Source organism: Myotis myotis, unplaced genomic scaffold, assembly GCF_014108235.1.
Source record: "Myotis myotis isolate mMyoMyo1 unplaced genomic scaffold, mMyoMyo1.p scaffold_m19_p_9, whole genome shotgun sequence".
Taxonomy (NCBI): Eukaryota; Metazoa; Chordata; class Mammalia; order Chiroptera; family Vespertilionidae; genus Myotis; species Myotis myotis.
In genome coordinates, this window is record NW_023416401.1 from 47,727,887 (window position 1) to 48,016,244 (window position 288,358).

General features: G+C 38.2%; 1 protein-coding gene across 1 annotated transcript; it reads right to left on the reverse strand.

Annotated features, from left to right (window-relative positions):
- Window positions 1–116,846: 116,846 nt before the first annotated feature.
- Window positions 116,847–236,833, reverse strand: CDH7 (cadherin 7). Its single transcript, XM_036323527.1, has 12 exons — window positions 236,645–236,833; window positions 223,891–224,296; window positions 185,628–185,922; window positions 181,586–181,705; window positions 174,971–175,138; window positions 172,072–172,259; window positions 159,190–159,443; window positions 146,926–147,062; window positions 145,835–145,956; window positions 145,079–145,196; window positions 141,581–141,832; window positions 116,847–119,528 (listed from the first exon to the last, which is right to left on the reverse strand). Exons 2-12 carry the CDS (start codon window positions 224,098–224,100, stop codon window positions 119,035–119,037), a joined length of 2,358 nt encoding a protein of 785 aa, XP_036179420.1. The 5' UTR covers window positions 224,101–224,296; window positions 236,645–236,833; the 3' UTR covers window positions 116,847–119,034.
- Between the last annotated feature and the right edge of the window lie 51,525 nt (window positions 236,834–288,358).

Sequence of the window (288,358 nt, forward strand, 5' to 3'; positions counted from 1 at the left end):
AGGCATAGAAGTGTAGCTGGGGCTTCAGTAGAGCTAAAATCAGAGCCAGTGTCCAGAGTTTTCTTTCCATGTTGGAGTGGGGTCCAGTGTAGCATCAGGCTAGTTTAGCTTGTGTTTCCTGTTGCAGTCCATTAGTCCACTGTGTGTGTGGCCCACCTGGCCTGGGCCATGGGGATGAAGCAGGAGCAAAAGAGCCCTGCAAGCCAAGAGTTAAGGTCAACAAGCCAAGAGCAACAGGACAGAGAATTCCTTGGGGATTATGTATTCCCAAATGTTCCCAGGCTTGTGGTGACCCATTCTGGCCAATGATCTCTGTCTCCATGTGGATTGACAGACAATCACCTATAATGCCTGGCTTCCCCCTTTATTCCGTCCCTGTTTTTAATAACTAATCACAATGATATCAAAACACACACACACATACACACCACTTTTACACACATCCAAAGGCTTCAAAGGAGATGCCAAAACGAGTGATTTTAGTTTGTTTTCTTTTTTACTGTCCTTTATAAATACCTAGAGGCCCAGTGCATGAATTTGTGCATGGGTGGGGTCCCTTGGCTTGGCCTGTGATTAGGGCCTATGGGGGCCAGCTGGGGGGAGGGACCGCTGGAGGTTGGCCAGCCTGCCCTGATCGGGGCTGATGGGGGCCCTCTTGCCAGGAGTGGTTGACTGTGGGAGCACACTGACCACAGGGTGAAGCTCCTGCATTGAGCATCTGCCCCCTGGTGGTCAGTCCATGCCACAGCTACTGGCTGGTCATCTGGTCATAATGGTTGCTTAGGCTTTTATCTATATAGATAGATACTGCATATGAAATCTATATCCCAGATGATTCCAATTTACAGATTCTGTGTTAATTTGATGATTAAAATATATTTATAAAACAGATTCCAAGTTAAATTGTAACTCACTGGCCCTTCTGGAAATTGCTTTATATTAAAAAGAAAAAAGAAAGGGGAAAAAAAAGTAAGTTTTTTAAAAACATTTTGGTATTTTAGTAATTGCTTACAAAGAATATTTATTTACATATTAAAGAACAAAATAAATAGCATCACACCCTGACCTATAATCTATATTTAAGAGTTCAATGACTTTTTAATGTTTCCTGAGACTTATTAATCTCTAATAAATTAAGCTCTTCCATTTTATCATATGTCTGAGTAAAATAGTGTTTGAGGCTTAATAATTATGGAAGACACCACGAAATTGTCAAAATTATGCCCCCAGCATAATCACTGTGAGCTTTGTCATCTTGCCAGATATCAGCCAACTAGGCAGTTCCTTTTATTTTTGTGTTGGCTGTTATTTTTGAGAAGTGCAATTTAAATTAGTAGAAAACACAAATAAATTTAGACAAGGCTCATAGCTTAAATCTGTGTTGCAATAGTAAATCTTGTGCTTGAAATAATATTCTAACATGAATTCAATCTGCCAACATGCAAGAATATCCAACTTTCATGCAGGCATGATAATCTTCCACAATCATTACCAGTGCAAAAGGACAGTCCCCACTTCTATTTTTGCATAAAATTTTAATCTATATGAGATATTTATATGATATATATGATATGTATGGGACCTTACTAGTATTTCTTAAGGTAGAAAGGAAATCCATTTCTGGGAAATGATAGGGCAGTAGAGATGGAAATTGGTTTGGACCTGTACTTAAAGCTACTTAGGCTGTCACTACAACAGATGAGGTAATCCTTAAATGAGGGGAGTGCCCAGCTATTCACCTGCTAAACGGGAGCTTTGCTGGCTTCAGAAATTGATAATGCTTTGCTCAAGCTATTGCTGATAATAAAATTACCAGAATTGTTGAGATTTCTGAGCCTGTGACAGAAGGGTCAATTTTTTTAATATCAGTATGTGAACTCATCTCTTCTACCTTTTGTTAATGTTCCCCTGATCTAAATAATAGACCGTGGTCGGCAAACTGCGGCTCGCGAGCCACATGCAGCTCTTTGGCCCCTTGAGTGTGGCTCTTCCTAAGCCTTAGGAGCACCCTAATTAAGTTAATAACAATGTACCTACCTATATAGTTTAAGTTTAAAAAATTTGGCTCTCAAAAGAAATTTCAATCATTGTCCTGTTGATATTTGGCTCTGTTGACTAATGAGTTTGCCGACCACTGGGCTAAGAGATTTGCCCATGCTATACACTTATGCTATGCATTTATATTCATAACATAAATTGTGATTTTGTAAGGTGAATTGACCAAATTATGGTGTCATAAAGAGGTGCTCCTCCCCCCACACACTAGATATAATTTTAAAAAATAAAATAAAACATTGCTCACTAAGGAGAATCAGGCCAAGCTGAAAACATAACCAGTCTTTTAAAGGTCTTAAGCTTTTAACGTGAAATTGAGGGTGGTGTCTGTGAAGTGAGCTGCACTTTTACTTTAGAAGTTTGAAATTTATTTGACAAACTTTAAACATTTCTACTACTTTTGTAGGAAAGAAGGGCAGAGGGAGGAAATAAAAGGGAGGGAAGGAAGAAAGCACCTAAGCACAGGCAGGCTGCAGGAGCCTTAACAAAAGCCGTTCAGTAAGAAACCATGTGGGTTTTTTTTTTTTAATTAACGTAGAACATTTATAAAGTTGGAAAGCAGATAATGAAAAATAAAATAATTGTTATATACGCAATTCTGCATATTATGAAAATAAAAGATAGTGAACTTATATTACTGCCAGCAAGCACGGAAGATAGCTAAATGGAGAAAGACAAACGAAACCCAGTAGGGAAATGTTTGTTTATCCTTTCCTGCTTCAGAATCATTGATTCCTACCAGAAACTGTCAGTGTTCATAAGGAAGTTATAACTGGTAATGATTAGGGATCAATATGGAAAAAAATATCATGAAAGAATTTTTTTACTTTGTATTTTCACTTTAATGATGTTTATTTTTGTAAAGGGCTTTCTTCATCATTTAAAAAATTTCTTATTTCAAAATTTAAGGTGTCTCTTGCATGTTGAAACTACACACACACACACACACACACACACCCTCACGGCCAAAGAAGACAATGATCATATTTTACTCATCAATCTGCCCTCCCCCCCCAAAAAAATAATCATTTATCAAATTGATATTCTACCCTATGGGATCTTCAGACCTCTGCAAAGATCATGTCAACCAAAATAAATGTTAACACAGTGAAAAGAATAAACACTGATAATGACAGATAACTTTCTTCCTTCACCAAATGAGCAAACATAAAATGTGTTTGCAATTGAGGTTCAAGTTTCAAGAACTGAATTCTACCAGACACCGTGCTATATATATGCAAATGTCCTCCCACATAGATGGGGATAAGGCCACTGAATTGCTATCAGCATGGCTCATGCTCTGAATCATTTCACCAGGGACACTTTTTTTTAACTTTCACATTTAATTTCACTTTGTGAGGAATAATAGGCATGTTCGAGAGATTTGGAAGATCATAAAGACCTTGAACAAAGCAAAATTAATAGGTCTACTTGTTCCCACCTGCCTGCAAGGTCACTGACTCGATTTTTAGACTAAGATTGGTGCTTAAGTGAACTCTATTTTTCTGACCTAGCATTATCCCAGACTTTATTTCTGCCTACTGATGATCTCAATTGCATTATTTAAGTTTGCTTCTATTACAGGCTAAGCAGCAGCCAGCCCCCCTGGGGCTAAACTGTAACCCATTTGTCAACTCTGCATTGGTGTCTTCAGGGAATTTTTATCTACAGTAATTTTCAAGTGATTGCTTTTCCTATCTACATTGAGAGAGGTTTTTTGGTAGAGTTTTAATGGTAGACTTGAGGGGGATGGATTGTCCTCCAACTGTATGTGTATGGCTGAGCCTTTGTGCCCATGTGTTTCATACTTGGGTCTAGGGATGTAAATCTTGGATGTTAGTATTCCAACCCCCTTCTGAATTGGAAAGTTGCCTTTAAGGCGAGTATGCCCATGACTCACTTTAATACTCCAGATTCCCATTTTCAGTCCATAACTGAGTGTACCAAATGTTTTGTTTTAATTTTGTTTTCTTGTCTATAAGCACATTTGACTGATCTGACAGGGCACTGGCCCTAAATATCTGAACTCTCCCCTGAGGTCTCCACACCAATTCTCCTTCGACTGCTCTACTCTCTGTGCCTGCTCACCCTCTCTTTCCTTGATCAGTTTACTTTCTCCCTGGCATGTGGCTGATTTACATATGACACTGTACTCTCAACCTAGAATCCCTCATCAAAGATCCAGGCATAGTTCTGAGTAATGGGAGTAATGAGAGGATGGAGGACTGTGATGGTCAATACCAGCAGTGAGACAGTCTGCCAACCTAGGCAATGCACTCCCCTCAGTCTCCCTCAGGAATGTGCTCTTGAAAATACTACTTCCTCTCTCTGAATGCATTTTGTTGGGCTGATTGCCCCCTTCACTCAAATGTCTCTCTGGCATCATCCAGAACCAAGGAGTATTTCTGACCTCAAAATTTTCTAATGACCTTCAGTGGCTCAGGAGTATCACCTACCTGTCCCTGTACCAGGAGCAAGCTAGCAACTGTCTCTCACCTGAGCTATGCTGAGCAGCTACATTAGGCATATTTGGAATGCAAAGCCCAAGAGCTCTCTGCTGTAGCCTTATTTGAGTTATATATGTAAGACACCAATCTGTGTATATTCTATTTTGCATGTGATACTACTATTTTACAGACAGTCAGTTACTCAGACTCTAGTAAGATTGCCTAAGACACCATCCTTATAAAACTTTAAATGTTTATTTTAGCTCAGCCCCTATTCACATTCAGGCATTTCTCTGCCCTGGGGAATTGAGATCAACAGAATTCCTAAATAAAGACTGTGATTTTCTCAAAGTCTGAATAGCCTACTAGTCTCTGAGATTTTTTGCTTCGCAACAGGGTCCGTGAGAGAGAACTTATTTCTCAGAGTTGAAAGACTGTCCATGGCTGCTCCATGAATTCCACAGGTTGAAATGAGCCTTGGAGTTCAGCTGTGTTTATCAGAGAGCTTCCATTTGCCATAGGGATGACTACGGCCCTAAGCATCTCTGCCCCGCTTTCTCTGACGAGTCACTTTTCATGGTACCTTGCAAATTATTCTTAATGATCGTTAAGCCCACGTCATGCCTTACTAGATTATGGCAACAGTGCAGCAAATTCAAATGTCCTCATGGTATTACGGTAAACACATTCCAGAACCCAGTCCTTCAGAATGCAGATTGTTCTGGCTGGACTCCCAAATTACTATTGGAAAGAAGACATTAAGCAGGACTGTAATGGCACACAAGTCCCCCTTGTCCTGTTGAACTTCTTTTATAGCCTTTCCTATATCAGGTACAGCTGGGGCAATTGGAGAAAATACCTTGTTTAATCCTTGATAGTCTACTATTAACATCCATGAACCATATGCCTTATAAACTACCCCGACAGACCTATGAAATAAGTAGTTTTTACGATTAAAAGGTCTATTTTATGAGTTGTGATAATCAGCAAAACTGTCTTACCTTTGTCCTACACCAGTTATGCATTACTTAACTATTGCTCAAAATTGACTACCTAGGAAGATTTGGACAATTCAAAAGGTTGCTCCATAAGATGAATAATTAAAACAAGAGAAAAGTGGAGTTAATTAATATTCACTATACAAAAGGGGAAGACCAAAGTGCCCAATTCATTCATACTATCTATTCTAATTGTGCATTTAGGTAAATGCAGGAAACCACAGAATATTCTCTCTAGTCACATATTCTGATTCATAACTCAGTCATTATCTTAGTTCATTCCACCACAATATCTTCATACTCCCCACAATCTATACTCTCAGAGATTCAATTTGGGGTATTTCACAGTGCTATTCCAGAGTGAACACTGAGCCAAATATCTGGCAATCCGAAAAGGTGTTGTATGTCGACCCAAATCTATTTTATCTGAGTCATGCATGCGTCTAAGATCCCCTGCCAGAATTAAGCAGATTTCAGCCCTTCAATCAATCTTCTTCAAACTTTATTACTTTCAATGAAAAGGTGCATTCAGGATTCAGACTTCTCTTATTTCCTTTTTAAAATTAGGACTTTATTTTTAGAGAAGTTTTAAATTTAAAGCAAAATTCAGGAGAATGTACAGATTTTGAATGCTCCATCTACCCCCACACAGGCACCACCTCCTTCATTAACATCACCCATCTGAGTGCTACATTTGTTACAACCAACAATTCTACAATGACACATCATAATCACTCCAAGTCCCCAGTTTACAATAGGGTTCACTCTTGGTGTTGTATATTCTATGCATCATGACATGTATCCACCAATATAGTATCATACAGAGTAATCTCATGGTGCTAAAAAGCCTCAGTGCTCCACCTGTTCACCCTTCACTCCTACCAGTCCCTGGAGACCACTGACCATTTATTTTCTCAATGGTCTTGCCTTTTCCAGAATGTCATATAGCGGGCATCATACAGTATGTAGTCTTTTCAAATGGGCTATTTTCACTTAGTAAAATTCATGTAAGTTTCTTCCATATCTCCTATGGTTCCATAGCTCAATCCTTCTTAGTGCTGAATAATATTCTATTGTATGGATGTACCACAGTTTATTTATCCAGTCACTTACTGAAGGTACCTTAATTGCTTCCAAGTTTTGTCAGCTATGTTTCTCTCTTCTTCTGGTATATTATGCATATGTTATACCTTTTATAGTTGTCTCTGAGTACTTGGATATTCTGTTCTTTCCCCCCCCCCAGTCTTTGTTCTCCTTGCTTTTAGTTTTCTAGGATTTTATTGATGCTGGTATATCCTCTAGCTCAGAGATTCTGTCTTTAGTTGTGTTCAGTCCCCTAGCACAGTGGTCGGAAAACTCACTAGTCAACAGAGCCAAATATCAACAGTACAACGATTGAAATTTCTTTTGAGAGCCAAATTTTTTAAACTTAAACTATATAGGTAGGTACATTGTTATTAACTTAATTACGGTACTCCTAAGCTGGCCTTTGCTAAAAAAACGTCCTCAACCTGATTGAGGTACGTTTGCTGAGGTCGACCCCTTCCAACTCTCCCATCCACACTCGTCTTGTATACTTGTTTTGTCTATCTCCTTTCTGAAAACCGACTTCTGAGCATGGCCCATGAAGTTTCAATTGCACTGTACGTGTGCACCCGCACATGGTATTTTGTGGAAGAGCCACACTCAAGGGGCCAAAGAGCCGCATGTGGCTCGCAAGCCGCGGTTTGCCAACCACTGCCCAAGCACACCCATCAGAGACATTCTTCTTTCCTATACAGTATATTTTATCTACAGCATTTCTTTTTGGTTCTTTCTTAGGATTTCCATTTCTTTGCTTCCCTTACCTATCTCTTCTTGAATGCTCTCTACTTCATCCATTAGAGAAAGCCCTTAGCATATCAGCTGTAGTTGTTTTAAATTCCTTGATTGATAATTCTGACATTTATGCAATATCTGTTTCTGAGGCTTGTTTGTCTCCTCAAATTGCATATTTTTTCCTTTTGATATGTCTTTTAATTTTTTACAGATAGCTGAACATGATGCATGAGTAAAAGGAATTGCTATAATGTAGTTGTCAGGTGTTGAGGGAGGGGAAGTGTTCTGTAGTCCTCTGCTAGGTCTCACTCTTTTACTGAGTTTATACCTCTGAACTGTGAGCTTCACAAGTGTTTCTTAGCTTTTTTTCTCTTCCTGTTTATATGAAACAGAATAGCTGGAGTGGACTGAGGTTGGATATTTCTCTTTCCCCACATGGAAGACTAGAGGGAGATAGAGTTTGATATATTCTTTCTCAGTATATAAAATTTTTATGATGTTAAATTTGTTTCTAAGTATTTTATTTTTGATGCTCTTGTAAATTCATTTTTTAAATTTAATTTTTGGTTTGTTGATTGGTACTAGAAAAGCAATTATTTTTGTTTATTGATCTTGTATACAACTTTGCTGAATTATTTATTAGCCATAATAGTTTCTTAACGGATTTCATAATATTTTCTATAAAAGATTATCTTCTTCCAATATAGATAGTTTAATCTTTTTCCAGACCTAACGACTTTTATTTCATTTTCTCCCCTCTTTACTCTGAGTACGACCTCCAGCCCAATGTTAAACAGAGTGGGGAAACTAAATATCCTTGTCTTGTTTTCTGATCTTAGAAAGCTTTCAAGTTATTTGCCATGAAGTATGATTGCTAGCTATGGCTTTTCATAGATACCATTATCAATTGGAGGAAATGGTGATACCTAGATTGTTGAATGTTTTTATCGTGAAAGGCTGTTGGATTTCTGTGAAATGCTTTTTACATCTACTGAAGTGATTATGCTCATTCCATTTTTATAAAGCCATCTAAATAGCTCCAAATGAATAACAGTTAATTTTATTACCTGCCTTCTCATATCTTACTTTTGCTCCCTCTTTATTTTGGATTAAAAAGTACATTTTTTTTTATAATGAGGTACATTTAATGGCATGCAAACAAATAGGTTGAAATTACATATTCAACAATAGAGAAATACAAAGTACATCCTAAAATAAAAGCTTATATTTGTGCTGTGATTATAACCACTCTTATCTCATATTACAATGTATGTGTGTATATAGTTATATGCTTCAAAAGTGTGTCATTTCAGCAACTATCAGATTTTTTTAAAAACAACAGTGAATATGGTATTATTTTGGTTTGTTTGTCTTGGTAATTTCCTTCTCAAATACTCCACTGTACTTATTCGAGTACTAGAGGCCCGGTGCACGAAATTCGTGCATGGGGGTAGAGGGAGGTATCTCTCAGCCCGGCCTGCACTCTCTCCAGTCTGGGATCCCTCCCACAATCCAGAACCACTGGCTCCTAACCACTCACCTGCCTGCCTGCCTGATGCCCCTAACTGTTCTCCCCTGCCAGCCTGATCCCCCTAACTGCCTTCCCCTCCTGTCTTGATTCCCCTAACTGCCTATCTGCTCTTCCCTCCTGGCCCGATTCCCCTAATGGCCTATGTGCTCTCCCCTCCTGGCCTGATCACCCTAACTGCCTATCTGCTCTCCCTTCCTCTTCGTGCCCTTTGGATCCCCGGCATGCTGAGAGCTCTTTGCTGTGGCCCCACCCCCCATCCTGATTGTTTGTTACATGATGGTATCCTAGACAATTTGCATATTCCTCTATTATTAGTATAGATTACCTTTTTAAAATTTCCAATAATTTTTGTGAATCTTAAATCTGTTTAGAGTTATAGGATAGGTCTCGCTCTTATACTGAGCTATAGTTTTAAAAAATCCTCACAAGACATGGAACATATGACATCAATGGATAAAAACTTACTAGTCAAATATGGCTGTAAAATCAATGTCAAAACTATTATCTTTAGGCAAACATTTTTTTCAATTGCACATGGAGCTATAGGTATGAGGATTATAACAACGGGATTACTACTCTTGAAGATGTAGTTCAATTGAGCCATTATTAATTTCATCATTGTGATTAGTTGACCCAGATAGTAATGTTTCTATAATACCTAGCACCTATCTTAATTAAAAATTGGCAATATGTAAAGTACTTCCACAACACAAGTTCAAAGCACTAACAGTTTAGAGCCCAGGAATTACTTAATCCTTCCTCCCCACACCCTGGACAAAAATGAAGGGTGGCAGAGAGAGTGGGTGAAGTAGTGTTTTTGGAAAAACACAGAATATGTGAATATCATCATTTTCCTCTCCCTTCTTTTAGGAGAATTTGGATAACACTTGATCCTTTTAACTAAATCAAATAATTATAAATACCATTGGTTAAATTCTAGTGAGCCTCTAAACTAGTAGTGTATCTGATGCTGCTGAGATAGAGGTATGGGGCAAAGGAAGCATTATAGAGTATAAAGAAAATAAATCTGTTTTCCTATGTTCAGTGGATCCTGTTTAAAAATATGGAGAATTAAATTTTCTTGGCACAAATGAAAGCTATACATTGTGAAAGAAAGGCCAAGATCTAAAAATATTATGGCCACTGTATGAGAGAATAGGGAGTTCACCAGTGGTAGTCAATTGGTAGAAAAAGTAATTTTTTCTTCTTTCCTATCCACAATTTCAGCACAGTAGGCCCAGAAAAGGAAGGGTGACTGTGAGAGAGCAACCCCTTTCCCCCAATCCACTGTACCAAGTGGGAAAGAGAGAACATCAAATTGAATTTGAAGTTAAAGCATTGAGCTAAATATGCTGTGGTCAATAAGTTGAGGGTGTTTAAACTCTAGAAGCAGACAACTTTCATCAAGGATGCTGGCTACTCTTTAGATACTGTGATGGTGAGTAATTTCATAGAGCAAAGTCAGTAGAAGTTGGTGCATAAATATCACTGTTATCTGTTTATAAGACAATAATTTTTCTCTATTTCTGTTACATGCAATGAAAAGCATAATAATCTAACATGTTTGGGTAAAAAAAGAATTTTATATAAAAGCAAGTGCATTTGTCAGTTATTGTATATAATTTGTGTTGATGTACTGAAATAACTGGATGAATGCCTACACATATAAAGCAAATAGATCTTGTTTTCAAATATTCAGGCTTTTATATTTGTAAATTGTTTAGGTTCTGCTTGATTTCAGTTGAACTTTAAAATGTGAAATCAATTCTAGAATTAGAAAACTTCAATGAAGTGAAAAATATATATTATTCCTTTCTCTCAGCTTATTCTTATTCACCCACTTCTGCCTGCATCCCTCTTTATTATATGATGTAATTATGAGAGAAACATTAATAAATTGATGTTGGGAGGAAACAGTGTGAAACTTTTGAATAATAGAAAGATAAAAATATAATAATGGAGAATATATAAGCATCATATTATTGGTGATCACATAATAAAAGGTGTCCTTTATATTTTTTTGACAAAGCATAATCTTAGATGATATTTATTCATTTGTATACATAAGATACTTAGGCAATTATCTTATAAATCAAGTTACAGTACATTTATTTAATACTTAATATATTTCCATATGTATTTTATTTTTATTATGACAGTGACTTCTCCTATTAGGTCCAGTTTATAACTATGAAATAAGAGTAATAAAATAATTGCATTATATATGTTATAGGTCAAAATAAAAATGTGTGTTATCTAAGTAAGCATCAGACCTATTGAACATTTTCTATGCTTTCATGTCTCTTATTGACCTTAAACAAATAGCCATATATTTCTCCAGCAAAATGGGTTTATTGGGGAGTAACAAAAATTTCAACTCCAGAAATGTGTTTTAAAGGCAAACCAGCCACACATCCAGAGAAACAAAGAAAGGGAACACTCTTTTTGGACTTGGGAGAGGCTGTTGTAAATGAAGAGTCCATCAGAGGAAACTGCAAATTCGAAGAATAGTGACTTCTCATTGAGTTGTAGCAGTCTCCACTGGTTGAACTGTTACTGGGCAAAGATAAATCTTGTTCCTCCTGCTGAGGTGGTAGAGTGGTATCACTTCCTCTTGGAGATGCAAGGTGTGTCTCTCCCTGTTAGGGTCAGTAGTGTAGGTTGAGTGACACATGACAGAGTTCTCCTCTAGCTTCTGGACTCCTTTTAAATGAGATTTCTATTTATCAGTCTTCACACCCTATATAGTCAAATCTCAGCTTTTATCAGAAACTGTCTCTGATCCTCCTGAAATCTTTACTGGAATGTTCTCTGAGTTCCTATATTTCCTCAATCTTAGAATGAAATATCTTAAATTAATGAGAAAAATTTCTTAACAGGTAGAACAGTGAACAGAAAATTCAAAGACTTTTATTTTCCTAATGTGATCATACTTCTCCACCCTGACTTTGACTTCACAGGTGTGTGGGGGATAAGGGACAGTTCAGAGAATGCACCTTTAAAAGGAAGACCTAAACTACATTTCATCAGGGTTATGTAATTCACAACGTTATGGAAGTTCAAAGCCTGAGTTTTTAATTCCAGCCTTTGGCTAGACAGGCCCATTGTTGGTTCAAAAATACATCATCTGAAGTTCTGTGGGGATGGAGTTTAAAGGGACTTTGAGCTGTGTGGTGCAAGCTATTCTCTGGAACAGTTGAAGGCACTGGATTCAGAGTAGTGGGTGGATCCAAACATAGGGAAAAGGAAGCAAGTTCCAAATCCTCAAAAGCAATTAAAATGAAGAGCAAATACCTTCATAGTCAGAGACAGTGTCCACAATTATGGGTTCAGAGAAACAATGTTGAGAAAAAATAGGTGACTATGTAATGGGGGAAAGGCAATTTTTGAAATTTGAAATCCTGACCAGTTCCTATTTTCTACATAGGCAACATCATGCTGCTTAAATGAATGGAATAGAGATCAGTTGCTGTAGATAAAACATACTACATATGAGCAGAAATAGGGTGATATTGACCCTTAGGCAATCCCCAAAATTTGGAATGTAGATATTTTAAATTTATCATTTTAATGCCGTGTATATTTGAAGGATGTTTTGATAGAGAAAGAAGAAATTGAGTTAAACTCTGTTACTTTTTAAAGCTTTCCTGCCAAATTGTTCTGGATAATTTTCAGTTGAGTAATGCTGAAAAGTCACCTTATTCTAAGGACCTCTCGGATATAGAGAACTGGCATCTAAAGAATTTGTTTTATTTTTAGTGTCAAATAACAAATTTATGGTTCAAGCATCAAAACTAAGTACTTTCTGCCTTTTCTTATGCCTTTACATTATACAATATTTCCTCTATAAATCTATCATTTCTTTCAGATTTATAGTGGTTCAGAAAGCACCCATGAAACAAAATAGTTTCACATGGATAAGAGATTATATTAGATATTTTTCAGCTACTAATCTTCATATAAGTTAGTTCATGAGATTAGCAGGAAGCCTAGCAACCACTAGAAAAAGAGAAAATTTGTATAAACATTGAGATGTCTGTTCTGCCTATAAAGAAAAGAAATGCATGCAGGTTGTTACAGATGAAAGTGAAATTCTGGAGGTTATACTGATTAAAATACCAAATTGTCAATATGGGAAGGAAAGCAAGATTAAGGTAGAAGAAAAATTTCAACTTTTTCAAAAAATTTCCCATAATTAATGACAGTTACTTCAAACAGAGGTTTTTCTATGTTCAGTCAGTTTGTAGATTAATCACAACTAAAATTTTTAAACCTAATTGTAAATATCTGCATGGTTTTTGAGAAAAGGGAGCTCCTTGGTCCAAGAGTAAAAATGAAGGAAGGGATTGTAATAATCATTCATGCTCAGCATCCATGATCACAGAGCAATTGGTGAGGCTTGTCATCTTTCACACGTGCACACGCCCCTCAGTGCCCACAAAATTAAAAAGTAAGAAGCTGATAAGGCTCATTCAATCATTTTAATTGTATTGCACACCAATCATGATGGAATATGTTTTCTTCTCCAAAACTGAAAGCACACATGTCTAATGATGAAGACTTCCTTGATAAATAGTTTGTCTTTGTCAACAATTTAATGATAGAACGTCACTTATGTCAGTGTCTATATGATCCATCTGCCGCCTAAGAGCTGGCTGGCTGAGTACAGCAGCCTAAGGGGATTCTAACATATGCAGCCCTCTCTTCCAAATCTAAGAGTTGTTACCAATGAATTTCAATCTTATTTTCTATTGTACTTACTTTTCATTTTATTAATATGCCTTGCGAATTGTGTCAAAATTTTTAAAGGGAATATATGTAAAGTATAAGCATAATGTTTTACACTTTGCCACCACAAATTATGGTGATATTTTAAATATCAGCATATTTTGAACATCTCTCATGCATTTTGAAGTTTATATAATTAGCCTTTTTTCATAAACTATCTCACTTTTATTTCCTTTAATGTAGTCTGTCATGATCTATTAGCTATAGATTGATTAAAAATCTGGGAACATAACACCTTAAGAAAAATAGGCTAGATAGGTAAGTAGGGGAAATCTAGCATTCAAGAATGAGCTAGCAACAAAATTAGCTTAAAAGGCATTGTGTGAGACTCCTGGGAAGATGGGTGTTGACCTGGGTAGGAGTAAAAGAAAGGATGTCCTCCTGGTACCCAGAGAAGCAACCTAGGCATTCAGAGAAAGTATCACACAGTAAATACTTTTATTTCATTGCATAGACCTTGCTGTGTGGTCCCTCCCATGTAGAACTATAAAGTTAGGAATCCAATTCAGATTGCTATCAAAGACACGCAGACACTGCTATGCTTGTTGGGCACTGTGAATCTCTACTTACAATTGTCCTTGAGTACCATGTTTCTCATAATACAGCAATGCACTTTCTTATCAATAGCCAAAATAAGTAAATGTCACTAAATCAGCGGTTCTCAACCTGTGGGTCCTGACCCTTTTGGCAGTTGAACGACCCTTTCACAGGGGTCGCCTAAGACCATCCTGCATATCAGATATTTACGTTATGATTCATAACAGTAGCAACATTACAGTTATGAAGTAGCAACGAAAATAATTTTATGGTTGGGTCACAATATGAGGAACTGTATTTAAAGGGCAGAAAGGTAGAGAACCACTGCACTAAATGAAGTTATCAGTTTCATTATTGTATTTTGTGAAATTATTTGTATAAGTGATTATTTAAAGTTATTCTTCTTTATAGATCTTGAAAAAAAGGAAATGTCAACTGTATGACACAACTTTGTCAAATTTCAAAAAAAAATGCTGTTTATCAGAGCAATTCTACTTTCTTATATTCTTAAGATAAAACAAAAGTATAGTTATAAGGAAGACAAAAGCAAAAATGGCCCTGATAAATAATTTGTAATAATTCACAAATATTTTTACCTTTTTACAGAAAAACACCACCAAAACTTATAAGATAAACTTTCTTTTCTGACATATGTTTAGTTTGTTAAACATTTTTTGAATTTTAAGGCCTCTATAAATAAATTAGTACCTAATGGTTCTTTCAGATAATTAATTAGCAAGGCTGTTATTACTGAAGTTAATTGCTATTAACTTATATTTTAACTAGAGGCCCACTGCACAAAAATTTGTGCACTTGGTGGGGTGGGGGGTCCCTCAGCTCCGCCTGTGCCCTTTTGCAGTTGGAGCCCTCCAGGGATGTCCACTTGCCAGAGGGAGCCGACCTAAGCTGCAGTCAGACATCCTTAGTGCTGCTGAGGAGGTGGGAGAGGCTCCCGCCACCACCGCTGTGCTGGCAACCATCAGCCTGGCTTGTGGTTGAGCAGAGCTCCCCCTGTGGGAGCACACTGACCACCAGGGGGCAGGCAGCTCCTGCATTGAGCATCTGCCCCCTGGTGGTCAGTGTGTGTCATAGTGACCAGTCATTCCCAGTCGTTCTGCTGTTCGGGTCAATTTGCATATTACCCTTTTATTATATAGGACAGAGACCTGGTGCATGGGTGAGGGGTGGCTGGTTTTCCCTGAAGAGTGTCCCGAATCAGGGTTGGGGTCCTGCTGGGGTGCCTGGCCAGCCTGGGTGAGGGGCTGATGGCTGTTTGCAGGCTGGTCAAGCCCCCCAGTGGGGACCCTCACCCCATTGGGGTGTGGCCAGCCTGGGTGAGGGGCTGAGGGCCATTTTTAGGCTGGCCACAGCCCCTTCAGGGTGGGGGTGTCCCGCTGGTGTGCCTGGCCAGCCTGGGTGAGGGGCTGAGGGCCGTCCTTTTTTTCTGGGATTTATTTTATCTTCTATAATTGAAACTTTGTAGCCTTGAGCTGAGCCCAGTGCAGGCCAGGGCAGGTGGGAAGCTTGGCTTCCTCCATCGCCAGGGGCAACCCAAGCCTCCTACTCGCTCCAGCTCCATGGCTGTCACCATCTTTGTAATGGAGTGATGGAGTGATGGTTAATTTGCCTATTACTCTTTTATTAGATAGGATTATAACGTATTTGTTGGATTCCATGTCTATGCCATTTCACATTTAGATATGCTTATTCTACTAGTAAGTCGTGGTTATATCACAATCGCAGTCAGTTGGAATTCAGATCAGCAGATTAAAATAGTTACACTGAGTAGAGAGCAGTACCACTGGGGAAAAGGTACAGAGTGGAATAATGGGAGTTGAGAGTAAGCAGAAACTGAATAAACAGAAATAACATAAGGAGACAAAAATTAATGAAGACTTAACTGAAGGGAGGGGGTAAAAAATAGCAGGCACGCGCAAAGCAGAGCATGCAGGAATCAAGGAGTTCATATGTTTCAATACATTCTATGTGCTTAAGGAAGAACAGGTCCTCTTACCCTTGTCCAAATTGTGCTCTTCAATTCACTTCTTGCTGGTTTCTTGATTTTTTTCTTCCTGGTTACTAAATGTATTGCCTTTTTTTCTGTTTCTCCTCTTTTGTAATTGATAAGTGTCCCAATTCAGAGACAGAGAACCCAGGATAAATGGCCAAGTCATAGAGTTGAGGACAGGCTAGAGAAATGGAAAGGGGGGAGTGCTTCAGAGGTCTGGTCAGTGCCTGTGGAGAAAACCACCCAGGGCCAGGGAAAAAAACACTGCAAAGAATTAGAATAGTAGCAGGATTCACACAGGACTGGAGCTACTGCCTATTCCCATCAGTCAGTCTGGAAAGACGTCATCATTCATGAAGTATCAGGTAGACTACCTCATGCTTCAACAGTGGGGAACCATGAGCCCTGTAAGAAACTGGTCTGGTTCCTTCTAATAACTTTTGAAACAATCATAAAGATTCAAACTTGTTATAAGTAATTTAATGGCATCCCACGACAAAATTTAATGTAATTTTTTATTCCTATAAATACTCAGTACCCAATATGCTAAACTTTACAATGTTTGCCATTTAGTATAAGATTAATAAGCTTGCAAAGATGTAAAAACTACAATCTATAATGAGGAGAAAAATCATGCATTGAACCCAAGCCAGAACTGGCACAGATGTTAGAATGAGAAGACTAGTATGTTCAAAGAGATACTATAACTGTATTCCATATATTCATAAGTAGAGACATGAAAGATGTAAGAAAGACTTGAATTGTAATTCAAAAGATGAAATTTACAGTATCTATGCTGAAAAATTCACTGGAATTAACAGAAGATTAACTTTGCCAGGAGAACAGATGGGCAAATCTAAAGCTAGGGCAATAGTAACTATCCAAAATAAAATACACAGCAGAAAAAAAAATGAATAAAAATAAATAGAGCAGAGCATCAGTAAGCTGAAGGACAATTTCCAATGTCCTGATGTGTGTAATTTGAGTTTGTTACACAGAGGGGGTGGGCTGAAAATCTGAAGAAAAAAATTACAAATTTAAATTTATCATTATTAAAACATATCTACCCTTTGGAAGACATTGTTTAGATAATAAAAAGAGAAGTTTCAAACTGGGAGAAAATCTGATAAAAAATGTTCATCCAGGATATGTAAAGGACCCTCAAATCTCAATAATTAGAAAACAACTATTAAACTTGTTATAAATGGCTAAAATGGAAAAGATTGTTGGTGAAGAAGTAGAGAAACAAGAAATCTCATACATCTCAGGTTGGGAGGTAAAATTGTCCAGTCATTTTGGGAAACTGTCAATTTCTTAAACAATTAAACATATACATACTTTATGATCCAGTCTCCTATGTATTTACCAGGAGAAATGGAAGCATATGACTGTACAGAAAAAAATGTAACTGTTTTCAACTGTACATCAGTAAATGATTGGAGAAAAACGTTGTGAGATATGCATGGCCTGGAACATTATTCAGCAATAAAAAGGATGAACTATTGACACAATAGCATGAGCAAATCTCAAAATAATTGCTTTGCAGTGCATAAAAGGCTTTCAAAAGTGAAAATCAATTTGTGTAGTTAATCTCATTCTGCACATCAGAAAACAACTTTTTTACTTGTCTTTGTCCCCAAATATGTTATATTTTTTACATTTCTATTGCCTTGACTAAATTGAAAACTAGGTTCTTTGCCTGGATTAATTTTCATCCTATAGAGTCACTGAAGGGTATATGCACATGGCTGAAAAGGGGTAAAGCATTATGAATTTATTAGGTAATCTGGAAACCAGATGGGTTTAGCCTCCAAATAGCATCAGCACCTAGTGACTGGGGAGTCAGAGGTTTTAAAGAGCTCTAGGTGGCCCTTTTCAACAGGGTACTCTCTCAGTGAGTTCAGATCCTGGGGAAGTCTGGAGGGGAAAGTTACTGGTCATTGCAAACGGAATGTGTTCTAAAGGAAAGGGAATGTTGGTTGTGAAATGATCTAAAAGTCAGTTTTCCAGGGGAGGGATTATCGATTCTATTATTTGATCAGACCTAACACTTCCTTTCCTTTTGATAAATTTCAAGATAATTTATTTATATTTTACTGTATGTATAATGTATCTCCAAATTATTTCTTTTGTAGTACATCATCTTTCTGAGGAATTTCACTAATATTTCTAGTATAGTAATTATCACATGCCATTTTAATTACCTGCTGATTATGGACACATTTTTCAACCCCTTTCATTATAACACCTTCAGGTGAGGGTCATTATAGTTATTTTTGCTTTTACACATCCAAGAGTATTTTTGACTTATACTTGGCCTTTAATAAATATTTGATGTGAAAAATTAATTCAGTAACATTTAAATTTTAGTTGTTAAATTTATCTAAGAGTGAGCAGTTTCTTAGTATCCTTAGTAAGGATACTTTAAAAATTGGTACTTATTTCTTAGTGGAATTTATAAACCTATGACTCGGGAATCATGATGTGACAGAGCCATTCTGTCATAGATAGGCCAGAGTTTAACAAACACAGTTCTATCATTTTCATGTGATTTCTGTTATTTGAATACATATTTTAAATGGATATATTTTTCCTAATTTATTTCACTTAGCACAATATCATCAGTGTTTATCCATGTTTTTACAAATGCCAAGATTTTATTTTTTTAAGGCTGAATAACATTTCATTGTGTACGTTCATGCATATCCATGTTTACCACATTTTCTGTATCCATCCCTCCATTGATGGACACTTAGATTGTTTTCATATTTGGCTATTGTAAATAGTGCTATAATGAACATAGGGGTGAATATATCTTTCTGAGTTACTGTGTGTTTACTTCAGGTAAATACCATGAAGTGGAATTGCTGGATCATGTGATAATAACTGTAAAAATAAACATAATGCAATATTAAAAATTAAGTTGCATTAAAATAAGTCTACACCATTAAAATAAAATATACTCATCTGAATGTATCTTAGTGTGCCCATATATTCTTTATGAAGTTCTTCTATGTGGTATATAAATATGTGTATCACTGAAAAGAAATTTCAATTGACCTGAAAAGAAAACATATGTTTAACTGATTATATATGATTTCAGAGGGGGAAACACACTATTACTTTTTTAATGGCCTCATATTCTTAACTTCTTTAGGATGGAGGCTGCTTAATGATTAGGCAACTTCTGTTTTTTAATCTTCCTGCATTGAAGGTAGGCTCTTAGATACCTGCCCACAGAGATCAGAATACTGGGGCTTATCTTTCTTCACAATTACATTTCAAAGGAGTGACTCTTGGTCCCCAAAAAAGACCTTTCTGTGTTGTGAAACTGGCAAGAGGCTGGGAAAAGATTTACATCTCAAAGGGACAAAAAAGAATTTACAATAGCAAGTTATCTAAAGTGGATGCTCTAAGAAAATGAAGGGCAAGGGCCCAGACAGAGTCAGGAAAAGGTTGTCTAAAGTCGAGTCTAGCTGAGGGGAACATTAAGGCCATCACAGTTAAAAGGAATTGAGAAGAAATGGATATTCAGGTTTCCCTGCCATTTATCAAATTATTTAAATAAAAATTCTCATCTCTGCCAAAGTTTTAGAACTTCTAAATTCATCATGCCACTCAGTAAAAGTTTTATAGCCCACATTAATGATGTGGGAAGTTAATTTGACTGACCAAATCTGATGAATAACTTTTTCTTATAAAAATGACCAAAAAAAAACCCCACACAAAAACATCTGAAGCAAGTAGTTCAGAAATATCCTTTCAAAACACTATTTGACAAGTGCCATTTTGTTCCCATTATTTTTAACACTTGATGATATATTGTTAAATGGGTTTACTAAGTTTTCAGGGCTAGTTTTCTGCTATCAAATATTGGCTGGGAGGCCTGCTGAGACTTTAAGAATGTGTGAGAATAACCCAGGATAATGAACTGAAAGTCAGTCATCTTGGCCCAAATGTGTGCATACTGTACTGTGGGTCTTTCATTAGAAAGCACTGAGTGACAAAGGGTGGCTCCTCTCAGCCTATCAGAGAAAAAAAGATTCTCTTTATTTATACACCTAATTGATTTGGAGGATCTGTGTGTATCAATGCTAGACAGTGTTCCAACAAAACAAAAACCTAAAACTAAACAAAAAAGTCTAATCCATACTTGAAGTGTCATTAAAAATGCAAGCAGAGTATCTCACATTGATCAGTAACAAACCAAAAGGAATGGCAAGAGGGCATTTTTATAAAACTAATTACCATGTCAGATGCTTAAAATACAAAGTTTGTGAATTCTGTGCAAAATAACCCTCAGGCACTAGGCTACCATCTGCCTTGGGGAGGAGTCTATTGTTAAACTTTGTTACTCTAGTGATGACAATTTTTTCCTAGGAACTCTCCTGCTCCTTCCCTCCATGCCCAACCCCTCTCTCTCTCTTACACACACACACACACACACACACACACACAGCAAAGTGGCTTAAACTCTTGACCAAAGGAGCCAGTTCAGATTAGATGAAATTAACACAAGAATTCTACAGAAAATATATACATCGTTGTTTTTGATTCAGGTTGTTTTCCTGAGCAGAATGCAAGGGTGATTGTCTATCTGTGGTTCTCAACCTTCCTAATGCCGGGACCCTTTAATATAGCTCGTCATGTTGTGGTGACCCCCAACCATACTTCATAACTGTAATTTTGCTACTGTTATGAAACGTAATGTAAATATCTGACATGCTATATGTGTTTTCCGATGGTCGCGACCCACAGGTTGAGAACCGCTGGAGATGGATTTGATGAAGCTATGAACAAAATGTGATAGGTGAAAACAGTGGAAATTTATTGGAAGCAAATACAAACTCCCATGTAGAAATGGGGTCCCTAAAGGGTAACCCACTAAGCCCCTTTTTCTAAGGTTTATAAATGCTGTAGTTCTTTGTCTCTTCATGCTTCCTTCTAATTGGACCCCTTCCCCACTTTATGATCCTGCTAGAGGCCTGGTGCACAAAATTCATGCATGGGTAAGGTCCCCAGGCCTGGCTGGAAATCAGGGCAGATTGAGGCCTTCCTTTCCCCAGCTGCCAGCTGCCAGCTGTTAGCTGCCAGCTGCCAGCTGCCAGCCAGGCCTTCCTTCCCCTGGCTACTGGCCGGGGCCTTCCTTCGTTCCACACTGCCCCCTGATGATCAGTGCAAGTTATAGCGAGCAGTCGAACTCCTGGTCAGTGGAACTCCTGAGGGGACAATTTGCATATTAGCCTTTTATTATATAGGATGCTCTTCTAATTGGTCACTCTTTTTGCAGAATATCAGTTTTAAAGCCCTAACCCCATGTGGTGCTCCTCTTTTCTTCTCCCCCTTATCTTGTAACATTTCTCTCGCCTGTGAAAATCTGTTTTCCTCTTTCTGCCATTTGTGGACATTTTTCTATCCTCTGTGAAAGTTTGTTTCCTTTTTCCCCATACTCTGTGATTATTGTTGATCTTCTGTGAATGTATACCTTTCTCTCCCCTTATCCTGTGGCACTTTTCTATTCTCTGTGAATGTATGCCTTCTGGCGGCTCCAAGCCCTCACCTATACATTCCTTCCCTGTGGACCCTCTTTATTCCTAAAACTCCCTAAACCTGCCTATTTTATCCCTAAAATTTCTTTCATTTTCATATATTTCACTAATTTTAATTATCTTGAGCTCGCTCTTATAATTAGGAAAAATGTTCAACCAAAGACAGGGTTGAAGTATAGAATTTAATCTTTATGCTAAAAGAAAAAAAATGCATTTTTATATGCCCCCACATTCATTCCCATCCTTGTCCCTCATTTATTCTTTTGTAGTGAAAAAGTAACGTCACATAAAGAGATAATTTCCAAAATATAAAAAGAACTCATACAACTCAGTAGCAGAACTAATAACCTGATGAGAAAATGGGATAAAGACTTGAATAGACATTTTCCCAAAGGAAACATACCAATGATCAACAAGTGCACCCAGAGTTGTTCAATATTACTTATCACTAAGGAAATGCAAATAAAACCCCCAGTGAGGCCCATAGCTTAGTAGGAGGCTGAGAGTGGACCAAGATGGAGACATGAAAGCCCACAGAACTGCCCTCCTCTGGAGGACTCGGGGCCCACACAACAGCTCACTCAGAGAAATCCAGAAACTAGCCGAGTGACTCCTTCCTGCACATCAGGCAAATGAGAACATACCCACAAGGAAAGGGTAGGAAAGGCTGAGTCACACTCTCACCATGTTGTCACTGGACAAACAATGGGCCTATGTTGCCTGTCAGTACTTGAGCCAATTAAGGACAGACACGGTTGAATCATTATGAGCATTTATTCCAATATTGCCAGTTATATGGGAGAGCAACAGGTCATCCACAAAATTCTACTCTGCAGCCTACTATAAGCCAACTGCTTATATTGGTAGAAGTACAAAGGAAAGTAGACAAAAGGGCAAAGGGGCAGTTTACAGATATGCAAAAGGACTGGGGATCTTCAAAAGGCTTAGTGATGGGCAAGGGTTGGGGTTACTTGGGGAAATAGCCAAAGGGTAGGCCAAATGGGCAATTAACAGGTAAGCAGACTGGAGATTTGCAAAGGCCTGCAGGTATGCAAAAAGGGCTGGTGATTCTGGTTTCTGCAGCACAGTTGTTAATCTTTTCATGATAATAGGCAGCTCCAAATGGGGAGGGTGGCCTGCATTTCCAGATGAGCTCCCAGGTCTGGAGTGCAGCTGCCAGCCAAGTTAGAATGTGCCTTCTTTAATCAGAATAAAACAATCATGGTTAACAGAGCATGATTAATAATGTCTTACAATACGAGCTGGTTCTCCAACATTCTACTAGAATTTCTGCTCCCTTTCAATATGGGTACACATTTAGGACCTAATGCTAAATGAAATGTCATTCACAGAAGGACCAGTACTGCATGATTCCACGTATATGGAGTATCTAAAATAGTCACACTCATAGAAGCGGGGAGTAGAATGGTGGTTTTCAGGGTTTGAGTGAAGGGGGAAAAAGGGACATCAATCAGGGCATAAAGTTTCAGTACAAATAAGTTCTAGCGGTTTGCCCTACATTATTCTATTGTACAGTGTACGTTTGTTCAGAGGTTAGATTTCATGTTATGGGTTCTTATTGCAACAATATATGCATATATATTTAAAGAGGTCTCCTCTATGCCTCTGAACATGTTTACTGAGACGCAGTGTCCATCCCCTTAGACTGGATTGACTACTTCAGAGGAGCTAAGCAGAGAGGCAGGGAGCCAGAGATAGGCATTTACACTAGAAAAAAACTAGGAAATTTTACCTAGAGGAAAAAATATCAAAACTAGAAAAGATTATTTAGAAAGATTTAGGCATCTACCTTTTTCATTTAAAATACTCATATCTGGAAGGGTGAGGCTTTGATGGACAGCTCAGCTTTTGTTGATAGTATCCTCAGAATTAAGTAAAAGTCTCTGATGGAAAAAAAAATAGGAGAAAGACTAATTGCAATGTGTTTAGTGATTTTTTTTCTTGTTATTTAACAACAGATCTGCTTTGCATTTCAGTTAGGTAATGTCATGTTTGGATGTGATTTGCTTTAAAACTGATAAACATTGAACTAGGGTGACTATTCATAGGAGCACCATAGTCAACTTCTGTGTTAATTCAGAAGGCTCTTCCAATGGAATCCATATGGTTTACAAATACTGTGCAATTGAAAGAGCTGCAATTTCAAACCTTTTCATCATTTTCTCAGGAATTTTAATAACAGCATTATCCCATTGATCTGACCCTGTATGAGATTACCAGTATGTTATAAAATGTTCTTAAAAGAATAATTTTATGCTAACACTTCATGTTGATGAAAGAACATAAAATGATACATGTATAGGCTTATGTATACTGCACTGAAATGAATCTTCATTTTCACTGTAGTCCATACAAATTAATCAAAACAAAGGGGGGAAAAAGGTTCTAGCACCTTTGATTTTATGTGTGCTGTTTCTCTCTAGGTATGGCTTTGTACGCCACAAAGGTACCACCGCGTGGCTCTGTTAGTGGTCCCAATGATGCTTTCTACATCACAGCCACCTGACAAGAAAGGAGGTAGCTCAGAGCAAATGAATGTGCTTATGCTTGTTGGATGAAAACAGAATGGCCTATCTGGTTTTGCCATCATCCTACCATTGCTTAAAAGTGAGAATGAATAAGTCAGGCTCAAGTCTAAGTTTAAGGTGACACATAAGTAGATTTATTTAGTCTTTAAGAAAATACAATAAAAAGGCATTCTACCCAAAGTGCAAGCATGTTAAGATCCATAGACCAGGTACCAACTGATGATTGTATCATTTCCTACAGGATTAGAGATTGGCCTTCAAATCTAGGAAGAAACTGTTGGCATATGAGTAATAGAAATATTTAAGTCAGGCCTAAATATTTGAATGCCCTTAACTTTAGTTCATCCTCTTTATTTTATAGGAAAAGATACCAAAACATGCTCAGTTGTCCTATTTTCATTTCTGCTTAAAGAAATTGGAAGTTAATTTAAACATATCAAATGCATTTAAAAGTGTATGCTTGATTGAATTAGGTGTTTCCTGACTGAATTTGAGTTTAGTGATATGTGGAACTTAATTTTCTGTTTCCACCATACATATCTTAAATGCAGCAAACAATGATCAAGGTTGCTTGGGGACCGTGACCTTTGAATTCTAGCAATAAATAGTAAGATTAGAAATTCACTTACGGTTATAAGCACTGGTGGATTTAGAAAGGTCATGCGAGACAAGTATTGCCACCATAGATGAATTTTATATACATAAAAAATGTGAAGTTCTTACAAGATTGATGAAAATACCCTTTGTTCCAGGTACTGTAGTAAAGACTTTCACATGTCTCTCATTACAACTTCACAAACATTCTATCACATAGAGATGAAGAAAGGAAGGCCCCAAGAATGTACATATCCGGGTACCGGCCAAGCTGGAATTAAATGCCTGTCATGTCTGTCCACAGAATCAATGCTTGTGTTTGTTTGTTTGTTTAAATCACACTGGCTACCTATAGCACATTTCTCCTGACAATACTTTTTCTGCATAAATTGTTAATGTTCACTTACCAGTTCTGTGGATCTAGCTCCACTGAGCTTTCTTACTTTGTATATTGTTGTTGGAAACTTTTCAAAATGATATCCATATGAAAAGCGAAAGAGTATGCATGTTATTACTCTCATTTTATTGACTTAAAGGTCATTATACATTCTCTGTAGCTTTGTCTGTTTTTATGCAACTTCCCATTTATTATTGACCTTTCAAAAACTTATAAAATTTGTGGTAATTTTTATCTGATTCCATAGTATTTGAAGCATGACTGTGTTCCATCTTCTACACACAGAACTAAGCTTTTAAATAGTTCAAACCAAAAAGTCTCACATTTAAAGCAAGTTGAAAACAATTATTAGAAAAATGTGAATTAATTTAAACTCGGTTGGAGGCCTTTCCTCACCCATCCATCCATCTGCCTTGACTTGGGTATGTGCTGACTTGCTTTGGGGGTTGCCTTTTAGTAGAGCAGAATTGCATCAAAAGGCAATAAAGTTGAAGAAAGGAATTTAGATACTGTGCTATAGGGCAGAAACACTAAAGTTTGTGCTCTCTCAATTAAATTGAGCAGCTTTTATGTTTTTCTGCCCATTAGTTCAAATGATAACAGTGTGAAATGCCAAGTGTATAGCAAGACCAATTTCAATTGCTTGCTCTCCTGTTTGGGGAGATAGGCCATATGTAGAGATTGCCAAACAGTATTGGTAAAGGAACCTTGAGCAGATAGCATATTAACCACAATCAGTTCCCTAGCAGCCAACATTTAGGTATAGTGGCCTAGGATTCATGATACATTCTGGAATGATTTACTACTAAGATGTTTAATTATATACCAGAAAAAGTGATATCGCTACACTAAGGAGTTCCTGAATTATGAATGTGCAGGACATTAAAACAAAATTTTTTCTTTGACCCTGTGTTATTTGGTTTTAAAGGGCAGCCACGGCATTTATTCTTGGTGGCACTGACAAGTGACCACTGACTATGATTTACTAGATGAGGCAAATCTAATGTATCTAGTTTTTTTTTCCTAATCTGATTTATGCATGTGTGAAATGTATTTTAAAATGTTTGAAGAGTTTCCAAGAAATTATAAAATGGTATGAAGGCAGTGCCAGTTTTATTTATATGCATTTCATTCAATTAGTTGCAAAGTAGCTTCTGTATAGATATAGAACACATAGATACATATACTTCTTATAGATACATTTAGAATTTTCAGTTAAACTGATTACTGGCTTTGTGACCTTAGAAAAAAATCACTTCAGCAATCTGTGATTTAGATTTGTTCTATATGTATATTAGAAAAATAACCAAAATCAATCAATGAAGTTGCATCTTATTAATGAAAGTTTTTGAAGGGGTGAATGGACCACATGTTTTTTGACCTATTAACCATGGAACCCAATAAAATGCTGGTTAACATATTAAATAGAAACCCGTAACAAGGAAAAGAACAATAATGGAGTTACCAAAATTAGGTTCAACAAATATGTGGTCAAGAAAAGGACAAGTGGAGTGTTGAATTATGAAGACTTATGCAGGAAATTAGGATCTAGAATTAGTATTAGCACAGGAGCACAGATTGAGTGCTCATGTACTTGTGGCAAGGACTGTTGTCAGAGTTTCCCATAAGTTAATTCAGTCACAAAAATGCATATTCTACTTGTGTATTGGATTTTGCTATGACAATTAACCCATCTCTCTTCTTTGTTTTGAGTTGTTTCTTCTTCACTGGTTCTTTCATTCAGCATAAGACGTAATATTGCTTACAACTATCTTGATGTAACCTTTCTAATTAGCATGCACTTTCTCTTCTTTCATTAATTAAAACTTCTTAGGCAGAGCTGTCTATATTTATTCTTCCCAACTACTTTTATAAATACTCTCTTGTATTCATCTTACTTGATAATTCAAGGGCCTTTGGCACTTATGGTGCTCTCTGTGTCTTGAAACATTTCCTCCCTTTTCCTTGCATATCATTCCCTGCCCGCATTTGTATTATCTCACAAGTTACACTTCCTCATATATTTTGCTAGATTTTTCTCTGCTTTCTAAACTCAAAATATGGAGTATTAAACATCGGGGTATCTTAGAGCTCAGTCTTTGAATTCCTTCTTTCCTTTCACTCACATCCTACATGATTTTGTGTAGTTTCTCAGACAAATATCACATGATCTCACTTATTTGTGGAATCTAATGAACAACAAAATAAGACCCAAAGAATGGAGGCATGGAATATACTTATATGCATAGCCCATGGACACAGACAATAGAGTGATTAAGACCTGGGGGGTGGGGAGGTTTGTAGGGGCTGGAAGGATGGAGAGTAATGGGGGAGAAATGGGAGACATCTGTAATACTGTCAACAATAACAAAAAAGAAAGACAATTCTTTAATGCTGAAGACACTTAAATATAGCATGTCAAAATCTGAACTTTTGATTTCTATCTGTAATCTGTGCCTTTATTGTTGTTCCCTATTTCAGTGAATAACACCCAATTTCTTAAATAAAAACTTTGGGAGTTTACCTTGACACACACTCTCTCTCAAGCAAATTCTGTCAATCATGCATTTAAAACATGCCCAGAAGTCAGACTGTTCACTCTACCTATACACGTAATGCAAACACTGCATATACCAAGCCTCTAATAACTGTTGCCTGAATTACTGCAATAGTCTCCTAATTGGCCTCTATGCTTCCATTTTCTAAGTAGGCATATCACTGTCAAATTTCAGAACACTAAGGTTTAAAAAAATATATTGTATCCAGAGAGGAGAGAAAAATATGCCTGCTAAGTAATTTGAATGAGCGCAATGACTACTTCTGAAGAAAAATCAATTAAATTTGGAATATAGCAAAAACGACTGAACATGTTAAAATGGAAAAAATAGCTATTCAAGGACTCTGAATTTTTAACTTCCATTCATGATTTTTTTTTGTAAGTTAGTTTGTGCTATTGCAAGTCAAAGTATAAAGCAAAAAAAGGAAGAAGAACTAGTGGGATTTAGGAGATGGAAACCCAATCCATAAACATTGTCAGTTAATTTCTAGGATGCCATCTATCCAGCAAGCCTGGAGGCAACAGGTCCAGGCAGGCTCACAGGCAGACTGGTATTGGTGTGGGGGAGACAGTGCCAGCTCTCAAGCGATAATTATGACATATTCAAAAATTTTGCTAACTTTGTTTGGTAGCTTGAAATTGGCCATGGTGAAAATATTTATACCACAGAAACTGGCAGGAGCTACAAATCACCTCCTGCCCTCCCTGCCCCAGAGAGCTAGCTGATCAGAACATCACTGACCAATCTCTATAGGCTGAGGTTGTGGGAGAAATACATGTAGAATAATTATTCACAAGGAAATTGTTAGAAATGCAAATTCTTGAGTAACATCCTGACCTATTACTAAGTCAGAAACCTTAGGTGGGGAAGCCCAGCAATCTGTATGTAGATATATGTATTCTGGCACATGTATTCTGTTGTTTTGTTTTTTTCTTATTGTCTAAAGTTTTACATATGTCTCCTTTTTCCTCAATTGACCTCCCCCCACCCCAGCCATTCCCACCCTGGGCAAGCCCCCACCGCCCCAGTGTCTGTGTCCATTGGTTATGCTAATATGCATGCATACAAGTCCTTTTGTTTGCATGCATATTAGCATAACCTGACACATTAAGTTTTGAGAATAACTCCTATAGAGTAATTTATACCTGTAATGGTTTATGAGGTCATTATATCAAAAAGGAAATAATTTTATAGCTTATCTCTTTCTGAGACTCATTCTGGAAAATACTTACTGAAGTAATACTGGTTAAACTTATTTATAATTTTTTTTAAAGCTTAAGGAAATCTAGGAAAATGCAAATGGCCACTCTACAGAAATGAATGTGCTTTGTCATGATTATTGTCCACTGAGACTCAGGTAGCTCTGCATTTCAGTTCTTTCCAAACCCAGACAGACTCAACTACATAAACTTGAACATATTCAACATGATTTCTGTTTTATTTTACAGAGAACTCATGATATCTATAATAATAAAAGCACAACATGCTATTTAGACCAGGTGTCCTTCTGGAGGAAGCTGGGGCTGGCAGCCACGGGGAAGGAAGGCCTACTCTTGAACGAGTTTCATGCATCGGGCCTCTAGTTGCTATATAAAAATTTTCTCAATGTCCAGATGGCATTTTTTGTCCTCTCTTAAAATAATTGGAAACAGCATTTTGAGAAATAACCCTTATACAAGTCACTCAACATCTCAGAAGCCAAAAAGGGCAACACGTACACAAGAGTCTCTTAATTTGATAAGGTAGCCTGGCCTTATCTGTCTTACTCCTACATTTAAATAAAATTTTATCCATCTTACTCCTACATTATAATGAAATTTTATGCTATGAGTTAGACTTTGAAAGCCCTTTTCAAACTTTTGCTCATGCTTAATTATCTCAAAAATACAAAAAAAAAAGGTAAACAATTATAAATCTTGTAACAAAAATCTGGGCATGCCTCTTTCTGCTACAGATCTGACTTGCACTATTTTTTTTTAATTTGCTAATGATTAAGTTGGACCCTCATTGTTGCCACGAAATATGCATGCACAAATATATGAGTGTTTGAAAAGTATTTTTTATAATTATCTGGGGGAATAGCCAGTTCAGGCTGCTGCTAAGGTGGTGAGTTTGCCCACAATGCAGGCTGCTTCTCCAAAGATCAACCGAAGAGAAACTTCTAAGGAAAACATAGAATTTAAAAAGTATCAGACAAAGCTGTGAGGAGACTTTTTAAAAATATGGTTTAAATTATCTTGCTCCCCATTTTAGAAAATCAAATACAAAATACCATCTGCGGGCGCACATACAGTGCGATTGAAACTTCATGGCCCATGCGCAGAAGTCGGTATTTTGTGGAAGAGCTGGTATTTTGTGGAAGAGCCACACTGAAGGGGCCAAAGAGCTGCATGTGGCTCGCGAGCCGTGGTTGGCCGAGCCGTAGTTTGCCGACCACTGCCCTAAAGTGACACAGATGAGCCTCTAGCTTTTGGCCCATCTACAATACATACTGCCCAAAGAATGTACACTAAAGCACACTAACACTTCAAATGAATTATAGGTGACACTCAATGACAAATATATTAGTATATTCCAATATGGTAGAATTTTCAAGACTCAGATTTTAAAGCAAGCACAATACTAGTACACACATAAAAAGAACTAAGGGAGCATGTTAGCAATATAAAACTAAATAATAAATCAGAAAGAGAAATAAGCAGATATAGTAGGTAAGAAAAAATAAAATGAAGAGCAATGTTGATGGGCTATATGAGACAATGAATAACTGAAGAGAGCATAATTCTATCAATCCCTTCCAAGGGAAAGAGTTAGTCACTGAATAAATTTATGAAGGGAAAAGACACAAAGAACACTGTATTGAAGTAAAGAGGATAGACAAAAACACCTATATGATATATAATTCTATTTGTAGAGTATTCAAAAACAGACAAAATTAATTTATGATGTTAAAGGATTTTTCTAAACCTTTGTGTAAAAGTTTAACTGTTATTGAAACCCTAATTCTAATTTCTATTCTAGAGGGATGTCATGAAATTTTTATATCTAGCCATTTCCCAAGTTATGTCTTTTGCTGTCTCAGGGCCACACTTTAAGAACTACTACATAATAATAATAATAAAAAGCATAGGTCATGTATCATTAGCCTTGTTTTTTTCCAAATTTATGCCATAATTTTGCCTAAATTTAAAAGTCAATTTAGGATAAGTACATATATGTATGCAATACAAACATAGACAACTTAATAAATTCTCTTATTATTTACTAGAGGTCCAGTGCATGAATTCATGCATGGGTGGGGTCCCTCTGGGTGGCCTGTAGGGATCAGGCCAAAACCCGTAGTCCAACACCACCTGCAGCTCCTACCTGCTACTCCCACTCATCCTGACCATGCTGTGCCTGCCTCAGGCTCACGCCCAATCAGTCCCTACAGGGAGAGGATCACATTGCCGCAGCAGTGCTCACCAGCCATGAGCCCTGTATCTGGTGCCCTCCCAAGGGGAGTGGCCTGCGGGATCAGGCTGAAACCGGATTTCTGACATCCCCCGAGGGGTCCCGGATTGCTAGAGGGCACAGGCCAGGCTGAGGGTCTCCACCAGTGCATGATCGGGCTGGGAAGGGACTGCAGGAGGGCTCCAGGGCATGTCTGGCCCATTTTACTCAATCCCGATTGCCTGGACCCCAGGAGCAAGCTAACCTACTGGTCAGAACATCTGCCCCCTGGTGGTCAGTGCACATCATAGCAAGCAGTTGAGCAACCTTAGCATATCATTAGCATACTACGCTTTGATTGGCTGGTTGGTTGTTCTGCCATTCAGTCTATTTGCATATTACCCTTTTGTTATATAGGATAAGCAATAATATTTATATGAAATCTCAAGAGCTTTGATATTTATGAAACAATATTAAAATTAAAATATGGTCTCCCATCTTACCTCTAAGTCCTTTATCCAGTTTAAGTTTATTTTTGTGTATGGTGTAAGTTGGTGGCCTAGTTTCATATTTTTGCATGTATCTGACCAATCTTTCCAATACCATTTATTGAAGAAACTGTCTTGATTCCATTGTATGCTCTTGCCTCCTTTGTCAAATATTAATTGAACATAATGGCTTGGGTCAATTTCTGGGTTCTCTGTTCTTTTCCATTCGTCTATACGTCTATTCGTGTGCCAATTCCAGGCAGTTTTGAGATTAGTGGCTTAGTAATATAGCTTAATATCTGGTATTATGATCCCTCCAACGTTGTTCTTCTTTCTCAAGATTGCTACGGCTATTCAGGGTCCTTTTTTATTCCAGATAAATTTTTGGAGACTTTGTTCTAGGTCTGTGAAATATGCCTTTGGTATTTTAATGGGGATTGCATTGAATCTGTATATTGCTTTGGGTAGTATGGATTTGGTGGTAGAACATAAAAATCTTAGAAAAATCCATAGGCAACAAAATATCAGACATATATCATAGCAATATATTTACCAATACAGCTCCTAGGGCAATGGAAACTAAGGATAAAATAAATAAATTGGACTACATCAAAATAAAAAGCTTCTGCACAGCAAAAGTAACCATCAACAAAACAAGAAAGCCCACACCATGAGTGAACATATTTGCCAATATTGTATCCAATAAGGGCTTAATCTCCAAAATGTATAGGGGACTCATATATCTTAACAAAAAGAAGATAAACAGTCCAGTCAAAAAATGGGCAAAAAACTTAAATAAATACCTTTTGAAAGTTAACATACAGAAGGCCGAGAGACATATGAAAACATCCTCTAAGTTGCTAATCATCTGAGAGATGCAAATCAAAAAGAAATGAGGTACCATCTCATACCTGTCAGAATAGTTGTTATCAACAAATCAATCAACAACCAGTGCTGGCGAAGATGTGGAGAAAATGGAACCCTCATGCACTGCTGGTGTGAATGCATACTAGTGCAGCCATTGTGGAAAACAGTATGGAGTTTCCTCAAAAAATCAAAAATGGAACTCCCATTTGACCCAGTGATCCCACTTCTAGGAATACTAGTATATCCCAAGAAACCAGGAACACCAATCAGAAAGGACATATGCAACCCTATGTTCATAGCAGCACAATTTACTATAGCTAAGATTTGGAAACAGCCTAAGTGCCCATCAGCAGATGAGCTGATTAGAAAACTATGGTACATCTACACAATGAAATATTACACTGCTTGACAAAAGAAAGAACTCTTTCCATTCATAACAGCATGGATGGACCTGGAAAGTATTATGCTAAACAAAATAAGTCAGAGAAAGATAAATATCACATTATCTAACTTATTTGTGGAATATAATGAACATTATAAACTGATGAACAAAAATAGATATAGAGACAAAGAAGCATCTAACAAACTGTCAAACTACAGCGGGAAGGGTTGGGGGGTTGGGTAAGAGATCAACCAAAGGACTTATATACATGCATATAAGCATAACCAATGGACACAGACACTAGGTAGGGTGAGGGCATGGGCCAGGGGGTGAGGTTGGCCAGGGGGGAGGTCAATGGGGGAAAAAGGAGACATTTTTAATACCGTATGTAATACTTTAAACATAAAATAAAACTAAAAACACAAAACAAAAAACACATGTATCAGTGATATAACAAAATTTTTTTCAAAAATTATGCTTTATATAAGCATAACCAATGGACATAAGACACTGGGGGATTGGGGAGGCTAGGGGACTGTCTAGGGCGGGGGGATAAAATGGACACATATGTAATATCCTTTGTAATACTTTAAGCAATAAAAAAAAATTATGCTTTAGTTAATAAAATATTGATATTAAAAAAATTAAATTAAAATATATTTAATTCTATTTAGTTTATAAGGATTTTGATGAAATAATACACTCATAATAAAATTATCAGATATGGAATGGATTAGGTATAAATATATTTAGTATAATTATAATAATACTATTCATTATAATAGTAAAATTACATTATAAATAGATGAGAAAATTAACATTTTAATGAAACTGAGTACAAAAGCAAACTTTTACTCTATTTATTAGATTCTAGGAAAAATACACTTCCTGATACAAAAATTTCCCATACATATTAAAATATTTTGTTCAAATAAATGGATATGAAAGTGATAGTTGAAGATTCAAGATTAAGATTAATATTGTTTTACCATAAATATATATTAGTTTAGTGCTTTATTTTAATACTAATTTATACTTTGTTGTCTACTTTGTAATGGACATTCATCTGTTTGCATCATCATTGTCAAAACCAATCAATTTTAACAGGTTATATAAAAAGGGTGGCAGGAACAGAAATCAAATAGCAATAATATATCATAGATGTAAGCTCTTAGAAAAGCTTTCTAAATATCAATATGAAGTGATTGATAATTTAGAATGAATCCAAATTACTTTGAAAAATAACACTAATGGCAAAATAAGGCTAGAAACACTTTAAGAATTGTGTGTTTTGGGAAACAAGGGTAAAATGTTAAGAATGATATGTTATAGCACATACCAGCCTTCAAAAGCAAACAGACAACTGAAACTCAAAAACTGTACCCAGGCTTACTTTTTAGATAAAATATATATCCATTATCCATAAATTGTTTAACTCCCTTCTGTGTTTCCTGCAACACACCAGAAAAGGGGTTCGGGGTGGGTGGGCAATACTGAACAACAACAAAAAAAATCTGCATGCCTTTATCCCATAGTGGTTCTTCCTAAAGAGACAGTATAAGAAATGCTGTAAAAAGGAATCCAAAATTCCATTGCAATATCAGTGCTTAGAAGAATGTGCAAGGTCTACAGAGTGAGTTTGACTAGCATTCTCATTTTCCAGTGTTTCCTTTTGCAATAAATGGGCAATTTCATTAAAGACTTCCATACGCCAGAAACTTTGCTTTTCTTATCATCTCTTACACCTCTGTATCAATATTTGATATCTAATCCATCAACAATACTATTTTTACATCTCTGCAATCATTTTCTCTCTTCATCTCCATTTTCACCACTCAGAAACAATTTCCTATTGTCTTTTAGGTCTAAAGCAATAGTACTAATAAATCTCCATGTGGCTGGCTTCCCTCCAATCCTCTCCACAGTTGTAGCCAAGTATTATTTTAAAAATGTAAGTCTGACCCCATCAGTGACTTCTGTTGAATATTGCAAAATGCAAGTCTGACCCTTTCAAATAGCTTCCTAGTGCGGAAAATGCTGTGCAATGTCCCTAGACTTGTATAACCCACACGTTGCCTACCTGGTCGTTGTCTTACATCTCTGTCCCTCCTTTGGATAGGGCCCAAGAGCCTACTCCTTCCTTTCCAGAACACGTTTCCTTGCACAACATTATCTATCTTCTTTCTTTTCATATTTTCTGTTTATATGAATTTTTAAAAGATATTTTTCATGCATCTGGATTTTAAGCTATTTTTTAAAATGTAAAATTGGGTCATTCCACTGTGCTCACACATTTTATCTTAGAAACTTTAATTTATAAAAGTTTAAGATTTACAGAAAAATTGAAATTCCACAACGAGCTCCCATATATCTCACACTCATTTCAAAAACTGTAATATATAGCTAAATTGGTGTTTATGGGGGTGGAGGGCAGTGTGGGGATAAGGACACATATGTAATACCTTAATAAAGAAAAAATACTTAATTTAAAATGTTGTTGTTTTCATTTTGAGATCAAAGGTATGAGAATTTTCCTCCCCCTCCCCACAGTTTTATTGACATAGTTTGAAAAATAAAAAATTGTATATATCTGAGGTAGACAATGTGATGACAATATACAGAAACATTGTGAAATGACTATGATGATCAAATTAACACTTCCATCACCTGACATAATTCTTTTTATTTACTTTTGTGTGGTGAGAACAGTTGACATGTACTCTCTTAACAAATTCCAAGTGTACAATGCAGTTTAATTAACTAACTCCCAGTGCTATTTGATCTTGAATCATTATATTAGAAAAATGAAACATGAAAATACACAGACATGAAATTTCCACCTTAGCAAGGTGGAAATAGCAAGTTAATCACAATGAAAACAATAACTATAAAAACAGAAATTAATGAGGTAGAAAACAGAGAATATTAATGAAGCTAAAATTCATCATTTTAAAAGATTAATAAGGGTGATCAAAAACTAGCAGACCTAAACAATGAAAAAGAGAAAATACAAATAACCACTATGTGATATGAAAGGGGGTATTAGTACATATCCTATAAAAATTAATCATAATAAGGAAATGTCAGTATCAACTATGTGAGGAAACATTTAGTAGCTTAGAAAAGTTACCTGAAAAACATATCTTATAAACATTGATTTAAGAATAAATATAAATTTTGATTAGTTCAGTTATAAAAATATTTAATTTATAATAAAAATCATTCATCCGAAGATTTCTGCAGGGTAATACAGCATCATTGGTGAATTCTATCAAACTATAAGAAATTAAAATTCTGTCAGTCTTGCACAAACTCAAAAAATGTATATGGATCATATAGTTATATTAGGAATGTCTTATTTGTATAGAATAAAGATCTTCACTGGCATAACTAAGTATATATCTACTAGAGGCACAGTGCAGGAAATTTGTGCACTGGTAGGGTCCCTAGTGGCTGCCAGCTGCCAGCTGGGGCCTCCCTCCCTTTCCCTGGCTTTTATTATATAGGACTAGAGGCCCGGTGCACAAAAATTTGTGCACTCGGGGGAGGGGGGTCCCTCAGCCCGGCCTGTGCCCTCTCGCAGTCTGGGACCCCTCAGGAGATAATGACCTGCTGGCTTAGGCCTGTTCCTGGGTGGCAGAGGGCAGGCCCAATCCCTAGGTGCGACCCCTGGTCGGGCTCAGAGCAGGGCCGATTGGGGAGTTGGGGCACCGCCCCCTGTCATGCACAGAGCAGGGCAGATTGGGAGGTTGCAATGCCACCCTCAGTCACGCTCAGGGTAGGGCCAATTGGGGGGTTGGGGCACCGCCCCCTGTCACACTCAAGGCAGAGTCAATGGGGAGGTTGCGGCGCCACCCCCTGTCACGCAAAGAGCAGGGCCCATCAGGGGGGTAGGGGCTCCATACCCTGTCATGCACAGAGCAGGGCCAATCAGGGGGTTGGGGCACTGCCCCCTGTCACACACAGAGCAGGGCCCATTAGGGGGGTTGGGAGCTCCCCCCTGTCATGCACAGAGCAGGGCCAATCAGGGGGTTGAGGAGCTCCCCCCTGTCACTCACAGAGTAGGGCCGATAGGGGAATTGGGGCACCGCCTCCTGTCACACTCAGGGCAGGGCGGATCAGGGGGTTGGGGCGCCGCCCTCTATCACCCACAGAGCAGGGCCGATCAGGGGGTTGGGGCGCCGCCACTGTCACACTCAGGGCAGGGCTGATGGGGAGGTTATGGCTCTACCCCGTCACACACAGAGCAGAGCCCGTGGGGTGGGGGGGTGTTGGGGGGACCGCACCCTGTCACACACAGAGCAGGGCTGATCAGGGGGTTGAGGCACTGCACCCTGTCACACACAGAGCCGCAGGGCAATCAGGGGGTTGGGGATCTCCCTCCTATCAGGCACAGAGCAGGGCTGATCAGGGGGTTGGGGCTCCTTCCCCTGTCACGAACAGAGCAGGGCGGATAGGGAGGTTGTGGCCCCGCCCCCTGTCACACACAGAGCCACAGGGCGATCAGGGGGTTTGGGCGCTGCCCCCTGTCATGCTGATCCCGGTGCCGGGAGGCCTGGCAGCTCCACTGATCCGGGTGCTGGGAGGCATATTACCCTTTTTCTATATAGGATAGAGGCCTGGTGCATGGGTGGGGCTAGCTGGTTTGCCCTGAAGGGTGTCCTGGATCAGGGTGGGGGTCCCCACTGGGGTGCCTGGCCAGCCTGGGTGAGGGGATGATGGCTGTTTGCAGCTGGTCATACACCCTTCAGGGTGAGGGTCCCCACTGGGGTGCCTGGCCAGTCTGGGTGAGGGGCTGAGGGCTGTTTTCAGGCCAACTGAAGCTCCCAACTGCTCCTTTTTTTCTTTTCTTTTTTTATTCTGGGCCATCTTTAGCTCTGGCTCCAGCTCTGAGGCCTCTGCTGCTGAAAGAAGGTATCTGGTTTGTTTCGGTTCTGTAATCGAAACAATGTATAACTCCAGCTCTGAGATCCCAGCTCACTGAAAGCTGGTTTCTGGGGTTTTGTTTAGCTTCTATATTTGTTACAATGTTTCTTAAACTGCAAGCTCAGAGGCCGGCAAGGCAGGTGGGGAATGTTGGTTTCCTCCATCACTGAAGCAAGCAAGCCTCATGTTAGTTTCAAGCTGCCTGGCTTCCAGCCGCCATCTTGGCTGGCAGTTAATTTGCATATCTCGCTGATTAGCCAATGGGAAGGGTAGCGGTTGTACGCCAATTACCATGTTTCTCTTTTATTAGATAGGATACTTAAGTTATTTCACAAAACTGAGCAGTGTTTACTTCTGCAATCGGACTGTTGAACCTAAGTGTAAAGAATAAACAATAAAAATTAATTTCCTGATTATATCCTTGCAATTTGCATTCTAAAATGAAAACACACACAGGCATACTCACTCTATCACACATACAAACACACACACCTCTGTTTTACACACATAAGCACACAAATTGAACACACATTGATTTCAATCTGTCAGTCACTGGTTCCATAGGCTTTCCTCTATTATTTTGAGTTTGAAGACTCAGCAAAGGGACCATGCTGTAGTTGCGATTAAATACTAATTAATTTTTACATTTTGCAATGATCATTTTGAATATCTGCAGAGTTTCACTCACTCTACAATAATGGGTACCAAACCAGAAAGGAAGGATCTATTACATTATAAGTTATATAATCTGGATAAAAGGCATATTCTCTGTTCCCTGTGGATTTAAGATTACAATTAGGTCTCAATAGGCCTTAAGTAATAATGTGATTCAATGCCACCCAATTATGCAACAGGATAATGAGGCTCCAACAGGGGCGAAGGATCCATTCATTGATTCTGTGCATTGTTTGCTGATTCAGGGGAGGGGAGGGAGAAAAAGAACTTTTACAAATACCTCCTGAAGTTATTTGCATTTTCTTTCATCGATAAATACTACCATATTTCACAAACTGAAGAATTTTGTATATGGTAAAATATAAATAAACTAACTGATGCCTCAGCATCACATTGGACAATGTAGATACAATTTAAAATTGATATATACTCATGATTATTTGTTTAATTTTTATCAGTATTTTGTATTTTATAAGCAAACATTTAATATCTATTAAATTCTCAGGATTAGCCTAGGATGAAATAAGACAAAACTAAGGTATGTTGTATGAGCATTAAACATAAAATATCACTTATTTTACTATGAAGACATTTCCATGTAAAACTATATGTGCAATTAGAGTATAATTTATAATAACCTATTCAGTAAAACCCACAAGGTGTAGGCTCTTGTTTGATTTCTATAATTAAGGTTTCCTTTTATATAAAACATCAATTACTAATAAATTCCTCCCAAAATCTACCTTTGAACCAAGGTGATGCCCTTTCCTTTCTAAAGTGATACCTTCTTTAACTTTCTATCTACCGGTCCCATAGTATAAGCAAATATCAGTCAATGTTTAAAGACGAACCCCTGATGTACCACACCTCCTGGCATTTACATACATGTATAGCTTTTCCCCTTACATTGAAGCTGGGTCTTTAACTGGAGTTTAATCAATATGATGCATTGAAAGTGATACTAAGGTTCTGCCAAGGCTGGATTATAAAAAGCTTTGTAGCTTCCATCTGGATCTTTGCAATATATGCTGTGAGGTGAGCCAACCACCATGTAAGAAGTCTGACTACCTTACCAACAAATAGAAGCTATATGAAGAGGACATTATTTAGCCAGCTTCAAGCTGTTTCAACCATCCACCTGAAGTGCAAGGCAAGTGGGGGCAAAAGTTGTCCTGAGCTCCCAGGCCAACACATCCTCAGATGACTCCAGTTCCAGACGCCATCTGTCTGCAGCAACAAACAGGACGCCAGGCAAATATGGACTAACTCAACCTAGTGAACCTCAGAATCTGGTCAGTGTATTATGGTTTAAGTCAAACTCTTTGGGTTCATTTTTTATGCAACATATATAAACAACATATTAGATAGCAAGTGTAAAGATTCAGAGATTTAAAATACTAGTAAATTACAAGACAGTGCAATTGTGTCATTAATAGAGATATAAACCTGTTAGGTTTTACAGTAATTTCCAGTTCCCTTTTGTACTTTAAATCCAAAGCCAAATCCTGATATAATGTACCTTTTCAGTAGCAGAATATAGAATGGATCATATATAATTAAAATAGTTAAGATTTATTGCCCTAACTGGTTTGGCTCAGTGGTCGGCCTGTGGACTGAAGGGTCCCAGGTTCGATTCCGGTCAGGGGCATGTATGTTGGTTGCGGGCACATCCCCAGTGGCAGGTGTGCAAGAGGCAGCAGATCAATGTTTCTCTCTCATCGATGTTTCTAACTCTCTATCCCTCTCCCTTCCTCTCTGTAAAAAAATCAATAAAATATATATATATTTTTAAAAGATTTACTTTTATTACTTTCTTTTCATATTGTACTATCCTATATAATAAAAGCCTAATATGCAAATTGACTGAACAGTGGAAGGACCAATCGCTATAACACGCACTGACAATCAGGGGGCAGACGCTCATTGTAGGAGCAGCCCCAGCCTGCAGGCTCCATGTCAGCCAACTTGGGTGCCATCAGGGGCCTCCCGATCCCCCTGCTGGTCACCCCACAGATCGGCCCTGATTGCTGTCCAGGCCTAGGGACCCTACCCATGCTCGAATTTTGTGCACTGGACCTCTAGTCTTTAGAATAAGAGGCATGGAGTTTCCTTGCTAAGCATATGCTTTGGTGTCAACTCTGATCCACTAGAATCCTAGATTTCTCTACAATGATAGGTTTCAAATGCTGCTGTAGACTCAGAGTGGAAAGAAAGCCATGAAAGGTGAAGCTTGCTGTCTTTGAGGAAAGCTGTAATATCAAACATAGCATGTATTTTCTATCCAAAGATTGAAATAACTTTCTTTTTCATTTTTATGTTTCCCGGTATGAAAGCAGATTTTACCACTGGAGGGATGAGTTAGAACTGTCTTTGGTCCTTCTACATACAGAGTAACTTTAGTGAGAATAGTTGGGCCCCAACTTATAGGATAGCTTCTCCTAGAGACCACCAAAATATGAACTTGAGAGGGGATAAACTGTGTTCCCTAACCAAGGTATTTCAAGGAAATACTAAGCATACTGCTAAGACAGAAGAGTGCTCATTGGGACAGTTTGTTTAGGTGAAGGCTCAATATTTAATCTCTAGTACACAAAAAAAAAACAAAACAAACCTATGGCTCAAGTTAAAGCACTGATATATTTATTCTTATTAGTCCAATTTTCTTTCCCTCTTCTTTATTCTGCTCTCTAGGTGGGTGTTTCACTATATAATTTTTTCTGATATTTATTATGTTATTAAGACTTTAGTTTTAAGAGCTATTTAAGTTTCCCAGAGAAACTGAGGGGAAGATAGAGAATTCCCATATGCCCTCTAACCACACACAAGCACAGCCTCTCACATTATTAACAACCTCCCACCAAATTGGTACATTTATTATTATTGATGACTCTACGTTGACACATCCTATTCACCCCAGGCCATAATGTACATTGATATGATACATTCTGTTGGTTTTGGACAAATATATATGGCATGCCTGTCATTACTGCACAATGCAGAGTATTTTCTCTACCCTAAAAATCCTCTGTGCTCTACCTATTTATCTCTCCCCAAACCCAAACCTCTGTCAACCTCTGAACATTTTACTGTCTATATAGTTTTGTCTTTTCTAGAATGCCATATAATTAGAATAATACATTTTCCTTAAATTTACTTACTAATGCTATTTAAGTAAAGGTGTAACTCATCGCTAGATGGCCTAAGTACAATATTCTAGGTAATTTACATAGAAATCAATCATGTAGTAAATATGATGTCAGGATGAAGTAAGTGTTAATATTATAGTTATCTCACAGATACCAACTAGAGGTTCAGTGGACTGGGCGTGTAACAGGAGTAAGTTGTATCAGAGTGATAAGAGACTGACTAGGACATTGCACACTGCTATCACTATGAATATGCCAAAGGGGGAAAACTGTGTTTTCTTATGTGTTATGAAACAGAACACCAGTGGAAGAGAACAGGAACCACATTAGCTCGAGCTCAGTGAGTGATGGGTAATACATTTTGTAATCTTGTCTTATTTTGAATAATATCATGATAAATTACATTCTGATGTGCAACTGGTTTTGAACATAGCAAAGTGATAAAGAGTATTTTTATTTACTATAGTGGGTAAAAAAGAACATAATAAGTCACATCCGAATATAAAACACGAATTCAACATAATCCTTATAGTATTCTGCTCTAATAATTATGCAATTATAATTGACTAAATTAGTTGCCATTGACAAGGTAGTCGTTATTAATTTATTTAAATTAACCCTCATTTTATTCATTTAATAACTACCTTTCTCTGTCAACTTATACATTTTAGTAAGTAGCACTCAGCCAGATCATAAGCCTTTATCCTAACTCAGTAGGGTCAGAATTATAATTTCAATCTTCCAATTTGAAAACCAGAGGTTAAAATACTGTGTTGAATAGTATGTTAAAATAGTCTAAATGCAAAAATTGAGGTCAAAGACCTCAATTTTTCTTTTTTAAAAAACATAGTTCCTCTAGCTTGTCTGGTTGAACCACTATGACCCTTCATTATAGAGATTAACCTACAAACACACTAAATGCAGCTGAGTAAATGCCCTAGATTAAACCTGAAAGGGGGAAAGGGAGAGGCATAATAAATATCATATATATTGTTATAATTGTAAGTTTAATCGTCTCCCATACTGAGAGTAATTTTTCATGCCACTAAAAATTATCTACACAGTCATATTATTGACATAATCTGTATGTATGTATTCATGTTGCACACTGATTAATTGAAGCCCCACAGAGGTGAGCAGTAGACACTTCAGCTTTAGGATCATCACCTCCTAGGACCTCCTCTCTGTTTCAATAGTTTCTACCAAACTCTCGCAAGTCCTTGGGCACTTTTATAGATTTATAGATTTCAGCTGCTCTGTTTTATCTATTCCTCTTTCAAATAAATTTCTTTATTTTTGACATGAGTCAACTATTGAGGCCCCAGAAGGCCAGAGTAGGATGAGGTATAGTTGTGTTTTTAAAATTCATGTTTATTGATTTTAGCATGAATGCAAACACAGGTGCTCGGGATCAGACAGATTATCACTGTTTACTTCAAAAGCAACTAATGATTGTGTGGTTCCTCATACATTTTCTTGGTTGCCACCCCTGAGATTATGTGATGAAAGTGAAGCCAAACCTCTTATCCATACAACTAGTAGAAAAATAAGTCCCAGAGATCTAATGTACAGCATAGTGATTGAAAACAAATACACCGTATTATAAATTTCAAAGTTGCTAAGAGACTACTAGACCCTAATTGCTAGTGATTATGTGATATTATAGAGGTGTAAGCTAAAGTTCTAGAAATAATCATATTGCAATATATAGATGTGTCAAAACAACATATTGTACACTTTAAATTAATACAATGCATATAATTCAATTAAAAAAAAAAAAAACCCTGCTTACATCAATATCATCAGTGCCTTAAGCGAGGAAATAGACTTTCTCTATTTATATTCAGAAAAAAAGAGTGTCACCTCCCCTTCCCTTCCTAAAGGGAATAGAAACTTTTGTTCCTTGGAAAGGGATGGGAAGGATCCTAGAATCTGACTTGGAACTTTTGGAATGTGCATACATCTCTCCAAGGTACAGATAAGTTCCACTGTCAGTGTTTCTGATTCTTATAACTTAGAAATGTTCTAAGATTGCAGGCCTCATTTTCCCTTGAAATGAATACACACACTCCCACAGTTAGGTAAATCCTCTGCAGCTTTCACTATCTATGTTGCTGGTAATGAACTTGCCTAAGCTTGATGCTCAGTCAGGACCCTAGGACAATGTGAACAAGAGGAACTACCCAGTTTAGATCATTAATTCCACTGCACTGTTGGAGTCTAGTCTACCAATATTGGAGTTCAGTCTAATATTAGCTGGGCAATTTAGACTGTGATGAGGTTTATCCTTGGAAAGATGAGAGAGGAAATAAAGTTTAATTTTGTTTTGGCATAGCTTGGGATTGTTTCTGTCCCCTGTTTGACCTACCTCCCCATGGACTCCCTTCCTAAGAGGAGTTTGCAAAGAAACTGCCAGGGAGATGGGGAAAACAAAGAGAAAATGGTATCATGGGAGCCAAGCAAAGCAAATAGTTTGAGAAAAAGTAAGTCTGATGTTATGAATAACTGCTGGTCAAATTTTCACTGTATTCCTATGATTTATAGTTTGGAAGTACAAAGCCTACCCTGTTTTCTGCTCATCTGTAAAGTCAGAATTCCCACCCATCATTTCCAGAGCAAGCAGTTCGATGAGAGGAGATGCAGAATACTGACAGCAGCTGATTATTGTAATAGCAATATGTAACGCCATCCAGTGGTTTCTGAAAGTTGATTGATTATCTTTAGTTGTTAATCAGCAGGTTATTTCCTTTTGTTTAAAAAAATTCTTAATGAAAGGAGATTTTTTAAAATGATATTTGAGTCCTCAAAACCTTTGCAGATCAAGGTATTTACATTTCAGAAATGTAACATTAACATAAAAGTTCAATCCTCATGTATCTTTCTGTCAGGATAAAAATGCAGAGGAAAATTGTAACTCTCAAAGGAGAGTGAGGCTCAGCAGTCTTTGAAGACCTCATACGTGCAAATCAATGCATGGATTGCTCATGTGTTCTTCCTACATGAGAATTACAATGTGGGCAGTGTTATTTTTTATTCTATTTCTGAATACATTGTAAAAGAAAAAAATGAGGAAACTTCAAAAAATTAGGAAATTATTTTAAACTTTTTGTGTGGCATTTATCTGTGAAGTAAAAATAAAGAATTTCTAGGCATTGTGAGTGCTAAGCAAGGAGTGTCTAATTTTTTTTAAACACCAGAACTGAGAATAATCAGACTAACATATTTATTGCTGAATTTATGAGATACAAGTACGATAAATTTTAAACTAATGTCATCTAAGCAAATATTCAGTCTTGAAGTCATAGCTTTTTGGAAAATACGGAAGAACTTGGAGAACAGAAATTATCCATAATCCCCATGTAGAAGAAAACAATTACTATTTTACATGTTCCATTTGCCTTTTCTTAGGTGTGTGTCTGTGTTAGTATGGTGCGCATACTCATATACAGCACACTTTTATTTTCTAAAATTGTACTAGATTATTTACTATTTTAAATTATTTTTCTTTTAATATTTATTATACTACATATTTATATGTATATATGTATATAAAGTAAGCACTCATTTTTAATTGACATTTTATTGCATCTACCATTCTGCATCAGTTTTCACCTATCCTTATGTCAACATCATTTTCCAAATAATCATGGAATCATAAATGTTATATTTTTAATGAATGTTTACTATTACATTAACTTACAATGTGTAAATATCCTACTAATTTTATGTCATTATTTCCATACTAGTGCCCTAGTGCATGGATTCATGCACATTGAAAGGAAACTAATTGGAAGGTGGCTGGCAGGGCGGGACTGGGCAAGAGGGGCCGGACATGCCCTGGAGCCAACCTCCCATGGTCCCTCCCTGGCCAGCCCCACCTGGGGCAGCGCTGCAGCTCAAAGGTCATCTGCGGAGTGAGTGGGGGTCCCTCCGGCAGGTGGGGTCCCTCAGCCTGGCCTGCAGGGAGCAGGACGAAACTGGCTCTCCAACATCCCCCAGGGGTCCCGGATTGTGAGAGGGTGGTTCTCGGGTGATGCACCCCGGAATCAGGCTCTCTCCTATCTGGTTCTGGGTGTGTCAACCAAGAACCACTGCTGCCAAGTCACTGCAGCTGGGCAGCTCCTGTGTTGAGTGTCTGCCCTTTGGTGGTCAGTGAGCATCATACCTACCAGCTGGTTGGACAGTTGCTTAGCCTTTTATATATACTAATATAGATTGATGGGCGTATGCTGTATTTTCAAGTTGTGTAATATTTAAGGTGTTGAAATGAAAATATATGTACTCCTCTATGGTTGTATCTAATTATGTAGGATGAAGTATTAGAAGTTACATTACTACAAAAGTAATATATATGTATAAGATTCTTGATACATTTTACAAAATTCTTTCCAAAAACAATAGCAATGTACTCTATTAAGAATATGAAAATGACCATCTGAATTTCATTTCACTAAAGATTTAATAGTTTACATGAAAAGATAATTCTCAGAACTGTATACACATGTATATTGTAATGATTTCATCCAAATTATCTATCTCCAATTTTCAGTCAGTATCAATAAAGATCATAGGCCCTAATCGGTTTGACTCAGTGGATAGAGCATCGGCCTATGGACTCAAGGGTCCCAGGTTCAATTCCCATCAAGGGCATGTACTTTGGTTGCGGGCACATCCCCAGTAGGGGGTGTGCAGGAGGCAGCTGATCCGATGTTTCTCATCAATATTTCTAACTCTCTATCCCTCTCCCTTCCTCTCTGTAAAAAATCAATAAAATATATTTAAAATTTTTAAAAAAAAATAAAGATCATAAGACAGATAAATTATAATCGTATTGAAACAGACATTAACTCAACTCTGTGTAGTACAATATAAATCATACTACAAATCCATATTGAGATAATAAAATGAATGCATTTATTTTTCATAACTCATTTATTTTACATAGGTTAATTATAGAAAAAGCCTATCAGAAACTCTAGTGAAACATATGTTATGTAGTAAATACTAGATGGTATATTCTATTTTGAATTGGTTAAAAAAGATAATTTAGAAAAATCCATTGAAAAAAAAAAACATAAGCAGCCAAAGAAAACATGGAAATTAAATATCTAGAGTGATACCCAGAGATAGTTTTGGCTGCTCATATTAAAATTAGGTTGATGCATTCAGGCATTCTTTTTTTTTTTTTAAGTATATTTTATTGATTTTTTTTACAGAGAGGAAGGGAGAGGGAGAGGGATAGCGAGTTAGAAACATCGATGAGAGAGAAACATCGATCCAGATGCTTCCTGCACATCCCCCACCGGGGATGTGTCCGCAACCCAGGTACATGCCCTGGACCGGAACCGAACCTGGGACCCTTGAGTCCGCAGGCCAATGCTCTATCCGCTGAGCCAAACCAGCCAGGGCAACATTCAGGCATTCTTTAAGCCCATATTTGCTGAACACCTACTGGTGACCAGCCCCTTTTAAAAAGACCTGGGAAACTGTAAACACACAAAGATACTTATTTTTATGCCACAATCTAAAGGAGGGAAAAGATGGCAAGTCAAACTGCATAAAAATTATATAATGGTGATATCGATAACAACCCCAAGTCAAATGGGCACAGTTCGTCATATGAGTGTATAATAAAATAATCTGACCTTGACATGAGAGGTTAGGAAAGTGAAATTTACATCAAGTACTGGAAGATACATAAGACTTGAGAACAAGACCTTCTCAAGCACTAGGTAAGCATCTATGTAAGGATTTGTTTGAGGCAGAAAAGAGCTTGGTACATTTGGAAAACTTAAACTAAAATAAGGCCATTGTGATAGGATGCAGCGAGTTAGGAGTATAGGAGTTAAGATTATAGTGCAAGAGCCCAAAGACTGATGATGGAAGGCCACCCAGGCCCTGCGGAGACACTCGGAATTGGTGTTAAAGAACAAAGTGGAAAGCCTATTTACAAAAGTATTCAGAAAAAGATTAAATAACTAATCAATCTAATTGAAATTCCACAAAAAAGGTGCAGAACTGTACATAATTTATCTTAAGTTTCAAGTCTAGGTAGTGTATGTATACTATAAAATAGAACTTTCATAAATGAAAAGATTTTGTTTTGAAAAACTTAGTCTTCACAGGTGAGATAAAGACACATGATTTCTTCCATGAAATGTACAACGATATAAACAATAGGTTTATTTATCTAACAGGTTCATCTAAACTGCTGTGAGGGCTGAAATTATACATCTCATATATAACATCTTTGATTCATCAGTATTTCTAAAATTTCTTAGTTTTTATTTCAAATAAATTCCAATGGTAGTCACACTGGTAGATAAAGTCCTCCAAATAAGCAATGTTGATATCATTTTACTAGAAATACTGTAGACAAGAAGAAAGTTTGGGGGAAGGCATACCTCCTGGAGGAATAGACACTAACAGTCAACATAATCTCATCACAAGTATTTTGGAATTAAATTTTGTCTCTGTGAAATTACTAAATTCTTCATGTTATTCGGAAAACTCTAATTATTAACCTAAACATTTAAACATTAACCTTTCAAATAGAAACTACTTGACTCTGTTTTAAAATTGTATTTATTGTGATATCATATGCACAAAAAGTTATGACTAAGGCCTAAAAATAGGATTTCTCTCCAGTTTGATTGTAGAAGTTTATGATAAACACTATAACAATGAACAAAATCTAATCAATCAATCAAAAATTTTATTTTGTAAGAGAACCAAGGACACATGCGGAGCTCTTGTTTTCATTTGCTGTGCTGTGCTTCCCAAATCTTAGACATTTTGGCCTTCCTTATTGAGAGGAAAACCTCAACTCTTATCTACGTATTCACATGTGTATTCCCTTTCCCCTAATTTCTGTTCCTTCTGATGCCCAATTAAAGGGTTAGACAATTCTCTTTTAAACCCGTATTTCAGTAAAACTGTCATATCTTCTCTCTCACATTGGGCCATGCATAAATCACGCCATCACTCCTTTAAGGACCAACTAGTGAGTACTGGTTTCAGTCCTAGCAAGTGATGGTCTTGGCTGCCTTGAACTGCAAACTGTCTCCCTGGCGTTTCCCACTGTTGCTCTCTGCTCAGCTTTAAAGCTTAGAGCTGCTCCTGTATTTGTGGCCCCCGGGGGTGTCCACGCACCTGCGCAGTTTAGTGTTGAAAGATTTGTCTGCTAATTCTTAGAATTGTGCAGAGCGCCTGTATGTAGCTCCCATCCTTCTGGGTTCTCTCAGTAAATGTCCAGTCATCCTGCCATCATCCAGATTTGTCGTCTGACACTTCAGGCTGACAGTCGTCCACGTTCTGCAGCTCCAGCTGCATACCGGCTAATGAATGCATTCCGAAAGAAGCGAAGCCTCACTTGGTTACGTCCTGTCCATCAGGATAGGATCTTCCTGTGTTTTGGCCTGCTTTTCCCTGAGTCCCAGGAGTCGCTCATGTTCACACACAGTTCAGCTGTCAGCCAGGATGTGGGGGGAGTTCACATTCAGATTGGCGTCTCATCCTTTCTTTAGCTAACTTTCCTCAATGCTGTGACTCCAGCATGCAGGACAGATACCTAATGGCATATACTAGGTGCTCACTAAGTACTTGTTGACTGACTTTTGGTCTCTGTGGATACCATGCAAAAGTGTTTTTATTTAGTAGATATCGGTGGTGTTATACAGAATTTGAAGAAGCTTTAATGGAAATGTTACAAAAAGAGAGTGTTTTCAATAGGAGTACCCTGTTTTACAATTCCTGATCATCATTTGATTAGAAGATTCTTACTAAGGTTAAGCAAATTACAAAATGAATAGTTACACTTTATAAATGCCGACATCAGTGAGCTATAAAGAATGTGCTCTCTGGGCTGGTGTGGCTCAACGGGTTGAGTGTTGTCCTGTGCACCAAAAGATTTCCGACTCTATTTGCAGTCAGGGCACATACCCGGGTTTCCAGGTTCAATCCCCAGTTAGGGTCCATGCGGGAGGCAACCGATCAATGTTTCTCTCTCTCTCTCTAAAAAAAATAACCAATAAAACATACTTTTTAAAAAAGAATGTGCTCTCCTTGCAAAAAACAAAGACATTCTTCAAACACTAAGAATTGAGTTGGTCTGCAATTTAGATACTTATGGCAATATCAACTCCTAATTGGTTGTACTATGTCCATCCTTAGTTATTTAACAAATTATTAGTATGTAATATTGTATATTTCTGTTAATATAACTCAGTAATTCTACTAGTTCAGAGACTAAATTATATTGGGTTAGAGGATAATTTTAAGTCAATAAGACAATAAAGCAAAATAATTACAAAATATTTATTAAAGAGTGATTATTTCTGAATCACAGATTTATTAAATTTACAAGGTTTAATTTCATGCCTCTTTTAATATTTAAAGTGCTTGTGTAACATTATAATTGAGTCACTATGTTTGAAGGACAGAATAAATTGGAATTAAAATGTAAAGAGTCACTATTAATTATCATTCTAAGTGAAGGTGAAACAACTTTAAAAATATGTAGGAAATTAACCTGAAATTATGATTTTTCTCATAAACACTATAATTTTATTCAAAAACACAAACTCAGAAAAGTATATACATGTTACATATGTAAGTTTAAATATAATTACATTTGTGTATACATTATTTTGTATACATATTTATTATATATTGTATATACAAATATATATTATTTTTTCAATGAGAAAACTAAGAAGTGCTCAAAATATGCAGAGACCCCTGGAAAAACCAATTAATTTTCTAAGTCAAATTGTTTAGAGTTTCTAAATCATTTGTGCAGGAATTCTTAATCATTTTGCTTAATCCAAATGGCAACAACTGCCTAATAAGTATCAGGTTAAAACCTCATCTTTAAAAGTCATCTCTTTGACTCATTAAAAGCAACCTAATTTTTCTGAATCTCAGGTTCTCGTTTATTAACAGGGACACGTGTCAGTCTCTTTTTGCAGGTATGAGAATCAATTGCATTCATTTTCATAAAGTACCCAACAGAAGGTGCAGCTGAGAGTGAGCACCAGGAAATATTTTTATTTGAATCAATATTTTATCAAGGATCACGTATTATATAATATTCACATGTTTAAGACATTCTTAGAAATTCTAAACCTAACAGGAGTTAAGTCACTTGGCAAAGCCTTTCACAGAAAACACAGGTGGAGGGGGAGTGATTTTTAACATCAACAACTTGTGTTGGCCCAGACTGTAAAGCTGAAGGAATACTCACATGTGCAATGACATGAAAATAACTAGGTTTACAGTGGTGAAATACACCAGAAAGCTCAGGTGATCATTCATAAGTGACCCTTTTATAAACTTAAAGGATGAAATATCCAAACCAAAAATAGTGCTTGGTACATCCATAAATAAATTTGGTAATCGGTTGTCACCAGAGCTCTCCACTTGTGTGTAGCTCAATCCTACTCTCAGTAAACTTCATGGCAGGCCCAATGAGAAAGGGGGGATCTCTGCAGTAACTGCATTTTTCTTTTCTTTTTTTAGCTTATCTTTTTTAAATGTTTTTATTGATTTCACAGAGAGGAAGGGAGAGTGAGAGAGAGAGAGATAGAAACTTCACCAATGAGAGAGAATCATAGATTGGCTGCCTCCTGCAAGCCAGGCATGGGCCCTGACTGGGAATTAAACCTTGACCTCCTGGTTCATGGGTCGACACTCAGCCACTGACCCACACTGGCCAGGCTCAACTTCTCTTTTGATTCATCCAGCACAACCATTCATCTTTGTTCCTTAATATTCTACTGTGTCTGCTCAAACCCACATGCTTTGACTCAAAATTAGGATCTCTCCAGGGCTTCTAAGAAACTCTTATATTACATTTCCTCCTATTTTATATTGGAATAAACTGGTGCCCCATGGGACAGTCTGATCCTATGTATTCCATTTAATTTAAAACTTGAAGAATAAAAGCCCTTTACTTTCACTCTTTTTTTCTAAGCTATGTATCATGTCTATTTGAGTATAAACAACTAAATATATTGTATTTTATCAGTATAATGTAATATTTTATATTTTAAATCTTAAGAACTAAATAAAATTCTATAACAGGAAAAACTTCTCAGGTATACTACTAGTATAATGATTGTCATTTTAAAAATCACAAACATTTAATGAATGGGGTATTTTTTTTAATTCTGAGAAAGGAATTCAGATTAATGTACTTTATTGAAATATGGCCAATCATCCAGTCCACATGAGTTTTTTCAGAACCTTGTCCATGTCTCTTCTAAAGAGTTGAAATCCATTTCCCTCTCCCTTGGACCTGGCTGAGCTCCTTGACTACTCCAAACAAGTGAGTGCGATAGCGGTGATGTTATGTGGCTTCTGAGGCTAAACCATGAGAAGGATAGAGCTTCTGCCTGGCTCTCCATGTGACTCATGCCTTCAGAGTGTTGAGGCAACATGTAAGAAGTCTGTCTACCTTGAATCCATCCTGGGAAGGATCCTGCAAAAGGCCTACATAGACAGTAAAAGATGTCCAAGGACCATCTGTCCCTGCTTGCAGCTGTTTGAGTTTAGCCAGCATTAGCATGAGCCAGCCTTCAGGTGATTTTAGTCCAGGTTAAAGATGAGCAGAATGGATGAAAGCCGTCCCCTACCCAATCCCTACCCAAATTTGTTATGAGCAAAATAAATGTTGTTTCAAAGCTTCTTTATTTGAGGGAGCTTATAACACAGCATTTCAACATATAAAGGTTGCTCTTCTAACAAAGAAACTAAAAGCGAGTGAGAACCAGAAATGGCTGAGCTAGAATGCTGTCAGCTTTGTCTCGCTTTAGGCAGATCCAAATGGTATGATGACTCTCAGGGATACATTGCACTGCACAGGTGTCCCACCTTGGGGGAGGAAACTGGCCTTTTCATGCCCTGAAGCGTTAGTCATTGACTGCAGGATACCAGATCAATGGGTGACCTCACATGCGGTGGCTTCAGTTGATCAAGGGAAATACTTTGTAGGAGGAGGCTCTATGACCCATTTGCAGGCTAGGGGTTCAATCAACAGAAGCATCAATTATCCCAGGACATCACTAACTTGACGCAAATATCAATGAGATTGAATAATAGTAGTTTAAGAGCTCTCGTTGAAATAAAATGACAAAATGTGGCAACATGGCATAGAGAAAGGAGCATAGAGTCACATGAGCAAGATTTGAGGCTTGACTTAATATTAACCTTGAGTGATTCACAAAAGCTCTCATTTTCTTCATTCATTAAACATTTATTGAGCATTAAAATCTAGCCTAGAATTTCCATCTGTGATTCAGCTTATAGACTCAACTACTTATTTGACATAACTGCTTAAAATGATTTCAAGTACTTTCAAATTGAACATGCTCAAAATAGTTAGGAATTCATGATCTCTGAAAACTCCGTCCTCTTTCATTTATCTATATTTCTAGTTGTACAAGTCAGGAATAGGAGAAATTCTTGACACTTCTCCCCCCCTCCCCCCCCACCACCACTCCATTTTACTACTTCCTGTCTAAGTATCTCTTGAGTAAGTCTCATCTCTTTCTCTACCACTATGACCTTAATTCAAACTTATTATCTCTTATCCAAAATTCTTAATAGCTTCTTAAATTGCTCCAAAACTCACCTCACTACTTTCACATTGATCTTATTTCTAGCTCGTGGAAAAGGAGATCTATTAACATCCTCTTTATAACCATAATATTTGGTGGGACCTGCACTGAGTACATCTCACTTGTCTTGTATCACATCCAACCTCCCATTCTGTCAGCCTGCCATACATCTTCCTTGCATTTTCTCCAAAACCAAAGTCTTTGCCCGGAATTCTCTTTGCAAATGTATTTCCTGTCCTTCCTTCAAATATTGAATCAGTGGTCAAATTTTCTCTTTCCACTCAACATAGGTCAGATCTCCATATCATATCTGCACATGTGTGTTGTTTTGTTTTAAATTATCTTTATTGTTGAAAGTATTACAGCCAAAACCGGTTTGGCTCAGTGGATAGAGTGTCGGCCTTGGGACTGTGGGGTCCCAGGTTCGATTCCGGTCAAAGGCGTGTACCTGGGTTGCGGGCACATCCCCAGTAGGAGATGTGCAGGAGGTGGCTGATCGATGTTTCTCTCTCATCGATGTTTCTGACTCTCTATCTCTCTCCCTCCCTCTCTGTAAAAAATCAATAAAATATATTTTTTTAAAAAAAAGAAAGTATTACAGATGTCCCCTTTTGCACCATCCTTGATCCCCTCCACCTGCATTGCACCCCCTTCTCAGGCCTATTGCACTGTTGTTTGTGTACATAGTTTATGTACTGGTATATATGCATGTAAGTGCTTTGGTTAATCTCTTCCAGCTCCTCCTCACTTAGTCCCTTTCCCTTTGAGATTCAGTCTCTTTCATGTTTCTGGCTCTATTTTGTTCTTCAGTTTTTTTAATATTCCACATATATGTTTTATCTCTTTATAGTACTTTTCAAAGTTACAACTTTCATAATTCTATTGTGTGGTTACTAGATCAATCTTTGTTTACTCCACCTGGTTGAAAAAGTAAGGAGATTAGGACCATGTTCATTTTTATTTCTTGCCGGGAGCCGGTCCATCCTTGCTGTTTCAAGGGACCTGGCATATATGGCATACTGTTCTTAATATGTTTGCTCACTTTCTTGGCACTATGTGTTTTAACCAAGGTCTCTGAGAAAGGGTGTTTCCCCAGGTAGGGATTTTCCCCTGAAGTTAGGGAGGGAATAAAACCTCTTAACTAAGTGCCAGGCGGGTAATTAATCACTTTAACTATGAACAATCATGCTTAAGCTACATAATCTTTACTCCCTGGAATGGAGATAAGAAACGCCCTAACCTTTGTAATAGAGATTGATAGGATTGAATCAACTGGTATAAATACAGATTTAATAAGACAGCAAGAGACAGAACTTAGAACTCAGAACTTAGAACACAGAACTTAGAACTCAGAACTTAGAACACAGAACTTAGAACACAGAACCAAGAGAGACAGAACCTAGGCACAGAACCTACACAGAACGTTCTCTAGAGACAGAAGAACTTCGCTGGAGAGAACATGGCAAAAGTTCCTGGACAGAAACTGGCCTCAGAACCTAGAGACAGAACCTAGCGAGAGAACATGGCAAAAGATCCTGGACTGAACCTGACTACAGAAATTGGCAAGAGAACCTGACTAGAACCTGGTGACTGAACCTGGCTGGAGAACCTAGCAAGAGAACATGGACACAGAACCTGGCTGGAGATCCTAAGCAGAACTTCGCTGGAGATCCAGACCAGAACTTGGCTGGAGATCCTGGCTAGAGATCCTGGCTAGGCTGCTGATCAACTGAACGCTGTCTCCGTGTCCTTCCTTCTTCGCCGACTCCGTCCACACCTTTGGGGACCCCTGGACCCGCTGGGGTTGGACCCCGGCAATTTCTCAATGTATCCCCAGCATTTAATATTTTTCCTGGCAAATGAATAATAAATATTTTTCAGATAAGTCAGTCAATGAAAATGAGATACAATTTTCTGACTTTAGAGAATTTTACTTTGCTAATAAGGCTCTTTGATAAAATTGAGATCTCCCTTCATTTTATGTTCAGACACAGTCACACAGGCACTTACTGCTTTTTTCACATGCAAATAGAGAAAATGGAGTACAAATGCTTTGCAGTATGAGTTTCTTTCTCTTTCAAAAATGTATCCAAATGCTTTAATATCATGAATTCTAAAAATGTTACCCATTAATATTTGAAAGTAATTAGTAATGTCAGGAATAATTATCAAGTAATCTGTAAAAGCATGTAATTACTTTGTGCTGATATTGCATTTATTGTAATTGCTTGTGGAGGATGAATACTTGAGCACACATAGAACATGAAATTATAGAACACTGGGTTCACAGAAAAACACACAAAATATTGTCAAGAGTGGAATCTTCCTGGATCGCCTTCAAATATGTACAGGTATAATATACAATAATATTTTCATGAGTATTTTGAAAACCAAAGTGATATATAATGAAAAAACAGCAACAGATTATTACACAACTGGTGACCACCCAAGTGGGCTAGGAGAATTTGGCCTGTTAGGAGTCTTAGTTCAAGTAGCTGTTCTAATGGCTTGTTACATGTGTGATCCAGGAAGGACTCTGGAAACTTGGAGCTGAAAAGGTGCATCTAGCAGCATTCTAACAGGAGAGCAAATTCATAAACTGAGAGATCAGTGCCAAGTTGAATTTATTCCAGGAATTCAGATTTGGTTTACCATACAAGAACCAAATGCTTGTAAGTTGCTACATTGACAGAATAAAGGAAAAACATATATATGTAGTTCAATACATCAAAAAAAGTTCCATATCCAGATACCCATTCTTGGATAAAAGTCTTAACAAATTAAGAATAGAATGGGAATATGTTCATATTAAACAAAAAAGACATATCTGGGATATAAAATAAATCTCAACAAGATAATTCCACTGTACTTTGCCCTTACCTCTATCTATCTGCAAAAATATGTTGATTAATACCCAAGCCTGTTCTCTTTCACCCTCAGAACCTATTATTTAAGCTTAATTAGTGTGAGTCCTGTGTGCCTCAATCACAAACACTCCATCTGGTGGCTACCTAAAGATTAAAAAAAAATCCTACTTACATGTGGATTCTCCAGGCAACCCTCATCTTTTCAAACCTCATACCTTTTTTTGTCATTTGTTTTGAACTCAGAGGAGGACAGGAAAGATGTGATTTATCATCAGACCTAAATCTCTTTAAAAATATATTTGTGAACTTGAGAGAGACAAGTTTCTTAAAGGAGATGTACATATCAAAATTTTAAAAGGTAAAACAGTGATCTTTTGAATACATACAATTTAAAACTTTCCGTGTAATCAAAGAAAAAACAATTATGAATGCAATCTGTTGGACAAAGCCTTAATATCTACAAATATAAGAATGCCTATAAATTACTGAGGAAAACTCAATCAAATAAGAAAATTGGCTAATTACATTGACCAACAATTTGCAAAGAAAAAAAAATGGGAAGGAAAAAGAAATCCCCACCAATCAGTATAAATCAAGTAGAAACAGGGAAGTATTATTTCTTACACATTATTCTTGCAAAAATTCAAAAGTCTGGCATGAGCAATTGTTAATGAGGATGTGGGGAGATGGGCACACTCATACAAGGCTGGTGAGAGAAGAAAATGGGCCCGCCACTTTGGAAAGCAATTTCATACCAAAATGAAAAATGCAAAATTCTACTGACTGAAAATACTCTTTCTCTTGGGCAAATTGCATAACCTTTTGTCTCAGTTTTCTATTTGTAAACCAGGAATAATACTGGCACCTGTCAGAAATATTATGAGGAATAAAATGTTTAATCATATGCAAAGTACTTGAAATATGATACTCTTAATTTATTGTTATCAGTATTATAAACTAGGAGATACTCTAATACATATGCACATAGAGATAAGTAAACATTGCAGCATTGTCTGCAAAACAACTGAGTATAATCTAATTACTCATTAGTACAATAGTAATACAAATGAGCTACAGTTTTATTCTTTAAATATTTCTGGATGTATTAAATATACGACAAACCTATTATTAACGTCCCTTAAAGTACACTGAGGCTTACATTATGAAATTCTTTATAGTGTGAAATGTCTTTCTTTGTAAAAGGGGAGGGACATCCATAAAGTAAAGATATTGTTTTATTGAAGCTATTGCACTGGGGAGAGCGCCCAGACCCCAAAATCAGGGTACCTGGCAGGGTAATTTGGTAACAGACCCTTATAAGGAGGAGTAAACAAGTTACTCATGGGATGATTTACAGTTGGGGTTATTTTGCAAGGAGGGGAAGTCTCAGATAGCTGGACTGGAAATGTTTATCTGTGCTCACCTACTTTCAGGGGGACAAACAATTCTAAATTCAACAAATAATCATTAGACGAAGAATGAGAAGCTGGCAAAGCAGGTGTAGGTAAAACGGAAGCATCTGTGTCTGCCTTGGTCAATATCATTTGTTTAAAAGGCTGTGGGGAGAGCAGGTGCAGGGTGGGAGGGGGTCAGTGGGGAAAAAGTGGACACCTGTAATACTTTGAACAAGAAAGGTAATTTTTTAAAAAGCAGCATTAACTTCTGCCATTCAAAATAAATAAAGTTGTTAAATAGTCAAATTATATAAAGTGTGTATTCAGCACGCACGTACACACACACCACTTATGTTTGCATGTGAAAGTAGAGCAGAAAGACTGATGATTTTACCCAAAATGTGTGATAAGGAATATCTATGGGGTAAGGAGAAAGGAAAAGTTTCTAGCATTACCTATTAAGGGGGACTTCAGCTTAAACTCTAATATTTATTTTCTTAAAAATTAAGAGATAAAGCCTTCATGACAAAAATGATAACTTTTTTCTTGACCATTGAGAACATGAATGACACTACAGGATTATTTTCAGGAGAGAAAGGAAAATAAGATAAGTGGGGAAATTAAAGGGAAATGAAAGTCAAAAAGAAAAGGGAAAAGAGCTCAGGAATGTCAGAATTGCTGTGGTCTTACATAAAAGAGGAATTGAACCTCTCTTAGCTTTGGTGTCATAAAGAACATTGACATCTTTAGTGAAAATGAAGGTGATAGAAGTCAGACTGGAGGGGCATCAGGAAATGAATAAAATGTAAGGAAATGGACACAGCAAGGAATATTTGAGGAAGACACAAAGAGAAAGGCAATTTAAACGTGTCTGTGGACTCAAGGAACACCTGCTTGTTGTGGTTTTCTTTTGGCTTTTGTATTATTTTCATGATGAAAAATAATAGCACAGTATTTCTCAATTCTGGCTATAGCATAGAACCACCTGGTGATTTAAACAGTGCTGATGTCCTTTCTCAGTCTGTGTGTGCTGCCATAACAAAATAACAGACTGTGTGGCTTACACAGCAGAAATTTATTTTCTCAGAGTTCTGAGGTTCAGAAAGTCCGAGGTCAAGGTGACGGACAGTTTTGTTCCAGATGAGAGCGCGCGCTCTCTCTCTCTCTCTCTCTCTGACTTGAGAAAGGCTGCCATTTTGCAGGAAGTATCCTCCCATAATAGGGGGGCTCTGGTATTTCTTCCTTCTTCTAAGGGCAGCCATCTCAAGATTAGGGCCACACCCTTATGACCTCATTTGACCTTCATTCCCTCTTCACAGGCCCTATCTCCAAATATAGTCACATTTGGGGTCAGGGTTTCAGCATACCAATTTTAGGGATCAATAAACTTTTAGTCCATAACCTATCCTGATCATGAGAGAGATCAGTTGAATCGGAACCATGAAATCTTCACTCTGCATTTCGTTCCATGTTATTGTTGATGCTCACACAATGCCTGGCCTGGCATTTAAGCTGGATTTGAATGGCATTTGTTAAAGAATGAATAGATTCCTTTAGGTAAACTCTTTGTAATGAAGTGGTTTTCTTGGGTCTTATTTTTTGTTTTTGATCCATTTTGACATACTTCATTTTCATTGGTATCTTTTGATTGTTCACCTGTACAGTGATTATTGATAGAGTTGGATTAGATTACTATCTACTATGCTTGTAACTCTTTTCTTGTTCTATTTGTTGCACTGGTTCTTTGATCTTCCTTTTCTCCTTTATTTTTGCCCTCTTGTTTTAACCGAACATTTTATGTGATTCTTCTCTTAGCATAACAATTATGCTGCATTTGATAAATGTTAGTGGTTACCTGGATTTTTGCCATCCATATTTTTAACTAATCTAAATCCACCTTCAAGTAATGCCATGCTGCCTCTCATATAGTCCAGGTAATTTATAACAGAATATTTCTAACTCCACTCTCCTGTCCCTTACATCACCGATGTCATTTATTCTAATCATCCACATGCTATCATCATCCAGTACACTGTTACTACTATTGTTTTACACAATTAATTGTTATATCAACTAAGAGTAAGAAAAATAAGCTTTTATTTCATTTTCCATCTCTAAAAGTTTTGCAACTAAATCATTTATCTCTGCCTAAAAATCTCTTAATATTCCTTACAGAATAATTCTACAATGAGGAATCCCTCCCTTGATTTTTGTTTTTCTGAGCAAGTCTCATTTCTCTTTCACCTTTGAAAGATAATTCTTTGAATATCCTTTGAATTCACCTTTGAATATAGAATTCTAGGCTAATCATTTTTTTACTTCAAATGTTCTAAATATTTCATTATATTATTGCTTGTGTGGTTTCTCTTAGTAATTCCCTGTAATTCTTATAATTGTTTCTGTCTAGATAAGGTGTTTTTGTTTTCAGATTTCTGAGAAAGCATTTGTTCTTTGGTTTTCACTTTTTGAATATGATTTGCATAGGTGCATATTTTTGGTACTTATTTTGGTGTGTGTTTTCTATATGCCTGGATCTGTGGGTTGATGTCTGTGATTGGTTTTTGGGATGTTTTCAACCATTGTTATTCCAAATGTTTCTTCTTCATCCTCTCTTTCTGTTCCTTCAGTATTCTAATTATATTCACATTACATCATTTCAAAATGCCCCCAAGCTGTTGGTTATTCTGGATTTCCTCCCCCTTCTATCATTTTCTCATTGGACTTCCATTTTGGAAGTCTCTGTTGACATTTCTTATAGGTCACTGATTCTTTTCTTGGCTGTGTATAGTCAACTGAATTCTTCAAAGACATTCTTCATTCCACAGTGTGTTTGATTTCTTGCATTTCTTTTTGTTTCTTAGAATTTCCATCTTTCTGCGTACATGACCCATCTATTCTTGAATGTTGTCTACTTTTTCTATTAAAACCCTTAGTATATTAATCAGAGATATTTTAAATTCCCCCTATAAGAATTACAGAATCTGTGCCATATCTGAATCTGGTTCTGATGCTTACATTGTCTCTTAAAGTTGTTTGTTCTAGCCTCTTACAGCATGCTTATGATTTTGTTGAAAGATAGACATGGTTCTTTAAGTAATAGGAAACAAAGTAGTAAATATTTAGTGTGAAGTGTTGGTTGATCTCATTAGGCAGTGTTTAATCTTTGGTTTAGCTTTAGCTGTCAAAGGCTTCAATTCCTTTTTGGGTTCTTGTTTTTGTCTCCCTGTTGTCTCTGGATTCCCCTAAAATCTTCTTAGTGTCTGAAGTTAAGCTTTTATAGCTATAATCCACTGTAATTGTACTAGAGTCCTGTTTGTATGGTGGAAAGATGCAGAATTATTTATTCTATAAGATTCTGATTAAATCAAAGTGCTTTAATGTGCCTGAGACCTTCACAGTGTGTCTTAATTTATTTTTCCCCTTATATGAAAAGAGGAGAACTAGAGGGGACTAGATTCACAGAAATGCCCTCTCCTATGTGGGATAAGGTAAAAATTAAGTGAAATATATAACATGCAGGAAAATGGTAAGATCAAAGTGGGGTCGGGGTGGAGGTAAGGAATGGAAACCTGGAAATGCAGTGTTTAGATAGCATGAATAGGAAAGACTCTTTACAAAGATGATATTGGAGTAAAAGCCTGAAAAAGTTGAGGGACTCAAACATGCAGATGATGGAGGACGATCATTCCAGGCACAGAGAAGAGCGTGTGTGGAAGCTCCCAGCAGGAGTGCCCTGTATGTCACAGAGAGAGAACCAGGAAACAGGTGTGAAAGGATGAGGAGTCAGAGAGTAAAAGCAGGGCTGGGCAGGAAACAGGTTGTCTGCTGCAGATTATGTTGGGTCCTATAGATCATTTTAATATTGCAAGGATTTTCATTTCAAATCATAGTAAGATATAAATCCATTAAACAGTTTTGATCAAAGAATTGACATAATTTGACTTCTGTTTTAATAAATTCATTAAGCCAGCTGTGCCTGAATGGGGAACAAAGATTGAGAGAATTTAAAAACAAAATAGTTTGTGCATTTCTTCCAGGCATGTTGCTAGGTATTTATCACAAAATAAACAGAGCTTCCTTTTCTATCGAAGACATCATAGCATGACAAATAGTTTAAATTCGTGAACTCTAGGACTAATACGATTTGATTGGAAGGCAATGCAGAAAGCGAAGGGGTGCACATGAGAGGCAGACAGGAACCGTGTCCTGGGGTTCCCAGGAGCAGCACGGTGACCTGGGGCTGTGGTTAGAGGTTGGCACAGGAGAAGAGGGGCTAGTAGAAGGGGAGGAGAGTATCATAAAAGGAAAAGATAACACACTTGCAGTTTTGCTAAGATTTGGCCCCAACAGCAGCTATCTTATTTTAATTCTAGTGCAGTACCAGGAACCATCCAAGTACTTTTATACTATTTTTTTTTCTTACCTGCCACCTAAGACATAGTTGTCTTGCTATTTAGTCTGAAAGTTTTTAGCTTGTTTACTGGACTCATATATAATTTTTATTATTCCCTGGTCCACTTCCCCAACCTCTTCATATAAATACTTCTTTCAGACACATTAAAAGGTAACTACAGTTTATGACAACTGTGCTTCTCATGTGTGTCACAGCACTGACTGTTTAGTAATTCAAGAATGATATATTTGGTTCTTGCTGAATATAACTCTGATTTTCTATGGTGATCAATACAAACAATATACATTCCTTTAGAAAATGTGTCCCCGAGAGAGGCTAGCAACTTAAGTGAAACATGAAACTGACAAGAAATGAGAATCCAATAAACATTTGCGCATTAACTTGAGAGCACTTTGCAGCTTGTTGCTGCATTTCTCTAAATTAGGACTTGATATAGTGGGGCTTTGCGAGAGATTTCCTCCTGTAAGAGCTTTATAAAAGTTATTCACACCACCTCTCAAGTCGTACATGATTCAGAATCATCATCTCTCTGTCAAAGCGAGTATTAACTAATTGGTAACAGGGGAATAGAAGGTGTGAAAACACACACAGGGTATTAGAGGTAATTTATTTCTTGAAAGCAGTTGTTGACAGTTGACATTACATTCAATTAACACTTCTCGGGACTTTTTAAATGATTCTCTTTGCCAGGCAGGACACAGGTTCTATGCTCTCCCAAGACTTATGAACAGACATTCCTTTTGATGTTTCCCCCCATGCATTTGAATTGAAAGTGCGAACCAGCGCTTTCTGTCTTTGGCAGATGCTATGACAACATTTTTAACAGCCGCAATGTCCTCCAGATACAAATTTAACATTTCACCTTTCAAAATGATAATGATTTTCAATATTTCAAATTGCTTTTTGGTTAAAAAGGAAGATCCTGGAGTAAAGCTGGAAATCTGTAATAAATAAATTCTCGAAAGGAGAAAAACAACAGCAATTGACAGTCAGCACCGTGAATAAAGGCTGTAAGTCTTGTTATAGAAAACAGTCTACCTGTTCATTTTACTATAATTTCAGCGGCTCCTCTGCTGGATGGTGGTGACCTTTCCTGGTGATAAGGTTTTAGGAAGTGAAGTTTGATTTTGAGGTTTAAAATAAGCAGGAACCAAGCTTTCCTGTAGTGTTTTAGGGGTTGTACACAAGAACCCAATGCTTTTATACCTCCTCTGCTCTCATGACTACAGCTACCCTACCAACTAGACATCTCAAAACTGAAATAAAGAATGGCATGTTTTCATAGTTATAGGTAAGTTTTGAACTGCAGGTTATTCATTGGCCTGGTGTTACATTAAAAATGATTCCGATTATTTCCTGTAAGCAAGTCACTTTGAGTAAATGAAAGGAGGAACATGAGAGCCTAATAGGAAAGGAGCTCTGTGGAGGTATTAAAATAGAATCTCTAGCTCAGGCTTACATTTCAGGAAAATACAGCCACATTTGCATGAAAAATAGTTTCCTGTGAGTTACTCTGTACACATGAAATCTCAGTATCAAAAACACTCAAAATGAAGAAACAGATAGTTAGGACCATTTGAAATCCCGCAGCTGGATTACCAATTCCACAACCTCTTAAATTGTCAAGTGAGCCATATAGTCTTACTTGACCAAGAAAATGAATGTCTTTTGAGTCATTTTACATTTTAACCAAAGTTGAACTAATCAGGAAGAAGGAATGAGTTATAAAATGTAAGAGGATCATATCCATCCCACTTTTTCCACCAGCAGAATAAGTTACTTCTACAGTTCTCAATGCAAAAATTGAATCTCACCTCTAGGAACTTAGTAAGCAATCAATATATTTTCTAGCTAAAATTTTTAAAGAAAGACACCTTGCTTATTTAAAGCCCATATGGGAAACTAAGCCATCTGTACAATTTTATTGTTTCCTGTTTGTGAGAAAACTATCAGAGAATGCTGAAAGGATGATTGTTTAAATACATACATTGAAGACCACTAATCTAAGTATTTGAGTGTGTTTGCATGTTAACTGATTAATACATATTTAATTTATGCTCAATAGTAAATTAGAACATCCATCAGGATACTTCAATGAAATGAAAATAAGGAGAAAAACTGTAATATTCTTTCCAGGCACCATCTTCTATTTCAAAAGTTATCCATGATTAAATGGATAACTTTACATTTAAAATGTGAGCTCCTTTCATGAAAGTGAAACAAAATAAACTTCATTGAGATGCACTTAAGCACATTTAAAAATCTGTTCAAATAACTGATGTCTTTTCCAATATCTTTAATAGCTCAGCACTTAAAATAATAATGCTATCAATATTAATAAATATATTATCCTTTAACTCCAAAAGATAGATGCCTTTTTTATATTTAAAACTAAAGGCCCAGCACATGAAATTCATGCACAGGCATGATCCTTAGGCCTGGCCTGCAATCAGGAAGGACGTCCGGAAGACGTCTGGTCTAATTAGCATATTACCCTTTTATTAGTATAGATGTTGTGTATTTATTTGTGAATACCCACATGACCAGTAAGATATAATTTACATTCTAGAAACATCTCTGAAAGTTTTAAATGTTGTATTTACCTTCTTAATGGAACTGGTCATTTATCTGAGAAGAAAAATTATCCAAATAAAAATAAAAATCTTTTTCACTTATTAAAAAAGAATGAGCCAATCAACACAATTTAATATGTGAACTTCAAATGGGTGGTAGCCTTACACATAACAGAACAATCTGGAAATTCTTCTAGCCTTTGTATAACAAGAGCAGTCTATTATGACATGAATATTGTGCAAATATATTATGGTACAAATTTTCTAGAAGGTGGCTGAGACTTTTTGCACTAACAACTTATATACACAAAGAAATGCCAAAGGATCTGCCCACCACCTAAAAGCTTGCATAGAGCCACTGTGCCAGAGACTTCTGCTGTTGTTAAGGAGCAGACACGGAAACAGCATAGATGACTCAGAAAAGCTGCAACAATTGAGTTCAAATCCTTTCTTTTCAAAGAGAAAAGTGGAGCCTAATTAGATCAATTCCTCAAACTTCATTAGCAGCGCAGCTGAGATAGGTCTGACAACACTCCAACCTTTATGTACTTAGGGGTTTACACATCAGATACCTCTAGGGAACCTTCTCTCCTAGACATACTTTCCAACCTACCTGGTTGTGATACAGGAATAAATCTTATTGGAATATATAATAATAATTCTCCATAAATTTGAGGTGATAATAATTCTATTAGTTGACCAATAAAAAGCCAAGAAGTCTGAATGTAAGTTGTATTGAATTTGTAAAAGCATGACTCAGTACTCATTCTTTCTATTAAAAAAGGTCACAAGTTGATATTATTGACCTTTCAAAGATCAATATTTTAGAGATACTCAATGAGCAAATAGAAAATCCATTTACACGATTCAATAAATGAAACTTTGTCAATTACAGCATAGCACATCCAATGCCTGGGTGAGACCTCTAAAAACTAAGTAAAAGAAATTTGAACTATATTATCATTTTAAGGTGTGTGTGTGTGTGTGTACAAGCTCAACGAAAAAGAAAATTATTTCTAACAAACCTGTACAGTTTCTGGGGACTGAGAGGCTCATAGTGTGTCCAGGGAGGGCAGAGAGAAATTGGGACATAAGTGGGAAAATTAAAGTTATTATCACCCTGACTTTGACTTAGAATATTACTTATTATTTTCATTGATATTCCTGAAAGGAAAAGAAAGGAAAGAGGCAAATCACTTGTAAAACAATATTACATTTTCCTCTTGCCCAAGCTGACAATGGATTTTGAGGAAAAGATCTGGAATATTATTATTAACATTAAATAACTTCCTCCTTTAATCATCCAAATACTACCCTAATATCTTGAAACAGTAAATTCAGCTGGCTAAACTCATGAGGATCAGGGAATGTTTTAAACACTATGAAACTTGAGTACAACATTATAGCAACTGAAAAGTATAAAAATAAGCCTTAATGGTCCACATCAATGAGAAATATCACAGCTCCATTTCTGGGTAAGTATAATAATTAACAGCCATTTTGAATGGTATCCTGACAATATAAACTTAAAAATTTTTAAGTTCTCTAACAAGAATTTGGGTTATTTTAAATATGCTTCTCAAATAATTGAGACCCCTGGCCTTGCAATTCAGCAATGTCCAGATAATACCCCTAATTTATTTAAATGTGTAAATATGTATCTCATGGCTTGCTGCAGCCCATCTTTATATTTCATGAATGTAAATGGACTCATTAGCCAAGACTGCCATGGGCAGAAGGCATCAAGAAAGTTTAAAAGTGCATCTTAAGTGCTTTTATAATTCTTGGGCACCTTTTGAGAATTTTAATGTTTCTTCTTACAGTTATTCGTGAAATTAACAAAACTAAAAAGAAAAAGAAATCTCTCTACAGCATAGAAGGCACAAGGTAAAACTCAGAAACTCATGCCAGAATGCATGGTTCCCTGGTCTCCTAAACGAAAGATTCTGTTTAAAACTGTCTGGAAAGATTTTAGAGGGAAATGAAGAGACTAGATTTTTGAAGTAGCATCTCTAAGGGAACTCTTGAATAAAAGGAACTCAGAAAAGCCTAAGGGAAGTGGGAAAGTTGAAATGACAGAATTTTACTACCCACTCGCCATCTGCCATAATCTTTTGTCATAAGTTGTAATGAATAGTGGTGTTTCTGATTGAGATTCTAAATGAATGCTAAGTGAGCCCGAATGTATGCTTGATATGTAAAGAGGGAAAAAAGATGTTTAAATTTTTTTTTTTTTTAAATATCCACAAACTCTGTAATCAGCCAGCAGTTAATTTATAAATGAAATTATTAGTCCACTAAATGTTATGAGTTTGCTTTTAAAATGTATAAAATAGTAACATTCACAAGTTGGGATCAGATCACCTGTCAAGCGTCTTACCTCCTCTTCTTACCAACCAATCCACTTTAATGGGTATGTGGAATAGGCGCCTCTTGTTTTAACAAAGCAGAGCCACCGGCCTGTCATTTACCCCATCACTCAGCTCTGTCATCTGTGCGTCGCTTATGGCTAAAATTCCATTATCAAATTAAAGGCATAAAGAAACTTACTCTCTTTCAATAACAAACTATGGAATCCCCCAGCCAATTATAATCTTATATCAGTAATAAGCCTGTCTCTAGGTTGCAGGAAACATGGTTTCCCTGGGGTCTAAGCCCTTAAAATAAGTAGGAAGTTTTTGATGATAATGTTGAGTCACCCTGGGCAACCTAGCGAACCCTGCTAATTAAGGAAGGTGTGCTTTACAGAGATCACCCTTTTTTCTGACACTCGGGTATTAACTCCTGGTGCCTGATATTCACTGAATCCAGGACCCAGTCTGAAAAAGAGCCTGGAGAAACCAAGGCAGTTTCCTGACCCCAAAGCCTACACTTCCTCCCAGCACAACCTAGCAAAAACATGGTGGACCCGCCATCCCTCAGCCTTTATTCAGAGTCACATATTGGACTGAGCATTTGTTTGTTTGACTCTTTCTAGCTCCAAAATGAAAATGCTGTGTTATTTCTCTTCTCACATGATACATACGAGTTTCACTTTGTTAATGAAATAAATTCAAAATAAAACATTTATGTGTGGGGACAGTCAGTGTTGTAAAAGCCCCTTGTGAACATAAGAGAGAAAATGACAATCACTGAGTGGAATACTATGATATTTTCTCTAAAATTGTTGCATGAGATGAGAGCAGGCTAATGGTTCCAAGGTAGTTTTGAGTGCCCTCTTCACCACTGAATTTGCAACTCCACAATTGATCCATTTCTATCATGCCCACTGTCAAGTTTGGCTTATTTAGGAATTTATTCATTTCGAGGATGGGTATTTTCTTAAGTGTATCCTGTTTGGGGATGAGCTATCCACCTACCAAATAGAGCAGAATTACCTAGGGGTTAAAAGTTGGTAGACAGCTTATGTTGGAATTAGAATTCAAGCTCTAGAATTTGGGCATGTTGATTATCTCTATAAACCTCCGTTTCATTATCTACTAAAGAAGATAAAGGGAAAGACTACCTCATTTTGTTGCTAGTTATCTCTTATTACACATATATATGCTGCAAAATGTCCGTTTCTAAATATTTTGTGAAATGTTGCTATATCATCTAGTAAATAATGGGATTATAAACATAAAGAAGAGATTGTGCCTTTCCACAACATGTTTACAAGTTATTGGGAGATTCACACAGGTCTTTCAGACATTACCTAGTGGGAAGAGTTAAGATCAATGTTACAGAAAGGGTAAGTGCGGATCCTTGGATGGGTGGAGCACGCTGCCTGGTCTTTGTCCTCATTGTGTGTGATGAGGAACAGTAGACATGGAGAACAAGGGAACAGAGGAGAGCCTGCTTTGGGAGGATGTTTGAGAATATAATCCTTGCTTACAAAGGTGTTTATTTCCAGCCTTTGGTTTTCTACTTGGTGCAGCAGCCCTCATCTGTCTTAAAAATAGAACAGAATTCCCTGAAAGGGAAATAACTGTGAACATTCTATCAAGAAGTGACTTAAGTAGGTGAGTAAATGTAAGTAGAAAATTAAGTTTCCATTACTGTACATTTCATATTTAGTTGAAAAGTGCCAAGTTATTTTTCCCACGAAAAACAATTTTCTTGAATGTAATGATGAGTTTTATTAAGATAGAACTCTAATGCTGACTTGAAAACTTGGGGACTAAGCTGTTTAAAGAATGCTCATATGTTTCAAGAACTCTTTTCCTTCTTTATCAAATTAACCATTGCCTGCTGTTCAGGAGAGATTTATGGATCACTTCTTATGAAAAGACTCCTTTGAATTCCTTTATATCTCCACCCACTTCCACCCCTGATCTATATGCTTACATATAGATGATATCATACCATCATTGTCAATTTACAACGATCTATGTTTCCTGCTTGACTTTACTCCATTAAAGTAATATAATCTACCCTTTCTTTGCATTTGCATTTCCTAACACAATACTTGATTATAATAACTCTTAACAGAGGTTTGTTAACATAATTAGTGAAAGCATTTAGCTAACAGAAATCACTTTTTAATGACATCCATGCCATAAAGTTTCTGGAGATTTGAATAATGCCCCAACTACAAAAGATGCCCATGTCCTAATTTTCTGAACCTGCTAACAAAAATGTGACATTACATAACAAAAGGGATTTTTCAAACATGGTTAAGAGTAAAAACAAAAAAAAAGAGTATATAGAGCAAACAGTTGGGAGACTATCCTGGTGAACCCCACATGTAGGAAGGGGACTTAAACATGGAATATGGGGACAGAAGAGAAGAGTCAGAGGATTATCAGAGATGAAATGCTGCTGATTTTAAAGGTGGAGGAAAAGTTGCCTCTATAAACTTGGAAAAGGCAAGGAGATGGATTCTCCTTGGAGACACCAGAAAGATACTTAGCTTTGCTGAAAAGAGGATTTTAGCCTAATGAGGCCAGGATCAGACTTTAACCTGTGGAAATATAATAAATTTTGTTATTATAGCCAATAGTATTATGGCACCAGTAGGAAACTAATAGTTTTAGCCACTCTGATTTACTTTGTATACATTGATTTTAACTAAACATAAGGTCTGATATTACATTATGATCATCTATATCCACAAAAATATTGTGCATTGTTATTATCTCTAATATAACTTTTAAGTCTCTCTTTTATGATTTCATTTTACTAAATATTAGAGGCCCGGTGCACAAAATTCATGCAAGAGTAGGCCTTCTTTCCCCCGGCTGCTGGCACCGGCTTCCCTCTGGCACTCAGGACCTGGTCTTCCCTCCAGCTGCCAGCAGGTACCTGGGACCTGGCTTCCCTCACAGCTCCAGCTTCATCCGGTCTAATTAGCATATTACGCTTTTATTATTATAGACATTTTATCAAGCAAAGGGCTATTTTTAAAATCCAAGTATTTTTTAAAATGTAAGAACACCTGTCAATAAATAAAATTTTGACTTAAATGTCTCAGGAAGTAACACAAATCCTAAAAAAAAAAAAAAAAAAAAAAAAAAAGCAAATCCCATTACGAAAACCCATTATAATTTAGACTAGAGGCCTGGTGCATGAAATTCGTTCATGGGAGGAGGGTACATTAGCCTGACCTGTACCCTCTCCAATCCAGGACCCCTCGGGGGATATCTGACTGCCTGCACCCTCTTCAATCCAGGACCACTGGCTCCTAATTGCTCACCTGCTACCTGCCTGATCGCCCCTAACCACTCTGTCTGCCAGCCTGATCTCCTCTAACCACTCTGCCTGCCTGATCACCCCTAACCACATCTGCCTGCCTGCCTGATGCCGCTAACTGCTCCCCAGCTGGCCTGATCATCCCTAACTGCTCTCCCCTGCCAACCTGATTGCCCCTAACCATCTCTGCCTACCTGCCTGATCGCCCCTAACTGCCTCTGCCTCACCCCCCGCCACCATGGCTTGTCTGGAAGGACATCCGGAAGACGTCTGGTCTATCCAGTCTAATTATCATATTACCCTTTTATTAGTATAAATGGCTTAAAATATGCCCATCACTTTTCAATAAAAATACTATATGATGACTTAAAATAAGTAGGTTATATAATAAAACAAGTCAGAAGATAATTTAAGTTTATTTCATAATCAAGCTCTGTATTCTAATCAATTTTATAAAATACTGAATAACAGATATTATCATATGGTATATATTAAATTTAATAGTACAACTCAACATGTAGCACACATATATGTTTAAGTATGTGTTCATACTTGCCCTAACTGGTTTGGCTCAGTGGATAGAGCGTTGGCCTGCGGACTGAAAGGTCCCGGGTTCGATTCCGGCCAAGGGCATGTACCTTGGTTGCGGGCACATCCCCAGTAGGGGGTGTGCAGGAGGCAGCTGATCGATGTTTCTCTCTCATCGATGTTTCTAACTCTCTATCCCTCTCCTTTCCTCTCTGTGAAAAATCAATAAAATATTTAAAAAAAAAAAAAGTAAAGTATGTGTTCATACTTGTATATACTCTCAGTTATTGTTTATTGACTATATTACTCTTCCTCAGATATATACATCTATTTCCTATATATATAACATGGCTTCTTTAAATTATTTATTATACATTTAAAGCTATTAGATGTGGTAGAAATGGAACAGTATATAATACTTGCCCTCAAATTGCCAATTTTCACAATATAAGTAGCTATATCTGTGCCAAAATATGTGCAAATTCTATCTGAATACAAAGTGAATGGTTGAGATTATTTCTATTTTCTTCAATATCTATTAAAAAATCAAATAACTTGAATGTACATGATACCTATATAAAATAAGTGTGCCATTCAGGATATTTTAATTTAATTGCTTCTAATGACTGGTTGATTCAAGGAAACATTTCACATGATGTAAAATGAGCTCTAAATTATTAAGGAATTTATATTTTGCCGGAATGTATATTTTACCTGAATTTCAGATTTAGTGGTTGGCATTTGTGTCTCATTGTTATAAAACCCCTTAAAGACAGTATGATTCCATACAAAGCCTCTTTTTCAATCCATTTGCCAGAATACTGACTTAATTGATGTCTACCTTCCACTATATTATAATCAATGTGAGAACTAGAATAAGATTTGTTCTGCTTAACATTGTATTCCCAGCCCCTGGCACAGAAACTGACATAATTCTAATTGGAACTATATAGAACTTTTTAGACAAATGAATAAATTAATGCTTTGCAAAACAGTATATTAAAAGGTTAGTGATTTTGAGTAGAGAGAAGGAGTTTCATTAAATTACCCTAAAATTCTGATTATTCACTACCTTCAGTTCTCAAACTTTTACCAAAGTAGCATGGTCATTATTGCTACCTTCCTAAACATGTTTTAACATGTTGAACACAGCTTTAGATGAACGATATTAGAATTATATTAAATTTAAAGGTAAACTGAGGCAGGCTTGTTAAATGACTGAACAAAAGAAAAGCCCTAGTTTTTAAACAAGCATTAATACTCAGGTTTCCTGATAATAAAATTGTATAGCTGCCTTTGAACTAGGTGTGTATTTCTAAAACAGACTGATTCAAATATTGATATGGACATTCTTTAGGTATTGTGGACTAGTACTGACTTCCTTTTATTTCTCTTTTGGGACATTATCAATATCCTGTCATCTTAAGATCTCAACTCTCCAAGAGCATATAAAAAATGAGTAGTTTAAGAGCATATAAAAATTGACATGTTTCAAGGGTTTAAAAATCTCATAACTCAGAAGATATATTGAGAAGCAAAAAGTAAGGAAATGTGATGAGTTCACCTAAATAATTCCAACATCATAAATTCAATATGTGTAGGAAAGAGTCAGCAGGTGATAAAAGATCAAAAAGAATAATATTTTAATAACACAAAAGTTATGCTTACGTTGAGTTCTTAAAATTTGATATTTTAATAAAAGTCAAAAAGAAGGCAGACTTCAGTTGTGCATATAAAAGCCTGAAAAATATTACTTTACAAACCAGTATTATTACGGTATAATTTACATAAAATAAAAATTTGGTGGATAGTTTGATTAATTTGTATAAGTAGATACAGTAGTATAAACACCACAATCAAGATATGCAATGTTTTCATCACCTAAAACACTTCAGCTATGCCCTTTACAGGCACTTCCCTATCCTGCCCAGGCCCCTGACAACTACAGTCAACTTTAAGTCCCTATACTTTGGCCATTTTTAGAATTTTATATAAGCGGAACTCCATAGTCAGTAGATTTTGCATCTGGCTTCTGTTTTGAGATGTGTCCATGCCATTGCATGCAGCAGAGGTTGCTTTCATTTCAGTTGGTTCTTATTTTCTATCTTCTACCAACTTCTTGAAACAAATATTTGTATATAAAATGCTTTAAAATACATGTTATAATTAACTTAAGGTCAATTGCTTTGATTTTTAGCTCCAAAGGTCTAATATCTGATTTTCTGCTTCCAGGTCCATAACTAAGACCATAGGATTTTTACTTTCTAATTACGTTCTAGAATCTAAAAAGGAAAAGTCTAGTTTATTTTTGTGCTTGACCAACTGTACACCTAAATCAATGTGCTCCTCTTAGCTGATCTTCTTTAATCACATTATCCTATTCACTCATATACAAAAAATTGACAAAATTGTATCCTAAAATCTGACTGTCGTCTTGAGTATCAGACCCTTAAATATCTTTCTCTCAGCGATATCCATCCACGAGAGCGTCCCGCAGACAAATCTGTCTAGAACTATGAAATTAGCTGACAAGTTAGCCTGTCACATTTTCTAGGATCTTGAAAGAGGATATGAGACTCCTGGATTAGAGACAAAAGACTCTATTAGTCACGGCAGAGCATTAGCAGGAACTTTAGGAGTGTCAGTATTCCTCCCTTTCTAGTCTGAGTGGCCCTGGTGGATGCTGAGTAGTAGATTGTGTCAGAACTGAGGCACTGTAACCTTAGGGAATCCCAATGTTTGAAAAGGACTGCAAGCAAACCTGCCCAGTGATAGAATAGTGACTCTATTATCTGACATAGCAAACAAATCTGTCCTCTGGCTCAGAGAGAGACTCTGTCTGTATTCAGAATGTGTGTGTGTGTGCGTGTGTGTGTGCATTCCCCCCCCCCCCCCTAAAATGAAAACCTAGAGCAGAAACATGAGAGACTCATGGAGAATTAATTATCTCTGAACAGTGTCAAATCTCAAAATCACAAAAAGTAACAGCTTTCTTAATCTTTCAGAAATGGTCCCCATTGATTTCTTTATCTCAGTTAATAGCATAACCCAACCTAAAAATATGAGAATTATACCAGACTTAACTTTTTTCAAAACCCAAACACAGTTGCCCTAGCTGATTTGGCTCAGTGGATAGAGGATCAGCCTGAGGACTGAAGGGTCTGAGGTTGCATTCCGGTCAAGGGCACATGCCCAGGTTGTGGGCATGATCCCCAGTAGGGGGCATGCAGGAGGCAGCCAATCAGTGATTTTCTCTCATCATTGATATTTCTATCTCTTTCTCTCCCTCTCCCTTCCTCTCTGAAATAAATAAAAATATATTTAAAAAACAAAACAAACACAGTTATCTCATTCTTGAAAATTTATGAAACTAATATCTATTAAACTTAACATTTACTGTTAAATATTACAACATATTTATCTTTGATTATTTTTTATTAAAAAGTTTTAATGTTGACATTATTGCAGGTATGCCCTGTTTTCCCCACCTTTGCCTACTTCCACCCACCACTGCCTCCCCCACCCTTGGCCTTCATGACACTATTGTCCATGTCGTAAGCTTATATGTTCTTTAGCTAATCCCTTCATCTTCTTATCCAGTCACCCCTACTCACCTCCCCTCAGGCACTCATCATTCTGTTACATGTATCATGCTGCCAGTTCCATTGTGTTCATCAGCTTAATTTTGTTCATTAGATTACACATATTAGTGAAATTATATGGTATTTTTATATTCTAAATACTTATAAAAATACTAGAGGCCCAATGCATGAAATTCATGTGGGGGAGGGGGGGTTGTCCCTCAACCTGGCCTGCACCCTCTCCAATCTGCGACCCCTTGGGGGATGTCCTAAACTGTCAGTTGGACATCCCTCTCACAATCTGGGACCACTGGCTCCTAACCGCTCGCCTGCCTGCCTAATTGCCCCTAACTGTTTCTGTCTGCCAGCCTGATTGCCCCCTATCCACATCCCTGCTGGCCTGATTGACACCTAACTGCTCCCCTACTGGCCTGATCACCCCCAACTGCCCTCCCCTCCCGTGATCTGCCTCCTCTGCACAAGGCGGCAGAGACTCCAGGACCAGCCTCCTCTGCACTGCACAGAGCCGCAGGATGCCCGGGCCTCACTGCGTGGAGCGACCACTGGGCCCCAGGTCCGCTGTGTGTGCAGCCATCTTGAGTTAGCGTCACACAAGGGCGTGACACCACTAGGCTTTTATTATATAGGATATTCTCCACTACATCCTTATCATGCATTTTTTGAGTCCTAGTCATTACTTCCTGAACTGTTGTAAAAATTTGGATCAGTGATTCTCAAAGTGTGGTCTCTAGACTAGCAACATCAGCATGCCTCCAGAAAAACTTTTAAAAAATGCCAATTCTGGGGCCCTCTCCAGAATTACTGAATCTCTGGAGGTGGTTGGCAACTCTCTGCTTTTGCAAGTCCTCCAGGTCATTGTAATGCATATCAAAGTCCAAGAACTGTTTGCTCTTACATTATCTTCACCCTTTCTTTCCTGGAATAAATTCTCCTGCCATCAGAGTAAAACACAAATCTGATACTGTCATTCCCCTTTAAAACTTCATAACCAAAGTATAATGTCCAAGACTCAGCTTGGGTCACTCCTCCAGATATCCCTGTTAGAAATCCCAGTCTGTGAAAAAGCCTCCTCTAAACCCTCAGAGCATCTGTGCATATTTTTAATAAAGCACCTCAGAGATAGTTAGATCTTTTGTTCCATCACACACCCATCTTTGATGGAGTGCATATCCTCTTTAAACTAGGTTGGTCCAACCTCTGTAAAGTTGGGACAGAAATGGCGCCTGCCCTAGCATGAGCATGAGTATGTAATTCAACAATGCATATGGGTCCCTGAGTGAGTTCTGCTCAGTAAGCACAAGCTTGTTTTTCATTTCTTATGCATTATTTCAGTAATTACTATTTATAATAGTTTTTTAGTCACTATGACTAATTAATATTATAGCTGTTATTCTAGCAATGCTTAGCATATTATGTTGCAAGTATGTGCTTACCAAACTGTTTTCTTCTCTAGTCTGAGTCATAACAGCAACCCTGACAAATCGTGTGTTTTCAATTAACATTTGTAAACTAGATTCAGTTAATGTACCATCAACCAAACAGAAAAGACAGTAGGAGAAAATAAATGTAAGATCTATATAAATAGAAGCTAATTCGTGTGAATAGTAACATATATTTAAATCACTGTAGGTAACAGCAAAATTGTTTCAACTCCTATTGATTGGGCACCGGTTATGTGCTACCCTTGACAGTACACAAATTGATAAAACATAAATCTTGTCCTCAAGGAGCTTGAGGTCTATGGCAGAAGACACACACAAATAGATAAATTATAAGAAGTATTATATTAGGATAAGTGCTATTGAAATTGGACAAAAAATAAATTTGATAGGAGCACAGCCTGGGCAGGAAGGAATTGGGAAAACGTATCCAGACTCATAAAATACGGTACCACAAATTGAGGATATCAAAATTACAAACTGGCAGCAAAATGTATAATTTAGGCTCTTTAAAGCCTCTTTTTTTCTTTCTTTCTTTTTTTTTATTGCCCAATAAAGTTGGTGACAACAGCTTCCCATTTCATGGGGAAGAAATAACTTAGGAAGTATTTCTCATCCAATTGGGACTGAGCATTGATAAGATCTTGACAAATGCTCTGTTGGAAGGTTTGCCAAGAGATATTTCTAACTGAGCAGAGCCTTCGAGAAGTAGGACGCACGTACACATCAAAATCAGGGCAAGAGCACGTGCTGTCCTTCTCAAAGTAGGGCTCATTAGCAGGGATGATCTTGTCCTTCCCAAACTGAACCTACTTCAATGTTCTACTAATCACCTCAGATGGGACTGACGTTATCAGACATCATGCATATAAAATTATGACTAAGAATGTTACAGATTGAGTTATCCACAAAATGAGTAAAATCAGCATCCCCTGCCCAATGAAGCCTTTTCATTATTCTTATAATTTCAAAAATCATGAAAATAAAAGGTTGAATTTACTCATTATCTCTCTTTATATTGGGCACCCTTTAAGGCCTGAGATTTCACCAAACCATTATCCTGAAAATTCCATGATATGGTTGTTGTCTTTGTAAACCATATTAAAATGGTGAATTTTTTTCTTAACACTTGAATTTTATAAACATTCCTCTTTAAAAAAAAATAGGTTGTTTTGCCTTGCATTAATTATCAAGGTGGAATACTCACCAATTATTGACTAGGCTTTTAAGCAAATTTATCTCACATAAAGTGGCTTTCCAGAATAAGTAAATGTTTTTAAATATATTTCTCATTGGTTTCAGAGAGGAAGGGGGAGAGAGAGAAAGAGAGAGAGAGAGAGAGAGAGAGAGAAACATCAGCGATGAGAGAGAATCATTGATCAGCTGCCTCCTGCACACTCCACATTGGGGATCGAGCCTGCAACCCTGGCATGTGCCCTGACTAGAATCAAACCATGACCTCCTGGTTCATAGGTCAATGCTCAACCATTGAGGCACACCGGCTGGGCTAGAATAAGTACATTTTTTAAACTGCCTATTCTTCTAGACAATTACATAAGGATAAACTCTAGAGTGCCCCTAATATAAAGCCATGTCCTTGATTTTATGTCTCCTTGAATAACCACAAATTCTCTTATAAAAACAAATCAGAATAATATTGGCAAAGGGTTTATGGAAACTTACTGAAAATATTTGGATAACCCACTGCAGCCAGGTGTCCAGTTCCATGCAAAGTGAATGATATCTTTTGCCCACAAACTTCCCATTTATGGATTAGGACACATGTCTGCTACAGTGAGGTTTCCAGATTTCCTTGGATGCTCTTGTACAACTAGATGTGTTCCTAACACCCGTGCCTGCTTCTGTGTGTGTGTATTACTGTGCTTCCTCCCTCTGATGATGTGTTGCTGTGATAAATCATCACAGCGCGCTGCTGCTCGGATGCGCGTTGCTTCAGCACACCATTGAATCTGTCACTGGGATGATGCATGAGAAAGGCATACTGATGATGTTTCACACCAACGATGGTGCCGCCCGGGGAACAAAAGGTTTAGGAGAAAATTCAACATAATTACCCGATAAAAGTCAACCTGCACACAGCATGCTAGGAAATGCATTCATGGTAAATCACTTCCCCTTAATGTGTGGTATTTCTGGGCTACTGTCACAAGCCTCTTTCCCCGATCTATAGATTGATCTTGTGTCAACATTTTTATATATATATAAATATATATATATATATATATATATATATAGAGTGGGAACAAAAGCTTAAAGGATAAAATTAAAATTTACCTAAAACTCAAATGTAGAGGTTAACTCTGAGAATCAGTATGATTTTCAACTTGAGGGTAGTTTGCCAAAGCAGTTCATTAGTGCTGAAAATTTTATGATATTATTTGATAAGGAAATAGTTTCTGTTTGCGGTAACTATGCTGGACTTTCCTAGGAAAATCTGTGCCCTGGCTCAAATCAGAAGTTACGTCAGATTTGCCATGTAACCTTCAAATGTTGGAAGTGCCATCAGCTTTTATCATGACTGCTGGGACAGTGTACCAAATAATTTATGTCCCTGAAAAGAGCCTCATTCATCTAAGGCAAAGAAACATAAGAATTGAGGAAAAATGCAAAGTTTATTTAGGTTCTCAGGGTACTGAAAGAGAAACTCTATACTTAGTTGTCCATACACAGTCAATGCTAAATAAATATTTGCTGATTTGAGTTAAATTCCATAATTATTTTTCTCTTTATGGTTTCAGTTTTATCCCATGATAGGAAATGTCAATCCAACTCAGTGAATGAAATGAGCAGAGAGAGTATTTTGGGAGAGGAAAACATTTTTTCTCAGTTTTAGTATTTTGTATTCTAAGTTAAGGCCTTGTAAGGAAAGATATGGGAAAATAGCTGAGGCCATCATGCTATCAATTAATCACCATTTTGCTTATCCTTGTAAACTTTAAAAAATGTTTGTTTGGCAATTATCTTTAAACCTAGTTGACAAGGAGAATTAAATATTCATATTCTGTTTTCAATTTCTTATGTGGAAATCAAGGCTGATAGAGGAAGGTTTAAAGATAATTGCCAAAGAAACATTTTTAAAGTTTATATTTGCTAGAACTATTAGAAAATGTAGTATAATCTCAAAAGAAACCACACAAGTTTTCTGTTTCTTTTTTTCCTTTGTTTTTCTATCTTCTAGAAAGTTCTTAAGTTAGCTTTTCTCTGGAAAGTTGACAATTTAAAACACCTGTCTTAATAGGGCTTTGGTAACCCCATGAATAGATCTTCATATCATAAATCTTTGCCCCATATTTTCTGCCACCTCAACCGTGCAGATATCCTAGAATATAGCTAATGATCTGGTCACTGGTTGGAATAAACCTTCCCTTGCAACCATCTGCTTTATGGTAGAAGCCAACAAAGGCTTGAAGGCTAATGATAACTGCGAGGTTGGGAAGTTGGGACATCTAGGGGTGACAGAAGTAAAACACTCTGTGATGTCATTCAGTATTGCCTCTCTGATTGGTCAGTATTTTGTATCCATAATGAACTTAGGATGTTTAAAGGTCCAACTTACGTAAAAACAACTATAGACAAAACCAAAAGCTTATACTTTCTTTTGAGTCTGATCTTCATGGTTTGGTAAAAGTTCCAGAAATATAGAATCAGAGGCTTACTAGTAAGTACAAAATACTTAGGAACCGAATGCAGTCCACTCTGACTCGTCATCCAATGACTAGTTTGGAGGACCTCCTCTGTGTCAGGCACTGTGCTACAAAAAATATAGCATGACCCGTGGAGTTGGTAAAAGGAGCCACAAGAAATTGATAGTTTTCTTTTATTAAAAAAAAGAATTAGAATTGGTTGTTCAGAGATATTGCTAGTTAAAAAATACCAAACAACATCTAAAGAAACTTGACACCAGCATTCTTTGAGAAAAGTAATATATCAAAGAGTACACAGTATAACATACATTTTGCTTGTGAAATACATATTTTCTTCCATGCAGTTGTTATATAGAAGAGCCGATCAGATTATATCAGAGTTAAAAACCATTTGCCTCTTTAAAATTCTGTCAGCTTTTCTTCATTATAAGGATCATATGTCAAGAAAAAAAGAAGGGCATACATTTGAAACATAAGGAAGAAGAGGGAATACTTTTCATAGTAATTATTTGTTTGTAAATATGTTTCTCTACTATAGTGGCTTAGGATCAATCGTATCTTCTTCTTATTCTTAAATTCTCTTCAAGTCAACATCAGGAATCAAGTCTAGAGTAAGTGAGACACACAAAGACAATCATTGGAGACAAAAATATGACACATAAACATGAATATACTCAATATTCACTTTAGTATAATATGTAGATACCTATATACCCAGCATTAATAACTGCATCTGCTTAGACATTGTCTATAACAACCCATCACTCACATATAGGTGCTCAGTACATACTAGTCCTTTCTCTTTCTCAGAGAAAGCTGCTCTCTGCCATGTGAATACAGTTCAGTGAACAGAAAGCCCTATAGCCTAGAATCAGCTTCACAGGCTGAATTGGGGCATGCTATTCAAATATTGATTAGCAGAGTGTAATGGGAAGAACGTGTGCTTTGATTTCAGATGGACCAGGTGTTAGTACCTGTCCCAACCACTTTTGAGAGTGTGAATTTGAAAGTAAAGCATTTTTGAGTCTCATTATCCTTATATCTAAAATAGAAATTATAGCACCTGTCTAAAATGGTGGCAGCAAGTGTACCAGCAGATGACTTCAGAGGGGACAGGTCTGGTTGGAATTAGGTACTCAAGGATGTTAGCAGCATCTTTAACTCAGTTAAGCCAGTCTTACAGATAATTAGTTGTCACATGCTTAGATCAGTGTCAAGATATTCTGTTAAGAGACTTCAGGCGAGGTTATTAATATCTTTGGTATCCTGTTAAAAATATATAGCTACTTTATACTTACATAGCACAAGTGCTAAATTATCTAGAACTCAGTGACAATTCAGAGCATAATGCCAAATATAAGAGGGGGAAACCATCGTAATTTTAGTCTATAGAAGTGGGATATGACTAAAATGGTTATTAACACTTGGTCTGTCCAAATCCAAAGCACACACACTTTTCATTATACTAGGAGGGTATGGGTGTGTGTGTAATTTTGCCTTGCTGGGCTTTTCAAGATTTTTTTCAACTTACCTGAATCTAGGTCAGAATCTAAGTGGCTTAGCCTACCTTTTATATATCAATAAGGTGCTCCAGAAATGATCACCCTATTCAGTGAAGTCCCAAAACATGACATACTTTAAGTTAAAGTCTCCTGGTAAAAACTATTGAAATGCAGATTTTACATAACTTTTGTGCTCGTTGCAAATCCAAAATTCCCATCCTACATAATAAAAGCCTAATATGTTAAGTGTCTGGTTGTCTGGTTGTCCATTCAGCCAATCAAAGCATAATATGCTAATGATATGCTAAGGCTGCCCAACCGCTTGCTATGATATGCACTGACCACCAGGAGGCAGATGCTCTGACTGGTAGGTTGGCTTGCTGCTGGGGTCCAGCCGATCGGGACTGAGCTAGACAAGCTGGACATGCCCTAGAGCCCTCCCACTGCCCCTCCCTGGCTGGCCAACCTCCCACGTCCTGCCCCGATCCGATCCCGATCCCGATCCCGATCGTACACCCATGGGGTTCCTCGGCCTGGCCTGCACCCTCTCACAATCCAGGACCCCTCGGGGGATGTCAGAGAGCCGGTTTCAGCCCAATCCCGCAGGCCAGGCCGAGGGACCCCACAGGTGCATAAATTATTGCATTGGGCCTCTAGTTTTTATAATAAGAATCTATTGTATATCATTTGTGTCATGTTTGGGGAGATGTAAATTTAAATATTATTACATTTGGACATATCTATTTGGTTCAGCAATTAAGCAAAAGCAAACATTAACAAAAAGAATCCAAAATAGATTGTAAACTAAAATAGAAATAATGAAGATTAAACAGTGCTATACAACTGTTATTTTTCTAAAGTAGATGATTAGAGAATTTCCAGAATTGTGAAAATAAACAACGAACATTAACAGAAAATACTTTGTTATAGTAATTCCAGCTTTTGAATTTTAACACTCACTGCCATTTGTAAGGATGATGATAAATACTGTGTCTTTGATTTTAATACCAAGGAAAGAAATGCCTTAATAGTTATGAATGTCATTAATACTCTTTTCTATAATCTATATCTATTTATCTAATCTATAGCAATATATGTATATATATATATATGTATATCCATATAACTTGAAACATATTTTATTCCTATGCTCATTTATCAGTATTTTAGAAGTCATTCACTTCATAGTGAGCAGTTTAATGTAAAAAGTCCCATGTCTATAGCATTGAACTGAGGTCAAGTTTCACTCAAATGACAATTCAGTTATTTTCAACTTGATTTCCTTGAAGCCTATCCTAAATGTATATAATAGTCTGACTGATAATTGAAGTTCTATCACTTTAGTTTTCTTTTTGCATCAAATGAGTCTCATTATAAGTAACATGATCCAACAAGTGCAGCCTAAGGTGGTGAAGTATCATTTATATATCAAAAGTACCTCATCTTATCCCATACTACAGTTCTTTTCATGGGGATTTGGAGTATGATGTTATAGCAATGTGTAAGCTCACTGAAAGGAATTTTGGCATATGTAAAAGTACATCACTGGTGGAAGTCATGTACTATGATCAATTTTATTTTCTCATTAAGCAGTGGCATCTTCCATAACTTTTCCCTAAAGAAAATCTCAACAGAATATTTTGCTGTGCTTATGTTGTAAGACTAGGAGAAGGAAAAGGACCTAAAGAAGAAGCAACTTAAGTACCACTTCTGTGTAACATGATGTTACACCCCAGGGAAGACTGTGAACAGGACTATGATTGCAGTTATGCTTCTAAAGAGGCATTTTTCTCTGCACAGAGTGTGCCAAATTTTTCTTCTTGAAATATTCTTTCATGGCTGTTCTCACCATGTACCTTAAGCATCATGTTCTCTGCTTTCAGTTAGATACTTTTATTTTTATTTTTGATGAGTGAATCAGAAGTGACATGAAGGAGCAAGCTGAGTACTGGTAAACAATCAGAGTTTGGATTTAAATCAAAGAGAAATAATAGGTACTTGTGGATTAAACATGGTGATGATACATGTCAAATTACTCTATGGAGGGAATCTTGGTAGTATAAAGCAAAGATCCTGGACCAGGAGTCAGAAAATTGGGTTGCAGCACTGATCCTACAAATTTATGATATTGAGAAATCTAATATTCTTTGTCATGAGTTTGATTATATTCATAAAAAGGATATAGACTTTATGACCCTTAATACTCAGCTCTAATTTTCTACAATGTTGGTATCCTCTATATTATAAAAGGTGGGTGGCCATAACACCATAATTACCAAATGACATCACCAGGATGTGCATGGACGAGCAGTGGCTCTCACGGTGCAGCAGGGTGGGACGCCTCATGCTGCAAGGCGGGGGGTGGTGGGGGGGGAGGCAAGGCACCTTACACGGCAGGGCTGGGGGCGGGGTGCCTTACACCATTTCATGCTCGGGGCCTCTAGTATATAATAAAAGCCAAATAAGCAAATTGACTGAACAGTGGAATGACTGGTGGAACAACCGGTTGCTGCGACAAGCACTGATCACCAGGGGGCAGATGCTCAATGAAGGAGCTGCCTGCAGGTCCAGGCCGACCAAGGCAGGTGCCAGAGGGCCCCACCACCACCATCGATCATCCTGCCAGTCGCCCCACAGAGGGAGATGACCAGCGGAGGTGGGATGATGGGGTCGGGGGTGGCCAGCGAGTGGGCTGGTTCCCCTCCTCCCCCCGATTGCCCCGCTGGTCACCTCCTGCAGAAAGAGGTGACCAGTGGCAGCAGCAGGGTGGGGGCCAGTGAGTGGGTAGCACCAGGCTGGCCATGATTGGTACCAGCGGCCCCACCAGTCACCCCACAGATCGGCCCTGATCGCTGGCCAGGCCTAGGGAGCCTACCCATGCACAAATTTTGTGCATTGGGCCTCTAGTGACTTTATAATAAAAATAGAGGCAACTTTTCTTCCCAGCACAGTTTTAGACATAATAATTTTTCTATCAATGTGTAGACTAGGAGGCTCAAAACCGAGCTAGCAAGTCAGCACCAAGTACAATGCAATCTTGACTACAGGATAACTACCTGTCAAGGGGACTATCAAGTGAATCAGTTTCATACTCTGAAATTTGCTCACCTTCAGAGCTGTGTCTTTGAGCCTAACTACCTAACATGCTGACCCTGCACTTCTCTATGCCCCTGAGTGAGTCTTTATATGATCAAGCCCAATTGTAACATACATGCAGCATGCATGCACACATACACATGCACACAGATTAATATTTGACAAAGTAGAACTCCAACTTCAGGTACAAAGAGGTAAACAGTGGCAAACCAACAGTCTTCCTAAGAAAAATAAGAAACATTAGAAATGGTACAGAAGTATATTTAAATTGGAGCCACTGAAGCAAAGAAGAATAAGGTGTAAAGATTTTGACGAGAAAAGTGCCTCAGAGGTGAGCTGACTTTCTGAGGTAGCTCTTCCTTTGGGGCAAACAATGACTCTTTTCACAAGGCAAGAGATTCCAAATAGTTTTGCCACAGCAGGTAGCTATGATAAGGACAGGTAAACCAGAAAAGCTTCTAGTGATCACTGGAAGTTCAAGAGACAACACATTGGAATTTGGGTCCTCTCATAGATCAAATCCATTCTTCATGTACTGATTTCTGAAACCAGGCAGGGAAGAAGGCTAAAACTTCTAAGCAAAGACGGTATGAAAAGCAATGTTTCAATGAGTCTCCTGTGATGATGAGACAGTGGTTAAAACAGGTATTGTGAAGAGTAGGGTTCTGAAAAACACACATCTCTGAGTTGAGTTGTCCTATGGGGATGCCTATAGCAGAGGGGTAATTCAGACTAAGCTTTACCCAAATTTACCCCACTGTAAATTTTACATTCGTAAGGCAGTGATTTCCTTGTGTCCTCTTGGGATGCTCTATTGCTGCATTTGGGCCACCTCTAAAGACATGTGTCCTACCATTTCTATACATATCATATGTCTCTTCCTGTTCAGAATTCACTCTGAGCTTTTTGAGCACTCAGAACACATGCATGTACAACACCAATACCAACTGTGTATTCAGCAAAATCCATGGCAGCACATTTTTTGACCCAAAGGGTCTTTCCCACAAAGATGAAAAATAGTATAAAGCAATATTTTTAAAAATGAAAACTAGTGTGTATGGTAAATTTTAAAATGTTTACAGGCAAAACCTCAGAATTACTAAGTGAATTTCACAGGGAGTTGTATACAAAGTCAACAGGAAAATAAAGTTACTTATTAAAAAGGTCAATTTAAAAATTGATACTATTTTTAAAAGCATCAAAAACATTATAGAGTGAAGACCAAATCTAAAACCACTGCAACTGTAGTAGAAAGAATTGGAGAAAATCTAAATAAATGAAAATATATTTCAATGGTCATAGACTGAAAAACTCAATATTACAAAGATGTCAATTTACAATTATATTCTTAGCAGTTCCATTTATAACAGCCAAATTGGTGAAAAAAGAACAAATGTCCATAAAAGGATGAATAATGTGACATATTCCCATAATTAATATTGTACTTCAGTGAAGAAACAAACTATGTATAACATCATGGATGGATCTCACAAACCTAATGGAAGGAAAGAATCCAAGATGCAAACAGCACACACATTTCATGATTCTATGTCAAGTCCAAAAATGACAAAATTGTTTCTTGTGTTAGAAGTCAGAATAGCCTGAGAGGAAGGGATTTTGGGGGGGCTGCTAATGTTTTCATTCCTCTCCTGGCTACTGTTTATAGTGGAGTGTCGGCTTGGTAATAAGTCATTGAGCTGTATCATGACTATGTATACACTTTTCTCTTTCTTCAAAAATGTTTACTTATCAACAGTAAAAAGTGAATAGCTGTAAAGTCTTCTGTGTCTGCTGTGCAGCATGTGGGCTGAGAGTAGCAGGCTGAGTTTCCTGGGAAGCTGACTCTGAGTGGAGATTGGCGTTCAAGGTCTTTATGAAGGTGTACTCCTGGGGTCCATGCCTCCATGTGCAAGGGAGAGGACAGAAGCAGATCGGGTTGTGGGGAAAGTTGAGCTGTGATGCAGTGAGGGACTCAGCTGCTCTGTGTAGAGCTCTGAGGCTGGACAGCGCTTAGGCAGGCTCCTCCCAAATGGTGTTGAGGGGATCTGCTCTTTATCCACCTGCAGTGACCAGTCACTGCACGTAATCTGCCCTGGAAAACGTTGGGATCCAAATGAGGCTGAGGCAGTTTTCTTCTGCTGAGACAACCCCATCTCAGGAGATGAGGAAATGTATCTTTATTCCTAAAGGGGGCACTGAGCGGCAAGTACTGTGCCCTCCACACGGAGTCCCATCTGAGGGCTTGAAGAAAATAAGGTGTGACAACAGAGAGAAAGAAAACATAAAACAGTGTTGAAATAAAAAGGATATCTCCCATTTAACCATCCTAAATTCTCAGGGAGAGTCTTCCCTAAAACTAAAGCTAAACTCTCATGGGCATTTTTAAATTCTTTGAATCTGGCATCAAAAAAAGGAATAGCTGCTGAACAGCTAGCACAACCCAGCACAAAAGATTTTAAATGGCTGAGCTAAACATTTCAATTCACAAAGGCTTTCCCATTCTTTCTTAACTTGTAAAAGCCTTTTAAAGAATTCAGTGGAGTATCAACCTTCTTCCACTTGCCATTTTTTATGTTAAGAAATGAGACAGATTAGAAAATATAAAAATTGCCCTCTTAAACCATTTGGCAATGTTTGGAGTTAATATTTCCTCAAATTCTAAAATGAATACTTGGATATTTTGTTGGCAATAATCAGAGTCATGGGTGAGGTTGATTAAATGACTATTATGGTTTGTTTCCTTTAGGTTGATTGAGATAGTAAAAAAAAAGCCTCAAATATTTACTTCTCTATGTATGATATTAATTGCTCTGCCAGTTATCATCATAAATCATCCTTTCTACTAATGACATACTCTTCAGACTAATAAGTGAAAATTACAAGAGCAAACAAACTCATATTTAGCAGGAAGGCACTTGATGGCTTAGTAAACTAATTGAAGCTGAGCTTGCTCTCTCTCTCTTTCTCTCTCTCTCTCTCTCTCTCTCTCTCTCTCTCTTCCTCTCTCTCTCTCTCTCATTACTGTCTGCTTATTTTGTTCCCAACCCCTGTGCTACAAATGCCATCTACATTTAGGCCATGAGGAAATTCTATTCTTAGATATTTTATGATGGCACAGGAAAATGGGATATATGCTATCACTGGAGGAAGGCCAGGTTATGGTGCCAGGAAATTAATCAATCCTAAGACAGAAGCTTGGAAAAGTAAAATATTCATACCTTCCTTCAACTTGATATGGCAAAAGTCATACCAGATAATACTAGTACACACACACAAACCCCCCTGAATTTACACATATTCCCAGAAGTCAGGAATGGCCTTCCACACTAAAGTATCCTACCCATGGTATGAATGTTACTATCATCCATTGAAAAACTTACACTTTGCCAGGCCTCCTCCTAAATTTTTACATTTGCCAACCATTTAATCCTCCAATAGCCCTACAAAATAGATTTCTATTTTAATCTCCATTTTAAAGATAATGAATAAAATCACTGAGAAATATAATACCTAGCTTGGTGGTGGGATTTGAACCCAGTCATCCATCTGCCCTTGGGCAGAGACTCAGTACTTGGCCAATGGAACCAATACTCTAAGTGCTTTGTTGTGTCACTGTCATGGTCATCACCAAACAATGCTGTTTTTCCTTTTTAAGAACACATGATCTCTTAGTGGATGAAGGCATCATGATTTTTAATCACCTGAGTGACCAGATGCTCCTTAGAGTCCCTGTCCTGACTGACTGTAGGTGATAGTACAGGCTGGACTTGTTATTGAAATCACTGCCAGCATTTCCCACAGAGGAGGGGCCCTCCCTGGAACTGGGATTTCAACAGATGCCTTTCAAATAAGAAATGTAGAGACTTAATTCTACTCCCCCCTCCCCCCAACACACTCCAGCATCTTCCACTATATTCTAGAATCCTCAATTTTAAAGGAGAAAACTGTAAGAATTGTATTCTAAATCAAGACATAATATTTTGTATAATTTTTTAGAGGGAAAGGGAATCATTATAAGTTACCTGTGCTATGCCAGCACAGCCAAGGGTTTGGTGAGCCTGAGGAGGGGCGGTGAAGGATTAAAGAAAAGACAGACAAAGGAGGATATAGCTGGGGCTTGGTGGATCTCCTGTGCTTGAATGAGGCCACAGAGAAGGATCCAGCCAGCAAGCTGAGGCTTTATTTTATAGTCAGAGAAAAACAAGGTAGTGGTCAACATAGTTACAATGTTCTTGTAAGTTTCACTTGTTTTGGCAGCACTTGCTGCATCTTCCACAGCCCATTAGTTACCTAGGAAGGATCTAGGGCAGGGGTGGGCAAACTTTTTGACTTGAGGGCCACAATGGGTTCTTAAACTGGACTCAGAAGAAGGAGCTGTGGCCATGTTTCCCGACGTTGCCATGTTAACACTGCTGCTGGTGAAGGAGAGGAAGGGAGAGCAAGAGAACCCTACACTCTTTCAGCTCCACAGAACAGCCGAACGGGCCGGATCCGGCCCGTGGGCCGTAGTTTGCCCACGGCTGATCTAGGGGGTGGCCATAATGTCAAGCCTATTTATGCTAAGAGGGCTCTGCCCTCTAAGCTGGGACTTGTTTGTGGCTCTGCCATAGGTCAATCTGAGGCTTAACTCTAGAGCCGCTCCCTACAGTTACCCTCCTACATATGCATTGTCCCTGCTTCATCATCACTGTCAACACCCCTTTCCCTAGCTTGGGCACATGTTTTGAAGAAAGAATGAGATAACTCTCAAAATCAATCCACAGTCCCCACACAAATACTTAGAATAAATTAAGTTGATCTAGATTAAGTGAAAACTGTGCCTTTCTTGAGGGTGGAATTTTCATATTTAGGTAAGTAATGAGAAAAAAAAGTCAATTTCATATTTTCCCCAAATACAAGGACAGTAATTCCTAATGTATATCATCACATTTCTCTTCCTAGAGTCCAAAGATGTTCAGAATCAAATTTTAAACCCAGTCTCTGAAAATAAGTAAATTAATAAATAGTACTTTTAGGTAGCTTATTTGCACTCTTGGCTGTTCTTTGTCCTCATTTTTTTTTTAGCTTCTTATTAAATGTGAGTTCAAATATATTTCAGAAAGTTTCAAGGAATAAATAAATAAAAGTAAAATACTTAGACTTAATAAGGCAATAGGCAGAACAAAGAAAATGCATTTTGAATATGGACTTTGTACTTTGATTATATGAATAGAGATCATAATAATTACACAATGTAATTATTCCTATTTTGGAAGTAAAACTTCTATGCAACTTTATTGATGCAGGTATAAACATAAATATGAAAAGCATTCAATATTATACTGTTATGTCTTAGCTGCATGTGCAAATTTTATTCTCAAAAATATATTCAATGTAGCTATAAAATAAATTTTAGTAGATCTAGGTCATTCAACATAATGTTCTTTTCATATTTGGCTCACCATTACTTTTAAGTAACCAAACAAAAATACTGTTTGCTTATTGTTCAGAGAAAGAATTATATCTTTAGTGGAAAAAAGAACTCAAAATGACATAAGGGTGATAAGAGGAAATCAGTAGAATCAGTAGTTGAGTTGAGCTGAAGCTTCAGAGTAGAAGTGGGGTTCACAGTTTTGTGGAGAAGATGAGATGGAGACTGCGTCCAAAAGTGACTTGAATTAGAGCTGACGAGATAAGACATTCAAACTTGAAACGTTCAAAGCTTGAACAGGTTCACATGAGAGCACAGTGAGGAAGTGGGGGTAAAAACATCATCACACTAAAAGAATATGACAATTATTTAAAGGAAAATTACACTTTCCCTGTGATTTATATCTACCTTGGATTCAATTTCTTCTCAATTCTGTTTCTCCATAGAAAAAGCTTCTTCTAATCTCAAAGACTTATTTTTCCTCATGTAGTCTGTGTCTGTGGACAGGTGACAAACTCTCTGTGCCTCAGTTTCCTCATCTGTAAAATGGGGATCAGCATTAACTCATGGGGTTGTTGTGAGATTCAAATGTGTGGATAGAGGAGTAGAAATACAGTTAGGTGTCTGGTACATAGGAACCTGTCCATAAACACCAGCATGATTATTATGTCAACACCATATGAAGGCTCCCTTGAGCTCATGTATCCTTATAATTCTTGAAACAGCTCTCTTTCCTCATCAAAGTCCAATAATATCTCTTCCTCTCCAAACTCACTCAATTTAAAGTTCACATTTTCATTATAATTTGTTCTTTAATCCACCCCAGTATTTGTTGATTTCCTAGCATTCCATTGAAATTGTCCTTAGTACTGTCACTGATACTCTGCATGTGGCCAAACTCAGTGGTCACTCTGTTATTTACAATAGCACAACCTGAGTAACTGAGAATTGAGTAAGGGAGAAATGGTTAAGTGAATAGAGCCACATCCATATGATCAGCAATTCACATTGTGTAAGATTAATGAAAAGAGAAAATATGCCTTATGTTGGCCAAATGAAAAGATTGGCAATCTATGTAACACAGTATGATCTTAGTTACACTGGAGACATCAAAATGATGATGGTAATTATCTCTAGGCAAAGAGATAATGCATTGTTTTTTTTATTTTCCATTTATAATTTTCTATATTTTACATTTTCTGTAAATAATGCATTTATAGAATTTGACAGAAACAATTATTACATCATATAAGTAACTTAAGTCCTGTTGTTAGAGAAAACATGCTCAGTGTCCAGGCTTCTTGGATATAGGTGGAGACGGTACCCATTCAGGAAGCCACCTTGAAATGAAACATTTTCATCTTGATGGATAAATCCTGCCTCTATCAGAGGTCCCCTTCTCTGATATTTGGGTGGTGTTGGGTCACTAGCTTGACTCTGAAAGATGCTGACAAGGGGTTTTTTTTAAACAAAGTTTTTGAATTATTATTGAAACTACAAGGGCAGAATCAAGTGATTCAGTGGAACTTGTGATCTTCGAAAAGACCAATAGCAAATACTAAATTTTAATGAAGTCCACAGTAACAGTGAAATGCATCATTTAATTTGCCGTTAACCTTTCTGATATGCTACTCAGAGGTCTTTAAATTCTTAGTGCAGGGTGTCATTTAACGACAAGGACAGGTGACTGACTGTTTATTGTAAATGAGCACAGTAACTGGAACATGGCAGAGGACGAAATTCAGGGAGGGATATGGAAGATTTAGCTGAAATTATTGCAGTCAAAAGCGAAGCAAGCAAAGGAGTGTTTTTTACAGACTTTAGCAAACTTGTGACATTCCTGTACATGTTGCAGTCATAGCACATCTATTTTAAAATTTTTTCAAATGAGTGATATCTTGTCAGATATCTGACAATGAAAACTGTACTTGAATCGCACCAAGATTTCTTCAAGTATTTATTCAAATAAAACCAAATCATTTAACATTTCAAGAGAAGTCCTATGAAGGGAGCAACTCAGGAGTGAGATCTGAATTGAAAGGCAAATTCTCAGAAACTGGCAGCATTCAAAAAATAATTTTGCAACATCTCTCACACATTTCATGGCAATAGGATATTGTGAGATTCAAAGTCACACTTCACAGCCCAGGTTCAGGAGCCAGGTGGCACAGTAGCATGATTGATGAATCAAAAACACAGGGCACTATTCCACACTGAACTGAAAGTTTTGAGTGGGTTTTATTTTTAGGTCTGTAGTTATGGTAATGTCACCAAGAATTCAGGGGCAATGCTTCCAGTTGTGAGAGTAAAGTAAGTTATCATTTTCTCTCCCTCCAAATCCCAGCCAACCCCAGCCAGGGCATCAGATCTACCCTATGAGCCATGTGCTTTACTGAACTCTGGTGACTCCATGCAATGCCTGCTCCTCAAAGCAAGGTTATTCATTTTCTTTGGCTGCTGTACCAACTTCCCACAAATGTAGGGGCATAAAACAACACACACATATTACCTCACAGCTTCTGGAGGTCAGAGTGTGGTGAGTTGAGTGTGCCCTCTGTTTAGGGTCTCCAGTCTGAAATCAAGGTGTTGGCAGAACTGGATTCCTCATTGAGGGTTTAGCCAAAAGCACTGCAAAAATCACAAGGCAAAGGTTGCATGTCTAATACTCCTGCCAGGAGAAAGTGAAAGGTTCAGGAAAGTCATTTGACAAAGTGCTGCTCATTTGCTCTATAAAGTGGCCACACTGTTCCATGTAGCCCTTAGCAGTGCCCAGGCTCCCATATCCCCATGTGTCTAGCAATACTTAGCACATCAATCATGAAATGTATTAAATAGAATCTACATGCTTTAACAAGCACTTGCTGATTGAAAAGTAGTTGGAGACACCTTCAATTTCTTTTTAATCATTTAGAGTTTGCCCATTTATAAATGTAGGCTTTGCCTCCTTTCTTATTAACTTCCAGGACTTTGTTTTGTATTCTGGATACTAGAAGTTCCTTTAATCTGCACATATCACCTTCCAAGGAGGCAGTGATCTGTTCACTTTGTTCATACTTTGAAACACCACTCTTTACTTTTGATATAATCAAACCAATTAATTTCTAGCTTCATGTTGTGGGAGTTTTGTTTCTGTTTTGGATCTTGGTTAGCCAGCCCTGTACCATGTAGACCACAATGATGGTCTTCTACCAGTAATTTTACCTGCATATTAACACTTGTCACTTTGGGATTCATTAATCCATCTGGAGTCAAAAGTAAGAATTCAGATTTATTTTTAATTTTTCTCCATTTGACAAACCAGTTTTCCCCGAATGTTTAATAGTTCATTCTTTCCTCTTGATTTGGGGTTACTTTGTCATAAACCAAGTTCTTGTAAAGTTTAATTTCCAATTATAGTTGTCACTTTTCTGATTAGAGTTCCAATGTAGTTTGAATGAAAAAATTTAAAAAATGTTTTTTTCATTTCTTATTTACTCCAAAAACTCATATTGAGCTACTACTATGTGTTAAGACTCTGTTTCAGAATTAATACTGTCTCTGCCTCGTGAATTGCCCTGTGGCTATTCCTTCCTTTGATCAGTGAATCACAGGTGGGTGGTATTGTGAGAGGAGAATTGGGGTGCTCGCAGGGTGTGCTCGGGATTGCTGTGGAAGTCTGGGGTCAGGACAGACTACACTATGGGTATGTCATTTCCACCTGAGAAGGCTAATAAGTAGGTGAGAGTTGCAGTCAAATGAGGGACAGAAGACATACAAAGCAGGTTTCAGGCAAATGAAATAGGGTTTAGAAGGAGCCGGAGGGCACGGAGGTTGTGGCCACTTCTATGGTACAACCAAGGCCAGGAAACTGAGAGGACATCTCTGCCTCTACAGAACAGAAGCCTGTCCTTGTCCCTCATGGGCTCTGATCTTAGTAATTAGGGATATCAAACTGTTCATTCTAAAGAGAACTTCAGCATAGTTGAGGTCAAATACTTGAGCGCTAGTCTAATATTTTCTCAATATCTATGTATCTAGTTATAGGTTACTGGTGTAGCTAAATCCATATTTATTTTGCCATTTGAATTTCTGCAGAGCAATTAAAACCACTACTTTTAAATTATACTAAATTATAAAACTAAATGGGATTACAAAAATAAATTTATGAAAAAAATTCTAGTGTTAAATTACTTTTAAAATAAGCTTAAACATGATTAATATTTATCCCTTAATAAGTTCCTGTGACAATAATGAGTGAGTTAAACAAAACAATAATAATTCAGAGATCATGGGAAATATATAATGTTAACAGATATTTTAATCCCAGGCCCATACATAAGTTAGAACTAGTCATAAATTATTCGTTAGCTCAAAACAATGTGTTTATAGTTTAGATTCTAGATGCATACCTAGATAATAGTCAATTGTATGTGTCCCTTTAACACATTCTTTACTTTGCTCATTTCTATTTTCTCTGCTCAGTGATAAATTGATTGCTGCTCAGTTCAGACACAGAATCAAGCACGAGGGACCATGAGAACAAGGCGATGCTAGAAGGTCACCATGAATCATACTCACTGGTTTGCACCTCCATGCACAATAAAAGATAAAGGAGACAAGCTATCCACCATTTTCATATTAAACCAAAGTGGAGGACTAACAAATGTAGACAAGTATTTGATGTCATGCCAAGCATTTATTTTTCCAATCCATGAAAGTTTATACAAGCATAAATTATCATTTTATGTTGGTCTGGCAGTCTTCAGGGAGCACTACACAAGATATACTGGAAACCACAAACAGGAGAATTTAAATTTTTGTCCTTAGAGGGAGAAGAGGTGGGAAATGTGGCCATTGGGCAGAATCAAAATTATTTAAGATTCCAAGATGGTGGCCGGCGGGACAGCAGTGAGGGAAATAGTGTGAGTGAGGGAGAGAGTATGAGTGAGTGAGGGAGCGAAAAGAGAGTGTGTGGTCATGTAGTGTGTGCATGTGTTTGTGTGTGTGTCTGAGTGTCTGAGTGAAGGACAGCTAGATCTCTCAGGACCTTCGGGGGCTGGAGGACTGGGCTTGCATAGTCAGGCAGCTTATGCTACTGCTATAATTTCCCCCAGAGCACTGGCTCTCCCACAGAGGCCATGCCATCTTGAAGGGGAGAGCTGCTGTGACTGGGATCCCAGCCTCACCTCCACTCAGGGTGCCCTCAGACACCACCTGGGGTCCTACAGCCACTTTGACCAGAGAACTGCTGCCTCAGCTGCCGACCCATGGACACTGGGACTCCTGCCACCAGAGTGGAGGGCTCCTGTAAGTTCTGGAGCGCACTTCCCCTCCTCCCCCAGCCAGACGACTTAGCCACAGGCACCAAGACAGCGCACAGGTGTGCAAACAGCCAGGCCTTATGCAGCAGCCCCAGACTCTCCAACTGAGTGCGCATACCGCTGAGCCTTACTCAGCAGCCCCAGGCACCACCACTGCTCCAGCAGCTGCTGCCTGTGACCACACAAGGAACAGCCACTGCCCCGCAACCCCCCGAGGAGCAACTGCCCCATGGGCAGCTGCCACCCTGCCACCACCTGAGGAGCAGCCACCGACCATGACCACACAACCCATCATCAAGCCCACCACTGCAGCCTCAGGCTCCACATGATTTGACACGTAGATCCTTTGGTGAGAGCAAAGTTGGGGAGGCAGAAGAACAACCCCCAAAGGAAAGAAAAGGGGGAAATCACCAGAAAAGGAACTAATGAAAAGGAGGCATGCTATATGTCAGAAAAGGAATTCAGAATAAGGGTCATATGGTTCATAAACTGGATGGATGAGAAAATCAACCTATGTAAGAATCAAGAGGAAATAAAGAGTGATATAGCTACAATAAAAAGCAGTATGGAAGCTTTCAACAGTAGACTAGGAGAAGTGGAAGACCGAATTAGCAAATTAGAAGACAGGGAAGCAAAACACACCCAATCTGAACTGCAATTGGAGAAAAAAAGTCAAAAGACAGGAGGAGAGCCTGAGGGAGCTTTGGGAGAACATAAAACGAAGCAATACATATAATAGGAGTGCCAGAATGACAAGAAGAGGAGCAAGGGCTAGTAAACCTATTTGAAGAAATAATGTCAGAAAACTTCCCCTTTTGGGGGAAGAAAAAAGTCACACAAGCACAGAGAGACCCAAACAATATGAACCCCAAAAGACGAACACCAAGACACCAAGTCATAATTACAATGGAAAACCTTAACGACAAAGAGAGAATTTGAAGGCTGCGAGAGAGACAGAAAGTTACCTACAAGAGAGCTCCCATTAGATTATTGAATGATTCTCAACAGAAACCCATCAGGCCAGAAAGGAATGGAAGGTAGTATACAAAGTGATGCAAAGCAAGGGACTGAATCCAAGAATACTCTATCCAGCAAGGTTATCATTCAAATTGAAGGGGAAATCAGGAGCTTCACAGACAAAAAAAAAAAAAAAAAAAAGGCTAAGAGAGTTTATCACTACCAAGCCAACAATGCAAGAAATGGGAAAGTGACTATTGTAAGAAGAAGAAGAAAAAGAAGGAACACAGGCAGAAAAGATAAAAATGGATATAAACAAGTACCTATCAATAATAACTTTAAAAGTAAATGTCCCAAATGCTCCAATCAAAATACATTGTGTGGCTGAATAGATAAGAAAACATGACCCATATATATGCTGTCTGTAAGAGACCCAGCTCAGAACAATAGACTCACACAGGCTGAAAATGAAGGGATGGAAAAATATCTCTCAGACAAATGGAAATGGGAAAAAAAAAGCTGGGGTAGCAATACTATATCTGACAAAATAGATCTCAGAGTGAAGGCCATAACAGGAGATACAGAAGGCCACTTCAAAATACTAAAGGGATTGATACAACAAGAGGATATAACTCTGGTAAAAATATATGCACACAATGCAGGAGCACCCATATACATAAAAAAAAAAAAACACCAAAAAACTTCTGGACCATATTAGGGGAGAGATTGACAGCAATGCCATCATAGTAGGAGACTTTAAGACCCCATTAACATCACTGGACAAATCCTCTAGACAAAAAAAAATCAGCAAAGAAACAATCCTAAATGACTCAATAGATCAGATGGACTTAAAAGACATCTTCAGAACATTCCACCCCAAAGCTACTGAATATACATTCTTCTCAAGCGCACATGCGATATTTTCAAAAATAGACCACATATTGGGTCACAGGCAAAGTCTCCCCAAATTCAAGAAGATTGAAATCATATCAAGCATCTTCTTAGAACACAATGGCATAATATTAGAAATCAACTACAATAAAATAATTCAAACATTTGGAGGCTGAACAGCATGCTATTAAACAATGACTGGGTTGCCAACGAGACCAAAGAAGAAATTAAAAACATCCTGGAAATGAATAACAATGAAAACACAATAATCCAAAACCTATGGGACAAGTGAAAGCAGTCCTGAGAGGAAAGTTCATTGCATTACAGGCCTACCTCAAAAAAACAAGAAAAACCGCTAATAAATTATCTAACTCTTCAATTTAAAGAATTAGAGAGTAACAAGAAGAGCCCAGAGTGAGCAGAAGAGAGGAGATAGTAAAGATCAGAGCAGAAATAAATGGAGAGAGAGAGAGAGAGAGAGAGAGAAGAGAGAGAGAGAGAGAGAGAGAGAGAAACAATACAAAAGGTCAATGAAACCAAGAGCTGTTTCTTTGAAAGGATAAACAAGATTGATGAACTGATAGCCAGACTCACCAAGAAGCAAAGAGAGAGGACCTAAATAAACAAAATCAGAAATGAAAGAGGCAAAATAACAACTGACCCCAAAGAAATACAAAAGATTGTAAAAAAAAAAAAAATACTATGAACAACTCTACTCCAGCAAACTAAACAACCTAGAGTAAATGGGCATATTCCTAGAAAAATACGACCTTCCAAAACTCAATCAAGAAGAATAAAAAAATCTCAACAGGCCGCTAACTATGCAGGAAATTGAAGCAGTCATCAAAAAGCTTCCAGCAAACAAAAGGCCAGAACCAGATGGCTTCACTGGAGAGTTTTATCAAACATTCAAAGAAGAACTAAAACCTATTCTTCTCAGAATATTCCAAAAAATTCAAGAGGAAGGGACATTTCCAAGCTTCTTCTATGAAGTCAGCATTATCCTATTCCCAAAACCAGATAAGGACACTATAAGGAAAGAGAATTACAAGCCAATATTCCTCATGAACATAGATGCTAAAATCCTCAACAAAATTCTTGCAAATTGGATCCAGCATTACATTAGAAAGATCATACACCATGACCAAGTGGAATTTATTCCAGGGATTCAAGGCTGATACAATATCCACAAATCAATAAACATGATACATCACATAAAAAATTCAGAGACAAAAATCACAATCATATCAATTGATGCAAAAAAGGCATTTGACAAAATCCAACCCCCTTTCCTGATAAAAACTCTCAGCAAAGTGGGAATAGAGGGATCATACCTCAACATAATAAAAGCCTTACATGACAAACCTACAGGTAGCATCATACTCAATGGACAAAAACTAAAACCATTTCCCCTAAGGACAGGAACAAGACAGGGATGCCCACTTTCACCACTCCTGTTCGACATAGTACTGGAAGTACTAGCCATAGCAATCAGACAAGAAGAAGAAATAAAAGACATACAAATTGGGAAAGAAGAAGTAAAATTGTCATTATTCGCAGATGACATGATATTGTACATAGAAAACCCTAAATATTCCATTAAAAAACTTCTGGACCTAATAAATAAATTTGGCAATGTAGCAGGATACAAAATTAACACCCAGAAACCTATGGCTTTTTTATACACCAATAATGAACTCACAGAAAGAGAAACTAAAACAACAATCCCATTTACCATTGATACAAAAAAAAAATTAAGATACGTAGGAATAAATTTAACCAAGTAGGTAAAGGACCTGTACTCAGAAAATTACAGGAGCTGATAAAAGAGAAAGAGGAAGGCATAAACAAATGGAAGAATATACCTTGTTCATGGATTCGAAGAATCAACACCATTAAAATGTCCATACTACCCAAAGCAATTTATAGATTCAATACAATTCCCATTAAAATACCAAAGGCATACTTCAAAGACCTAGAACAAACTCTCAAAAATTCATCTGGAATAAAAAAAAAAAGACCCCGAATAGCTGCAGCAATCTTGATAGAAGAACAAATTTGGAGGGATCACAATACCAGATATCAAGCTATACTACGAAGCTACTATTCTCAAAACTGTCTGGTACTGGCAAAAAAAAACAAAAAAAAAAACAGACATATAGACTAATGGAAAATAACAGAGAACCCAGAGATCAACCTAAGCCATTATGCTCAATTGATATTTGACAAAGGAGGCAAGAGCATACAATGGAATCAAGCCAGTCTCTTCAATAAATGGTGTTGGGAAAATTTGACAGATACATGCAAAAAAATGAAACTAGACCACCAACTTACACCATACACAAAAATATACTCAAAATGGATAAAGGACTTAAAGGTAAGCTGGGAAATCACAAATATCCTAGAAGAAGCCATAGGCAGCAAAATAGCAGACATTTGTCATAGCAATATCTTTACCAATATAGCTCCTAAGGACAATGGAAACTAAGGAGAAAGTAAACAAATGGGACTATATCAAAATGAAAAGCTCTGCACAGTGAAAGGAACCATCAACAAAACAACAGGAAAGCCCACTGCATGGGAGAACATATTTGCAAATATTATCTCCAATAAGGGTTTTACCTCCAAAATTTATAGGGAACTCATACAACTTAACAAAAAGAAGATAAACAATCCAATCGAAAATGGGCAAAGGACCTAAATAGACACCTTTCAAAAAAAGACATACAGAAAGCCATGAGACATAATGAAAACATGCTCAGAGTCACTAATCATCTGAGAGATGCAAATCAAAACAATAATGAGGTACCATCTCACACCTGTCAGAATGGCTATCATCAACAAATCAACAAATGACAAGTGCTGGAGAGGATGTGGAGTAAAAGGAACACTCATGCACTGCTGGTGGGAATGCAGACTGGTGCAGCCACTGTGGAAAACAGTATGGTGTTTCCTCAAAAAATTAAAAATGGAACTTCATTTGAGCCAGTAATCCCACTTCTAGGACTATATCCCAAGAAAACAGAAACCTGTCAGAAAGGATATATGCACCCCTATGTTCATAGAAGCACAATTTACCATAGCTAAGATTTGGAAATAGGAAACATGCCCATCAGCAGATGAATGGTTTAGAAAACTGTGGTACATCTACACAATGGAATACTACACTGCTGTAAAAAAGAAGGAATTCTTACCATTTGCATTATGCTAAGTGGAATAAGTCAGTCATAGAAAGATAAATATCACATGTTCTCATTTGTGGAATATAATGAACAACATAAACTGGTGAACAAAAATAGAGTCATAGAAGCATCAAACAGACTGTCCAACCTATGAGGGAAGGTGGCGGGTAAGGGGATAAGAGATATCAAAGGACTTGTATGCATGCATATGAGCATCACCAATGGACACAGAAGAGAGGAGATGAGGGCATATGCTAGGGGTGGGGCGGCCAGGGAGTCATCAATGGGGGGAAAAGGAGACTTGTGTAATACTTTAAACCAGTGGCCGGCAAACTCATTAGTCAACAGAGCCAAATATCAACAGTAAAATGATTGAAATTTCTTTTGAGAGCCAAATATTTTAAACTTAAACTATATAGGTAGGTACATTGTTATTAACTTAATTAGGGTACTTCTAAGGCTTAGGAAGAGCCACACTCAAGGGGCCAAAGAGCTGCATGTGGCTTGCGAGCCGCAGTTTGCCGACCATGGTTTTAAACAATAAAACATTTAAATTAAAAAATAAAAAATGTAGAAATAAAAGCTCAATCTCTACTGAAAAAAAAAATAGAGGATTGGAATTTGAGAGACTTAAGCATTTGACATCATTTAGGCCAGTGGTTCTCAACCTTCCTAATGCCGCAACCCTTTAAATACAGTTCCTCATGTTGTGGTGACCCCCAACCATAAAACTATTTTCGTTGTTACTTCATAACTATAATTTTGCTATTGTTATGAATCGTAATGTAAATATCTGATATGCAGGATGTATTTAGGCGACCCCTGTGAAAGGGTCATTTGACCGCCAAAGGGGTCTCGACCACAGGTTGAGAACTGCTGATTTAGGCAATCTTAATGTTTTTCTAGTTTTTAATTCATTCTTCATCAAATTTATTGGGGTGACATTGATTAATAAGATTATATAGTTTCAGATGTACGATTCTACAATACATCATCTGTATATTGTATTGTGTGTTTACCACCCCATGTCAAATCTCCTTCCATCACCATTTATCCTCCATTTTTTAATTTGAAACAAGAGATTAAAGGAATACGCTACCCACTGGTGTTACTTGTACATCAGACATGAAGGGCTATAGATAATTTGGTAGTTAAAAGAATATTTGAGCTGAAGTCAAACATGAAAACCAGAAGGCATGGACTTAAGGATGGGATGAGTCCTGGAAGAAGGTGAATATTTTTCTTTTCAAATGATAGCAGTCACCCTGCAACATAAATGGCTAAGAAAAGCAATTAGTATAACACGTTTTCAAATGTTGTTTAAAATGATCATAGTATTTGAAGGAGTCATAAAGGTTTCATTCATTAGAAAGACTATAAACAGCACTTACATATTTTCAATGCACTTTATGGTCATTATCTAGTAATTAGCAGAAAAAGTTTCTGACTCCAGGGAAATAAATGGAAATGTATTCCCTGCCCTCCTTATCATAGAAAATCCCCTGTGGATCTTTATTTAGCTTGTAGTGGACTTAATTCCTTATTTTTCTCAGTATCTAGTAGAAGTCCTTATGATTTGTACAAGTGTATTTACAGAATGATTTAAAACACGCTTAAGAAGTTAGTATTCAAACACCATTAAATATTTAATACTGAAGGGATATTAAAACTTAGCTTCTGTTTTATGAGGATGGCTTTCAAGAATACAGCAAAAAGTTATTAAAACTGCAGAACCAAAGCGGCACCAAAGGAAGGGAATCGGAGATTAAAATCATTGTCTCAGAGAAAACAATGACTAATGAAAATGTACCGGTCATTGTCCTGCAAGTGAACACAGAGTCAGACAAGGGGTACTGGGAGTCATAGAAAGGAAAGAAAACCACAAAATCATTAAATCTCACAGCAGCAATAACTATTTGAAGTTAATTTACAGATGAAGAAACAGGGACTAAGAGAGTTTGATTTAATAGTCCAAACAACAGAGTAAGTCAGTGTCAGCACAGAGATTCCAAGTTTATCTGATTCCAAAAGCTATCCCCTTGTTGCCACTACATCATCTCTGCCCTTTCTTAGGTGCCCAAACAGTGTCTAAGCTGGGACATGCTCTAGGGATTCTGTCTCCAGAAGAAGCTGGCATGTATTCCTATGCCTTTAGTGTAAGCTTCAAAACAAGTATGTTTCAAAGTGAGTGAAGTCATAGGATAAAAAGGGAAAACCAGAGTTATATTGCTGTTGAAAATTCTGCTTTGTGGCAGTGCCTCGTGATTTGCCTGCATATTGTCTTGTGTTATTTATACACAGACTGGAACATGGGGGCACATTCACACAGAAAACTGGCATGTTATATGGAGCTTCGGAAATGATTAGCCAGCTGCCAAGAGAAATTCACATCTATTAATTCTTGAAGTGCCTCAAACATGGCTTAACACTTATGCTGTCTTTGTAGATTCATGTTCATGCCATGTATCCAAGGGGATATTCTGATGGATTGATCAGAGCCCCGATTTATATAGCTACCATTTCTCAGTGTATTGAAAGCTGCTAAGTATTGGAATCAGCTGTACTGACTTCACCCTTTTAGGGAAGTATATTGAATTGGATTCTTTGAAATACTTGTGTTCCAGACAATGAAAGGACCAAATATAAACCATGCCTGACAAGTAAAGAAAAGATGGAGATCAATAGCTTGTTAAAATGACTTTGATGCAAGCTATTATATTTTTTTAAAAAAATTTATAGAATAATTGAGCTTTGTCACCATCACTGGACAACATTTTTTATATCTTTTCATCATTTAGGGCATATATGTTATTATTTTAAATTGAACCATTTTCACCATTGAAATGATTTCTAGTTCAATATTTAAATGTACTCAGTATAGATTGATCTTGGATTCACTGCTTTAATATTCGGAAATGGTGAACCTTTAATAAATCACTTAATATTTATTCAGATCATGTTAATAGCTTCAGCTCTTTTCCTATTAGTTTGCTTGTTAAAAACAGTAGACTTCAGGTGTATGCTACATGCAACTCAGAAGCATGTCTTCATGTTTATTGAGTGGAAGAGGCTACAACAGAGGGCAGCTTTGCTTCCCGGCCATGTAGTTGAGTACATCAAACACATTAAACTAACTTTCACAATTTTTAACCCACAAGACAATGCACAAGGAGAATGCACGTTTATTAGTCATAAGGTTTGGAAAAAGGAGCAATTGCCATTTTTAAAATTTTATCTTCTCTTATTCTAAATTAATGTAGTTTTAACCTAGGACTCTTGAAGACCACTCACTAGTGAGAATTTTTGATAAATTTAGGATCCATGCAAAAGATATATTGATAATTATTTAAACTGAATTAAGGCCTTTGAACTCTTTGCCATGCTTCATAGAAAATCCCAAAACAACTAAATCAGAAGTTTACTCATATTTTCAGGGGAACGTGTGCATTGGTTTCTATGTGTGTGTTCAAGTTTGGAAAGAGTGTGGTGTGTAACCTTTAACCTCTCTGTGTTTTTCTGTTAATTGTCTGTTACCATTACATTGATAAAAACAAGAAATAGAAGGAAAGTAGTTATCCAATACATTTACTATGCATTTATTTTTTGCAGTGTACCTACATAATTAAATGTTATTACATGGTGATTATCAAAGAACGAAAGCATTTTCTTGGACACATGAATTTAAAATATTTCATCCAGAATTGAAATATACTTGGTAGATACAGCCCGAATCTGAAAACCTCAGTTATTCACTGTAAATAATAGTCTGGGTACTTCTGAACTGTTTTTTACAGTGTTTGTCATTAGGTGGATGTGGTTTTCTTCTGTGATTGTCTGGTTTATTTACATTACACCATCAAAATGCAAGCACAGTTTCAGAAGGTGCTATGCATCATGCATATAACCCAGTTCCTCCTTAACACATTTTATAGCATGTGCATCAAACTTATTTCAAAGTAGCTTAGCTTAGCTCTTCACTGACTAGACTGAGAAATTATCATATAAAAGGTGAAAGAGCACAAGACAGACAAAAGAATCATGGGTAACGTGAACCACCTTATATTTTCAAGTTGCTAAGGGGCCAGACAGCCTTGTCAAACTGGCAGTTGCCCTCGAAATGGTCTCTATTCAGCCCTTTATATATTTTATGCTTATTTTAGAGGCTCAAAAGAGCTGGGTTTATTTGGTAGAATACAATTTATATTTTAGTCTCCTGTGTTTAATTTTACATTTTCCAAAGTGCACTAAATTTAATAAATCTAAGGTAACAGTTCTCCAGTGTCTAGAGGCAATTGTCAACACAACATGCTATTTCTGATTTGTTCAGAGGTTGTGGCACCAATGTCTAAAAGCATGACATTGGGGATATGTAGGGTGTCCCAAAATATGTATACACATACTTTGAATAATTATAACGGCAGTGTTTATTAAAATACATTTTCTTTTCAAAGTTAAGCTATCAGCTATTAAAGTGTATACATACATTTTTGGGACACTCTTTATATACACAGTATTCAAAAAGGGTTTCTGTTGCTAGCAAATGGTATGCAATTGAAAATTAAATTATTTGATTTTGTTTAAAATATAAAGCTTAAAAAACTACAATAAAACATTTAGAAATTGAAGGCCAACGACTAAGGATACCAATAGAAATACACAAAAATATATCAATAAATAAATTTTCAGATAGCTCTATTATATAAATGCCTGAATTTTGCTCTGCACAAATATATAAGTATACTACTTGAAACAGTATGCACTTTATACAGAACAAAAGCCTTTAAAAGGGACCCATACCACAGCTTTCAAACAAACTTGGAAAAAAAAAAGTAGAGGAATTTCTTTTGTATTCATGTAGAGAAGTATCTAGAACAATATTCATATCAGATCTTTTCAGTGTGATGTCAAAGTTTATCTTTAAAGATATTTTTAAATCCTTAATAAAATAAAATAAATTTTGTGCAATCTACTAGATAAATATTGTTCTTAGGAATAAGAAATGGTAGTCTCCCTTCCTCTCTGAAATCAATAAAAATATATTGAAAAAAATAAAGCTCAGCCTGGTTGAGCATCGACCCATGAACCAGGAGGTCACAGTTGAATTCCAGGTCAGGACACATGCCAGAATTGCGGGATCGATCACCAGTGGGGGCCATGCAGGAGGCAGCTGATCGATGATTCATTGATGTTTCTCTCTCTCTCTCTCTCTCTCTCTCTCTCTCTCTCCCTCTCTCCCTCCCTTCCTCTCTGAAATCAATAAAAATATAGTTTTTAAAAATTGTAAGATATAATTAGGGGCCTTTTAACAAATGGTATTTACATAATGGCCTTTACACTCATGTGGTCAGTCTCAGTAATAAGGGTTTGCTTTATTCTACCTGAAATCCAAATATTTTATATAATTATCTTAGCAATTTGCAAAGGGACAACTACTTGGCTTGCAAACTGCCCCACTGCTTTTGATTCAGAGTTGAATCTTGAAATCCAATTTGAATATAATAGCAAAATACACAAACACACACACACACACGCACACACATTCATCCGTAAGAAGATGAATATTTGACATCCAGCTTCTTTTTTTTCTTTAGTAATTCTGGTGGTGCCTAAAACATTGGAAAACTCAATTCTGGTGGTTTGCACAGTCTGAATAAGTAAAATAGCACATTGACTCCAGTATTTGCAGGCTGGAAAAATAAACAATTCTCAATATTAAATATTTAAAATAGCTTTTTAATTGCCTTTTCTTTCTTTGTTTAGGTGATGTTTCTTATTTTTAATTTGTTTTCCTGAAAGCTAACTTTCTATAGTTTAGAAAAGATATTTTTCTTGAAGACAATATCCCAAAGGCTTTGAAGTTATTATTTTTCTTTATTCCCATATTTTAGCCTACTTAGCTAATTAAGCTATCTGTACTCTCTACATAACAAAAAAATAAATAAATGAATAATTATCAATAAGTTTGCAATAATGTCTTAATACTTTTGCCATCCTCTCTTGCCTTAGCAGGGCACTAGGTATGGAAGAACAAAGCCACAGACATTGTTCAACCTTTTATTGGTACCTTGGGTGGAGAAAAGCAATGTTTTAATTTTTATACACTTCTCAAATCTTTACAGCATCCTCGACTGTAAAATTCAATGTAGCATCACACAAAGTAACCTTTTTTCTCTGTGGGCATTGCCTGTAGAGCAAGGCAAAACTCGTTGAGAAGCAAAAGGAAACCTTGGAATCATTTTTTAGAGTAAAAAAGCACTTGGTCACTAATACTTACCATCGAACACGTTTCCAAAGATAGTAGGTCAGTGCAGTAAAGTGCCTCATGTTATTTTCACAGGAGCCTATTCTTCTGGGTAGATTTCAGCTCTCCTGCAAAGCTTCCAGGTTGCTCACAGGCACTGTGCTTTGTCATCACTCTTTGCTTCTGAATTAGGTGGACTTGGACAGCTTTGGTCTATTGTAGCCCCAAATTCTTTATTCATACAAGTATCACATAATGTTTTAATTTTTTGGAGAAGTTATGTATTTGGAATGCCAAGGTCAAAAAAATCCCTAAGAGAAATAATTTCTTTTAGAAGTCAGATTATTTGTATTTTTATAGCTTTAAGAAAGACTTTTCGTTCAATAGACCTGGTCTTTTACACTTTCCTAGACTCTGTGAACATAATGTTTCTTTAAATAAATCTTTAGCCATAAAAAAGAAAATATTTAAGCACAAAATAAATTAAATATCTCAAAAATTTTCAATGTAATATTAAAATTGGATCAGTAAAGTAGTAATGAGTAGTAATTTACACTTTCACATTGGGGCTGTCTTAATGATATCTCACAGTAATCCTTAAAGCATGTCAGTTAAGTGGACACATTCAAAATAAGATTTTCTCTTTTCAAAGGGGCTTTGGCCCTAACTGGTTTGGCTCAGTGGATAGAGTGTCAGCCTGCAGACTCAAGGGTCCCTGGTTCGATTCTGGTCAAGGGCATGTACCTTGGTTGCGGGCACATCCCCAGTGGGGAATGTGCAAGAGGCAGCTGATCGATGTTTCTAACTCTCTATCCCTCTCCCTTCCTCTCTGTAAAAAAATCAATGAAATATATTAAAAAAATAAAAAAATAAAAATAAATAAAGGGGCTTTGTTTTGGTGGTCATGCAGAGAGTTGTTGGACAATAATGTCTTAGAATCTCTCTCTCACAGAAATAAAAAAAAAATAAAGTCAAGAATGCATTTTTACCCTTATAATTGGCCAATTTAGTAATGTATTAATAATTGATTGCTATCTTATTATCTGGAACTGATAGTTTCTCCAACTTTCCACACAAGTTTCTGTCAATACTTTCCATACACAATTTTTGAAAATAGCACAAGAATTTTTGAGCAAATGGAAGGAGTGCTTTCATTCATGAATGCGTCAGTGTTAAATGATTAATTCACTCAAGTTGCCAGCCATGATCTGTCCTAATGACCACCAGAAAGAATCATGTTAGCAAAGGCCATGATTATATGCTACTCATTTCATTTTTTTCCCCAACATAATTCAGGAAAAAAATGATATAAGATTTCTGCTTATTTAGCAAATGTAATGCCTGTTCTAAGTGCTTTGTAAGTATTTAACTCTCAGCATTCATACATAATATATTCCATTGTAATGCCAACTACACAGATGTACATTATGAGCCACAAAGAGGCAAGTCTTATGCCCAGAATCCCTCAGATAATTGGACTTGGACCCAGGAGTCTAAGTACCTGTACCTTGTGGTGCCATGCTGTACCTCCTAATGACTACTTCTGAAAAAATCTACCTTCAGGAGTGTGTGTATGTGTCTGTACAGCTTGATAATTTTAGTAAATCAGGACTTACCCACCTTTGTTTTAAAGTTATATTGAGTGTATTGGGATTTGGGAACATAAGAGAGGTGATTTCCCATCATGATCCGTAAGTTCAAGGGTGCTGAGATTTTACTACTACCACAAGTCCTGCTTTTGCTCCATTTCTCTCATCCTTTCATCCTACTGTTTCTCTAGAGATCTGCTTCTCTCTTTTGCTCTCCTTAATCCAAAAAGGTGTCATTCCCCCTCTTCACTTTCTGCTGATGACTTCGAAGTCTCTCTTGTTCAGCAAAAACAAGAGAATTAGAAGAGAATTTCTACATGCTCCCACTACTACATCTTTCAAGCTACCTGTGCTGGTAGCAGTAGGCCCTACCTTTCTTAATATTACTATTTATGGACTCCCCTTTTACCTATGTAAGGCCAGCCCTGGGCCTTCAACCCCTCCCTCTCTCAACTCAGAGATATATCTTCAGCAATTATCTCCCCTCCATCAGCTTACAGAAATATTGCACTATCATCCCATCATTGAAAAACACTCCCTTGGCCCTACATTCTCTTCCAGTTACCTCCTCATCTCTCCATCATTGTCTGCTATGTAGCTATCAATGCCTTATAGGAAAAGGCCACCACTAAAAGACCTGTAGTTCACCAAAATAGTTCAATTACTCAATGCAACAAAGAAGAAGTGAAACGCAGAATTGTGGGGCATCTCAGTAAGAGGGTGTTAGGCAAGACTTAGAGCTTGCATTATATAATTGGGGGAGAGTTTCAAGAAAACAGAGCCTTCTATGAAGTAGCTGTTGTAGGAAAATTCTCAGTGTGAGTATCTTAATCTTATCTAGAAGGCATAATGAATAAAGCCAAGGTAAAATCATTGAGTACATTATACACATTGATATGTAATCAGGGGCTAAGAGATAATTTAAGCTTCCTCGGTGAAATATATTTTAAAGATTAGTAGTAGTAATTGCATATAAAATTGTAATTATGACTTATCTTTTGCCAGCTAGAAAAGCAGATAAAATATGGGATCCCTCCCTCCCATTTCATTTTATTTTGTTAGAATATACTTTGCCAATTTTATTCTCTGATTAAATATAAGCACTTAAATTTCTTAAAATATTTAATATAAAAATGTTTAACTCATACACTCCGACTTTGTTGAGAAGGTGTTTGACAACAAAAACTTGAATACCTACTTAACAATGGCTCAAACCAGACATTTATTATATTATTAACAAGTACAATGAATGATAAATAAACCACTGAAAAATCACATCAACATTGTTGCTATATCACCTATAGTTCCACTGTCAACATTTTCTAAAGAAAATTTCTGATCTTTAATAAATACATAGATTTCCAGTGAATCGATACCAATTCAATCAGAAAATCTATGTCATTCACATCATGGGATAAAAAGTGGTAATGTTCTTTACAAATTTTATAGACAGTTATTTGAAAAACCAATGGTTTATATGAAAATTAGCTGGTGCCAACTCATACTCTATTGGTGAATATAAAGCATCTCTTAAATTTTATAACAAAAAATATACTGTCATATGGGAAAAGGAACTAGAGTTTAGCAGCAGCTTGGTGATCACCATAGAAACTATATCCACGCCTGCATTGTCCGCATTAGCATTGCCATGTGCAAGTCTCTTACTATGTTTTATTTAATCTTTTCTAACTTATCTTGGCAACAAAGATAATGCTATCTCTACTTAATATTCTGTTTCTACCATAAACACAGATGCCTTTTGTTATTCACTGAATAGATAAAAAGGATTTCACTTTGTGGTCTGGCGGAGGCTAAATTGGCCTTCAGGTTGTAGCTTCAGAAAATTGCAAAACGTGCCTTGTAATTCTGAAAGTAGGTGTATTGCATTTATATATCTTTATTTTTTTAATCTGAAATTAATTTTTAATTCACTTTTAAAATTTCGGATCTTGCCATTTTTAAAAAATGTTATCATTTTTAGCTTAGTTATCTTAGAGATTTCCATATCGCCATATAGATATACCACATTAAGTTTCATGATATTTTTAAAACTTTATTTTTATTGTTGACACCATTCTTCCCCCCATTCCTTTCCCCGCCCCTTTGCCCACCTCCACCAGCCCCCACCCCACCCTCGCCCTCTGGCTATCACCACACTGTTGTCCATGTCTATGGGTTATGTATATATGTTCTTTGGCTAATCCCTTCACCTTCTTTCATGCAGTCCTCCCCACACCACTCCCCTCTGACAGCTATCAGTCTGTTCCATGTATCTATACCTCTGTTTCTATTGTTCATTAGATTCCACATGTGAGATCTATGGTATTTGTGTTTCTCTGATTGGCTTATTTCACTTAGCATAATAATATTAGGCTGAAAAAGAAAAGTCAAGGAAACAAAGGATAAGAAAGATATAATTAGTATGACATTTGTTTTTGTCTTTTTTTTGGAAAATAGTACATATATTCTTGTCATGCAAAAACTATCTCTGGAAGAATTCCCAAGAAATTATTACTGGCTGCCTGTGGTGAAAAAAAAGGAATTCAGGAATTCGAAGCATGAGTTTATATTTTTTATTATGTTTGATTTTTTAACAGATGCACGGGTGACATTTAAAATAATATCAGAATACTGCTAAAATAAAATTTAAGATAAAAACAAAGATGGACACATTAATTTGGAGAATATTTCTATTTGTTTTACACTGAGTCTTCCATTAGAAACATGATACATATCAGTGCATCAGATCAAAATGCATTTGATAACAGTCTGTCCTAGTTTTAGTTAGTGATCAGGTCATTTTCTAATTAAGGCAGTATCTGGCCAGACTTCTCCACTTTAAGACTATTATTTTCCCTTTGCAATATGTTGTGAGAAGAAATCTTGAGGCTATGTAAATAAAGATTTTTCATCATCAAACATACACAGTATTAATATCACTGATAACATCCTGACTTCATTATTCCTTCAGTATTTATTTGTTATTCTATTGTAAGAAATTACTTTTATTCCTAATTTAATTTTGATATTCATATATGCCAGCATGAATTCATGGATTTTTTAATTCAGTAGCTATAATTCATACTATTAGTACTTATTTTAATATTTCAATTGCAAAAGACAATTTGAAGTGCTTCAAAATCACTGATGATTATAAGTACATCCTTGTCCAATGTAGAGAGCAGTTGAGTCCATGGAGAGTTTTAGCATTACCATGGTGGAGAACCGGATAGAGGTGCCTATTTGCACTCTCCTGTAGTAACCTTCAGCATTTTAGTTGATGACCATCATTCAAAGATGGGAGTCAAATGAGACAGTGAAACATTCTACTTAATTTTTAAGTAAAACATCAAAATGAGTAAAACATTTTAGATCTCCTTGTTCCTTATGCTTTTGCAGATTATATCTTTTTTTAAAAAAAAAAAATCTATGTCACAGCCTAGGTAACTTTTTTCAACCTATCTTCCAGTTTACCAAGTCTCTCTCATTCAGTGTCAAATGCAGTACATATTCTCTCCACTGAAAGTTTAGCTTCAAAGAATACATTAGTCATTTTTAAATGTACAATTTGGGTCTTTTACAAATATACCCCTATCACTGATAACCTCTATTATACCTATAAACCTACTTTCCCTAGCCTCTTTATGCCTTCTCTTTTTATGTTTTTGATAATTACATTTTGTGAAAATGCTTGGGGTTTCTGTGAATCATCCTGTATTTCATGATTTTAGCTGTTCATTCATGTTTGAATGAAAATAACCTGGGAGCTAGTGGGACAGCTATAGCCTCAAATGATGTCAGTACCTTTGGGTCCTGGCTTCGCAGCTGTCCCACTGTCTTCCATAGGTGTGGCACTGGGTTGACAGTTGTCCATAGCGCAACTTCTGGGGCCCTGTTGGTTTACATTCACTTCCATGGTATCCGCTTTTTCTCTTTTTAAAATTATTTTATTTCTTTTGCAAAGTGTAAAGCTTGTTGGGCTTTTCCTTACCCTCTTTTGAGTCAACAATGTAGTAAAAGGTATAGGAATCTACTGAGAGGATGACCCTCATAATAGCTAGTCTGCCATATTGCTATGATACTGTCCATTCCTGGAACAATGAACCCTCTCACAGATAACAAGCAACAGATTAGAACATAGTGATGAAACGTCTGATTACTGGCATGGTGAATATTTCAGTTTTCTCAATACTTTGAAACACCAAATTTAATGCCATTTTCCCAGTTAGATTTATTTTAAAGAATAAAGAAGTCCCACATTCTTTGCCAGGAAGTGAAAGTCGAATTATGATTGGGAGAGTCTGATTTTGAAATGTTTCAACTCCCTTCTTATCCTCCCAAACCAGAATACCATTTTTTTTCAGGGTCTACGATAATAGAAAATATAATGAGCAAAATATTTTAAGGTTTTCTTTTTCTGCTTTCATCTCTACCACTTACTTCATATGTTTCCTTGAATAATTTACAGTCATTCCACAAAAATCATAGTGTTCATACTACAAAAAAATATAGCATGAAGTAGTTAAAAAATCGTATAATTTTCCTGCTTATAAAAATTTAAACCACTCGCATAATTGCATTATATAATGCAATAAAAAGTGTAAAAGTTGACATTTTGAGTGTAAGTATGCTGTACTTCTCAACATTTTCAGTAGTTATATAGTTATTAATGTTATTTTATAATGCTTGTTCACGAGATTCACATAACTAATAGCTAAAGTGGAGTTGAAGTCTAATACTCATTTATGAACAGGCGATCACTGACAAATCAGCACTAACCTGTGTATATTAATCTCCAATAGCTTCTTCACTTATAAAACCCTACGATAAGCTGCTGTGAGATACTGGAAGTGCTTGCAGGTCATCAAAACAAGAGTACAAGACAGCTTTCACGCGAAGTCAATATTGTACTAATTCTTCAGAGCGTATAAATTATTAACCACACATACACCACTCGTGACTGACAGAATTATTGAAGTCTCTAGAACCTCATTTTCGCTATTTCCTCGGGATATTTGGGGATCTCCTTTAACTTGTCCTCATTATTGCCGTTTAATAGTCTTCTCTATTCCAGTGTGCTTGAGATTTGCAATGAGGCTGGGTAATCAAAGGCTGTTCCCTCCCCCTCAGTCATCTGAGCAGGAAAGAACTGAACATTGTTTGTAATTTTGTCCATGCTGAGAGCCTTCATTCTTAATAGTGTGGACTAGACTCCAACCCTTGAAAGACCCGATAAAATGACTGTTTTTAGATAGTGTTTTCAATTAATTATGCCAATTGTCTCTTTAAATATTCCTTCCCAACTGTATGCTTTTCCCCCCTTCTTAATGCATATTTCCCCAAACAGAAATCATCTGTTTACCAAATACAATAAATAAGGGCTGGGCAATGGTAGGTTTACACTTGTGAGTATGTGAAACATTGAGATAATAAAGCTGTAAACCTATTTTTGCCCACCCCTTTATAAATAACCTTATTACATGATTTCCATAATTTTCCAATATAAAGCCTTACATTTTTACAGTGATTTACATTTTGCACAGCACTTGACTTAATCATCTCACAAGCCTATGAAACAAATAGGATAGTAGTTAACTCAATTTTCATCATGAAGCCATAAAGTTTCAGATAACTAGAATGGCATCCAGGGCAGAGCAAAAGTGTCTGAACTTGGCTTCTGACCCAGATTCATGACCACAGATGAAGGGTACTTCTAGTACTGATGGTTAAAAGGCCAAAGCCTGGTGACACCCCACCACTGATAGTTCACACTCCATATTGTGTTAATAATGAGATAGTATACACACAATAAAAAAAAAATGAGGCAATTTTCCAGATAGTTCAGCTAAAGGCTCTCCCCTTAGCACCCAAATCCTTCTTATTTAAATTAAATTAGATTCATAAAGCAAATAAAATATTGCTCCCTTCAGTTATTATCAAATTTTCTGATCTTGCTGCCTAACAGGCACTTGCTAAATGACAATATGCTGGCATTCACAAGGAAATATTATATTAGACAATTTTTAAGGTCACTTCAAACATACTTCTCAATGCTCCCCAATCACACACACAAAAATATACAAACAGGCACATGTCCTTTTCAGTTAAACTGAGTCACTACAAGTTAGCATAACAATGAAAAAGTGTCAGCATATCACACACATATGGCTTGATCTGTGGAAGTTCCCTTTCTTGGTAAAATTTAGTTTTTATATTCGTTATGCTGGCTTAAAATTATGCCCCAAACTCCCATTTTGCTTAAGGGATTATCCCACACCTCTGAAACAATTTCAGTTACACTCAGAATGTGAATGCTGTTACCACTTTCTTGCTCTTTTGATTATGATGATGATTGGTCAGCTAACATAGTATGTTTCCCTTGCCAAACTTTCAGACATCATCATCATCATATATATGTATTATATATATATATATATATATATATATATACACACACATACACACATAATATACATTATCGTTATTAATAACTTTAAAATAATTTACTATATACTTAAGATCAAATAAACACCACAGACTAACAGAAAGTAAGATTCCTTATCTATTGTCACTTACATTGCATGTAACCCAAAATAGTTAAGAGTAAGTTAAAGCTTTCTTTCACTCAAATTTAATTAGATCAACCATAAATAAACCTTTAAATAGTGTTTCAGAAACAATTAGGGTAACAAAGACAGATTGTAAGTCAATAGATCTCATAGTAAAATTGAAAATTTGAAGATTATTTACAACTAGTGGTTATAAACTAAAATAAACTATGATGGTTTTTGCCAACTGCAATTTATTTACCTTAACTTATTTTTGGCTTCTTTAGATTTAGTCTATTTGCATGTAAGATTCTTCGGGCATGTGGGCCATCGCACAACTATCACTCATACCTGGTATAACTACACCACTTACGTGAGAATAATTGCCGAAACCTGCTCATCATCCAGTGTAGTAAATGTAATTGTGCATGAAGTTAAAATAATTTAAAACATTTTCAGAAGGCAGAGTGAAAAGGCATGAAAAGGCAGCTATCATTACTGAAACGTTATTACTGCCTGCCTGTCTTGTAGTTATCTCACCACAACTACAGTCAGCCTCAAGCTGAGCTTCATATCAAAGAGAAGTTTCCAGGGTTCATCTAGGTACCCTGTCTACTCATTGTCTCCATATAGCTCACCTTTTCTGATTATCTCCCTCCTCATTTTAGTCTCCAGATGACCTAGGAGAATTGCTTTGTGAATCTGGAATGGTAATTTAGGCTTGATCTGTGGAAGTCCCCTTTCTTGGTAAAATTTAGTTTTTATATTTGTTATGCTGGCTTAAAATTATGTAAAGATAACATTTTAGAATGGGAGCTTCTGTTATTGGTGGGGTATCTTCTGTGTCCCCACCTGTTGCTGGTGGAAGTGGGCTTCTTGCAATGTCATGAGAAAAGGAATTTTCTGAGACTTGCATGGGAGAATGAGTGGCATTTATTGTGTGGAATTAAATTCCTGTTTCCAAGGTCCTCTCAGTCCTGCCATGGAAGTTCAGCTGTGTCTTCAGCAGAGCTAGAATTAAAGCCATTGCCCAGAGTTTCAGTTCCATATTTGCACAGTCCAGTCCAGCATGAGGCTAGCTTATTTTGTGTTCCCATCTATACTCCGTTGTGTGTGGGATCTGCATGGCCATAGGCCCTGTGGCTTCTAGGGCCTCGTGGCTATGGAGGGAACACAGATGAGCGCAAGAAAGCAGGTGCAAAGCCAAAGGAACAGGAGAGAGAATTCATTTGTTTGGGGATTATATATTCTCAAATGTTTGCAGGCTTGCATTGCCTCCACTCCTCTAGCCAATGATCTCTGTTCCCAGGGCTGATTGACAGACAACTTCCTGTCTCACCTCTACTTCACTGCACATGTGCTCATCTTCCCCTTTGTCCAGTCCCTTCCCCTAGTGATTTGCAGGGAATAGACCAGTGGTTCCCTTGGAAGTATGATATCGCAGCTTCCTGGTGAAGCTGCCCAAGTAACTATGCTTATAATACCTGGCCTTCCCTTTGCCTTCTTCCTATCTATAATAATACAAGCATAATATGCTAATTAGACCAGACATCCTTCCGGATGTCCTTCTGACCTTCTGCACGAAGCCAGGCAGCAGCTGCCGCGGCTGCGAAGGCCTCTTCCTACTCTTGCATAAATATCATGCATCAGGCCTCTAGTTATTAATAAGTAGCTAATTACAACAGTAACACTTGGACATATTTTCTTGACATGGATAGTAACAAGTGAAATGGAAATACTTTTTTAAGAAGTTAAATCATTCAAAAACCCGCATTACTTTGGGCACCTTAAGTTTCTATTGATGGCCCCACATGGACAAATAGAAATATGTAAATTTATTGACTTTCTGAACTGTTATCTGCACTTGAAATTATTAAGCCATCACTTTCATATTGAAATGGACCCTCTTCATTTTTTCTTGTAGCTCCAAGGATTTGCTACCAGGAAATAATTATCACATGCATTTATATTAAGAAGTAGGATAGAGCAAAAATTCCTTCATGTTACTATTTGATAGTCTATTCATTCATATTTCATTTATAATCATAAAAGTTCCTTTTATAAAATAACTTAATCAGTGGAGTGTTGGCGAAAATTTAACAACAGGTTCTCCCAAAGAAAACAGATGGTGTTTGCTGATTTCCATAGTGGTCTAAATATGACCACCCTGGCTGACTTCAACCTACCAAAATGGTGTCACTAGAAGTGGAGTTGGGAAGAGATGGCATCATTGGTTCTTGGGAGTTGGTTCTAGTACACCATGGAATTTTATTGGCTAGATAATAGCTATTTATTTAAATGTTTTTGGAGAAGCTCCTGACTTGTTTTGAAATATTTTAAATTGGTCATCTGTTCTAGTCTGTGGTTTTAAAACATAGCCCATCTCTCAACTATTATACCAGATAATCATATACAGTGTCAGATTTCTGGAAAAAAAAAGGACACTAAAATACAGTCACCTTCATAATTAAATTTAGCTAGAGAACTTCATAGAAATTTTATCATTTTTCCTGTCATGTCAAACATTTTTTAAAAATACCACTCAATTGAGTTCATACTGTATTGATGTAATCTTTCACACATAAAATGGCAATTGGGTATATGCAAGAATTTTAAATCTTTATTTAAATTTTAGTCTCTTCCCAATATATTACTGGCAAATATGAAAAAAAACTAAAAACCAAGAAAATATATTCTTTAAAAGGAAAGAAAGGTGAATAATGTGATATTCCTTTTCTAAAACACATTCAAATCTCCATTAAGTGATATGTGCAACAATCAGCAGTTTTGACATCATCCAAATGTACTAAACTATTTTATCTTCTTGCAGACAACAATGGAGTTATTACAAAACTGTTTTCTCAGCACCCTGCTGATTCAACACCTACCTAATTCCTATACCACATTGTGATTTTACTGAAAAGGGTAGACATGTACTAGCTTTTTGTTGAAAAAGTTACATACTGACTAAAAGTAATGAATGGGATCTTTTACTCTGTTATAAAATTGGTTTTTCATATATATGTATATTAATACAGCAAGAAGCAATCTATCTAGGCATGAAACAATGTCTACAAAACTTTATTCAAATGAAAGGACTGTTTGCGGATAATCAAATTGACTGAATTACTGATTTTGATAAAGCTGAAGGCCACTTTCACATACTTCATTTCTAAAGGTGGGCTGCAAGTTTACATAATCCTACACAGTTTCTCCTAGTGTCATCAAAATGTTGATGTTCCAGTTCCAGTGGTTGTCTTTCAGAAAGAAGCACTTTTAGAACATAATTTTTTATACAGTGTCCATTATCTATAGATTTATTAGGAACCCAACAATAACTCTTTCTAAACGGAAAGAAGAAACTAAATCCATTCTTACTTGAATATACGCACATTAAACTAGTACTGTTGTTTAATGATAGGTAGAAATATTTAGTCATAAAATTATTTTTTTTGAAGAAGCCCATCACAAACTTAAACACACGTGATCCCTTGAAATTACTCTCCTCACTTTGGCACGTCTAAACCAGTATAGAAATTATACATTGCCAGGTCTATTCTTGAAGAACATATTTGCACTGGAGTTTAAAGATGGGTTTTGAAGTTTATAACATGACATTAAGACATATTTTAAAAATCAGTCTTTTGCTCTATATACTTACAGCAAAAGAAGGTGGGGTAAAACAAATTCTCAAAAGTCTTTGGAGCATATAGAACTCTTGACCTTGAAAAATAAATCTCACATCAAAGGAAATCTCACTTCTCTCTAAAATCTTTTTAAAATACAAATATTTCATTCCAATGTTTTGTACGTTCCAATGACTCAGACCAATAACTCATATGTCCTTGTAGCTGTGCTCCTCTCTGAGATGCTCTATTGCTCTGCTTTTTTTCTCCATTTCCATGCTTCATTTCCTTCACGGAGCTGTGACTGGCGAAAAATCAGCATGTTCTGACGAGCTCAGTATTATGAGGCAGTAAGATGGACCTGAATTTGGTGGAGATTGGAGCTCCAAAATTAATATAAGACCATGTGTCAGATAAAAAAGAAAAGATATTCTCCTGTAAAAATCAGAAGAGGTAATAAAAAAAATCAACAAATAGACAGCAACTTTTTTTATACCTACACAAGCATCTCAAAATGGTTGCACACTTTCAGAATGATTAACCTTTTTCTTATTTGGAACACTTCATAATTTATTTGCTAAACAATGGTTTACGTTGCCTTAAATCCAATTTCATTGGCTTGTATTAGAGGACTGGGAAAGATTTTTCTAAGAATTTATATTTTGCTAAATGAAATATATTTGCTAAACCAGAGCAATAAAATTTTGCTGGATTCTCTAATCTAGCAAGCGTAAAGCATCACTATCAATTAAATTTGTCTCACGTTTGTATATCTGAGAAGTTGCAGAACTTCTCGATGGCACATCGTGTTGTTCTCACTGACAGTACCATGAAGGTATGCACAGGGCATCCGTGGTTCACTGACAACACAGGGCACTACTTACTCATAGAGGTTAGGTGCCTTTGCAGGTATCTGAGAGTTGCTATCTATTCACAAATTACTGAGCATTTCTTTTTATCAAAAGCCTTCAACTGCTTAGAGTCTGTGGTCAGTGTGGTCCTTGGATCCATCTAACGACCGTACGCTTCACGAAGGTAGAAACCAAACCATTAAAAATGGAGACATATTTACAACCATTTCTCTAGCAAGGGGAGTTCTTGTTTTGTGTTATGTAGTCTTTTTTGTTTGTTTTGCTTTGACTTTGTCTTCAGTACATTCCCAAGTTAAGTTCCAAGGCTAGGAGTACAAAGTCTCCTGGCCGGTCCCATACATGTCTGCAAGTCGTTTGAAACGGGGCCCCCAGTCACTCAGGTAGTCATAGTTCTGATCAGAGTTTGAGCTGATGGACTCCAAGGAGCTGAGGGACTCAGCCACGGAGCCGTTCCCTTCAAATGCATACGTCTGCAGGGAGTCATAAGGGGGGGCACAGGGATCCACGTCAGCTTCCTTCAGTCTCTCCCAAATAAATTCCCGAAAAATGACATTATCTGGGATGCTTTTAAAAGTCGGTCGACTCAAGAACTGAATTTCTGGAGTCACGTCTCTCCGGGTCTTGGTGTCTCGGATGACGTTGAGGTTTCTCAATGCTGCCATGTCAAAAGCTTCCGTGTCTTCCTCTCCTCCACCCTCATCATCGTAGCGAACGATATTCTCTCTGATATCTCTCTCTTCATCGAAAATGAGGGGCTCTTTTTTCCGTCTCCTCATGGTGACGATCAGGAGGATCAACACTGAAACAGCAAAGGGAGAGTTTCTGTAAACGCAGTGACTGTCAAGCTGCCACCATTAGGGCTCTGATGTTGACTCAGACGTTCTGCCCTTTCAAGGGAAATGAATTGGCTGCCTACTTACACGGGAATTCACAACAGTTGATGTGTTAAATTGCTAAAATGCCTTTAAAATAGAACACTTTAGTACATCAAAAGAAATCGTTTTTCCACACCTGTTCAGAATTGATGCCTCCCTCTTTAACATAACCTCCTAAACCACCTCGGTAACATTTGATAGAGCAAAGTGGAAGGCCAGTTCAGGATAAATACAATAATTTCAAAGCTAAGAAACACAAAGGGATTTTTTGAGCTCCTTAATTGCTGGAAAGGCAAAGTGACACTTATAAATGTTTTGGGTATAATTTAGCAGCTGCAATTTCAGAAGGAAATGGATTACAGCATTTGGTCAGGTTCTTTGAAGAAATGCCTAGTACTTGTCTCTGAAACTCAGCTGTTAAATACAATCTGGCATGTCAGACTATATACAAAGATTAAAAGCTTCTCTCTAGAAAATTGATCTAACTTTTAGTATGAAATACTGAACTTGGTCTTTATGCATTATACTGAGAGAATATAGGTTGTGAAATTTTCAGCGTTAGCTAATGACAGATTTAAGAAATCAAACACCCCTTTAACATTAGGAATTTTGCTTCTTATAACAAAATGAATAAATGATAATAAAGCACATGGTTGCACTAGAAAGTCAAAAAGAGCAAGTACCCTGGGCCATGCCCTATCTGGCTCTGCTCTAGCTATGGTGAATGACTGCAGAACTGCGAACACTGTAGATTTCATGGCCCCTGGATTACGTTAAAATAAAGTAGAAAAATTTAGAATTTAAAAATACATGTTAATGAATTATCACTAATTATCTATCTACAAATAACGTATGTTTTAAAATAATTTTTATCACATCAGCCAAATTTTTTTGGAAGATCTTAAAGGTACAAAGGGTCATTACTCTTAGCATATGTTTTAAAAGAAGTTTAAAATACTTACATTTAAAATATCTTGTAAGGTGTTACTTTGGCAATTAAGAATACATTTGAAAATAATAATGTAAAACCCACAAAGAAGAGTATCAATGTAACACAGAGAAATTAAACGCAATGGTTAGGGGGTAAAACATGCTCCATTCTCCACCTTAATCTGCTTTAAATCGCAAACCTTCAAATACTTAATATTTTTAAAAAATAATTTTATCTTCAGTGAAAAGTGTATGCTTTCTGAAGAATTTGTCTGCTATCTGCTTTTCCAAACATCAACAGGGATGTGTCTGGTGAAGACATTTTTATTGAGGCTCTTAGGAAATAGTTGTGAAGCCAACTATTTATTGTGCATTTTCCTCTCCCCATCTTTCTTTTCTTTTCCCACTTCACCCTGACCTATGGCTCAACCATAAGCTTTACTGACAGCCTACAACTTAGAAACTGAGATATACTTCTGAGCTTTTTTTGGTACCTTCTCGTGTTGCTATGGCACAAATATGCCTATTTCACTTTTACTCCTACTTACTACATTTGAATATCTTCAACTGGCTCCATGGCAGATGTGTAGTCCAAAATCTTGTGTACAAATAATTTTTTGTTCCCATAAGCAGTCTGGTACGCACCTCCCTTCCCTGCTAAATGGATTCCCAACTCTTGTCTTCTGAGAATTCTCATTTGCACCACTGCAAAACCTTGTGGTTCTCAAGGCCCATGACAAAGTTATAGCTCCATTACCACTACTGTAACATTCTGCCATGGACCTGACTCTAATATGAAGCTTTAGTGTCGAGAAGACTGTGGATACAATCCAGCCTTTGCCACATGTTAGATGTGTGACCTTGGGCAAGTAACTTAAATTAACTGAGCCTAGCTATCCATGATAATGACAGACAACTTCAGTGTTCACAGGGTGGATTCCAGAGGTAAAGAGTCTGGGGAATGATGTAAGTAGAGTTAGCTGAATGCCAGGCCCTTGGTGGGCAAGACTGGATTTTTTTCATCGTGATAAAATTCAAAATTCCATGAACACAGCAAGTGAAGATATTGCATTTCCCCTTTGATCAAAGGAAAATGAAGAACAAGATTAGTTAACAAGTGAAGTTGGAAGTGTACCAAATACTATATGCCAAAGCCTGTGAACGAAAGATTAAGTGGGAGAAAGAAAGGTCCGTAAGGTGAGAAATGAAGGTCTATACACAGGGTACAGTATTTTATATTCAATTGTTGTCGTAGACATGTGAAACAACCTGTCTAAGGTCACTGTCATAAAATTCAATAATTAGGGGTGAGACATACCACCTCCCTCTGTCAGCCTCAGCCTGTGCACTTGTATAACACTCTGAGTTCAGTGTCTCCATTGTAGGTAATGCAGCAGTTCTCAACCTGTGGGTCACGACCCCTTCGGCGGTCAAACGACTCTTTCACAGGGGTTGCCTAAGACCATCCTGCATATCGATATTTACATTACATTACAATTCATAACAGTAGCAACATTACAGTTATGAAGTAGCAACGAAAATAATTTTATGGTTGGGTCACAACATGAGGAACTGTATTTAAAGGGCCAGAAGGTTGAGAACCACTGAGGTAATGGGATTACAAACTAAGAGCTCAAGTGGCAATTGCTAATTCAGAAAAAGACACATTATTAAGTTTTAAAACATAGGGATAAATGAAATAATTTTAGATTTAGGTATATAACTTTAGTCTCTGAAAATCTTTACATAGTTCCCCAAAGATAGAAGTAATTGTAACAGAAGGAAAGTGGGACCAAATAAGGCTTCTTATTGAGAAATCAGACAGATTAAGACAGAAGGAGAGGTGAGTATCAAAGGGGATCATGATGGGTGGGCAGGTGAAAATGAGAAATCTGTTACACATATTAGGGAGAAAAATTGAGGGGGGGACCTTTCCTGTCGAGTATAAAAGGGCATAAAAGTGAATGAAGATGATAAGAATTATGTAATAATTAGATACTCTCTTAGTTTAAGTCAATGTCGAAGTAGGCAGAAGATGTCAAAATTCTCTTTCCTTCATCTTTCTCTCTTACACACACACATTTGACTCTTGAACAGTTGTACATGAACTTTTATTTTTTTTTAATGTCCAATTACAGGTGACACTTTTAGTTTCAGGTATACAACATAGTGGTTAGACATTTATGACTTACAAAGTGATCGCCCCAATAAGTCTATTGACACCAAACATAGTCATTACAGTATTACTGACTGCATTCCCAGTGCTGTGTTTTACATCCCTAACACTTTTTATAACTGGCAATACTTATTCCTTTTAGTTTTTTCACCCATGCAACCACCCCTCTCCTATCTGGTGACCATCAATTTTTCTGTGTCTATGAATTTGCTTCTGTATATTTTGTTCTTTAGATTCCACATATAAGTGAAATAATATAGTATTTCTTTCTCTGTCTCAATTATTTCACATAATACCCCCTAGGTCCAACCATGTTGCTGCAAATGACAAAATTTCATTATTGTACAGGGGTGGGCAATTTACAATTGTTTGTATGGAAAAAGACATGCAGGTCATGATAAAGACAACAGGTTTATTAACTCAAAAGAATGTCACAAAACCACTGTATGTTTCTTTTTCTCCTCCTTTTGGCTGCCTCCCCGTGTTATTTCTATTAGGTAGATTTGCTACTTCTCCCACTATTGGCAAGGTGGCCGTATGTAGTAGTTGTCCTATGAGGCCTGTTCACCTGAGCTGGGGGCTCCAGTTGTTTCCCTTGTGTGGGTTGTGTGTGCTCCCCTGCTGTAGTTGAGCCTTGATTGCTGTTGGCACATCAGTGGGTGGTACTGACTGACTGACTGACAATGAGGGCTGGCCATGACTACAGCAGAAAAGCTACTGTGTGGGGGTTGGCACAATAGAGTGGAAGTCACTGTAGCAGGACTGTGGTGCCAATGAAATCCACCCTTAGGGTGTGTCATTTGTGCAGCTGGTTGGGTGGTGTGCTGGTGTGGTCTGCAGCTGGCCACCGGGTGTGTTGGTTCTGGAACTGCTTTGGAGGGACTATGCTGTGACCCTAGGGCAGATGTTACTAGTGCCAGGCTTGAACCCTTTGATGAGCATCACAACATGAGTTGAGATGATCTGTCACTTATGCCAGGTTTGTGCCTTCTTGGTTGAAGCTGCAGCTCACAGTTGGGAATGACAGTGAAAATTGAGACCCTCCATCACTTGCATCAGGCTTGGAGCAACTTAGCAACAGGTAGAAGACATGATGAGACCAGCCACTGCTTATCTGGGGACCTTTGAGAGATTTTAGGAAAGTCCACAGCACGAGCTGAGGAAGGCCTCTAGTGTGGAAAATCCACTGAAGCAGTTCTTGCTGGGAATGCGAGTTAAGTGAGGTGAGAGCTCAGATTTGGCATATGCCTACTGGTCGGGAGGTGGAAGGGCTCAACAAAGGAACAAGGGTGACAGCCAGCAATTCTATCCCTAGAGAGAGCCATCCTGATCCCCACCCCTCACTCTTCAGTTCCTCCCATATCCCTTGCACTTTTTGTGTTGGGGACAAGAATGAGTGAGTTTTCAAGTGAGCAAGTCTGTTTGGGGCCCCTCAAGAGGAATGCCTGGGTCCCCAGTAGCCCTCTAGTTTTCACAGCAAGAATTTATGGGGACTCCTCTTCCCAGCATTGCTGCAATGGGATGAGGAGCCCAGTGTGGGACTGGAACTACTTGCTCCTCAATGGGAACCTCCATAGCTGAGATGTAACTCCGATTCTTAATTGTCACAAGTGGATGTAGGACCAGCCTGTTCTGCATATCCCATCCCCCAAACAGACGTCTCTAAATCCTGAGTTAAAGAAGTTCTATTCAGCTAGTCTTCAGGTGGTTCTCAATTATGCTTGTCAAATAATTCAGTTGTAATTTTGTTGTGCTCATGGGAGGAGGTGAGCACAGCAATTACTTATTCCACTATCTTGACTGGAAGTCATAAGTAGATATTTTGAATGTTGGAAAAATTTTTGGAGATTTATGAAAATTTAAAAAAACTCACAAATGTAGTATAAAATGCTGAAAAAAAGAAAAGAAAAAGGTACATCATCCTATATAATAAAAGCCCAGCAACCGAATGGCAGAACCACCTGTTTACCAGTTGCTATGATGTGCACTGACCACCAGGGGGCAGACACTCAGTGCAGGAGCTGCCCCCTGGTGGTCAGTGCACTGCCCCAGTGGGAGCGCTGCTCGGCTGACCGGGATGAGTGTCTGCTCCCACTGTGAACTCTGGGCCGATGTGCAGGAACTTCCTCGCCCCAGACTCCTCCTCCCTCCCTGGCACCACCTCCAGATGCCATCAGGCCCTGCAGCACCTCACAGAGCTGACCCCGGAGGCTGGCAGGCAGGTTCATGGTCGCCACAGGACTGAGACCTACTTGCTGCCTCTCAGTGCTATTATCTCTGGGCCCGGTCCCAACCAGGTCCCCTGGAGAGGTGAGTACTCTGGCTCCACAGAAGATGCTGGACCAGGGAGCAGCTGCTCAGAGGGCAGGTCCACAGCCACTCAGCTGACTGGGATGAGCAGCGCTCCCACGGTGGGCTCCCTGCAGGCCACGCCCCCCACTAGTGCATGAATCCCGTGCCTCTAGTAAATGTATAAAATGTGTTGATTCTAGGCTAGTTTATCATCTACTACCATTAAAACATAAAAATCTATTATATAAATTTGAAATTTACCAAACTAAAACACAAACACTGTGAATGGCACCATTTGCAGAGAAATGTAAACAAATATGAAGATGCACATTAGAACATAATTGCATAAAAGTAGCTGTATTCCTACCGCAATAATTTCACAGCCACATTTTGCTGAGGTGAGCCCAAGTGCCCTGAGCATCTGCTTAAAATTCCATCTCCACATGAGCACTGTGTATTAGTGAAAAGTGATCTGTCGCAATTCTTAAGTATTTTCCCCCATGTATATTGTAATGCCGTACACCTTGAATATCACGGTGGGACCCGTAAGAAATGCCACTAGAAATGGAGAAATCAGTCCCAAGAAGCAGAGAAAAGTCATGACATGTACCTTAGGATGTGGTCAGTAGCCATGTGGTCGCTCACCATTTCAAGATAAATGAATCCAGTATTATAGGAAAAAAAACAAAAAAACACAACAGGAAATGTATAAAGGTATTTCAGCAGGTAAGAAAACCTTTTTATGCAATACCTTCTATTAAAAATGCAGCTTTTTATGTGGTCACAATCCTATATAATAAAAGCATAATATGCAAATCAACCAAACGGCAAAAGGACTGGTTACTATGACGTGCACAGACCAGCAGGGGGCAGATGCTCAACGCAGGAGCTGCCCCCTGCTGGTCAGTGCACTCCCATAGGGGGAAGCGCCACTCAGCCAGAAGCCAAGCTCACGGCTGGCAAGGGCAGTAGCAGTGGCGGTGCCTCCACTGCAGGAAGGTAGTAAAGAGCAAGGGGTCCCTGATTGCGAGAGGGTTGTCTGAGTGCTGGCTTACGCCTGATCCCCTAAGCTGGCAGGCGGACATACCCCAAGGGGTCCTGGATTGCAAGAGGGCGCAGGCCAGGCTGACAGACCGCCCCCACCCCGCCCTCACCCCCAGTGCACAAATCTTGTGCACCGGCCTCTAGTATTGTGATAAGAAAGGCATACCTAGAGACTGGTATGATTTTAGAAAAAGCAGTTATTTTATGAGAACTTAAAGCAAAAGAAAAGTAAGGATCCAAAGTTGGGGAAGGAAATGCCAGCAAATGATGGTTTGATCATTTTAGGAAGAGGTTTGGCTTAAAAAATGTCAAGGTAACAGCAGAAGCAACTCTGCCGACCGAGAGGAAGCGTAATAGCTCCTAGACCCCATTAAAAAATCATTGAGGAGAAAGGATATCTGACTGAAGAGGTTTTTAAAAGCAGACAAATGTGCCCTGTTTGGGAGGAAAAATACCACATAGGACATTTCTTAGTAAGGAAGAGAAGCAAGTAGCAGGATTTAACCCTTTGCGGTCGTTTGTCTACTCTCAGCCACCACGGCAAGGAACCGTATGAATCTTAACTCTATTCATTCATGTATCAGTTCATAATTTCTCTGAAAGCTCTTACGTGTCTAAGTGACCTTGTCACGAACCAAAACATTGCCCCGACAAATCGGAGATATCGAAACTCAATATAAACAAACGCGGTCGTTCCACACTCGCCATGCAAAACACCGTGGCGAGTCAATCGCCTTTTGAGAGTGAAGAAATCAACAAGCTTTGGAGATACTTCACAGAATTTCAAATAAAGCTTTACAAATTACGTTTAACTATAATTAGGCATTCTCGCTTGTTAAGATATTTCAAAATAATACTCCAAAATGGCAAAAAGAAAGTTACCGAAAGAAGTGTACTGCGAATCTGAAAGTAACGATGAAGAGTTTTATTTTGGCACCTTGAATACTGACTGACATAGAAAGTGATAACGTTTGTAGTGATTCTACTAGTAGTAACATAGTTCCAAAAAAGAATTAATAAGTCTTATTTATCCTTCATAATCTTGCATGTTATGTAACACTGCTCTTTCAATGGAAATTAATTCCGACCAGTACGACACCCATGTCCAAATTTAATACGACCGCAAAGGGTTAAAGCAGGAGGGGATAGGCTAACTCTTTTGTGCAAATTCAGTAAGGTTTAAAATCCAGAGTGCACTTATCGATAAAGCTGTTCACCTACGAGTCTTAAAGGAAAAATAGAAACACTGGCTGCCAGTCTTTTGGTTGGAGAACAAGACAACCTGGACAATGAGAACCCTTTCTCTAGATTGGTTCCCTTGATGCTTTGTCTCTGCAGTCAGGAGGTACCTGGCCAGTAAGGGACTGCCTTTTAAGTTCTTTAGATATTGGACAATGCCCCTGCCACCCAGCACTTCGTGCATTCAACACCAAAGGTGTCATAGTGGTCTACTTGCCCCCAAACACAATGTCTCCAATTCTAGATCAGGAGGTCTTAAGGACCTTTAAAGCTCGCTATTCATGGCATTCTATGGAAAGGATTGTCGGGCTATGGAAGAAACCCAAGTAGAGAGAAAAATCATGAAAGTCAGAAAGGATCACACCAGTGATGATGCCACTGCTGTGATAGCCAGAGCTGTGAAAGTCATCATGCCCCAAACAATAAATTTCTACTGGAGAAAAATGTGTGCATATATCATGCAAAGCTTCAGAGCAATTATGATAGAGCCAGTCAAGGAAAGCTGACAGAGACTGGGGACTTAACAAAAAAAGTTGGAAGGATTTGAAGGTATGGATATTGAAGTTCGAGAGCTAGTAGACACCACAGCAGAGGAATTAACAGAAGGTGAAATGAGTGAACCTGAGTCAGTGCTAGACGATGAGGAAGAAGATGGAGAAGCAGCAGAGCCAGAAATAAACTGACTGACAACCCTCAAAGAAGGTCCTGATGACTCCAGAGGCTCTGGCTTCTTTTAGGACAGTGGTTGGCAGACTGCGGCTCGTGAGACACATGTGGCTCTTTGGCCCCTTGAGTGTGGCCACGAAGTTTCAATCGCACTGTACGTGTGCGCCCACATGTGGTATTTTGTGGAAGAGCCACACTCAAGGGGCCGCAGTTTGCCGACCACTGTTTTAGGACATGCACCCTTTGGTGATGCAGGCACTGGAACTAAAGCAAACAGTGAAAAGGAGGAGTGGTGCCACATAGAAACATTTTTAAAGAAGTGAAAAAGTAAAGAAATCAGACAGAAATTATGTGTACTTCCATGTTTACACTGAGTGATCTGCCTCTACCACCTTGAGCCAGAAAGACCAACCCTCCTCCTCAGCCTACTCAACGCGAAGACCATTATGGTCATCCAAAATCATCATGCCATATAATGAATGTAACTGTTTCGAGTGTCTGTCTTCGTGTGGAGAGCAAATAACCGTAGAAATGTTTTTGTGTCATAATCACCATTGCCTAAGTATTCATTATGTGAACATTGGGTGCAATCCTTTAAGTGGAATGACTAGGCATAAAGTGTGTGATATTTCATAAAAATTAATAATGTGTTATTTTTCTTACTATTTTATATAACTTTGCTTTCAAAAATTATATTACTGTACAGTATGCCTCACTCATATTTGGAGAAACAGCATATTAACCTATCACTACAGGTAACTGTAACTGTTTTTAAAAAATATAACAATCTTTCCAAAACTGTATTATGAATATGACTATAATAGGGTATGCTATAAAAATTTTATAACACTTGATTAGGCTACCATAATGTCATCATACTGCTGCTGCTTAGTTATCAACACATGATCATTATACCTAAAAATACGTGAATTATTTTTCCATTTTTGATGTCTAGTGTTAGTAATACATATAAAATCTACAGTGTTTTGTAGCATATAAGACAATATTGATGTAGGTATTAAGAGATGATTCATTTGTCTAAGGCAGCATGAACTTATAGTATAAATACAATACTATAAATGTATTTTCTCTTATGTTTTACTTACCTTTTTTCAAGCTTACTTTATTATAAGAATACAGCATATATACAAAATATGTGTTGACTAATAGTTTATTTTATCAGTTAGGCTTCCAATCAACAGCAGGCAATTATAATTTTTTTGACTCCCCAAAAACATAACTAAGTGGATTTTCAACTGCACCAGGGTGTTGGTGCTCTTAACACCTGTGTGTATGTATAAAACAATTATCTTTTATATTTTAATGAAAACATTTTCACATTACCTATAAAGTTGCCTTTTGATGTTCAAATACAGCGTTCAGTATAGGTGAAACACCAGAGCACCCACAGATAAAATACACATTAAGGATACTGATATCTTACGGAGTTTCTCATTTCCCAATATTGCCTTAAGCAATGTGAAATGTTTAACATTTCAATGACTTGGGGGAGTATTTTCTTCTAAATACTGGAGCATGTATAACAATAAGTTTTAACCTTTATGTAGAATAAGCATTAACTGCTCTTCAGGATCTATAGAGATAATTATATTAAAAACTATTTCCTGATCTAAGTATGTACAAAATTATATAGTTTAAGTGCTTTTATGATCTGTCTTTTCTGTCATATGAAATATAATTCTAAGTGGAGACCAAGGAAAGAGCAGGTATAGTTGAAGTCTAGACATGTGGCTTTAAATATCCAGTTAACAAATGTGTTAACCATTTAGTATATGCATTATATATCTATACTAATAAAAGAGAAACATGTAAATTAAGCATCATTCTGCTACATCCACAAGCCTCGCCCACCAGCCAATCAGGAGCGAGTATGCAAATTAACCCACCTAAGATGGTGGCGGCCACAGAGATGGAGCAAGCAGGAGCCTTGGGTTGCCCCGGGTGATGGAGGAAGCCAAGCTTCCCGCCTGCCCTGGGCTCTGCTCAAGGCTACAAAGTTTCAATTATAGAAGATAAATAAATCCCAGATACCTGCTTCCAGCCCGTCATGGCCTCCACTAAAGGAGACGCTGAAAAAAAAAAAGAAGAAGAAAAGGAGAGACAGAGCTTGGGTCACCGGGGGGCGTGGCCAGCCTGAAAACGGCCATCAGCCCCTCACCCAGGCTGGCCACACCGCCATGGGGTGAGGGTCCCCACTGGGGGGCTTGGCCAGCCTGCAAACAGCCATCAGCCCCTCACCCAGGCACCCCAGTGGGGACCCCCACCCTGAAGGGGGTATGGCCAGCCAGAAAATGGCCCTCAGCCCCTCACCCAGGCACCCCAGCGGGACAACCCCCACCCTGAAGGGGCTGTGGCCAGCCTGCAAACAGCCATCAGCCCCTCACCCAGGCTGGCCAGGCACCCAGGAGGACCCCCACCCTGATCCAGGACACCCTTCAGGGCAAACCAGCCGGCCCCCACCCATGCACCAGGCCTCTATTCTATATAATAAAAGGGTAATATTCAAATTGACCCTAACAGCAGAATGACTGGAAATGACTGGTCTCTATGACACACACTGACCACCAGGGGGCAGACACTCAATGCAGGAGCTGCCCCTGGTGGTTAGTGCACTCCCACAGGGGGAGCTCTGCTCCGCCACAAGCCAGGCTGATGGCTGCCAGCACAACAGTGGTGGCGGAGGCCTTTCCCGCCTCCTCAGCAGCGCTAAGGATGTCCGTCTTCAGCTTAGGCCGTGCTCCCCGCTGGCAAGTGGACATCCCCCGAAGGCTCCCGGGCTGCCAGAGGGATGTCTGACTGCCAGCTTAGGCCTGATCCCCCGGGGAGTGGGCCTACGCCAGCAGGTGGACATCCCCCAAGGGGTCCCAGACTGCAAGAGGGCACAGGCTGAGGGACCCCCGCCCCCCAAGTGCACAATTTTTTGTGCACCAGGCCTCTAGTGATAACATAATATTGCACATAGAGCAGGGGTGGGCAAACTTTTTGACTCGAGGGCCACAATGGGTTCTTAAACTGGACCAGAGGGCCGGAACAAAAGCATGGATGAAGTGTTTGTGTGAACTAACATAAATTCAAAGTAAACATCATTACATAAAAGGGTACGGTCTTTTTTTTTTCAATAGTTTTATTCATTTCAAATGGGCCGGATCCGGCCTGCAGGCCGTAGTTTGCCCACGGCTGACATAGAAGCAGGCATAAGACGTTTCCTCCTGGACTTACTAGTAAATTAAATGGTACAGACACATATTAGTTAACTAATAAGACAACTAAATGTATTTTTCCCAAAGAGGGAAATATTTAACTGTGGCTGGGATTGGAGTGCAGATGTGATAAAGATTATTCTCAGCACAGTCAACTGATAAATGAAGGTCTAAGGCAGTGCAGCTAGAGAGCTGAGCACGAGGAAGGAGATGAGGTGGGAGATGGAAGCACCAGAAAGAGACGGCAGGCCCAATAATCAACAGGTTTTAAGGAGTGGGTGTTAGAAAAATAATTAGAATGTTAATGCAGCAGAAAAAGCATAATGCTCCCCTAAATTTCTGGTTTTAGAACTCAGTTTCATAACATTCAAGTTAACGTTTACTAAGTATCCCAATATGGTAGGAAACAGTGCTAGGTAATGGCAAAACTGTAACAAGAGAACCCCTGCATCCACAGAGCTCAATCTCTGTAGACTATCTGTACATATAGCATAAATCATAATGCAGTTCATGTATGAAGGTACAGAGATACACAGGTGTAAAGAAACTTGCAGGCCAGAATGGCAGCATTCTCCCCAAACTGAGAGAAATAAAAGATGGAGAAAAATATAAAAAATATCAAACTAGTGGGACCCTTCATTCTCAACTTCTCGGGGATCTGTAACAGACATATAAAATGGAACATGGTTTTTGCTTAGTCATCTTCAAAGTACGTATTTCAGTCCTTTCCTAACCAGCTTCCTAGAGGTTAACCATAGCATCATTGGCCCTACAATTAAGAAGCCCTTCTCTCCACTAAACTGCTATCATCAAGTGTCTTGTCTTCTTAAAAGTCATCCAGATTTGTTGTAACATAACTTACAGTGTAGTTCTCAGCACCTCATTGTCACCCTGAGTCCCCTGCACTGAGCTCTCTATGCCTGCAAATGTCAGAATTCTCAATATCCAATTTGGTACCCATCACCATGCAGAAATCTGTGGATGTGGCACAAAATGATACCACTGCTAGATAAAGCTACTTAAAGAGGGTCAGTTTCCCTTAATGCATTTAATTATGTTTTTACATATTTCAAATGTTGAGTCTGGGATTCATTTAATACATCTCAGTCATGTGAGCTATCAAGCCACTTCCTTTCTACCCTAAAAAATATTTTTGTTTTAAGACTGTGTATGTATACCTGTTAAATATCACTTCCTTATCCCGTTGTTTAGAGATTGACACCAAAAGTGTAAAAGCTCAATTATTCAACAATATTTTCTACTGACCACTGATTTGCTAAAAGTATAAGCCCGATAAGGACAGTGGTTTTTAATCTGCATAGAACAATACTTGATGCTAAGTATGCATCCAATAAATATTTATTAAATAAAGTCCAGGCAAGGTTCTGTGACTGAAGATATTCTTGCCGTTAAGAAGTTCAATATTTTGCATAAGAAGAAATAAATTAACTATTATATAATGCACTAACTATATGGTAATAAAACATATGTTAGGAGAATATGTATGGGAAGTATGTTCTGGCCAGGGTGCTCAGGGAAATTTTCATGGAAGAAATGGCATTGAGGTAAAACTTGAAAGATGAGTGAGCCTTCATCAAGAAACACTATTTTCTCTATGGTCTATATGAACTATCAGAATTTCTTATTAGTCACAAAAGATATGTCTAACTCTTTGTTAGGCATCAGCTACATGTGACCATTTTGAATTGAGATATGCTGGAAGCATAAATACACATGTGAGGTTGAAGACTTAATTTTTATAAAAACGTGAAATATTTCTATTGCATATATGTTAAAATAATAATAGTTTGCTTATACTGCTTTAAAGAAAATATCACTAGCATTTACTTCACTTGTTTCATTTTTGCTAATGAGTATCCTTGAAAAGTTTAAATTACATATGTGGTTCACACTTTTTAATCATGATATATTTCTTTTGGACAGCGGATCAAAACAAAGATTTAGAAATACTAGAAAAAAAATTTAATTGCATATGGTCCTATGGAATGCTACTATAAAACTGTATTGCCAAATGACATATTGAACAGCGAAACAGCAATTACACTATAATTACTACTGCATCTATAAGGTGTTAACTGATATGACCTTTTCTAAATGAAAAATCTGCCAGCACAATCAGTGTACAATTTCAGCAATTTATTATAAATAATGACACACATCAGTGTGCAAGTAGAACTTAACCTTTTGATAACTTTCTATTTTTAACTCTCTGCTGTTCTTTTCTATAATGTTAATTTGCATAAATATTACTAAAACTCAGTTTACTAATAGTAGGTGATGTACTTTCTCTCCACCTGCCTCAGTTTCCTCCTCTCTAAAATAGATATAATAAATAAAACTTACCTCAAAGGAACTACCCCGTAGCAACTTAATAAAGATTAAGTGGGTTTATAGTATTTGTAAATTGCTTAAATAGTGGTATACCTAGTAAACATTATTTGGTTTTGTTAAATTCAATTCTAATTCCTTGGGCCTTGCTAAAATTTGAGTCACAGCTGACAGGAACAAGCTTTACCATGGACTTGCATGTGATTTTGCTAACTCCCTATTGATTTAGTTAATTAAATATCTATTCTATTTATTGGATGATAGGATAATGAAAAATAGAGGTACTGAGTCTATTCCAAGGCAGTAAAATAAACAGTAGAGAGTGTGATAAATACCCAAATTCATCCCAAAATATTTTTCCTCCTATATGCTCTATGCTAGGCTCTGAAAATAGATCACAATTCTCAAGGTGCTTTATTTGTCTAAAGCAAACAAACCTATTTACAAATTGTGATATGTGCCCCAAAGGTTAAACGTAAGAAGCAGAGATATATGCAGATTCCTAGAAACAAAAGGCCAAAATCTGAATTTCTCCATATGAACCCACTATATTATTTATAGTCACAAGGGTAAGTAAATATTTGTAATTGACAAATGCAAGTAAGTGATTAAAATAAATTAGATATCATTTAAAACTTTAACTGAATTTTAACAAAAATTTCTACTGCATTCTTTTTCTATAATTAGAGTCTAAAAATTATACATTCTCATTTTTCTTTCATGAGCCCTTATATGTCTTCAGAGCTATTAACCTGTGCTATTTGCAAGCTTGCATCATAGTTTTTACCAAGCAGGAATAGAAGGGACTTATCTCAACATAATAAAGGACATGTATGACAAACTCACAGCTAGCATTATACTCAGCAGTGAAGAGCTAAAAGCTTTACCCTTGAGATTAGGAATAAGATAACATTGCCAACTATCACCATTTTATTCAACCTAGTACTGAAAGTTCTAGCTACTAGTACATCAATCCAAAAAGAAATAAAAGGCATCCTAATTAGAAAGGAAAGGGTAAAGTTATCATAATTCACAGATGACATATTATAGAAAACCCTAAAGACTCCACCGTAAAAACTATTATGACACAAATTCAGTAAGGTTGCAGGATACAAAATTAATATACAGAAATTAGCGGCATTTCTGTACACTAATAATATCAGAATGATAAATTAAGAAAACAACCCCATTTAAAATTGCATCAAAAAATAAAATGACTAAGAATAAATTTAACTAAGGAGGCAAAAGATCTGTATTCTGAAAACTGTAACACTTTGATGAAAAATACTGATGTTAACACAAATAAATGAAAGGATATACCATGTTCATGGGCTGAAAAATTAATATTGTTAAAATGTCCATATTACCTAAAGAAAGCTACAGATTCAATGAAATCTCTATCAAAATAAAAACTAGGACAGATAATCCTGAAACTTATGTAGAACCACAAAAACTTGGAGTAACCAAAGCAATCTTGAAAAAAAAGTACAAAGCAGAGGTAACACATTCCTTGATTTCAAACTGACATAGAAACAGTCACTTAGATCAATGAAAGAGAATAGAAGGCCCATACATATATAGTAAGTTAATCTATAGCCAAGAAGGGGTTAATATCCAAAATATATAAAGCATTCATAGAACGTAACATAAAAAAATCCAATTAAACAGGCAGAGGACCTGAACATTCTCCAAAGAAGACATACAGTTGACCAGCAGACATCTATTCTAATAAAAGCCTATGTGGTTGTCACGCCGTGACGCGATCACCAGGAGGCTGCGTGCGCAGCAGGTATGCGGGGACTTGATCAGGAGGTGCATCAGGGGAGCAGATGGTAGCTGCCACTGCCCAGGGCCAGCCCGAGGCTCAGACAATGAGGGCCGGCCCAAGGCTCAGGCAGCCTCGTGGCCGGCAGTGGCAGCAGCAGAGGTGTGATGGGGGTGTCACCTTCCCCTGATTGCCTCCCACAGAGGGGGTGGTGCCTCCCTCTGATCAGCTGGTCGCCTCCTGCAGAGGGAGGCCAGACTACGGCTTAGGCCCGCTCCCCGTCAGTAGGACATCCTGTGAGAGCCCCCCCACACACACACCGCTCACCCAGTGCATGAATTTTTGTGCACAGGGCCTCTAGTATTAAATGATGTTCAACATCACTAATAAACAGAGAAATGTAAATCACAATAGGTAGCACCTCATATCTGTCAGACTGCCTATTAATAAATCAGCAAATATGTGTTGGTGAGATTGTGAAGAAAAGGGAACCCTCATGCACTGGGGGTAAGAATATAAACTGGTGCAGTCACTATAGAACTATCATATGATCCCAAAATTTCATTTTGGAGTAGTTATCTGAAGAATACAAAATCAGTAATTTGAAGAGCTATATGCATCCTATAGTCATTGCAGCAACCTGGGTATCCTCCTGATAGATGAGTGGATAAAGAAAATGTTATATGTATACATACACACACACAACGGAATATTACCCATAAAAATATCTTGCCATTTGCAACAACATGGATGGACTTAGAGGAATAAATAAAATAGAAACAGACTCATAGATACAGAAAACAACACACTGATGGTTGACGTACAGCAGTGGGTGAGAGGATGGATGAAAAGGGTGAAAGGGAGTAAGCGGTACAAACTTTGTTATAGAAACATACGTCATGGGAATGTAATGTACAGCACAGGGAAAATAGTCAAGACTGTAGTAATAACTTATATGGTGACAGGTGATTATTAGAATTATTATGGTGATCACCTTCTCAGGAATATAAATATTGAATCACTATGTGGTACACCTGAAACCAGTATAATATTGAATGTCAATTATACTTTAACAATGCTCTTGCCCTACCTCCAAAATCAGGAGTCCACTGTGGGAGACAGACGAAAGATGCTCCTGGACTGTTATACATAAGGTCATGAGGCCCATAGGTACCACACTCAACCTGGACTCAGAAGCTAATGAAGTGAGTATTGAATAGAAAATGGAGTTACCACTTGCTAGTAGTGGTGAGGGGGATTCAAGACAAAGCAGGCTGAGTCTAAGGAAGATCAACCCATGTAGTCTGGGTCAAGTACACTCTGGAAGAAGACAGATGAGGCTGAGCTGGGGGGAACAGCTAGGTCACAGAATGCCAGTGATTTCAGTCTTGGGAAGCCATAGAGATCTTATTTTAAGCTGAACTGGGCCACACTCATGTTCTTTCAAAGAGCTTACGCTGTGGCAGGCTCAGTTGGTTGGAGCATCGTTCCAGACACAGAAGGAGCTTCCTCTGTGGTACTGAGGGGTTGGGATGATAGAGACTGGGGAAACTGCCATAATGCAGGAGGGGAAAAACAGACCCTGGATCAAATCAGGCACAGCGTCAAGGGAGAGAAAGGAGCAGGTTCAAGAATGAACAAGGTTAAGTTAGCAGTACCTGGGGACCAACTGGCTATGGGGGATGGAACAAAGGAGGAAGTAAAGCTGAGTCCACTAAAAAAAAAACACCCAAAAAACACAAACATAAGTAGGAACTAAATTAGGGAAAGAGGTAGGAATACAGAAAGATGGTTCAGTATTTGACAACTCTAGTCAGACTTCTAATGTCAGCAGACCAAAGACCACATCTATCTAGATCTTCCATGAAAGAGCCTAACCAGAGGTTTGCAAATCCTGCTTTCCATGCTTCATGACAGGGAAAAGTTTAATTATTAAAACTGAAACAAGTATTGCAAAACTCCCCTCTGTTATATGTAAAAATTGGAAAGATTTTTCTGTGGATCTCAAGTTAAAAAATGACCGAAGCAAATGGCCATTTTGTGCACAAAGACAACTGGTACACGTCAGCAGCTGTACTGATGTATAATCTCAAATGTAACACACACGATTCTCAACATGTTCTCTCACAGCTGGAAGGAATTGGAGGATACTTTAAATTAGACACTCAGAGTTAACCAAAGGAGTGGTAAAGCTACTATGTGAAACAGATCAAATATATTGTTGCCTCTAATTTGTCAGTACCTGGACCACACACTTACAGGCATGTCCCAGAGACGCACGGTGTCTCATCAGGGAAATGTACCTCAGAAAGGACATCAAAAGGCAGTCTCATCTGTGTTTATCCTGGCTCTGACACTCTATATCTTTGTACACATAACCTCTAATGTATAGTTTTCTCATATAAAAAGAGGGCATCATAATAACACTAATATCTGTCCAGGAATTGTGCTATTAGAATTAGATAATACTTATAAAGCAGTTGGTTAATGTCGAGCACTTAGTACAAGATCCTTAAATGTAATTCATTTTATACTGTGCTCTCACTTGCTTGAAAAATGAGCACATCTTCTGTTACCATAAATGAGCCACTGTGTTCTGCCCTTCATGATCAGTGGGACTGCTATGACAAATAGGTGCTGTGGTTATACATCATGATGGGCACAATCTTTACCAGTGTTATCACTTTTTCTCAGCAATGGAATATATTTTCCAGTTAGGTATATTATATACTATCACTTACATAACCAGGGTTGTTTTTTTTTCCTGTTGAACAAAATCAAGAGGGTCACAGTAACAGGGAAGACAGCTAAATGCCATCCTGGCAGAGCTTGAATTCCACGCAGTAAACAGTGGTCCCACAAATGCCTTATTGAACCTGACGCTGGGCCAGTCTAACTAATCACAGCTGTGTGTGAAGAGTCAAAAGTAGAAGGGAAAGTTATAGGACTTCAAGTTTCAGTTACTTGGACCTATAGGTCTAAATAAAGAGTAAACAAAACTTAATATAATAAATTCAGTGATAGTTTTAGTGAACAGCACAAAGCTTCATGCAGAGTAACAAAGAATCTAGCTGTCATGTTCTCTGAATAAATGTACATTGTTTAATATTGAAACCATATTTTAAAACAAAACAGAAAATTATTTCTGAGTATTTCTTAAAATCTACTTAATAATTTAATGTATCAGTTGTTCATATAATTTGGTTTTTCTTAAAGTGCTTTCAGCCTGGTTGAAAAATAATCAATTATTATGATAAAAATGCATAAATGAAATTATGCATTTTGCCCTAACTCAAACACTAGTGAAGTTTTAATACATGAAAAACAATTGAGGCATCTGAGTGATGCCTTCCTATGAACCTTGAACGTAACAATGTCTCCCATTTAACTTGTACTTGGTATAAATAAAGGAAGCCTGTCTTCTAATTTGGGGATCATCTCTTTCATTTAATAATTCAGGGATGGGTAAATTAGAGAAAGAGGGTAAGAGCAAGAAGATGAGAGAGAAAGCAGAAAAGAGTTAACCCACAAAGTAGAATACAGATATCTGTGAGGACTCACAAATCCAGCTTTAGATACCCTGGACTTCAAATCTTGAGACAGAAGGACTACATGAAAACAACAGTTTTTACGTTTGCAGTGTGTATGCCCTTTGCCCTTAAATCAAACAGCAGTGACTGAGCATAAGGAGACCTAGAATCTTATGCCTTAATGCCACTAAGTTTTATATGAACTCCTGGAAATCATCTCCCCCAGTGCGAAGTGCAGGGGCTTGAGCTGGAATGGATTTCTGGGATGCCTTCCAGTACTGACATGCTGGAAACGTCAGAGCACCTCCTTCTGTCACGTCACAAGTAGCTTTAATTTGTCACATCCCTGAAACACACACTGGGCATGCTGGGAAGCAGGCATCTAAAGCCCAGATGCTTCCCCCGTTTCACCTTTACATTAACCTGATCCTTAAGTTCTTCCCCATTCCCACCTCTTCACTTTGTTCTTTCCTAGCAATATTTGTTCAGAAGCCTGAAAAGGTTTGAGTTAGAAACCCTGATATGTAGTGGCTAGAAATAAGATTCACACCACTTGTTGAGGTGTTTTTAAAAATGAGTCATTTGTGCCCTAGAAGTCAAGTTCTAAATCAGGCGGTGCACCCCCTCTGAGGACTGTCCCATTAGCTTCAACACCTATCGTGAAAACTCAGAGTTTATAATAGAGGAGACAGAACCAAGAGAGTAGAAAAAAAAATCCTGATTGTGTCTGCTTCTAAAGACAGGAAAAAAGGCATAAAGAGACCCACTTCTGAACTGAAATGTTAATGTTTTTACAGACTACTGGGCAGAGAGTCCTTACAGGAAAATGGAAGCTGTAGGCAGAAGCTTCTGGTTCCAAACAGTATTTGTTTTGATTTATGGGACATAAACTCCTGACCCTTAGAAACGGAAGAAGCATTTCTCACCTGGTGTCTATTTAAGAAAAAAGTTCAAATTTAACAAAAAGAAGAGTCATACTGAACTGTATTTTCACCAAATCCTGAGAATATTATGCTAATATTATGACGTATACATACGTCATATGCAAGATTGAAATCTAAAACTCTATTTCACTTCCGGTAACCAGTAGGTAATGATTCTTAACTAATTAAACTCATCAAGAAACCTAAATTGCAAAGAACCCCTAAGTCACTGGTGAAAATATTTTCTAAAAAATGAAGCTATCATTAGATAGACAGCCTTAAACTCAAAAGTTAATTACCTGTTGGGTATGATTAAATTCTGGGGATTACATTTTTTTCTTATTCCTTTGAAGTGCAGTATCATCTAAATTTTCTGTGATGAACTGGTCAAGTTCAAAGAGAGTCATTTACACACCATCTACCCCACCTTTCTTCCCTGACCCTTCTTCTGAGCTTAGAATGCCATAAATATCTTCTCTTCTAGGTTATTCAACTATTACGAAATAAATATGTGATTAACATCTATATTATTATGTATTGGAAACTGGTAGAACATTCAAAATAGTTTTCAATGGTTCCATCTTTTTCAAAATTTATTCTAGTCCCTCACATTATAATCAGGCTGTAATTGGGAATTACTTGCCATTTCTAATTTCTGCCACCTACATGAACCTATATGAGAACATAGTTAATTAATTCCCTTTTAGATTTATTTGGCTAACTGAAGTTATTGAAGTTAACAACTTCCATTTGTAATGAGATTACTTACAGTATATTAGTAAGTAAGGTTTAGGTTGCTTAACAGGTTGAGAACTTGCTTCATCGGTAACCTTTAAAATTTATGAAATGTTCGCTCTATGGAAGGCACACAAATACCTCATTTAATTTTCACAACCCTATGAGTCTAGTTCTAATACTTGTCCCTTTTAGATTAAGAAGCCAGCCTTGAGAGAATCAACGTTCCCCTTGTGAAGAAATAGTGCATGTTGGAGGCAGTAATAAAAGCTAGGTATACCTAAGTCCAAACATATTTTTTAAAACATTACACAATGATGACTCCCATTGCTAAGTTCTGTTTCTACAACACTATGTTATAACTGGATTTAAAAATTATATTAAATCCCAAGAAAACACATCGTACAGTCTCAGATGAAATATGAAATGCCTGTTGTCCTTGCTGTAGGAAGTTAAACACTGTGAAGGGGAATGTAGCTGAGGAATAAACCCATTACCCCATGCCCACATTGGATGTCTCCCAATTTTTTAAAGGATGCTGCATAATCCCTTATAAAAATGGCAATTCCAATATGAGTTATAAATCTAATTTCACCACACAGTAATCATGGAAAAGTACCATTAAATATGTTAGTTCTTCTTGAGGAATTATCACTTATGCACTGATGAAATTGCAGGCTTTTAAAATTGGTAAATAATTATAAAATCCACCCTAAATCTTTTCTGAAAAGACCTAGGATAGAAAGCATAATTTCTAATATAAGCACATTATCAAAACAACATAGAAAAAATGATCTCGAATATATCTCCTCTGCAGAATATTCTGCAGGTGACTGACCTTGAAAAATTCAACATTAAACATAAGCCATGTATCTTCACTGCTGTTTTAAAAAAGAGACCTGACATTTTTTTTCTGAGTTACATTTTTAAATATACCACTGGAAAATGTAACTAGTGATCATGGGTTGCTCAGTGAGCAAAATACCATCAAATAGAATATTTGCATATGTTCTTGAAAAATATGCTTAAGAGGGATAGAGGATAGAAAAGAGTTGTGATGTGGCTGTGACTGCTCTTACAGCACAAGCACTGGAAACAGTACCTACCCAGTAACGTCAGGACACAAGCGAGTATTGCGATCAGGGCTCCGGTGCTGAGGCCAGCAGGTAGGACGTAGGCTTCAGCATTGCAGGTCTGGGCTATTCCATCTGCGTCACAGTCACAGACTCGAATGGTGAGGGTATTGGTGCTGCTAAGTGAAGGCGACCCGCTGTCCATGATGAAGATGGGCAGATAATACACAGACTGCTCCTGCCTCCGAAAGCCATTCCTCCTGGTGAGAATGGAGGCTGTGTTGTCTGGGAGGGAGATAGCAGAGCTATTAACATGTGATTTCTGATGGAATCAGTCCTGCCAACTTCATCTTACTCAAGTCACTCTATTTAGTTTCTTTGGACAGAGAATCATCCTATATAATAAAAGCCTAATATGTTAAGTGTCTGGTCATCTGGTCGGCCATTCAACCAATCAAAGTGTAATATGCTAATGATATGCAAAGGAAGCTCAACCGCTCATTATGACGTGCACTGACCACCAGGGGGCAGACGCTCCAACCAGTAGGATAGTTTGCTGCTGAGGTCCAGCAGGTCAGGACTGAGCGAGATGGGCTGGACACACCCTGGTGCCGTCCCTCCCAGGCCCCAATCCTGCACCTGTGGGGTCCCTCAGCCTGGCCTGCATCCTCTCACAATCTGTGCTGAGGGACCTTCCCTCCCCACCCAACCCGGAGTGCACGAATTTCATTCACCAGGCCTCTAGTATTAATATATCTGTCATGCTAGACAATTAAAATCAAAGATGCAGTTGTAAAGTAAAATTGAATATAAAAAAGCTTATCACTTCTAACCTGCAACTTTATAAGAATTACATATATCTTTTTAATTATCTTAAATTTCAAACCATACACTTACAGGATGATAAAAATTAACAGGTTAAGTATGTTAGGAGCATCATCAGATAGCATAAATGAAATTTCAACTACATTCCTCAACAAATTTCAAACCCGTTACAGAAACAAGTGAAATAAGCTACTCTAGTTTCATTTGAATTGAGTGTGTGCATAACTATTCAAAAAAGGAATTATCTTATAGTTTTTAACATTCATATGGGTATACCAAAACCCATATATATAAACATTTTGTTAGTGATAAAATAGGTTATTTCTGTTTAATTTATACTCAATGTTTTATTTCATCTAAACAATTATAGTAATTATAAAACGTTTAACAGTGATCAATAACGCTGTATTATAAAACTGATTTCTATACATGAAATAGATTTGTTTAACTGCTAGCAATATGCAGTTAACTTGTCTTAAGTAACTAAGAATTTATGTGATTCTTTAAATTGACAGCAATTAATAAAGGAAAAGAAGGAAACCCAGGACCATAGTTTCATCCAATGCTTTAATATATTGTTCCCTTCCAAGCTGTCAAAAAGATGCTTATCCAGTGTTATCATGAAAGAATAAACAATATTCTAAACAGCAAGATCACATGAGACTGCATAAAGTGTATAACATGCAATTACAGATATGGCAGGAATAAAACTAATTTTCAGGTTTTACCTGGTAGCTTTTATTTATTTATTTATTTTTATTTTTTAATATATTTATTGATTTCAGAGAGGTAGGGAGAAGGAGAGAGAGATAGAAATATCAATGATGAGAGAGAATCACTGATCGGCTGCCTTCTGCACACCCCCGACTGGGGATGGAGCCCACAACCCAGGCATGTGCCCTTAGCCGAAATCAAACCCGGGACCCCTCAGTCCACAGGCTGACGCTCTATCCACTGAGCCAAGCCAGCCAGGGCAACCTGGTAGCTTTTTATGTACACAAATCTTATTTTAAAACGATAAATTTGAGAGGTGTTCATTAAAAAACTATATATGGAGCTGTTGAAGAATATTGCCTTGACAATGTTTGTATACAGTTAACAACACATGTGCGTGCACACACAGGTCTATGTCTTATCCTCCCAATCATTCGGATGTTGTAGTATTTGATATACAAAGTTGTTAATTAGTAATCTAACGTGCCTAATGTCAAATAACACGCTCAAACACATGAATTGAGGAGCTCATACTAAAATGCCCAATATGTCAGATGAGAACCCTATATTCCAGAAAGAGGTAATAAAACTCATCATGTGTGTTATGTGTTTCCTAAGATGGAAGCTGATGTAAGAACTAACATGTTTATCCCTGCATGTTCTCTTTCAAGGTCCAGGGGAGGGAGCTCTGGACTTGACCTGGGGAAATCTTTCAACTGTGTCCTGAAAATACAGACACTTGAGTGCTCATGTTGCCTCCATTCACGGTGGTCTGGGGGGAAGGGGGGGGGAGAGACACGCGGGAAATCCTCACACGCTTCTTGGGAAGGTCACAGACTCTCTGCCTTGTGCTGGATGAATAGAAGTGCTGAGCACTGTCCCCACCAACTATGATTAGATCACAGAGTCTGGGATTCCTCACATGGATAATGTTCTGTCTTTTCTGTTACTCAGGGGATATGACAGTGTTCTTGAGTAGAGAAGGGAATCGGAATAAATTATTATTTCACAGTGAATTTTTCAAACCGAAGGGTTTTTTTGCACTGAAGAAGATAGTGGCTTTAGGTAAAAGCACTTATAATGTCCACCTTCTGAGAGCAGGTCTTTTTAGATAAGCCAGGATTTGACTAGTAAATCTATTTCTACATTTTTTTTTTTCTGAAACCTGGTTCACACATTCAATCTGAAATAATTACATTTTCTATATTGTTGGGGAATACTTTTCTTTATATTGATATTAGGTGCAAATGCTCTTCTTCCGCTAAAATAAACACCTTGAATAAAAACACACAAAAATATAAAAATTTGAATTTACACGATAGCAAATTCTCATGCTTAAAGTTATAATTTATACTGTCTTTATGTCCACAATTATATATATTTAAGCAAAACCAGAATTTATCTGTAGGTATTTGCAAAAATGTTTCTATAATGACATTTAGGAAAGTGACAAGAGTTATTACTTTTGAGCAAAAGAATGGGATTTGGGATGACAGAATTCTTTTGTTCTTTTTAATCTTTGCACAGATCACTTATTTTAGGTTAAAATAAAATAATTTCAATATTAACATTAGTTATTCTAAGTCAAAACTGATTTAGGTTGAAATATGTCAAGTGCAATTAGTATTTTCCTGGTGTCTCAAGTCATACCTGTGCAGGCCAGTCCTAATTAAGGCATTTAGCCAGCCCTCAACCGATTAGATCATTTAAGGAGCTTGGTAAACAAATAAGAAAGCAAATGTCTAGAAAAAAATGACAGAGAGAGATGGATCTGGCTTCCCCCTATTTGGATTTAGGCCTAAAATTATTTAAGTAGCAGCTTCTTCATGACAGTTAATCCATAGATAAAAATTACCTTAGGGGCTTATTGCCCTTTAATTAATGTCCTTGCTGGGGGGAAAAAAAGTCCATAATCAGCATTCCTGAGTGAGCCAAAGCACTCGCCTAGAGTTTGTACCTGCTGCCTCCACCCTCACAGTGGCAAACCCTTACCTTTGTTATCTTTCAGGGAGAAGTTGTGGTTGTTCGTTGCATCAGTGGTTAGGCTGAAATAAAACTGGTGTCCGTCGGACGGCTCATCTCTGTCCACCGCACTGATTTTCTGGATAACCTAGGGCGAGGAGGGAAGCATGAGGGCAGTGTGCAGGACAGAGCAGTTTTGCACAATAGAATAAGCACTGACTTCCTCAATGAGGTGGGAGCTGGGGGCAGATGTACCAACGTGAACCCAGTCTAAAAGGGCTCTGAAAAACTATCATGTCCTTTTCAGATCTTAGATTTGAACAAACCTTCGTGAACCTCAGAAATGAGCCAACTAGTTATTCCATCCCGGGAAAGATGGCAAAACCGTGGACAACATGGATGAGTGGAACAAACCACACTGGGATGAAACTACACTTAATTCTCAGAACTTCAAGGCGCTGAGCCCTCCTGTGTAAGGTGGGAAACGGCCCAATCAAGCTTAATAGGCTCTATTCCTCCTTTCTTTTAAAGGAGGTTAAGCCCTTAACCATTAGCCATGACTTTCACAATGTTTACTTTTCTTCCTGAGGAATTTTCATCATCCCAATGAAACCACGATTTGAAAGTTCCTTTAATATTAGTTTATGCTACACATCAAAGCATTCGTTGTGCAGAAACATGCTGATTATATTTTATCTTACAGCTGGCAGGATTTCAAAGGCAACCACCGCTGGCTCCTTTGAAGGAAATGAGAAACCAGAAGCATGGTGCTCAGAAGCCTCTCACCTGCCCCGGCTGGGCATTCTCGCACACGGTGGTCTCATAGTCCATGGCGAACTCGGGGGCGTTGTCATTGATGTCCAGGATCGCGATGGTCACGTAGCCTCGTCCTACTTGAGACGGATTCTCTAATCAAGAGGAAAAGCTTTTGTCACTTACTCTGGGTAGAACTGTTATTCCACTGCCTTTCACTCAGTAAAAGGGTTTTTACTCAAACTTTTTAATGTTTCCTTTTACTCATAAAACTCCCATTAAAAATAGTTAAAATCAACTCTAATTATTCACCTATCAACCCTAACCCTTTTTAATCTCTGGCCTGGGACTAATAGCTGTGGTTGGGACCAAGGCGGTAGTAGATATAGGAGTATTTTGAAATCTATAAAGGACTTTACTTAAATAAAGATACAACTGTTGTAAAAAATAAGTACAATTCTAATAAGAAAAAGGTCAGGCCTCAAATAAATCTGGAACCATAACATTATAGACTTTAAAGGGAGCTACAGAAACTCTGATCCAATATCATATAACTGAATGTATATAGAAATATAGATAGTATACCTGTGTATTTTTTAGCCCCTGGTAAGTACTGTTGAAAGTATGTTCTATGAACCTAGTATTTTATTATTCTTTGATGCTAGAGCTCATAATTATTATGAAGATAAATATATATTCTATATGTACATAAAACAATGCATTATGACTATAATTCTTTTAGTGCTTTTCATATTAGAGCTAAAATGAGTTTATTATCACAATATGCAAATCTGGCATCTTAGGTAGAGAAATCAATTTACTCATTTTGTAAACTATTTGACCAACTCCACACCAGCATAAATGCAGCACACGAAATATGACAAGACAAGACGCTCTGTGAGGATGATTCAGGCCCACTATTTGATAGTCATCTCTTTTCATCAACTTTATAAGTATTAACATTTAAACAAATGAATATAAAATATATTTGACAGCTTAAAATTAAGGATTTTCAAGCTTTTGTTCAATTGAAATAAGCACCTAATATAACTGAAGTTCAAATTATAACTTCATGTCATCCCATTGTCCTCCATCCTAATTCAGTTTTAAACCTTTCAACTTACGGCTCTCCATTGCCAGGACTGTGATATTATGAACAGCATTTGTCTCCCGATCCAAAGATTTGGCTGTTGTAATCACTCCACTGTTGGCATCAATGTTGAAGTATCTCTCCAAGTCTGTGTTTCTGTCAATTGAATACCTAATTGAATAAAAAGCAAAGCAAAACGAACAAAAAACTTCAACATTTATGTTTATAATTTCTTAAATGTATTCATTAAGTGCATAACCAATCACCGAGTCCTGGTAATTCCATGATCTGTCATATTAATAACAATAAATGCATGCTTAGTTTAAACTTCACTGATGTTGCACTTGGTTCTTATCTAATTTCTTTGCTTCTATTTTAGTACAAAATAAACACCACTGTACAGTTACCTTCACAGATGTTTTGAATATGCCATTATAAACTTCAAATAAGTCTTTATTATCATTATGATGTTGGCTCCTAAAAACCATTAACAATCAATTTAGCAGCCCTGGTCATAGTTATAAGTCTCTTTACAATGAAACATACATAGACATTTGCCCATTCATATATACTTAGTAACGTCTCATGTCAAAAATACCAGCCTGATCTTAACACTTTTTTGAATGTGTATCTCTCATTCAGGGGTCTTGACCAGGGTACCATGATATATTTCAAAGGAGAACCCCTCAAATTGCATGAATATTTTGGTGTGTAGAAGCTTTTCACAAAATATACTATCCAAACATTAGCTGGAAATCATTCTTATTGGATCTAGTTTTTTGTTCCATACATAAAATTCACTCTGTGCTCAAGAATGACTAGATTCTACTCAAAGTCTTTCTAGTTGGGTGAATTAAGAGCTCTCATTTAAAAACTTTCTAGTTAAATAAAAAGTAAACACACACGCAACTTAGACTAAGCCATATTTTACATTTATATAGTACTTCTCAACTATTATTAAATAGAATCATCTACTTCAAGTCTACTGTACTACAAAATGCAAGACACATAAAAAGAATAGAGGCAGAAAATATTAGAAAAGATAATTAACCATACAACAACAAATATTATTGTCCTTGTGCTGGAATAGGTATTTTGGTGTTGATAATCTGAAGTTATTTTTTAGGGTTTCTATATTCTCAATGGAATGTGAGAAAAGAAAAGAAGGTGGTTTGAGGAGGGGAGAGAAGTACTTTTTTAGAATAGACACAAACACACACAGACACACACACACACACACACACACACACACGGAAGTATATTGGGATTTGTGGGCATAATGTGAAAACAGTCTTTCTGTTTGCCTGTCTTGCTCTGTTCTCATGCATGTATTCGAAGGTGTATAAAAGCAGAAGGTTGGATTTAACCAGTTGTGGACAATGGAAGGAGAGAGGGGTCAGAAGGAGAGGGGCATATGCACCAGAGTGGTAATAATGAAGGCCCGTGCTACATAGGTTGGTAAGAGAGAACTGAATAAATGACAGGCAGATATTGAGAAGCTGTTAGTAGCATCACAAGCGTGTAGATCTTTATCAGAATGCAAAATTGCTGTGGAGGGAAGTGGTGGGCAGAGAGAGAGAGATACTTATTTGTTTAATTTCCCGCAGAGCTAAAGTCAATGACCAAATCATTTGCCTCTATTATCGACTGCCTTAAAGTTTCCAGGATTAGAATAAAAAAAATCTGAGAATTCATTTAATGTTAAATGTCTTCAACTTCTATTCACCTCATAGAAAAATCCCTAATCTTTTGGAGAACCAGTTATCACCTACACCTCTATATATTTTGAAGAAGAATGGACACCAAAGTCTCTATCATTCCTAATAGTAACCATTTCTATATCAAAAACTATGTAGCACCCACTTACAGCTGTGTGTCATTTAATAGCTGTACTTCTCACACAGGCCTCCCTAAATAGCACAGCCTCATACATACATATCTGGTAACTTGCTAATTATTCTGACATCCTTATACCTCCCTTCCGTTATTCATGCCATCAACAATTATTCGTAAGCACCTGCATGTGACAGTCTATCTCAGGAAACTAAATTTATAAATATTTTTTTTAAATATAACAAATTACAATAAACAGTAGGAAACCAACACATTGCTATCCTGGAGTCTGATGAAGGAAGTCGGGGCAGATGTGGGGAAAGAATGAGGTATTGGCTTGAGAAGAGAGGGGAGACCTCAGCAAGAACAAGGAGTACAAACTGCCCGGAACAGTTGCGGTGGTGATTATGTCTTCATCACAACTTGGGATCACCCAGTATTACAGGGGCTCCTGTTTCCTACCAACCCTCTGCACATGCAAAAGGCTAGCGTTTGTGTTTGAGGCATTAGCTAATGTATAAAGTTAACCTGAGAAAGACCATTTCTTAACCGAAAAAAATGTGGGCACCTTTTAGAGAGGTGAGAAATGTCTCTGAATTAGAATGTGGGGGGGTGTAACTGAGCCAAAGAGAAGACAGGCCCTGAAGAAATTTGGGGGAGCACCCTCTGCTGTTCTGGGCCCACTGGCCTAGGAATGGAGAAATGCAGTTGTCTGAGTCAATGAGAGGCTGAACAGGAAAAGGGAATGGAGTTTCTCTAATCGTGGACCAAACTTATCATCGCTAGTTTCTGAAAATCACAGCCTCAAACACTTGGCCTGCTTCACCCTATGCTATAGTGACCAATTCAAGAGACCGCTTCCATGTTTTTGCAGCAACAGCACTTAAAGCTTTGGCCTATCTGTTTACTGTGCAGACAGATCGAAACCTTGGTATCCAGCCTCAATCCTTTTCCTGAGATTCTGTAAATTACTGCAGACATCTTCAACTCAAGCTAAATATCTAAAAGCAGGTTCATCAACCTTTCCCTGAAACTGTCCCTCCTTCTAAACTTTCTCATCTTCAGAAAGTGCTGAGTGTTTGAAATACAGTTTACTTTTGGTTCCTAATCCTCAAACAACTATGCAAGGTCATGTATGACAGAGATGTGCCATCCACTTGCCTTTAACTCTTATTAACAGAACCCTGCTTTTGTTGGGCAGCCATGTGCCTGCCTGAAAATCAACATTTGCTGGTCTCCCTTGTAGGTTGGGTGTCCTTATAGTATCTAAGTTTTAGCAAATAAGATACAAAAGAAAGTTGTTGTGTTGAGCATCATGGAATATCTCCTTAAAAGACAGGAGAGAGTTGCTAATTCAGCTGGCACACATGATTTCTGCCCCCTCTCCTCTATCTCACCTGAGACATGAACACAAAGGGAACATGTCCAAAAGCCATCTGGTAAATATGAGGTGATGAGTGCCTGGTGTAAGAAGCCAAGGCCCTTGATGACATTATACTGCCAAATTATCAGTCCTTGAGTGCAGAGCTCCAGACATCTCATTAGTAAGTCATTAGTGTTAAGCTCTGTTGCTACTAGCCAAGCACAATTTCTAACTAAGGCAAGCAGGCATCATTATTGCTGTATTTCAGTCCTGGACTCCAAAGTCTCCCAGTTGGTGGCTGAAGGAGCCAAGATTCAGAAGCATGTCTGTCGGAGCCATCTTTCAGTACACACCTCAGTATCTAAAAATGAGCTTGTAGTCCCTGCCACCTACAATTCTATGATCCGTATTCTTCGTGTTTTTCCCACTGCTCTCCTATCTAAAATCCTAGGCTAGTCAAACTGATGTATTACTTGATGAATAAAAACATCCTATGTATCTTCATTTCTGTGCCTTTCCTCACATAGCTACTCCGGGCAATTATTTTCGTCCTACACTTCCTTGAGGACAATCACCCAGTGTTAAAGTAGCAAGCCCTTCGAAGCACGTCACAGATCATGCCTCTTCTTGTACTTGGGGCCTCTCCAAGACCCCACAAGTGTGGTGGGCTCTGAAGGGTTGTCTTAGCCTCTTCTCCCACTCAACACCCAACTTCCTGCGCCCTTGGAGCCTGGGCATCTGAGACTTAAATGCCATCTCACAAGACTGCACTTCTGTCTCAAGTCAGAGATCCTCAGGCCACAAGGGTTTGGAGCTCTGCCTGTGAAAATGAGCAAGTGGTGCAGAATGTGGTTAAGTTGTGATGAAAACGAAGGCTGCCATACAACGTTTGGTGAAAATGGATCAGAAAGCAGAAAGATTCAATCCTAAAAGCTAACACCTTTTAATTTTTGCCAACCCAGTAAGGCTTACTTTACAGAGATTTCTTTATCCCCAACTCATCCCCCTTCTCAAACTATCAATTTGCTGTTAAATCACACCATTGTTAATTTTGAAAAATATCATCAAAAATAAGTGTGATGTGATGTGAATAAGAAACCACAGGATTAGAAGTCAAAAGACCCTGGGATATTGGTGCCAGTGTGACGTGACTCCCTGTGGGAACTACCAGTCACTCACTCCGGGCTCAAATTCATTAATCAGGAAAGTAAGGGAGCTGAAATAAGAACTCCAAAATCTTGTGTCTGACCTTCGAAAGTGTTCTACATTGCCACATAGTCACTGAATATCTTTATAACTGTAATTTCCCAGGATCAAACCAGAAATTAGAGCACTTTGTTTAGGGAAATCAAGGACATACCTATCACATATTGGTAAGAAAAAAAAAATAGAACAATTTTTAATCCTATCAAAATCTCTAAAGTTTCCAGTAAGCCATTCCATTTCAAAAACACAACAAATGAATATAATTCAAAATTGGCCCTTCCTGGTTTGTAATAAAGAATGCAAACTTGCTAAAATTCTTCAATGCTTAAGGTACTGAACAACAGGGAGATTACAGTTAGATATCCCTGTTCCTTAGATCCTGCTACTTTCATTTTTCAAATAAATTATTTTATTCAATTTATTTAAACTAAAAAATGAAACCAAAAACAATTCCCAAATCGTGCATAAGATCAATCTGTATGATATGTGGATACCCCTACATCAGCAGTTCTCAACCTGTGGGTCACCATCCTGTGGGTCGCGACCCCTTTGGAGGTCGAACGACCCTTTCACAGGGGTCGCCTAAGACCATCGGAAAACACACATATAAATTACATATTGTTTTTGTGACTAATCACTATGCTTTAATTATGTTCAATTTGTAACAATGAAAATACATCCTGCATATCAGATATTTACATTACGATTCATAACAGTAGCAAAATTACAGTTATGAAGTAGCAACGAAAATAATTTTATGGTTGGGGGTCACCACAACATGAGGAACTGTATTAAAGGGTCGCGGCATTAGGAAGGTTGAGAACCACTGCCCTAAGTGATCCTTGCTAAACCACCATGAACTGAACACTAGAAATTCAATAGCCAGGACCCTGCCCACTGACCTACAGTACTAACCTGGGCTCTCCAGTCACCATTTGTTTTCTGTGTTTCCTTATCTGCAAAATGAGAACGTTTTGCAAAATAATTTCTGATTTCCAGATTTAACATTGGGTTTTAAATACGTTTTTGTGTAAGATCTCTTGAACAGCTAGATAACAAGAGGGTTGGGACCACAACTTACATATCTGTATAGCCTCAGGGTTCTGCACATCTGCCACAAAACAAATGCCTGTTATTTTCATTGCTGCTTTTAGATAAACTACGGAGATCAATTAAAATGCTCTTTATTCATATTCACAAGAAGCATTCTTATCGCCTGCCAGGCTGTTGATATGCATGTCAAGGTTCTCAAGTAGAATGTTCAGGTGAGTGGGAGAGATGAACACAAATGTGTCCTTGCTACTCTCAAAAGGACAAAAGCCCATGGAATAAACATGGACAAATCTGAACAATAGATATAGCTCAATCATTTGAGTTGAATCCTTAACCTCTTAAAAAATTTGTGCATGTGTGCCGGTGTTGCTATAAGGAGTGCTCAAGTTTTAATACAGTACTTGCTAAAATCCTGGAACCACATATTCTAACTGGGTGATAAGGAGCATGTTTATTCATAACAAAGGAATGGAAATCCTTGCCTTATAGGAATTTAATGAGAAATAAATTTCTTCAGCATAAATTATTGAGTTCAATGCTTAGCGATGTATCTGTTCACACTGTCACCCGCCTCTTCTGATAATGGCAACTCAGTTTCCCTTTGGGGATTGAAACTTCCCCAGTGTTATGCAACGTTAATGGTACGCAAAACCAAGATGCCCAGACTTCCTGAATAAGAGATGGAGAGGCCAAGAAACTTTGCAAGATATGTGAGCCTTAAACAGAAGGTCACTGGATAAGAAAAAAGTTGGCACACATCTCATGGCCACATCCACAAAGACTGAATGCTCATTCTTACTGTTCATGATTATAGACAAACCTCACTTTCCTCATATCTGAAGACTGACTATTCAACTTTTCTTTTCATTCTGTGAGTTATCCCCAATTATTTCAATGAACTCATTTTTCTCCACTTACCTATGGCCACTTTCTGTTGCCTGCAATTAAAGAATGCTTACAGTTGAGTACACATAAACAAACATTTGCTCCTTAATCTTTCAACCTTATGTATAGCTCCCAAAGTCTCACACCAAAAAGAGTATGGATTTTGTATTCTTCTACTAATAAGACTTTTCAATAAGAATTTTAAATGTGGAAAATACTGCAGGGGACCAATCAAGAGAAATGTAACCTTCAATAAACTCATTTCACCTGGAGTCTTCCTAAAAGCTATCTCAGAAGATGTTTGCTCAGAGTAGAGTTCTCATTCTACAGCAATCCAATAAAGATGAAACAATTTCCCATACAAGTTGGGAATTTCCTACTTAACCAGTTTTGAAAACTATCTCTCGATATTAACTACACTATTTTAACAAACATTTTTCTTACTTTCACCATACTTGAACATATACTTCCCCCCATTTTTAGTGATAATTACATTAAGTTCAGCAGCATTTTGAAATTTATTACAGTTCATATTTTCCTTTTCAAATGAACTACTATTTTTCTGTATTTTCCTGGATCACTAAGTTTCTCAGAATAATCAGATATTCACAAATAATTTAGATCAAAACAATATGTACAAATATATGCATGTATACAAGCTACTTAAACATACACACTGAATTATTCAAAGTCCCCCATATGTGTTCATACTAGTCACACTACATAATGTAACATCTAATCCATTTTATCACCTTTATCTGAGAACATACTAGCAAAAAAAGTCTATAGGTAAATGTTATTTTTCTGGTATCCTTAAACATAAATACAAATATACCTCTGGATTTAAATTGTTAAAAATGCGTAAAATTATCCTCATTAATTTTATCACTCCCCCTTCACATCTATCTGACCTTACTTCTAATAATATTATGCAGCAATTCATTGGCTATTTTGGGCATAGGGACTTTGGGCTTGTTGTTGCCGGCCAGAGAAATAAATTCTCTGATTTCAAAGTATAGCACTAGAAGCTGAAGATATAACTAAATAAAACATAAACAGACTTTGCATAATGTTTTCTTCGCTACTCCAAATCCTGCTATCCCTCACCCCTGCTTATACCACCATTCTTTCAAACGGAGTCTCAAGTCCGGAGTGGTGATTATCTCACAGTGTTACAGCTCTGACATTTTCCACCTCACATTGTTTAGCTTTTATGGAATCGATTCTTTTTTCCCTCCAACCTGTAAGTTTCTTGAGGTCAGAGGAAATGTTTTATTCATCTTTTTCCTGCCAGTTTTTTCCCTAGTGTCATGCACAAAGCAGGTTTTTAACACGCATATGAGGATTCATTGATCCATGTATTCTTCTGTTGCATTATATCTATTGTTCAGATTTCCATTGATTTTTGTCATTCTGAGTGTAGCAGGGCCACATTTGTGTTCATCTCGCCCACTCACCTGCATATCAGCTACCAATGCTGACCTAAGAACCGAATCGTCCTCTGGACTCTCAGATGCTAATACAGTTTTTAACATCTTTATGGATGACAAACACAGAAGGGACGTTTCTCCCATTCAGAAAGATGATCGGAATCAGCAAAACACAATCTGCTGGAGTCCATTCATAGTCTTCACTAGCTGAGTTTAGACAGAGACCCCCAAAAGCTAGTAACATTTGAAGTCCTAGCAAAGGTCAGAACTGTGCACCACCCATTTAATCTAGGAACCACCCAGTTAATTTAGGTAATAATAGTTGAAGCATCCCCACCTTAGTTCACTTAATTCCTTAGATACTTACGTAGATCCTTGTTGATTATTGTTAATCAGATACTACCGGAAATCTATTGATGAGCTAATCAGATACTTTGTCTATTCCTGGAAATTGTCTGCTGATCTGTGTGTCATTGAAACCTCCTTACCCTAAGGGCTACTCCAGATCAATAAAAGATTGGAGCAGCCTGAGCATGGGTGGAAGTCCTTCGGGACTTGCCCGCCTGGTCCCCCAATATTGCAAAATTATCTCGTGTCTTTTCCTCTCATTTGTTGTGCGGCTCCTCTTTCAGATACCGAACCCTACTCCACGCAGAACATGGAGGGAGTGTTACTCGACACAATCTGTTCTTGGAAGTTCAACAGAAAATCCTGATACATCTTTGATATTCAGGGCCAAAATGTATAGGAAATGGTAAGTAACTAGTACTTTAAAAAAGGTGGGGGGAGGGAAGCCAGGAAACTTCTAGCTACCAGTTATCCACTTTGCTTTCAAAATGCGTTTTGTTTTTTTTTTTGGGGGGGGGGAGGTAAGTAACCTCAGGTTTCACGTAATTTTCAGCTTTGGCTTCTAGTTTCCATGTGGGAAAAGAGGAAACCAAAGTATACATGACATGGTGGGCTAGGTACCCCAGCTAGCTGTTGGCAAGTGATAACAAGCACATGCATTTCACAATGCTGTTCTATTCTGGCCAATCACTGGGCTCTGCATTTGTTTAATCTTTCCACCTAATTGCTACTATACTTCTAACCACCCAAATGTCCTTCCGTGCTATATGGGCCCCAGAACTGTTTTTAAGGAAAAGGCAGATGCACAGAGAAGACTTATGAATAGTTTTTGACTGGTGCCAAAAGTAGGTAAATTTTTAAGAATTCTGGGCAAGGCAGGAATCATGTGGGAAGAGGCAAGTCAATGCATTTCTTTCTAGAATTCTAATCTCTTGCTCCACATATCAGAAAATATTCCAAATAGAAATAGCAAATGCTAGATTTCAGTATTCTACTACAAAGAATGTGAATAAATTCAAACACTAATTATCCAAATTCCCATTCTGCTTTACAATTCAAATACTATTGGTCTAATTTTAAACAATTGCAATGAAACAAATACTGCTTCTCCATTCCTCTAAGAACTGCAATATTTCTGGGGGAATCAAAGCTCAAAGCTCACAACTGTTAAGACTCTTAAGGTTGGTTCCATCTCAATCTGAGGACACTTTCCCTAGGACCTCAGAAAACTGGCTACCTACTCAGGCACTGGCATTTTCTAACAGAGGGTTATACTTACATTTTGCTAGTTAGTTGAGGGTGCAACTACATGCTTATGCCCATTAACCAACTACCTAATCCTTTCTATGTATTTCTATGTGAATACAAAACAATTTTCAATATAGAATGCCAATATAGTTGCTTGTAAAATATGTCTCCTGTCACTGATATTACTGACTTTGAAATAAAAATGGCATGAAAACACAATAAGGTATAATAGCAAAACATAATGATACTACTTACTAATACATAAGTCACGATTCACAGTTTAAAGGCATCAGTTACTACCCAGCCTGCATAGCTCAGTAGTTGAGCACTGACCTATGAACCAAGAGGTCACAGTTTTATTCCCAATCAGGGCACATGCCCGGGTTGTGGGCTCGATCCCCTGTTGGGGTGTGTAGGAGGCAGTCAATCAATGATTCTCCTCATTGATGATTCTATCTGTCTCACCTTCTCCTTTCCTCTCTGAAATCAATAAGAAAAGATTTTAAAGAATTTAAAAATGAATAAAAGCATTAGGTACTTAATCCTAAAAAAAAACAAAAAATTGGGATAAAGCAGGGAGAAGGTTGCCTTTCCTTTCTACTTCCTAGGTCACTCTGCAAATAGCAGTGCTGGGAAGAGGACCAGTCTTTTAGAGGATGCATGGGGATACATATTACTCGCCAAACTACAAAATGAGACTGGCTTGAAGGATATCATAAATAGACAGGAAGGACAAATCCAGAAGAGACAAATCCAGAAAAATGTCAGCTACAAATAACTTTGCTAAGCTTATACAAATAAATGTCTCAATAATTCAATTGTTAAATGTAAGCCAATAAATCAACTTCACAAATGCAAAATAAGTAGTCACATGAAAAATCACATTTAAGTTCACTCTAAACAAAGTCTGTATCTCCTGATATGTGAGACTCAGGGATTAGAAAATCCTAAGTGGATAGTACTAACCTGAACTTTTAGGTCACCTTCACTAGAATAAAAAAAAAATATGACATAGAAATCCACTTCTCTTTCATTAATTAAGCCCATCGAGATTTTTATGCCCCAAATCATCAGAGTTCAGGCCTTGTCCCTTGTATCTGTCTCTGTGCTTCTGGATTCACTTCATCTCTAACTCAAGTCGCCAGTCACTTGGGCCTACTCTTCCTTCTTCATCCCCAAATTACTATAGAACACTATATTTTTTACAAATAACATATTATAAAAGTTGTAATATTTACTCTGAAAGGCTTTAACAGGATGGCACACAAAGACATGAGAAAAAGCAAACAAGATTAAAATACCAATGCAATAAATCAAAATTTCTGTAAATCTTCTTATTCAAGTACTGAATTATAATATTTATTAGTGTGTCTTTCTTTTTCCACATCCCCAACTTCATGCAAACATTCGGTATTTCTCCCCATGAAATGAAATCATTTAAGCAGAAGTCAAACTATCCCGAGGAGCTGATCTATGCCTACAGTTGTGCTGTGGGAAAGTGTCACTAGAGATGCGATGCTGTAACAAAACCCCAATTCAAGCCTGTGCAAGAAGACTAGGCGTATGTAGCTGAGCTTAAGCCAGGGAGCTGCTCTGACAAAGAAGGTTGGGCTCTAATAGGAAAGAGGGGGGAGGCTTATTCATCTGGTGTATTTGTGATTTACAAATATTCTAATGAACAAAAGATTATATTCTTAAAATGGTTTATGAGCACTGCATTTAAAATAATATAGCCATCTGAATGGTCTGAATTTCTTATATAGACAGGGAAACAATGATTATGAGTTCAGTTTTGTAATAACAAATATTTTATACCAATTCTTAACTATGCTAAATATTAAAATGTCTGACAAAAGAGAAGGAAAAAAAGCACTAATACAGATAGATAGATAGATACATAGATACATAGATAGATAGATATGCTTATAGTTTAAGGGAGATACACATTATGAGCTTTTCTTAAGAATCAGTGCCTAAATTACAGATATTGTTCATCACACTTGGTAGTTAATGTCCAGGCTTAGCTCAGAATTTAACTCAAAAGCACTTAGAATTCTCACATATGGGTTAAATCTAAAAGGCTGTACTTATAAGCTGAACATATCTGAATATAAAACATTGATTTTTATACTTTGCAGACTGTATAATCAAATCCAAACTGTCACACTGAAAAGTCTTACTTATGATCCCAAGTTAAGATGTGTAATATAATATTCAATTAAGACATAATTTATCATATGTGCACACACAAACACATGCATACACAAAAACATACATGTAGACTTCGGATTGTAAATTATAGGCAAAAAGTGTGAAATAGAAAATTGTGACATTTTGAAATGCTTTAAGAGTAAATTGTTAGACCAAAGAGGTTAATTGGTTACAATAATGTTTCTCCTCTCTGTACAGGATGACTAAAAGGACATTTAAAAATAGTCCTTATACATATATTAGGTATTATATTATTGTTTATAAGTGAAAATAATAATATAAATGAATATATACTATCCAAATTGACCAATACGAAAAAATGATTTAAAAATATCCATCCCTGGTTTCAATTATCTATAAATTAGTATTCTAATATATGCATGTATCCTATAACTAGGACATGCATCACTACACCTTTGAATACAGTTTGCTTTGAAAGAGCTGAGGATAATTGGATGAAGGGGCTCATCAGCTATGGCTTGTAGATAATAATGGATGCCTCAGAATACTGCTACATGATAATGGTTTCGGAAGATCAGGTGGCACATTTTGAATTAGCAAAATGTTGAATTGTTCTGATTCTGTTTCACGTCTGCTGTTATGGCTCAATACATAGACAAAACTGGTTTTTATTTGCTATGAACCAAAAGCATAGACATGTGAACTGTGAATAAAGTGCACTGTTGTGAAATTGTAGAAACAGACAGCAAGGAGCTGTTACCTCACAGGGCTGTTAGACGAATCTGGGTCATGAGCTGCGACGGTGCCAATGATATTCCCAACTTGGGTAGCTTCCGACACTTCCATAGGGTACAAGGGGGAGGAAAACACGGGGGGCTCGTCCACATCTTCCACAATTATCTTCACGGTCGTCGTATCACTGAACGGCCCCAAGCTCAGAAAGCGAGGGTCGGCATCTTTGTTTGCAGCTTCTATCCGTAGTGTGTAACTTGTTTTGGCTTCAAAATCCAGGTCCTGCAAGAAAGTTATTAGAAAAATTAAATTGCCAATTAAGTAGTCAGTAAAGCAGAGAGTTTTCATTTATGAATGTCAATAAGCATGGGAAGGACTCAGCCACGAAAATGCACCATCAGCATTCAAAAGTAATAGATAATAATGCCAATCAGAATCCTTACTGCTGTCCTGGCTCACAGACAACTCTAAACGCTTCTTTCCGCTCTGCTGCCAAACACTGCATGGACAAATACATGACTTTAGAGTATTCTTTGAAAGACAACAGATAAGATTTTAAAATCTTTTCCAATAGAGACATCAATGTAACCTTCTTCAACCATATCATTTAACTGCAATATCGGGGGGGGGGGGGGGTATGAGAGGAGCACATTGAAAGGAAAGATAAATGTAACTTTCATCTGAATTTCTCATTGAAAAGGACATTTTCATTGATTTCAGGGACTTCGTTATAATTTTGACAGTTCAGGTGCTCCAGGTACAGAGACAGCAGCAGAAGAGGCAGCTGAGGTTGGGCAACCGGACAACACAGGGATTCTTCTCAAGGAAGCACCCAGAGTCCCCCTCTGCCATTTTCTGTCAGCATACACACACACACTCTCTCTCTCTCTATTTATATTAGATGGCTCTCAGTTATATTCTAGGATCTTGATTCTGTAACTTTTCAAGAGGATTACCATGCCAACACAATCCTTAAAAAAAAAATAGTGACCCTAGTCAAACCAGATAGTAGCTGAAAAACATGTAAGGGGAATTAAATGTATTAGTGAGGTGGCACCAGGTGTGAAGAAAAAGGATTCTACTCTCAATATGGTGACTTTTTACAACAATAACAGGCTGCTCTTTCTTCAAGGGATATAGAGGCTCGTGGTTTCTCATGATTTTTAATCTCAATTTCAGCACTGAAAACTGTCCCAAAATATTCTTTACATTTAATGATATAAAACAAAGATTTCAAAAAGTAAAGAAATGGAAATATTATCAAATATAAAGCAAAATTTACTTGTCAGTATTTAACAACAACAAAAAAAAGCACTAAAAAAAATGAGCTAAAATGTAATGCTGAGATGTAAGCCTAATTCAGCCTGTCTGATTATGCCTGTGTGCACACATATAGGTGCACAGGTATTACACCTCACTCCACAAGGATGTGGCGCTGATTAAAATAAACAATGCAGTTATATAAATACAAAAAAGGGTATATATATCTGTATATACATGCACACGCACTATGTGTATATAAATATGCAATGTGTGTATAAATATGCAATGTCTATGACATATGCCAGGTATATATAAAATATAAATTTATACATTGTATGTGTTTGAACATAAACAATACATAAAGAGATTCCATGGCTCATCTCTGATTAATACACAAGAGAAATATGTAAATTAATACTCAAAATAAGTTTATGATACCTAGACCAGTAAGCACTTGCTGAAATATTTATCTTCTTAATGTCTCATCCAGTAGAATGTAAGCTCCAGACGTTTTTGCTCATTACTAGCATTCTCAGTGCCTATAATGAATATGGTACATAGAAGGGGCTCAATAAATTCTTCTTTAATTAGAAAAAAACTCAAACACTGGCATCCAGGCCATGAGAGCCTTAAAACTGAACTATACCTTTGTCCCAGAGAATCCTGATGGCTGAATGGGAGGTGGGGGAAGAAATAGGTATATTGTTTTTCTTGACCACAGATAATGTCATAGAATTACTGTGAGAAAATTCTCAATTCTTATCTGAGGTTTCATAGAAAAATAGTAACACCCTAAACCAACGGTCAGCAACCTTTCGGACCTCATGGACCACCAGTGGTCCACAGACCACCGGTTGGCGACCGCTGCCCTAAACAACACTTTATTAATGAATCCCATGACATGTTTACAAGGCTACCTTTTTGTCTATTACCTGAAAGTACTTTGAGCCTAATGGTTCTCAACCAAGGGTGAGAATCAAGACCACTCAGGGGAACGTTCTAACATATTCCCTCCCCGTCCAAGATTTGATTTAGCAGATTCAGGAAAGACACAAGCAGATATATTTAAAAGGCACCAGGTAATTTGATGCAAATCCTCCTGCAGAAAACCTGACGTTGGCATTCAAGTGTTCTTGGGTCTACACACAAGGAATCTAATATTTAATTTGGGTACTGCTAAGAATAAAACAAAGCATTCTTATTTACCTACTAGTAAATACCTTAGAAACTCTCAGCATAATACAAATAGCTTGGCTATTAGCCTATTGCATTTGTTCTTATACTACCTATAAAACTGACAAATTATATGAGAGAGATCTTACTTTCACACATTTTGTCTACGTATAACAGCTTGTGTTTTTCAAAAATCCTGTTGACCATCTCCTTTTAAAATAACTGAAAACCACCACAACTTTTAAGATAGTCATGCAGGCTTACCAAAAGAGATGCCAAGTATTTCTGTATTCCAGTCTAAGTTTGACTGACTTATGACAGAATAATTTCAAGTTTACTGCACAAATGAATGCAATTATTTTAAAGCAACTTGAGTTTTTTAAAATGTGTCTAAAAGGCAACAACATGAGGTACAGACATCTGGATGCCACTAAATCATCAAGAAACACAGCATCCTGCATGGGGATTGGCTGCCTAAAAGCTATTATGAAAATAGAGCAATAAAAGAATTCATATGAAGGGCTATGAATCAAAATTACAGACAAAGGAATTGCTGCACAAAATGATCTTCAGAGCAAATCAGAATCAGCCAGACAGCTAGTTTTTCAAAGAGGGGTGTGGTGTGATGGATAGGATTGTTAAACTAATTGAAGAAAAACCTTATGCAATAAAATGTTAACTCTTGTTTCTCTTTCTTATTGATTTTTATATAAGCAATGCATTTCATAACTTTGAAGATTTAATGAGCAGGGTTATACTTGGGGAAATTTGTTAAAATGATAATTGAGGAAAGACAAAGGAAGAGGAAAGCAAAGGAGACAGGTAATGTCTAAACAGGTCCTATTCAATATTTGAATCTACATATCATTGGAAACTATAAATAATTGGAAATTTAACTTAAACACTGTCCATGCTGTTGTCCACAACCGTAAGCAATATGTAGGAGTAATAAGAACCTAGAAGCAGATGTGAGTCACATAGACCCAGATAGGTGATCCCCACAAAGCATCCTCAGATGCTAAAAGCTGCTCTGTCACTTGTCAAGTGCCATCTATGCCGGAGTCAGTGGAAGAGAGAAGAGCTGGTTTGGCACAGTCTTCCCCAAAATACAAAACTGGGTTCTTTAAATTAATTGCCATCGTCTGTGTGGCCTGCAGAGCCTAATTGTTTACTATTTGGTCCTTAAAGGTGGTCAATCCCTGCCTTAGTTATAATCTTTAGTTGTTTAAATCCTAAAGTCCTTCTTTCTCATGTAACTTTTTCTTCCATTTCTTAATGAAATCTTTATGAGTGTTCTGGTAACCCCCTCACCTAATAATAAAACTTGATAGTAAGAGCTGAGTACCAACGAGGGGTTTTACACACATCTTTTTTTTTTTTAATAAATTCAAACATCTAATAAAATTTTGTTTTTATTTATTTTTATTATTTTTTATTGATTAACCAAATGTGTGGTTATCCTGCCACTGCCCCCCATTCCCCCAGTCCTGCCCTCACCCTCACCCTCTGTTGTCTGAATCCATGGATTATGCTTATATGCATGCATGCAAGTCTCTTGGTTGATCTCTCGCCCTTACCCCCACCCTCCCCTACCTTCCCTCGGAGGTTTGAGCATTTACATACATTTAAAAATATCATTAATGCAAAAACTAAATAGCAGAGCATTGCAGTGAAAGTCCAAAACTGCATGTGCACTGGGGTAGACAGACTATGGGAACTCAAGGCCATGTCCATCCACCACACATCCCCTTCCTCTAAAACAAGTTCTTTAGTCTCTACGAACAACTGGGGCCTCACATTGTATAGCATTATCACTTTTAGGTACCTGCCTACCTCACCATCCTCATAGTGTTGCAGTAAATTACTGATAAATTTAAAGCATCTGTAACAGTGACGTACACAGAGTAATCACTGTTCAAATATTTGCTGTGTTACTATTGTACCAATGTTAGTGCCATTACTTCCTGCTATTATGAGCAAATCAAAAGGAAAGACTATGTCTTTTTCTTCTATTTTCTCCAGGACAATGGGGTCTATGTCTTTGGCAAAGTCAGTTTATAACATATATCTCTTGAATTAAAAAAGATAACTGTGACAAATAGTTATCAATAGCTCCTACTGCCATTTATAGCTTTTTCAATAGTACAACCTCAGCCCTCGCTGGCTTGGCTCACTGGATAGAGCATCGGCCTTCGGACTGAAGGGTCCCGGGTTTGATTCTGGTAAAGGCGCACATGCCCGGGTTGCAGGCTCGATCCCCAGGTATGGGGTGTGCATGAGGCAGCTGATCAATGATTCTCTCTCATCATTGATGTTTCTATCTCTCTCTCCCTCTCCCTTCCTCTCTGAAATCAATAAAAATATATTTTTAAAAAACAGTACAACCTCAGTTGAATATCATTTGAATTCGCTTAACAAAATCATTGCACTGCATTTTTTCACATCCATAGAGTTTGGCTTTGGGCTATAGACAAACATGCTGACATTAATCTCAATGACTTGCTTTTAGATCTTGCACTTTGGGTCAATGCTGTTGTTGATGTTTCTATAATTTATGAAGTTAAATTCTGGGAAGTCTTCACTCTGTTCTTATGTGTGTGCGATGCATGTGTGTATGTACAAATGCATGTGAGTATGTCTTATTATTTAGTGTCTTTAATGTTGATTTTTGTACAAAAGAACTAAGCCTGTTTGTTATCTGTAAAAACATCTTTTTCTCTCAAGATTCCACCTGTCTTTTGGATCAAAGCATATTCTGTTGCTTTGAATATACTCCCAGCTGATCAAATCAATGACCAAATGAAATTGTGGGAGAGAGGTCAGATCTAGACATGGGAATTTCTATGAACTCCAGATCCTTGATGCTTCCAATCATTTCTTTACTGGTTATATCCTATCTCCACTATCTAGCAAATATTCCAGGATCCATCAATTCCCTCCATAATTGATAATATATTAAATTCTTCTTATTTATCTGAATGTGAATTGTTATTTATTTGCTTTGTTGATCAGTTATTTTTAAACTCTGTAAAAATGCTTTAATCATGGAAGAATTACACAATTAGCCTTCTCTAAATCTCTCTGCCCTAACTTAAATTTTTCAGTTTCACAAAGTAATGTCTAATGCATTCTTTCCCCATTTTATATGTGTCTTACGGAAGTTTTCAATTGTTTCTTTAATTCCTTTAATTTATCTTTATTGTTAAAAGTATTACTGATGTTCCCTATTCTCCCCCATTGACCTCCTCCACTCCACTCCCACCCCTCCCCTTCACTGCTGTCTTATTTTTAATTGTCATGCATATACTTATAACTTCCAAACCCAAGTTTGTAATCTAGACCTCTCCTTTGAGCTACAAATGTTTATTCCTGACCTTCTAGACATATTTACCTGGTATCACAGGTACCTCATATGTAACATTCCAAACTACATTCATCATTTCCACACTCCCATTATGAAGGAACAACACAAATATTCATCTAGTTACCCACACTGGAACATTAACTTTGTCCTGAAATTATCTCTCCTACTTTCCTTATACAATTACTAAATTATCTTTTATCTCTTTCTTAAATGCATCTTTCTAGGGATCCTACCTACTGAAACTAATTTATGTAACAACACACCATGAAAAAATTAGCAACAAAAATTCTATATTGCCGAAACCGGTTTGGCTCAGGGGATAGAGCGTCGGCCCGCGGACTGAAAGGTCCCAGGTTTGATTCCGGTCAAGGGCATGTACCTGGGTTGCGGGCATATCCCCAGTAGGAGATGTGCAGGAGGCAGCTGATCGATGTTTCTCTCTCATCGATGTTTCTAACTCTCTATCTCTCTCCCTTCCTCTCTGTAAAAAAATCAATAAAATATATTTAAAAAAAAAAAAGCAGAGGTTCTCAAACTTTCTGTTAAAAAAAAAAATTCTATATTATCTGTGACTTGTACTAAGCAAAAAAATAAAATAAAATTCATGATCAATTCCCTAGAAAATGTCTTTGACATAACACACATTCTGAGAACATTGCTCTAATAAACTGTCGAAATAAAAATTTTTAAAAACATGAAGTATTCCTAAGCAAGCAGGTTAGTCTCTTTAATGAAGTCAATTATGTATTGACATTTACATTACTATCAACTTTTTTCAAAGAGTGATTTCTTAGTTTAAAATTGTTTTTAAATTTCATGATTGAACTAGAGGCCCAGTGCATGAATTTGTGCATGGGTGGGTCCCTTGGCCTGGCCGGTGATCGGGCTGACGTGGGGCAGGGGAGGGCAGCCACCTGGGGGTGGGACTGCAGGAGGTTGGCCCCAGCAGCAAGCTAACCAATAGCTGATTCCGTGAGGAATTGGGCTCCCTCCTCCCTCCTGTCTGGGTCCTGGGTGCAAGCGAACCAGATTCAGGGATGTCAGGGCCCCAGAAGCAAGTTCTGGGTTAGTGCATGTCATAGCTACCAGCCATCATCCAGTTGTTCAGTCTTAATGGTCACTTGGGCTTTTATATATATAGATTTAGACAGAAGTGGGGAGAGGAAGAAGAAGATGGGGGGAGGGGAGAGAAAGAGAAATAAACATCAATTTGTTGCTCCACCCAACCATGCATTCATTGGTTGATTTCTGTATGTACCTTGACTGGGGATCAAACCTGCAATCTTGGTGTGTCAAAATGATGCTCATAGCAACTGAGCTACCTGGCCAAGACTTTAAGACCCTATATTTATATCTAATCTTTACTATCCAAACACAAGTAAGTTTTAAACATTAATACATAGATGACAGCATATATACATGCCCATATGTGCATAATGATTAAAATGATGTTAGGATCTACTTATATATCACACAGACAAAATAAGTTTAATACATTGGAAAATATAATCTGAAATTCAGAAGTTCACCAAATGAGAGTTACTCTATTAATCATATCACATCCAACCTTTAAAACTAAAATAAAACAAAACTTATGCCTTTTCCATCAAATAGAAGAATTATCTTTACTCCATTTTGAGAAATGTGCATCCACAGCAGCAGGATTAATAAATGAAACACATAATGAGAAGAAGAAAAACCTATTGGAAATGTTGTTGGTTTGATTTCCCTCTACTGCACATCAGCTGCATTTTATGAAATAATGAAACACATGCTTGACTCTGGGAATTAGTTCCTCATTACTGCAAGTCATAGAGAAAGGACACATTTCAGTAACAAGATAGTTAACCCCAGAGCTCAGAAATCTGTGTGGCTGAGTTGAAAGTTTACAGGACCTTGCATATTCTAACTCTTCCCAACAATGAATAGAGGCTAGCTGTATTATCAATACCTCCCCAATAATGCTCTATTATTTGATGGTTCTGACTTCATTTAACCTTTGTTAGGGTATGGATATAAAGAAATTATGAAGATAGTACAGCACAATTGGTTTAAAGAAGCTTAAAAACATGTGAGCCACCATAAAAGCCATCCATGGATCCAGATGCATGTGTACTTATGCTTTAAGAAAATGCATTTTAAAAATGCTCTTTTTTTACTGCACTGTAACTCTATGATAATGTAGTTTATAGAAGCAAAATTCCATATTCCATATTTAACCCCAATTGAGGTCTTAGATCAAAAACAGAGGTGCTGTACAGGAAGAAATGCCATATCTCAAAGGAAAAATAAAAGACCACAAAGCTCCTAAAGTCAAAACTGTGGTATGGAAATGTAAAAAGAATTCCAGGTGGAAAGACAGTTTTCATGCACATGGGATAATATTTATGTTTACACTTGGTGAATTTTGAAGCCTTATGTTGCTGGTTATAATCCAATCATTCAGAAATGGCCATAAAAAAGTTTGTACATTGTTTTAACTTTCTAAAACTGTAGTTTTGTCATCACTTTAAACTATATAATCATGTTTATTCTTAATGTATAGAAAAATTAATTAAATTACAGAAAAAATCCTCTATGAGAACATCTATACCAATTTTTAGCCTGTAAATTCTGCATATTTAGTCATATGAATAAAAACTATCTGTGTAAGAGTATTGGAACAATAACATAACTGAAGGCAATATTTTACAATTCTGTACTTTTTCTTTTTCTATCATATCTTTCTAAAAGACTGTTTTTATATTCTTCTTTCCCTGCTCCTAAGTTCACCCTATATCAAGATTGGCGCGCGCGCGTGTGTGTGTGTACGTGTATGTGTGTGTTTCAAAATATAATAGTTTTCTCAAAGTGGAATAAAGCTCATTGTAATCATGAGGGTACACTGCTTATGAAAAAGCAATGGACTCAGGTTTTAGTATACTAAAGAGAAAGAATAAGTTTGGATGATTATCAAGGAAGGTTCACAGATATAAAATACCCCAACTCCAATAGAAATGGCTTTATCTACATGGGCAGTGGAACTGCAGGGTTTTTAGAGGGTGGATTTCAGGAATGTAGTCAAGGGGGATGGCTACTCCATCCACAACTCCTAGTGGGTTGACATCCTATGGTGGACTGAAGGCTAGAAACATAACAACTCTTCTTATGAGCTGACATGAAGCTATTGATCTTCAATAAATACTTTTAGAATTTCTGTTATGTAGCCCCATTAGTGATCATTTTATTGTTTCCTTTCAATTTGCTCTATGACTCTCCTTTATTTCCTTGGCGTAAGGTAGATTCTTTTCAAACTAGGTAAGATGATAAAAATAAAATGGTGTTGTGCTTTGAACAGAAATTTCTTTTAAGCACAGATTTTTAAGAAATGAGAGGCTAGAAGCAGGTCGTGAGCTCAGAGCTAATAAAATAATAGTTTTGAATCAGGGAAACCAAGATGGCGGCATAGGTAAATACCAGGGTTTGCTGCCTCGCACAACCACTTCAAAAATACAACTAAAAGACAGAACAGACATCATCCAGAACCACAGGAAGGCTGGCTGAGTGGAAATTCTACAACTAGAAGGAAAGAGAAAAGCATACCGAGACTCAGAGGAGGTGCGGTGCGGAAGTAAAACACTAAGGTGTGGAGGCGCACGCGGAGTGGGCTGGCAGCTGAGGGCGCGGTTGTTGTTTTCAATCAGGAGGGAGTCTCAGGCTCTGAGCTCCAGTTTCAGGCGAGTCTCTGGGGACCCAGACTCATACGGGAGAAGCGGGACTGTCTGGCATCAGTCGGAACTCGAGGTCAGCTTTCTCTTGGAGGTGCTTGCAGCGATTGCAGGGAGACTGAGAAGTGGGGCCTCTGAGAGCAGCCATAACTGCTAGCCCCACCCTGTTGATCCCCTGGGGCCCACCCCGCACAAGCCCTGCACAGAGGCTTTTGCTGGATAGCCTCAGGAAGAGGCTAGATTAGCACCTCCCTATAGATCCAGGAGCCAGTGGGCCCAGTGGTCAGAGTGGGACCATCCAGTTTACAGCTCCTTGGATACATAAAGGACACACTCAGGGGGCAGACTCAGTGAGCATGAAAGCTCCATTGAAGCAAGTCTTGCCCCAGAGGGGTGTCTCCAGCACAGAAGTTCTCCCACTGCAGACACAGCTGATTCTCACAGCCAATTGGCCTGGAGGTCAATCCCTCCCAGTGATACCTACAACAATCAAGGCTTAACTACAAGAAGACTGTGCACAAAGACCACAAGGGGGTGCACCAAGAGTGTCCTCCTCAGGTAATTGGGGAGGCTGAACCACTGGGCCCTAGAGGACACTTAGCACAGAAAACCACTTTATCAACACAGGGAAGCATAAAAAATGCGGAGACAAAGAAAAAGGACACAAATGACAGAAATGGAGGAGAGCAAACTACTGGATATAGAGTTCAAAACCACACTGGGTGGAGGGGAGATATGGGGGGGAAAAAGAGGAACAAATGTAATAATCTGAACAATAAAGATTTAATTATTAAAAAAAATTAAAAAATAAAATAAAATAATAGTTTTGGAGTGAAGCAGTGATAATCAACCTTAGGATAATGCTGAAGAAAACAGAAAAAAAAAAAAACCACAGCCAAGAACTATATGGATCAAGAAAAGGCAAGACAAGAATCTAGAAATGACTCTAATACTTTACATATAATAATAACGAAAAAAGGTGTGTTATTGGACTAAAACCAGAAAAATGACATGTTCAATAAATATTGATATTATTATAGTCCTTTGAAAGTAATTGAAATGCTTGAAATGAATTAGAATAATCACAGTTTCAATAATAAAGGATTAAGAGAAATTAGAAAATACAATTTTCTATTCTGTCATTTATTTTATTATAGCGTACCTACAGTGCCTTTTAATATTAACTTGTAATCCATAACTATTTGCAATTTTTTATACAGTTAGTTCCTATTCACTAACTGGGACCTTGGGAAGGAGACATAAGGGTGTGAAGGAGCCCCTCCACTTACATCACCTTGTCTGATGCCAATATTCCTTCCCCATTTTACTAGTACTCACAGTTCTAACTCAACTTCACAAGTCATTGCATATGGTGAATCTGCACAGGTGGCACCTCTTTGGAAAATCTCCCTTTCCCTGTCTACATGGGGAACAGTGTTATCCGTCCACTGTTCAACTCCTTCCTCAGGCCATGTTCAAATTCAGACTAGGTGGGACTGACCACTTGACTGGCAGATGGGATCTGAGCTCTCTTGGACACTCTTACACAGCCTTGGTTATTTACCCACATCCTCGTGGCCACAGCTAAGTCTATGAAAAACCCACAGTGTTTGTGGAATTGAGACAACTTCATTGCATTTGTATTAGACCAAGTGTCCATCATTGAAGGGAAACACACACACAAAATACACTCTTCCTTGAACAGGAAAAATAGTTCCTACAGACAATTTTACTTCCCCAGTTTACCTATTTGGTTTAAAGACAGAACAACAGGAACACTTTTCCAGGTTTAAAAGTGAGCGAAAGAGGGCACGGGGGCAGAGCATAGGAGACTCTCACAGGAGGTGGAGTGTTCGAAGACCTAGAAAATTAATCTTGCTTCTAGGAATGGAAAGTGGCTTAGTGCCTACTCTGGCTCTTCAAATGGAACTGGGGAATAGTGGGATATATACTTGGCCAATACCAGTTTAAATAATTCAAGGGAACCAACAGTTCTTGGATGTTTACAAGATAAATTAAAATATAATCCCTATTTAAGGTTTGTAAAGAGAACAAGCACCAGATTAATAAAAGACCTTATGACAGCATGAAGTCTACTAGCTGCATATAAAATATTAATTACATTTTGAACAAATTGATAAAATAATTCCTGAAAATGAGATTGTATTAGTAGTTTCTCACCTAAAAACTAGATGCATCTATAATGCCATGTCACACAAATAAACATTCTTGAATATAAGTAAATTAAGTTCAAAAGAATTTTTGAAATCTTTGAGCAGCAGTGTACCTTACTGCATTCCTTTTATTTTAGACAACAAAACAAAATATTTTACCAACAGTTGGCCAATCCTATTTATTTTAACTTCTTACATAGACTTTCACCAGCTGAGCTACAACAGCAGCTGTCCACTGGAAATAACTACAGAAATGTTTTGCCCATTGGCCCAAAATCAAACATATGTTTTCCTATAACATCTGAAATATAACTTTCTTTTTTGATATGTGTTAATTATCTAGAAGAGTTAATTACAGAGCTTTACACCTGGACTGTCAAACTGACATAAAATCCCAGCCTCTTCAGAGGGGGGATTTTCATTTATATTTCAATTTTTAGTGTTTCCAATATTTGAGATAAGTAATAATTCCTTTTGACACTTTTTAAAATTTAACATTTATTAAAGATCATGTCTAAACAGAGCTGAGGGATTAAGTAGCTCATTTTCCCGATATCTAATCAGTGTCAGGAGCTACTTAAAAAACACCCACAGACAGCCTTCAGTTTGGATAATAATGATTTGCTTTGCACTCAGATGGGAGGCATTATGGGCTTCACAACTTACCTTGCTTTGTTTGAATAAATTTTTCAAGCATTTCAATTAATACAAATTAAAAAACTGATAATGTAGCAAGCTTTCAACATTTTGCTTTATGTTTCCAAGTTTATCTATATTATTTTCAGTATGTGGAGTGCTTATTTGGTTTGCTTGCAAAGGCTGTCAGTTAATTTTAAGGTTTCATTACTGAAATAATCAACGAAGAGGCACAGTCATCTCTCCAAATAGGTCACTTAAAATGAGTAAAAATTTGGCCAGTGTGCCTATTGTCATAGAGCTATGGATAGGGTGTGGTTCACTCAGAGAATAGAATTGATGGAGTATGATTACACATGTCATCAGTAGGCCCCAAGATTATGATACCTACAAATAAATTCACATCCTCTCTTCCTAAAATTAAAACAACCACACACACACACACACACACACACACACACACACACACACACAATGATGGTTCCATGTGGCCATTCAGTTTGTCTAATACATTTTTCCTTCACAGTAGACATAGCTTCTCAGTAATCTCTGTGAAGTTGCCATATAGAAAATAAAAATAAATAAAATGTTACCTTCTGTATAGTAATGATTCCTTCCTGTGTATCTTTGTCAACAGAAATCTTGAAAATCCCCAATCCATCACCATCCACAATTTTGTATTCCATTTCAGCATTAGCCCCTATATCTGCATCAGCAGCTTTAATCCTGGCCACAACAGAGGCTACTGGCAATGACTCCGGGACATTATATTGGTAAGATCCTGCGAAAAGTCAAACAAAAATGAGCCAAACCTTACACCAAGCTAACAGAGGGGAAACAAGTAACTAGTTGGCTATTGTGCATCATCTTTGCTTAATTTGTGTGGGGTTTTTTTTTAAATGAAGACACTAGGCAATACGAGGCTAGTTTCATTTAGTCTCAAGATATTTCAGGAGGATGATTAGATAATAATGAGTATGTGTCAGCAGAAACATATGGCCTGAGAAGAGGCAAGAAAAGAATCTCCATTCCTGTATTTCTAGTGGTAGGAACTATGCTACTTTAAATACCAAAATACATTTAAAATAATTATACAGTTAATTCATATATAATCATTGAATGTAAACAACTCAGCTATAATTAATATAAGTATTAAAAAATAAAAATAGTATAGCTTAGGCTTCACATCGGCAAATACAAGCCTCAACAGTTCCGACTACTTAATGTTGGAATTTACATAATAACTTCTTTTATTAACAAAGTTTCAGAAAACTGGACAAGAAAGTTTATGAAAAACAGTATTAGTCTTGTTTTAGTTCATAAATTTACCAAGGATGAGAAATAATTCTGTGGGTTGGACGCAGGACTGACGGGCGTACAATGATACCAGAGCAGAGGCAGTATCATAGGAACAGGAGGAAAGAGAAGCAAAAAAGAAAAGATAATTTGTCTTAAAAAAAAATTCTCTTACAGAAATTCTTCTTCAATATCCCTCAACTCAAAAAAATGAGAAATTAAAAAGTTAGGGGAACAGATGAAATGTGTGGACCAACCCTCCAAAGCTATGAAAGTCCTCAGAACAGATGCTCCTTCACTGTTTGCACTGATCACCTACTGTTTCCCGCTTCCTCCCCCCTAATCCATTTCCTTCAGGTTGCCAAATGTGATGCATATTCATTTTCTTACACAGAAGAAGGTTTCTCTCTGAGAGGACTATGTAAAGAAAAAATGTATCTATAGGAAACACATTTTAGGCTGAGAGCTGTTGCTGTTTGCAATTTTCTAAATTTTGTAAGTTACTGATTTTTAAAGAAATGATTACAATATATGCTTATCATTTTTTGAGTGACTCTTTACACATATCCAGAATTTTCCTTAATAAAATCCAAAAATTTCAAGGTTAGGATAGTAACCAAATGAGAGAGTAAAATCCCAGCAAAAACTGAAAAATCTAATGACACAACCTTGGCTTCCTTCACTTTAATAAGTAGGAGAAGATCCAATGAGCTAGAAAATCTGTGCTCTATCTTATCAAATCTTGAGGACTGAAACCACAAAAATTCTAAGCATCACTTTTTACCTCTGTAGGCTTAAAGAGAAACACTTAAATTTATTCTGAGCCCAATATAATTACATTACTGTTTGTGTATTTTTAATCCTACAATCCTCACCTCCCCCTTTATAAGCCATCAAGGGGATAGGTTTAAGGATAGGTTCATTTTTTAAAAAGAAAAACTTAGGATATAAATGTTATGGTTGTTGTTTGGTTTTTTGGTTTTGTTTTTTGGGTGTTTTTTTTGGCCAGGATGTATTAAAATGTTGGCTGTATAATGTAAATATTAAAAATATATAAAATGAAAATGAAATATCTAAAGAAGCAGTATTTGAAAGAAAACATAGTGGCATTCATATCTGCAGAGAAAGCCTCTTTGCTTGCCATTATTTGCTCCTAAGGTCTTTGTGTAAGGGAGCTTAGTTCCCCATTTCTATCAAACAAGCATTTTAGAGACATTGTAGTCTGTAAAATTTCCTTACATCCTTGAACATTCTAAAGAAGCACCACATACACTTAACAAAAGAAGGGGAAAAAGGAAACTGAAAGAGAGCAAGATAAAACGCTTTTTTATAATCAGAACATCTCTACATACAGAATTTTTTTAACCTTTTTTTTTGTTAAGTCAAAAGCCATTTTGCTCAAAGAAACAAAATTGAGGGCCTGTAGTTTTCTGGTTCTTTAGACTGATTTCTTTTTGGAACACCGAGTGTTCGCCCTAGAAAGATGTGGTAGAACTAGAAAGGACTGTTCAATGTGCATGAAGTGGTTAAAAAAAGGAGGGGAATAAGAAATGGAAGAGCTCAGGAATCTCCTACTTTGTCTTTCTAATAATATAAAACATTATTTTATATTACTCATTGCAACGATCATGTAAATTACAGAATGTTTAAAAATGTCTTAGAATAAAATGGTTAATACACCCGGCCAGCATGGCTCAGTGGTTGAGTGTCTGACCAGGAAGTCATGGTTCAATCCCAAGTCAGGGTACACACCCGGACTGCAGGCTGGATCCTCAGTGGGGGGTGTATAGGAGGCAGCGATGAATGATTCTCTCTCAGCACTGATGTTCCTATCTCTCTTTCCCTCTCCCTTCCTCTCTGAAATCAATAAAAATGTATTTATTTTTTAAAAAGGTTAATATGTAAACAAAGAAAATAAAGTATAATATTCAGATAATGTGAATGAAGAAGAACCATGTATTTTAGAGAGAAATAATAGAGATATATGATTGCTTTTATTTATTTTCAATATCCTCCTTATTTTATATTTTTTAATTAAAATCATGCCCCTGATAAAACAAAATTGTGGAAGAGGCTAGTGATAGCAAATTATTTGTTTGAGAAGAATTTGAAAAAAAGATATTTATAAAGACATTTTTATAGATGGGCAAGGAAAGTGCGCACACTTGGCGCCATTTAACAAAATAGCGTGCTTACTTCGAGGAAAGCGAGGTGGGTTATCGTTGACATCAGTGAGGGTCACGGTGACAGATGTGGTTCCTGAGAGTCCTCCGTTTTGACCAACCATATCCTTTGCCTGAATAACAAGCAAATACTGGTCTTTAGCCTCTCTATCCATGTTTGGAAGGGCGGTCTTGATGACTCCTGTAAAATTTCAAATCCCAGTAAAAGGCATCACGATTCACTGAATTCATATGAGTGAAGAACACTGACATAAGTCATAAGACCGTCTTGAGATGTTGCCTTTTGTTGTTTTATTTATTTTTTTAATCATTTTAATGCATATTAAAGACCAAAGGGATATGATAGTTACATACAATATTACAAAACTGAGAAAATGCTGTAATGTGGATGAGTAGGGCTTTTCAATATTGGACAGAGAGGATTATCTTCAAGTTTTTAGAAATGTGGTTCAGGAAATATCAAGTTATAAAGAAACAAAATTAAATCCGTATCTAGAATAATGGGCAGTCACCTGTACAAGTATATGACAATAAACCCATCCTTTTCTTATCTTTCACACTCTCCAACAACTTAATTCCAGGTGATGTGAAATCACCATGACACCTTCAACTATGATCTCTACTATCCATTTTTCATAAAAATAATGGAAACATTCTACAAAGAAAACACTGAGAGTTGTTCATGTTTAATAAACGAAACACCATTTCAAACTGTGGCTTTGATGCTGGGTGATATTATATCTATAGGTCTGAGGAAAATTACCAAAAATAAGATGACTATGCTAATGGCATCAACAGCACTAAAAATATTGGCATGTTTTGTTGTTATATCTAATCAGTTGCATTTAGTATTGATATCCCTCAATAATTTAGATGGATGATGAATTGATTTCAGAATTTCATGTTGCTTGATTGGGAAATTTGACTCAATAATCATTATTGTAGTGAATAAGTTATTTTATATTAATAACTATATGATTTAATTATTATGTAAGCATATTAGGCAGTAATAGCTAATTATGAGGTAGAATTTAGTTTAACTATGTTATATATAAATACATAAAATGGCATTTTTACCTAATATACTTAGTATATGTACATCTAGTTAATATTAATGAAAATGTATTTATTTAATAGTGGTCTATAGAGACCTTGAAACTAGCAATATAAGATCTTTATTAATTAGATATAAGGAATCCAGAATCCTACTTAATCATTTCTTGCACTTTCATTTTCTCCAACAAAGACAATGTCTGACCTAAGCACCTAGGACACTTTTGTTTATTGACTTACTTTGAAAAAAATGTCTAACATATTTTATTAAAATATATTAAATATTCTAACTTTTAGGAACAAGTCCGAATTTAAATCCTCTCTGACTCCTCAGGCAGAAGAAGTCTTGTGTCATGGACTTTTCATGAGAGAAACTGGGTTTTATGATAGAGGATGGGTCTTTAGGAAGAAAACAATTATATACAAATTTGGATAAATATCCTTTTTGCCTCATGTCCAGCATAAAAATGGTTTCATATCCTCCAAATTTTTGTATTTAATTTTAAATTGTTTAAAGGCTGTTTCTTCAGTGGTCTGCATGTCTTACATTTTAACTCTAAGTATCACTTATAAGCCTAGGTCCGTGGTCGGCAAACTGCGGCTCGCGAGCCACATGCGGCTCTTTGGCCCCTTGAGTGTGGCTCGTCCTAAGCCTTAAGAGCACCCTAATTAAGTTAATAACAATGTACCTACCTATATAGTTTAAGTTTAAAAAATATGGCTCTCAAAAGAAATTTCAATCATTGTACTGTTGATATTTGGCTCTGTTTACTAATGAGTTTGCCGACCACTGGCCTAAGTAATACTATACTAGTCCGGCCCTATACTTCACAATATCCTATAGTTCAACAACTGTTCTTGGGATGGGAAACAGATGAGAAAAGCGTTTCAATATTTAAGAATGACTTAAGCAATGAATTATGGGTTCCTAAGAGTCCAAGTGAGATAACAGTCAAACTATCTTAAGTAACCACATTTTTGCTTAGATCTGAGCACTAGCTGTCAAATACAAACACACAGACACACACACCAACAATAACATCTATATGTTAAGCATTTAAATTATACTTTAATTAGGCCAGTTTTTGTTATTGTTGTTGTTTTTAGCGATCACTTATTCTAATGTACTGTGTTGGACACTGTTGCACAATTACTGTGATAGAGAGAGGTCCACAGCATCTCAACATGTCAGCAAAGGAAACACTATAGCCTCATTCCCTCAGAGACTGACTTAGAGACATTTATTTTTAAAGAAAATATAGAATTATTAGGAGAGAAGTCCAGTAGTCAAAGTCACTCACTTATTTTTCACACCTCTAATTGTCTCTTTATAAGCCATCCTATAAATAACACTTTCCCAAAGCAAAAATCATGACATGAGTTTGCAAAGTAATGCAGATGGCAAAGGTAATTTCTCAATACCTCAAATATTAAACATATTTTTGACAAGAATAAAATAATTGGGAGAGAACTGAATTTAAATAGGGACACTCAAAAAATGATAGATTTATAGTTCTATGACTTTTGCTAGTTCTTCGCTTTTATGTGTAAACTGTCGACATTTGGAAAAGAAGTCTCAGATGCTGGATTTGACTTCCATTTTGCTGTGTATTTTATAGACACACATGCACACGGCTAGTCCTTAACATGATAGCTCTGAAGTGGTAAAGGCCAATCCTGCTAGTCGGATCCCTACAGTTCTGTGAGAGTTTATGCAAGACAATACTATTTAATTTCAATAATCAATACTTTTCAGCTACTCTAATGAGAAGAATATGTCCTGCAGTTCTCTAGAAAAGAGACTGGATCAGGTTTGGGGCTTTCTGAATAATTTTTCACCTGACCCAGTAACCCAGAACTTTTCATGTATTTATAATCCATGTTCACAAAAAAAGTACTGTGCATATGAAACATACATTTATCACTGTTACTGTTCAGCAACAGCACAGTGTTTGGTTGGAAATAAAATTTTAGATGATTGTCTAATGTTCTACCAGTCATGGGGTTTGTTTTTGCATGTTCTGTTACCATGGAATCTTCTGAAGAATTTATGCATGTACCACCCCAGGGTAGGGAATCAAACAATGTTGGTGCCTGCAATCTGCTCAGTCATGCTTTGGATTAGTCTTAGGAGTCTGTACTATCACATGACCCAGGGAATATGTGGCTGAAGATATTCATGCTATCCAGGTGCAATATACATTAGGCATGCAAGGTGAATCTCCTCCTAATAATTTATATTTATTTCTAAATTTTCTGTCTGTGCCTTATATTATTGGGTCTGTCTACTTTTTGGTGAAGCATATAATAGAACCATAAGAAGATAGAGAAGAGCCAATAGTAAAGAGGAAAGCTTCTGGAACATCAAAGAATTCCAGAGCTGGCATCAAATAAAGAGACTGAGGAAGAGACTTGCGTAAGCTGCGAGGGGAGGTTGGCAGCCCTGACACGTATGAGGCACCTCCACACCATGAGCCATGCCACAGAATGGATCACGTGTAAGGGCAGTGGGAGGGGGGTTCTGTTATGGCTATATAACTCACATAAAATTATGAGGTAACAAATATACATGTAATATACAAGGTGGGACAAAAGTAGGTTTTCAGCAGTGAGTACACCAAACACAGAGTTTATTCTTGTATTATCACTTACTAATTATTGTATTATTTTCCGTATGAACAACCGTAAACTACTTTTGCCCCACCCGGCATAACACAGGTACCAAGTAGTCACACCTCTATATCTACAAAAGAACTGAGACATGACAAGTGATATTTAACACTCAATCCACTGTCCAGGGCCAGCTCCGTGGTCTTATGACCTGTGCAGTCACACTGGTCCTAGGCTGGGTTTCTTGCTCTGCTGATGACATCCTGAAATCCTACTAATTTTAGAACAAGACACCTGCACTTTCATTTTGGACTGCATACTAATAGCCAATTCTGCCACATGTGAAAGAGACCAAAACAGGGGTCTGTTTGCTTGCAGGTTTACAGAATAGGTGAACACTCTGAAATAACCTCAGTCTCTCAGTAAATTGGGGGACACTGTGAAGATAGGTGACAGGAATCTCTTAGTTTACTACTACGTTATCTTATTTCCAGTGTGTTCTATTTGCTTGTTGCAGTCAATTGTCAACATCGGTTTTTGCAGGTACTCTCATTCTTGTTTTATGAAGGGAGAAATTAAGGTGGGAAGTACAGTTCCCTTTGGTCATTGGGCCTGTAAGTGGTGCTACAATGAAACATGAGCGTAGAGGGTTCAGCAATGCTCAGTTAATGATATGTGATCCATAAATAGTAATAGTGATTAATAGTGATTATTAATATGATCCTTGTTAATAATAAACTTAATATTTTTTTTCTTTTTAAAAAGAAATTGGAAGTTAAAAACTTAGAAATGTACCTAATAGTGATTTCCTGGTCCTTTTCTTTAATTTTTTTTTTACATAATCTTGAGTTAGCATATATTCAGCATGGTTTTTTTTTTTTCTGTCAGAAATGTTACTTTCTTCTCAAAGACTCTCTTAAATTTAGAGATGAAGAAATAATGTTATTTCTCACAGAGAATAATACCAATACCAAGTAAGGAAGCCAAACTTAATTTACAGGTCTTCATGCTCTTAAGTACTAAAAATTGTCCATTTTTGTCAGAAAAAAATACATTTGGGGGGTAAAAAGTGCATTCTCCATCTTATGAATTAGCAAAGAGGGTAAAAATTCCCAGAAGAGCTCTGCACTAATAACTTCAGATGAGAAGTCCCAATGATTAGAGCCCTAAAAACTCTAAATAAAATAAAGTCAAACTCTCTTCATCTCTGGTCATATAGAAGCCCTTAGATTCTGAAATTAAACTTAAGTTTGAAGTACTAATAATATGATCCCATGCAATAGATTACTGCCCAGTTAATCAACCAGGGAGACCTTACCTACACAGGGCTTATGAAAAACCTGTTAGCTTACAACAGAGTTAAAATCAAAAGCCTACCATTAAGAGAAGCAAAATATTTAACCCTTGGAATTAGTACATGCTATTTTTAGAGCGCTTATATAATACAAGAGTATATAATTTGTTAGCAAAATGTCAGAAACTTGTCAATGTCTTTCCAGGCTATAAAGAGTAGATAGAGAAGAGAATGGGTGGGTGTTTGAATTTAAGTTCTCAGGTCTATCCTGAAATCAACCACAAATATGCTTTCTACATTCACAGGCCTCATATCATGAATAGAATACTTTCAATTGCTTCTCCTTTAGTACTTGCTTAATCACAACTATTTCTTCTCTACTAGACTTTGCAAGTGGCGTTAAAACTCCACCACTAAATATACAATGCAGTCTCCGAAAATTCTAATGAATGACAGGCTGGGATTAAATTCACATCTCTGTTCATGCATGATTACAACTGCCATTCTCAAAAGACATTTAAAATTTTTATCCCCCGCAGTGATTTGAGAATGAATTAAAATTGTCATTTTCTTTTAAATATGGAAAACAGGATAAGTGGAATTAAAAATTCATTTAGAATCATAGGTACTATCAAATATTCATAATCATAAGCATGGCTATTTGAAGAATTCTCTGTGATAAAGGCAAAATTCTTAAAACATAAGGAACTTTTGGATTTTCACAGCGATGAAGAGAATCCGTGGCACACACCAACCATCTTCACACCCACCCACTCTTCCCTCCACACTGAGCCAGAAAAGAAGAATTGATAAAATATTATTTTATAACTGATAGAGTGCTCCAAATTATACTCTTACTTGATGTAAACTGTATCAGCTTAAAAGCAAAACACAGCATCTAGCCAAACAGCCACATATTCTATCTAGGCAATCCTGTAACTCATATTTTTTTGGCTCTTAATATTAAAAATAGTCATTTAAGTTAGTCTTTGATTTAGCAGAATTCATCCTATCTGTTATATTTAAACTAATTTCCCTAAGAAATCTGGCCTCTGAAAAATAAACTGAACCTACCACTGATTTGGCTGCATAGCAGGCAGATTTCTTCTTGAGAATTAAATTTCACTGTGTATAATTCCTCTGTGAATTAATTAAAGAATAGAGCCCAGCCTGCATGGCTCAGTGGTTGAGCAACGGTTCAATTCCCGGTCAGGGCACATGCCTGGGTTGCAAGCTTGATCCCTAGTGTGGGACGTGCAGGAGGCAGCCGGTTGATGATTCTCTCTCATCATTGATGTTTCTGTCTCTCCCTCCCTCTCCCTTCCTCTCTAAAACCAATAGAAAATGTATTTTTTTTAAAAAGAATAGAAACAAAAAATAAAATTTAGGTAAATAATCAAAATTTTCTTATACAGTCAGGAGATAGTAGTGGAAATAGTTTTAATATAAAATATCTTATAATTAGGAATACCGACAAATATTTTTAAATGTTCTTAATAGGTGCTATTGACTTTATAAATAATATGCTAGTTATTACCATAATATGCATATTGAAAAAAGCACCATAAAATGGTATCAGTGCCAACTATATGGCGTAAAAATCACTAACATTGATTCTATGCCAAGGTAGACATGTTGACTTTCTGAGGAGTGTTGCATTTCAAGTTTTACCTGTCTTGGGTTCCACCGAGAAATAGGGCTGTCCTTGCAGAATACTGTAGACCACGCGGGCGCTGTTGCCATATGTAGGATCATCAGCATCGGTTGCTGTCACTTGTACCACTGAGGTCCCTACATGCCAACCCAAAAACCAATGAATTAAAAACTTCCGATGCCACAAAACGTAAACACTCACAAAAGTCTGATGATTCTGCACTAGATTTGTTTTTAATTTTGCATTTTTCTTGTTTCAAGGCACATTAGAATTTGATAGAAGTATGATAAATACTCATTAAGCCCTCAGAAATATTTAAGGGGCACGAAAATAGGTTGGCAAAAATATAAGATTGATGATGCCTATTAGACTGGGATATACTCAGAATTGGATGGGACTCAAATTTTTGGCATCTCATCCATCAGGGCCAGGTAACAAGTTTTTAGCAGCAGCAATCTCTCTAAGTCTCAATCACTGTCCAGGAGGCAGCCTGACAAGCAAGAGCATCTGAACACCGAAATCATGAAGGGGATCTCACTGCTGCAGCTGAGCAAGCCCAGACAGAAACAGAAACTCCATTAATTGAATAAAGAATATTGGATTATCTCACTATCATTTTAATCTCCAGGTCCAATGAAATATGCCAGTCAGGGAAAGACAAATACCATGTGATCTCCCTTACATGTGGAATCTAATGAACAAAATAAACCAACAAACAAAATAGAAACAGAAGCATGGATGGGCACATGGAACAGACGTGCAGCTGTCAGAGAGGAGGGAGGCTGGGGACTGGATGAAAGAGGGTGAAAGAATTAAGCAGAAAAAAACCCACATATATATTCTATAACACACAGACACAGACAACCGTGTGGTGATAGCCAGAGGGTAAGGGGGGGTGGTTAGGAGGAGGTGCATAAAGGTGGGGAAAATGAGGATGGAAACAGACTTTGATTTGGGCAATATAGTATGCAGTGTGCAGATGATGTTTTGCTGAGTTGTACACTTGAAACCTGTATGGTTCTATGTCACTCCAATAAATTCCACTATAAAAGAATATTGGATTAATATTTAACTGGGTATTAGTTGGCTCTTCTATCTCTTTAGTAATAGTTTTATTTATTTTTTATTTGTTTCTACTAACTGATTTAAAGCAAAAGCATGAAATGAAAATTTCAACCAAACTCCCAAAGGAGGAAAAACATGACAATTTTAATAACTGTTTTATTAGTTGTTTTTCTACAATTCATAAGACAGATGTCATATTGCTTCTTCATTTTATCACATATCTACCTATTCCCTAGAGAAAGCATTTAGTGTGCTCTGTTCTTTTTATTTCCATTTGGGATGTAATCTTAAAAACATTAGATATGTTTTCTTAGTTTCTATATTAAGCACTTGTTATTTTATCAATTATGCTCTATCTGATGGGGATGGAACAGATTATCTTTTTAATGTGTTTTTCTAAGGTTCAAGTTTGGCTCTAATAATTTCTTGAAAATATGGCATTTTTCATCTAACATTTATTTTAGATGTATTCATACACAGATCCCCCTTTCTAAATGCCTTAAATAAGTCATTAATGTCCATTTTGTAATAAATCTATTCTTTTCTTCACACTATGATTGCCTTTAGCAATTCCATTTTCTTTAAAATTAGGTTGAAATTATGAAGTAAAATAGATGGTGCTGTCCTTTTTTTATGCTGGTGATTTGTTTTGTTTGCTTTCTTTTTTCTTTTATGATCTTGGGTGATTGTGCCCTGTGAATGCCTCCTAAGACCAAATAATAAAAAATGTATATTTGAAAACCGTTTTAAGAATTAAATTTTATTTTAAAATGTTAGACTCAATGACATTGATGTTACCTATTTTCTATATAATGCACCATCTTACAGAACTATTCATTCTGATGATATTAGTATTAATTTTCTACTTCATTAGAAAAGAAAACAACTTTAAAACAAACAAAATGATGAAAAGTATACTTCAGGAAATTTGGTTGTGTACTATATATATTCTTCTAAAGTGTTTATTACTGTATACACAGACATATTCTCAAATAACTTTAAATTTTCCATGCTTTTTTATGCTCTTCTGGCAATGAATAAACAATCCTAAGGGCTAGCAAGTATTTTAAATCTTACAATTAGTCAGCATGTAATGAAAAAAAAAATAGCCCTCAATATTAAACACTGAAAACTTGTGTTATATATATACACCATACTGCTTAGTAGTTATCATAGCTACTTAGTTAGAATAAAATACTCTGATAAACTAAGACTAAAAATCCATATAATCTATTTTACATAGAACTTCATTATTCTTATTTCAAATGTTGATATTAATCCAGTGATCACAATTAGTGTCAATTAAATCCTGAAGGCATTAGAAACTCATTTTCTAAGAAGTTCTAAACTTGTTGGAATCAATCAAAAAAACTAAAATAACTTAAGGTGTGCAAAAAATCATGCTGTTGGGCACCAGAGTGGCACCATTGAAACCAAAGCCACAGGGCATCCGTTAGCCTCTGAAACAAAGTTCCCCTTCTGTTCCAGGTGGGAGAGGAAAACCTTAGCAAGCCAATGAAGAGCACCCACCATGCCCACGGGAATGATGGGGTTGAACTGAATTGCTCTAACACTCCTCGAAATTCCTGTTTTGCTAAACCTTACTATCCTGAGGAGGATAAGGTGACTTCTTTTTCTCTAAAACCTCCAAAATCTTGTTGCTGCTGTCGTCACTGTTGTTTTTGTTATTGTGGTTAAACAACAACAGCATGAAGCACTCTGAAGAGGCAAGCTCTACAGGGAAAGTGTGGAAAAGCTTCTTTGGTCAAAACAATCTGTACACAGAAGCTACTGGAGTGATAATACCACCACTGTGGTTCGGATTTTTCCTGCCCACAAGCATCGATTCCTCTGGCTCATCCTCAATTTGGATTTCTTTGGAATCGAGAGCCATGTGCCCCAAATGAACTTCCCTCTCCCATCCGATAAGAACAGAAATCTCGGGTCACTGAATTCTGATTTCTCCTAAAGGGCACACACAATACACATCTTTGAAATTGCACTTCCCAGCATAGAAAATGCGTTTACTGAATCCTGGATGAATGGAATGACCTTTATTGAAAGTAAAATCACACAGGGTAAAATTTTCCTGTGTTAAAATACAAGTTCAATTATTATTTTAAATAAGCATCCTCCTTTGATAATAATGATAACAGGAAATAAACATATAAAGCTACTATCTCCATTCCAACCCCATAATGTTTTATTGTTTTGTAAGGTCATCCATATTTAAACTAAATATTGGCTGAAACTATTCCAAAGGTACCTGAATGCATTGAGTTTAAAATAGAGCTTAATATTATTTGATATAAAGTATATACTGGAAGTACTTTACTTTCTATTTTTGCAGAAATGGGGCAATGTCAAAGGGTCTTGGAACAAAACAACCTTCATCATTCTTTCATATATCTCAAACTGAGGATCACTTTCCCATTATTATAAATTCAATATAAAATTCCATGCACTTAAGTTTCTGGAGAAATCAGAAAAAGATTACTGGTGGCATGTGGATGGACCTTTGTCATTCAAGAATACTCTACAGAAGAGACCACCAGATCTAAATGACAGTCTGACTTGCCACTAACAACCTACCTAATACCGTGACCACAGAGAAATGCTTTCAATAGTTCATTATCCTACTATCAGGAGAGAGAAAAATAAAAGATCGTCCCACTGCTGTGTCTGCAAAGATTTTCCTTTTTAACTTCTTAAGCATCATTTTAATTATGACTTTTAAATTGAAAGTGAATGTAAGAACTAAGCAATTTCCTGAGAATACTGAGGTAACTGTGTAAAAGGAAGAACTTGCTAATTTGTCATAAAATAAACTCACATGTTGAATAATAAGTATTCAGGTCCTGATTACTAACACGTCTCCAACACTCCCCTCACCCTAATTGTTATGTTATGTGATTTTTTTTCCAGGACATATGATTTAATTTTAAAGCCAAAGCCCTTAAAATCAGACACTGCACAAGTGCATTGTTTACTCACCCACAGGAGACATTTCGGGAATCCCGGCGGTGTACGGGCCATCCAAGAATTTGGGCTCATTGTCATTGATGTCCTGAATCTTGATGACGAACTCCGACTCGGGCTCCACGGGCTTGTCGGTGAGCCTGTCCAGTGCTTGGGCTCGGAGCGTGTAGTAGGCCTGCTCCTCGCGATCCAGCCTCTTGGTGGCGTGAATATCCCCCGTGTTCTCATCAATAATGAAAATGGAACTTGCCCCTTCGCCTGACAAGATGTATTTGATGGAACCATCTCCTTTATCAACATCAGAGTGAAGCTGGTGAAAAATTCATGTGAGATGAGATTAACTTACAAGGGAGTCAGCAATATGGAGATATGTAAAAATAATTCTTACGTTGGGCAGCCTCACAGACATTTTTTTTTGTTCTTGGAAAGATTAGCCGGCGCTCACTGTGCACAGAGGACAGGCTATTAGAGCATGTCCGCTTGCACTAGTGAGCAAGACTATTTCATCTATTCCTGTAAACAGCCTCATCTCCAAAGGTATTTTATGTCTCTCCCAAAGTAAGGAACTTGTGGTGTGTTTTTTGTTGTTGTTGTTTTAAATATATTTTTATTGATTTCAGAGAGAGGAAGGTAGAGGGAGAGATTAAAACATCAATGATGAGATAGAATCATTGATTGGCTCCCTCTTGCACGTCCCGTACTAGGGATCGAGCCTGCAACCCAGGCATGTGCCCTTGACCAGAATCGAACCTGGGACCCTTCAGTCTGCAGGCCAACATTCTATCCATTGAGCCAAACCAGAGAGGGCTGGAACTTGTGGTGGTGTTTTTTTAATGGGTCTGTCCTTGCCTGATTTCCTAGTAGACATCTCCTTCGAACTGAGCAGATATCCAGTAAACACGTATAATGGGTTGATTTGGTCTTGTTCCAAGCAAAGGGACTTGCTATACAACATTTATAAATCTCGATCTAATAGAGTATGTATTATACTTATAAATACCAGCATTCTTTGAGGCTGCCCCTTCCTCCCACTCCACTCTCTTTTTCATGACTATCAAATATGGATGTATGTCCATCACTAAATCAGCCCCCAGATCCTGTTCTATACTTCAAAATTTGAAGCTGAAAAAAAAAGCACTGCTCTCTGAAGTAGGAATTTTAAATTAATACGTGCCTGAGACTTCAACTAAGCCCTTTCTCCAAATACCAAGAACTGCAATCCGATTTGCATGATTAACCCTGCATCAAGGAGCATGGGTAGTGTGGCCGATTTGCATTTTCTATCTGGGACTGTCTCTTCTGCACGACAGGACATTATGTTGAACAGAGGAACCTTAGGAAACTCAGAAACAATTACACATTTTTTCTGAACTTCATCACCTGAGAAATCCAGGACTCAACCTGCCATTTCAACAATCATTCATTCTCTAGAATGGCCATCATTCTGGACTTGGATAAATATGAATGCAAAAACCCGATTTACCAAATAATACAGCTTCCCCCAGTCCTACAGAACTGTGTCTGCATTCTTTAAAAGACAAGGTGCTAAAAATATAAAATATGGCAAACTGCATCGGAAGGTGCGTGCAGGGCATATGTTCCTTCTGTGGGGGCGGTTGGGGAGAGCGCTGGCTTGCACCCCGGATTTCTGTTAAGTGATCCCTCCACTGTGCCAGAACAGCTGTGTTTATACTCTGCTTCAGAATATTCAAATACCTGATTTATGCCTTAGTTTCTATAGTTTTTAGTCAGGACTAAAAAAGTACAAAAAGTGAATTTCTGGCACCAGTTATAATTTAGATTTGTTCAACGTGGAAGCATCAGGTGGAACACTGTTCTGCATGTTTATCCAGAATGTGGAGAAGTTGTAGTCCTGAAATACAGTGAATTACTTCACTTTCTTCCATCATTCTCAGGGTTACTACTCCATATGTATGTCCCTCTAATTTAAGATGAAGAAAGTTGAGAAATAGTATAGTTTGTGTGCTCCATGTGCACCAAGAACTGTTCTTAATGTTCTCTGTGTAATAACTCATTCTGTGTTCACATTTTGACTCTATCATCCCTACTAACAGATTAGGAAACCGGGGTAGACAAAGGCTAAGGATTTTGCCCGAGGTCCTGCAGCCACTCTCTGTGGCTGCACCAGGATTATAAATCCCTGCAGCTGGTGGAAGCCCATCGCCACCCCCTCCTGGGGGACCCTCCCTGAGAGACTGGCACATGCCATCTGCCCCCACCTGATAGCTCCCCAAATTTTAAAAAAATCTCAGTGCTTCAGGTGGTTTCTATCCACATGCTTTATGACTTACCAGAAGGCTCCTTTCTTGGCATTATATAACAGCACTAACCTCTACACCAGTGATGGCGAACTTTTTGAGCTCGGCGTGTCAGCATTTTGAAAAACCCTAACTTAACTCTGGTGCCGTGTCACATATAGAAATTTTTTCATATTTACAACCACAGTAAAACAAAGACTTATATTTTTGATATTTATTTTATATATTTAAATGCCATTTAACAAAGAAAAATCAACCAAAAAAAAAAAATGAGTTCGTGTGTCACCTCTGACACACGTGTCATAGGTTTGCCATCACTGCTCTACACCCTCGACAACACATACCAAAAAGTCCAAGTCCTGAGACAAAGGCAGATGATGAATGAAAATAAGTTGTTTTCAAGCTGCTGATACCTCAAGTACTCCCCCTGTAGATACTTCTCACAGTCACCCTCCAAGTCACCCTCCAAACCATTCCTCACCCTCACCTGAGCCTCTCTGGGTTAGGAGTGTCTACACACTGCGGCTGACTGTGGTGGAAATGTTAAGAAGATTTGACGACCGCAGACATACATATGTAATACGCAGGTCACTCCTTCAGTCAAAGGCCTGTTGTATCTCTAAATCTTATTAGGGACTCCCATTTATAGAACCAGCCCTTATGATTCATTTAACTAATCCTGGTCAAAACCATTGCTGTTTTCATTGCATCTCCAATTATGCGAGGATTAGATTCTTTCTCCTCTAACCCCCACCACACACATGCACACAGGGGCACACACATGCACATCTGTTTCAGGGGCCCTTGAACTTTTTACCATCCTCTCCATCACTGGCACTTTCCCCCCAGCAAGGACCATCCTAGGCTTATAATCACTGCCAAACTTCACAAGCAGAAAAGTGCTTTGAGTCTAAGCTCAGTGACCTTGCAACTGCACAGACATGTGCAGGTAAAAGTGATGACCAACACTGAAGTGTTAGGATGGCTATGTGATGATCAGCTGCAATCAGACATTGGATCTGTGAGTCTATGCACATTATAATAATGTTAATAGGTAGAGGAAAACCCATGCTGTTAGAAAAAAACTACCATCCTTCTGTTCTGAAAAGGTATACTCAGCAATGAAAAATGTTGCAAGTGTAGAATACCAAATGGTATTCTTAAATTGCCACATGTGTCTATGTAGGTGCAGGAACATACACACACACACAGACCAGGCATGCACATAACCTTTGTCAATGATTGAGGTAAGTACTACCCTCCAGAGTGAAAACCTCTGGCCAGGAATAAAAACATTCAATGATCCTACAACATGGTAAGTAAATCAATAAACATTATATGAAAAAGCACACTCAAAAACAAATATGTGTACTCTATTTGGGGCAAAGTAGAATTCAGGATGCTATATCTATTTCACTAGAAATAACTTTGTAAACATCTTGTGATCCATCTAAACAACAACAAAATCTTGATTCATTACTCACCAGACAAAATGCACCTATACTGCCTGGGTTCCTAAATAATTTTCAAAATAAGTGTCATGACACCACAGTAAATAGTTACATTATTATTATTACTACTAGATGCCCAGTGCATGAAAATTCGTGCACTCGGGGGGGGGGGGTCCCTCAACCCAGCCTGCACCTTCTCACATCCGGGACCCCTCAGGTAGGGTCCCTAGGCCTAGACCAGCCGTGGGCAAACTACGGCCCGCAGGCCGGATCCGGCCCGTTTGAAATGAATAAAACTAAAAAGACCGTACCCTTTTATGTAATGATGTTTACTTTGAATTTATATTAGTTCACACAAACACTCCATCCATGCTTTTGTTCCAGCCCTCCGGTCCAGTTTAAGAACCCATTGTGGCCCTTGAGTCAAAAAGTTTGCCCACCCCTAGCCTGAGATCAGGGCCTATCGGGTCTTTCCTTCCCCAGACTGCAGGCAGCTGGCCCACCGCTACCACTGCTTGCCATCTGTGCAGTGCTGCCCCTACCCCCCCCCCCCCCCGAACCGCCACCGGTGGCCTCCCTCTGCAGGCGACAGGCATGGGGTGCGATGGCTTGGCTGGCCTGGGCCTTCCTCTTTCTTTGCTTGGGGGCGGGGCCAGCCCAGTGAGGAGCTGTCTACCTACCTGATCTCTACTAACTGCTGGCTTGCCTACCTGATTGCCCCTAACCACTTGCCTATCTACCTCATCACCCATAACTGCTGGTCTGCCTACCTGATCACCCCTAACCTCTCTGACTGCCTGCCTGATCACCCATAACTGCTTGCTTGGGGGCGGGGCCAGCCCGCGAGTGGCCCTGGTGGTTCTGGTCTCTGGTCATTCCAGTCGTTATGCTTATGGTGGCTGGCCTTTTATTATATAGGATTATTATTATCATTATTGCAAATGAGCACAAACAGTGAGGAGCACAGAGCCCTGACCTGAGTCTAGCTCCTAAGGGGCCAGAAGAGACAGGGAAAGAGATAAGACCATATGTGACTCCCAGACCTCACTATATGCCGGCACTGTGTGTGGTAACAAAGTATATACCCAATCGTGTTGGACTCTTCATATCCTACACAGGCCACGAACACAAAGTACACTGTACAGGCACCCTAAAACATATGTTTAATAATTCATTATAGCTCCGTCATCTCCCACTTGGTAAAGAACCCACCCAATATCTCTATTTTAGCAATCCCTTCTTTTAGATTTCTCCAAACAATCCTAATTTGAAATCTTAAAATCTTTCACTTGGGCCATTACAAAACTGCCCAGTTATTCCCCTTTAGTGAGTCACATAATGTAGGCTGTCACTGTGCTTGTCAGAAAACATCTCCCTAAAATATGAAATGAATTATATGACACCCTCATTAAATACATTTAATTGCTACCCAGGATTGATGGATTTAACCCCAATTCTAAGCACAGGGCTCCATGTGGGGGTATGCTATCACCCCGGTCTCTCTTTCCGATGCTCCAACATTGACCTGGTGTTCACCACTGCCTGAGCATGGCAAGCATTTCTATTTTTTTCAAAACATGTCCTTCATCATCCTGCTCACCAACGGCATCCTACTCGGCTTAATGCAAGTTCCCTGGTACTGAGGTCTTAGCAACCCTACTGTCCTCCATGCAATGCTGCTTGAATTTCTACAACAGAACGTATCAAATTCCGCTTTATACTGAAAGTCTGGTTTCACTGTTCGTCTATCCAACCCCTCCTTTAACTTAAAAACTCCTTAAGAGCTGGGTTCTTTTTATCACCCTATTTCACATTCTCAATAAACAATTTGTTGTATTAAATTTAGCACATGTATGATCCACTTCGTAAAGCAGTCATGTTTGTTTTATTTCAATTTCTATTCTTTTACATTTTAATGGCATTAGGCAAAAAGAAAACAAACTAAACAACAACAAAAACACATCTTGTATCTCTGGTGTGTTCTCCCTACTCCTCTAAACTATCTAGATCAGTGGTTCTCAACCTTGGCTGCACATTAGAATCACCTGGGAATCTTTTTAAAATCCTGATTTCTGGGCCTCATCCTCCGGAAACTCTGTTTCTTTGTTACTAATGTTGTGGCCTCACCCCATAACAAAGAAACAGAATTTCCGGAGGATGAGGCCCAGGAATCAGGATTTTAAAAAGATTCCCAGGTGATTCTAATGTGCAGCCAAGGTTGAGAACCACTGATCTAGATGGAGCACAGACACCTTGTTCTATATGCCCAGGGTGACACTTGGCATGTTATATTGCACCAGCAAATTTGCACACCTGTGTTCCCCATGAGACAGAGCCCTTTAGGAGCAGACAAGATCACACACACACACACTCCAGGTGAGTTTTATACACCTTTCGATGGAAGAATCTCCATGTTCTTGATTAATTTTTACTTTTTTTTTTCTTGAAGACGGCAAAGACCAAAATTAAAAACGAAACAATGCACTGCAGTCTTGACGATTTTCTCACAGGTATTTAATCAACTAGGGCCGGATACAAACTAATGAACTACCTGGTCTAGCACTTCAATTCATCTGCTTAAAGAAAAGTCTGCAAATGGTGATAAAGACTGAGGTTAAAAATGCAATTAAGCATGCAGGAAGCAGCCGATCAATGATTTTCTCCAGTCATTGATGTTTCTATGTCTCTCTCCCTCTCCCTTCCTCTCTAAAATCAATAAAAAAATATTTTAAAAAATCAATTAATTCTACAGATCAACTTTCTTCCCTCTACAAACAGCTTAAACTCTGCTTGTTACCATCTGACTGGTGGTGACCCGGTCATTATGCTCTGACCCTTAGTTTCGTCTGTGAAAAGGAGAGAAAAATATCTACACATGGACTTGAATGAAAAATTGTGGCAACTACTGGAAATGACACAGCAGAATGTGACTGATTAGGGTAAATGACTATCCTAGCAGAATTGTACTTTTTTTTTTTTTTGATGTTTTTGCTTTTGAAAACATACTAATTTCATGTCATGAAAAAGAACAAATCTAGACATAAGATGAAACTATTGGGAAAGAGATAATGTTTATCTTGGAAGCTCTTGACACTAATAAAATATCTCTATGATAATCCTCACTGACCTACATACGGTGAGGACAGAAATAGTTATAAATCAGATTTGCATTCAATTTTTCCTTGTAAGGACCATTTGAGAATTAGAAAAATGAAAAACACATTTTATATAAATAAAAGTCTATGCTGCTGCTACATTTGTTTATAAAAAATCAAGTAATGATGTCTAAGTAAAAAATATGCATATTCTCTTTTGAGGAACATGTTAATAAATGTGTGGATGGTTTTTATTGAACATAAGCAAAGATTTCTAAGGTGAATTTTCTACCATAGGTTTACTTATTATAGATCCCTGGTATTTTCGAGTTTAAAAATATATTATAGATTGTTAGAACTGATGCAATTTACTTTCACTAAACTTTCACAAGGTTAAAATTGTAAGTATAGAGGGCAGATTTAAACAATAATTGGCAGAAATAAAACTGCTGGAATATACACATTACATACAAGTTTTCTTTTCTCATTATGCTTTCTAATAGATTCTTCCACATGCCACTGGGCACCTTGTAATTATCAAGCTGTTGAGGAAATATTACACATGAAAACAAGGGGATGTTGTTTTTTTTCTGCTTGAAGTACTCCTAATTTATAATTATCACTGTGGTCCAGGATAACGGGGCACAATTTTCTCATGAAGCCTCTTTGAGGAAGGCGCATGGTTTAGGAAGTACTGACATTAATTACTACACAGAGAGGAATATAGGAATGGGATCTAATGCAAGAAGTGCTTAGGTAAGGTTTAAATTGCCAAGAAAACCCCATTTCTAATATTTTTTAACCAGCAATAAATAAAAAGAAAGGAGGGACTCCCCAGATTATGTTTATTCTCGGAAAAAGTTCACACTAATTCAGTGGCGATAACCTTCCCGTGCAGGGTCTCAGTTCATTTACTCAGTAGCTGAATGCTACCACTGTTAGGTCAGTGCAAAGGAACCAGGGGCATGACCGGTGAATGTCCACTCTGCTCCTGGCTGAGCTGACCTTTTTGGCTCTTTACTCTCAGTTGATCCATCTGTTATAGATCAGCATCTGCAAATGGACACTTGGCCTTGAACGGTGATGTGAGGATAAAAGGAAGGAATGCATTTGGAAATGCTTTGTAAAAAGTAACTTTCTATCCCTATGTATAAAGTACAGCAGAACGATCTGCATTCCTTACGGAGGAATGCTCCTGCTTTTGTTTGAAAGCGTCTACATGTGTGCCCGTGGCGTGGTTACTCACAGCTTTCCATTAAGAGGCACATCTTGTTCATCAGGGAGCCAGTGATAACCACGCAGAAAAGCATTCCCACTTCCCCACAGCGGCCTGCGCCTCCCTACAGAAAGCGGCACAGTGCTCATCTCCTCCTCCCTCCAGCAGCCATCTCCAGGGGCCATCCCAAACTTTCCAACAACTTCCTCTGCCGTGACCAAATTTTTACTGAACAAAACTGCTCCTGGGCTGATGTCCCTGTGAGCACATCACATTCTCTACTTCAAGATCCTGTGCAATACCTGTTTCACTCAGTCCTAAACGCCAGGAAGCTGTTAGTTAGAAAGCAAATCCCTGGGAATTATAAGCTTTTCCATCAGGAATGTAACTTTTTTTTTTTTTTTAAATATATTTTATTGATTTTTTACAGAGAGGAAGGGAGAGAGATAGAGAGTTAGAAACATCGATGAGAGAGAAACATCGACCAGCTGCCTCCTGCACACTCCCCACTGGGGATGTGCCCGCAACCAAGGTACATGCCCTTGACCGGAATCGAACCTGGGACCTTTCAGTCCGCAGGCCGACGCTCTATCCACTGAGCCAAACCGGTTTCGGCAGGAATGTAACTTTTAATCTTGCTTTTTAACCAGAGATTGAGCAGGCAATGTAGTCCCAAGGGGTGGAGCGGTGCTACTCAAAGTATGGTCCACGGACTGGGTCCCTGTCTCCAGGTCCAGATAATCCGAAAATCGAGAGGAGGAGCTCAGCAATGTTCATGATTGTACAGAGTAACTTAAAGTGGTTGAATCTGATAAGAGTAATAAATAGGGATGGAATTTTTTCTAACTCCTATGAAATGTAGTTACAAAGTTATTAGGAGGTCACAACGGAGCATGTCCTGTGTTCTAAAAAACAAATAAGCTTGCCAATGGCCCTTAACCCAGATAGCTAAGAAGTGCTGGGTCAGTGGATAGAATCTCACATGGCAGCTCTGTGACTGCTTCTAGGCACTCATCCCGTTAAAGCTCGTGGCCAGCCCTATCGTTAGGGGAAACTGGAGGGTCCTCGCCACCGCAGTGGCACAGGCCACCTGCAGGGCCATCCTACAGACTGAGATGCATGTTTCACACCTGGCATTTTAGAGAAGGCACTCAGGTAAATCCCTAATGGGTTTGCAAAATATTTCCTGAAGTCTTCCGCACTGCGTTGCCTTGCCTTGTGCACTCAAAACCAGAAACCATAATGGAATTTTAATGGAAATAAAATTTTGGAGTTTACATTTGGGTGAGAAAATTCCAACACTTGGTAAATTGCAAATTGGCAAAGAGAGCGAGCCATTTTGGGGGGCCATCCCACACCCCATGACCAGCTGAGCTTTTTAGCTCCTCCTCCTCTCCTAATTCAGGACAATTCTGAAGACCCTGCCTCGCTCCAGAGCTCTCCCTGAGACACTCTTCTTTCTTCCATGCCTCCAGTTGCTTTAATGTCTATAAACTTCACGCTATGAATGAACCAGTCACAAGAGTGAGGAGGATTCACTGTGATGTCTTTTCACGGGGGAAGAGAAAGAAGCAAAATGGCCTTCACTCAGCCCCATGGCCACATCTGCAAGCATTTCTCCCCACATGACACTCTCCTCACGCCGTTCTCCTTGCCCAGGGTGAGCGCCTCATGTTCACTCAAGTGGTACGGTGCCAGATCTGCTGCAGAATATTTCAAATAGAGTATGTGTCCATAGGCCCAGACCTCTTTATTCTTATTTTTAAAAGCTCTCCAGGTCATACTACGACCCACCCAATGTAAGAGCCACGGGCGCAAGGGAAGAGAGGAATACAAGAAGGGCCTAGGGAAATACCCTTCCATTTTACGGACATCGTTTTGAAAAAACAAGAGAAAACGGTTTCGTAACTAGGTAAAAAAGAAGATAAGCAGGTCTGCAGGGCTCTGGCAGTAATTTGCTGAAAAGGTACAAATTTAAAAAACATAACTCAAAAAAACTTCCGACAAAAATTCAACAAACACAAAAGTCTCCTAAATGAAGACAATAACCCGTTTCACACGACAGACCCTCCAGGGGATATGGGACTGTCTCTTCTAAAATAGAGCAGGTATGAGAAATAGGACCACACTCGGCCTCAAGTGACCTCAGAAGAAACTAAGACACATTTTCTTCTCCAAAACAAAATAGCACGTGGAATAAATGAGGCAGGGTTCTTCCCTAGCCTTCCTGCACCCTCAGCAACCACAGTGACTTCAATATCCTGCCTTCCCATCGCTGACAATCTTGACTGCATTGTTTAATGCCCTAAAAATAAACGTTTCCATAAACACATGTAATACAATCAGTAAAGCTGCAGGAAGAAAAGAAAAGACAGAGAGTAAAGTGGAGGGATCGGCAACATGGAGTGAGGTTAATGATAGTTGACATAAGGGTGAGCCAGACTTGGGAAAGGCATCATGGGTTTTCCTGGGAGAGAGGGCCTGGCCTGTCCATCTGCCTTTACAGGTTGATCTGGTGTCACCTGGAGGATTCCACCAGCACCATCTCGAGGGAGGTGGCGCATCCCAGCGCTAAGACACAAGCAGGGGAGAGTGAGTAGCACCATTGCTTAAGACTGATTTTTTGCAAAATTTGGTTTGGCTTTTAAACTAATGAAATTCTGTCCCTTCTTAAAAATGCAATACATTCTCTGAGTATTTTCTTTAACAGCCACATTTATTTCATAGTATGATTCTGTTCCTTCTTCTCAAATGAGTACCAAATATTAGCACTCTGCTCTCCATTAATCCACGAACTGAGATTCAAGGCAAATAAAACAAGCTTTCTGGCAGCACAATCAGAATCACTAAGGTGAGTCAGAATACTGACACCGACTTCACATCTGTATTAAGCATCTGACAAAGGACAAGAATCAGGGGACTGGAGGCGAAGAGCCACAGATGCTGCTCTAATGTTGAACCCGAGGCAATTAGTACCTTCTTGGGACATTATTTTGTTCATTTACAGAATGGATCGGAGTAGGGAGTTATCCTGACAAGTCCCTCTAAATCCCCTCCAAAGAAACCTGGTGAACTATAATTACCCATCCAGATTCCTCATACATACTGGGTCCTGGGGGCTTTGTTGTAGATGGATGATAATGCCTTAGATTACACAATTTTATAAAATCACATATAGGAATTGTTGGTTATGTGCTAAAGTCAGGACTGTTGTAGAATATTTTCAGATGATGGCATCCTCCGAAAATCCCATAGATTTATTTTGTAACATTCTTTTCTATAATTTCAAAATGTCTGTTTTGTAATGGTTTGTGGGGGAGAAAAAGACATTAAGACATTATTCTAGGGTAGTTGCAAGTGAGGACCTGTTTTCCCTATGTATACCAGCTAGAAATTTGGTTAAATAACTCAACAAACATAATTAGCTTTTGATTAAAAATGTATGAAGAACATACACAACTTATCTTTAAAGAGAACATCAAAATAATATGCTACTGAAACACAATTGTCAGGTCAAGTGTACTTATTTGAAAGGAAATATTAATAGTAATTACAATTTATAGCATATCTTAGGCACAAATGCATTAGTATCCCTTACAAAATATACACACTCAGAAGACCCATCTGCTCTCTCTTTCCCTGAGATTTACAATGTTATACGTTTGCTCTGCTTCATCTAGTCACATTATAGACACCTGGTTAAAATGTATTATGTGTCAATCTGAACTACCCCACCCTCCCTGCAGTACTACTGGAGTGATAGTAAAGTCCTGGTAGAAGCCTGCAACCCAGGGCTCTTACTATACAGAAACATTCGGGAGGCATCATTTTGGTGGGTGTCTCCCCCTTGTTTCCTATGTTGCTTATATTAACTACAACTCTGACTACTGTGGACCAATAACAATAATTAATAAATAAATAGCGCCAACCAAATCTCCTTTCTTTTACATTATTTGTTTAAAATCCCATAAGAAAATGGGCGCATGGTGTCACATGTCAAATATAAAACAACTAGAGGCCCGGTGCATGAAATTCATGAAGGGGGGGTGTCCATCAGCCCAGCCTGCACCCTCTCCAATCTGGGACCCTGTGGGGATGTCCAACTGCCAGTTTAAACTGGGACTGCTGGCTCCTAACCACTCCCCTGCCCGCCTGATTGACGCCTAACTGCTCCCCTGCAGGTCTGATTGCCCTCAACTGCCCTCCCCTGCCTGCCTGATCACCCCCAACTGCCCTCCCTTGCCTGCCTGATCACCCCCAACTGCCCTCCCCTGCCGCGACCCACCTCCTCTGCCAGGACCCGCCTCCTCTGCGTGAGGCAGCAGAGACACCAGGACTGGCCTCCTCCACACCATGCAAAGCCGCAGGACCCCCAAGTCTCACCACAGGAAGTGGCTGCCGGCCCCGCCTCCACGGTGTGTGCGGCCATCTTGTGATGGCCATCTTGTGATGACGTGAGGGCGTGATGCCACCTTGGCTATTATTAGTATAGATTAGTAGTCACTGTGACTTAGTAATCACTGCCAGGAGTCCATTCTGGACTGCAGTCCTATGTGAAATGGAACCATTTTAATCATGATAAACTTATGACAAAATTCTCCCACAGGCCCGATCACATTTAACTCGAATCTCATCACTCCTGTTAAAATATGTAGCTGCTCTGTTCCTTTCTGTAATCGAATACTTCTTCACTGTCTATTTGCAATCCTGACTTTTATCCACCCTGTTTTATGTATTTTTTTATAGCTCTCTTATGCAAACAGCTAATGGTGAGAGCTAATATTTATTGCATAATTATGTGTCAGACACTATGGCAAAAGAGACTTTCTCTTATCAAACTTCTGTGGTAGGTTTTATTGGCCTAATTTTATACACTAGGAAATTATGTTTTAACAGATTAAATACCTTCACCAAGCTTACACAGTAACCTCACAGACTCGAATCAAACTCTCACCAACAAAGTCTGTATTAAACCCATTCTTATCTATACTATGCTGCCCCCATCCATTTCCTCCCATGAGAGATGACTGACTCTAAACCAGCGGTTCTCAACCTGTGGGTCGCTACCCCTTTGGGGGCCGAACGACCCTTTCACAGGGGTGGCCTAAGACCATCGGAAAACACATATATAATTACATACTGTTGTTGTGATTAATCACTATCCTTATGTTCAATTTGTAACAATGAAATTGGGGATCACCACAACATGAGAAACTGTATTAAAGGGTCACGGCATTAGGAAGGTTGAGAACCACTGCTCTAGACACTCTTAAGATTCATGCATTCCTCCATATGAAAAATCCAACCTGCCCTAGCTGCTTTGGCTCAGTGGATAGAGCATCTGCCTGCAGACCAAAGAGTCCTGGGTTCGATTCCAGTCAAGGGCACATACCTTGGTTGCAGACTCCCCCCAGTCCCAGGCCCAGGCCCTGGTCAGGGGCATGCAGGAGGCAACCTGTCAATGTGTTTCTCTCACATCCGCATTTCTCTCTGTCTTTCCCTCTCTAAAAATCAATGGAAAAATATCCTCAGGTGACTATTAAAAAAAAACAACACACAAAACACCCAACTTTAATATGGCAGACCTTGAGTTTGCAGCTACTGAATACTTCAGTTTTGGGCTCAGATCCCTCCTTGTCTTCCTTTGACCCCCACCCCCAGTCAATCATCAGTCAGCATGTCCCACCTCAATAGCCTAACAGTATTTTTGTCTCCAGGTCACCCTTTGCAGCCCTGAATCGGGGTTTCATTATTCCCCACACACACTAACAGCACAGCAATTATATTTTACAAAAGCCGGGCAGACACTTGCCCGGTCTCCCTTCCTTTAACATCACGAACACATAGTTTTATATGACTGTCATATGATCTTATCAAAGTCCAACTATTTTACTGCTCTCCAGCTCAAGACCAAGAGAGTGGTAAGGTGGCTCCCTACGACTTTTCACGTTAAAAGGCAGCTCAGTTTCAATGCCTTCAATGGTATGAGCTCACAGGCACCATAATCATTTACTACCACAAAAGAAAAAGAAACCCAGATATTCTAATTTGAAGATGTCATTCATTGTACCAGGTATCCTCATACCTGAGGGAAAAAAATGTGGGGAAAATGCAACTTATAATAAGTGCTGTTTTTGTGGTTATCTCCTTTTTCTTTATAATTCGTCCATATTTCCTTCTACCTTCCTCCTGCCCTGGAATGCACCAGGCTTTGCAAAGCAGGAACGTATTGCCTCAGGCTTTCTACAGTCAAATCCATCAGATTCCCATACCAAAATTATCCCTACTTTGCATCTGTCAAACATGAAAATCAAGAAAGTGAAAAGAGCACATGAAACACTGGTTATTATATGTTGCTCAAAGAAACACGATGGCAACAGCCTCGATAAATGACAGCATTCCGTTTGGTATTGCTACTTCATGGGTTTTCTCTAGAACGTCTTTAGAGAGGATCTCATTCTTATTTCCTTTACAAAATCAAGCCTCCATTGCCGTCACGCTGAGTGATAGTACACTCTGGTGATAAGTACAGTGTGATGAGATGCTGTAAACAATTTATAGTTACTATCATTAACAAAATATCCAATTCTTAGAGCTGCAATCTACAGACTGGGCTGTAAGAGTCCTCTTATACAGTCTTTTAATGCAGTAAAAATAAATGTTTCTGTTTTGTAATGAAATGGAAATATGTGTATTCACTGGAAGTTCTCATATGTCATCTATGTAGACAAACTGTCTCCCAAACTTTGTGGGATGGAGATTGAGACAGCCACCCCTTCCTCACAAGCACTGAAGTTATAAAAGATAATTCCTGGGTCCTCCAGCACAGATAAAACAGAGAGAAGAACCAGAAGCTGGAGGCTCCAAGGAGAAAGCAGAGAGGGAAATCCTTTAAGCCATTTAAGGCCAGGCCTCAGAGTTGGGGCAGGCAAGGCCAGAACATCAGAGGAGAATCTGTTAGTGGAACGCCGGATGGCACTCCTCAACGCCTCACTTTGTTTTTTTTATTTTTTAACATATTTTTATTGATTTCAGAGAGAAAGGGAGAGGGAGAAAAAGAGAAACATCAATGATGAGAGAGAATCACTGATCAGCTGCCTCCTGCACGCCTCCTACTGGGGATCAAGCCCGCAGCCCGGGCATGTGCCTTTGACCAGAATCAAACACAGGACCCTTCAGTCTGCAGGCTGATGCTCTACCCACTGCGCCAAACCAGCTAGGGCAGATATTTTATGGAAACCAGTTAGGAGCTGAGTTGTGATGCAGGCTACACACACTCAATGCGCGTGGATGAGAGGGCCGGGGCCTGGGTAACAATGAAAACAGTGAAGAGTGCTCTTCTCCTCTGCTGCTCTCAGGGCACAGAGCTACAACCTTACAATGTGACTCTCAAGCCTGGGAGGGGAAAAAAGTGGAAAAACCAGATCATTCTAGAATGCAGTATGATTACCTTAGGAAGAAGGTGCACATGTTCTCCCTTCTGCATTCTTTTTTGAATAGAAAGCGAGAAAATGAAAATATAAAATAACGCACACAGAGCCCTAGGGTGGTATACTGGCTGCTGCTTCACCTACTTTTCTCATGGTTCAGGTGTTTTGATTATTTACACTTATACCCAAGACACTGACCTCCTTTTGACCCTTAGAGGACACACCGAGTCACTCCTCTGGAGGACAGACACCAGGAAGCCCTCCCTTTTCCTTCTCTTCCCTCTCTCCCAATTCTCAGATGCCTCCATATAATTAGCCACTCTAGAGGAAAGCCTGTCTGCAGCAGTCATTCTGAGGCTCCATGGACGGGGCTACAACTCCTCAGAGCCTATTTTTTAAAGCATAGGATGTTAGCCTCGGGGACGCTTAAGAAAAACATCTAACACTCCACCATAAAATGAATAGTTAATGTCATTTCAAAACTCAATATCCAAGTACCATATAAACAGATTAGCATACTAAACAAAGAGAAATTATTAAGTCAAATGTTTATAATTAAAAGCCACAGACATCAATTTACAATAAAGGTCAAAGAGAAACAGATGACGGATTAGGAGGATTGGAGAACACTGCACATACAACAATTAGGGCAGATGGAATCAAACCTGGTCGCCTTGTGTTTGTTTTCCCAATAATTCTGTCATATTCTAAACTAATTATAAGATGTGGGACAGGATTTGTTGGAGAGAATCCCAGAACGAACATCTAATTAATATATATTTTGTCATTTAACACGGCCCCTAACAATACTAGCAGAGTGCCTGTATCAGTCTAAATAGACAGTGACCAACAGTGGCAAAGAGAAGATGGGCTATGGTCAGAGTTTGAGGGCCAAGGCTTGGATCTATGGCTTATTAGTTACATATATAACTTCTCTTGGCTTTAATTTTCTTATAGAAATTAACCAGTAATAATCATGTTTCTCCCAACCTCAAAATGTTTCTGTAAGACTCAAGTGAGATCATGTGAAATACATGGCTTACAAAATACAAAATACTAAATACTAAATAAAGAGCAGTTTTTATTATGTTAGTGCTATTTGGTGAAAAACACTGTGAGGAAACGACAGTGTCTTAAACCAAAATATTTTACTAATTTGTATGCATGTGTGCAAAAGATGCATATTACAATTATGCATACAAATACATATCTAAATATATGCATATACACACTGTATGTATGTGTGTGTGGGGGGGTGTCCAAAAAACTGTATGCAGACACTTTGAATAATTATAAAGGCAGTGTTCATTAAAATACATTTTATTTTCAAAATTGAGATATCAGCTATTTCAGTGTATATACATTTTCTGGGACACCCTGTATATACGTACGCACACATATACACTCATAGATGTTTTATGTTTCAAGTGAAATGATAAACATGGAGACATAACTATAGAAGTGTCCCTAATTTTTTAGATTAGACCCTTCTAAAAACATTTTACAATTTTATAAGATAGCTTCTTCACAACAAGAACACTAAAGAAATCTTTAAACATTTTTTTCTCATGTCCATTTAGAGGCTGCATTCTCATGCTTCAAGGCTCAGCCCAAGCGTTACGTCCTCTTTAAAGACTTGCCTGGTCTCTCCAGTCTGCTTTTTGTATCTTTCCTAACCTTCCATTGCATATTTATGAAATCCACCATCAGCCAACACTGAGATTATGTGCACATTTCCTCATCATACTGTGACCTACAGGAAGGACAAGAATTTGTCTTTGCATTTTTATATCCCCTATATATAGCCATATGAGTGTACAGCCCATGGACAACATGAATATTTGATCAGAGAGTAAATTCATGCATGTCTTAAAAACTATTCAGAATGACATACCTTTTTACAGGACCATTAGAACATGAATTTCTTCTTTTTTGTACTTCTTTAGCCCATAAGTTTGGTTTTCAACCAGGTCAGCTGGCTTAACTACAGATAAAATCTAAACTTGGAAAAAGTGGAATAGTCCCGAGTAGATTCTTATTGAACACTTTGACTGTCACTCTCTGGCTAGCCAGCCGGGATGTCCATCTTGGCTCCCCTTTCTTCCCCCTGAGGACAGGGTATCACATGCTCTATGCCATTCTCAGGATTGCGCAAATGTCTGGCAAGTGGCATCAACAGATAGGGACGTGTGGTCAGTGAGGTAGTGACTTCAAGAAGTTCTGAGCTCCTAGAAACTCAAACACCTGTATCAGTTGAACAGCCAGGCAGTGGCCCTATGAGGTATGAATGGGTGATTATCTGTAAACGCACCTGCTCATACCACCCAGCACGGCTTATAGCTACCAAAATGAACTTTAAATATAATGTGTCAGGTAGGGGTTCATCTCTCTTTCTACCCCTCTCTTTTTTTTCCATTTCCTCCCTCCCCCCCCCCTTTTTTAAAATTTCCTATTATTTAGGATGGGCAGATTAGAGAAAATACTCAAAGCCAGCTATTTTAAGGTTCATGATCCCAAGTGGTTTCCTGGTTTTAAGATTTTTGGTCTTTAAACCTCTTTGATGATTTAAGCCAGTAATGTAGAATTTGCTATGTGGCCTAGTAGGCATAGCTCTAAGTAAAAACCTCCACTGGGTTCAAAGACCTTTAAGGGTACATTACTGTCCCTTAATAAATGCTTATCAATTAAGCACCAGTCAGACTGCCCATTTTAAACCATCCTCTGCACCCAACTAGCCAGAGTGCAGATAGTTTAATACACTGTTCACTTGAACCTGGATCCAGTCCTGAATAAGAGCTTGTTTTCAGAATGTCCAAATGAAGGACAGAGTTCAGTAAAAATATTATTAAAATAAAAATGCTCATAGCTAATATCTGCCATTCTTCTTAATATTTTAATTCATAATTTCAGTGCTTTAATTTTGCTACGATCTATCTGCTAAAAATTAAATTTGACTTATTCTCTCCATTCTTCACACTAACTGATTACTTCCTTTGCCCTGAATTTTACCAAGTTTTCTAGGAAATAGGTTGCCTATATATCTACTGAGTACATGATCCTATTAGTCTCAGTCTACTTAGAAACTGTAGTTTCTTGGTTACATTCATCTGTGTAATACATTTAAAAAATACTCACAGCAGACCATCTGTTCATTGTGGAGAAGGCACAAATGAAAGGCACAGCCCCTCCCTCCTAAAACCCGCCCAGGAGGAGTGAGTCAGGTACACACTCAATTACTGCTCTGCCTCATTACATTGTTGTTTCTGCTTCGATATATCCGGACAGCCCATCTGGTCTTGCATGGTATAGAATTCAAAACTCAAGCAGCTCTAATCTCGTTCTTCTATCTATACCCTGCTCACTTAGCCCAAATCTCCTCAAATTTAGACAGAGACTTCCTTAAAATATGTTACTTTATTTGATAATTACTCCTCATCCTCATGTCTTTGAGAAAACTCCTGCTGTATCTTGTAGAATGAATAGCAGGCACTCTGTGAATTTCCGTGGAGTTACACTGAGAACTGACACCAGCCCCAGGCCCCCTAGCAGCAGCTGTGGCAGTAACAGAAACAACAGTGCAGGCCGCTGACAATCACCTCTCCAAGTCCAAGTTTCAGTGGTCCTTCCCAGACTGCTGAGCCCCAAATGAATTCTGCATAGTTCAATGAATTTTAAGCATGAATCACATGACATATTTTGCAAGAAAAGCTCTTTCCACATATTCATATATACATGCATGCATATATATATATATATATACACATAGATATCAAATATCTACTAAAATTTTAAATTCAAATTTTTTCGATAAAAGTTTTCTAAGTATTTCATACATGACTTTCAACCACATGTATCAATAAATATTGCTTATCATAATAATCCTTAATTTGGGGAGGGAAGACACAAAAATATGATAGTCTTGTGTCAGAAACAATGGGTTTGCACAAGTCATTTTGAGTAAGAAAGCAACCCCTTCACATAGTATTAATATCTTCAATAAAACATTTGCAGTAAAGATCTATGGTTAGCTATGCAGGGAGAGTGTGTGTGTGTGTGTGTGTGTGTGTGTGTGTGTGTGTGTGTGTGTGTGTGTTTGGGGGTGGGGGGGGGTGTTTACTCAGAAGCCTATGCAGCTCATGGCTTGGGACCCTGTACAGAAAAAAATAGCCATTCCTAAGACCCATGTGCTGCGGGGAGGAGGTGGGCTCAGCAACACAATCACAGCTTTGTAAAATGTCCACGAGCAATGCTTATGCTTCTGTTTTTTTCTTATGCAGCTTTACAACCCACAAAACTCTTATCTTGCCTGGGCTACGACATTTTTTTCCCTCAATGTTAGGTATGCTCCTGAAATGTCATGTGTCATATCAAAATGTTCAGCTAAAAAGTCCTTCCTCATCAATCTCCATCACACAATCCAGTACATTCACTGTAGACATCAGCCTGGATATGTGTTAAACGCTACAGTGAAAATGTCATCATTATCCATTCATGTTATAACCATATTAATGGGCAGCCTTAACTCAGATTAACGACCACTATTTACTTTATGCCAGGTAATGTTTCTGGGCCCAGGGAACCAAAGACTCTGTATGCTAACATAGAAAAATATGGAGTAGCAGTTATTTATAGCACATGTTAAGGTGATTGTTCAGTGTCTTATTCTAGTATGGTGCTTTAAATATACTGTCACTCTATTTATGATTAAAATTTTTATTTCTTATAGTATTTAAAAGTTTAATTTTGTTATAATCTTTATTTCCTTGTATAGGAAACATGTCTCCCACTAAATCATAATTTTCAATATTTTTTATTTAGACTATCAAAATCAGGATAAAATTAATAAATGCCCTTTCCATATAGACAATGGACTCTAATGATGCTGGAAAATGATACAGATTAAGTTCCCTAAACACTATTAGATACTTTTTCATTGTCTTGTCATTTTGTTTTTTTCCCAAGGATTTTAGATTTTAGATTTTCTCCTACATATTACATAATATTTTTTGCACTGGGCAAAGCTGTCTTGGAATGCTGGTTAACAATTGACTGTCAATGTATCTTCTACAAATAAGTACTCTGAGTTAGAGAATATGGTTCTTAAATGACCAGTGATTACCTCAATGACACAAGGTATTTCATGCTTTCACTTTAACCAGACATATTTTTACTAAATTGCACTGCACATACTATATAATCTTCTCTACCAGATTGTCAGCATATTTTAAGGAAATGATCCCGTTTTTCATACTGTCTTTATAGATAGCTAGATGTTATATTTGTCCCTTTGGTCTGAGAATTACCCAGTACAAGTATGTATACATTTAAAATGACATATTATATGATGCTTGTTTTGTGCATTCCATGGTTCTCTATTAGTTTCTTAAAAGTTATGGTCAATACAATATATTGGATTCAGTCAAATAATAGTTCAAATATACTACTTTGCAAGTGGGTTGCAGCAATAAATTAACCAAATTCTACCTAACTGAGGATCAGCCCAAAAGCCATTCATTGACCTGCAGGTGCTAAAATATCATAAAAGAATACAAGATCAATTTCCTCATTATCTGTGTATTTCTCCGTCTACCTACTGACTGCCTTGTTCCAGAAGGGACTTAGGATGGCTTAGGCAGATACTAAATACAAGACAGCAAGGGCAACATTACACTAGAAAATAAGGCAACACAAAACAAATTTAGTGATAAGAGGAAGTCAAAAGATGCTACCAAAACATCTTGACATTTGTTATCATTTGACAATAAATTAAGGTCTAAGCCTTCTGGCAGGTCGGGGCAATATCTCTACAGCAGACATGGAATATGTTACCTAGGACTTTTTTCCTTAAGATGTGTTACCCTTGAACTGCAGTTTATTGTCATTACATTAAAGAACACATCACTAACTGGATTTACATAACTCTTCAGTATTGTCCACTGTTGCTATTCTTGCTTTGTAATTAATTATCTTACTGTAAAGTTATCTTCATTATCAAATTACTTTTCCTTGGGTTTATTTATTTAGGGAAATTAGTTGCCTAATAACTAATGTTAAAATGTTCATGCAATATAAAGTAAGGAAAATACAAACCATAGAACAAATACAACCATCCTACATAATAAAGGCTAATATGCAAATCGACCAAACAGCGGAACAACCAGTTGCTATAACACGCACTGACCACCAGCAGGCAGACGCTCAATGCAGGAGCTGCCCCCTGGTGGTCAGTGCACTCCCACAGGGGGAGAGCCGCTCAGCCAGAAGCCGGGCTCAAGGCTGGCGAGCACAGCGGCGGTGGTGGGAGCCTCTCCTGCCTCCACAGCAGCGCTAAGACCCCTTGGGAGATGTCTGCCTGTTGGCTTAGGCCTGCTCACTAAGTCGGCAGGCAGACATCCCATGAGGGAACCCAGACTGCAAGAGCATGCAGGCTGGGCTGAGGGACACCCCCTCCCCCCGCCCCCAGTGCACGAATGTTGTGCACCAGGCCTCTAGTTAAGAATAAAAGCTATACAGTAATATGGAAAAAAATGTTCATGCACTGTATCCATGACTCATGGATATCCTTTTTGCTAAAGTAGATATAGTTGATCTTCATGACTCTAGACTCTGTATCTGTGATTTCTCCTACTTGCTAATGTTTAGTTGGTGGTAGTCACTTGTGGACATGAGCAGAGCAGCAAATAATGTGAGTCTCCTGGTTTGCCTGATCCCACTGAGGCTGAGCAGGGCAATGCCCTGGCTTGTTGCAGCTCAGTCTGTGAACAAGCACCCATTCTGTAGTCTATTCAATGCCACATTTTTTTGTATATTTGTGCTGTTTGGTGGTGCTATAGCTGTTTAAAATGGTTCCCAAATGTAGCGCTAAAGTGCTGTCTAGTGTTCCTACACACAAGATGACTGTGTAGGAGAGAAAAAAGGTCTCTGCTAGTTAGGCTTTGCTACGGTGCTAGTTATAGTGCCAGAGGCTGTGAGTTCAATGTTAATGATCAGCAATATATATAAATATAAGTAAGTAAAGTAGAAACAGAAACACACACAAAGCAAGATTATGGTTGATCAGTTGACAGTAATGTTATGACTAGAGGCTCACGGGAAACTGACCTTGTACTTCCCATAGGAGGAATGGGTTCAGTATTTGCTAATTCATTGTTCACAGCAACAGTACAGCACATAATTATCATAAATATAAGAATAGACATAACCATCCTTCCAAAAGAAAACTCTGCTGCACTTTCACACTCTAGTTGTCCTTTTAATTCCATTTTATTCATAAGTAAAAATCCACCCACAGGGTGTTAGAATTCAAGGTCGTCTGCCCTATCAAAGGTAGTAGTTCTCCCTCTTAAGCATCAGCAGACATGAATATGTGGCAGAAGAATGAGGAAAAAAGGGATAGAGGGGAGAGAGGACAGGGTTTTGGCAAGGTAAAACTAAGAGGGATTCGAATGGCATATATTCTGTTTTATATTCTCTTCTTTCTGATAATATCACCTTTGAAAATGTCTAAATGGTTAACATACAAACACAAAATTTTTTCTCAAGGGAAATAGCTCTAAATTTGCACCAAGAAACCACATTCAAGTATATGAAATGCTTACAGAAAAAATAGTTGTGTTACATTTGCATGTATTTGCATAAAATTGAAATGCATGGTCAAATTATATTTGTTCTGTTTTGGAGAAAAATTTAAATGGTATTAACCTGATTTCTTATTTAAATCAATGTTTCTCTTCAATTATTTTTTTTTTTTTGTCATCTGCTAACTGTGGATGACATAAAATCCAGTAGGTCTGAAACATGTAACAAAACGAAAGTTTGAACAGGGTCAACTAAAGCACAGGGCACCAAGGACCACCACCAAATCTTTTTATGGATTCAATCAATTCTCTGATAAAATGGCAAAGGCATAGTCATGCGACAGATTTAAATTCTAGTTTGGCCAATGTTCTAAAATACTGGAAGAAATGATCAATTCTTCCCATTCTATCACCATCTTGGCAGTTACATAACTGTATTTTGTAGCTCCACTGATTTCCAGAATCACTGTTGAGGACCATGTGTGATTATGTGGAGACCATAACCAGTGCAACTGAATTAGTGTCAAAGATTTGGGGAGGGAAATCCTCTTATTTGCTTCTCTGCCAAAAGGCCAGGAGTAGAAGCAAGGCTATTCCGGTGCAACTTTTAAGAATGAACTCACTCTCAGTTGTAGGCAACTGCCAAGCCTATCCTTGTGTTTCCCTGAGAGCAAGAGCCTTTCTAAGGGTGAGGCGCCGAGTGCACAAAATTTAAAGAGGTGCTCACTCTCACTGTGTAAGTTGTGATGAAAAGAAAAAAGCTGGATAACACGCATCCCTGGGAATAAAAATTAACCAGTTTTCTCTGCGCGATTTTTCCTGTTTTGGTTTTGTAATTCAGCCCATCGGGTTCACATCATTTTGTACTAGTTCAGGTAACATGCTTTTGATTCAGCATGGCACAAGTTTTCAGAAAAAAAATAGAATAACATTCACTTAGGTATACTTAGTATTTTGTTGTAGATCAACATAAATATAAAGGGAAAATAACTGGCTCCCTGAAAATATATAGATTAAAATCACCAAAAGGCTAATGACACCTTTCAATGAGATGATTAAAGCTAAATCAAATATGAGTAAAGACTTTAATTTCTCTAAGCAGACATTGTTACAAAGCCAACAAAAGGGTTGTCAGATTCTTATGTACACTTTTTAAATATGTTTTTATTGATTGTTTTAGAGAGAGAGAAAGGGAGAGGCATAGAGAGATAGAAACACTGATGAGAGGAGAACATCAATTGGCTGCCTCCTGCATGCCACTTACTGGGGATCAAGCCCAAAACCTGGGCGGGCATGTACCCTGACCAGGAATAGAAGAGTGACGTTCTTGGTTCATGGATGGATGCTCAACCACTAAGCCACACCAGCTGGGCTGTACACTTGTTTTTTTAATCTAAGAATATGCTACACTTATGCATCAAACTCTTATACACTTTTTTGAATAGTGATAATTTGGAGTGTGTGGGAGCAGGGTATGAATTCTTATTAGAGTTCTCCCTTCATTTATAGCAGGGAATGAAGAAGAAAGAAGATAACCCCAAGTTATGGGTTCAATCAGTAGTGAAGCATTTTTTTAAATATATTTTATTGATTTTTTACAGAGAGGAAGGGAGAGAGATAGAGAGTTAGAAACATCGATGAGAGAGAAACATCGATCAGCTGCCTCCTGCACATCTCCTACTGGGGATGTGCCCGCAACCCAGGTACATGCCCTTGACCAGAATCGAACCTGGGACCCTTCAGTCTGCAGGCCGACGCTCCATCCACTGAGCCAAACCAGTTTCGGCATGAAGCATTTTTTGAACTCAGGATATGTATTCTCTCCACTGAACTAGATGCTTCTATTTGGTTGAGTAAAACATAAATTCATCCATTTCAATGGACAAAGTTGCTCCAGGCTGAAGAGTTTTTCTTTTCACCTACAAACTTGTCTTACTGCAGGGACCATATATTAAGCCTCCTATGAGCTTTTGGTTGGGTTTAACATTCATTTTATCTAGAAATCATGAGGATTTTCATGGTCAAAGGTAACGACTTTGCCCTAAAATGCATGTAGCTTTCACTTGAATATAATCAACCAACATGATTATTTTTGCGCATGAATACTTATTTTAGCTACAGACGCATTTCTACAGCTTTACGCTGTAGAACTGCATTTCAGAAAGCCTTCCTTTCTTTGTATCACATAGCCTTTGGATGGTTTATTTCAGCATCCTTTCTTGCATTTTATTTAATTTATAAAAAAGGGGGGGGGGGTGAGTAACCTCTGGCCTTTTTTTCTCCTATGGTTTCGCTTTAATTATACTCAAGGTTGCCAGCCTACCTGAATGATTCCTTTACAATGGCAACTTCTAAAAGCCTAACAATATTTTCTAATGTGAACTCTGGTGCCTCTCCTTCTGTGTAGAAGTAAGGCTATCAGAATCGCAAAATATTTGGTTTCTCCTTATTTATCTGTCCAATTATACAAAGCAAAAAAAAAAAACCCAAACACCTGTTTATACATTTAACCTAATTATATCAATATATTCAGTAACCTTGCTTACCTGAAATGTTAGGCAAGCAATATTAATTCTCAACACAAAAGCTGGAGATGTTAAAATGCTACCATTTTTAGAAATAAAATGAATCAATCAAATTCAGTTTCTGAATTTAGAACTTAATGAAGTATAGGATGGGTAAAACCTAGCAATAGGTTTGAGCCAAACTTTAGACTAAATGAAGCTCTGACCTAAGGCACAGTCTTAAAAAAGAAAATTAACTGAGAGATGAACAAGCAATCCCATTTATCTAGTTCCATTAAAGCACCACTTTTCTTCAGTAGAATCCTAATGGTACTGGAATCTCTTGCCTCCTGGGAAACTCTCAACTATGTCATTAGCTTTCTGGATTTAGAAAGTATCTGAGAATAAAGCAATTATGTGTGTATGTGTGTGTGTCCTGACCTATCTTTTCAAATACTAGTATGTGGTTTGAAAAACTGTCCTATGTAATTTAAAATCTGAGTTGATTCTAAATACATAAAATTGAAAATAGCAGCCAAATCCTGAAAGTGTTTTGATGATATATATCAAAGAATTACTCTTCAATAAATACCAAAAAGAGAGTGTCCAAGTATCACTCATCAATAATTACTGAAATAAGAGGGTATGTGTTGTAAACTGTTCCTACTCTAATACTTTATAAATATGACTAGCAACTGCTTTTCCCATCAAAAATAAGTTTTATTTAAAGCTGAACATTTTATATATTTCAAAGCACAATGACAGATGTTATCAGCTGGAGGCTCTGACTCAGACTTGCAAGGTGCAAGGATATCTGATACGACTGTCCCTTCATGATGGATGAGAGATCAAGGAAAGGTCACTTGAAGGACTTCTCTGTGGTCATGAAGAGTGCCAATGTGAAGAATCTTGCTTGGGTTTATCCTTGTTTTCTCCTTAGACTATATGTTGATTTTAAAATATGCTTTAAAAAGAAAATACTTGACTCAGATCAGTTATAATAAGTAGTGCCTGACTGCAGAGTGCTAACATCTGTCACCATAATTAACAATTAGTGGCCTGGTGCACAAAATTTGTGCAGGGGTGGGGGGGGGTGTCCCTCAGCCCAGCCTGCACCCTCTGCAATCTGGGACTCCTCAAGGGATGTCCGACTGCCGAACATCCCTCTCACAATCTGGGACCACTGGCTCCTAACCACTCGCCTGCCTGCCAGCCTGATTGCCCCCTAATTGCTCCCCTGCCAGACCGATCGCCCACAAGTGCCCTCCCCTGCTGGCCTGATCGCCCACAACTGCCCTCCGCTGCTGGCCTGATCACCCCTAACTGCCCTCCCCTGCCAGCCTGATCACCCACAACTGCCCTCCGCTGCTGTGACCCGCCCCCTCCACAGGGACCCACCTCCTCCGCACAAGGTGGCAGAGATGTCGGGACTGGCCCCCTCCACATTGCGCAGAGCCATGGGAGGACCCCCAGGCCTCATCACATGGAGCGGCCCCTAGGCCCCGTCTCCGCTGTGCATGTGGTTATCTTGTGACGGCCATCTTTGTGGCGGCCATCTTGTGATGATGTCATGAGTGAGGGCCACCTAGGCTTTTATTAGTATAGATTATAGCTAAGCCTTAAGGAATGTTATCTCAAATATGCAGTACTTTACATATATTACTGTATTTAGTGCACATATATAACAACTGTATTACATAAAACCCATTTTACAGAGAATATGCTAACAAAAGATGAATAATTTCACAGTAAATGGCGATATTGAAATTCACTCAGATCTCCCTGATTTATGAACTTGAGAGATAGAGTTTAACAACTTGCTCAACTTCCTCTCAATGTACTGGAATAATCTATCAAGTCATTACCACTTGTAATAGGTAATACATCCAAAAATGATCACATAACATGCAAATTGCCATACAATTTCCAATATCCTATGAGAAAAAACCAAACAGAAAGCTTCCATCTTACTTCTCTAAACCCCTTACTTTGTGGGGTCTACTCCCCAGTTCTTTTTATCTTCTTCATGTTTCTTATCAGAAAACCAACTGAAATCTTCCTGCTATTTTTCACACTGAACGGGCAGCTCCAAGATAACATCTCCTTCCCCAGACCTCTTTTCTCTCTATTTCCTTCTGCTGGGTTTATGGTAGGTTTCACAACAGGGCCAGGGTCATCACAGGGATTCTAGGGATAGTCAAGTCCTCGGTCCTGGGTCAACAAGGTGGGATAATTACCATTCAAATCCAGGCCTCTGTGCCTCCTGAGTCCCAGCCCCCCAACCATCATTCAGGTAGAGTAAACTATGCCGGAAACCAATCCTAGCATGTCATAATTTCAAGAGTTTCATCAAAAGGTTGATGGAACTTGGGGACTCAACAGGGTTGAGTCACACATGTAGTCACCTGTTGGGAATGGCTGAGGGCATTTCCCCAAACCTGAAAAGGAATGATTGCTTGGATGCCAGAGAGCTCAGGGCATCTTAATCTACATGTTATTGCCTCCTACTGGCCAAACACCTGAACAGCCATTGGCTAATTCTTCCATTCTGACAATGCCTCTGTATAGGAAAACCTGACCCTTTGATGTGTATATCTCTGCCTTGCCTCAGGACAATTTGTGTTAATAAAAAGCATGGGGTCCTGAGACGGGGAGAACTTAGATCTTAGTTTCCTTTAAGCTAAACTCCTCTGAGCCCCAATGCCTTTCAAAATTATGCTTCGTCTCTGGACTCCTATTTAATCTATACACAGCCTTCTCCAGATTGCTGAACCATTCTTGATGTTGGAACAAGAACCCCGGCACACTATATCCAGGAAATGGGAGTAGCTTCAGATACCCCCAGGACAGCCCTGAGGAAATCGTGCCCACTTAGATGCATCGGATTCAGTCACATGTGGGAAAGGCAGTGCCCTGGCCCCACAGCTGCGAGGTCTATCAACGATGCAGGGGCTGTCTCCCTGACAGGAGGAAAGAACCACAATTTATTTATACAGCTGTTTTAACTTTTAAAATCAAAGGAGAAAGCTGAGAGACCTGGAGGAAGGGTTAGAGAGGCAAATATTTGCAGCCTACGCAGGAAGTTTTCAGTTTGATTAAAAAAAAAAAAAACTAGGCTCCTCATTTAACATTTTTCTGAGAAAAACAATATTTAGAGATCAATTTGGGCTTTCCTAGTTAATATTCAATTTTATTATAACTTCCTTTTAGTGTATCGAGCCCCAAACCCTAATTTTCTCTTACACTGTTTTCCTCAAGAGTAGATAATAATGCTAATGATAGCAATAATCTTGGTAATGTAGTCATGGCTAATGTTCATGACAGAATTCACATCAAGGGAAATAAAAATCTCGACTTTTCTTTTTTGGAACTGACAGATTGGTTATAAATTATTCAAGTTCAATCCTGATCATCATATTTTGGGACATCCAAAAACAAGCACAGCTGAGCATGAGGACAGGTGTGGAGATGAGGAGTTACTTCATCTTCTCAAGCATTCCTTTTAAATGGGGGCGGGGGTGCAAAAGAGCTGCCTTCAGAGATTTTAATAGCAAAATATAATTCAAGTTCCTAAAAATAAGCATCATCCTCCCAACATTATGCTTTCATAGTAACTCTATTCTGCTTTTTATGCTTACAACAGCCTTGTGATTGTTATTGTTGTTCCTATTTTATAAGAGAATGAAATAAGAGAGCAAGCTATTCACCAGAAGTCATACCATTGGTGACTGGTGGAGGCTGTACTCAACGTGACTCAAATCTATGTGTTTCCCCCAGATTCTGCCCTAAAAATGAACCTAAGGCTGCCAGAACACATACATCAGGGATATTGTACAATCGACTCCCGAATTCAGAAAAGGACTTGAGTAAATGAGCTTTAAAGCCCCAAGCTTTAATTTTTTAATTAAAACAATGCATTATTTTTCTTTCTGATTAAAAAAACCAATATTAATATAAATATTTAAATTTCAATATTAAAACCACAGGGAATTTGAAAAATATCATTATAGGGGGTACATTCTATGGGGTACTGTAGCGCACACTGAAATGACATCAAATACTTTATTTTTTTGCTAAATTCCAAGAGGGGTTATTGCTTGGAAAAAGAATAGAAAGAGTGACTGCAGGACTGCTGAAGCCTCTGACGTAGCTTAGACCCCTTCCTCCTGCCACCTCCAGTCCTCCCACACCCCCTGAGCTCTGGGCAGGACGTGAAAATGCAGTGCCTGAAAAACGGCTTTATCAGTGTGCCCAGAATTTACAGCAATCAAACTTAACCACAAATCAGCAGCTGTGGGCAGCGTGCAGAGAGCAGCACTGAGAAAACAATACACGTTACAAGATATGAACCATCTGAATATTGGTTCCCTATGTTTTTATCATAAATTCTTCTGTGAAATCTTAATTGGATCTGAAACAGAATGCACTTCCTCCTCTGACCTTAACCCTGAATCCTCATTCATTTGTATATGTTTTCCATCCTCAATTGTACTCACGTCTCCAACAAACTAATCAATGGGGAAAACAGTCTTGTTTCAGATCATTACATTCCACAACTGCTCCCCGAGATTCGCTGAACGCAGCTGCTGTGCCACAGGTAAAAGTCTACTTGCAGGTATTCTAATGATCACCCAAAAAGATACCTATCCTTTGTAATAAAGATGGAGTTTCTAATTCCAACATCAAGATTTATACCATCCCACCATTTTACACCGATCTTTATAAAAAGCACTTTTCCACGGTGTGTATCTGCTCTACAATTTAACTGACTTTTATCTCGGACACAGCTCTGTCTTTCTTTGCACACCCCGTGTATGCTTGTACCATTGCAAATAACCTTCACTATGCGCTTTCGTCTTGTGATAATTCTCATCTAACTTGTTAGTAATCATTTTCAACTGTTGATGGCTTCACTTTTCTTGAATATAATTACACTGAACCCCACTGACTAGAATTTACCAGTACCTATTTCTCCTGTATAAGCAAAATTAATTTGCTGCCTACATTTTGTTCTGTTATGAGTCAGTTGAGAAAATTACATAAACTGTGTCAGGGTAGAGTGATGTGGGATGCAGAACAGAGTTTCTCAGATATGTTATTTCTTCTTCATTTCAAAGAACCAAGTGCAGAATGTGTAATCTTCTCCTCTCCACACCCACTCTGCGCCACTGTGGACCCTTAAATGACTCACACATCAGAAACATCTAATTTAAGCATGGTTTGACTAATTTCACCAGTGATCATCACCAGTCTTTCAAACTCACATCTGTTGAGCATTATGTATGTGTTGTCCAAATCTTGATTGTGTGTTTTCAGTTAAATACCTTAAAACATGTCAGCATTTTAACTAAGAAGATAAGTCAACAGTCTAAGGGAAGCATTCTTATCAGATAATTGTGCACTGTTTACACACAGAACTTGCTGGAATGATGTTAGTCATTTTGGTTCATGTAATTACCATTCCTATAACACAGCCCCATCTTGAAAAACTGCTCTTCTGAATTTATCCTACAGAAGACAAGGATGCTAGCTGAATCAGCAATGCAGAAGGCCTTGCCATGCTATCTTGTCTTCCCCCTCACCCCCAGCCCCGTGTCTTTGGGGTTCTCTCTTGTTTAGGTGATGGCAGCAGGTAAATCCCAGGTTGTTGGCCTGAGAAGACTAAGGCTGGTTGAGTTCAACATGAGTATTTTCCTGGCAATTTCATGTTCTCTAGCTGTTATTCACTGGCATGTGTTCAGACCCTCCCATATACTGAAAAGTTAAGCCATGCAGGGCAAAAGGAACCTTTTGAGCCTATCTTGATCCAGGCCAACCTCCATGGGTCCAGACCAGCTCACTGGAAAATGGCACTGCAGTGTAGGGCCAACTAGTTACAAATGGTCCTTTAGTTGCTAAAACCCCTTCTGGAATGGGCTACTGGTCTTCCTGCTTACTTGAAAGTATACGTCTATCAATTAAAACTCCTTAAATGTATTGTATACTACATATACCAAAAACTAGAATTTTTAAAGGATGGGATTTTTGAAGAATTGAATAAAAGTCCTAGATATTTTTTTCCAGAATTTCAATAATATGTTATTTCTGCACACTCTATCCTGAAAATGTCTATTCTAAGATACATGTGTAATATTTCTATATCCAGACTAAATACCATTGTAATCTCTCCAATATTACCACTGCTTGTTATTCTTACTATATCCACTTTCGAGATTTGTTAAATTTCAAGAATATGGAATGATTAGAGAACCATGTAAGTTTATATATTCTTTCTTGAACACATGCTTTTTAAAGGTAAAGGTTTCAAAAACATATGTTAAGAGGGTTTGATGATAATGCAACTAACCCTGATACTTCACAGGAAAACAAAATATTTTCGTAGTCATAGAACATCTTAACATTTTTTTCAGAAATGTATTTTCCAGAGTGGATATAATCATCCAGACTTGCTTTCTAATTCTTCTAAAATATAGCTCTAATGATTGTTCCCTTACTCTATACTTATTTTATTTTCAAATGTATCTATTACCTCACCTCTAATATAAGAACACCCCCTTTTTAATTCAGACAGCTTTTCAAAGATATAGTCAGTATTGATTATGAAACAGAAATGTTAGACTCTATCTAAATAAATCATTTGGAGGAATTAGCATGACTAAACCTTTTCAAACATTAATTATAATTCTATTCCTCATTTAGATCCTAACTCCCTTGTTAATATGCTAAAATGTTAATATATTAGATTGCATTTTCTTGAGACACTTCTTTTATGTTAGCTGACCGTGTATTATTTTCTAAAACCATGTTTTACAATTATGAGGGCTAAATTTTTGAGAAACATGATCAATTACTATATAAGATTATGGACGTTACTTGATAGGGTTATGAATGTAAATTTGACCCATGTTTCAAATTGACTCACTCCTCATCCTTAAATTGGACCATGGACCTTAATGAAGCCTGCAGAGCATCCCCTTGAACCAGAGCTATCATGAATTCCAACCCATAAGGAAGATTCAAAACTTCCAGATATGATTCTTCAACAGAGGAACCTGGAGGACACCACCTGACCCAGGTGATCAAAGTCAACATCACTACCAATGAGTCATGCTGACGTCCTGTACCTCCTGACAAGATGCGGTGGGAAGGGCATCTTGTCAGAACTACATCACCTGAAATGCTCACATTAGGAAGTAACATGAGACTAACCCAGGTTGTGAGATGTGCTACCAAGTTCCTGGTCAAGAATGACAATGTGAAAGATGGAGTGACTACCTCAGGCTGAAAAGACTAAGGAGACAAGACAAAGTCAAGATGTAACAATAGACCGGCTCCTATCAGAAAAAGCACTTTACTATCACAAATGGAAAATGTGAATTCGACTGCTGAATGGTAATCAGTATCATACCAATGTTCATTTCCTGGTCTACGTAACAGATGTAGTCATGTAAGATTAACATTTGGAGAAGCTGGGTTCTAAAATAATACTTTGCAACTTATTTGGTAAGTCTGAAGTTATGTCAAAATGAAATGTCTCAAAATTTTACCGACTGATCCCAATTTTACCAATGAGAGGATAGAAATTTATGTTTAAGGGCAATGTTCAAAATACAGAGAAACTTGCAAGTATAAACTAGGCTTTCTACTTACTGGTCTTTCTACTATATAAAGCTTCCTCTAATATAGATTTAGAATACTCTGTCCCACTTTCTAAGATAATTTTTTCTGTGTTGATATGAAGATTGTATAAAAGGATTATGAAATCACAGAGGTACATCTTATATCCTCATGCAAGCCTTTGTTCACAGATCCATGGCTCCATTCCTCCCTCCTACCCACCTCCACAGATGTAGATTAGCTATAGAATTTACTGCTTTCCACTGCCATCTGGTTACCCGCATGGCTTATCAACCAGATGGTGAATTTTATGAAGAGGAGCTTGTTTTCTTTAAACTCTCCCATCTAGCACAACACCTACCACAGAGGAGGTACTAGGTAAGCACTAAAAGAAGACAGGAGACTGGGGAGGGGGATGTAAGTGAACATGGAAGGGGATAGACCGGACAGCAGCAAAGGAGAACTTGGGGGATATAGTGTTAAGCATATTTAGAGAAACTACTGTTTCCCTCCAGTGATCATAATTATGATGACAGATAATCAATATAAATCATACAAGAATCATGCAGATTAGGGTGAAATTTCTCCCAATATAGTATTTATCTATCTATGCTTGAGCAGACAAAGGCTCGGGGACTGTCCTGCTGCTTGTCTAATTCTGTCATTTATCTTGGTGAGCTACAGAGACTGCTGCAGATTCTGGGACTCCATGTCAATGAGCACTGCACGCAAAGCTTGTCAAACAATCACAGAGGCCCAGTATCATCACTTGAGTTTATCTCATTTTTCACTTTCAATCTCAACAGAAACACAATGTAAAAACAGGACTAGCATAGACCTGTTTTGTTTTTTTTGTTTTTTAATTTTTGCTTTTCCCATCACAAAATGGATGACAAGTAAATACAAATAAAAGAGTTCAAGAAGATAGCATTTTAAAATATTTTGATCAATATGGATAAACAATCAAAAATTTCTGAGCCAATCTAGATTATCTAGTTTTTCATTAGGTTTATAACAGTAAGCCCCTCTCCTCCAACTCGCAGTTATGCAGTTTCACTGATGAAGCCTTAGGTAATGGTAACTTCCATTTGTAAACTGAGATAACTTTGAAGAGAAAATGGGCAATATTAAACTGAATTTATGGCAAGTTTGTGCATTTTAGTGGCAAAATCAGATGTATTTTATTTTTGCTATGGCTGAAAAGAAACAAAACAAAAACTGAATTGTTGATTTTGTGTGGAGAAAGTGCACTGAATACTTTAGAGCTACTAGTATACTGAAGTATAGTAAGAGCTAAGAATACCTGCCGAAAAGTATGTCTAAGGATCTGAACTTATTTAGATCCACAGAGCTGATCCATGCCCAAATTCCCACCAGGCATTTCACAGTTCTATTGCAAAGTAACAAGGTAAGAACAAGTGTCTTCACAATTCACTCTGGTTGTAGGGCTATTGTGAAAATGGGATTTCTACACATGCGTAGGAAAAAGAAACAGCCATTGCTTTCTTCTAAGATAGGTGCCAACTTTAGGTAATCTACATATTGAGAGGGCACTGTTTGCTGGCTTTCCCCTCTAAAATCTATAAAATGTAAATTGTACCACGATGAGTAGGCTTTTCCCTAACCAAGTAATAAATATTTAGGATTCATTATTGTCTTTGTGAGTATCTAATATAAATCTGCCAGTTACGAAATCTAATTCCTACCTCATTTTTTTAACACAACCTCTTTTCAGGAGGAACATTCCTTTTCTGGAACACCAAACCCAGCTTTAGTTATCAGGAGACAGAGTATCTCTTGGTGAGAGATACTGCTGAGGTGTAATTGGCTGCATTGAGCATGCTCACCAACACGTTCCAGCAAGCTGACCTGAAAGCTGAGTGGATCCCACACTGAATGCCTACACATCTGATGCTGACTGAGGTAATAGGAATAAATTCTCCCCGAATAAGCAGGGAAGAAAGGGGAGTAGCAGGGAAGACAAGAGAGATGTTCACAGCTAGAGAAGCCAACTGTGGAAGAGGCACGGAGCACGCATTTCAGGGAAAGTAATGGCCCGGAGCGCAGCAATCGCTGGCAGCCCATTATGGTTAGGAGAGATGAAAACCACTTAATGCCTGGAACAGAGGCCGGGTGGTTTGCAGACACATTTTTTGTCAGCTAGTTGGAGGACATTAGGTGAGAAATGCCAAGGTGAGGAAAAGGCTGGACTTAGAAAAGTGCAGTGCGATTCAATGCGATAGATGGCTGTGAATTAACAGTCAGTTCAGGGGAGACAAGGAGGGACTCCTATAACAGGACAGGGAGACAGGCACGATGGCAACTAAGAAACACTCTTAGCGAAAGGCGCACTATTGTTCTTTAAAACAACTCCATACGGCATGGTGACTAGCTATATATACAAAAGCCTAAGTGATCGTTACAACCAGTTACTGAATGACCAGTCGCTATGATGCACACTGACCACCAGGGGGCAGACACTCAATGCAGGAGCTGCCCTGTGGTGGTCAGTGTGTTCCCACAGCCAACCTCCTGTGGCCAGCCAACCTCCTATGGCCAGCCAACCTCCCACAGTCCCTCCCCCAGGCTGGCCAGCCCAATCGGTCCCAATTGGGACGGGGCGAGACGGCCCAGATCAGCCCCAATCGCCGGCCAAGGCAAGGGAGCCCACCCATGCATGAACTCGTGCACCAGGTCTCTAGTCATTAATAACACTGTACTGCATATTTGAAAGACGCTGAGAGTCAATCTTAAAAATTCTCATCACAAGAAAAAACAATCTATAACTATGTATGATAATGAGTGCTAACTGGACTTATTGTGGTGATCATTTCACAATACATACAAATGTTGAATCATTGTTATACACCTGAAACTAATGGTAGATGCCAATTATACCTCAATAAAAAAAGAATTCCAACAGAGTAATAACTAATGACTCTTTCCTTAAGTCTATACCTTTCCGGTCAGCAGTTTATCAACTCATATCACCAGATAAGAGTAAGATTCTCATGATAAAGGTCAGATTCTAACACAGCCCAGAAGTCTGTGCCCTGGAGATCTTGTGGTGAAGGTTCTACAAGCACTCCTGGTCCCTTCACAAACTGTTCTACTTTGGTCTTGAGTTATCATGTTGAATAAAACCAGTAAATAGGCTAAAATAATAAGGTCACAAGTCATCTTGTGACTTAATTATCCTCAATGTCTTAATGACCAAATGTTATTTATTTATTCATCTTATTGGCCATCAGCTCTTACCATGGTCTCCAAATTCAAAGGCCTAAAAAATATACGTACACATGATTTCTCTGGCATTTGAAATCCCTGTGTATAAGGAATGAATCATTCGCCCACTAACTATATTTCCCACTAACTCTCCATCTCAAATTATCTCACTGCATTTTTTCTAAATTTTAGTCATTTAAAGAGTTTTTGTGTTTAACCCATTTGCATCCTGAACATTTTACAGTGAACATCTGTATGGAACGCCCAATATACATCAGACAAGAAATAAACACAAACTTGTTTTTCATCCCACACAATCTGCCAAGTGATTGTCTCTGATTAACTGAAAGGGAAACACAGAATATTTCTTGTTACCTAATCAAGGAACCCAACATTTCTGAGAAAAACAATAAAAACGTTGCCCAATAGCTTCATAAGCATTTGAAATTTAAGTAACCTTAGCAGCATGTATTTTCATAATTTTAAATTGACTTATAAGGATTACTTAGATACAAGCATTCTGAATTATTATGTGAAGAAGGGTGTTTTAAAATTTTTTAAATTATGTTTACTTCAAAATGTCAACTTCACTGTGGCAACCCCATTTAAAACCAAATTAACGGAAATATTTTAGTTGTCTTTAGAAAATGTTATATTCTCATAAAAGTATGATTTCACCTAATCACTACTAATTCTTTCTGAATCAGCTGAATGTTATATAAAACTGTCCACTGGAAAAAAGTTTGATGAATTTGTTAAATGTTCATTAAAAATGAAATTAAGTTCTAAATTCTTAGTCATTAACAATGCATAATGGTGACTGCTCTCACTTTGTTTATAAGAAAACAGAAAAAGCTGAGAGAGGAATTTAGTGCATGTACACTGTATAAGATGCTACAAATAAAATAGTACTGGCTCTAAAGATATATATGCACATAAAACACGTGTGTACTAACACATCTTTTCTTAGTGGAAAAAAATGCTATGGCTGGGCTAAAAAGAAAAAGTTTTAATCCACAACCTAGAAACCTTGAACTTACTCAAATCTTTCTCTTTTCCATAAATGTCCATCATTATTTCTAAAATATAGAGGCATTCAATGAGAACAGTAAATACAACACAAACCACCTTGACTTATACAGATACCCATCAACAAAAACAGATTTTTACCTTTATGTAAGGTGTGTTCAAATGAAAACATAACCCATGAAATAAAGAGCAAAGATTCTTCCTTGATCTTTCAAAGTTGGAAATTCACTCAGGCGTAAACTCATCAGCTTTATTAGGAACAGAGGTCTAGAGCTGACAAAGTGCCAAGTAAAAACGCAGATGTATAGATTTCTTGTCAAAACTTACTCTATGAAGGAAACATTCACCAGTGTTCATCACCAAATTGAGAAATTTAGAAAACCTTTGCAAATATGTAAGTATCAGCCATACAGCATGCTAGGCACTGGACCGGATATGAGCATGGTCAGGGAAAGGCCCTTCTCCTGATGGGCCCCTCAGTGCGGAAGGCACTCAAATGAAAAATCCTGCCCAAATAGAACAGAGCTGTGAAAGATAACGTTCAGTTTGGCTCCCACCTGGCCACCTAACAAATGCACCACAAACTGCCCACCATTGGTTTAATGAGTATCACTTCTAACTGACTTCTGTTCATATTCATTTTTAACCAAAAAACAATTTTCAAAAGCAAATCTTAAAAAAATCCATCAAAACCAGACCACCTCTAGAAAGAGTAGGTTTGAGTTGCTCATAATTTAAAGACAATAGAGAGAGAGTTTCATGTTCTCTAACACCAAAGCATAAATGAGCAGTTCTCCATCCAAGCACAGACATTCCCAGTAACCACGAGTGACTTCGAAAGGCCACATGCCCTACCTTTCCGACATAGAGGGGGTCCGAACCCATGTACTCCTCCAGCACAAAGAACTGATTCCACACCCAGCTGCGCTTGGTCCTGGGCCTCCCCGACTGGAAGTAGGGCTTTGAGCTGGACCTCGAGAGTTCTGCTTGACTCATCCCAGAAAAGCACAGGACAAGGGCGATCAGCTGCAGGAAGTGGCAGAACTCCACTTTGCCCAACTTCATCTTTTTTTTTTCTTTCTTTTTCCTGTGTAAGAAAAGAACCTTGACAACAGAAAAGGCACAGTTCCAGTTGGCTTGGCAGCTCTTGCCTCCGGCAGGGTGTCAGCTGGGAGTCCAGAGATGATAATTTGTAGAGCGTCCGGTTGGAGGTGGTCACCACCGCTGAATCGCCTTCGCCAAAGAATGGTGTAAGAGGTTCCTATCGGGACAAAGCGACAACTCGTGTCAGAAACCAGGACACACAACCAGGAACGTTCATTTACTAACTTCGCACTGATTTCCCCAAGATGTCATCATTTGTATAATTGCTAAACTAAAGATTATGAACTTAGATGGAAACTGGCAATCACCGTGGTCCTATGTGGACGTCGCTGAGGCAGGATGATTCCTGTTCCACAATGCAACCTTAAAATTCCGCGCTGCTTCTAAGGCATTCTACTTGAGCATATGGTTTATTGCACACAAATGGAACCACATCCATTAAAAAAATCATTTTAATGCTAGCCTTTACTTATTTAATTTTTTTTTTATATTGCAGGCAGTTTCCTGCGCTGGTATTAGGCTATGAAAGCAAAGCAGGGATTTAGGCGAATGGGAAGGACATATGCTGGTTTAAATCTCTCCTGTGAAACTGTAAAGAGAAATAACGGAGCACGAGGTGCTTCGACGCTGGGTGATTGATTCTGAGTCACAGAACACCAGCTGCTCTGACGTGTTCTGAGTTGATTGTGATCAGCTGAAAGCTCAGTCGTTTCCAGTTCCCACTCTTCAAACTTACTGTCACAGATGCTGTGGAGCAGGTTCGATTATGCTATTTCACTGCAGTGATTTGCGACTCCACAGATATTTACTGAACATCTCACAGCTAGGCTTGCGCATAGTAGGGTCTTCCCCCCCAGACACACTTATGGGATTGAATTATATGGACCATCAGAGGGGTGAGGAAACTCAAGTGTATTTGTAATCCCCGTTCACTGTTGGCATCAGCACAGAAAAAAAAACCTCTCATTCTAAGGTCTACTTATTTCAGTTACAGAACCCTGATTATGCAAGAGATAAAAAATCAGTTACAAAACAAACTTCCAAAAACAGAGAAATGATAATTTATGAGAAACTGCTCATGTAAATCACTATGCTACACTTTGCTTTAATTCCTTTGACTATAAATAAATCAACAATTGGGCAGTTACAGTGAAGGATTAACATTTGTGTTTTGTTTTGAGAGGAGAAAAATACAGTTTTAAGAATATGAAGCCAAAAGATAGCTCCCTATGAAGGCAGAAGCTACACTGCCTTTGTATTATACGCTTTTCCATCTTTCTACCTGTCTCTCCTATACCAGGGATAACAGTTACTCCTGTTAATTTCTTATAGAAAAAAATATATAGAAATACTTATAGAAAATGCCACGTAAGCAGAAAAAAGGTGAGATTTGTTAAACATGTTGGAATAGCCCGCACCACTGGAAGAAATGGATTGCACTGACTTTGAGCTCCATTCGAGGGAACATGTTCATGTTAAAATAGCTCTGTAAAGTTTTGAAATTTCAGAGGGCACCGTGGAATAACCCAGCTGCTTGCAGAACGGACTTGGTGTACGCCGAGAACCAGAAAAATGATAAACCATTATTGGAGCACACTGACTGTCGTCTGTGCACTGAACACATCTCCCAAATCCAGATCTCCCATCCAAGAAGCAACAATGAAATCGGTCCATTTAGAAACCACTCTAGAAGGTCAAGTTATTCTAGACTTAGAATCATTAGAAGTAACTTGGAGTCAGGCACTAATATTCCAATGTAGGCCCCTCAATGAGGTTGAATGTTCCTGGTAGGGAGGTCTGAGCTAACCCACCTGAGACAGGTTACCTGTAGGTAAAGATGGTGGGTAGGTGGTTAAACTAGGCAATGGTGCACCAGGATATTGGTCTATAATGAGCCAGGAGTTACAGTCAGGAGCTCAGGGTGGTGGCTTTTAGCGGCAATAGCTGTCAGCATGGTGAAAAGCACAGTCATGTGACCTCCCTCATGCTAGGGGCCACCTAGGTTCCTGGGGACAGGGAGGGCTGGGTTAGCATTGTGGTGACAGGACTGAGGCTAGATTGTGAAAACTGAGGCCAAAGGACATTTCCAGTTTTCCCCCTCTCCTTCCTCAAGAGTGAATAAATTTTCTCACAAAAACAGGGATGTAAGTACTTTGATCCCTGAGAATATTTTTTTTATTTTTTTGTATTAAAGTTTATTGTACTATTTTTAAATAATTATTTATTGTTGAAAGTATTACATATGTGCCCCTTTTCCCCCAATGACTCCCTCCAGCGTGCTCCCGCCCTCCCTGCCCTAGGCCTTCAGCACCCTATTGTCTGTGTCCATGGGTTATGCATATATGCATACAAGGTCTCTGGTTGATTACCTCCCACCCACCCACCCTCCCCCACCTTCCCTGTGAGATTCCGCACTCTGTTCCATGCTTCCACATCTCAGGATCCACTCTGTTCGTTCATCCACTAAATTTGTTACTTAGATTGCACATGAGAGTGATCATGTGATTCTAATCTTGCTCTGACTTATTTCACTTAGCATGATACTCTCCAGGTCCCTCCATGCTCCCTGGGGCAATTTTTTAAATGTGATATAGCTAAATTATATTATTTGGACTACTTTATTAAGTGAACTTTGATAGCATTGTTTCAGTATGAAATGTATCCAACTTCTAACAAACTAAGTAGCGAATGAACTTTGGGAATTCAAAATTAAGGGAGTTATGATAACTATACAATGGTAAAGACTGGGCAATGCATCGGACAGAGACAGATTCTGAGTCTTCAGTCAGCTAAACAATCTTGGACAAGTTATTTACAGAATTCTAAGCAAGTAAGTTGCAGAGATAAAGCCTCAAGTTTCTTGCTTATAAAACAAAAATGATAATAATGGCATCTACTTCATTACAGGATAAAACAAGTAAATCATGAACAAATCATGATAGTGTCTGGGCCAACTCAAAGCACTAAGAGAATAGCTGTTAGGGTAATTAGTGCCATGATGATATTTTTCAGTTTAATACTAGTTCTGTTAACTAATACTAGTTCTGTTAACGTTAGTTTGTGAAGTGATGTTAGTTTTCCTTTAAAAGTTATGTGAGGCATCTGTTGTGGCTCAGTGATTGAATGTTGCGCCATGAACCAAGAGGTCAGGGTTCAATTCCCCAGTCAGGGCACCTGCCTCAGTTACAGGCTCAATCCCCAGTAGGGAGCTTGCAGGAGGCAGCTGATCAATGATTATCACTCATCATTGATGTTTTTTCTCTCTTCCTCACCTTCTTCCTTCCTCTCTCTGAAATCAAGAAGAACATTTTTTTTAAAAGCTATCTGTAGTAAAATGCTTTAGACAACTCTCACGCTGAATGAAACAGTCTTGATAGTTCCTGTCAGTGCCAGAGAATATGGATCATGAACCAAAAAAATCTAGATGGATACAAACAATGGCATCAATTTTCTTTTTTCAAAAATAATGTAATAGGAAAGCAATTTCTGTAATTCTTACCAGCCAAAGACTGATATTGGAGTTGGAGAAATTCATTCCAGCTCACTCGGGATGTTCACTGATAGGAAGAAAACAAACATAATGTGGAATGGGAATAGGAACACTGGGGTCTTTGTCCTAAAACCTCCCCTATTTCTGTAGGACCTTGGATCCCCCTGGGATTTAATTTTCTATGTTGGCAAAAGAACTAAATTATCCTGAAAGTCTGTTGTGGCGAGCCGGCACGGCCATGGCATACTCAGCCCCAAGGCGCCTTATGTGCCACGCCAGCTCAGCCTGGTTCAGTGAACCTGAGAGGGGGAAGTGAAGGATGGAGAAAAGACAGACAAGAGAATGAAAGCTGGGTCTATGTGGACGCTGCTCCCAAATGGAGAGACAGCGCCAGCGCCTACAAGCAGTGTCTTTATTTTATAGCAAATGCCACAAGGCAAAGTAAGGGCGTGGTCAAGATGTTTACAACATTCTCGTGGGTTTCAATCCTACTCAATTACATGCAGCTGAACTCTATCAAGCCTATATCACTCAGATACGTGGGGCCACGTGTTCGGACCATACGTTCAAGCTTACAACTATGTATAGCTGTAGGCTATAATTGTGCTGGGAGGGCTCTGCCCTCCACGCTGGGACTTGCATGTGGCAATGAGAGGACTGTGCCCTCTCATTAGTCCGAGGCTTGAACCTGTCCAAACACTGTTGCTGCTCTCCACAGTCTGTTTTTACAGGTCTTACCTTTTATGCTTTTGACAGTTATATAGAATAGATTTTGTTGGCACGTTTAAGCTATGAAAAAGTGTGCATTGTTAAAAATTAAAGATAAAGGGTAGAGGGATTTAAGAAAGTCACAGTAATATAAAAACATTTGGCATATTTACGAAATGTAGCATGAATTTTAACATGAGATGTTTAACTTACTCTTCTTGACTCTGGATAAGACTGTCTCCCACACAACAAGATTATGGATTTATCAAACTGGCTAGAACATCCCAACAAGGTGAGTTAAGGAGCATGACATGGGGTCCTTTAGTCACAATGTAACATTTGTGAATAAGAGATACCTGAGAATTTTGTATTTTCCTATCTAAGTCAAGGGTGCTTAAGCAGCCAGTATTAACATGAACCTTGATGAAGAGGGATGTCTGCCCTTTCTGTGTACCACAGCATCTAGAACAGAAGCAGACACATAACTGGCAGAAAACAGTTATGGACTATTTGTTTTCATTATAATTAAATTCATTTTTATTTGTTTAAACATGTTTTTACTGAATTTAGAGAGAGCGCAAGGGGAAGGGAGAGAGGGAAATATCGATCAGCTGCCTCCTGCACACCCCCTACTGGGGATCCAGCCAGTAACCTGGGCATATAGTATGCCCTGATTGGGAACAGGACCAGACAATGCCCACGAACTGAGTCACATGGGCCAGAGCTAAATTAATTTTTAGCATCAACACTTAACCATGTGCTAAGTCAATATATAAACTGCTTGCTAACTCTACTGTGTTTATGAGTCACAATCACTTTGAAAACAATTCCATTATATTTCTCAGTGGAGTCTGAAGTATTTGCCAAGGCCCTTGAGCCAAATGTTCTTTACCTTTCTTGAAGGTCTAGAATGTACAAGGATACCTTGCCTGGCTTTACTGGAGGATGGAAATTCTGTTTCATGAGGAAGATAAATGCCTCAATAATACCCTTTTTGGAATGTGCTTATAAAACTGGGAAACTATATGAATGGCTGTGATCCGAGTGGGTGTGTTTCATGAGTGTCTAAGTCTGCCAGGAATATACACCTGAGAGCGGGTCGGATGTCCCCTTTCTTAGTCAGGCTTCCCCAAATTCTTCCCTTCCTTTCAATCTTTACCTTTCAATCTTTCAAGGTAAAGGCCAGTACAGCAGTCCAACCCAAGTCATCCCGTGTTGTGATGTCATGCAAGAAATGAGGGGTCCTGAACCAGTATGAGGAACCTCTAGTTATCTGTGTTATCAAACACAAGGACCAAAACTTGAACTTGAGATTTCCTATTGCCTCGCCCTCCAGACAGACTTCCTATCATCCCACAGATGTTAAACACACAAAGGCACCATGCTATTATGTTTTATATATATATATGAACTTGAGCGCACAATCCATCACAATTGTTGACTTTTTCACAGTGGGGTTAAATATTGCCTCATGAATCGGAGCTAAAACCTGCACCCTCCCTTCTTAGATTTCCGTATCATTCATCTTCTCCCTTCCTTTGGCCTCCTCCCCGCTCTGAGTATCATATGCAGGTGCCAACAAGGGGCAAGTCACAGCAGAAGCAAGCAAAGACCTCTGCCCCCAAGCTGTGTTGTGTCATCTTGTCTTCAGTGGGCAAGCGTAGGAGAGTGACCCGCTACAGGTCTGGCGAGCTGACTAGCTCAGGAAAAAAGCCAGTACAGAGAAATGATGTATGGTATTCAGTTTAGGTAACGTCTACAGATCTGTGTCAACTTCTGGACAGTTACAAATGGGGAGCATTATAACTCTGAGGAGGAAGCCAGGAATAGGTTATATCTGAAGAGAGGAGAATGAATAGGAGCCAACCACAGATGTTTGGGAGAGTCATGGTGATGGCTACAGGACTAATAATTAATCTAGAATAAAAAATTATCTGAGTAATATTTAGAATGTGTTGTTTTTGCTCTGATATTTTAAAGATAAAACTTGTATTTTTTTCATTTCTAACATTTACTTTTCCCCCAAACAACACATGAAAATCACAATACTGTGATCAGCACAACACACCTTAATCAAGAGAATACAAAATGAAACCTTGCAAAGGAAATTTTAAATGATTGAAGCAAAAAGGAAAAAAAGAGGGGGGGTGTGAATCAGTCAGGCAGTATTTACTACTCAAGATCACTTATTTGACCTGAAGTCACTTAATCATGCTACATTTTGCTCTAATTATTTTTGTTCAACTAAGTGGCAACAATTATATCCAAGTACGTAGACAGTTTATTATTCATTTAACCTTAATAGCCAATATTATTTAGCAAAATGAATTCATTATTATAAAATTTCCCTGGATTTTCTGCTCCACTTAACTGTGAAACCACTTTTAAAAATCAGATCAAGTCACAATAATGCTCTTAAGCGAATGTTTTGTTCATACCTAAAACAATGACTAAAAATTCCTTACCGACAACAACGAAATTTACTTATGAATCAGCATACCAATCGTTAATTAGTAAAAGCACAAATCCTCCAGATCCTGTTCCATCTCAAAAGCAACATGCTAAAAACATGACAAGTAGCATCAAATGTATAATATTCAGCCACTCCCATTTATATACAACCATACAAGTAGTTTTCAACAATGCCTAATTACCAATTAATTTACGTATGCTAAACTGCTTTTTAAAAGGTACCCAGTGCTATATGCCTTCTGGAAATAACTTGAGCTTTAAAATATGACTATCAATTATATTAAAATAAAATATATTACTATTTTAGCTTTTGTTGACACTTAACATGGAGTCTGATATTAAATAAAAACAATGGTTTACAGTATATCTCAGTAAAGACTTTATACCATCACAGTTTCTCCAAATTATGGGCAAGAGCAGCTCTCATGCTTCTGTGTCTGAAGTTAACATCCTTAGTGGGCCTTTGACATTGTTTGAAAATATACTTAGTGTATATTTCACCGCAAACACACTGTTTATCATCTGTTGATAGTACTGACTTACGGAAGTTTTGTTCTCTTAAAGGTATGTACAGTTTACAATTAGATGGGACATAACAGCCACAAAATAAATTCAATAATATGCATTTTCTAGGACAACAATGGTAAAAATACTTGAGGACTGTCAGTGTGCTTGACAGAAAGTAATGCATGAGAATTAAAAAAAAAAAAAAATCCATAATGGATGACTGCCAGACACTTCCAGAATCTAACTGATATTCCTCCGGATGTTTGCTGGCTGATCTATAAAACATAATTGTACAAGGCTTCACAGTTGTAACAATAGCAAAATGGGAGGAAAAAATCTTTCTGTTGGCCTCCTGAGAGGAAACTGTCTCATCCCAAGACTGCTTTAAAAAAAACTGGACTACGTTTGACAAGCAACACGTTTTTAATGAATCCTCATGAAGGGCGAACAATATACATGCTTCAAAGTGGGACTGATAGCACTTCACAGCAGTGGTGAGAGGGCGCTGTAAAGGTATCACCGCTGCTTTAAGAACAACCTTCCATTCACCGGTTCTGTTGTACGGTCAGAGAAAAGAAGCCTGTTCTGTTCTAGACATTCCTTGGGTATTAAACGATATTACTTAAAGTCAATGACAAGTCCGCCTCCTGGTTCGTCCAATGTCTTTTTTAAAGACCTTCATTTGTCCTCGCCTTCCCCGGGACAGCTGCCACCCCTTACCACTGAGGTCCTCATGTGATTTATCTCTGTACATAAAGTTAGAGGCCTGCTCTGTAGCAGGGACCATATTTGCTCATTGACACTTTTACTTCTTTTGAAAGCAGATCTACCAAATGTGTTTGGGGGAACGCAGGAAGGTGAAAAGATATGTTCTAAAGTCCTCCTCTTCGTGAATGAGCAGAGGTGCCAGCACAGAGAGAAAATGGTCCAGGACAAGGAGCACGTTAGCGGCTGTGGCCACCCTACTTGAAGCTGAGTTATTAAGGGCAGTACCTACAGGATGAAGATGTCATTTCAGTACTGGTTCTCCTGAGGGTTCATGTTACAGGAAAAAAAACCATAAAGACGTCCCCAATGCACTGCTCCTCATGACTGAAGATCCTGCACATGGTAGAACCACAGATGAATAACATACATGAACTGGAACGCATTTTAGAAAAACCCAAGGCAGGCTTGTCTTCTTTATGAAGGACAAAATCAAAATCTACAGAATCCAGCTAGCGCAATGCCCAAGGTCACACAGCCAGTTACTGATGGAACTGGGCATGACTAGATGCTACGGGTAATTTAAAGGGGCTGTTAAGTATTTCTCACTCTGATAATGAAGTGCTTTTTAATTTATTATCTTTGGAATGTGTCAGCTTCTCCAAAAGCCAAGAAAAGCAGCGTTGATCTCACTGAAATTGTTATATGGCCATGAGTTTGAATTTTCAAAGCAGGAAATCATCGGGATTTTCCATCCAGCAGGGTAAGGAGGGCAGAAGAAGAAGAAGAGAGTGACAGGACCTGTTGTTTAGGATTACATGTCCAGTTGGAGAAAAAAAAAATGGAGGGTGAGGAGAATCCAGCTTTAAAACTGCTTCCCCCCTTCTAAACAACCCTGGTGATTAAAAAATAACTTCCTCCTATACTGTGACACTATAGAAGTAAACTATTTCCACTGAAATTTGAACAATGGCCCACTGAATGTTTCAGAAATAGGATACCAACTCAGGGAAATATCTTAGAACGTAAGAATGTACAGGTATGATTATTTGGTTGTTTGTTGCTGCAAATCTTGAATAGGAGATGAATCTGCTCCTAATGTACCCATTATAATCATTCTAGACTTAGCAGTGCCACCTGCAGCTTCCAGTACAGAAATATACTACCATTTAAATGGCTTCATCTGTATGCCATTAAAAGTTTAGCATTAACTTCAATAATTTAACCACTGACGTAACAGCCCTCTTCTTTTGTGCATAAAAGACAATTTTTTTTACATCTTAATTAGTGAAGCTGGGGCTCTCTGTCACGTGTGACTTCTCACGTAAAAAAACTGTGATCAAGTCCATTAGCCCCCAGGTCAGACAGCATTACAACCACAAACCACAACCTCCCACTGTTCACTGGCCTAAATATTCAGGCAGGGGCCCTGGAAATGAACCACACAGCCTGCAGTGTGCCTCTGGTTATCAGACCACTGTGTGAAAACTTCGCCAAGTGGATTATAGTGTCCATTTCAACTAAGCACAAACAACCTGTGTGGTGGGTAAAAGTAATAAAAGAGAAAGGGGAATCATAGTTTATAGTTAACTAGAAGCAGCCTATGCCAATTAAAAAAGAAAAGGTGATAAAGCACAGCCCTTCTGAGCTCTTTATATAATAACAAAGTGGCAGAACTATATGTAAAGGGTTTTCCTTAATACTCTTACAACATATCTTAGCTGTATCAACTTTAATTTTTCATTTGCCCTTGCATTTACACTGAGCCAGGTACTGTTTATGTGACCTCACTGAAAGGCACCATGTCTCAATAAACACTCTGCAAAACAGCCAAAGAGAAATTCTACCAGAACAGAAGTCTATAGCGTAATCTGAAGTGAATGTACAGACAGATGTCTGCATATCATTTGCACTGATGGTTTCCTCAGTGAGGATTCGTGCAGAAGGACAAGGGGGATTGATGTTGGCTGGGGTATCTTTCTGCAAAGCCAACACATTCCCAGAGGAGGCACCCGAGGACTGCTGCTTACAGCTAGATCCGCTGTGCCTGTCAGAGGCTGAGATGGTCACACAGGACTCTGGTCACATGTCTTCCCTCCTTGTCCTCAGCTCCCCTGTATCACCCCATTTAAAAGCAACCGATTCCTTCACGCCAAGGACTCACTTTGCCATCAAATAACGTGTATTCATTATTTTAGAAGTTTCTGAAATTCCCAATTTAAGCTAAGGCTTTTGAAGCCTTCTGAGCAAGTGAAAAACATTTTTGTGTGTGAGAACCATGATGTGATACAAACCACTAATGCAATAAACGCAGCACTTGACAAAATCCAGGAAGGTTGAAATCACTCAGGCATACACATTCACAACACTAAACAATTTATGGGTTCAGTGCTTTAGAAAAGATTTCTAAAAAATCTAAGAAAGTATGTGACTGGACACACAGATGTATTTACTTCTTCAAATCAGTAAACATTCTGAGAAGTTTACAGCAGCTCTGCCTTCAAAAACAAACAAACAAAACACACACACACACACACACACACACACTCCACAAAACCCTAAAGGGCTGAATGATAGGGAGACCAGCAAAGACATTACCCCTGAGGAGACACAGTGGGTTGATTTTTAGATCCAGGAAGGCTGAACAGCGGCCAACTCAGTATGCTCTCCACCCTCTTTTCTGCATTGGACAAGAAAAACTAGAGTCAATTCAAGGGTAAACTGCAGTCATATAGATGCTCTACAGTCACCCTTTTATAAGAAAGGGAACAGCTCTGTGCTATTAAATCAATAAAAGTGGACTTAAGAAGAGTTGTGAGCCTGTCAGCTGATTGTTAACACAATCCTAATGACCTACTGCAGCCCCTAATTACAATAATATCTCAGGCTGTGAGTGCACAATGCCCTTTTATTAAAGCTGCAGCCTCGATGGCTTTGAGCAGGGTGCTGGTCTGCACTATTGATTATTGTTCCCTTTATTTTTCCTCTCACACAGACAGACTTTCAGCTAGCTGGACCAGATAAAGACTATTAACGCTGGATGCCACCTAATTGCTCCTGCCACTCCGTTCCTTGTTAAACACTCACCCATAAGTAAGATTCCCACAAAGTTGCCAATGTGACTACCTGCCTCAGTTCTTTTGAATTTTAACTCACACTGTTCCAAGTAGCCCTAAAGAGGAAGAAAATGCTTCTCGATGTATTTCCCCTTTATATATGTAACAAGAAAGAGCTTAGGTAAATATAAAGTCTAACTAGTTCTTTGGGAAAGTAATTTTTTGTGAGTGACTGGAAGCTTCCAATGTAATTATTTTCTCCCTTAGTTCCCCGCCCCCCCCCCCACTTGTCTTTATAAAGACACACTTAAAAACTATTTAGATGTTGCTGGCAATATATCAATGAAAACTTTCCTTTAAAAAAAAGGAAGGGGCTGCTACTACTCCCCTAAGCTCTTTTAAAATACACTTTTTGTGTGATGTTAATCTGATTTTTAAAGTGCATAGTTGTCAGCAAGAGCCACACAGTCTCCAGTTACTTACATTTTTCTACACCCCCCACCTCCACACCCCCGCCAAAGTTCTGTTCATGTACTTCTGCATTAAAAATGATCTGAACACCTATCTGGTTCCAGGGAATATGAGCGTGGGTCCAATTTAAAGATCCTTCACTTAATAAATTACCAAATAAAGAGAAGCTACTTTTTTTTTGCAAAATAAAAGGCATTTGAAGTATATTCAAGCTCCAAAGCTCTGAGACACCTAATCTTTGACGCTATCTTCACAGGTTCCCATTTGCCTACAGCTGGATGAACTCATTACTAACCTTGACTCACCTGGACAGTATCTAAGAAATCCTTAAGGTTAACGATCTAAACGTGCAGCCAACACAGACAAAAGGCTCTTTCTCATTCATCCACGCTGGGAGGTCGAATACCAGCAACTAGCAGCATGGAGCAGGTGCACCCACGGGGAAGTCCACCCTGCATTCAGAGCGGCAGGAGGGCGCCCTTTCCCCAAGGCACCCCCAAGGAACAGCGGGGCAGAGGGGGAAGCGGGACGCCCTGCAGATGCACAGCAGCAGCAGAATACTAACTATAGCAAAAAGCGAAGCACTCTTAGATGAGTTCCACCTTCACGGAAGGTAAAAGGAGTCCAGCGCGGATGTAGAAGGACCCGGCACACGCAGACGCACACCCCCTTCCAGTCTCAGACAGCTGCTGCGGAACCTGGCGGCCCAGGCAGCGCAGACTTTTGCCCCCTTCCATCCCAGGTCAAAGGGGACCCGCTGGTGTTCCTCTTGGAGAAGAGAGGTCCAGACCGTGCTTATCGCTTCATCCGAAGCGCGCTGGAGTCTGCGCTCACCCTGAACTCGCGAACTGCGTCGTACCTGGTGTCGGGCATCACCAGCTCCCCGGGCCGAGCGCCCTCAGCTCCATCTGCACGCCCGTCCTGCCTGGGTGCGCAAGCCCCACGGCCACACAGCAGTAACTTGGGGACACCAGAGAAACTCTACGCGGATCCCTCCGCCCTCTTTCCGCTCGATGCGGAGTCGAGCTTCCAAATGCCCACAACGTGCTTCTGCCCGGCAGAGCCGTCCCAGCCCCCAGCAGCCAGTCACACTCACCTGGGGCCCCGCCGCCCTCCCCGAAGCATCCGGCACTCGCCACCCACGCCGCCCGGGTGTTTGCATCCGAAAGGGCGCGCGCTCAGCGACCCGGCGCCCGCAGGCGCTCCGGGACCCAGTGCGCGCAGCTTGGCGCGTCGGGCGGACTGGCGGCGCCCGCCCGGCACACGCTGCGTCCTGCCGGACGCGGGCGTCTGCTCCAATCACAGCCCTCTCCGTGGGGCGCGGGCTCAGGGCCCCGGCCCGGGCCGCCTCCGCTTGCTCCGAGGGGCCCCGCGGGCTCCCCTGGGCGGCCGGGGCGCCAGGTCCGGAGCAGCGGGAGCGCGCGTCCGCGTCCGAAGAAAAGGAGAGGGGTGGGCGTCGGAGATCTAGGAGGGCGCCGGGGGTAAGGAGCGGAGCAGGTGATTGTGGTCCGCGTTGGTCGCCTGCAGTCAGCGCCTAGCGCGGCCAGCTCGGGGAGCCACTGAGACTTGGGCACCTACCGGAGACCCAGTGAGGGTTGTTGGAAAGGCAGCCGCTCCGCCGCCAGGCGCGCACACACACGCGCGCATCCACGCGCGCCCCTCCTCCAGCGCCCTCCAGACAGATGGAGTTCTTCGCAGGAAAATCCAGAGGAGCTGGGGGAAAGTAGGAGGGGCCGCAGCCCGTCCATTACTCAGCGAGGTATTTGCATTTGAAAGCGCGGAGCTGGAGGAGAGTTTTAAGAATTGTTACTAGCACCTTACCCTTCTCCCCTCCCCTAGCTGCCCTGGAAGCCTTGATCAATTGAACTCCTGAGGCATGAAGGCAAAGTCATAAAACTAATCAGAACTTACAGTTTTGTTGCGTGATAGTTTTGCCCATTCAATTTCGTCGGACTGCCCTAGTTCTACTCTTTACTTGCAGAAAATTTCCTCCCCTGCTGGATTCTCTAATGCAAAACTTCCGAGGTGCACTATTTACGCTCCGGTGGGATTGAGACCCCAGGCCAGGTGGGGAAGGGGATCCAGTCTTTTATTTGGAACATGCTGCAGCCAGTGGAGTTAAGCACGCTTTGTTTTCCTCTGTCTGCCCTGGTGCATGATTTCACCTGGTGGCCAGGTGTTCTGTTGCAGGGGTTAGGAAGATGAGTAGATTATTGCTACACACGTTATTTTTTCTCATTCAGCCAATGGAATTAGCTCTGCTTCTTATCCATCCTTAACAGTTGAGTCTTCCAATACCTGCTATGTGAGCATAGGATTCCAGTCTGCTTTTGCCTTCACTCAAGCACACTTGCTCTCCCCTTCCTGTCCATTTACCTTGCATTTTTCCTCTCAACTAGTTGGTATTTAAAATTGAATTATGTGCTAATAATTCTGCAGCAGACATTTTTTTTTTGACCTTCTGTGAAGTTCCAGATACCATGCTTCTCTGTGTTCTTAGCAATGCTTCAATTTTAAAGTTATCTCACCAACTCCAGGCCTGCTTGGATGGTCGCTTCATGGTCCATTTCCACTCAACCATCAGTCATCACCCCAAGTCAGAATGTTTAGAACAGACCTGCTAATCTCTCCGTAGACATCACCCAGGATTTCACACTATACTTCTCTGAGACACCGTCATTCTTCCTGCATCCAGACATTGAATCTTGGCTTCATCATTGAGTCCTTTCATGTGGTTTTCCTGTTAAAAATCCTCATTTTTTTTTAATATCATGCAATCTGTAACTTTACATTCATCTTGCTTTATCTAATAAAATTTTCTGAACTGGGACCTATTTTTATAATTGTTCTGGACTAGAAGCTTCTGGAAGGCAAAGATTAATATTCAGTATGATCAAGACACAGCACATGTTTGGCCCACAGTAAATATTTGTGAAAGAAGTGAATGTTCATACCCCAGTCAGCAATAACATAACTGAACACACCAACCTATTATAACCTGCTCATTGGTGGCCCAGCCTTTCCTTGGTACGAAATGGTCTTGTGATCAGGAATCACAGCCATTGGTACTATCCCATGTTCATTTAACTAGCTTTAAAAAAAAAAAAAAAAATCAAAGGACATCACATCAAAAAGGAAAAAATTTGGAGACTACTTATTTAAAAGTTTGTTGGTTATACTTTTCCTCAAATTTTCCCCAATGTTTCCTCTTCTAATTATATGTTTCTGCATAAGTGTGGATCCCCAGTGTGGGCTTCTATCTTGAACCAGGTATTCCCATGCTGATGGCCTTCCTTTAAAAAAAAACTTTTTTTGCCCTTAAACCACAACCTTTACATATATTCTAGAAGAAGTGAAATGAGTTCAGTTCACCAGAATCTGGTTCTGGTTCTGGCATTAGCCAGCTGTTCCCCCTGGAAGAAGGTCTAGGTCCTATCCAACAGGAGGGTATAGGTAGAAGGCAAGGGAGGAGGGCAGATGATTCAGATAGTAACTGGCGGACACACCTTCATCTGGGGAGATCACCGACGGTCTCCCTCTGAGGAGATGGCACTTACACTGAGATATGATGATGGAAATGAGCTTGGCCTGTGAAGATCTGAACGAAAAATGACATGGGCAGAATGAACAAGGTGAGTGTGTCTGAGAAACACAATGTCCTGCATGAGGGGAGGTCAGGATGGATGGTGCAGGAGTGGTGGACATGGGACAGAGCCTGCAGGCCTCTAGGCCTGGGAGATGTTTGTACTTTATTCCTAGGAGAAAGTCCACATTAGGAACAACAAATTAAAGAGAGGTCCACATGATGAGGTATGTGTGATTAGATCCTTCCTCCTCTCCCCCTCCTTTCCCTACAACTTTTGGTTGATTAGAAAACCTAGTCTTCTGAGAAACACAAAGAAAAATTGCTGTACTACATCAACCCCAAGGTGCTACCAAATGTTTAAGATGCCACGAAATACAAATGTAAATTATGACAGCATATGCTTACTTATGAAATTTCATAGTATTTCCATATAGTTTTTTTAAAAATTTGTCTTAATATTTCTACTCATATATAACACTCTTATTAGAATCCCCTCAGCTGAAGGTTTTGGCTCATCAATGTCATAAGCTGCTGTTTGCAAATTTGATGAATGCCCCCTTTTCTTTCCTACTTAAAAAAAACCCCTCCATCCGATGTATTTTTACTATTGATTGAATTAATAAAAGCAGCCATAGCAGCACTATATTTTGAAGACAGAGGAATCAGAAACGGTAGAACTCTGCCATGGTTTCTGTCAGTGTGGAAGGTTATTTCCCTACATTGTTGTATCTACCAAAGCAGATGGGGTACAAATAAGAAGTTTCTGATGACCTTGCTGGTTAGATTATATTCTTATTAGAGGCCCGTTGCACAAAATTCATGCATGAGTAGGCCTTCCTTCCCCGGGCTGCCAGCACCGGCTTCCCTTGCAGCTGTCCGGTCTAATTAGCATATTATGCTTTTATTATTATAGATGCCTTCTTAATCCAAAACCAGAGATGGGGACTGGGCTTTTGGAAGCTAAGGGTCAAAGAGAAGTAACCATTGAGAACTAAGTCATTCTAGATATTCTGAGGCTCCCTGGGTGGGAAAACAGAGATGTGGCAGAAAGCGCTTACACAAGGCAAGCGCTCAGAAAGTTGGACCATTTATAGTTTCTTGTGAATGTCTCTCTCAATATAAAATTGTAGTTGTCATAAGAACATATCTTTTCATTATGTTATGCTTAGCATTTTCCTGAGGATGTCTACACTCTCCAATATATTTTATCTAATTAGGTATGCTTCCATCTTGTAGGAAAGAAAGGATTTAGATTTCCAGTTGCCAGTCACTAACTTGGTAAATGTTAACTGAACCCCTGTTGTTTGATCCTTAGACTAGGAGATGGGAACATGAGGATGAATAAAATACAGCTCTTGTCTTCAGGAATCTTTTCATTTGTTGGGAGAATAAGGAGGTGGATACATCTGCACACACCATACCCATTGTGACGAGGAGTGGGCAAAATGTCAAGTGTGGGAGCACACAAAAGAGGCCACATGATGAAAAGTGTTGAATGGGAAGAGAAAATGCTTGGAATGTACCATGAGGATGATGGGGTACCACAAGGAGTTTTATGAAGGGGCATTGCAATCATAACTGCGGTGGATAAAGGAACACCCTGGCGGCCTTTCTTGTTAGGTTTGGTCTGGGAGTGAGGACAGTTAAGGAAGTTATTGCAGAAATCCAAGGGAGAAAACCGGCCTGGACTCCAGCTGTGGCACTAATGTATGAAAATCCCTTGGAGGTAAACAGGAAATATAAGTAGATTTAATGATTTCTTGACTACACTTACCAATAATGGATCATAAATGGACACTAATAGAAGACAGACACATGTACCTATGATTAACATCACAGAACCACCCCCCCCCCCCCCAGCCATATCCCATGGGTGACTGTGTCACTCACGGAATAATAGAAGGGAAGACTCCAAAGTCTGAGAAAATACACCCATTCTCCTGCCCAGGATGTTCTCAAAGGCTCATTTCATGATGCAAAAAAAGTCCATCTGTCCAAAAATAAGTATTTATTTGGAGATTACACTTTTCAGTTCAAGGGCCATGAAGATATTCACAGAATAAGGGCACTCCTGAGACACCACCGAATTGTTTAAAAAAAATGCAAGGGCGGTCTCAGGAATTCTCTCCTTAAAAGTTCTCCCAGGCGAGGAAGAGGGTAACAGGCCTTTCAGGAGCTTCAGCCCTTATGCACAAGGACAACAGCACTCAGCAGTCTGGGATGAAGGCATGAGAATCCCGAGAGAAGATTATCTGAGGTGTTCAGTCTGTGCCGCCCAAGGTGCCACTTCTGCGCTGAGATTCCCAATAGCTTACTCCTCATCTGATGCAAAAGCCACAGAAGGAAATGGGAACCAGATTAGGAACCAAATGACACATAGTGGGTTGGAAAGTGAAGGTGAAGAATTCATTTCTCCCTCATCTAAGCAAAGCAAGTCGTACTGACTCTCAATTCCATTCTCCCCCAGATACCCAGGTCTTCTCGGGGCTCAAGAGAATGAGAGACTTTGTGGGTCATTGTTTATCATTTTTAATAGTACGAAGAAATAGAATTTTTTGCTGTTGCAAGTTAAATTTCTCAACATTGGTATTAAATAATGCCAAAGCAAGGGAACATTTATGTATTTAAATAGCAGATGATACTACTGGTATGCAACTGTATCTCTGGATTTAGAATAGTTGCAACAGAAATTACTTTTTTAAAAGCAGCTCAAACCAAAATTGTCAGAAATAACATATATAGCGAGATGTGTGCTATCTCTTGACCATAAAACCTTCTTAACCCTTCAGTGAGAAAAGTAATAATGCAAATTTCTGCTACACGTTGCTCTATCACGCTGCCATAAGCCACAGAACCTTTGAAAAAGTAGATTTTCACAATAAACTCTTTTCAAAACTATTTGTGGAGTGTGCTGTGTACCAGGTTTAATGGCACACATTGCAGGAGCTACAAAGGAAAGAAAGGCCAAGGCCCCGGGGAATATTCCAGGCACACACATAACTATAAAAAGGAAAGGGATAAGGCTAAATTCAGTAAGAGACCAGGGAGCAGTGTGATGCGGCACTGGAAGGAGGAAGATGACACTTGCTATTGGAGAATCTAAAAACCATAAACCAATCTGACATTTCACTTGGGTCTTGGACATGAAGGGTATGCAGATAGTAGGAGACATGAGACTATGGAGAGAATATTTCAAGAGCTCTAAACAATCTCCAAAGAGCAATGGGCTTAAAGGGGAATTGTTTTTCCAGATAAAATTAGATTTTTATACATAATCCTCTACTCCCCTAGACAGAAAAAGGGCCCCCTAGGCATGCCTTCTCTTGTTCCACTTATATTTGGGCCACTGTTTCTCTGCCTGTGCCCACTGGGCTCCTCTCCATGTTGCTAACCTGACTGCTCCCTGCATGTTGATGCAGAGAGCTGGCTGGCCCTAGGTTCTGCAGGGTTTATAGCTGGTGCCACTTAATTCTACTAGTGCTCTTCTCACACATAAAATGTGCATGTAGGAATGGCCTTGCTTCCAGCAGCTGCTTGGAGCCAGCCTATAGCTCTCCGGAGTACGTGACTTTCAGGCTAATCTCATATCCAGAAGGAGAATCTGGAGAGAAAACTAGTGAAGGAAACTGTATACCTTATGAAGAAAGACTTGACAAGATGAGCCAGCTTCTCCAAAGGTGAATTTTTAGGAAGTTGAGCATGCTTAATAAAACACCGAAGAACAGCCACCCTAACAGGTACTTCTGGTTGAGAAGAGCAGTAGTCTTTTTATGAACTTGAACTCCTTCAAGCACAAAGGAGAATCTGAAGCAGCCATTCTCTTTTGAGTTGTAAGTGGCTCCACTTCCCACGTTTAGGTCTGAATGATTGAAATGGAATATAACATGCATTTCTCCTTCACTCCATTCCCCACCCAGTGAATGGTTACTCTAAATCCCAAGTTAAGGGAGGGTCCCTCGCTACAAAAGACTCAATAGAAAACTAACAGGAATCAAGCTGAGAAGATATATCAGCACCAACGTAAACAGACATACCTCTTGAATAAAATAAGGCATGATAATTCCTAATACATTTGTTTATTTGAGAATAAGTTGTGGAAATGAATACTCATTACGCTCTGTTTATTTAGTTAGGGTTTTTTACATTTAATGCTGACAGAAAAATGCTATAGTAACTTAAAGATTTCCTTCCAAATATAGGAAAGTGTTAATGAGCCTTAGTAAGCAACTAAATTACCACCAGTCACTGAGGATAATTGGGCTCAATACCTTATGCGTGAAATGACCTACATAAGACAGCTTTGAAGACACTTAAGCATATATCCTTATTTTATCAATGATGAAACTGAAATTCAGAAACATAAAGGGGTTTGCTCTTAATCTCATGACAAACTTCACATATGGAATAAGAATAAAAACCCAGTAAGAAAAGCACACCGGTTGGTCCATCTACAATATCCAAAGTGGGAGTCCTATAAATCCTAGACATTCAGACATAATTATTTGATAGTTTGCATTTCAGATACCAAGAAATGTGTTTCCATTTCATACCTTTTCTAAGCAATGGAAAAAGAATTTGGTTGTAGACACTCTCATTTTTAATGATATACTATATACCTTGGATAGTAATGAATTTGTAATTAAAAAATGAAATGTATTTTCATAAATAATTCTGTAGGCATGGCTCTCCTTCATACCTTAAAATTTTATTTAAGTGTAAATACAAATAATAATTCTCATTCTTACAACAGGAATTAAAAGAGTTGGTTGCTTTATGGCAAAATGCCTATATTTTGGATACTACAAAGTCAAATGAATAGCTCATGACCAAAATGTCACTTGGTGTTAGAATCCATAGTGATTGATAATTCTGTTCCTTTATTGTATGAAATAGTATACAATACTACCCAAAAGTTAAATAATTTAAAGGACGAATTATTTAAAACATACTTATGAGTACAAAGAGCTCTATTCTTTGGTAGAAAATTATTAGGCACTCTTTAAACATTGAAATATTCTTTCTTAGATTAAGACAAAATATAGCTTTCCAAATTTCTGAAAAAATAGCTCAACTGACCTTGCAAATCCCCCTAGATTACGTCTCATGTTTGAATGAATACAAATGTGCAAGACAAGTGATGTTCTCAGTATTATAGTTTGTTGAATCAAGGTGTGTAGTGCAATGCTGCTCTAATCACAGCCAACCTGCAGACATATTTGGCCCCCAGTTTTGCTTTGACTTTTGTTGTTTCTTTTGTCTTCCTGTAGATACAAGTCTCTATTTCTGACTTCTCTTCTACACACTGAAAATCGGACCACAGGAGGCTGCATTTTCTTACTATAAAGTATGTCTGACCTGGAGGATTTTCTATGCCCTTGAGGTGGGAGGTGTACACATGTTTATCACAGAGAGCTCACTCCTTCATTTAACTGTCAGGCCTTTGCAGGTGTGTAAATTTAGGATCCCTAATACAGAAGGTAAAATGTCTTCGTCCACTCTTGTGGCTGTAAGAAAACATCACAAACTTGGAGGCTTAAACAACAAAGATTTATTTCTCAGTTCTAGGGACTAGAAGTCTGAAATTGGGGTGTCAACATGGCAGGCAGAGCTCTGTTCCTGGCTATAGACAGCCACCTTCTTGCAGTGTCCTTCCAGGGCAAAGTGAGAACTCTGTTCTCTTCACCACCTAATATGGGCACCAATCCCATCACCGTCATGACCTCATCTAAATCCAATTATGTCCCAAAGTTCCACCTCCAAACACCATCCCATGTGGGTTAAGGCCTCAACATATGAATTGGGGGGAGGGGGAGAATGACACAAACATTCAGCCTTTAGCATAAGATATAGAAATAGGCAGATTAAAAGTCTAAGGATAGCTCCCCCCATTTAACCATTAGACATAATAAGATCTTTCTTATGTGTGGAAGTTATCTGTCTGGTATATTTGAAGTGACTAGAAAGCTCAGTCCTAACACAGCAACATTATCTCATTACCTGAGAAACCTTAGTACCACCTCCCAGGATACATTCACTTTATTATATGTGAGTGTCCAAATGACTTGATTTTTAAAAAATTTCTTATGTTGCCCTAGCTGGTTTAGCTCAGTGGATAGAGTGTCAACCTGCAGACTGAAGGGTTCAATTCCAGTCAAGGGCACATGCCCAGGCTGTGGGCTTGATCCCCAGTAGGGGGCATGCAGGAGGCAGCCAATCAATGATTCTCTCTCATCATTGATGTTTCTATCTCTCTCTCCCTCTCCCTTTCTCTCTGAAATCAATAAAAATATATTTTAAAAATTTCTTATTTTACTTATGCTATCAAGGTTTTTCATGCTTTACACACCCATTGATTTAGATGTGATCTTAGCACTTAGATAAATCTATTAGAAGCATGAGATGATCAAAATATGAATCATCTCATCTCATGGACACTGGTTATGAAACACACTGGTAATATTAGCTTTCCCTGGCCTAGTGGGATGGTCTAGATGTTAATTAACAACCAATTTATAAGAATTCCTTTCTTTGAAAAAAACAACAACAGCTATTTCAATTATGCCCACCATACTCTTCCATATTTATAATAAATGGTCTTTGTATTTCTAAATTATACTTTTTATATGGAATTTGTTTTGATATTTTTACTTCTGATTTAAAAATAGGACAACTTGATTATTATTAATGAGAGGCATAGGAGGCATGAACACAACATTGTACTTTTATATTTTTAACAGCACACATGTAAATAGGATTGGGAGTATAATAATGCAGTTAAACTGAACAGAATATTTTTAAAGACTATGAAGCAATTAACATTTTTATTTTGGAATAAATTATATTATACCCATTTTAGCTAGTAAGTTTAAAGGGCATTTAAAACATGAAATATATCATATGTAAATATACTATGCTGGTACAAGAATTTGAGTATTAAGTGACCCATTATATTTTTTAAAAATATGTATAAATTCAGATATTTTCAGAAATATTATGCCTTTATCCTATATAATAAAAGCCCAGTGACTGAAACAGTGGAATGACCAGAATGACCAGAGACAAGAACAACCATGGCCCATCCCCCTGGCTGGCCCAGGGCAATCAGGCAGGCAGGCGAGTGGTTAGGGGCAATCAGGCAGTCAGGCAGGCAGAGGTGGTTAGGGGTGATCAGGCAGGCAGCGAGCAGTTAGGAGCCAGATGTCCTGGATTGCAAGAGGGATGTCCGACTGCCGGTTTAGGCCCAATCTGCAGTGGGCATGGGCCTAAACCGGCAGTCGGACATGCCCCGAAAGGTTCCAGATTGTGAGAGGGTACAGGCCAACCTGAAGGAGCCCTCCCCCATGCACAAATTTCGTGCACCAGGCCTCTAGTTATAAATATAACAATGATACTACTCATTGAAAACTGTACAAATCGTTTATCCTTTTAGGCATCAATCTATATCTTCATATTTTTCTTTTATATATTATTGCAAAATTATGAGGATTCCAAAAACATAGGTCAGTTAAAAAAAAAAAAAGGATAGATATTGGGATTAATTTTTGTTTGTTTTAAGAAGCAGAAGCTGCAGGAGATAGACACATATCCACTGCCTCATACCTCACTGTCATAGTTGAAGTGAGCAAAATTGCTCATAAAAAATATCTTGCGGCCGAAACCGGTTTGGCTCAGTGGATAGAGCGTTGGCCTGCAGACTGAAAGGTCCCGGGTTCGATTCCGGTCAAGGGCATGTACCTGGGTTGCAGGCACATCCCCAGCAGGAGATGTGCAGGAGGCAGCTGATCAATGTTTCTCTCTCATCGATGTTTCTAACTATCTCTTTCCCTTCCTCTCAGTAAAAAATCAATAAAATATATTAAATTAAAAAAAATATCTTGCAAAAATCCCCTGGTAACTGATCCTACATAAATTATCTACATTTAATGGTAATTGCAGCTCAATATTAGGTAATTGGAGTAAGATGAACAGAACAAATTCAAGGGAAACAATAATCAGTGTAAAATATTCATTTTTACAAAAAAAAACAACCCAAAAACATAAAAACAAACAAACAAAAAACCTAACAATTGCTCTCTAAACTGTCTGAACTTAATATATAAAAGTTAACTTAAGAAAACTCCAAAATAACAGATGTGAAAGAATGCAAAGAAGCATACATTCCTTCCCACTTCTGATTAAGTTTAAGACTAAGTTATTGAGAATAAAAGCAAGGAGGCGGAAGGTATCTTTTCCATAGTTCTGAAAGTCCATTAAGCACCCAGTGGGAAGATATTCCCCCCCCCCCCCCCCCCCCCGCAGTTTCATTAGGAAGAAAGAGGGGAAAACCCTTTCTTCAGACCCATTCTGACAGAAGGCACAAAGAGACTACGCTGTGTGTGTGGAAACATTTCCACACTCCTCTCTGCTGAGGGCTTTTATTTACCCCCTGTCATCAGGAACTCCGTGCCCTTTTCAAACGTATTGTCCTCTGCTAAGACCTGGTGAAAAGCGACAGATGTTCCCAAGGTTATACCAGCCTGTCCACTATCCTGTTTCATTTTTAAAGGAAGAAGAAAAGACACCGAGAGGGGAAAAGAGACCAGGCCGGCTTTAAATCATCGCACCATTTTGCACTGGAGCAAATCTGCCTGCACATGCTCCGCTGGCCTGGCAGAAAGGGCCGCGCCTCCACATTCAGCCCGGGCTGATCCTTAATGCGGTGTTCAGTGGCCCTCGCGCCTTTCACAGGGAGCAGCTGCGTCTGGTTGCCAGAACAAATTGAGGTGATTCAAGCCACCAGCGGGGCATAAGTATAACTTCAATTCAGTGGAAGGGAGGAAAAAGCTCAGAACAGACCAACCAGGGTTGCCCACAATAAACCACAGCATTAGATTTGATACACTGGATATTAAGGCACAGTCATGTTGAAAAGTAGGCCCTAATGACTTAAGAAGTTACAAGGTAGTTGTATGAATGACAATAAGGAAAAATAGTACTTGGCCATTTATTAAGTTACACCTAATTATCAAATGCCCTATATTTCTGTGTCTTTCTGACACCTGAGGAATTTTCAATGTCATTAGATAAAGGACTGTTGTGACGCACATGACACATACAGAAGGCTGAAGGCTTTGATAAAGAAAAACACTCATAAGCAGGAAGTGATTTTAAATATATATATTGATTTCAGAGAGGAAAGGTGAGGAAGAGAAACATCAATGATGAGAATCATTGATCAGCTGCCTCTTGCACATACACACACCTCCCCACCCTACCCCCCACTTCCTCACTGTCGATGGAGCTTGCAACCTGGTATGTTCCCTGACCAGGAATTGATCCATGACCTCCTGGTTTATAGGTCGATGACCAACCACTGAGCCATGCCGGCTGGGCCAGCAGGATGTGGTTTGAAGGAAGGTGATGGTTAGGCACAGTTTGATAGATTGTGCTCTGATTTAAGCATAGACTGTATGTGAGCAGTTTAAAACTTAATGAGATAGATCTATTTCAAAAACAAAGACTTAAAGGAGCCGAAACCGGTTTGGCTCGGTGGATAGAGCGTTGGCCTGCGGACTGAAAGGTCCCAGGTTCGATTCCGGTCAAGGGCATGTACCTGGGTTGCGGGCACATCCCCAGTAGGAGATGTGCAGGAGGCAGCTGATCGATGTTTCTCTCTCATCGATGTTTCTAACTCTCTATCTCTCTCCCTTCCTCTCTGTGAAAAATCAATAAAATATATTAAAAAAAAAAAAGACTTAAAGGAAAAGTAAAAAAATAACAGAAATTAATTACATAAAAAGCAGTTTAAGCTGATTTAAATGGTACAGTGGGGCCTTGACTTACGAGTTTAATTCGTTCCATGATGGAGCTCGTAACTCAAATTACTCATATGTCAAATCAACAGTGAATGAGTGAGACACATGACGCTGAGCTGAGTTCACTGTGACGTTCACTGCGCCAACTAGCGGTGGGGTATCTGAAGCTGGCTCGTAACCCGAATTTTAGCTCGCAACTCAAAGCAAAAAATCGGCCGAGAGATAGCTCGTATCTCGAAAAACTCGTTAGCTGGGACACTCGTAAGTCAAGGCCCCACTGTACTATCATTTTTAATCAGTGCTTATAAAATGGTTAAACAAAGAAATTTTAAAAGAACATGCGTCAAAGTTCTCATATTTACATTTAAAATTAAATGTCCCTGATGCATTGGTTGAGATAAAAACAATGGGCAAACATGATCTAAGAACAGATGAGGTTCGTTTACTCCTTTGATGGAATTATATTCTTTGAATTAGCAGCATCAATTGCACCTTTCAGTTCTCATGATTCATTATTGTGCTAAAGTTCAAGGTAATTATTCCATGCTCCTCATTCAACCCCAGATCTCCCATTTCCTGGTAGCAGTGAGCTTTTTATGTTAGAACTTTTGCTCAGGGTATTTTTCTCCTTATCCCCACAAGAGCTGCCGTTTTTGAGGGGAGGTGATAGTCCTCGTTCATATTAAAGGATTTAGTAGAGAATCCTGCACAGCATATGCACTCAGTCAGTAAATGAGTTATGTTTAAAGATTAATTTAAGCTATTTTGTTATAAAATAACATCACAACAAATAAACAGATGCAAATATATGGAAGACTGCGCATTTTCCCAACCATCATCAAGCAAATACAGCACATGTTTCAACCAAGATAGTTACCTCCTAAAAATTATGAGAGACCAATTATTTTGTTAGTGAGAACTCACTGGCCTTTGCCTTACTAAAGTGACCTGTAAGTCCATTCCATGACCTTTAAGTCCATTCCATGGTCGTTTGAATAGGAGTCGACTCTACTCTTTCAGAAAAAATTACGTAAACTCTGAGTAGTATTTAATATTGAGCTCTTTTTTTCAGGTGGCATCTATATTTTGTTACGATGTGCAGCTCTTTTCATGATTGGCAATTTATATATTCTTCAACTTGCTCCTTTTCTAATATATCTTAAAGCTATCCTAGGCCAAGAAATTACGTCCCTAAAGTTTAGAATTCACTTGGGTTTGGGGATTTAGTCACATTTTCTTTTGATGATTTAGATGCAAATAGAAATAATTCTCCAAGATGTACATGCTATTAATAATGAAGATGGAAATAATGCCTCTGTTTGGGAAGTTAATTACTGGTGCTAATAGCTGTATGCCAAATATAAATTCAGTGTATTGATTTGTTAGAGTTGTGTTCAGAGGGTGTCTAGTAACACAATAAAATTTACAGTGAAATTAGCAACAAGGAAGTTAGTTCATGACTATAAATTGCCATGGAGCTTAAACAAAGACATTTGGCATGGAGGAAATGGAGCCAATGATATATTTTGGAGGCGGGGGGGGGGGAGTTAATCAAATACATCTCTCAAATCACTGGGGGCAATATAAAAATAAATAGAACAGTTTTTCAAAAAGTCAGGTGACCTGTAGCTATTAAAATAAGAACCATGTATTAAACATTCATAAGTGGTTTTTTTAGAGTACCATTCAAGGATGAATAACATTTTTAACCTGTGTAACTCTAGGCAACAGGATATGAATGAGAGAAAATGATCCTAAAGATAATTAGACATACGCACAAGGAGGAGTAGCATCTGCAGTTACAGTAGACTGGCCAGCGTAGAGTTACAGCAGCTATCAATCTTCATGCTTCAGGGCGGAAGCTGCTCACCAGATGGGTCAGGACGATATTCCCCCCTGTGGAACAGTAGTGTGAAATTAAGTGTATGATGGGAGGTTTATTCCTCTTAGTGAAACATCTGGCAAGGGCCACCAGACGAGTTGTACCTGTTCAGAATGGGAACTCCTATTTTTTTTTTTTTTCTTGCAAAAGGTTTGCTTGTGCCAGATGAGTCATATGGTCCTTATTTTAGGTCATAACCTACTCTTCAGCTGTTAAAGAATTTTGAGTTGCTATTAAACATCCAAATGAACAAATGGGGGATTATTTGGAAATGGATCCCAATTATTCCTGAATTTTTTTTTGTCCTTATTGAATAAATAATAGTACAAGTAAAGGGTGGGAAAAATACGCCCAGTGCCAGATCAAGGCTGGCAACTGCCCCTCAGTACTGGTCTTTCTCTTATTTTGTGAGCATCTGAGTAAAGTACATTTTTTCACCCACCTGGAACTACACAAGGTTGGAATCTCCTCCGTGGAATGTGAGTGGGACTGTTATGTGCAACATCCGCCTCACTTGCTTGGGAGGGAATCCCTGCTGGTCCTCTCCTGCCCTCCCATTCCCACCATTTGAAAAGACGCTATCCAGAGGGGCCTCGGAAGCTGATGGTAATTATGGTCAATGTTGTCAGCCTGCGTCACTGGGTGGTTCTGCTGCTGAGAACCTGCGATTCTTCTCTGAAACCTTTTCTGAAAGACAAATAACTCTCTTTTTGGTCCATTGCCTCTTGGGTTCTCTCCATTATCACAGTTTTCCTACCTTAATGCATCAACAATTTTCATTTTCACAGGTTCTGTTTTTCTTTCCTAGGAGAGAAACCATAAGCATAGTATACATGTAATTATTTACTTTTTACATTACTATATAACTGTAAGCATAGCATATGTGTGGTTATTTACTTTTTAAATTTAATATTGAAAAATGTGTTAAATATATGAAACATAGGAAATGTACATACATCCTACCAATTTGTTTTAGTACCTCCTTTTCAAAGTTCTCCCCCCTCCAATCTGCTACTAGACTGAGGTGTTCTTTTTTTTTTTTAAATATATTTTATTGATTTTTTACAGAGAGGAAGGGAGAGTCAGAAACATCGATGAGAGAGATACATCGATCAGCTGCCTCCTGCACATCCCCCAGTGGGGATGTGCCCGCAACCCAGGTACATGCCCTTGACCGGAATCGAACCTGGGACCCTTCAGTCCGCAGGCTGACGCTCTACCCACTGAGCCAAACCGGTTTCGGCTAGACTGAGGTGTTCTTAATCTCATCACTACACTGTCTAGAATTGGAAAGACAATAAGATTGGAAGACCACATATTTCAGAGAAATTGCAGTGTCTGTATTAGCAGTCAAGATGACATGTGTGCAGTTATTTCCTCCCTGTGATCTCTATGATTTCCATCGTTGGAGAGAGTCAGACCAGAGCTTCTCTCTTTGGATTAGACCTTAGTAATATATTTTATACAACCCTTGACATTATCACCAAAAGCAACCTTATGCATGGAGCTGGTTTTAAACAACAGGCATTTGCTATGGAGTTTTAAATTGTTTTTCTATATTTATTCACTCACATGCGTATGTTTTAATTTTAATTAATTCCACTTTAAGAAATTTAGTAGGTGCTATTTAATTCCACATGATTTAGAGCAGCTGCCTCCATCTGAAAAAATGTACTCAAAGGAATATTTTTCAGCAAATGAAGTTGCACCCAGACATCTCACTTTGCATACCCTGGGAATACCAGCATGATGGTTCTCAGTGATAAACCCCAATTCACGGTAACCAGGAGAGAAAAGAATAATCCAGTGTTTTATATGACACATATTATTTGTTATGCATATAATACAAATCGTATTATCTGATAAGACATATATTTTCTCTCTACTAGAGCTTTGTATAAGCCCCAGTGATTTTCAAGCAGTCTAATATTTCTGCTCCACTCAGAAGTTTATGGGGCACTAACAGGGGCCATCATTGCACACTGCACAGGTCCTTACGAATTTTGGAAAGTGTAAGATAACATTTTTTAAAAGACTCTTAGTAAAAATTAAATAAAGCCAAGAAAATCCAAGTAGTACAGAAAATTATAAATAAAAAGTAAATGTTTCTCCTCCCCTTTGATTCCCATTCCCTGCCCCCAATGAAAACCACTATTAGCACTGTGACAATTTTGTATAGACCTAAACTTCATTTTCTCTCCTTACAGAAGAGACTCCCTCAGTAAGACACAGCAAATCCAGAATAACCTAAGCACAGCTGAGGTCACCAGGCTGAAGGTCGTCCCGCAGAGAAAAGCTTGCCTGTGCTACGCACGCTGAGTGCAGAAAGCCCACGGGAGCTGCCTCAGGAAGTTCTCAGAGGGATGTGAGCCTAAATGACAAGAGAAAAAAGCTGTATCTTTTGATGTTGGTTCATGATAGATTCACAAAAGAATCACAATGACAAGCTCAAGTTCAACCTCAAGATTGGTCCAGCACCCTGAGTTATAATAGGACAAACATATACCCTGGTTTTCCTAGGAGTCCTCTTCTATAACTGTCTTCCTGTCCTGTTTTTTACATTTGGTGAGTGATCTTTTTCACTCTCAATTGTGATCTGATATTAAACTCTGAATTCTATGCTCGCCTCAGCTATAGGACAGTACTGGATCCAACATGCTACCATGTAGGTTATTCCTGACCTTCACGCTGCCAATAGTGACAATTATTGAATTTAATTCAGAAAAGTTGCAATCAATGAGATATTGGGAGCCTTAAAGGAAGACATTTCTATCTGTCTCCCACAAAACTTCATAGGAAGGCAGCCTTAAATTCACCCAGGTTCAAGGGTTGGCTCTATGTCTAGGTGGCTTGGAAAGCTGATTTATCAACACACCAGGAGCAGGGGTGGTCTCACATTATCCAAGCTCAGGAAGAATACTGCACACCCGTTTATCAATTTATAATGAGCGATCTAATTGGAGGCAACCAGACACTCCACCTGCAGGCATGCCACACGGAAGCCACCCTATAATCAGGCTGTTACTTGGCAAGCATGAAGTCAGAATGAGGACTATTAGTTATGTGATTTAATAGTGTAAAGGCGTCCAGCTAACATAGATCCATGTAAATTGCTTATTATTTAATACTGTGCTTCGACATTTTACTAACCGCTCGTTCTTATTAACACTTCACTTCTCTAGATATGTTCATCAGGTTTGCTTTGTTTTGTTTTGCTTTCCTGAGCCCTGTCTTATCTGGGAGCTATTGTCTTCTCTTTAAAATGGCCTCACTGATGTAATTCAATCCATCAAGTGCCAGGAGGGGAAGGTTCTGTCCAGTTTTGAAGTCCTTCTTTCTCCAGTACCTCCACCCAGAGCAGTGCCAGGACCCTCCCTGGGCAGGAACACTTTCTAGTGGTTTGAGATGAGGAAATGGTGGTCATGTCTTATATAAAAACCCTATAATTATAGTTACTTATTTTTGTAGCATATTAGAATTAGGCTGTTGGATATCTACCCCATAATTTTGAAAACATTAATTTGCAAAGATATGTGCACCCTTATGTTCATTGCAGCGTTATTCATGGTGGCCAAGACATGGAAACAACCCAAGTGTGTCCTTCCATGGATGATTGGATAAAGAAGAGGTCCTAGGCATACACAATGGAATACCACTCCGCCATAAGAAAAGATGAAATATATTGCCATTTTGTGACAGCATAGGTAGATGGACCTTGGGGATATCATGCTAAGCAAATTAAGTCAGACAGAAAAAGTCAAGAAATATGATTACACTCATATGTGGGCTATAAATCTGAAAGCAACGAATGAACATATAAGACAAACAAAAACTCATAGACATAGACAACAGTATAGTAGTTACCCGAGGGAAGGGGGTAGCAATGGATAAAGGGGGGCAAGTATATGGTGACAGAAGATTTGACTTCTGGTGGTGTACACACAATACAATATGCAGATCATGGAGCACAGAAATGTACACTTGAAACCCATATGATCTTTTTAACCAACTAGAGACCCAGTGCATGAAATTTGTACACTCGGGGGTTGGGGGGCCCTCAGCCTGGATTGCGAGAGGGTGCAAACCAGGCCAAGGGATCCCATCAGTGCATGATCAGGGCTGGGGAGAGACGAAGGAGGGCTCTAGGGCGTGTCTGGCCCATCTCGCTCAGTTCCAATCAGCCAGACCCCAGCAGCAAGCTAACCTACCAGTCAGAGCATCTTCCCCCTGGTGGTCAGTGCATGTCATAGCGAGTGGTTGAGCAGCCTTAGCATATCATTAGCATATTACGCTTTGATTGGTTGAATGGCCGACCAGACGAACGAACACTTAGCATATTAGGCTTTTATTATATAGGATGTCACCCCAATAAATTTAAAAATCAGGCTGTCACATAGAAACAAGCCTTGGTGTCTGAGTGGAGGACACATGAATGCTTTTGGAAAACAACAGCAAAAAAGAGAAAATATTAATATTTAATGACAGACCTTATAAAAGATTGTTGTCATCAGGAACAAGTGGCTTCTTAAGATTGATCTGGGGAATGTGCACACATATAAGTATCTTCCCTATTGTCATAAAGTTCATTTTATTCCTGCATATATTATCATATGGCATGTCCTATCACACATTAAGTGGTGTAAACAGTTGTTTTATTGGCAGACAATATACACAATGCATTTTAATAGCACCTATCCAAGAACATATTTTATATTTGTTAGTGAAATCTACCTACAACAATGATACCTCTATGATTCAATTACCTTTTTAAAAAAGCATTATAGAATCTTATTTATGGCTTATTCAGTCGTTTCTATTTATGCCATAGAAACGACTGAATTGGCAAATTAGTATTGATTTGAGGTGGGGAATTTGCTTTTAATGTTGATATTACCTTTATTGAGAGCAGAGCCTATTTGGGGGATACTCAGAAGGGTCTGAACCCAATTCACTTGTAAACAATTGGTCCTACTGAGTGATGTGCTCTGTCAGTTACTGCTCTCCCCACAGGAGGAACCCCAGAGTCCTTGATTTTCCTCACCCCCTGCACCCACTTAGCAAACACCGTTCTTCCTCCTGCCTGCCGTCGTCCTTCCCACTCTGATTGCAGGGCCTGTTCCAGTCTGCCTGTCCTCTCACTGCTGGGTTACGGACGACACTCCTCAGTCCCCTGCCCTCCTCTATGTACACTGCTGCCAGTCATTTTCCTAAACTAGTTTGGGTGATGCCACTACCTTCTCCGCAAAACCTGTAGGGTCTCCTTGTGGTCCTTCAGGGGCTAGTCAGAATTCCTAAGCGTGGCCTTCAAGGCTGATGGTCCGAGCTCCGGCCACATGCTGCCCGCCAGCTGCATCTGGAACACACTTGGGTGCTCATGTTGACGACTTATGATTCCCTGAGCGCAGCCACGTTTTATACCAATTAACTTTGTTCAGGCTGGCTGCTCCCCTACCATATCAAAGCCCCGTTTGGCCTTTAAGCCTCTATTCCAATGTTGTTTCTTTCATAAAGTCTTCTCTGAACATCTCTGAAGAACGGTCTCTCCTGCAATCCCACAGCATGTTGTTTGTTTCCTAACACACCACCTACACCTTTACTTTGATGCCCACACGTCTCTGCCAACCATGAGTGTACCCTCCCTGAGATAGAGGCCGTGCGCATCCGTGGAACGCTTAGCTTTTCACAATGTACATTTTCAGTAAATGCAGGTGGAGCAGATTGCTGTAGGGACTGAAGAGGCAGCCACACTGATTTCAGACCTTTTTTTGCAATGTGCTTCCAATCTATATGTGAATAATTTAAAAATCAGATGGCCTTGTGAACCAGGGCAACCAGGGATCTGCTTAATCGAGGATGTTAGAGGAACACTGGAGCTCCGGGGGCTTTGCTCACCCAACCGGGGAAGGAGCCTCCTGGTCAGTAATATGAGTTATTTTATAACCAGTAAGCCAGAATCCTATAAGACCCAATGATTCCTTTCATAATAAATGCTTTAAAATGGTCACTTAATATCCTGAAATGTAATTCACAGAAAAGAATTCCCCTGTACACTTGCGGTAACTAAAATATATCAATATAATGTTCTAATAAAAAATAAACCAGAAATAAGAATAAAGCAATTACATTAAAATAATGTGTATTTCAACATGTAAACATTTTGAGGCAGGTGCAAAATTGTCTCTACCAATGTCCACAATGCCTATACCAAGACTCAGCGGTTTAGGCACATTTTGGAAGGGCAGAGAAATTGCCTTTCTAGGGATCCAGGAGACCTATCCCTGGCTTTTTGGGATGTGCTCAAAAGAAACAAATGACAAATTCCTGAGCCAGTCTCAAAGGCAGAGTGTCCTTCTTTGTTATATAGTAGTCCCCTTATCCAGGACTCCATTGGATGCCTGAAACAGCAGATAGTGCTGAACTTGTACATACACACCTAACATAAAGCTTAATTTATAAATTAGGCACAGTAAGAAATTAACAACAATAACCAACAATAAAATGGGACAATTATAACAATACCAGAGGCCTTGTACACGAAATCTGTGCACGGGCAGGGTCCCTAGGCCTGGCCAGTGGTCAGAGCCAATTGGGTGGGGCCTTCCTTCCCCCAGATGGCTGCTGGCTGGGGCCTTCCTTTATTCCATGCCGCCCCCCGGTGGTGAGCGTATCAAACTCCCAGTCTCCTGGTCAAATTCCCGAGGGGACAATTTGCATATTAGCTTTTTATTATATAGGATAATGTAAAACAATTTATGTGACTGTGTTCTCTATCTCAAAATACCTTACAGTACCATACTCACCTTTGACCTGCAGGAAGCTCTTTGGCCTCTTCCTGGCATATCCCAATTGCCAGCATCACTACTCTTGCCCATTGGGGCCATTAGCAGTAAAATGAGGGTGACTTGAACACAAGCCCTGCGATACTGAAAGTCGATCTGATCATCAAAGCAGCTAAGAAGTGAATGACAGGCAGGCAATGTATATGGTGTGATTCAGGGTGAGACTGAGTGGGGACCTCATGAGATTTCATCCATCACATTACTCAGAATGGGGCACAATTTAAAACTTATGAATTGTTTCTTTCTGGAATTTCCATTTAATACCTTGGTTGACCACAAGTAACTGAAATATGAAACTGTGGAAAGCAAAATCAAAGACAGTCAAAAGGTAGATGGGGGCTGGGGGTGGGTGGGGGGGGAGCAGAAAGGGAGCTGACCAGCATTTGAATGGAGAGAATGGAGGTCTCCTGGAGTTGTGAAAACCAGAGAATCGGGGAGCAGCACATTGTGCTGGAAAACGTGGCTCATTTGCCTTAAAGAACATGCTTTAACCTGCTTATCCTTCAAATCTGTGGTCTAGTCTGGTGTAAAGCAGTCCTGCACACAGTCCTCTCCCTGGAGGTTATAAAATCAAGAGGAGTCTTTAGCATCTATTTTTTTAAAATCTTTCTATTTCTTCAGGATCTTCCTTTTCCCACATGAATTAATTGCCAAGAGGACAAATAGGAATAAAGTGTGGGCGAATACTATTACTGCACTGTTTATAATAAAATAGATGACATGAAGTGAGTGCTTACCTTGTGCCAGGCTATTCCTGCCAGTTTTGAAGGTGAAGGTTAGATATTGGTGCTGCAACTGCAGGTAGGAGACCTCTGGGATGTTTTCCTTCTCTTGAGATTGGGCTGTTCCCGTATCAGCAGTAGGTTCCAAGTAAAGATAGAAATACAATTAAATTTTAGGGTCAAAACATCTGATTTAATAAGTCCTTTACATCATATAATTCAACGCTCTCATTTTATAAGTGGGGAAAAGAAGTAAGTTCCCCAAAAGTTAAGTGGCCCTCAAGATCTTTGGGCTTGCTATTGTCAGAGCCTGGCCTAGAACCCCACTGCTGCCAAATTACCTATGTAATCCTATATAATAAAAGGCTAATACTCAAATACGCTAATACGCAAATCAACTGGTCATTATGATGTGCACTGACCACCAGGAGGCAGAAGCTCAACACAGGAACTGCCCCCTGGTGGTCAGTGTGCTCCTACAGGGGGAGTGCTGCTCAGCCGGAAGCCCTGCGGCAGCGCTAAGGATGTCCGACTGCTGGCTTAGGCTTACTTTCCAGACTGTGAGAGGGTGCAGGCTGGGCTGAGGGACCACCCGGAGTGCACGAATTTCATGCACCGGGCCTCTAGTTCATGGATAATAACCTCCTGCACATTTGTGATAGAGCCAGAGCTCTTTTCCTGGCCCCTCACTGCCTCCCTCTACTGCAGCAGGCAGATGAGCTCCTGCAGAACTGGGCAGTACACACAGCCTCTGTAGCTACCCCCGCCCTCAACTGGGTTTTCTTCCCCCGTTCTCCTCCAGCACATTTCTTCTAGGAACCCGTAGACCAAGGATAAATATAAAAAGCCACGAGTCCTCATCTGAACTGGCCTCCAGATGCACATTTTTCTTCTCCCTACATTCCTATCTTCTCTCCTTTCACTCAGTTCTCCAAGCAGGCAGGTTTGACTTGAGAGAGAGGGCATTGGCCTCGTTTCCTACCTTAGGCTCTGCACTGTATTAGGCTATAATCATTGTTGTTTTAAGTATGCACTTATTCATGTGTACAAGGGTGATTCATCTGTACCTCCTAGGGCTACTGAAAGAATCGGATGGTAGTATGAAATCACTCTGCACTGCAGAGCATTGGACAGGTATAAGAGATCCATGTTCCCCTACTTCCAATTTCATGGTCATGATCACCGGCCTCTGGAACTTCCCTCAGTCACACGGTTTCTGGGTCATCTCTGGAAAGTTGCATTTTCTCTCTCTGTTGCTTTCCCACCTGCTAAGAAAATAAACTTGTAACACAGAATAGTGGGGACTGGAATATGGGATTTAGAGTACAGGACCAGGCCGAAAGGTCAGTAATTGGGATTTGGCTTCTTCTTCTTATTTCCCTCATTTATTTTCTGATTTTTTCCTATCCATGTCTTAATACCCACAGCACTTCCATGACATATTCAGATGGGTTATTTTGTTTCCATCGTAATATTGCATCATCTTGAGGCACAACGTTGTTACTGAGCCACCCTGTGAGGTTACTTAGTGGCAAGGAATGAGGCAGAGGAAGAATCATGCTAAGATGTTGCTTTATCCATTCAATCTGTAGACTACAGCAGGCCTGATTGCAGAATGCAATTGTCACCTAATTTCCAACACTTTCTGTAACATGCTTAAGCAAAATGAGATATACATGGAAAAGCTGAATATCTTGTTTGCTTCCTATGTATATTTTTATAAACCCCTACATAATAAAAAATAATTTTAAAAATCAAGTGGAGGAATTTTCACCTGAAACACTTCATCTTAAAACTGACATTCTTGACAATAGACAAATGAGAAGGAAATCTGAAAGGGAAAATAAAGTAAAATAAAAATATCATTCAACATTGGTTTCTTTTCTTTTTCTAAATTAAATACTCTAGTGTTCCTGTTCCCCTTCTCTCGTTTAAATAGAGCAGTTAAGTCTTGCTTCTCAGATGAAAGGAAAAACAAAATTAAAAATCTAGAAGCATCACTAAATGTTCTAGTTTTAATTTTATGTTGATGTGTTTGTGGTGTCATTGTTTTAGTTTTATCTCCACGGGTTACAAGCATACATGAAAAAGAGAGCATCCTCTTATATGGGAGACTATTTTTCACATTGTCCAGGGATCACAAAAGTCTGAGGGGATGAAAATTCTCATTGTACTGAATTTGCAGGCCTTGAATTCCTTCCATGGACTACTATATATTATTATATTTCACCTGATATAATGTGCATAATGTACTCCTTTGAGTTCTTTGTGGATATAAGCATTATTCCCCAATCTAAAGAAAATCAGACTAGGTACAAATCCTACAAGAAATCTGAAGGTAGAATATAGCTCATCCGTTTTTAAACACTAAAGTTTGCTCTTTCCCTCCTTAAACACCCCAGCTATGGGATAATCCCTAGCTGGTTCTCTTTAAGTGATTATAGATACTAAATGGCCACAATTACTTTGCCGCATGTGAATGTGGTGTTTGATGAATGTAACTACAACAATCACAGAGCAACAGAATAAGGAGAAAATTGCAGTAAACTATCATTTCTAAAATTGCCACACTGAAGCAAAATTATAACATACACACAGACAAAAAATGCCCAGCAAACAAGATCTATTAGAGAGAAAGCTTTACTATCAATCACAAAAATAACTTGGTATTCTGCTTTGCATGACCCAAATTAATGATTGTGTTTAGTCCTTAGATACATGCAATTAATAAAAAACATTATAGAGGAGGTATACTAGATTATGAAAATTCACTCAAGTTAGAATCTGAATTTGAGGCTTCCAATTTGTTTTAAAAAATGAACTTGAGGAAACACTTTTAAAAAAAATACATACTTTATTGATTTTTTTTGCAGAGAGGGATAGAGAGTTAGAAATATCAATGAGAGAGAAGCATCGACCAACTGCCTCCTGCACACCCCCTACTAGGGATGTGCCCAGAACCAAGGTACATGCCCTTGGCCAGAATTGAACCTGGGACCCCTCAGTCCCCAGACTGACGCTCTATCCAGTGAGCCAAACAGGCAGGGTAGGGAAACACTTTTAATTTATCTCTATTGCAGTTGTCAATAAGTCCTCTTACAAAGTGTGCACTTTTGCCCCACCCAGTGGCCACCTCATAAATAGGCACTGTTCCCATGAGGAAGAGAATTCCTTCCCCAGGTGGGTTTAGAATTAGAAACAAACATCAGGGCAGAAGCTGTCCCAGTGGCTGACATTCCTACGGGCTGCTGTCATTTCCATCAATGATTCTGCCATCTGCCTGAGCTGTGGGGCAAGCTCCCCAGTGTGCCAGCAGCTTCAGGCCACCACCAGACGCTTCATCAGGTCAGGAGATCTACAAAGTCAGCTCTGCACCCATCCAAACCATCAGACAGAAGAGGAAACACTTGTCTAGGGTAGGAACATTGGATGGGTGATAGGAAGAGGAAAGAAATAACGCTGCATAGTGAAAACAAGAGTCCAGATGAGGAGTGTTTACCCCACGTTAATTATATAAATTTGGACAGTGCATGTAACCCTTTTCCAGATCTTTAAAACATGGATGATTATACTTTCATTGCTTATACATTACTGTAGAGAGAGAAATAACACATTTTAAAAAATATATTTTTATTGATTTCAGAGAGGAAAGGAGAGGAAGAGAGAGATACAAACATCAATGATGAGAGAGAATCATTAATTGGCTGCTTCCTGCATGCCTCACAGGGGGGATTGAGCCCACAACGCTGGCATATGCCCTTAACTGGAATTGAACCCCAGGACCCTTCAGTCCGCAGGCTGACAGTCTATCCACTGAGCCAAACCAGCTTGGGCAAAATAACACATTTTCAGTATAATAAATGATCTGATCGGGATAAGGTAAGATTTCTATAAAATTGCAAGGCAAGATTTTTATGTGTGTATTCTGCAGGCCATATATTATTTTTCTCTGTGTGTCTCTCACATGCATGCATGCACAAACTCAGAGACCTAATTTTACAAATACAAAACAAGAGGGGGAAAGTAATAAAACACATTGATAGAATCACCCTGTCAGGGGTTCAAGGGAGTGTCTTACTATAAGAACTCTAGCTGTGTGGCTAGAAAAGAGTGTTGTTGTTTTCTTGTTTTTTGTTTTTCTTTTGTTTTTATTGTGAGAGGCATATTTTTATTGCTCCCATCACATTATCTCAATTTAGAAAATTATTTCTAAATAAATGGTTTTATAAAATATTATTTCAGGTTTCAAACACTAAGGTTCATATAAACCAATGCTACCTTGGAAACCACTTAGCAAACTTAAAAAAAGAAAAAGGAGGAACTTGCTTTTGAAGTGTCAGTAACAGCCGGCGGTCTGCAAGATGTCAGCTATGTAACAACACAACCTTCTCAGTGGCTCTGCTTCCAAATCCTCTCCGAATGTGGACACTTCTGTTATTTCCAAATCTTACAAGATGTGATAGTCCCTTTCAAACAGAATTTCAAATATTTTTCTTCATCCAATCATTCGATTACTTATCCATGCTTTCTTTAAAGGGTGGTTCATTGTACTCTTAACTTACAGCTTGGTCCTAATGAGTAGATGGACACTACCCATGCCCCATAAGGGTTGGCAGTGTAATTAGTGAGAACAGATTGATTATGGTAAGGTGAGGACTTTACTATCAATCACAATAATAACTTGCTATTCTAAGGTAAGGTTTGGTGGGAAAATAGAAGAGAAATATTTATCCTAAAATAGGTATATTTGTAGTCATTTCCTAACAATGGGTCAGTCATATTAAATCCTGGAGAATGAGAGTAACTCTAGGTAGACTCTGTATCTGTCATCAGGGATGAGGTCTTTTTGAAAAGTTGTTTTCCAGATAGATCTGTGGTTGCAAAGTGTGGGTAAAAGCTACGCGGTCTGAGACTTTTCAGGGGTCAGGTAGCTCTTCTCTTTCTGACTATATACCCACGTGAGGTTGGGTTTCTTCCTATTCTTAAAACAACGTATCTTAATAAAGAGGAGGCAGAAGCAAATATGAGGATATCTTGTCTTTTACTAAGTAAGAAAGTGAATAGATTTACAAAACTGTAAAACTGACAATTTTTAAAAAAACATTATTTCAAACAAAGTATATAACATGATTTGGTCTTCACTGTTTTTAATTAGTTCATATTACATATTTTAAGATTTTATGCTTTAAATTAAAATATGGTAGTCTTACCCTGTTTGGCTCAGGGGACAGAATGTTGGCCTGTGGACTGAAGGTTCCAGGGCTCAATTCTGGTCAAGGGCATGTACCTGGGTTGCAGGCTCGATCCTTGGCCCGTCAGGCACATGTGGGAGATAATGAATTGATCTGTCTCACATTGATGTTTCTCTCTCTGTGTCCTCCCCTTCCCTTCTACTCTCTCTAAAAATCAATGGAAAAATATCCTCGGGTGAGGATTAACAAAAAATAATAATGAAATGTGGTAACTATCAGTAGGTATAACTCATGTTAATGAATCTTCTTAAGGTTCTCTATAATTTTTTTTTAAATATATTTTATTGATTTTTTACAGAGAGGAAGGGAGAGAGAGATAGAGAGTTAGAAACATCGATGGGAGAGAAACATCCATCAGCCGCCTCCTGCACATCTCCCACTGGGGATGTGCCCGCAACCCAGGCACATGCCCTTGACCGGAATCGAACCCGGGACCCCTCAGTCCGCAGGCCGACGCTCTATCCACTGAGCCAAACCGGTTTCGGCAAGGTTCTCTATAATTTTAAAATATGAAATGGCTCCTATCTTCAGGAGCTCATTATATAATAGGAATTATTTTGATCAGTTATGCAACTTTATATTCTTAATGCTTTTCAAAGTCACAATGCAGAACAGCCAGACTTTGGCAGAAGATAATTTTTATTTTTGTTCCATTTGAAATATTACATTGAGAAAAATAAATTTGTTAATTACTTGTTGTCAGTATATTTCTAGAAATCAAAGATTTCTAATGTTCTTATATCTAATTTCTCATTAGCAGGTTTGTTGTTGTTTGCTTATGTTATGTTTCCTTGGATCAAAGGATTTGTAAATTTTTACTGGGGATATATATATATATATATATATATATATATATATATATATAACTCAAAATTTGCTATTTTATCCATTTTAAGTGTACAATTCAGTAGCATTTTATATCATAAATTTGTGCAAATACCACCACTATCTGTTTCTAAAACTCTATCAACAATCCAAACAGAAGTTTTGTAATTATCACACTCCCTATCCCACCCTCCCTCTAGCATTGGGTAATCTCTAAGTTACATTCTGTCTCTATACGTTTGCCTATATATAAATGGAATCATACAATACGTGTCCTTTTGAACCTGGCTTATTTCAGGTAGCATATTATTTCAAGACTTATCCACGTTGTAGCATGTATCAAAATTCACTGTTTTTAAGACTGTTTAATTCTGGAGTTATCTGCCTCTTTCTTCAGTCTCTCAGCCCCAGCCTATTTTGGCAGTCAGTTCCAGTCCACCTTAAGAAATTTTCCCAACAGTTTTATTATATCTCCGTATTGATATTTCTATTTGTTTATACATCATTTTCTTGACATTTTCCGTACCTTTCATTAGTTCTTTAAGCATCTTTTAAAAAGTTGTTTTAAAGTCTTTGTCTAGTACATCTGCCATCAGGTCTTTTTTTTTTTTTTTTTTTTTTTTTTTGGGACAGTTTCTATTTTTTTCCCCCCCTTTTAAATCGGCCACATTTTTTTCCTGTTTCTTTGTATGTCTTAAAATTTTCTGTTGAACGTTAGATCTATGAACCTAAGAATGTGGTAACTCTGGATATCACATTTATTTCCTTCCTTAGGATTTGTTGGATTTTAAGGATTTTTTTGTTGGTATTTTTTTAATTGTGTTGGTTTGTTTGATTATTTTAGGCTACCTTGTGACAAGGATCAGCCTGAGGTCTTCTCTGATCTATGCCTTTCTCTGAACATGTGTGATCACTTTCTAATTTTCCCTGTATATATAATTGTTTTTAAATGTTCAATTCTTTAATGTCTGTGTTTCAAAAGGGGGGAAGAAGCAAAAAAATGACAACACAACAACAAACAAACAACAACAACAAAGGGTGTCAACCCTTTAAATTCCCTGGATGTCACCTCAGTAGAAGGCAAAGGGGATTGCAACAATGGGGGAAGGTTAAAAAAAGAAAAGCCCATCTCTTTGTTTATACTTCTTTGATTAGAATCAGAGCACAGATCCACCATATTTTTAAGACTGAATCCTTTTTGTCTACCCTGGCTTATGTGAAATGTCTGTAAACTGATCCATAAACATGTGCACAGCTTCTTGTCAGGGTGCTAAGGGATTGGAGATGGGTAGCAGTAATGTGCTAATTGCAGAAATTGACTGACATGAACTGCAATGTTCCCTCCTAGCCTTCCCTAGAAATTGCAAGCCTTTAATAGACCCAAGATCTCAAAAATAGACACATCACAGAAATTCTGCCAATGCCACTAAGTTTTACCACTGCTTTCTACTTTGCCATCTTCCCAGAATCCTCCTCATGCATATATTTTTTAATTCTTACATCTTCTTGATGAGTTAACACTTTTAACAATACTTAATATCCTTTTTTTGTCTTTTATAACTTTCACAACCTATTTTATCTAGTGTTGGTAAATTCCCTAGTTCTCTTTTGGTTATTCTTTGCATATAATATGTTTTTCCATTCTTTCAGTTTTAAAACTATTTATGTCTTTGGATCAAAAAAATCCTCTTGTAGATAGCATATTTTTGAATCATTTTTTAAATCTCTTCTACCAATTCCTGCCTTTTGGTTGGAGAGTTTAACCCATTTCCATATTGATAAGAAAAGACTTTTGCTATTTTGCTATTTATTATCTGTATGTCGTAATGATATTTTTGTCATATTTCTCTGTTAATGCATTATTTTGTGTTTAATTGAATTTTTCTGGAACTCTTTTTATTCCTTTTTCATTTCCTTAGGTATGTATATTAACATTATTTTATTGGTGATTTTTCAGGGAGATTACATTTAACATATTAAATTTATAACAGTTCAATTCAAATATATACCCACTAAATGTAGTGTACAAAATCCTTAGAGTTTTGTTCCCTTTCCTCCTTTCCTGTTGTTGTTGTTACAAAATATCCTATATAATAAAAGGGTAATATGCAAATTGACCCTAAAGGTGGAACGACTGGTTGCTATGATGTGCACTGACCAAAGGGGGGCAGATGCTCGACACAGGAGCTGTCCCCTGGTGGTCAGTGCACTCCCACAGGAGGAGCTCTGCTCAGCCACAAGCTAGGCTGATGGCTGCGAGCGCAGCAGTGGTGGTGGGAGCCTCTCCCCCCCTCCTCGCAACACTAAGGATGTCCAACTGACATCCCCCAAGGGTTCCCAGGCTGCCATAGGGATGTCTGACTGCCATCTAAGGCCCAATCCCCTGGGGAGTGGGCCTAAGCTGGTAGGTGGACATCCCGAGGGGTCCCGGACTGGGAGAGGGCGCAGGCCAGGCTAAGGGACCCCGCCCCCCCAAGTGCATGAATTCTCATGCACCGGGCCTCTAGTATCTTTATTACTAGAGGCCCAGTGCACGAATTTGTGCATGGGTTGGGTCTCTCTGGGTGGCCTGCAGGGATTGGGCCGAAATCCACAGTCCAATGCTTCCTGTAGCTCCTACCTGCCACTCGTACTCATCCCAGCCCCACTGTGCATGTTTCAGGCTGGCGCCCAATCAGTCCTGATCAGGAGAGGCTTGTGCTTCTACAGCAGTGCTCGCCAGCCATGAGCCCCATATGTCTGGCACCCTCCAGAGGGGAGTGGCCTGCAGGACTGGGCTGAAACCCACTCTCCGACATCCCCTGAGGGATCCTGAATTGCGAGAAGGTGCAGGCCAGGCTGAGGGACCCCACCGGTGCACGATTGGGCCAGGGAGGGACATGGGAGGGCTCCAGGGCGTGTCTGGCCCATCTCTCAGTCCCGATTGGCCGGACCCCAGCAGCAAACTAAACTACCAGTCAGAGCATCTTCCCCCTGGTGGTCAGTGCACGTCATAGTGACTGGTCAACCAGTTGACTGTCTGGCCCCTGGTGGTCAGTGCACATCATAGCGAGTGGTTGAGCGGCCTTAGAATATCATTAGCATATTACGCTTTGATTGGTTGAACAGTCGACCGGTCACCAGATGACCGGACACTTTGCATGTTAGGCTTTTATTATATAGGATGTGCTAAGTAACATAGATTAACTTATGCATTTATCTTTTAAGTCCTATAGAACATTTTTAAAAAATCTTCTTACTTTTATTGGAAAAGGTGTATCTTATAATTTCTGTAACCTAGTTTTTTCAACATGTCTCTGTAATTTGAGGAGAATCAGCCATTCAGGATTTCTTACTGTGGACTAAATTTATGTTAATTGCCCTGTCATTTTTTTTATACAATCAGGTCTTAAAACTGAATTGGTCATGAAGTGTTCTCTTCTCAGTTCTTTGTCTATTAAACATAATTTTACACCCACTTTCAATACCACCTTATTACACACAGACAAGTGAGTTGAATTATAAAGCACCATAGAAATCTAAATATTATCAAATAATTTTCCACTTTAGCAAAAAGTACCTTTATTTTTGCAATTTGTTAAATTGATAAAAATTAAAATGAGAATAGTGCTATTATGACACCATTGATAATTAAATCACTGACGTTGAGTGAAAGAATGTTTTATGCCTTAGTTTATCCATATGCAAATTAGTTATTATGATGGATGACTACTGAAAAGGAAGATAACACCATCTTCAGATTAAGATAATTATTTTATTCTAAAATCTTTTGATATATATACACACACACTTATTAACATTTTAATGAGCTTAAAATATTATTGTCTTACTAGAGGCCCAGTGCACAGGTAGGGTCCCTAGGCCTGGCCGGCGATCAGAGCTGATGGGGGTCTTTCGGCTGCTGGCCAGGGCCTTCCTCTGGCTGCTGGCCAGGGCCTCCCTACCCCAGCTGCCAGCTGCCCGCCTGGGCCTTCCTTTATTCCATTCCTCCCCCTGGTGGTCAGCACATGTCATAATGAGAGATATAACTCCCGGTCTTCTGGTTGAACCCCGCAGGGACACTTTGCATATTAGCCTTTTATATATATAAATTACCTGTCGTAAAATAAACTTACAAACCAAAATAAGTTAAGTGACTACTAACACTTTAACACTCTTATTACATAAACACCTACTTTTTTTTTTTTTTTTTTTTTAACACTAAAGGCATATTCTAAAAGGCATAAAAGGCTAAGGTAATGTTTAAATCTGGTTGGTTCTCCTGAGTTCTGTGATCATAAAGCATTTTCCTCTTAAGTAGTGCCTTCATCTGCTAGCTTCTCCTTTACCAAGTCTGCAGTTTTTAATCTTAGAGTTACTCCTTTTAAGTTTGTCAATAAATGTAGGCTTAGTCACCAAAAGACATCTACTAAAATTCAACTTAATTAATAGAAATGAACATTGACCTATTTGGGGGGAGTATTTTTTCAATCTGATTTAACATTATTAGATTCTACTAGTTTTTATTCTTTTATTAAAATAAATTAATGCATGCATTTAAATTTTATTTATTTATTCATTTATTTATATAAAATCATTCTGTTTTTCTTCACTACATTAAATCTTCCACAAATTTATTTTAACAATTTTCTATGTAGAAATTAGATTGTTTGTTTTTCATTATTACCAATTATTCTATAATTATTAGCCTTATTATCACCCTTAGGCACAATTGTTCCACATTATATTATTGCAAGATGACATCCTAGAAATTTAACTACTGAGTTGAAAGCCCTAAACATCAGGGCATATTACCAAATAATTTTTCAAATATTACACCCACTTTTACACTTACTAGATGTGAAATAGAATGTCTATATCATTGAATCTCTTCAAGTCTTTAATATTCTTATTAAATAATGGCATTTCATCTTTTAAATGTTTATTTCTTTATTTTTAAACTAGAGGCCCAGTGCACGAATTTGTGCACCAGTGGGGTCCCTCGGCCTGGCCTGTGTGATCGGGTTGAAACCAGCTCTCTGACATTCTCTGAGGGGTTCCAGATTGCGAGAGGGCACAGACCAGGCCGAGGGACCCCACTAGTGCATGATTGGGGCCAGGGAGGGATGCAGGAGGCTGGCCAGCTGGGGAGGGACCATGGGAGAGCTCCTGGGTACGCCTGGCCCATCTCGCTCAGTCACGATCAGTGGGATCCCAGCAGCAAGCTAACCTACCAGTTGGAGCATCTGCCCCCTAGTTGTCAGTGCACGTCATAGCGACTGGTCAACCAGTTGACTGCTCCCTGGTGGTCAGTGCACATCATAGTGAGCAGTTGAGTGGCCTTAACATATCATTAGCATATTATGCTTTGATTGGTTGAATGGATGACTGGATGACCAGACACTTAGCATATTAGGCTTTTATTATATACGATTGTGGTAAGGACACATAACAATAGGTTTACCCTCTGGAAACTTTTTAAGTGCATAGTGCATTACTGTTACACTAGAGGCCCTATGTGGTACAGCAAATCTCTAGAACTTATTCATAACTAAAACTATATACATGTTGAATAGCAACTCCAATATCCCCTACCCCTTGACAACCACCAATCAACTTTCTCTATCTACATGTTCATCTTTTTTAGATTCCACATATGAGTGAGATTATACAGTACTGACTTTCTTTTTTTAAAATAATTCTTTATTGTTGAAAATATTATATATGTCCCCTTTTCCCCCCATTAACTCCCTAAGGTATCACCTCACACCAGTCAGAATGGCTACCATCAACAAATCAACAATTGACAAGTGCTGGCAAGGATTTGGAGAAAAGGGAACCCTAATACACAGCTGGTGGGTGCAACCATAATGGAAAACAGTATGGAGATCCCTCAAAAAATTAAATATGGCACTGTCATTTGACCCAGTGACCTCACTTCTAGGAATATATCCTAAGAAACCCAAAATACCAATCAGTAAGAATGTATGCACCCCTATGTTCATAACAGCACAATTTACAATAGCTAAAATCTGGAAATAGTCCAAGTGTCCATCAATAGATAAGTGGATAAAAAAGCTGTGGTACATTTATAACATGGAATACTATGCAGCAGTAAAAAAGAAGGATCTCTTACTCTTTGAGAGAGCACAGAGGGACCCTGAGAGTATCATGCTAAATGAAATAAGTCAGTCAGAGAAATACAAGTCTCACATGATCTCTCTTATGTGGAATCTAAGTAACAAAATCAACTGATGAATGGAGTGGATCCAGAGACATGGAAGCATGGAACAGTACTTGTCTTTCTCTGACTGACTTATTCCACTTAGCATAATACCCTCCAGTTTCATTCATGCTGTCACAAATGGCAGGATTTCCCTCTTGTTTAGGTTGAATAATATTTCACTATATATATACATTTTCTTTCTTTATTCATTGGTAAACAGACACTTAGGTTTTTGCCATGTCTTGGCTGTTGTGAATAATGTTACAATCACCATGGAACTACAGATAGCTTTTTTAAGTCCAGATTTCAGTTCTTTGGATATATACTCAGAGAAGTGGGATTGCTGGATAAGATGTAGTTCTATTTTTAATGTGTTAAGAAAATGCCATGCTGAAACCGGTTTGGCTCAGTGGATAGAGCGTCGGCCTGTGGACTGAGAGGTCCCAGGTTCAATTCCGGTCAAGGGCATGTACCTGGGTTGCGGGCATATCCCCAGTAGGAGATGTGCAGGAGGCAGCTGATCAATGATTCTCTCTCATCGATGTTTCTAACTCTCTATCTCTCTCCCTTCCTCTCTGTAAAAAATCAATAAAATATATTAAAAAAAAAAGAAAAAAAGAAAATGCCATACAATTTTCCATATCAGCTGCATTATTTTGCATTCCTAACAATACTATCCAAGGGTTCTCTTTTCTCCACCTCCTCACCAACACATATCTTTTGACTTTTTCATAATAGCCATGCTAACAGGTATGAGGTGAAATCTCATTTTAGTTTTGATGTGCATTTCCCTAATGATTAGTGATGCTAAGCATCTTTTCATATATTTGTTGGCAATTTGTATGTCTTCTTTGGAAAATATCTATTGAACTCCTTTGTCTATTTTTTAATAGGGTTGTTTTTCGTTTGTTTTTGCTATTGAGTTCTATAAGTCCCTTATATATTTTGTATGTTAATCCCTTACCAGATATATGATTTGCAAATATTTATTTTCTCACATTCTGTGGTTTGCCTTTTCACTCTCCAGGGTTTGTTTGTTTGTTTGTTTGTTTGTTTGTTTGTTTTTTCTGTGCAGAATTTTTAGTTTGATGCAATCTTATTTAGCTATTTTTGCCTCTGATGCTTGTGCTTTTAAAATGTCATATCTAAGCAATGTCATATCTAAGAAATCATTGCCAAGACCAATGTCAAGAAACGTCTCCCTTATGTTTTCTTATGGAAGTTTTATAGTTTTTATTATTATGGTTTTTTTTTAATCTACTTTGTTTGTTTGTTTTTTTTAAATATATTTTATTGATTTTTTACAGAGAGGAAGGGAGAGAGATAGAGAGTTAGAAACATCGATGAGAGAGAAACATCGATCAGCTGCCTCCTGCACATCTCCTACTGGGGATATGCCCGCAACCCAGGTACATGCCCTTGACCGGAATCGAACCTGGGACCTTTCAGTCCGCAGGCCGACGCTCTATCCACTGAGCCAAACCGGTTTCGGCTACTTTGTTTGTTTTTGTGTGTGGTATAAAATAATGGTCTGTATTCATTCTTTTGCAGGTTACTAGTATATCCAGTTTGTTCAACATCATTTGATGGAAAGACTATCATTTCACCATTTTGTGTACCTGGTACACTTGTCAAAGATCAGTTGACTATATATGTGTGGGTTTATTTCTGGTCTCTCTTTTGTTGCATGGGTTCACTTTCTGTTTTTATGTTAGTAAATTTCAAAAGTGTATCTTCAAAATGCTTACCTAGCTTAAAGCACTCTAAACCCAGAACTTTGGGGATGACTTCTCCCATTTTTCATTAAGATAGATATAATGACTATGTACAATGTGGCAGATTATAAGGGCAATTTTTTTGAATTTTTAAAAGTTTCCTAGGTTTCAGAAGGAAGTAGTGCCAACTTAGTAAATTATTGATTTTCCCTCCTTTTATTTAGATATTTGTGGGCTATTTGAAAGATCCATAAAACCAAAACAACTTTTATCAATTCCTTGGAATTAAGCAATTTTAACAATATACTTAAATAAAATGCCATAGCTTTTAATTGCTTAATTTACCTATTTTTGAAGCTATCTTCTTCTAGCATTCATTCATAAAGCTCTATTTATTCTCATTAATGACTGTTTTCCTTTTAAAATATTTCATTTGAAGGGGTGTAAAATTTTTTAACTGATGTGTAACACCAGCCCAAAACAGAGAGGTGCTGGGAGGCAAATAGGAAGTGTTTAGATCAAGTTTATAATATTTACAGCAAATTTTTATAATGTAAGATGGTGATATTTATATCTTGAATAGCCTATAAAAAATTTTATCATTTGTCCTAACTCCATTTCTAAATACTTTGTTCCAATTTGAGATCATATTATATTCAGCTAAAATAATAATAAATTTCAATAATTTACATCAAATGTCATATATATATAAATATTATTAGTAGTTCTGTCTTATTTCTATATCAAGTATACTGTAACCACAGAGAACTGAATATATACTTTTAAACCATTTCCTCAAATAAATATTCAATATATACATAATAATTAGAATTTCAAAAACTTGGCTTTCAAAATATTCTCAACATATCATCAAAACTGTAATTTATATTTTAAGCAATTTCTACATATTGATGTTCATTTACAATGTCCAAAATAATGTAATTCATCAAAAACTTCTGTGAAAACATTCTGAATATGTCATTATTAATATCTAAATATGTAACATTTTTATTAAAATAAAGAACCAACAACAAAAACAAAATTTACACATTAAAAAGTAAACTCTTTAATGGGTTTAGTCAGCTTAAACAACTAATTCTACAGTCAAACCTAAAATATCTAGTTAAGTCAGTAGAAAAAAAATTATATGAGAAGAGAGTCAGATAGTGAGTTTGAGTTAACAATTGTTTAACTGAGTTTCAGCCACAACAGAGGAATTACTGTGGAAAGTCAAAATGTCTCAGATTCCTTATTGTTGACATGGACACAATAGATTCATTAAATTCTCCAGGCAGCTCTGTTGAGCCTAAAATATGCATTACACAGACACTGCCTCCAGTGTCCTTCAAGGATTCTCTCCATTTGAAAGCCACAACTTTTTGAGATGACACAATCATATGCCAACCATTATTGTTCTAAATAGAAAAGAATTTACCAAAATAAGTGCATTTGCTAAGTGAATTAATTCAATTAAACAAATAACTAAATACATTTTAAGACACACACACAAAAACTAAAAATGGGTGTTTAAAAAATGAAGTGGTAACATATTAAAAGAAAATCATCACCAAAGAACATATCTATTTTAATGTTATTAAAATAGTTGTACTGAACATCTTAGTGTTTGCAGAGAAATCACACATCTTGTGATGAATGATATAAGTGTAAAGATTTTTTTAGGACATGCACAATTTTCACACCAAGTGAAAATTGACTGTAGTAGAAACAAGAGCTGCCGTCACCTAGACATGAGAGAGCATGAGTGTGTGAGGTTCCCCTTAGTAGCTAATCTCTCTTGTGCATTATTTCTTAATTAATAAATGGCTAAATCTATCACCTCCTCAAATATTGGCCCAGGAGACACTTTCTCAATTAGGCCAACCCTGACAACCCATTTAATTACAAATCTCTACCTAGGACTACTCACACTTCTTACATTTTACTTTAATTAATTAATTAATTAATAATTAATTAATTTTTATTGATTTCCGAGAAATAGAAACATTAATGATGAGAGAGAATCATTGATCAACTGCCTCCTGCACACCCCACACTGAGGGTTGAGCCCACAGCCCAGGTATGTGCCCTGGCCAAAAATCGAACCGTGACCTCCTGGCTCATAGGTCAAGGATAAACCAGGAGCCATGCTTGCTGTGCTGTTTCATTTTTTTTGATAGTCTTTCTCACTTTCTCACATACTATATATTTATTATAAGAACAGAATATCAACTCTAAAAGGACAAGTTAACAAACATGATTTGGTAAGATTATGAAAAAATGAAACAAAAGTAAAACGAACAAACTAAAATTCCTCCTGTTGTTTACAGAAGCTGCTCTTCATGAACTCTCAGTAGGTTAGACACCTGCACATGCAGTGGGCTACCTCTAAGTCACAGCTGTGTTGTACACTCATAGCATTATACACAGGTTTTTCACTTATTTGAATTCCAGAGAGACATTTGAAAGTCATGGCAGGAGATGAGACTTTTTCAATGAGGGGTCTTCCATGGACATTTTAGAAATTCTAAAAGGTGTCTTTCCCATTGCCTGTTACAACTTAGACAGAAAAAATACCTTTTCCTCTTTGACAGAATCAAATGACTTCTAACAATGCATGTAATTTTTAAGTTTATTGATAAAAATTGAATGTATTCTCATCTGATGGGCATATTTGTTTTGTAAAGCAAGATCTGGAACTGAAAGGAAGGGAGAGATTGGAATGTGTTTGAAGATAGTTTAGTAGATATAACCCAACCACTCCGCTGTGGGGAAGAAGCAAGAGTATGAAAATAAATGTATACATACATGTAAGGTTCCATATATATTACATATATGATGTATAACAGATATAGGGTATGCATGATATATATATAGGATATAAATAATTTATTTTCATGCTCTTTATGTGTCTGTGTGTATAACCAAATGCCTATTAGTGTAGGAAGGAGGCCATAATCTTTGCAATTGCATAGTCTTTTCTTTTAGCATGACTCAGCAGACCTAATGTGGGCTTAGAGAATGCAAATACTGAGTTTATCCAACTTTGAACTCATTCCAATTGGCTACAACCAGTGAGAAAGAAAAGCTGTTATTCACATAGTAGGGCAAAAAGGAGACCTTGGGGTATGTGCTAAATAGGAAGCAATATAGTTAAAAAGGATTGGAGCAAGCAGGAAGAGGGATTTAGGGTTTGGAGGTTGAAAATCAGGAGTAAAGGCAATACGCAGATCTGGATCATGTACTGGTAGAGAATATTTGATTTTATGATTTCAGAGAATTGAATAATCTTTGTAGGCAAAATCTTTCTCTGAATATTAAAACTACTTCATTCCTTATTTACTGTCCTTTATTTATTAATTGATTTTGGTAAAGCTCGTGTGGATTTTTTATTCTGTTTTCCTTCTTGGAATGAAGAGTCAATATCAGATTCAGTGTTTAAGAAAAAATATGTTATGGTTTACCCTGCGTTTTCTCCCTGTTGGGTGGGTACACTTCTCAGATAGCATCAGAGGAAAGTTGCTGGGCTGATGCCTTATGTTTTCATATTCAAGCAGCAATTTGGCAGAGTTTTCCATGGCTCAAGCCAATGTAGTAAGGCAGACCATTTCAGCATTAGTCAATTGAGCACTTGTTTGTTTTCCAAACAGAAAGCTCACACACCAGCCTGTTCAGTACAGAGGACAAAAGCAAGCAAACCTTGGCTTCTTGGTTTACATACATTAGATTGATGATACAGTTCCTAGACCCATTTCCTGGGCTAGGAAGTATTTGTTTATGCATTATAATTTTACTTGACGGAGGTACGATGGTTTCAAAAAACTGACATCTTTTTCTGTCGCTATTTTACAAGGACTCAGAAAAACAACCTTTAATCCCCGGCAGATACAGCTGTGACACACCTATTGATCGTGCCCACAAAATTTAACATGTTGGGGCAACACCTGACAGGATAGTGTCTCTGTCTTCATTCTTTCTCTTTAAATCTTACATTTTGCATAATGAGAGGTACTTGAGATAGGTTAGGAACAGGAAAGCAAGTGTATTATGATCGCGTGAAAATCTTATATCTGTGCAGTAGGAGGGCAGCTTCCAAGTTTTCTGTTAGCGGGAATCCTGGTCTCCTACCAGGGGGAAGTTGTGGAACGCGACCAAATCATATTCATACCATCTGCTCCAATTGCCAAAGCTCCTGTCAGCTGCCAATTGTGATTCTCAGGTCAGCCCCCTAGGTCTTGCACTTCCTTTCAGATTACTAGTATTGCAATGTTTTGTAGTTTTCAGTGTTCTGGTGAAAGCTGGTGCTTCTGAGTCATTGTAGGTTTTTTGAAGAAAAGTTGGTAGAAGCTTTACATGAAAATGTACAGGTATAAATATATCATTTAAAACATTATGTTTACTTTTGGGTTGCTTTTCTTGTTTCACTGTGCACATTATCAATTTGTATAAAAATACCTTTTTTCTTTCTAATTTAGTTTTCTTCTAGAGCCTTTTTGTTTGTTTATTGTAATGTTTAAAATTGAGGAGTTATATAATCTTGGCTAAAATTATATTCCCTTATTTACTGGTTGTGTACCCTTGAGCATCTTAAACTTTGAAAAATCCACCTACTGGAGATTATAAAATCAAATAGTTCCTGAACTTTACCAATTCCCCTAGTTACATTTCAATTTTCAAATTTCTTGACCTATCTGAAATATGTGATAGAATATGGAGTTTGTTTTTCTGAGTTTTGCCTCCATTATAACATGCCATCCTGAGAGTTCATTCTGCATATGGTTTCTTGTATTGTCTTTATTCTGCCCATATTTTAAATATGACTGTTTCCCCAAGGTTCTCTGCTATTTCTCTCACCCTCTACCTGCACTCCCTGGGTAATCTTAATTGCTTTTATGGATTGAAATTGCAACGATTTCCAAATCCATATCTTGACTTGAGGTCCTCATTAGCATCACAACCTGAATATGTTCCAAACTGAACTTACCTAACCCCAAAGAGTCTACTCTTCCTCTGACCTTATTTTTTAAAAATATATCTTTATTGATTTCAGAGAGGAAGGGAGAAGGAGAGAGAGATAGAAACATCAAAATGAGAGAGAATCATTGATTGGCTGCCTCCTGTATGCCCCTACTGGGGATCAAGCCCGCAACCCAGGCATGTGCCCTTGATCGGAATTGAACCTGGGACCCTTCAGTCCGAAGGCTGATGCTCTATCCACTGAGCCAAGTCAGCTTGGGCCCGACCTTATTTTTGAGAGGTTATTGTCAATGAACCAGGCTCTAACAACCTGAGAGTCAGTTAACCACTTTCTTCCCCCTTATCACAAGTACAATCATTAACACATTCTAGTTTCATCTCTAAAACATTATTCGATCCTTTCTCTGTGTTTTTATTTCCAGGAACTTCTTACTTCTCAGCTGGACTATTGTAATAATGTACTCTTTGGTCTCCAACCCTCCATAGGTAACCTCACATGATTCTTTCTCCACATGGCTAAGATTCTGAAAACATAGTGTAGTCATAGTCATATTACTGCATTGATTAAACCCTGTAAAAATGTCTCCTCCTCAAGTAAGAATAGCTTTTGGGCAGTCTTCTAGAACCTACACATGAAAGATAGGAGATAATTACATGATTAAAAGAAAGTTGTTGTTGAGAGAAAGTATTGTTTTATTTCTGTTTGGTGGGGTCCATATAATGTTGAATAATTTCTAGTGAAAAAACTAAAACAGTGATAAAATGAAATAAAAATCTCCCCAAATATGAAGATTATGTTTATAAAACATAATTCAATGAATATTACTTCAAGGTAAATACAAATAGAAGTTATTCTGAGAAGCAATTGTAAAATGCTAAAAGTAATTCTTGACATAAAATAAAGTAATTAATGACACAGAATCACTTAATATATTCAGGGAGAACAATCTACAATGAAATTATGAGAGACTATTTTGAAATAGGAAGTTTTGTCAACTCTAGAAGAATGTGTGATTTTTTTCACTTCAGAGCATTAGTAAATAACCATACCTGCCTCAACATATATGTGGTGAAAATACACAGGAACATTGTGATGGGGAGAATAATGGCCCTACAAAATATCCGCATCCTTATTCCTGGAATCTATGAACATGCTGTGCTACATGGTCAAAGCATATTAAAGTTGTGGTTCATTAGAGTTAATAACCAGCTGATCTTAAGATTGGTAGATTACACCGAGTTACCCAATGTAATAATACTGGCCCTGAGAAGTGGGAGAGGAAGGCAGGAGGATTGGTGAGAGAAGCTGATGGAAGACTCAGGAGAGATGAGCATGAGAAGGGCTAGACCAGTGATGGCAAACCTACGACACGCGTGTCAGAGGTGACACGCGAACTCATTTTTTTGGTTGATTTTTCTTTGTTAAATGGCATTTAAATATATAAAATAAATATCAAAAATGTAAGTCTTTGTTTTACTATGGTTGCAAATATCAAAAAATTTCTATATGTGACACGGCACCAGAGTTTAGTTAGGGTTTTTCAAAATGCTGACACTCCGAGCTCAAAAGGTTCGCCATCACTGAGCTAGACTCTGTTGTTGCCTTTGAAGTGAAGAGAGTCATGAGCCAAGGAATGAGGGTGGCTTCTGGAAGCTGAGAAATGACTTCATCCACTGTGAAAATGGGGACCTCATTGCAACAACTGGAATGAACAAAAAATTAGATCCTAACTTAGAGCTTCCATAAAGGATCTAGCTACCATCTTTAATTCAGCCCCGTGAGACTCGTGTCAAACTTAGGGTCTACAGAGATGTAATATTATTCTACCCTGAGTTTACTACATTGAAATTGTCCATTTATCTATGTTGCCTAAGATTAGGGATATGGCATACTTATGGATACATCACTATACAGAACACAATGGCCAGCACACCACTGTAGGGTTCACCAAATATTCATTGACAGAAAATATGAATGAATAATTGAAATTGAATAATTGAATTAATCTCATATATAATAAAATGGTAATATGTGAATTGTCCTCTTGACCGGAAGTTCGACTGGAGTTCAACCAGGGGGCGGGGCTGGCCCGCCAACCACCCTTGGCCCCTCCCCCCAGCCAGCCAGGCCCAAGGCAGGCTGGCTGGACCCCACCCCTGTACAAATTCGTGTACCGGACCTCCAGTATCCATATGTAGAGAATACCATAAAGTTAATTTTTCTCTTCTTTGTTTCATAAATTTACTAGAACAGATTTATTACCTTCCTTTGCCTTTTTAAAAATTGGCTATTTATTTGTAAATTGCTCCCCCCCCCGCAAAAAAAAAAATAGAAGGCCTTATTGATAAAGGAAAATAATTATGATGAACCATAGAGAAAAAGGTGATTTGTTATCATTGTTGGTACTCTGTAATGAATTATTTGCCCACCAAATTTCAACTGGATGCTTGTTTCCAGAATTTGACTTGTCCTGATAGGTGAATCAGTGATCGCTTTCAGAGAAAAAATATATATAGCCTAGGCATAGACTTTACTTTTAGGAATATAGTGAATACTTTATTTTTAAATTTTAAAGATAATTTCCTGCTATAGCTAGACTATATATCGCTTTTTCTTTGGCAGGGCTCACTAATTCACCTATTGAAACAAATCAAATTCTGGTAGCAAGTGCTCCTCATACATGATCACCAAATATACACATATATATTTCCACTGAATATGAAGGGAGTTATATAATAAATGGGATCTCAAGTTAGCCATAACTTCATGAGGCTTGGGCCCAAAAAAGCATCAACTCCACTTTTTTTATTACTTCCTCAAGAAAAAACATTATAAAATTTGAAAAAAATCAACATTTATGTGAAGTCTGAATCAATTTCCAACATGAATATTTTTATAATGCAAATGTCAAACTCCACATTAAAGACAAAGAAGGAAATATTGCTGCTTTGCCAAAGTCATCCATCTCTTCCTCACCTATGTCCTCAAATGGTAGCAGTTTTGTCCCCAACAATGGAGACAGTGCAGCCTAGATGCAATCTCCATGATTTTACCCACTATTGAAATGCTTCATAATTTGGTTTTAAAAAGAGAAGAGGTAGCTTACTCTATTTGAATAATCCATAGTTTATTTTAGCAATGAGATGATTAAGTAAAAGCCCAACTGAATTTCAGTTATAGAAGTCAGTCATTTTTTCTATGCAGTTACATAAAAGCTGACAGCATATAATAGTAGTTTAATAATACTAATCTTGATAACTCATTATGTTTTTACTAGAGGCCCAGTGCACAAATTTGTTCATGGATAGGGTTGGTAGGTCTGGCTGGTGATCAGCCTTCCAGCTGCTGGCCAGGGCCTTCCTTCATTCTGTGCCGCCCTCTGGTGGTCAACACATGTCATAGTGAGTAATCCAACTCCTGATCTCCAGGTCGAACTCCCAAGGGGACACTTTGCATATTAGCCTTTTATATATATAGATAACAACTCTCTTTCTTTTCGTTAGACATACAAGTAGATTTGTTAATCTATGCCAGATTAAAAAGCAAAACAGATCAACTTTTCTTTCCAAAAAGATTAATAATTTTTGCCTTGCTCATTTTGTAATTAAAAGAGAAAATAGCATGTAACACTAATCACATAAAAACAAATGCTTCTCTGATTTGATTATATATAAACATAATTCATCCCTCAATTTTGTGTAAGGATATTGACCAGCAATTTTACTTCTCTTTGTTGACTGAGGCAGAGATACTGAGTAAGAAGGATTAGATTTTCTATTCCTATAGGAATTTATTTCTATAAACAAAACAAACTCAATAATGATCTAGTGCTATATAAAAGGATCAATGAGTACTCTTTCTTTTATAAATCTATTATTCAACTTCTGATCAAATGGTTGCCCAAGTATTCCTCATTTATCAAAATTAATCAGTTCCTGAAGATCAACTGGATAATGAATTTTTAGACAGTGGGCATCTATATGCCACTCATTTAAATAGGAAAAGCAATAATACATTTCAAGTCTATGCAAAACCTAAAATTTCTTCACATATCTTAAAAACACTCTAAAATTCCTATGTAAAAATCCACAAGTAAGTTACAAAGCACAAATTACTAAATTACTGATCAATGAATGTTTCAGTCGATATTTTTGCTGTTGTTTTTCCATAGCATTATACTGTACACAGTATAAAACAGAAATAGTTTTTTTCTAAGCTGCAACAAATATATGCCATAACTGTAATGACTATGTAATTTAAGATACAAATTACATCAGTTTTGAGTTTGAGTGGCATGATATTAAAATTAACACCATGTCGCCCTAACTGGTTTGGCTCAGTGGATAGAGCATCGGCCTGCGGACTGAGAGGTCCCGGGTTCGATTCTGGTCAAGGGCATGTACCTTGGTTGTGGGCACATCCCCAGTAGGAGGTGTGCAGGAGGCAGTTGATCGATGTTTCTCTCTCATCGATGTTTTTAACTCTCTATCCCTCTCCCTTCCTCTCTGTAAAAAATCAATAAAATATTTAAAAAAAAATTACACCATGTCAATAGTCATACATTGTGATGAATAGTCATCCAATTCTAATGTTATTGAGAATAAAAACAACATGATCAGGATACAGGAGGAATTCAAAGAACAAAACAGCACCAACAAAAATTGCTATTTAGCAATGGAGGAACTGCTTAAATGAGGTTTGATGACAAGATGACAGAGATGAGAAAAAAGTCACTACACATACGGGTGGCAGGTTAGGCTAAGTGTCTGGGAAGGAGCCAGGGCAACAGTAAATGCTGGGAATTCATCACTTACCAAATTCAAGAACCCTGATAGCGCAATACCAACATATCATTACAGCTTTTGTTAAAATTGTCATGCATCTGCTCATATTATGATTATACTCACTAACAAGATCTTTTCTTTCTTGCATGCCCTAAAATTAAAAAAAAAAAATTTGGCAATGATTTTAGCAATTTTTTGAATCAATTAGTTACTTTTTATGATTTTTAAAAGTTTTATAAGATGAAGGTTTTGTATCATGTAATACAGAAAATAGTAAGATAAATGTATACTAAGGCTGAGCATTTGTCTTATTTCTCAATGACAAAAGTAATCTGCTATCTTACGTTCAGTTTACATTTATTAAGACGTTCTATATAAATCTGTTAAAGTGCCTCACTCTTAGTAGTTGAAATATGCCATGCCATCTTATCTTCTATCCAGAGAAAAAGAAATTATGCAAAGTTATTGGTACTCTATAAACATCATGGCATAATGCTGGTCATTTAATAATTGATGACAAGGAATATCTTTAAACAATCCTCATAATTCAGTTCAGATTATTTCTATCCAAACCATTCTCTGTACAAAGTAATGCCAAACAACAACACTATTAAATATGATGGGATTGTTTTCAAGTAAGCCTATTCAAGAATCATATTTTAGTTTTTTGCAATCGAATAGATCACAAATTGATTAATTTTTCTCAGTGCCTGTGTTGCAACAGCTCAGCAATGATTTGGTTTGCTGTGGTTCTTAAGAAGGCATTTTATTTTAACAACAAATGTGGAAGCTTGATGTTATTCTACCACTTCCTGTGGCTTTAAGCCTGCCAATAGAGAAAACCAGAAGAGAGGAAAATGACTAAAAAAACAAACAAAAAAACTATATGATTTTCAACTGATTTAGACATTGCAAACTAAATATTATGATCTTGAATTAACCAATGAGGCTTTTCCACACTCAAACTATTGGTTTTACTCTCAATATCACACTCCTTATACATATTATTATGCATTATACCATTCTGCATGATGTAAGATAAGGTGCGTGAACTGAATTGTGTCTCCCTAAAATTTATATGTTGAAGTACTAGCCCTCAGTACCTCAGACATCCAGTCTAATTAGCAAATTACCCTTTTATTATTATAGACTAGAGGCCCGGTGCACAAAAATTTGTGCACTCGGGGGGGTGGGGGGGCGGTCCCTCAGCCCAGCCTGTGCCCTCTTGCAGTCTGGGAACCCTCGGGAGATAATGACCTGCTGGCTTAGGCCTGCTCCCAGGTGGCAGAGGGCAGGCCCAATCCCTAGGTGCAGTCTCTGGTCAGGCTTAGAGCAGGGATGATTGGGGACTTGGGGTGCCGCTCCCTGTCATGCACAGAGCAGGGCGGATCGGGAGGTTGCGATGCCACCCTCAGTCACGCTGAGGGTAGAGCCAATTGGGGAGTTGGGGCACCGCACCCTGTCACACTCAAGGCAGGGTCGATGGGGAGGTTGCAGCGCCACCCCCTATCACGCACAGAGCAGGGCCCATCAGGGGGTTGGGGAGCTCCCCCCTGTCACGCACAGAGCAGGGCCGATCAGGGGGTTGAGGAGCTCCCCCCTGTCATGCACAGAGTAGGGCTGATAGGGGAGTTGGGGCACCGCCCCCTGTCACACACTGAGCAGGGCGGGTCAGGGGGTTGGGGTGCCGTACCCAGTCACACTCAGGGCAGAGCCAATGGGGAGGTTATGGCTCTACCCCGTCACACACAGAGCAGGGCCCGTGGGGGTGGGATTGGGGCGCCACACCCTGTCACACACAGAGCAGGGCCGATCAGGGGGTTGGGGTGCCGCACCCTGTCACACACAGAGCAGCAGGGCCATCAGGGGGTTGGGGAGCTCCCCCCTATCAGGCACAGAGCAGGGCTGATCAGGGGGTTGGGGCGCCTTCCCCTGTCATGAACAGAGCAGGGCGGATAGCGAGGTTGTGGCCCCGCCCCCTGTCACACACAGAGCCACAGGGCGATCAGGGGGTTTGGGTGCTGCCCCCTGTCATGCTGATCCCGGTGCCAGGAGGCCTCTCAGCTCCGCTGATCCCAGTGCTGGGAGGCCTCGCGGCTCCGCTGATCCCGGTGCTGGGAGGCATATTACCCTTTTACTATATAGGATAGAGGCCTGATGCACAGGTGGGGGCTGGCTGGTTTGCCCTGAAGGGTGTCCTGGATCAGGGTGGGGGTCCCCACTGGGGTGCCTGGCCAGCCTGGATGAGGGGATGATGGCTGTTTGCAGCTGGTCACACACCCTTCAGGGTGGGGGTCCCCACTGGGGTTCCTGGCCAGTCTGGGTGAGGGGCTGAGGGCTGTTTTCAGACTGGCGGGTGACTGAAGCTCTCAACCGCTCCTTTTTTTCTTTTTTTTTTTTCTTTTGGGCCAGCTTTAGCTCCGAGGCTTGGCTGCTGAAAGCAGGTATCTGGTTTGTTTGCGTTCTATAATCGAAACACTGTTTCAACTCTAGCTCTGAGATCCTGGCTGGCTGAAAGCAGGTTTCTGGGGTTTTGTTTAGCTTTTATATTTGTAACAATGTTTCAAACTGCAAGCTCAGAGGCCGGCAGTGGCAGGCGGGGAACGTTGGAGTCCTCCGTCACTGACACAAGCAAGCTTCATGTTCGCTTCCAGCTATCTGGCTGCCGGCCGCCATCTTGGCTGGCAGTTAATTTGCACATCACCCGGATTAGCCAAAGGGAAAGGTAGCGGTCGTACGCTAATTACCATGTTTCTCTTTTATTAGATAGGATGAGCAAGGCAGGAGAATCAGTCAGAAAAGATGTGAAATTGGAAGCAAAGGTCAGATAGGGAAATAGAGAGATTGATGATAGATAGATGATAGATAGATAGATAGATAGATAAATAGATAGATAGATTTGGAGATGCTACTCTGCTGGCTTAAAGATGGAGGACTGGGCTAGGAGCCAAGGAAAGCAGATGGCTTCCAGAAACTGGAAAAGACAAAGAAACAGATTCTCTCCTAAAGCCTCAAGAATGAAAACAGCTCTACTGACATTTTGAATTTAGAACTTTTGAACTGCAGAATTCTAAAATAATAAATGTATATCTTTTTAAGGCTCTAAATTGTGGTAAATTATTACAGTAGAAATTGAAAATTGAAAACACATGCTCAAATTGACATAATCAAGAAGTATCTATAGCCTGACTTCCTATAGTAGAAACCCTTATAAATTATTAAGATTCAGATTTCTAAGTAACCCAAATGGAACGTTTACAAATTATTTAGTTACTGAATTTCAAAATCATTTTTTTACTGATTTGAGAGAGAGGAAGGGAGAAGAAGAAAGTGATAGAAACATCAATGATGAGAATTATTGATCAGCTGCCTCCTGCAAGCCCCCTACTAGGGATTCAGCCCACAAATCTGGCATGTGCCCTGACTGGGAATCAAACCTCCTCAATCATGGGTCCACGTTCAATCACTGAGCCCCACCAGCTGGGCAAAAATCATCTTAATAAATGCCGGGAGCCGGTCCATGCTTGCTGTTTCAAGGGACCTCGCATATATGGCATACTGTTCTTAATATGTTTGCTCACCTTCTTGGCACTATGTGTTTTAACCAAGGTCTCTGAGAAAGGTTGTTTCCCCAGGTAGGGATTTTCCCCTGAAGTTAGGGAGGGAATAAAACCTCTTAACTAAGTGCCAGGTGGGTAATTAATCACTTTAACTACAAACAATCATGCTTAAGCTACATAATCTTTACTCCCTGGAACGGAGATAAGAAACGCCCTAACCTTTGAAATAGAGATTGATAGGATTGGAATCAACTGGTATAAATACAGATGTAAGAAGACAGAACGGAGAGACAGAACCTAGGCACAGAACCTACACAGAACGTTCTCTAGAGACAGAAGAACTTCGCTGGAGAGAACATAGCAAAAGTTCCTGGACAGAAACTGGCCTCAGAACCTAGAGACAGAACCTAGCGAGAGAACATGGCAAAAGATCCTGGACTGAACCTGACTACAGAAATTGGCAAGAGAACCTGACTAGAACCTGGTAACTGAACCTGGCTGGAGAACCTGGACAGAACCTGGCTGGAGAACATAGCAAGAGAACATGGCTACAGAGCCTGGCTGGAGAACCTGGAGAACCTAGCAAGAGAACATGGACACAGAACCTAGCTGGAGATCCTAAGCAGAACTTCGCTGGAGATCCAGACCAGAACTTGGCTGGAGATCCTGGCTAGAGATCCTGGCTAGGCTGCTGATCAACTGAATGCTGTCTCTGTGTCATTCCTTCTTCGCCGACTCCATCCACACCTTTGGGGACCCCTGGACCTGCTGGGGCTGGACCCCGGCAAATAAATATTTATCATTAACAGTTTTTTGAAATTCATCTTTGTTGTTGACACAAAATAAGTGAATTATAAAGTATTTTAAATAATTATTTAGTATAAATTTCATGTGAAGAAATAAACCTCTTTGTATTTTATACTTACTACAGACACACCTGAAAAATTCTCGTTTTCTGTGGATAGCAATAATATGTTTCATCATATTATGGATGCAACTTAACACTAATTGTTCTATTTAACCGCATGTTGCTTTCTAATGTAATGAAGTTTTACAATTAGAAAAAAATCCATCATACTTTCACATCTGACAGGTTTTTGCCCCACAAAGAATTTCAATTTATTTCAGCACTAATGTTGCAGTTAGCAACAATTTTGGAAAGTTTAGTACTAATTCAGAGAGAGAGAGGGAGGGAGAGAGAGAGAGAGAGAGAGAGAGAGAGAGAGAGAGAGAGAGAGAGAGAGAGAGAGAGAGAATACTCTTGCAAAATTTACCACAATTGTTTACTTTCTGAAAATGAGCACTAAACCATTTGCATAACATCTGCACTGCTTGGAGGGTTGAAACACTAAAGCAATTAGCTCTGTGTTCTATAATACATGTTGCAACTCAAGCAATACTGAAGTTGAGCTAACTTAATATTTAATTAGAAAAGAAAAGGCACTTTATTTGCCCTTTTCTATTAGTGCTTCCTTAAACCACCAGATCATCTTTAATGTGCTAAGAATCTTGTTTTCAAAAGAATTCCAGGAAACATCATATCATGAAAAAAAAATCTCTAAGGGACTTTCATTTAGTTTTTCTAATATGTGTTTGTTTACATCGATTTTATGTACTTGCACAATACGGATTTTACACAGCAATTATACTATAGCTCATAAAGCTGCAAGTCTACTATAAGACATTATAAGAAATAATTTATAATAATCATATGCCAGAATAACTATGCTGTTATAGATTAGATGCATTAACCAATAGTTTTCAAACTCTAGATAAGCATCAGTATCTACAATTTTATTTTATTTTTTTGGTATTCCTTACCTGAGGATACTTTCCCATTGATTTACAAAGAGAGAGTGGAAGGGAGGGGGAGAGACACAGAGAGAGAAACATCAATGTGAGAGAGACATATTGATTGGTTGCCTCCTTTATGGGCCCCTACCAGGGCCAGGGATTCAGCTTGCAACCAAGGTACGTGCCCTTGACTCGAATCGAACCCAGGACCTTTCAGTCCTCAAGCCAAGCCAGCCAGGGCTACGATTTTATTTTTAAGAAAATGTTGGGACTAGAGTAATCATGTTTTGTTTTATTTTTATTTTTTTTTAAAAGAGTCATAAGATTTGACCATGGACTCTTTCTGGATTTGAAGTAACTGACAATTCAGTATTTACTATTAAGTCACACTAACTTCTGTATTAAAATCACCATGATTATGTGTACTATCCCTGAAATCTAGGTACAGTATCATAGATAGCTATATGTATTCTACAGTAATGCAAATAAAATATGAGTACTGAAAAGTTCTGCTCTATTAAGAAATCATGAGTCATCGTACAGTTGAATACGGCAACATTGATAAAAAATCTGTAAAATACCTAAGAATGCTAACAAATATTAAACTAAATGTAGTAAGATATATTTTTGCCTGGCGATGTTTGCCAGAAAGAAAGGGGAGTAACAGGTACCAGAAATAAAGAGGTCACGGAGAACAGGAATGGTGAACTCTCAAGCTGAAGAGAAGGTAGGCAATCCTGATGTGCGTGAGAGAAGAGACGGGGGTGTAAAAGTGACGGCTGGTTTCAAAACCCAAGCAGAGAAAATATGGACTAGGACACCATGTTGGGATATTGGGAGAAATGAAATCTCTGCAAAAAGCTATTTATATACTCTA

Coding starts and splice junctions, on each gene's coding strand:
- CDH7 (XM_036323527.1), bottom strand. CDS start 224,100: ATGAAGTTGGGCAAAGTGGAGTTCTGCCACTTCCTGCAGCTGATCGCC. Junction 185,923..223,890: donor ACCCCCTCTATGTCGGAAAG/GTAGGGCATGTG, acceptor ATTTTTCACCAG/CTTCACTCTGATGTTGATAA. Junction 159,444..172,071: donor GAATCATTACTATACAGAAG/GTAACATTTTAT, acceptor ACTTTCTTGCAG/GACCTGGATTTTGAAGCCAA.